Below are 233,380 nucleotides of genomic sequence, written 5' to 3'. Positions count from 1 at the left end.
TGTTACCGCACAAAATGGAGGCTTGGATTTTACTGCTGTTAAACGCAGTCCCCAGTAAGTCATTTAGTCAATACTGTCATGCTTTCGGCTTCCGAAGTAAGCTAGGCTAATCCATCAGGATGTGCATGGGTGGAAATCACTTCACACGACAAGGAATCTTCCATTTATGCACTTTACTTAACTTCGGCAGGTGAGCACTGAACATACAGCAATTTACATCAGTGAAGGCAACTCTGATGGGTTGCGGTCTCTAGCTCGGGTGCAGAACAGCAAGCTAGTGCTGTCCATGCAATGAGCTGCATGCACCGTTCAACCTTTACTTACTGACTCCTGCTAAAACTTGCTGTCTTCATATGTAATCTTGTCACATCAGCTAACCAATCAAAACGTTACATCTAGCAACCAGGAGATATTTGTAATGGAAGAGAGGGGGCACAAACTTAACTATTCTGAACGGCCCCACAATATGTTTGTCGTTTTCCGTGCTGGCATATGAGAAAAAGGTTTTCTTCACAGAATTCAAAGTAACACAGCATGACCAACTGATAGATATACAAATGGTCATTTTGTGGGTAAAGTGTTCCTTTAAGAGAGACTGAGGCAGTTGCTCAATAGCAAGTGATTTCTCCCTGACAGGTTGTTGCATCATCTCATTTGTATGGAAAACAAACATAAGTTCTACTGTCCTCCATCAGTCTTACAGCTACAAATGATTCGATTTATACATTAGTTGACCCTGATAATATTTATTTCCTCCAATGTTCGGTGTAGATCTACATAACCCTCATGGAGCGGTTTATTAACAACCATGTCAATGAAAATTAATTGACTTTTAAGTTGGTTTCTTTACTGTTACTTCCTTTCTGCCTCTAAACAATTTGTATGACACCATCAGACCAATGCATGTACAGTAAATGTTTCATTAGTAGTGTAAATGGATGTGGTAACTGGCTGCAGCCACAGGCAAAAGTTCTTGTATTTATGTGTCAGTGTTACAGATTATTAACTACTTTTCAGGACTTAAATGGTAAACCAAGGTGGTCACATGGTACGACATGAGACTAAATTTGAGGACAACATGCCACTTTAAATTCAACGCTCTGTCCTGATAAGCACACAATCACAAATAAAAACACCGGTAGCTGTGACGTTGTGAGGAGTGTACATTGCACAATTTGGGGTCAAATCTCATTGCACCAGAGTGACCTCCCTGGCACTGTTGTGTTTTTATCATTCTGAGCCTTGTTCAGATATTACGTAAGACCTTCTTCTGACTGACGGCAACAGGTGTACATTCAGCTTGTGTTATTGCAATTTAGACTGCTAACCAGTTTAAATCATAGAGATTAATAAAATATTTCAGAAGAGAGACATGCACTAAAGCCCACAGTACTGTCAGATGAAGCTCCACCTCAGGCTGAAATGACACCAGGCCCAGCGTTCACTTTATTTTTCATACTGCCTGTGATACTTCAGACGTGGATAAGCTTAAGTGATGAAAACACACCATGGGAGTCTGAAGTGCAAAAGGTCATCAGTCCTGAGTTGTGCGTGTACATGTCTGGATCAGGACAACAGGGGGCTCACACTGTGTCCCCTCAGTGTGTAAACACACACTTAAAGAGCAGACATTGCGCATCACACATACACACAATTACATACAAACACACGTCACTCATATTCACGGTGCCGCCACGCAACAAAGCATTCTTCCTGTGAGACTGGCACCGAGACATAAACTAAACACACATTATGCTGATTTCACCTCATCAGACATTCAGCATAAAGCAGGCCTTTTGTTCAAATTGATTGATCAGATACATAGTAGACTACCCAACATCTGAAAACAAAGTTAATACAAACCCCTGCTGATAGCCGGTGTCGCTGTGTCCATCACTCATAAGTCGGCCAGTCAAGACCAACAAAGCTGTGTAATATAAGCCGAGGCTGTGGGGGAATAGCTTTCACTAATGTGGCCTGCCTCGGGCTCTACATGTAAAACTGTTTTGGCAAATAAATACAAACTTACCAATGGGGTTGGGGAAGGCGTTACCAAAGCCAAAGCTAAATCAAATTATTTCTGCTGTATTATGTGGTGTGATCTTCTGGTAATTCTTGATTCAGAGGTTGTTTACGTCGGCTGTATGGTTTAAATGGTTTGGAACCATAACTCTGGCACATGCTCAAATGCACATACACACATACAGCAAAAATATCACTCACACCCACCCACACACAGAGACATCCACCCACTCGTACACACCCTTCACAGATTTGTAAGGCAGATTAAGATGACTGTGGAGTGAGCATGGATTGTGACCCACAAAAGAGCCTGTCATCGTCTGCAGGATTTACAACTCTTTGGCCAACGCAATGAAACTCACAATAACGCACTCTCTGACTTATTCCACTGGGAGAATTTGCTTCACTTTCACCCTGCACTGGTCAGTAAAATCCCTGGAAACCAGACCAATAAAGTGCAGCACTTTAGGTGTTATCTGGTCACACCTTTTCACCTGAGTGAAGAGATACTTAAAGTGTTTGTTATAATGAATGTGTACAGTTATGTCATTTCACTTTCTATCAGACCTTGCACACATGATGGCAAATGAGATCATTTAAAAGCAACGATTTTAACCAACACTTCTGACATCTGAGACTTCTCCACCAACATCTACACTGTTTATTTCCCTGTGATTTTGCAACTAATGTGGATATTTGCATCATTCACTTGATTCCGGGTGGAGGTGGAGGCGCACAATGACTAGTGTTTCAGGAATCAGGAATGCAGGTTAGCTTCAAGTTCTGTGAGAGTCATTTCGTGTGACCACAGTGATGAGTCAGGGTCATGAGCTACTGCCTGGAATAGTAGCTCATCTGTGGTGTGGCAAAAGAGAGACAGAGAGAGGTTACAATATATTTCATGAGGACAGCAGGATGACCACAGTGCTGGGAATGGCACAGAGTGATGCTTTCCAAAGCAAGGTTCATACTACCATCTGTCCAATCTAACTGCTACGTAAGAGGGGACAAAAAAAGGAAATTCTGATTATTAAACAGTGTTAAAACACAAGCAGCCAGTTGATTGCAAAATTATTTATTGAATCAAAAATTAGGGTAGACAAAAATAACTGTGCAACCTTTCCCCAAAAAAAAACAAACAAAAAAAAACAATGTGCACTTAAACCTTAAAAAGCAATAGCTTATAAAATGTTCACACTATCAGTGAAATAGCTCTCTTAAATCAAATCTTTCACGGCGATGATCTCTCTTTACTTTACAAAATATACAACTCTACAATGTGCTTTAGGCTACTGCGTGTAGATGAAGCCATCTAGCAGAAATGAAATAATCTCTTCTATTCAGAGAGAAAAAAACAAACGCTCTTAAGGTAAAACATACAACAGTAAAAACAGTTTTAACTGAGCATGAATTAAAATAAATCTATATAAAACTAGAACTCCCTTTACTCAGATTTATCTCACAATCCACAGCAGCAAGCATTTACACCTGATAGTATGCTCTAGGTTTTTCTTCATTCTACAGATTATTCAGCGTGGACACCCTCCTTTATCCATGATGATACCATTTAATGGTCCACTCTCCCTTTTAAACCACACTGTAAACTTCACCTACAGTGGAGCACAATGGAATGCAATGACACTTGCCTAAACTAAGACCATTGATAACCTAAATTGCTGCTTTCCCACTGCTTTCTTATGACTGCCATTACATACTGGTAGTGACTTGCTGATTAGTTAACTAATCTCTTTGCTCACAACATCCACTATTGATATACTTCAATAACAGTGCTTCAAAAATGTTGAAATGTCAAGGAAAAGTAAGGTTCAACTTAATTTCTCTATCGAACATCAAAGGCACAGTCCGTCATATTGCTACTGTACAAGTTTCTGCAGGGCACCGACCATGTGCGACAATGTCTTTAGATTTTAGCAGCACAAATAAAGGTTAGAAGCTAAAACAGGAGTATACTGAGCTGAAAGGCACGAGTCAGTCACTGACATCTTACTTCTCCTCAGACCCAAGAACTGTGGAAGTTGGCATTATGGACCAGCTCTGGATTAAAATACACTTTTACACACACACAAAAAAATCAAACAATCTATCTATTATTTTCTTATGCTTTTAGTTATCTTAATTTGTTAAGCAAATATTAAGTAGTAGTAAATCTGGAAACATTATCAGATCCAACTTATTGCACCCCGTATAGAATTTATACAACAAACATCATATACATAACACTGACTGAGCAACAGTATAAGGCATCCATAACTTAACTGTGGTAAAAAAAAAAATCTGATCAGAAAAGCATAAACCATTTAAATTTGCTTTCATTGGCACACTTTTTGTACAACGTTCCAGTTAAAACTACTGAATTCAAGTACAGATGGCAAGATATGTTTAGGAATGGAATATGTTATACAGATGCACATAAAGCTAGAGCTAGATCTGATATTATGAGTGGAGTTAACTGCAAACCTTTCACCTGTCACACCTATATGAGAAAGGTTTTTGGCTACTAAGAGAGCCACATTCCCCTTATTGTTTATCTAAATGGCATGTAGAAATCATTCTTTATACGCATTTTCTTCTTCCGAATTCGTGTCACACATCAGATTAAGTTCCCCAAAACTTCCAGATAGCATTCACTCAAAATGTGACTCAATCCAGTTCTCCAAATGTCTGCTGCAAAAGCAAAATGGCAAAAAAAAAAAGAAAAGAAAAAAAAGAAATTAATTAATGATAAAGATAATAAATGTATTCCTCGGTGCTGCCATGTAGGCTTCCCCTCCTACTGCTGAGGGAGTGTTGAGGAGGTTGCTTGGATTGTTCCCAGTCTGCCATTCACTTGGACTGTCTTTGTGGGCACAGCGACCTAGTTAAAAGAGACACAACATGTCATGTTTGTAATTCTCCCTTTTGGTAATGACAGGGGTAATAGTTCATGGCAAGCTGGAAAGAATATATCTGCGTCTGTGGTGTCTAACTGTTACTAGATACAGAAAAAATACCTAAACTACACTGATTTTATTAGTTAATTTTCTACCTCAAAACATAATTCATTCTTTGCTGGTCCTGTCTGACTAAAATGACAAATAATAATACAAAAATGTTTCTGACAACTCAAATTTTACACAGCTGCTGAACTGAAATTGAACTTTATCTTCATGAAAATATTCACACAGCAGTACAGTATGGCTGTCAGATGAATCCGTGAACGTGTTACAATCTGCAATTCATTTCCAGTTTCCCGGCTGCTGCACCACAGGAGAGCTTTGTTGTGCCAATGATTTCTTCCAACAATGCAAGATGTGAGAAACCAGACCAAAGATGTGAGAAGAAAGAGGACACTGGTTCAAATCTTGTGTTTTTTTCCCTGTTGCCGGCTATGGCTTTGTATACTCTTCTGTCTCTATGTATTTTCCTGTCTGTGACATTTTTTTTCTCCCTCCGTCTGTTCTTTGATAAGAGTCTCTCTGGGTGAAATTATGCCATCTTGTGTACCAAGACAAAAAATGAATAAATAAACAAAATCATTAAGATATGCATCACTTACTGTGCTAATGCTAAATTTTAAGTTGCATAGGCTGCCTTTGTTTCATTTTTTATTTCTTCATCAGTTATGTATTTTTCCCTTTTCTGCAGACAGAAAGATAAATATTTAAAAACCAGTAGCCTCTGATACAATTTCAGAACCCATCAGCTATCGTATGACAACAATAAAACATCTGGGGGCAGCAGTCAATATTTTGGAAAGCCCGGTGTAGCCAGCAAATATCCAAGCCTAGACTTCCTGTTCCTTGCGCTGTTTGTTTACAGTTTGAATAGCAGCTTAAAACAGGTCCAGACAACATTTTGGCTAATCTCTATAAAAAGATATCTACAAAGGATGTAGAATGTAGAGTTTGAAAAAAGCTAGTAAAAGCTAAATCGTTGTCAGATGATAGCCAATGAGTTGTGAGATTGCATTTCGGCCAACATGTTCCACCTCTTCTGCTCTCCACACAGACTATTTGCATGTAGGCAACATGTGACACGTGACATCAACACTACTCAGAATGTGGTAACCAGAATGTACTGTTGAGTACAGATTCTGCCTACTCTGATGTAATTTGATCCAACGGGATGTTTGTAATATTTAAGTGTAACTCTGTATCCTACAATGTTTTTTTATGAAGCAACTGTAGAACTGAAAATGCAAAGTAGATAAAGGATGTCGGAGAGTTCTTCAACAACTTTCACTCCGTGGTGTCAAGAGAAGCTGTGTTTTTCTGTGTTCGTACCTTTTTTAGCCTCTCAGCAGCAGATCCAGAGCGAATGGCCTCCAGCATAGCCTCCCTGGCCAAGGCAGGGTTCACAGGGGTGTTAGCACTTGGATATGCCACAGCGCTAGGCTTTCCCTGGGGCAAGGCAGGGAGAGGAGGTGGAGGTGCAATCGTGGGTGCTGGTGGCTGTGGTGGTGGTGGTGGTTGTTGGGTAAAGACAGGAGGTGAAGTGCAAGTCAAAGAGGGAGAGGGAGAGGAGGGAGGGCCTGCACCTTTCTCCTCCCCCAAAGACACCTTCCTGAACTTCTCAAGCTCATCAGCAGCCTCAGATTTGGTCTGTAGGACACAAAGAAGAGAAACAATAGTAACTCTAGACATATGAACACAGGCAGGAAATTAGCTGCTCTGACCAAATGTCAGCCTCTAACACATACAGATGTACTCTTGACTCTAAACAAATTACTTTCTGGTCTACTTTTTCTGCAGTTTATGTGCTTCACATTTGTCTGATTTTATCTTATGTATTTTTGTAACTCCATTGTGCAGAGTTATCTAGTTCTCTTTATTTATCCACTTTTTGAGAAGTTTTTTAGTCAGATTTAGTCATGCAGCATTCCAGAGATTCCACTTCTGGTAAGGAACCTCCAGAATAGAACCGCAGATGTTTCAGCTCCAGCAGCACGTTTTCTGCCCCTTTCATTCCACATGGGCTCTTACATGACAGCAAATCACAGCTCACAGTCCACACAGAGGGATGGAAAAAGACACCCATGATTGCATAACTTGGTTCATGCATTGCTCTGTGAGCTGCTAACTAAGAATGCTAACAGTTTAGATTTCACATATCCTATTAAACCTATTTCTTATGCCATACTTCTTATGCTAAGTGTAACTGCAGTAAGCACACGTGTTTCTTCTCTTTTATGTTCAACGAGAAAAAGAGTATACAGCCACACTAGCAGCTCTGTAAGGCTGTACTAAATGCATGACTACATGCTAACAATGACCAGGCTTACATGCTGATGTTGAGAAAGTATGTTAATGTCATGTCAGCATCTTGGTTTAGCATGTTAGCATGCTAACATTCAGTAATGAGAATGCCAATTGTCAAGGGGTTGCCAACAAGGATTCATCTTCTGGGGACTTTGCATATCTCAACCAAATTTTTATGGCAATCCATCCAATAGTTGTCAAGACAATTCTCATTAAACCAAAAATTTCAACCACATTATGGCACTATAAACTAGAATTACCACCTTGCGATTGTATGCCTCCATGAACCAGTTAAGTTGCACTTACAGTTTACACCCATGTCCATGAAAACATGGATGCTTCATAAACATCTTCCCCGGGCAGCACAAAAGATCTATACAATCATTTCAGTTTCAAGTGGGCACCTGAGATTAGTGTCACCAATTCTGACCAAATGTCTCGCCCTCTAAGTTATGTTGTTAAAAATGATGGCCAGAAAAGTGTTTTTGCAGAAAATTATGATGTCACAGTGAAGCTGACCTTTGACCTTTTGGATATAAGATGTCATCACTTTATTATTATTTCCTGTTGGACATTTGTTTGAAATTTTGTCACAATTGATGGAAGAATTGTTGAGTCATGGTCAAAAACATGTTTTGTGAGGTCACAGTGGCCTTGACCTTTAACCTTCGACCACCAAATCGGTACATTCTTGAGTCCAAGTGGACGTTTGTGCCAAAATTTGAGTGAACTCTCTCAAGGCCTTCTTGAGATATTAAGTTCACCAGAATAAGACAGACACAATGTCACAGTGACCTTGAACTTTGACCACAAAATTCGAATCAGTTCACCCTTGACTCAAAATAGACTTTTGTTCCAAGTTTAAAGAAATTCCCTCATGGCTTTCTTGAGATATTGCATTCATGAGAATGAGACAGATGCAAGGTCACAGTGACCTTGACCTTTGACCACCAGAATCTAATCAGTACATCACTGAGTCCAAGTGAAGTTTTCATGTCTGGGATTAGGATTCATTTTCTGGGGACCATGAATCTCTGTGTAAAATGAACTAGCTTTGCTAAGCATGTGTACTTGACTATTATTGTGGACACGTTCAAGAAGTCATTCTTGAATATGTCCATAATGACTGAATGAATCAGGGTCAAAGCAGATCGTATATTCTTTGTTCAAACAAAAATGAATCATCCTGTGATTTTTTTAGAGTTGTGTTAATCTTCCTTTATCTCCCACCCCCATCCCTTGACACTGACAGGCATGGGGTGATATTGCATGAGTACTGTAGTTCAAAGAGTATTTTACCTTCCTCAGCCTTCCACAGCTGCTCTGGGCTCTAATGGCAGCCAGAAGAGCAGATCTCTCATTCTCTTCCTCAACATAAGATGCTTTCTTCATGGTGCTGGGACCAGGAGTGGTTATCTAATAATGAAATAGAAAGGGGAATATCAATAAACCGTTCTCGCTGTCCAGCCAACGTCATTGACACTTAGCTGTAATTGCAGAATTAAGAATATAGTGTATTTCTGTTTCCTGTAGTGGGATAAATGCCAACCTACATATATATATATTTTTCCAGTTTTGCTGCTCTCCCTCTCATCTTTACATCAGTCCATCCATCCGTCCATGTACTGTATTATGTGTATCTCACCTTCTTGAGCCTGTCCCTGCCTCCACCTGTCTGGATTGCCTCCATCAGGTTGCTGTGCAGAGATGTGTCTTTCTCAACAGATCTAGAGATCACTGGTCTGAACTTTTTAACTGGCCCAAACAGTGTCACCGGCAGAGGCTCAGGGTTGACACCACTGTCTGACACTGTGACATAAGGTTGTGGTTTTGCATCAGGTGTTACATGGGTGGCTGCCTTGGTCACCTCCTTCGGGTTCTGAAGACAAGATGTAGAGTATTAAGTACACTGTAATTTACAGTAAAAACACTGCTGTAAAAATTCTGTTTTGAGAGACTTATAACACAAAACATTTGCAATACAGATTTTACTCACACTTGTCAGCCCTTGGGATACAGTCTTGGGGGTTGTGGGTGGTTTGGCAGATGAGTGTAGAGGATTGCTTTGTACAGGGCTGGGGCTTCTGAGCCGAATATGTTGGATATGATCGCTGTCATTATTGGCGATCACATTTTTTTGGGTGGGACCATTTGAGTGAATGTGCTTATTCTTGGCTGTCTCTGTTTCCAGTGTATTAGAGCTTCCTTTGGTGGATCCAGCACAACTTCCAAATCCTCCCCTGTCCGGTCTCGCTTCTCCAAAATTTCTCTGGATATCCGAGACATACTCTGGGAAGCTCATAGACCTCTTAGGACCAGGCGGGTTGGATTTAGAAGCAGAGTCATTCTCCTTATTATCTGACAAAGATGACAGGGAAGATTGGTGTGGATTCACTTTTATGGACCGACCTGATCTCTGGAAACCGAACGAAGCAGGGGAGTCATGCACATTAGGGATGGAGTTGGGTTTAGCTGAGGTCTTTGGGGCATATTTATTGATGGCAGACGCCACATATTGGCTTGAGGTTCGCCTGGATGGTTTGAGGAAGGACAAGTCTCTTTTCAGGTCTGGAAGAATAGGAGGAAGGGCAGGTTTATTACTTGGCTGTTGAATGTTTTTGGACACGGAAATTTTGCTCTCCACCTCCACCCGCTCTTCTTTTGCAACGTTGATGACTTTCACTGGTTCTTTAACTTCTTCTCTGACCATCTCTTTAGGCTGGGCTCTCTCTGCATGTTTATAAAAGGAAGGTTGTGTCGTTTTCAGGTCCTCAGTGTCACTGATCTTCAAAGCAGTTATTGAGATTGCAGTGTGAGTACTTTTCAGGCCATCTGTGCTCTCTTTAGCCTTATCAACGAGATCTTTGCTTTGGGGCACAGAACTTTCTTGTCTCTCATTTGAGCTCCAAAAAGCTTTGGCCTTTCCAAGAAGAGGAGACCCCTCACTGGATTTAACTCCAGGCTCTGATGAACCACCAATTTTGTTCTGGGAGATACCCCCTTTCACCATGTTTCCTTGATCATCAATCTTAATGGCACCAATAGTTAATTTGACAGCTGGTTCTTCCGTAGCATCATGAGCGACAGAGGGTTTGGGAGGGACCACAGTGAAAGTTTTCATACCGAAGCGTGATGTGACGTTACAAGTGATTTTACCATGTGAAGCATTCTGGCTGGAGTTATTCTGGTAAACTCTGTGCAACTCTTCATCTCTTTCTGAAGACACAGATCTTTGACTGGTTGGTGGAAGAACAGACTTCTTCTCTTGAAAAGACTGAGTGTTACTTTTTACAGGATCAGGTTTGATCTCAGTGCTCTTGCTGCGTTTCTGCATGTCAACATTAGATTTCACTGCTGATGTTGTTTTTTGTTTATCCTCTTTCACACTGTCGGTATCAGTGAGACTCTTTCCTTTGATTTTTGTCTCTAGCATCTTGTTATCCTTTTTATCACTTATTGACTTGTTTTCCTGTGACATCTTATGCTGCTCAGGCTGAGACTTATTCTTTGTACTGCTGCTTTTATTACTGTCAGCAGCTGTACAAGCATTGTTGTTTTTGTTCTGTGGCTCCAAACCGGACTGGCGACAAAAGCCTGGACCTGTGATAAGATGAGGTAGGAAAAAGTCAATTTAAAATATAACTAAAATACATAACTGTTTTTGTAAGTGTATTATATTGATACGACTGAGCCTGAACCAATAGACTGCAAAGGCACAAATGTCAACAACATCATCAAAAGTCTTAGCTTCTGTAAAATGGACTGGATGGAGGCATTTTATTGATCGTACCTTTGCTGCCAGCTGACTCAGTCCTGGTCACTGACTTTGTCTCATGTTCTACAGTGTGTCGCTCATATTCCTCTAGTACTTCATCTATGGCTGTGACTGGCACATCCATGTCCACTACAGACACCGGCACATCATTACTGTCTGTGGACATGGTATAGGTTGTCTCCTTCACTGAGACTATATCTATGTGATCTGGAAGTGGAACATATTAAGAGTTAATACACAATACTTTGAACACATCATAGTTTTAAGAAGGTTACTATGGCTATTACTTGTCAAAACTTACTGAGTTTGAAATAATCACTTGTGGACAGTGTGGTCAAGTTAAGTGTTTCAAACCTATTGAACATCAAACTGCCTATTTATAGGATTATTTCAGGTATCTGACAATTGACTGTGACCTATGCCACGGTCCCTCACCTGCAAGGTCGGCTTCAAAGTCTGCCAAAGTCTGATGGAGCTGGGCTGTGAGCTCTGGGTCATCTTCATAGCTGTCTTTTAACCTGCCTGACTTTGCCTGTAGGCTAATGTCATCATGCCTGAGGATGGTACATTAAAAACGTGTGTCAAAACATCATGTGCACACACACACACACACACACACACACACGCATTTAAAAACACACAAACACACACACACACACACACACACACACACACACACAGTCTCATGACATTTGTAATGCAAAAAATAGATTGGTGTGTAGGAACAGCCATAATACAGCACTCCCCATGACTCCATAATTCTTATAACAGTCATCCAGTCACCACCTAACAGCTGTTATGAACGGCTTATTTGATACTATTTGCTACATCCGGCACCCTTCCCGTTACTAATCTGCCCCAGAACCAGAAGGTTTAATTCAGTTCAGTAGTAGAAGAAAGAAAATAAATGTTAGTCTTTAAATATTTTGTGCTTGTTCAAAGTTGAATTTCATTTTTATTGGATCCAACTGGCTTCAATACACGTAGCTGTAAATATATTATTACCAAAATTTAAACTTCCTTCACTTTCTTCATTCTCATGACTTACTGGCATATTAGCCATAACAAATTACAACAAGAAGGCCAAACCAAATAGAATTTGTCTTCTTAGAAAGTTGGATTGGGCTTCTCCTCTACAATTCTGAGAAAACAGGGTTATACTGCTTTCCTGGAATACTGAGAAGCCAGCAGCAGGCTCTGGATTTATAAAGTTTCTTTGAGTAACAGCATCGATCTAGGATCCCTGGTCTGGGCACATTACCATACACATTTCACAACAACTTAAAAGGCGAAAAGTGATCTGGGGCAGCATTCATTTTCCACAAAAGTCTTTGAATAAGGGCCCAGAACTATAAACTATAACTATAAAATCCCGGCACTAAATATTGAGGGTGCCAGCTTGACTATTGCTCAGATATAACACATGGCGGGAACTGCTCTTGGTTATTATCGCTGGAACAGTTAAAAACTGCAGAAAGACTTCTATAGTCAGCTCAAACAGAGGTGGTTCACTATGCAGGTGAAAGAACAGGTGTGAAACTAAACTTGATAAGCAAATGCAAGAATCTAAGTAATATTTATCACGCAGGTGACAGCAAGGTAACTGACACACGTATTTTCTTGCCTGCCAGGAAACCATCATCTATTGAAATGGTTTCAAAAATAAAAGGTGACATCAATGGTAAAGCTTTGAGGCGGAAGATGAGTAGGAGCCTGCAGAAAACAAATACTGGGAAGCATGAAGACAAATATAGATGAATGAGTAAGGTAGACTCTGTGAGTCATTGGTATTCTCTTGAGGCCAATACAGATGTCAGAATGTGCCTCACCAGCTTTAATGAGACTTTCCATCATTTTAATGGCCAAATATCTCATATTAGGTAAATACAGATATACAGTGTATGCTTGTCACTTTTATTCTACTTTCCTCCTTTACTCTTGTTAACCCCTAATTCCATGCCTTGTCTTTCTATGACTTCCTCTCTACCTGTGTCTTGATCCCCAGGTGGCACATCCCTCATCGCTGTCACTGGAATTGTCCTGCCCTGGTCCCAGCGTTCTCTCTGCTCCGCCTCCATTACTTCCATCCAGAGATAAACTCCCATCTGGGGATGTGGGTTGGGTGTCAGATGGAGAGCTGACCATTCCTGAGTCCTCGCCCTCTGCCATGCCTTCAGAGGCAGCGTAGCCCTGGTCAGGCAGGCTGCTGCCACCACTGCTGCTGCCCAAGGACACAGTCTCCTCCTCGGGTGTTGCAGTTTCTGGTTTCTGGCAACTAGCTGTGGAGCTTTGCATAGAATGGAGCCAAGCTGGGAGAGGATTGAGATAAATCTTTACGTCAGTTTGAGTGTTCCTACTGTGCTTTAGTACAACTCCACATGCAAATCAAAGGCTTTCCAATGGCCTAAGGTTGTGTATGGTGAAACTAAGGGACTGAGAATGGGCTTGCATTGAAGTAGAAAATTACATTTGTGGAAATTTACATTCGTGCATTAACTTCAAAAAACTTTTAGGCCTAATTTCTTTTTCTCAAATCCACAAACCTTAAAAGACTCTTGATACCTGAGGAAAATACTGAGAAAAAAACAGCTTTAAAAATCATTAGGACACTTGTTTGAAAAGAAGCATGCAATCAAGCAAGAAGGGCAAGAGATGGAAGAAGAGGGGAGAAAAACAGAGGAAGTATTTATGTTAGTTTCAACATTCAATCTGACACCACACACACACACAAACCAGAAAACACAAGGCAAATATACAAACACAAGCCCAGAGCACAACCACTTGTGGCTTGATAAAACAGCTTAAATGATGTGTGGGTGGACTTACTGTAAACAAACCCTTTTAATTAGATTTTTACAGTACTGTTTTAGATTCCAGTGAAAGATAGTATTGCTTCATACCCTCTCATCTCTTTAGTACAGTCATGCTCTGGTCAGTCCTGTGGGTTTTGGAGAACTTATTTAGTCTGTTACTGATCCCATTGAACTCTAGGCCAAGAGAATTAAAATCAATGTACCATTTGTTTGGTTTTCAGCAGCTCAGCCAGCATGCACAGCACTGGGAACTCAACAGAGGATTCTTTAAAATGACTTTAACAGTGAGTGACCTTGTTTGTAATACCAGGTGTCTGAGTGTGTGCATAAATTTGGGCATGCATTGTGCTGCAATATTCCTTTCTATGTGTGTGTGCGTGTGTGCGTGTGTGTGTGTACTAGGCCTGTCAGTTTTGGGCCTGGTCCTAATGGTGTGGAGAGAACAGTCAGTTCCAGGAGATGTGGTGATGACTCACAGGGCTGTCCTCCCAGCTCCTTCCCAGCAACAGCTTAGTCATGCCAGCTCCAGCCACAATCAGCACACACACACACACATGCACAGACAAGTGCACGTATACACACACTGTATTGTACTCTCATATGTTTACACACGTATATGCTCGCATTACAAACACACCAGTAAACATCCTCACACATACTTCTAAAACTTCCGCCTCAGTATGACCACAGGCACATGCTTCAGTTAAAGCCAAACAAAAGGTGTCCCATGCAAATCAATACTGTGACGTGTTACTTGTCAAAGTCCAACCATGGCAAGCCATGCACAATCCCAAAACCGAAGTCCTTGACTGCCGATCTAGTCTTAAACTGTTTAATTGAAAAATGGCTTTCAAACATATATTCTGTTTTTCAATCACAACACAGATTGCCTTTACAGATAAGTGTGTGTTCATTATCACAGCTCTACAGGCCCAGTGAATACACATCTCCTTACTAGGCTACACATTTGTACCATAACTCAATGGCATAGCACAGAGGACAAATCATACTTCACATAAATAAATTGATTAGAATCTGTGACATTACAGTAGTTGTGTTCATATGGTAACAGAACATGTGACAAACACAAGGGCTCCACTCCCTTAACACAGTCGGCACACAAAAAGAGCATTATGAGCAATATGTATCTAATAATATGGTGCTCAAACAGTAAACAAGTTGTTTTGTGATATAGTCACATTTTCAGTCACAGATCTAAATTAAAAACTCTGAATGCAAACAACGAACCCATTTTTCACACAGGAAGTAACCAAAGAAGAGTAGGTTTGGATCCCTACCCATCATTTAAAAACAAACTGAAGCAGTCACGCAGCTATAAGCCTCCACAATACATCGTTCCTAAACATTTTCCCTTTCAAAATTCCATACTTTTCAAGACTCAAATGTCTTAGAAGATTTTTCAGACCATATTTGACATCTGATGACAGAATAACCCTTGGAAAACTTGCAATTACGTGCTGTGGCCATTCAGTCCACACTCCTATGGAGAAGACTGGATGACTTTCCTCTGTCAGACATGTCTGCTCAAAGAGGAAATGAATTAACCAGTGCTTCCTGTACTTGTAATATTTTCCCTGTTTAATAAATATTCTTATATTTTGATCCCCCATATTCTTTTTCAATTTTATAACTGAAAATAAGTTGAAAAAAGTTGAATAATTTAAGTTTCAAGGCATCTGTGCAGCCTGGTTTATTCATTACATCCATGGAAACGATGATGAACGCATAAATGTTCAGTCAAGCTCAATGTTTGCTTATTTGTGATGCTTTATATTAATGCAATTCAGAGATAGTGCCGCATTTTCCTTCAAACTAAGTTAGTCACAGCTCTCTGGATTTGGTAAGTTATAAAGCACTCTGAGTAGAGCTGGTTTATGGGTTGTGATGTACAGGCTTAGAGGCAGCTCTGCGTAGAAGTCTTCAGTCCATACTTCCAGCCTTGCTTTTGACAACATCAAACTTGCTCTGATCCGCAATCTTTCACAGAGTGGTCAACATTTTCACTGCGCTGGCTGCCTGCTCCAATCACCATGACAAACACTGCTTGTGTGACCAATTTAATTTTAGAACTCCTGAATTATATATTTTTGAAAACAATAATGGCAATAGTCTGGAAATACCAATATTTTTCCACACTCCCTATTCTTTTCTCCATACTTCTCCAGACCTGGAAACTACTAAAATCAAACTCCATACTTTTACAACAGTTCAGTTTGTAGTATCATGCTCTTTCCTAAGTAGACTGTTATGAGCTCTCCTCTCGAAGAGGTCTTTAATTTCATACACTTATCTTTAAAATACATGAGGCACCACTACCTAAAAGCAACATGTCATTGACAGATCACCCTTTCCACAATATTGCCAAAGGCAGCATGCATTCAGGTCTCAGATTTCCAAACCAAGCCACAACACCGAGCACAGAGAGAGAAACATACGCTGTCCAACTATTGATCTGCAGATATCGCATCACCAAAATATTGGCTGATAGATATCGCATGCCTTGCCTCATAGCCTCATTTGAGTGTGTCACTCATCAATCATGCTGTAACTGATACGTCGAGGGTTTAGCTCATCCGTCATTGTATAGTCTTCTGACCACATTCTGTGTCCACTTTTAACTCAGCTCTGAGCTCATGCATAATCGATAACAACCAGCGGATCACGTTGAAATACAAAACCACCAACAGTATATACATACATTTGTTTAAAAAAAAAAGAAGAAAAAAATCATTGCAAAGTTTTAAGGGTGAAACTGGAGAGCACTACTTGCTTTCACTTGCAGCATTTCGTGTCCTCACCAGAATCAAATCCAAACCATCAGACAGATGCAATTAGGGTGCTGTAAAGTGGCTTCTGTGAGGCTCTGTGACGCCAAGTGAAAGCAAGTAAGAGATATGAGACGATTAAATACATGACAGCAATGAGACCATGACAACATATACAAGAGTACAGAAGAAACAGTGGAAAATATCTTAAAAGAATAAGAGGAGGGTGGTGAACATCACAAGGAGGTCCAGCAGGAATAAGAAGGGCCGAGAAGAAGCAAAGGGAACTGATTGAATTGGATTGTCGGATGATGGGAGGGTCAAGCCAGAGAGAGACTTCAGGAGTGTTTCGAGCGCAGACGCACAGGCCCGCAGCAGTACACTATAAAGCAGGGTGCGGGGTGGGGGAGTAAAGAACAGAACAGATGAGATTTGAGATGGATAGATCATGAACATTGCACTTGGCTGGGAAGGCGATGAAAACAGCATCCAGGAGAAAAATCTAAAGTAACGACAGAAACCGAGGACAACAACCAGTGAAATGAAAAGGATGCAGAGAACATACAGAAACATGAGGTGGCTTAAATACGGTTCAGCATCACTTAACCATGCCATCCATTATCTAATATACTCCCATGTACTGTAGAAATGCAACAAAAAGCCACTCCAGCTGATTGGTCTTGACCCCAGCCCTGACCTTCTGGACCCAGAAGAAATAACAGGGCTTATGGGCTGACATTTATAGATATGAAGCACCTTGACCTCACATGGACCCAGTATCACTTAACAACTCAGCTGCCCGGGTTGCTGATGGAGTGATGGAAAGAACGTGAGGACAGAGTGCAGTATTCACATACACACACACAAGCAGCCAAAAAGATTAGGCAGGAAAGAGTTGTTGCAGATACAAAGTCTAAATTGGGACAAATGGAATAAAGGTTAGAAAATCAGGAGAGCAGCTTCCCTGAAAGAAAAGAAGTGAAAAGAGCCAAGGAAAAGGAGAGGCCATCCATCTGGAACCTACACTGGGGAGCTGCTTCCTCCACCTCTGTAGGACTCTGCGGGGAGATGCTTTCTGTGGGCTCAATGGGAGGGGAGGACAAGGTAGGGGGTGAGACATGCTGCGGAGGCTCCTGGGCAGGGGAGCGACGAGGTTTGGGTGGCACTGGTCGATCAGCAGTTCCTGAGGAAGAAACAGCATGCAGGCAGGGGAGGCACTGATTGTCATGTTTGTAATAAAAATGACAGAAACATCTTACATGCAAACTTCTTGTCAAATTGAAAGTAGCACAGAAAACATTATGTAATCACCAAGATCTTTATTTTTCACTTATTTTTGGTATCTGTATTTTTGAGCTACACTTCTTAGAAACTGCTTGTTATTCAAACAGTGGTTTCTTTATTCTCGGACTTTCTGGTGATGGAGTTTGAGTTTCTGTGAGCTGAACTCCTTCCTTGTCTGCTGAGCCATGGAGGTTATCACGCTTACAGTTCTGTGAGCTACTCTTGTGTTTACAGTACATTCATTTGGAAGTTTTTAGCATTGCTCCTGTGGAATTTCACAATTTACTTGGCTACTGTACGCTGTGGAGTGCCAAACCTTGGCAACAAAGGTCTGTAGAGTATCAGCTGAAGTTTTACTAATGAAGTGACAGCAACAACAGGTTCGTAGCTACATTTTGGTTTAGATAAAAAACTCCTGCAAAAACTTAATAATAAATGTGTGCCCAGAGAAGAATTGTTGTTTCACTTCTTAGCTGCATTCTCATGCCACTGTGGCTTTCAGTATGTCTACCTACACATTTTAAAATCTGTCTGATACAGGGTAACTTCAATATTTTTCAACCTGAACCCTGTTTACATGTTGTTGCGTCTAAGTGACTAATGTCAACAACAATCTTTTTAAAAACTATTCCAGTATAGTGACATAGTATAGTGGGTTAGTTTTGCCACTTACAGGCTCAGATTGATGTTCTAAATGTCTGACGACATATAGGATCACTACAGAGATGGACTCTTTTTGTTAAAGAGTAAGATCTTTTTTATTAGACCAGAAACAGCCCCCAAGTCAGTAGAGCCAAACACATACAACACATTTCATTCAAAGTCAACAGAAACAAAATAAAACTCACAAACAACTGTCTTGGTTTGTCGTTCTGCTGTTCCTACAATCACCAGCTCTGGTTTGGTTGAAACCCTTAATTCACCCCATTAAATGTAAATGTATGCTGGCTCTTAATACGCTAAAATTGCAGATTATTTAAAAGGAATCTGGTGGCTTTAGCGACAGCAATTTCAGGTCTATTTCTGGTTAAATAAACACAATCTTACTCTTTAACAAAAAGGTCTATCTCTGTAGGGATCTTTTCCATATTGTTGTCAGACACTTTTAATGACAATCTGAGTCTGTCAGTGGTAAAACAAGCACTTTTAGTGGGTATACAGTGTTTTCCACAGAATGAGTGTTTCAGGGGGAAGAGGCAACAGCAAACTTTCGTTTTTTCTTTAAATTCCTCTGTGTCCCTTTGTATCATTATGTGTCCTGTATCTAAGTCTAAGGTTTTTGTGGGTCTGTGAACGCAGCATAGGCAGAGCTCTCCATAAGTTCAGCTTGTGGCTCACAAGGTGGATCCACTGATCAGATCAGAATGATGGATGAGAGGAGCAACTGCTGCAGAGGCAGGCTTTTAGACCCAGCAGAATGTACGGTTAAGTCCAGCTCCAAAAATAGAAAATGTATTTGTGGCGGCAGATGTTTTAATCTTGGCGGGCTGCCACAAATAAATAAATGTTTAGAAAACCCTTATGTACATTGAGGGTGTATATTAAGTGGTTACATTGCAGCGTGTTTTGCGGCTGCCATGTGCAGCCCTCTCACTAAATTCTGGACCAATTAGAAAACTGTCATTCCCATTGGTCACTTAGACACAAAAATATGGGAAAACTGGGTTCAGAAGGAAAAATACTTAAGTTACACTTTAAGACTGAAGCTTCATCAGACATAACTGCCAGATTACTGCCTGGCTAGGTTTGCCCAGTTTTCAAAAACGCAAAATAAAAAAGCTTTCGTGAACTTGTGTTGTGAGGGACAGAAAACCTACAGGTGATGTTACATATGATTATTACTTAAAGGTTAAACCCAAAATGTGTTTAAGTGTTACAAAGCAGTCCCGCACCCTAACATTTCCTCCCTGTTTTCATACTAAAATTGGTACCAACTGACTAGATTAAAAAAAGCAACGTGGCTGCTAATGTAAGAAGGGGCAGTAAGACAGGAAGTGAAGAGATGTGCAATATATGCAGACTATGATACACAAAGCACCAGAGACGGGTGACGCTAACAGAAGTGTGGACTGATTAATGGGATAAAGTCAATCTGGATAACATATTGGATTATAGGGGCAAAACCACAATTACTGTAAAACAGCACTGTTGAAATATAGCTACCTAAACGTCCTTATAAGACCAGTGATGCATCAGCGCGCTGTGTCTTAGTCAGCAGGTGCTGTCAATGTGCTACTTTATGTGTTTACCCTGCTGTCGACAATAGGAGGGAAGTGAAACAGCATGGAGGGCTAAGATGATAAACAACACCATCATAACCTTGACAGCTTCTGGAGTACACACACACTTAAACGCACACACAGTTGATTCCTCCTCTCCTATCCATGAAACCCTAAAACTACCCTGATGCTAATCCTCCAACAATTTGATTGACAGTTTCTTTTTCTATCAGGCATTTCACATAAACAAAGACCAAAATGAGCACAAAGACACACATTGCACTAAATGCTTTCACTAAATAACAGTATGATGTATGTGTACACTGTCTCAAAAACACATGTACAATATGACTTTATCAATATTAACCAGTGGAGGTTGTTCTGACTACACTTAACCACTAATTCACATTTTCCCCTGACTTCTCTGCTTCAAGCTGAAGCTGTAGTACGAAGAATATTTATTCTACAGATGAGTCTTTTTAAGTGGCATGTTTAGCTTCTACAGTAATTCTATATTAGTTTCCCTTTTAGTGTATTGGTGTGAGCTCCACCTTTGTTTATTTAGAATTAGAGATCCTTATTATGACAAAGCCTCCCAATGCAAACGACTTACAGTTTACAGTTTGATACACACATTAATTTTGCTATAATGACCGGCTAAATGAAACCTATATATATATATGAAAGACTTAATCAAACCTTATACGTGTACTGTGTACATTTCTATCCATGCTTATACAAGTATAAGGGCACCACTCTATACTGTATGTGCAGGGTGTAGTCATCACATGTGCCCTCACATGTGTACCAGCTATTTACTCACTGCTACTCGCATGTACTGTTTATGTATAACAAAGTGCAGTTGTCAGGCTTAACCAAAGAACATCTAGTTTGTAGTTGCTGCATGTGAAAGTTGAAGATGACGTCCTGTGTAGGATAAAAAGGGGTCAGTTAGAGAGAAACTGGCTTTCGGAATAAAACCACTTTTTACCACAAACACACATTTAAACTCGGTGAATACTTTCGAACAAATTGTTAAGTCAAAGCAAAAGAGAAGAGAGAAGGTGTTGCACTGTCAGCAGTGTCAGCAGAAAGAAAAAAGAGAAGAAGCTAGGTCTATAAATTTATTAATGAACCTTGTGCTGTCTGTTCTATCCTGACTAATGCAATAACCTCCTCATACTTCAACCTTTCTCTTGCTTTCATCCGCCCGTCCATCATTCTCCTCTCCTTAAACCCCTCTAGTCCCCTTGTCTCTACCTTGCTACACTGTCATCCCGCTGCCAAAACCTTCCCATGCTCCTTTCTCTGAACTCCATTCTGGTACCCTCACCTCTCTCATCCCTATTTCAGAGGTCTGCGGCTCTCTCATCTCTGCCCCTGTCAGACACGACAGCCCTCCGCTGCAATCTCACTTTGCTACAGAAAAAGATCTAGGTTATATAAAGATCAATACAAGGCCAGCTAAAGTTCAAGTAGATCCGGTTTAAATCTATGATGGCTCTGTCTGTCTTTGTATCTGCCAGCTTTGAAGGTTTGTGTGAGTGGCTGCATGCGTATCAGGGTGAGAGAAATAAAGAGGGGGATTGAGAAAGAGAGAAAAAAGAGAGAAAGATAAGAAGAAAGTGAGGAATTGATAAGTGTAGGCAAGAGACAAGGACTGTATTGTCTCATAGGCTATGATGAAAACCAGCTCCACTAGTTCCTGTACTTCAGCCGTGACGCACACGCACACACGTACACACACACACACACACACACACACACACACACACACACACACACACACACAGTCTTTCACCAGGTTATGTACGTCATTCTTGACAGTTGAAGTTTCAGACGTGTGACAGTTCAGTTCTCCAGGGCAGAAACTGCTTTACTGCTTTTGAGGGAGAAAATGTCTACAGGCAATTTCAAACCGTCTCCCATCTTTGACATGCAGAGAGTGTTTACCATCACTGTGATCAGTCAAGTTAATTTATCTCTAAAAACTGTGTCACGTGCTAGTTTTTAAGTGTCTGTTATGTCATTGTATAGATATTTACCCATTGCGCTGTGTCTGTTGTTCTCAACTTCATCCAGTTTCAGATTTAGGGCCGACTCAGTCTCCGACCTGGAGCTGCCGGCCGAGGTCACCTCTTGATTTGATGTGGCAGCCGTGCTGCTAGCCTTTTCCGATTCCTCCACCCTGCTGCTTTTCGTAGCAGCCTGAACCTGCACAGACCCACTAGCTGTGCTGCTGGTGAGGGTGCTGCAGTAGGACACGGCCTGGTCTTGGTCAGCGTCTGAGTCGTCGAGGCCATGGCTCAGATCAGAGCTGGAATCCTGGACAGCCATGCTGTCGGTGGTGCTGCTGCTTGGGGTTGGGGAGCTGGGGGTTGGGGTGGCAGTGCTCACAGGTGCAGGTTGTACTGCTGTTTTTAACGGGACTGGTTTTACTGTTTCCATTACCACAATCGCAGCAGGGACGGTATTTGATGGTGCCACCTTGCTGCGGGAGGCTGGGGTAGGTATTTCAGTAGCGTGGATGTCAGGGGTGGGAGCGGCAGAGATTGACGTGTGGTCAGAGCCTGCAGTAATGGAATCTGGAGTAGGTGGAGGGGCTGGAGCCTTCCTTTTCCTCTGCTGGCTTTCTGAGCCAAGGCCCATCTGATAGAAAATAAGTAAAAGAAAATGAGAGAGACAGTAGAAAGTTAATTTATGTGAGCACCTTGTGCATATATGTGTGTGTGTGTGTGTGTGTGTGTGTGTGTGTGTGTGTGTGTGAGAGTGTGTGTGGTCTAACCATAAATCAGTCTGTCTACCAGAACTGAAGTAGAGTTTACCACTGAGTAATTAAATCAAGTGGAGTTCTGGCAGGCGTCTGAGTCTTCAAATCCATCAGAGTGCCAACATTCCTTTTAAATTATCCTACAAGATATATAAGGTCTGGCAGTGATGCAGCTGATTTGATGCAATAGATTGTGGCACTAAATATTGATACAGTATGTGTGTTTTACTGTGTTGTTTCTCATAACATTTCAAGGGGACATTCAACCATGATTCAAATGTAATGCTGTCTTGTTGAATTACTCTTAACACAAAACCGTTGATCACTTCAGGGGGTGAAGTGACAGCTCGGCTATTAGCAAAATGATGTAATTTCTTCTGTGTGTGTGCAAACACAAAACAAAACCATTTAGTAACTCTGTCTCATCATGTTGCTCCCAGATCTCCAACATTGTCAATTCAGTTCAGACACAAATATTGGTAAGGTACAACCTGAACCACTTAGCAAGAAGTCAGTGATAGGGGAAAAAGTGAAATGACATCAACTGACATTCAGCTCAGTGGGAACAACTGGCTCAACGGAAACCTGTTGACTGTTTTCTGTTTTTCATAATGACTGTGATGGAAAATGAAACATAAAATCAGACTGTTTGGGGAGATTTATTTGAGATAGAAGCTTGCCGGAGAGCAAGAAAGAGAAATTAAAAAAGGCAAAGATAGACTAAAACTATGAATCATCAAGAAACTAACAAGTGGGAAATAATCTGTCTTACTCCATAGGGAGATGAGACCATTCACACCCGCCTCTGCAAGTTGATCTCACTCACTGTGAAGTCAGTTTTCTAAGAATCAATTTATTAGTGCTATGGGCATGTTTCAACAGCATAGATGTCCTTATTTCTAAGAAATTGCAGTTACTGCTGCTGAGTTCAACTTTTCTTCACTCTGAAAGAACATGCCCCGAGCTGCATGTAGCGTTGCATCATGCAGCAGGACAAGAGAGAGATCAGGCCACCTTGCCTTTCTGCAGGCAAACTGGGTTCATGCATGTGAACTCAATGAACTCGCTGCATGGCATGCTATGGAAATCCAAATGGGCCCCCAACTGGTTGTCTTTCTCCTCCTTGGTCTCCCACTTGTCTCCCTCTCTGGCATTCATACATACATACAATACAGACATATCAGTGGATGTGGGCCAAAGTTGAAGCTGAAATGGATGACTGACTTGCCTATGAAGATGAATGTGTGTGTGTGTGTGTGTGCATGTGTGTGTGTATGTTTATGTGTGTGTTCCCTGCAGAGTGAAACATAAGACTGCAGCCAAGCCCTGCTAAGAAAGGAAGAGAGCTGTGGCTTCAACACACACATGCGCACACACTTTTCTATGTGACTGTAGGAGCACATACGCTCTCTGGCATATGCACACAAGTGCGCGCACACACGAGAAGGAACAGTATATCTCGTATCTCAGGCTGAGCCGGGGTGTATGGATTAGGGAGTTGTTAAGGGTTGCAGGGTTAAGTGTGTGCTGCTCTCATGGTCTTATTGGCGCCATGACTGGGAACGCAGCATGTACTTAAGATTGTTAGAAGCTGAAGCCAAGTCTCAAGACTGTATTATACCACATTCAAGGTCACACTATACATTAAGTTAAGCTGACTATGTAACATGATTATGCATACACTGTGTTTATGTGTGTTGTTTACAGATTTTACATTTACAGCTGTTTTCTTTTCCAAACTTATGTTACAGAAAGGAGAATAGCTGTAGGCTCTGTCATCGGGAAAGATGTTTGTTGTTTCTCAACAGCATGTACTGCTCCAAGCCAGAGGCAGGATCGAGCAACTGCTGCTCATGTCTCAAGTAAACCTTTTGTCATGACATCACAAGTCAAGTCACAACAAAGCAAAGGATAACCAAAGTGTCAAGTGGATTCTCAAGTCCTGACACCCAAAGTAGAGTCACGTCATGTTGCATCAGATCACAAGCAGAAACAATGTCAAATGAAATCAACGTATATCTACATTATACTGCGAAAGACACAGTATAATTATTTAAGATGGTGCAGTGATAAACTGGTAAATACACAGAGATGCCAAACAGTTCTTTCCATTCCAAGTTACTGGTTTTGCAATTTATTAATCATATGGTGGATTTGATTCGTCAGGCTATTGAGATATTATTGAGTTGCCAGATTCATGGGTCTTCTTCTGGTGTATTAAATATCTACAGGGCTCAAATGAGCTGAGACATTCCTCACTGTTTATCGTAATATGCTCTTACTACAAGAAAGACAGTCAACAAGTCACCAGAAGTCCATTTATTTCTGCTGGTAAACAAGGATGTAGGGACGTCATCAGCCACCATCTGATTATCTGACGTCTTTGTTTCCATGGCAGTGTGATTTTGTTTGTTCTGTATGAACTCCACTAACGAGAGCAAAATTAAGAACTTGATGACAGCGATTCAAAGCTTTCCTGTTGTTTTCAAATGTTTTTGTCTCATAAATGGTGTTTGGACTGAAGAATGCTTAGATCTATTATTGAGAGGGATAAGCTCTGCAGTAAAAATGCTGTAGTGTTGTTTATTTTTTCATTTTCAAAATGCAGTGGAGAGAATAAACCACATAAATTGCACACTCTCCCCGGTCAATTTAACATGGAGCCCAGAGTCTCTTCCACCAACCACAACTAGTCAGGACTTAGCATAACACCAATTAATGTGCATGTCCTGAACAAGCAGTTATCTATCATCATGCGTCTTTGCCTTAACACATTATCATTTTTCTCCTCTTATTCGGTTTTGTATAGGCTCGGATTAAGGAATGCCTGAGAAACAAACAACATATGCAGACATGGGTATGTTTTAAAGGGAATGCACCTTTACACAAAAGCACACAGAAGGCCATGCAAGGACAGTCTGGTGTGTCCATTAAATTTTCCACTCCATGGTTTGAGAGGCGAAGGGCCCCATGTTGGAGCATGTTGATCAGATAGGGCCACCCATGGAGGCTTCAACCTGGTGGCGTGACCATTCATCAGTTGTTTTGAAGGACTCTTGATGGGTGAGGGGCTTTGTTACAGGGCAACATTACAACGCTAATGTGGAATGTGACATAGAGTATGTGTGTGTCTGTGTGTGTGTTTGGGAGGGGGTTGCACTGTATATGTGTGTGCTTGTGCATGTCTTCATACATGCATGTGTATGTGTGCGGATGTATGTGTATGTATGCGTGTCAGGGATAATAATAGCGGCTGAACTGTCTCAGCACTGAGGGCACAGAGGTCAACATACTAACAGTCGGCTGGAAGACAGTTAGCGTGTTGTAGGGTTATTGTGTGTCTGTGTCTGTGTGTGTTATAATGAACATGTGTGGGCGTGTGGGTTGTCTGATGAAAAAAGTGTTATGCTAAAAGTCTTGTATGGAGGGGGTGTGTGGAAGAGGCTAGCTGAGGATAAGGAGACACATGGGTGACCCAGTTCTATTGTCGTCTACTTTGTCCTACTAACCCACTGAAATATAATGTTTTCTTTCCCTTTTCCCTCCATTTACAGTGATGTTCATATACATATTTAGTTTTAGGTAAGGTATTTTTTCTTGACAAATGACTTAAATGATTTATCAACCATCAAACCAAAGCAACATTTTTGTGCCGTGTAACAAAGGGTATTATGCAGATTGCTTTCTTATTATAATCCTCAACACATCAGTGATTACCTCTTTAAAACTGCAATACATCCTGATTATCAGTTTGCTGTAAAGCCCCACGTTTAGAGGAATCCCAACACACACACACACACACACACACACACACAAAGATACAGCCACAAACAGTTGACACACGCATACATTCACTACATTTGTTTGTCCCATCTGTCCTGGCTGGTTTCATACACAAGATGTTTTGACAGCTTCAAGTGCAAACAGATCCTGTCCTACATTGGCAGCATGGCAAGGTGACGTGTTCCTCTATTCCAGGCCTCTATCTCATGCTTTCACAATCCTCAAGGTCAGTGTGTAAGAATAGAAAGCTTGTCTTGTCTACCTAGAGTACACTTCAGTCAACACAACCACAAGATCAAGCAAACATACAGTACACAGGACATGTCCTGCATTAACAGTAACAGATTTTAAGTTGTTAGTAGGCATCTATAGGACAAAGGCAAAATGAATAGCAGTATCACAGTAAATTAGGTAAATAAAAAGATTATGCATTATGTTTAATTAATTACTGTGTGTCAAAAGCTACCTTTTCCATCGCATTAGAGAATACAACTTTACACCCATACTCTACCTGCCAACATTCAATATACAGGGAGACAACAAACAACCTGCAAAAGATCTAGGATTAAAGGAATGCTTCATCCCCCAATTGGCCAACTGTATGTCAATTATTCACACCATGTTATGCTGAATTTATAAAGAAAGCTTTGTTTTTCTCCATGCCTCCATGAGGAGCAAAGAATCCAAAGACAGAAAATTTTTAATGATGTAAAGTCATAGACGACCACTTTAAACAACAGCAAAACTATACCAAGACATTTGTTTTCAAACTCTCACACAACTCATAATCAAAGTCTGATTAATCAAGTCTATGCTCAGTACTTCCCAAACACATTACATTACCTTGCTGTCAGACAGCCATTGCCTCGATTGGTGGTTTGTATTAATATGTGACTTGGTGAATCTGAACTAATCCCTTAATACACCAAACTCACACAATAACACAAACTATCTATCAAGGCAGCGGCACACCAACAGCTCCCATGTTCAGAGGGGTAAAATTACTGTTTTTGTCAATGGAGTCTGGCTTTGAAGAGAGCAAAGACAAGTTTTGCCTTCTGTTCAGCTCCCTGTAGTAAAGGGCTGTTTATTTGGGAAGTACTGAACATACAACTGGATAAATGAGCCTTGATTTCTACTGCATGAGTTATGTGAGAGTTTGCAAATGGATCTTTGATATAGTTTTATTTTGTTTAAACATGGATGCCTGCGACTTCAAATCATCAAAAATTCCCTTTTTGTCACACTGTTACATCAGGCCTTTTTGAAGACGTATGTAAAATGTACATTGCCCTTCTACAGCCAGAGCACCTACTGTTTTCAGCTGTAGCAAACATTAATAAATACAGCAGCTCTACAGGAAGAGTGAAGGATAGAGAGGAGAGATGAACAGAGGAAGGGCTGCCTGTTTGCGTTGGCAGCAGTAGCCTCCATTTTATCTTTGCTCCCAACTGATAAAGAAAAAAAAGTTTTGTTCCTGCAGAATAAATGAAGAGATACAGCGGAGCAATGTGGCAAACGGGTAAACATCCCTTTCTACAACCTTCCAAACCTCTACTAATGTCTCACATCAGGAACACCCATGTTACCTTCCTTTTTCTGTCTATACACCGCTTTTCTAACTTTTACCATGTCTTATTTTGCTCTATTGTTCTCACAGTCTTATCTGAATGAGGCTAAGCCTATCTGACCACAAACACAACAGCGACTAACAGCAACGAAACCCAACAGCTGACCTTCTTAGTTGATGTTGTTAACAAGGGCGTGTATTCACTGGGTGAAGCTCTGACCAGTCCACAAGTGTTATAAAAGAGACGAAACAGAGGGTGTGCAGCAAAAGAGCAGCTCATGTCAAAAGGGAACAAAAATTGAAAAGGAAAAAAGAGAAAGATGGATAGCAAAACTAAGAAGAAAAACAGAGGCAAAGAAAGAAAAACACTTACAGGAACACTCGTTACTAAATACAGATCCAGTGGCAACTTGTGTTTTGTCTGGCTGATTGAACCAGAGCTGTGCATTAGAGCAGATTAAAGTTAGCTACTGTTGTAGACAATTACAGGACTGATGGATGGCTGTGAAAAACAAGCCTCCCTCAGCTGCCAACTCTCTACTTTCACATAGTGACAGATCATCAGGAAGAAAAACGTAGCCAGCTCGATCAATCAAGAAGCCACACAGACACAGGCAGGAATGCAGCACGTACAAAAACAGATTCATGCAACAGAACTGTGGGGACAGTATCAGACAGAAAGCTCTGACTGGCTTATTGTTTAGCACACACGCACAACTACACACATGCATGCAAATATGCACACACATCCAGAACAACAGCTGTCCCGCTACAAAAATATATAGTTTAGACCAAACAGAAAGTTTATAAAGGAAAATACAGAAATTATATTTCTGTCTTTCACAGTACTGCAAACTGCTATGATTAAGAGCTTATCGGCAATCAATCTCATACTGTGAGAGCTTTCTTGGGCAATCCTTTGTCAGATCTGACAGCTGGAATTTCCTTCAGACTGAGATTTCCCTTGTAATCTCATGCAGTTGCAACAGTGTTTCTGCTAACATGGTTCACTGATGTTCTTCCAACTGAGAGACAGTCATCAAATTTTAATTCCCACATCAGGGTTCACTTGTCTCAGCAAACAGATGTGAAGTAAATTATGACTTTCTCCAAATATATCTCCTCTCCTCTCTGGCTCGTATCACCCTTCCCTGGCTTTAGTTTTCACAAGAAACTTTTTGTATTGTATTGTATTGGAATTTGCTACAATTTAAAGTTCCCCTCTAGACATGTTTTAAGTATGCAATACTCTGCAATGTTTAATATTTTGTTTAGCATGGTTTTCCCACAAAAAACTCTGAGAAGAGGCTGAAAGCAAATCTACTCTTTTACCCAAATTGAGAATTTCTGGATCTGGCCTTCACCCCACCCACCAGTGCTGCTTGTGCTAGGTTTTTTGCTTTTGCTTTCCATTTTCCGTAGTACTGGCACAGTGCTAAACAAAGTGTGGAGATCTGGCTAAGCGAGACTAGCACTAGGTTGATCAGTGATATAGCAGTGTGCTGTGTGCATCAAGATGGCTAACGTTAGCACTAAAGCCAGGGTTTTCGACCACTTCTGATTGCAAAAAAATTTTTCAAGGATTACCTTCCCCAACAAATGAGAAAAAAATATCTATAACATAACATGACAAAAAAAGGGGAAAAATGAACTGAGCTGTAAATGCATGAAACTGTCAGCTGTAATGACCCAAATAAACATACTGCTTATACTCAACCATGGCTGCCTGCTATCATTAATCCAAATTTAATGTATTCATGGTCATATTTCTTCACCACATGGTTTGCAGCTTTCACTGGCCCAGGTTTGTCTCCTACATCACTTTTTCATTTAAACAACCCATTTAACAATAAACAACCCATTTTATTTAACCACATCTGACAGACTGCTAGCTCGCCAACCATGGCAAAACACGGTTGTCTCTATTTGATATGTTTGGGGTGGTGATATTCATATGTACCTGGTCATTTAAATTATGCATTTTAATTTGACATTTTTTATTTATATGAATCTTTGAGCACATTTAAATGTAAAAATAACTAGCTTTGTAAATTACCAAAAAACTTTTTTTACGTAGGCTAAATTAATCTAAGCATTTGGCAATACCTCGGCAGCCCACTAGATGGTGCTCTAAGGGCCACAAGAAAAGCTGTAGTATAGGACACCCAGACTCAGACTCAGATGAGGAGTCTGTTGTGCGCCAAAATCGGCGACTAGTAGACATTTCAGAACATTAGGTTTTGCTAGCGTCTTTTGTTTATGTTGTTTGTTAGCTTGTAACTAGCAGCAGCTGACACAGGGTTAGTATTTGTGAAACATACAATAATATCTGCTATGACATTACAGTGTGTTCACATTGTCACCTTGTTGCTATGTTATGAAATACCAGAGGTCTAATCCAAGATTCCATAAGTATCTTCCATTTGCTGAGATTTTTATACGAGATAAATCTGTTTTGCACTGGAGGTTTTGAGTTTCTTTGCTGGTCTTGTATCGAAGTCTGTTCCAACCGTTGAAAGTGTCGCATATTAGACAGGGATTGGTTTTTGAATTTGTGATGCACCTAATCTGGTTTGCCCAGGGTACATTTGAAACTGAGAATTCAGGGAAGTGCACAGACATCGCCCCTTTCAGTAGTGACATGTAAAAACGCCTCTCTAGTGACAAACTTTGCACAGATAGAAGTCAGTATAGTCAAGGTCAGACATTTTGGGAGACATAAACATAAGAAAACACACTTTTGAGTTGAGGCGATCTTAAGAGGTTTTTCCAGATCTACATATATCTAATGCTGCCAATCACTTAATTGCTATGGCGTCCAGGGAGATTAGGTGGTTATTAGTCCAGTGAACAACATAGAAAAGCAAATAAACTTGCTTTGCTTTGGTGACAGGAGTTTAAAAATATGAGTTAAAATGAAATATGGTCCCATAGAAGGTGCTGTAAAAACTGAAAGTCTATTTTTAGCTGCAGGTAATCCATTTTAGGACATTTGTAAACTTCTCATACAGACAGCCTGCTTACTGCCACTGATCTTATTACTCCTTCACCTTCTTCTACTTAATGCTGCCCGTCCTCTGATGAACTTTTCCCCTGTCAAGTCCTCGTACTGCATGGCAAGGGCTGGGCTAAGGGCATGGCAACCAGATTTTATGCTTTACTGCATTTTGGAAATATCCCAAAGCTTATACATTGTTAATGTTGCACAACCCAAATACACGCACCTTTCTAAGACCTGATGTTACCTCACTTTGACTTTCTGTCTCTCTGTGTGACCCTCTAAGTCACTCAGTTTCTCTCTTTTGCTCTTTATCCTCTGTCTCATTCTCTGGTTCAGTTGTTCTGTCTTTATCTCTCAGTCTGCCTGCTCACACAACACACATGGGCATAAATGCACTTACTCAAGAAGCACCTTCTGTTACTGAGCAGTGAAGCAGAAAGCTCAGAATTTCTCTGAACTCCTTTATCACAAGAGGCAATGTAGACATGGCTTGCCTTCCAAACCACAATAACAGATTGCCTATCACTGCTGGAAAAAACCCTCCAAAAAACAAGGCTGTGTTTCTCTGAACTCAGTGTTCCAAAACATAATTTAATTCAGCGCTGCTCTCATAAAGACAGTCACAGATTGTTGATTGTTAAGCTGTAGAAACAAAACTGCTAACTTCTCGGCCTCCATGACAACTCCCAGCATGTGAAAACATCTGATTCTCCTGCAGTCGAAGATGGCTTTACACCCTTCCTGGAATACTGCATAATCTGTTTTTAGTGCTGTAGCTATTTCCATTCCCACTCCTGTATTTAGCAACCTGTCCCTCAGACCTCAAAAAGGTCAAAGATCTACTTTCATCACTGTAAATGAAACAAGATCCTAAATAGAGATGTTAAAGTTTGTGTTTCAACACCCAGACATCAGCCCATATTCTGTATGAAAGATAAAAAACAACTTACAATGTTGTTTATTGTCACTCTGGTTAGTAAAAATCTACCTGAGAGGCAAAGTACTAGTGACTATCTGTACTTCATTACTTTTAAAGTAAACAAAATGTATCCTACAAACACCCACTATCTTTTAAAACAGTCGTTGCACTGGGTTTTGTCTCTTGACGGAGCTGTATGTGACATTCAGAGCAGAGCGTCTATGATTCAAAGTCTGAGCCAGGATTGTCTGCACATAGCTCTCAAAATGGAGGTAGCTGAGCGCAAATAGTGCTAACAACGGCAACAGTGCTGACAGAGCTGTGCTTTCATGACGACACCATTGCCTTTGTCATTGACAACCACCAGTAACTAACAAATCAGCACAACAAAGAGATGGATTAATTAGCCAGTGGGATACAATCAAAGGGACTCAAATGCTCTAACGTGCACACACGGCCTGACCTTCTACCACAACAACGAACAGAGAAGCTCGGATTGCAAAACACATGAAGATGGCGTGACGTCATTTTGTGCTAAGGAAGCCATTACTCCACTACAGGGATGGGAATCAACAGTTCCAGCTGGGAACTGTTTCCAAATTGTCCAAATCCTTCAGAATCGTATACATGCGAGCTTATGAATTCCTTACATTGACACAATAGCATGTTTTCCCAACAGCTGCACATGGCAAAACAATGATGACAAACTTATGCATCTATGCTACTTGAAACTTGCAACAAGGAGGAGTCATGGCAGAGAGGAAGATATGGTCCAAATGTGATCATTTCATGGGGAAAGATGACAACAGTGCTGCCTGTAATGTCTCTAAAATGATCATTTTAAGTCAGGGTGGAAACACCAACAATATGCTGAAACATCTTTCTACACAACATGGGCTTAAATTTCAGGATTGCCATGTGTTTGACACTCTACCTATGAATGCAACTGCTTCCCAACTGAGCACCTAAACCATTACCGAGGGTAAATATCTGATATTGTAGTAGCGTTAGCGCCATGCAGGCAGGATTAGCAGATTTTTTCTGACTAAGAAAATGGTGAAAAAGTAGCACTTTTGCACAGCTGGATCACATGAATGTATTTTCTATACTCTGTTTCAACACTGTGTTCAGACAATATAACAAATGTTTTGACACCTGGTGGGCCTCCTTTTTTGGATGCTAACATAAAAAGCGCTAAAATTCAAACAAGAACATCAGCAATTACACTGCAAGTGTTTACACAAGCTTCAATTTAAGTTATGTTTCAGGCATTTAGCTGATCCAAAATGACTTTGCTAGCCCACCAACATAGAACAATAAAAAGCAGAGTGCAAGGGATAAAACTACAGTGACGTGTTATATGTAGCAAAAAATCCACTTATCTAAATTGATCATTTGAGGTAAACAAAAGGTCGAAATGTTGCCCCAAAACATGGCCCTGAACATGACCAATGTTTCCACCGTTGACTATAAAGAGATCCAGGCCCACTTAATTTTGTCAATGATGTTAATCTAACTATGTTCCTACAATGATTTAAATGACCTCTCTTAGTGATCTCCGCCTCTCCAAAGTCCATTAGAAGCATTTAGCTTCGTTATAACAATGTCATCATCCTTATATCTTATATTATGATGTCAACGTCTATTACTGTGTCTTGTAAGTCACAATTAGTTGACCACCTAAGCTTGTTCTGCTCAGAGGGAGGTCTATAATGAGGACAGCAATCTTAGAGAGCTGTCCTCAAATGACCGGCTATCATGTGCTTAATAATCCTCCTCTATCTGAAACACGCACACACACATTCTCATACTGTGTACTGTACAGACAGTATCTCCATAAGGTGGGGAGTGTAACACAAACCTGCATGCACAGCAGAATTGAGAGTGTTTTTTTATTGCATGACAAATCTGAGTCAGCAAAATTCAACACATTAAAAAAAATACCACAAAAACACACTGCACCTTCGGTCATAAATTAGTTAGTTCTGCCAGGCGAGTTGTACTCCCAGCTCATGTCTTGCGGACAAACCTGTATCTCAACTATTGTTTTAAACTTATAGCGTGACATCTGTTCTTGTTGGAGCTTGAACTTTTTGAAGATGATACTTCCCTCTACTTACGAGCAAATTGTTTCCGAGTGTAGCTTAACATTGCCTCCAGCAGCTACAATGCCAAATTTCATGTAAATGCAAAAGTACAACTTCGGGTTCTGATTGTGATTTGATTTGATTTGATTTGACATGTACAATTGTTCCGCAGATCCAAGTCATGCAGATCTCTTTAATGCCAATGCCCCTGAGAAATTGTCCTGACAAGACCTGGCTGTGATGACTCCCTTCACTGTCATGAAACTAAATCCTTATTAATCACATTCAGACAACAAACACAGGCCAGGCATGCTGCTAATCTTTGAACACCTCACACCTCTGTGGTGTCCTCAGATAACACTGGCTACAATCACATAGACTCTCCTTAAAAAACAACATAAAACAATCGAACATTTAAACTTAACATCCTTTCATTCATCTGTTAATCAACAGGGCCATAGAAATGCACATGAAATCATGTTGCACTTTTTTACAGAATTGTTACTATCATGTTATTCCCATATAAGATACACACATGTCCTGAAAACTCTTTCACTTGTTGACCTAATGCTGAACTGTTGATAAGACCGGCAGAACACTCCGACAGCCCCAATCTCTCTGCTCAAAAAGCAACCCTAGAAAACAGAGTGGTGAAACATGAGAGGTGTCCTGCACCGCAGTATGACCTTGCAATGTGGGGACGACGTGCATGAATATACATGAGACTCTGTGTTCAGACAGGGTAACAGTTCAGAGAAGGCATACGAGCGAGATGGAGAAATCTATTATTAGACCAGTCATCAAGTCCTCAGATGACCTTCCCAACTCCTGTTCTGTGAAGCTGCCCTTGTGACTCCCATTGGTGTCTCAGTACTTCAGCCCTGGTGTCTGCCATAACTCTCAGTCTGACTGGTGGACAGATAAATGTACGTGTCCCTCTGCACAACAACAATTTGCACTGCTTAAACAATCCCAGCAGCTCCAAGGAGCTTCTTAACAGAGTCACAATGCAGTGCAAAAAGAACATCAAACATCTAGAATTAAGTTGAAATGAATACCATAAAGGAGGGGCACATTCAGAAAGATAATAGAATATTTTGGTTTAGCTGAAAGCTAATTAGGTTTACCCAAGTTTGTTTAAAGATAGCCTCTTTAGGGATACACTTGCACTGAAGTAAAATATGATCCTTGTGCTTTTTTTCATCATTTAATTACAGTTCATCTTTGTTGCCTTCAATGCTTAACTTATTGCTAACAAGAGACGTTGTGAATCAGATCATCCAGGCTTGTGTTTGTGCATTCATTGACTCACTATTCTCATCATACATTTCTCAGAAATGTTGTCTGCTCCTCCACTCCCTGTTCAGTTTCATTAATTAAGGTAAAGAGGGTAACACTACTCTCCATGCCATCCTGAGAACAAAATTTCCTCTCAATAACATCCTGCAAGAGCACTAGCTCCTTCATAAAAACAAAACGTATTATCAGAGGGAGGGAGGAAGGATGTTGGTTGCTAAACAACATTTCCCAGCATGCCGTCATAACACCATAATGAGACTGCAGGGAGCTGTTGCTCTAATGCAGACGATACAGGTCACTGTGACCTTGAGGCGCTGAATCTTAGGCCAAAACACTTTCTGAAGGAGAGGCTGCATCAACAGATGATTTGGATATTTTACCTTTAGGTGTCATCATTACAATCCCCATTAAACATTGATTTTTGGAATTTATGTTTGTACTCAGTATTATTAATAAATTCATTTCTGTATGCATTTCCATGTGTGTGAGATGGTGAGATTTTTGGTTTTGTCACTGGTGACCTCACTGGATGTGTCTGATGTTTTATAGTAATGCAAAAGTCACAATTTAGAACACATTTTTATGTTATTAAAAACTGAAATTATCCATATGTTTGCCAGTTATGTAGTACGCATCATTTCATCAGTGACACTAACATCCCCAAATTCAGCACAGCTCTTTTATTGCCTTACCTGATAGCCCTCAAAGCTAGTGTGTCCAATGGTGGGTGTTGGGGCCCCGGGTAGTGCTGGGGCCCTTCTCTTCTTGTGTTCAGCCTTGGGTGACATCCTGGTTATGTTCATGGCCGAGTGAGACTGGCCCAAGGTGCTGGGCCGATCCTCTACCCTGGGGACTCCTGACGCAGTGGACAGACCCTGTTGGAGATGTCAAAAATAAAAAGGGTGAGTTAAGACTGACAAATGTGACAGATGTATAGTATTCACATAAGCAGGGGGACATTTTACTGTCAATTTCAAGTGAGTCAGATGCATGACCACAAAGTAGGGCTGCAACTAATGATTACTTTTATTGTTGATTAATGTGTCAGTTATTTCATTGATTGATCAATTAGTTATCGGTCTATAAAATGTCAGGAAATAGTGAAAATTGCTTGAAAGTGTTTCACAAAGCCCAAGCTGATGTCCTCAAATCTATTGTTTTGTCCACAACCCAAATAAATTCAGTTTACTGTCACAAAGGAGCAAAGAAACCAGAAAATATTCACAATTAAGAAGCTGGAATCAAAGAATTATGACTTTTTTTGTTTAAAAATTAGTCGAACTGATTAATGGATAATCTAATTGGCTTAATCTAATGTAATAGTTGACAACCTATGGAATAAAGAATAATCTTGGTAGATCTACCACTAAGTTATAGGCGTATAAATTGATCACGGTGCTGTTGCACCACCAGTAACTGAAATGGCTTTAAATTTTGAAGGCTCGCCCTTCGTTATCTCGGCCTTTCCAAAGAGTATTAGAAGCATTTAGCTTAATTATAACAATGCCATCATCCTTATAGGTTATATTATGATGTCAATGTCTATTACTGTGTCTTGTAAGTTATAAGTATCCAAAAATATCCTGCTAACTAACACAAACAATGCCAGGAGTGACAGTGTTGTTTTTAAGGGTTGATTTTAGTGGTTAAACTGTATTATAAGCATTTATTCCATATCTGGATGGATTTTTAACAGATCTCAGAGGGAGATCCCTACTCACCTCATTTACAGTGTATTCAAGTTAAAAGCATGTACACATTCACATACATACTTCACATCTTCAGTCACAACAATTATTGCAACATTTATGCGACCAAGTTAAAAGTGCAACCCTATTTTCAAAGGGTGGCTGCTCCTGACTGAAGCATTGGGACAAAACTGGTTTTCAATAACTGATCAAAGAGAGGGCAAAGTGTTCCTGAAAATCTGAATCTCCCCGTGGCTCAGCTTGGTACAGAGCCTTAGCGCAACAGGGGTAACCAAACCACAACTCACGCCCCCATGATCTAAGAGAAAAAGAACTGTGTTTAAAAGCAGATTAATTGATGCGTTCAGACAATGTCTGGATACAGCATAAAAGCAGAGCAAAACGGAACATAAAGTTCAGGTCATTAGAATTAATTGGACCCAAGGTTAGAACATCTCACAGTGGGGAGGGATGGGAAAAGAACATGCTCTGAAAGAAAAAGCCTTTGGGGAAGCAGTCCAGTGAGCATGTCTGCCGCTTTTTTGTTACACTGGGGACATTTTACATATGGGAAATTAGATTTTGATTGATGATGATATTTTGATTGTTATAGCATGCAAAACAATGTTTTATTGAAGAACCAGTTGCCCTTACAGAGACAGTAAAGGAAAATACATTTACATACAATTTACTATTGAGGGAGAAGAAATCATTCAGCAGGATTATTATACATCTCACCTCTAAGCATGAGTGAAAGTGCAAAATAACAAAATATTTAAACACCACCTCCCTACTATCTGTGATATGTGCAAACATAAACATTACAAAAACAAATGGGTGAAAAACACATTCAGTACGAACATGAAAGACGCACATTAACAAAGTACAACCTAAGCCTGTGTCAGAAAAAAATGACGCTCAAAATATGAAATAAAAATATGTGCTGTCAGTTTTTCCCTCAGCCGTGTGACTGATGGGGGTAAGAGCAGGGCAAGGGGGAGGTGGGGTAGATGGCAGATGGGGGGCGACAGAACAAAAAAGAAATGTTAGAAGTGAGAGATTGATGTGATTTCTATTTGGGATCCTTAAAAAAAGGAGCTCGCTTTCACTTCACCAAAATATAATGTTCAAAGCAGACATTTCACATGAACTCTGTTTGACTTCTTCACCTGCTCTCTTCTACTCCTTCCCTCTGGTAAACAATCTGAAATCTATCAAAACAGTGAGAGAGGAGAGAAAAGTAGCTGTAACAAACGTACTGCAGCATTCGGGGGGGTGGGGGGGGGTGGGACCCAAACTCAGTGTGTCCTCATAATTACAAAGAGTGCAACTTAAAATGAACCTATTGAACTTCTGCTGAACTTCATCATAAAGAACATGACTTACATACTGTATCTCTGGGGAATGCCTTTTAGTGCTTAAAGGACTGATCCTACTACAAACCACATATGCGAAACTCTAGAGGCCTATCAAAGTGTCAGAATCACTCTCTACTAATCACACTGAAAGTTAGTCTTACTTCATCAAAGAGGAAACTCCTCCGACACTGACTTTGAACAAGAACTTATCATTTTATAATATAAAACACACATCACTGTTTGAATATTTGAAACTAATGACAACTTATTTGCATTACTTGCATGTAATGTACATTTAGCTAAAGGCTTAGCTAAAAAAAATGATCAAGGAAGACAAGATAAAATACAGGAAGGATCAAGCTGCTTCAAGAATTACTTAAAGCAATGTTTCACTGCCCTCTATGGTTAAAAGTAGTCAGAAGTGTGCACTTGTACCTGTAACCACACCCAACAGTGATGTCATAGTGGACTGATACAGCCTTGAGCACAACTCTAAATTACTGCAGCAAAGGTCAAAAGTACCATTGGAGATCGCTAGAAACAAGATTTTCAGGGAGTTTTGAGTTACTCTTTAAACACAAGCACATGAAAATATTTATTGTCATGAAAGCTTATAGGAGTACAACAATGACACATACACAGATGAGAGTTTACGTGCAGTTGAGAATGATTTATATTTTCTACAAAACATACTAAATATGAACGTGTGTTGGTCACAATACTAGAGAGAGCTTTTGGTTCATGAGTTGAGTGCATCTTTTTGTCATATTTCAATATGTATTTACTTTAAATGCATCTTAATCTGTGGGAAGAGTAAATGATTATATCAAAACTATTTTTGCTGCAGAGAAATCCTACAAAAACACCAATTTGTGTAAGATCCTTTAACATACAATCATGTTTATGGTGTGCAAATAACTGAACATGAGTGGTACTGGAAACTGCTGCTTCTGCATGTCATTGCTGTGATGAGGAGGTTGGGACAGATAGATATATTTAAGTATATCAAAGAAAATCTTACATAATCAATCCAAAAAAAAAAACACAAAAAAAAAAACAAACAAACAAAAAAAACATTTTCCCTTTTTCAAGTCAGTTTGCCCCAGAATCAGCACTGCCTTATAACATCATGCTCTCTGACCATGTAAGTGTTTTAAGACCACACACACCGACACACACACACACACACACACACACACAGTGCTAATGAACAATTAGAGATAAGAGGCTGGGCTTTTAGTGCTAATGTAGCCAAGGTAGGGTAATCTGATGCCTTTGAGCTGATAACACTGTGTGTCTATATGTGTGTGTGTGAGTGTTTGCTTGTGTGCACAGATGCATGTGTGTGGTCCGATAACAGTCCCTGGCTGAGAAACAATCATATCAGAGAGAAAGAGCCCAGCTGCATTAAAGGCCACTGGAAAGGACGATGCGGCTGAAAAACAGCAATATGGATAAATATAAATTAACTCTTTGATACACTTTGGTGTTTAAAATCTGTTTCACATCAAAGCAAAAGCCACATACTCTGTCTGTTAGTTTGGATGTTTAATTCATGCTCTGCTGCCATATTTTGGTTTACTTTTCATTTCCCTGTCATCCTTCACTGTTGTTATTTATTTCAAAAGGAAGATTTATAGTCAGAAGTATCTGATGCAGACATAAAAAGAGGACGAGGAAGACCAAAAAGAATGCTTTGTCCTTGAAGTAGAGCGTGATAATGGCAATGATGAAAATAATTCAACGTTGACGAGCCTGATGCTTGATGTCAAAGAAAACACTAAGAACAAAGAGGTAAAGGGTGGAGTAGTCCGTCCAGAAGCTTTGTGCTCTGCAGGACAGTGAAGTGAACCAGAGTGAGCCAGGCAGTGTTTTTCCAGCTAATACAATCAAACGCCATATTGATCTGAGGTGAGCCACAGATGGCTGCTGCTGAACTGAAGTTCATGTCTTCAAAATCAAATTAACGTGATTGAGTTATGGACATAACAGGTTGAGAGCTGCTTGATGGAGCATCTAAATGTACGTCTGGTTTAACATGGATGTACGCTCTAGACACATACAATGGACAGGTTTGTAGGGAGATAATATTGTGCCTCCAGTTTGTTGTGAATCTTCTCAGAGCTGGTCATTGCCATTGCTGTGTGTCTGGATCCTTCTGGGTCCTTGTTTGCCTGTGAGCACAGACTGTACACTCCCTCATTCATGGTGACTGTAGGACTAATGCTATACATATCACTATATAACACTATTCCTACAGCCATTTTAATAGTAGTAAAGAAAATAAAGGAGCAAGGGGAGCTGTTAATACTCTTCTTTGGACCTGAGAGTGCTAACAGACTGCTGACTAACCTTCTAGAGACACCTGCTGCCCTCTGGAGGACATCAGTGCACATGACCACAACTAAACAACCAGCTGCACAGGAGCAACAATTCTGTGGGCCATATTCTTTAAAGGATGCCCCGAACTTCCGAAGAAATATTTCACCTTGGCATTTTCAACATTAATGTGGCTGTTGTGACTCAATGGCTCATGCTAACTCTGCAGTTGCCACCTCCACTGTTGTTGCTTTTGCAACATATGTAGTAATTATTTGAACAGTTAATTCATTCATTATTTATTCTATTAAATGTCCAAAAATAATAACAAGATGATGTGTTAAAGTTACATAATGAAAAAAACAAATTTAATCTGCAGCAAAGATATCAGAGCCTCTAGAGCAGTGATACAGTGATAACAGGGCGTCGGGTGGCCTACTTTTAATGTAAATAAGGTACATAAAAAAATAAATAAATAAAAATTAAAAAAAAATAAAAATAGAACTTGTTAATAAAAGGAAAAAAAGGGTCTGGACTGAGCCCTGAATGTCCTCAAATCCTAGAAACACCCCTGTGTATACCTGGGGCTGCTGCGAATGGATTTGCCTATTGGCAAAGATGAGTGAGGACAGCAACATCAATTGGTTGAAAATAGGCAATTTATCTATTACATATACTTAGAAACATTATGACTGTTTGTTCATTAACTGACCCCTGGTCTGCTGCCATTTTCCAAAAGTGGCCCCTAAACAATGCAAGTTGAGTGTCCCTACTCTAGGGTAATGCTTGTGAAGCTGTTTCACTTTTTTGCTGTTGGTATGTTGTGAAAATTGACAGACCAGCCTTGAAACTTAAATTTGAATATATTTTTGACAAAAGTGATAGGTTTGATGACACTGACATGGTGAACCAGCACTGGTGCAATGTGACACACCCAATCAACATTTCTCAATACAGATCATATCTAGTGTGTCATTTTTAGTGTTTCATCACAATCTGCTAGGGCTGTAACAATTTGCGTATTTGTACCAAACCATCAACGTCCGCTGCATGCAGAGCACACGGGATGTTGATAGATGCATGTAATGTGGAACCACAAGTTCACAAATATGAGTTCAACCCAGAGACTTTTAACTATGCGCTGTTAGCAACATATGATGAGGTTAGCGCAACAAGCACATTGGTGGAGACATGTATAGCTGCAGCAACATGACACACCCCTACAAGCTGCACCCACCACCAGTACAAGACAAACCCATCAACGCAAAGGTATTTGAACCCTGCAATGACGCAACACTGTAGTGAATACAAGACATGATTCACCTTATAAGATGTAACACTTACCCTAACCCTACCCTTAACTGCCTCTCTTTTAAGCTTACACTTCATAACTAACTAAACGCTTACTTGGCATTTTCTCACTGTAACAAACTTGCAATAAACCATGAATCCTAAACCGTGACTTTTCTGTACCATTACACCCTTTTATTCCACCATGAGGATGAATATATAGGGATACATACATTAATTAAAAAACATTTTGTACCAGGCTGACACAGTGAAGGCTTTTATATTAATGTCGTATGAAAGTATCAGCAGCCATACAAGAAATGGACATGACCACAAGAACCCAAACAACCCAATACTACTGACAAGTACAACCTTTGTTTAACAAGTCAAATTCCTGTTGCGAGTGCAATGAAAGTGTCAAAGAAGTGTTGATTTGACCCTGTGGTAATGATAAAGGTTTGTCTGTTGTTTATGCTGATACTGGTTTTTATTATCTTGTACACACATTCCTGTTATTCCGTCCACCCATAGATATGATTGGAATGATTTAGAGATGTGTTAAGGTGAAATCACAATAAAATCAAATCCCAATTTGATTTCATTTATCACATCTGGACACTGTCAGATGTGTTAGTTATACTTACATCGGATTGTGTGTCTGTATTTTGGATTACTTTATCATCACAGTCATCCATGTCCATAGATGATGTTTCTGTCTGCAAACGGAAGGCACAGCTAACATGCAGCATTCAACTGTTCAGCCATGCATTTAGCCTCTCTTTGCTATCAGTCTGAATAAGCATGACTGGCATGCACCACTCAGTGTTAGTTTGTACAGTATTACACAGTCTTATATTGCTAATTGCACTTGTGCAAGTAAGTCACTGCTAAACATCTGTGAACAGTTACAGTGAATTTAAAGCTTCATTTTTAATTCCAGTGCAATATTGTGTATGTATGACCAGTTTTAACTTTAATAATAAAACACAACTACAATGCTAAAAGTGAAATTATTAAAGAGTGAGATGAATAAAAAAACATACACATATTGCCAAAAAACAGCAACAGAGATCAGTAGTCTTACTTTGGTTTTCCTCCTGCTGAACTGGAAGATACCAAGGAAGCCTTTCTTCTCCGGTCTGCCCAAACTATTAGTACTGGAGCGGATGGAGTCTATATGAAGAAGGATGAAGAGTTGGACATGATGGTGTCAGTGACTCATTAAAGCACAGCAATGAAGTCAGGATCATTCTTGAAAAAATTTCACGAGGAATTCATCAGAAGTGAGTGACAAATCATCTCGGCATGCACACGTCAATTAAGTTAAAAACAAAATTCAGGGTGGGATTGCTGTGACAGCAGAACACAGTGAATTTACAGTGCAATCTCACATGTAAGCCAACTTGGTTTGACTCCTATGATGTCCAACATATTTGCTTTACTTTATTTGTGTGCACATTTATTGGTCATTTTAATACATTTTGGACTAAATGCTCCACATGAACAGAATGATCTACTGGGTTTCCTCAGCAGAGGGCGCTATAGCTTCATTTTTTTCTCAAAGAACTCCTCCATCTAACCTTCACAGTCTACAAAGCAGTAAGTAAGATGTGTAATGATAACACTGTTGGCTTTGGGGCAGGGAGGGAAGGTAAACTAACCATTAAGAAAATCACACAGCTAAACTATTTGGTTATTTGGATTCAGAAAAATAAACAGACGTACACTAAGTTAACATGAAATAATTTCAAACATGGCCAGTACTGATTATTTTGACACAAGTATCAAAATTACAGTGACATTAAACCAACAAATAATTTCGTTGAAGCTGGGTGGCTGATAAGCAAACATGCATGTCTAACCGAGTAAAAAAGCAGGTTAATAAGCAAGCAGCAGGACGCTTGGTTAAACAGCTACATGTGGTTGGAACCAGCGACACTAAGACAGACAAGACTTGTCACGACTAATACCTGAGTAGTTAAGAGCAGGGGCAGAAGCCATTTTAGGCTGGAGAACTGAAAAAAATAAGGTTTAAAAACACATGATGTCATTTATGGATAAGTGACCTGCATCACAAAGAATTAATCAATCTTTTGTACTTGCACTTACGTAGCATCACAACACAGTTAGAGGAAGAAACACTGAATGCCTTTTAACCAATCATGACACAAACTAAATAAACTGTGGATTTGGCCTGATAAACCAGCTTACATGCCCTTCAATATAACAGTTCAAGGCTGAATACCAAAATATAACCATTATATAATATAGTATAGTATCCGACCATATAAATTGCATAATGTTCTAAATGTTCTTGCCTTAATCCTTCATGACCATAAACTACAAACTTCTCCTCTAAGATCACCCTCAGTGACAAGGACAGTATCTATAAATATCAGTGGGTGTGGACTGTTACCATGGTAATGAGCCATAATATCAGATCTTAGACCATAATTCAACTTCCTACTAGATAAAGGATGATGTATTACAATGATTGTATACCCAGGGACAAATTGTATTTGCCAAGGTTCACTTAGATGGACATATAACATGAAATATAACCCAAGCTTATATTTTTGTTCATGCTCTGTCATACCTGCTGCTGATAAAGAAAACATTAACTCTGACTGCACAGAACTATGTCAATAAATATTTACATGCCGGTCATGCTCTACAGCAGAATGCAAAGTAATCCTGGTTTTGTGGCTCACTGCACTGGAATTTAAAATACATGCTACTGACTGAGTTTGTATGAGATCCATACTTTGCTCAGTTTCCTGTTGATGCAAAATATGTCTTTTATTTATATCTTATTCACTTTACAGATTTTACGACATGCAATCTGTTCTACAGTGGTGAAGGTAAGCAAACAATATCAATGTTAAACTTTGTGTTCCTTCATGAGAAAATTCCTTCCTCCTGTAATTATCCATTTAAAGGTCACAGGGCAGCCACATGTCAGCATGCTTTGTACATGGGAGGGATTCAAGCTTAGTCTCAGTGCAGCCACCACACCCTTTTTCTATACAGCCCACTGCAGTTTGTAAATCTGTGTGGAGGCTTTGCCATATGAAGGGCTGCCCTATATCAGATGTTAGGGAGTGAAAGTAATATGAAAACCAGCATTTGTGCTCATTTGCTGTCCCTAAACAGAAGCTCACATGACAGAGAAGGATGATACAGTTGTCATCATTTTGGCTCTGTACACCACCACAATGGGTTTTAAATGAAACAATGAATACGTGCTTAAAGTGCAGACTCTCAGCTTTCATTCAAGGCTTTTTTCAAAAATGTAGTATGAACCGTGTAGGAATGACAACCATTTCTTCACACAGTCCCCTGACTTTAAGGGCTCATAAGTATTTGGACAAACTAACATAATCATCAATTAAACAGTCAGTTTTAATACTTGGTTGCAAATCCTTTACAGTCAATGACTGCCTGAAGTGTTGGACACATAGGCATCATCAGATGCTGGGTTTCTTCCCTGGTGATGCTCTGCCAGCCCTTTACTGCAGCCGTCTGCACTTCCTGCTTGTGTTTTGGGTGTTTTGCCCTCAGTTTTGGCTTCAGCAAGAGAAACGCATGCTCAGTTGGATTCAGGTCAGATGATATGACTTGGCCATTGCAGAACATTCCACTTCTTTGCCTTAAAAATGTCTTTGGTTGCTTTTGCAGTATGCTTCAGGTGAATGTCCATCTGCACTGTGAAGCATCGTCCAATGAGTTTTGAAGCATTTGGTTGAATCTGAGCAGATAATGGTGCCCCAAACACTTCAGCTTTCATCCTGCTGCTCTTGGACCTGACTGTAAGTTCTGTTGTGCAACTTTCTTATTCAGATCATGCATGTGAATAAGCCTTCACTTCAGTTTCCTAACGCTGCCTCTTTATGCTGCCTAAAGATAAAGCTGTCAGATTTGTAGCACAGTTCAAAACTAATGAGAATATTCTTTTCCGTAATTTGTTTGTATATGCATTCATACATTACAAAGGCATTGTGATTCACTAACAGTATATGCAACAGTAACTGCTTTGGGGATGATATTCATTCGCAGGCAAACATCAGATAATATGACACAACAGCTTGGCGAGCCAAGACACCTATCAGTATCCATGATGCATCTTTATCTGCTTTAATCGGCTTACAAGCATTAGCATAACCCAAGCCTGGGCTCTATTCAATTTTAATTCCTTGACTCAATCAAAACAGACTTCATTAAAATAGCTATTAAAATAATCATACTATACTATAGCTATTTCAAATTAAAGCATATTCTACAAATTCTGAAATTATCTTATTTTTAAAATGTTTGGCTCTGTTATGGGAACTTCAGTTTCAATACACATCAGACACTGAGTAACCTGACAGCGATTGAACCTCAAACAGAAAATAACAGACAGAATCAAGTGGTTATGATTTACCTAGACTCTGATCGTGTACGTAGAGCTCTTTGATCCCCAGATCTGTCAGAGATTTGTTCAGCGGCAACTCGTGGCGACTGATGCTGTCCTTTAGGAGCAGGACATGTGCTGGGTCAAACTCACACTTGTCACAGATGACCGGTATCAGAGCCTGGAGAGGTACCAACGGGTTGACCCGCACCACTGCCTTCTGGCTGCTGTGGTAGTTCACCATCAAACGCACTGTTTTCTGAGACAGAGACGAAAGAATGGTGGGGGAGAAAAACAAGACATTAATGTCAAACAACTAGATGAGATGAAGGCCTGATTAGAGCACACTGTTGTGGCCATTGGAGAAATGTTCCCATTCTGAGGTCACAGAGCTTGTAGTGATCTAGCAGGATAACAAAAGAGAGCAAGAACAAAAAGTGTGAAATGTAAAACATGCGGAAAGAAGAAAGGCAGAGGAAGATATCCGACATGCAAGACACTTCAATAATGAGTAACTTAAGGTTAGACTTTGGTTGCTGACAGAAAAAAAGAAACATTTAATAGACTAAAGATGATGATGTCTGTGTATATGCGCATACATGCATGTGATCCTGGTTGTGTGTGTGTGTGTGTGTTAAGGTAGTAAGCCAAGGTAGTAAGCCAACATTACATAGTGTTCTATTATGAAGAACAGTAAGCCACTCTGCAGCAGACGTTATCACCAAGTGGTTCACATCAGCCTCTATAAAAACCACACCGCAGTCAAGAGGCTAAAGAATTTATGAAATGCCTCTTCAGCTGGTGGCTCATCAGTGGCTTTTGTATTTCGAGTAAGAGGCATTCAATGTTATTTATCACCACAGGGAAAGGTGCTTCAGAAGTACTCAGAGCACAGATTTTTGACAAGCCGGTCTAAGAACTTCTCCAGCAAGCCATTTGTTTCACAGTCAAAACTTGTTGACCAATGATAGAATAGTTATACACAAGTCTAGAACATAAGGAGTCCTTTGTGTATTTAAAAGTTGGTTGAGGTGGTTGAAGTTGTTACACGAAGTCATGGGTTTTCCAAAATCAGTGCTTTGTTACTCTGGGAGTGTGTGCATGTGTGCCAAAATCTTCTGCTTATCTCACCAGTAGTTTTCCAGGCCTTGATCACATACACATAATCAGACAGATAAACTATGGACTGACAGATACAGACAATGCATGTTCCTCTGCTTCTCAGGTCAGGTGTTTACTCCAAAAGTGTTTTAGGGATCCAAAACACATTAGTGCTTGGCAATGCATCAGACTCAGGTTGTAAAGCAAATGGCATCAATTTAAACATTTTAAACTTATATAATTTTACAGTGATAACACATAAGGCAGTGTTTCTCAAATGGTGTGCCTTGATGCCATTCCAGGTGTACTGTGGGATTTTGTGATAACCACACATTACTATTGCAATATTCAACTGGGCCTATACATAAAATTATGAATTTATTTTGAATTGACTGTATCAGTATGCTGTGTGCACCCATTTCCTCATAAAGAGTTTGCACGATGGAGTTATACGTGTGTGACACATCAAAAGTCCTTATTGGCAGCCAATGTGAGGGACAATAACAATTAAAAGCAGAAAGTTGTGAGTGGGAAAACGGATTGCTTTATTGTACGGAGCAAATTACAATAAAGCACCAGTGAAGACGACCTACTACTGTCAGTAAAAAAACTGTCAGTAGATGGTATCATGAAAGCTACCTGTCTTATTTTCTGTTAGTTTTATTGTCTTATGTCCTGATAAGAGTGCTAACACATGTCACAGAAGCTACTGTGCACAAATATAAATACAGGCGTGCCCTTTGATGTGCCTTGGGCACAAAGAGTTTGAAAACCACCGCATTAAGGTGTTTATTTTCATGTAAATCCTAATACAGATTACTGTCCCCCTTTGTTTTTATTTCTGTTCGGCTCATGCACCAGTGGAAGGGTGACAAGCTGTTGATGCATGAATGCAAGGTTTACACAAGTTTGATTACTGTTGGCTCAATCAGTCTTGTTATTTTTGACTAGGGCTACAAAGATTATTTTCATTGTCAATTATTCTGTCAACTATTTCATCAATTAATGGATTAGGTTTGTGGTTTATAAAATGTCAGAAAATGGTGAAACATGTTGATCAGTGTTTCCCAGAGCCTAAGAGCCTCAAATGTCTTGTTTTGTCCACAACCCACAGATAATCAGTTTAGACCAGAAAATACTCACATTTAAGAAACTGGAAATGGAGAATTTTGACTTGAAATTACTCAAACTGTTAAATATCAGATTGGTTGGTGATTTATTTAATAGCTGACAATCAATCATTGCAGCTCTAACATTAGAAATATCTTAAATGTAATGCAGTTCAGCAGCACCATAAACTTACGTCTACAATATGATCATCGGGTTGAATCAACACCTTTCTCAAACATTTCCAACAAAAACTAAGTCTTAAAACATTTATGAAGGGAGGATATATTGCAGGACTGTCATATTAGACCGTGTTAACTTTTCCTGGGTGCATCTAAGAAACTGACAACTGAGTGTTTTGCATATCACACTTAAATCATTTCATCTTTTAGCTGAAGCTGGTGGTACAAAGACAGATAAAACAGGAAAGAGAAATAACTGACAGCAGTGTCTGAAACAGTGTCAGTCTCTGGCCTGAGGCCAGGCGGGGTCAAAGGGAGAGAGAGCAGCCAGTGAGCCCTGAGAAGAGCAGAGAAATAATGCATGGTAACTAAAGGTAAGGCACTCATCAAATATTCAAACTGTAGGAGGAGAGCAGAGGAGAGGCAGAGAAAAAGGAAGAGACAAAGAGTAATGCTCAGTAAAAATACGCTCAGGTAGACAGGTGAGTTGAAAAAATAGATAATAACAGGACAGGTGATAAAGACAAAAAAGGCACACTTAGACTGAAAAACTGTATCAAAGAATTGACTCCAATGTCATGCCAGGTCAGTCAATACCCTTGGCTTCCTACCTTAGCATGGGCCCTTACAGGTTTCACTGGCCTTGCTTTCTGCCAGCAGTCAGATGTAAGAGGTAGAGAGGGGAGGGACGGATATTACATAGGGCTGCAGGGTAAGGAGCTATGCATACAGTACATGCAGACTGCACAGTTATTATATTAAGGGCTTTTTTCCACTGGCATTCTGGACTACATTTCAAAACACATGGGTAGCTTTGGGTAATTTTCTTCAATTTCTTGTTATGTACTTATCATTCAACTCATTCATTTCTTAAAACAGTGATGCTTCTGTCTCAAAACACACAAGAATCCAAGCCAAGCATAACAAACCTAATTTCAGCAGGTTATAAATATGTAGTGACATGTATAAAATCCTAAATGCAAAGCACACGATTAAAAGAAGACCCACATGACAGTATCAGGCTCCACTGTAGCTCACCTCTGGCACTTTGGGTGCCGGTCTGCGCACCGCTTTCTCCTCCCAGACTTTCTCTTTGATGAGAACACAGGCCACGTTGAGGGAGCCCAACAGAGCATTGGGCTTGAACCCCAAAGTGTGGCCGTCGGGCGACTGCAGCTCCAGGGTGTGCAGTGCTGGATTCAGGTGGTAGCGGCTACAAAGCTCGACCAGCAGGTCCATCAGCGCCTTGCTGAGAGAGGGAGAAAGAGAGACAAGGGGGGGAGAGAGAGAAAGTGAAAGAGAAGGGGGAAGAGGGTGGGAGGAGGGTGGAAGGGAGAGGGAGGGGGTTTGGAAGAAAGAGAGGGAGAAAGAGAAAGAGAGGGAGGTAGAGGAGAAGATAAGGTTACAGAGCCTAACTAGCTTCAGCTCTGCTAAAGTGAATAGTAATTACTTCATACAACAAAACACAGACACACTCACACCTGATGCTCTAACAAAGGATGGGTAATTGATTGAAACAAGGGATATTATTTTAAACAATGAGCTGTTTTCACAGAGCAGGCAACAGTACTGATGATTTTGACATAAAGATTAAAAGGCTGTCTTTGTCTTCGTTTTTACTATCTGAAAATATCACTAACCAAACATCAGTGCATATGACAACAAAAGTAAGAGTTCACAACTACAGAACACTACACAACAACAGGTAGTACAGTAGCCAAAAGATTTCTGGACAGACGGAGTCTCACTTTTTTGAAACTGGTAACTCTGTCTACTCTTTTAACATTAAAAGATATTATTTATTACTATGTTAATCCAGGCGGCGACACTCTTGAATATTAAATTAATTTCAATATTCTTTATGGATTTTTTTGTTTATAAATTGTTATGATATTTATAATTTATTTATTTTCTTCACGTTTTCTCCAAGAACTGAATTCTCTACCATAACGATTTAGTTTATTAAACAGCAAAAATGGATTTATTTTTTTTTAAAAGATGTTTTTTCCTGAAACCTTTGACTGATTATGTTTATATTTAAGTATATATGTACTCCTAATTTTTATTTTCTTTTAATTTTCTTGTTTTATGTTCTGTTTGTGTTACATATTATCCTTACTCTTTACAATATTGATATTGATTAGAAATTACAGAACATGAGCATACAACCATATTTAGAAGAACTGCTCTTTGAAACTCTCTTTGGTCTTATTCTAACTTTTGCAAAGGCCTAAGCCACTTAGACAGGAACTCTAAAGAGCCTTGCACAATAAAAGGGCAGTGACAAAGCATAGAGAAATAATGACAGGCAAATTGCAGAGTACTTGTTGATAAGACTAACTACTTATGTCCACTAAGCCACAGGAGAAGCTCTGAAGTCTGCTGCGTCATTTTGTGTGTGTGTGTGTGTGTGTGTGGTGCAGCTGACGGAGGCCTGCAGTACTACCTGTCAATCCTCAGATAAAGAAACCAAGAGACAGTCTCCAATGTTTTCTGGGAACAGCCAGATCAGATGACAGAACTGAGAGAGACACCACTACAAAGGACGCCATTGACAATCACTAACACATGGACTCAGTCTACAACTAACGACAATCTGCAATCAGCAGAGCCAGTGTCCTGTGTTACTGTGACCTTCTCGAGCTGATTTTGCATGTATTTTCTTCACAAACAAGTCACCACAAATGGAATGATCTGATATAGTATGAAATATGAAGCCCTGATGAAGGCCAGTGAGCATGGCCGAAACATGTTGGTGATTTTAATGTTCATCATGAACTAGCCATTTAATAAAGGCCTTTTAACTTTTGCACCAGAGAAGAGTTGCCTTGGATTTTGTTTTTTTTCAAGATAGTATGAAATATATTTTAACCTCTAAACTCCCCGGTTCAGATGGCGTCATTTTTATAAAGGCATGCTACGTCGCCAAGCACTCATTCCCACTGAACTTTAGTTTAACTGTAGTCCATATAATAGAATTTTCCAATCATGTAATCATGTGATTTGTTATGTTTCTTTACAGGGACATCTGTTTGAGCTTATGTACAAGGCATATACATATAAATTTTAATTTTAACTGATTGGTCCAGTCATACAAATGTCATCTTGGGTTTGAATATCAATCTAAGTATAATAATGATAATAGTACAAACAATTAATGGAACAACCAGATAAAGAATACACAGAAGAGTGAAGGTAATGCATTATCTACCTTTACAGCTACTTAAGAAGTTGAGGTTGGGTGAGAGTACGCTGAAGGTTAAAAGGTTAAGAACATACATTGACCCTTGATTGAGATGCATTGTTAGAATGTGTATTCTCTGTGTGTTGAAGTTGTTATCGCACAATAAAGTCTGGAAAAGCAAACTGTATATTGTAAAGATATAATATTATTGTAATGCTATATTAATCAGATTTCTACTATTACAGTATTAGCCTAAAACACTACAATTATCCTACAACAGCGCCACAATTGTGAGAGCCAGATTACAGTCATGGTTGGGGGTTGTACAACTTATTATCAGCTACTAATGGCACATATGTGTGTTTATGACACCTTGGCCTTATCTTATCTATGACCACATTAACTATCACAGTATCAGGCCCTAATACTCTTACTGAGCAGTGTCAGAAGATGAATTGTAAACACAGCTGATTTCTATGCTGTCCTCTCACAAGTGAAGGCAAATATACTAAATAAATAAATAAATAAAAACATTCCACATTTAAAGGTATACCATGGAGTGTTGGTTACTGTTTATAAACCAGCTCGCCAATTAAAGCTAACTCCAGATTCATTCTTGTTTGGCGTTTTGCCTTGCTATATTTGCTTTATTTCTGTGCCATGTCTCTTAAATGTCTGCTGCTTACGGTCTGGCACCTGGTTGCTACCTTTTTAAAGAGCCCTAGCCTCACCTGAGCACTATGAGAGTACATGCACATGAACATCCTGAACACAAAAAATAAAAAGAAGATAATACAGGCAGAGGGCAGAGCCTCTGCAGGAAAATACACCACTACATACTTCTAGTGGGTCATAAGTGATAAGTGAGAGGGGTTACTTCTGTATGTGTCAATACATACAGTAAAATTTTTATTCAGTGTTTTAACCAGTTGAAATCACCTGGTCTGTTTGTTTCAGAGAGGAAAAGACAATTCAGCTCACAGTAAAAACCTCCTCAATGTTTGGATCAAAAATAAGGTGATCACACATTAAGGTATCAGAGAAAATAGATGAGCACATTTTCAGGTGCTGGGCAAGTGGGCTGTCTGCAATGTGCCAAACAGCAATGGAGGAACACTGATTTGTAACGTGAAACTGATTTATTCAATGTTTTTACTGGTTTAATCACTTGATTCATTTGTTTTGGAGAGGAAGAGACCTCTGCACATAATTCAGCTCCTGGTAAAAACCTCCTGAACAATCAATACTGAAGGAATTCTAACCAGGAGAAGTTTGAGGTAGTTGCAATCCTAAGTGCTAGCTGTCACTAAATTCCCTTAATTCTTACACACTAGCCATTTAAATGTAGAAAGCTCTCTTAAATAAATAAATCAAGATAGCAACTTACTTTTACTACTACTAAGAATTAGCAAAGAGACATCTACTGGTCTAAAGTTTTTCTATGGTTATTAAAAGAGCATCGTGTTGGTCTGTACAAAGGAGGCTTTCCTGATTTTATGCCCCAAAGGAGAAAACCTCATTAGGGTCAGAGAGCTTCAGCAGGACAGCCTTCATCTGGCAACTCTCTGGGACAAAGCTTATGCTGAGACTGGGCACTGGACCCCTTGACAAGGCCCCACTGGTGCAGCAACCACAACAGACCTAGAAGTGACAAATGGGTCTCGCACTGTTTGTCAGGTGACTGGCCGATGAAGGTCACAACATACAGTAAGATCATATTGTTCAGCTGAGCAACAGCTAAGATCCTCATACTTACAGATATAATGATTTCATGACGACATGGATGGATGGATTTTTGCATGACACAACGGTATTCATGAGCAAAAAAACGGTTATGACACATTCTACAGAAAAAATGCAAAAACCTCTGTCCTCTCACCTGCCATCCTCAGTTACACAAGTCTGGTATCCTTGTGGTAGGGTTAGCTGTAAATCCACAGTGGGCCGCAGCATGTTCTCCTTAGCATCGATCCCTGATGTCCCTCCCCCATCAGGTACAGTGTTTCTGAAGATGTGGCGTGGGGCGGGTAGAGGGGCCTGTGGCGGAGGTGGCGCACGTGCCTTCATTCTCCTCCTGTGAGATGACAATGGCAAAGACACATTTGTTGTAATTTCCTACATTGTGCTGGGTTTTCCAAGAAAGACTCAAATGTACAAATCACAAATCAATCTGTTATCTGATCCATCAAGGTTTTATGATGTTTGATTAAGTAAACAGTGAATCGCGTCTTCCGGTAAATACCTTTTTCTTATCTGATGCAATGTTTTCACATTCATACTCACATTTATTAAATCTTATCAAAACAAATTAAATTATGTAGATCATTTTGGTTCGTTTATGCCATCTTTGTTTGTCTCGAGTTAAATCTTAGTTACGCAGCATGACAGCCTAATGAACACAACCCACTGCCACCACCTCAGGAGCAGCCTGAATATCAATGACTTTGCTCTATTTTTCTGTTTTTGTTTTTGACACCTCCTTTTCTCTTCACTTAGATTACATAACAGTCTACAGATAAGCCAATTTGATCCTTTTGGCTGTCAAGATGATCCAACCCTGAACAGCTGTTTATTCCATCTGCTCCTAAAACTCCCCTGAATAATAATTTAATAATTCATAATAACAACCTCTGTAATATCATTCCCAAGCACTCACACTTTTAGGCAATACTGTCACATATTTAATGCCTGCTTTCAAGGAGTTTTCTAAAGGAATATGATCAACAGCTTTACTTAATAACATGCCTCATCAAATCATATTCCATACCTGGACTATCAGATAATGCACTCAATAAGTAATACTAAAATTTGAACATTAGGTTTGCTGAGTTGCAACAGTCAAGTGATTTTAGAAAACGACTGAAACATCTGATAAACCCGAATTTAATAATTTTTGTAGCACCAAAAGCTATTCAAAGCAGCAATATTTAGGATCAAATGGTATTTGGTTTGGCTCAGGTACATACCATACATAATTTACTGTGTTGACAATAGCTCTATGAAAACTATAAAAACAGATAAGAAAGCACAGCTCCCTCAAACCACAGCTCCTGGGTGGAGATGTGACAGACGTCAATGACATGCAGGCAGCTATCTGCACATTTGACCTCGGCTCTACATAAACTGTACTTAGCCTGACAGAGGCAGCTGATTAGACAGAAATCAAACACTTCATTCTGCGGAAAATGACAAACAGCCTTTCTATAGCACACATTTCAGCACGCACTCCCTCTCTGTCCTCACTGCACAAATATTAGCCCTGGATAACAAAAGAAAAACATCCCACTCACGTCAAAAAACAGTCCTTGTGTTGATTAAGTGTTCCGAAAGTGTTATATATCAGTCTGTTTATAAATCCAGCTCCAAGGATTAGGCACGCTCTCAGAGAGAATGTGTGTGTTAAATCCAGTGGTGTATAATCCAGTATCCTTCAAGGTACTCCTACCCAGTGTAAAGAGCAAAGAGAGCACGGCGTAAGAAGAATGCACGTGAACATAGCACAGTGAGCGGACTCTAACCTGGTGTGAGTTAACCATTAACAGCTGAGTCGGATATCAACTAACTCTCACCCACAAGACCCATAGTGTCATTGACTCATTATGCAATGTAGTGTTTTTCAAATGATGTAAATGATGGGACTGACAGACCGTACTTTAGAGTTTGACAGCTTGATTATAATCTAGTCAAGAGTCTAATCACAGTGCAGATCATTTATAATCACTAACAACAAGGTGCTGTGTCTAAAAGGGCATTTAAATAATTTTCATGGGCAGCTTAAAGGAAAACTTCACCCCTCAAGAGAATACATATATCAATTACTCACCCCATGTTATTTTTAAATCCACAAGACAATTTTTTCTAGCATCCCTGCAGTGATTGAAGAAGTCAAAAATAAAGAAAATTCTTGATGTATTGAAGTCATAGGGGTCCATGTTAAACAGCAAAACTATATCAAGACATCTATTTGCAAACTCTTAGACAATCTGTGCAGTACAACTTTAGTTTAGTTTTTTAGAATCCCCATTAGCTACTCTATTGCAGCAGCTATTCTTCCTGAGGTCCACAAAAACTTTACCTTTGTGACTGTGCACAAAACCAACTCACATATAACACTTAACAAAATAACAGGACTAGACTTAAACGTTGACACAGACACACAAGACAGCTCCTGGTAATACAATAATTACTTTTTCATTATTTTATTTGGTAAATAACTGCCGGTTTGGGGCTAAATTTTGCTCCGATTACCTGATGATGCTCCATTATTGTAACATTAGACCAAGTATTTACATAAAATTATACATTCACATTTGTATGTTTCCAAACACACACCACATGTGCATTAAAAGGAATAGTTCAATATATTGATATTTAATAGATATCACGATATGAGAGACTAGATATTGATTTTTATTTTGTACATCGTAATATTGTGTTTTCTTTAAAGGCTGCATCACAGTAAACTGATGCAGCTGTTCTATTGTCTACCTTTACCAACTTAGTCATCATATCTCATTTACTGATGATTATTTATCAAAAATCTCACTGTGTAAACATTTTGTCAACCCTAGCAATATCAATATCGAGGTACTTGGTCAAAAATATTGTGATATTTGATTTTCTCCATGTTGCCCAGCCCTAATAAAAACCCAGATTTTAAAAATAACCCTTTACAACACCATAGACACACAATTCAATTCAATAGCTTTGAAGAAAAGATAAATAAGTTTCACTTCAGTTCCCTATTGAGGAAGGCTGTCTGTTTGGGGAGGTACTGAGCGGAATAGTTGTCTTGACAGCGTGTAAACAGATGGTTTGATATAGTTTGCTGATGTCAGTTCTCCATTTTGGGATTTTGTGTTCACCAGAGGAGTCTTCACTAATTCAACATCACACTGGGTGAGTAACTGATACACAAATGGTCATTTGGGGGGTGAAGTATTCCTTTAAAGACTTGTAAATGTGTGAGATTTTTGTACTTTCCTGGTGAGTCTGTGTTTTCAAAGGTAAACAGAACTGGGCTCTGTGAAACTGTGAGACTGGGCCGCGGCCAGGCTTAACACAGTCAGCTAGTATCCTTCTCTCTCTCCTGCTTGCTGTTTGTCTCACCATAACATTTCACTCTCCCTCTCTCTCTCTCGCTTTCCCTCTCTCAAACACACACAAAGACTCCTTTCGGAAAAGCCTCGTCTCCCACAGAGTTAGAATGAGCAAGCGTAAACCGAGAGAGAAAGAGTGAGGGAGTGAAGGAGAAGCAGGGAACGAAAAGCAGGAAACCCTGGACTGAGTTACAAATGGGCTCGCTCACACACACACACACACACACACACACACACACACACACACACAGAAGGTTACTAATGGACCTTTCAGAACCACTCAGTTCTTTTCACTTGACTAAACAGTGTTAACAAGAATATACTATCATCTTTTAAATCTGTTTGTGCTTGAGGTGTTTATGGCACCAACATTAATGTAAAGTAAAAACCTAAAACAAAAAGATGCTGAATTCATTTTAAACTGCAAAAGGTGGTACAGACTCATGTGACCTAAAATCATCCAGGACAACATGTGAGCAGCCATGAAAGTGAACAGAGAACTCCATTAATAGGGTTTGGAGTCCACAGTTTAATATGAAATGTAATACAACCAAGAGAAGCCTTTCGGTTAACCTATTTGATGGGAACATACACTCAGTTATCCAAGTCTCCCCGGTAGGTAATTTACACAGCATTTCATTCTAATACTGACATACAATATATAGATAATACCACAGTGTTGTGAAAAGCAGCTTTAATATTATTACAGGTGAGCTGCACCACTGGTTGCACATATCTTTCAACAGTTGCTACACTTAATTTTAACAAAACATTTAGTCCCTGCAAGTTAGAAAACTTAAGTTTTATGTATGACATTGAATGCAATATTTATGCATAAAACTTATTCCATCAGGAGACATCACGGTAATGAAGACTGAACAAAGATAAATTGTCGTGAAAAGTAGCATAGCAGCAACTGTTTATTTAAAACTACAGATGCACGAAATGGATTTTTTCAACTAATACCGGTAACTGATAATTACCTGCATCTCATGGCCGATAACCAATATGATAACTGATAATTTCACATTTTTGTATTTTAAAAAGAAGTGTGTAACCTGTGGTTTATGCTCACCTGAGGATAAGAAAGCTGTTGGTTGGTAACTTTTAAGTTAGTAACTTTTATAAAAATAACTTTTTGTCATATTTGCTTAAACGGTCACTATATCCAGACAGTAACATATGACACAGATAATGTGTGAAAAAAAATATGTTCCTCTGCCTCCTCATACTGCTTCCCATGGCATCTGCTAGAATGAACAAAAACAACCAATCAGAGCTGAGGAGGCTCAAACACAGCTGTCAATTATATCAATTACTGCTCGTGAACTAAGGTCAAACTGTCACTCTGCAGCGCTGATCAAATATAAAACAAGATTTTCTTTCTGCATTGCCTATTTCCCACCTTAAAGTGATAGTTCAGGTTTTTGGACATGAAGTTGTGTGAAACGCTGACCATCTGTAGCTCTGATGTGACGGTGTCACTACTGTCAACGAGCCTCCTGCTCTGAGAAATCGCCCTGTAGCTTACCGGAGAAAAAGTAGTTCTGAAGATGTACGGGGGACACGTAACCAAAAGGTTTTAAGCTACAAAAAAAGTATGCATGTGTTTTCTTAGACTATTTCAATAATTTTAAAACATCCCCACATTACGTCAGACCTTGCTATCAATTGGGACTATTTTCTGGCCAGTATCACTCCGCCGTGCAGGCCCGCAGGACAGCACGCAAACAGAAATCAACTAGACAGTTCATCACCACGCCGTGCAGGTGCGCAGGATAGCAACGGCTAACGAAAACTTCATCGGCTGTTTCCAACAGAGAACCAGTAGGCTATTATTAATGAGGAAAAAGATGTACTAGCCCTATATATACCTACTACTACAGCGCGAACACCGGCTCAGGCTCACAACACACCCTCGTCAGCTGCTGTAGGTAAACAGAGGAATACCAAAATGGTGCGAACTTGTGATTTCCCCAGCCGTGGGAATAAAAACATAGCTGGCTCCCAATTCCATCGGTTTCCTGTTACAGATGTAACCCGTAGGCAACTTTGGCTTGTGTCAATTGGGATGAACCTCGCTACCAAGCCGGCGAGGGTGAAGCAACTGCGCGTATGTCAAGCTCACTTCAGCTGCCCACAGATCCCGACGGACAACGGAAAACGCAATTTCCGCACTGTTGTGCCCAAAGAGAGATATATCACCTAATACCAGTCTATATAACGATGTCTGTTACTGATTGGCTGTAAAACAAAATGTTTGATTGAACTAATAGCCTGTTGTGTTGTGAAGAGTAGCTACATTATACGCGGCCTCGTTTTACCGTAGGCATTTAGTTTATTATATTAGGCTAACTGCTAAATCCATGACATGAGTAATCAATCACATAGAAATGTGAATTCATATGTGATTACGACCAGTCTCTGCTTTGTTCTGGTGGTGGGTTAGCCAAAGTTGCCTACGGGTTACATCTGTAACAGGAAACAGGAGTGATACTGGCCAGAAAATAGTCCCAATTGATAGCAAGGTCTGACGTAATGCGGGGATGTTTTAAAATTATTGAAATAGTCTAAGAAAACACATGCATACTTTTTTGTAGCTTAAAACCTTTTGGTTACGTGTCCCCCGTACATCTTCAGAACTACTTTTTCTCCGGTAAGCTACGGGCGATTTCTCAGAGCAGGAGGCTCGTTGACAGTAGTGACACCGTCACATCAGAGCTACAGATGGTCAGCGTTTCACACAACTTCATGTCCAAAAACCTGAACTATCACTTTAAATGCTTACAGAAACATATTTTAGTGTACTGTTTAGCTGTAAAATCAGAAAGTTTGTGACCCTGCTGCCAGTCGAGCCAAATCCAAGCACCGCCCCCTGGCCAGAGCATATTTTCTCACTGGCTGTGTAAGAGACTCCTTGGCTCTATTGGTTTGTTTTCCTGGAGCCGTGGAAGATTCTAGCAATGCCATTAAAAGCATTAGGAGGAGGTGGAGGAACATGATTTACTGTCTCATTAACTTCTGCCAGGATATAGTGAGAGTTTCAGCAAATATGGTAAAAAGGAATTTTTATTGAAGTTGCCAACTCTGATTTTAAACTATAGCTGTAAAACTCAATAACCATTCCACAAAAGCAGGACGCTCTCAATTACATACAGTTACTTACTGGTAGTGAATGTGGCTGGAGTAAATTTTGCGATTTTTTTACACTGCATCATAAGATTAATTACAATTTACAAGATAATGCTGGTTGACAGCTATTACTGAACATAATATTATAGTGTTGATGGTAAAGTAATAAGACAGTGACTCATGCATGATTCAGGTGTCTATGATGTCATTCTACATGGTCTAAACTGCAGGTCAATCTTCCACACAACCCTGGTGTGTTTCTTAATGTCTGTGATACTGACAGTCTGGTTGGTAATTATAAGCAGAGTGACTTTGATGCTGTCTTAACCCAAACAGATATTCAAGGGTTTTGACAAAAAAAAACAAATACTCACAAGAACACAATTCTGACTAAGCACTTGGTTAACGTTTGGTTCTTGACAATATGGCCTTTAGTGCCAGTAAAAGAATAGAGTATCTGCCATAACGATACTGTAAGCAGACGCAGGCCTACACAGCCTGCCATGTCATCCTATTTTGCTGTCTGTGTGTTAGCCTCTTTAACAGATTAGTCTGAGTGTCTACATGTCTGCGTGTGTGTAAGTCCATTTGCAGTGAGTGTCTGTTCGTAAGGCTGCCTCCTCCCTGACCCAAATACAAGCATGCTCACTCCTGATCAAGTCACTTAGGATAAATCAAGCCTGGATGTGTGAGCAATACTGTGTTGGTGCATGTGTGTGGTTGTGTTTGTGATAGAGATCAGTGTAAACACATGACAAAATGAAAATTGCAAGCAGTTAAAGCTGTCCCACAGAAATGGAAAAGGTGTCATATGATTTCAGAATGGAAGCAAAAATTAAATGCTCTTTAAATTACAGGTTTGGCAACGTCACTACAAACACAGCGCCGCTCCGTGTACAATGCAAATCCATGAACGTCACGCACTCAGATTACTGTTGTTAGTGGACAAGTTAAATTACATAACAGTACTCAGACACTCTGGAGACTACCTTAAGGATTTTCCTGGGGAAAGAAGTAACTGTCAGTGACTGTATTTATCCCAGCTCTGGAAACATGGCCCAACAAGTTCCCACTCTGGAAGGTCTTATAAAAATAACGGAATATTTTCATTTATGCTGTGAGATGTGCTCTGTCAGCACAACCCCTCTAAAACTGATTCCATTTACAAGGGATCCTTTGTATTTAGATGAAAACTATTTGCTGCTTCCTTCTAATCTTCTCTTGAGCCTTAAAAGTAATCAGATGGAATGTAATTATTGTGCATTTATGATATTTTACTCACTTTCTTAAGAATCCAGTCACCTGTTCTCTATTGCTGACCAGTTCAGTGGTACAGAATGCTACCAATGGGACTGCATGAGAAAAACAGAGACAGGCAGACAGACTGGTCCACTCTAAACAACAAAGCCTGCTGTTGATGAGAGTAAACACAACTATGATTTAAGGCAGCAGACAGAGCCACACTGACTCATGAAGTCAGTAAGTCAGTCAGAGACACAGTAACTAAGATAGACAGCCAGCCGGTCTGAGAAGTGGACATCCCGTTAGATGAGAGTCTGTTCAGTGTCAGACAATAGGATCACTAAAACAATGAGCCACTATCCTGATGAAGACAACCCACTGGGAATGGAGCAGATTAATTGGCCATAAACACAGCGTCGACTGACCTACATTCACTGTGACATGCTGTGTGCATTCTGAGAATATAAACAATGGATGAAACCTAAATTCTATGACAATAATAAGGACTGATGTGAAAATTCACATCAGTAGTTACATTGTTTGAGTAACAAACACTGTATAAGATACTAACTGTACTCAGTGAAAAGACTCGACCAAAGCCCAGCTGTCTTCAACACAGGCCACATTATTGCTTAACCTTTTCTAAAAGCTAGGTGAAAGCTGGTGTTTCAAATTTATTCTGTCCTGTTAAACAGATGTTTTAAGTCTGTAAATTCCTAAGACTTTGAGGTTAGCCTTGTGGAACGTTTCTGAGCATCTACAATACCTGTACAAAGTGATTCTGATTAAAGAAAAACACAATGTTGTTAATGTAGCTTTACAAAGCAATTTCCTGTCAATAGATTTAAAGACGGCCCTACCCATCCTTAAGCAACACACTGAACCCAAACTTCCTGTATATATTTATTAGTAGAAAAAATGTAAAAGTATACTACTATGCAACTCAGAGAATGAAATGAATTCAAAGAAATACTGCAAAATGAATTTGATGTTAGAGGATTATAGCTCCATTCTCTCATACTGCTGAATGCTTACAAAAAAAAATCATACCTGTCATACCTTCAAAAGTTAGAATCTTATTGGTAAGACATCAATAGAAACAACAAACTAAGCATGTCTTTTCCCTGAGTGCTACTTCAAGACCCCACCCGTCCACTTAGGTGGATGCACACTCACTCACAGTTTTAACCTCCTGTTGTGCAATGGTCACAGCATGAATGACACACATCCTGGACCCTGAGCCACTCCCCTCACACTCACATACTCACTGTCCTGCTACCTAGCCAGCATACCCCTTGGGTGTCATGGTGTCCCCATGGCAACCTATATTTACACCACTTGACTGCACGGAGGAGTGCAGAGCTCAGTTTAGGAACAGCTGTCGATTTCGGGTGTATGCACACAGAGGGTGAGTGACCAAGAGACAGAGAAGCACAAGTGAGCAGGGACAGAAAGCAAAGGGAAGACAGAAAGACAGTGTGACAGACTTTCTGTTTTAGAAGTGTTTTGAGGACATGTGAGCTCGGTAAAGCATGTTTGCAGTTGCTAGGCACATAACTTCCTAATTCAGCATATGCCTTCGTGCTCATATTACCAGCCATGTGGTTAAAAGCCCCACCCTACTGCAATGCCAAGTAAACTGGTGTATAATAATGATAATGATAGTCTGACCCTCCACCACAACCTCACAGCTGACTCCACAGTTACAACCAGGTTAAAAAATGCAGACGATGTGAGCACATTGAGGTACAAACTTTAGACAAATTTGTTTAAATCTCTGCTTTTATGCACAGTTTACTTTAAAAAAATGACACCAGTTTTGATGCATTTCTTATGTGTTTAGTGTGGAGGTAATCAAACATCCAAATTACACATTAAACATTTCAAGGTTTCTTGTAAACGTACAACGATTATGTTAATATTCAGTGTTACTCACGGAAATATGTTGAGTGTATCCTTGAGGTCAAACAAACATGTCAAGTCCTCTTAAAACATTTGCCAAAGTATTTTAAATCCAGCATTATTTACATACAGCAATCTTTGCTGGCACATCTTGGTGTTTTACAGCCACCTGTTGACAAGTGGAATACTGGGCTGGGCGATATCAATCGAACTGGGATATGACAAAGTCCACAGTGAAGCATTGCAATGGCCAATAATGAGATCATTTTTTAGGAGTGGGAGGATGAGCGTAGGTGTGAATTTAAAAATACAGCAGTGAATCCAGCAGAGTAGATATTAATCAGTGACAGTGACAAATGTGCGAATAAAGGCTCCACTTTGCCCATCTGGCAGCCTGCATTTCATCTGGTAGATAAATCAAAATTGTTACTTTTTATTTACGCACTGATTGCTATTTGCACCCAAGCAAACCCGCACCACTTTGCTGGTGTGGAAGGATGAATGGATGGACCTGGCTTTTAAATCATGACAGTAGGCTCAGTGGTTAATGATTGACTGTCAGTGGTGATGGACAAGGGCATCGACCATTGGCCCAACCCTAACTGGTAGGACTATGGATCACATCACATCAATCAACATCAAAACATGCAGCGTAATGACAGGGATGGCATTTATATATATAGGTAACCACTTTAATAGCAGTAACATGAGGTAATACATGAGATAACCTGCTGGATCCTGTTTTGACAATCATACTTCCACAAGAGGCAGCACGGTGATGCAGTGGTTAGCACTGTCACCTCACACCAAGAGGGCTCCTAGTTCTAACCCATTGTGGGGGGTGTGAATGTGAGCGTGAATGTGAGCGTGAATGGTTGTCTCTCTGTGTTAGTCCTGTGATAGTCAGGTTGACCCCTAACAGGATGAGAGGTCACGGGAAATTAATGAATGATTGAACTTCCACAATAATAGTTAACATAACTAATCACATGATTCTCTAAAATAAACAAAGCTCCTAAAGATATTGAGGGTCAACAACCTAATGCCTTATTCAACACACTAGACCTAAAGACCTAAAATCAATAATTCACTCAGTGGTATATGGACAAATGCCACAAACCTAGGTTCAAACAAAGTATCTCATAGTTTGTGTCTGATTTTCAGTGTTAGTCTGCATGTGCAGTAACTGCCTTACTACCTACCTCATTCACAGGTGGAGGTCAGATAGTTCTCCCCTACTGTTGTAGCTCATGTAGCTTCAACCACTAATAACATGATATTAGTATAAGCATGACATTAGGGGCTACAAGGCTATAGTGGCATAACAACATTTGGCTTGACTCTTGGCTAAACAGCACTTAATCAAATGCTGTGCCATGGTAACAGCCTGTGGTTGCAGTTTGTTGCACTCATAAACCATTCTTTACATTTAAATAATTAAATAATACTGTACTTTAGAGCTGGACTGCCAATTTCACTACATTTGCATACAAACTGCAAATGCATTCAGCCATAATCACAAATTTTCTGAAGGCCCTGGTGGACTTGATATGTGAGGGAAAATCCCAGCTCTTTGTATCGGTGGAGGAACAGTTAGGCTGCAATAGAGAGGTTGCTGTGTTTATGTAAAGTCCCTGCATTTAAATAAGATGTTAAAATGATTTATCAGGTTGCATGTAACCTGGTTTGCCTAATTATCAAGAGACGGCTTCTCTACCACTAATAAAACAATCAGGTTAGAGCTCGCTCGGAACAATCTGTTCAACAGCAGTGCAGAAATAGTAACAGTAACATAACAACCCAAGGGAGATAAAAAAGACAACACCACACCTCAGGTGCTAAATGAATTGTTACTCATTGGGATCAATTAGGTTGCTTACACTCCTTGCCGTTATTTGAGGGGTTTACATTCAGAATGTATTTGAAATGATGACCTCAGGTTAAGTCAGCAAGTCAGACAGTGATCCGGGAGTATCTGTTTCACACCTACTTAAAGGAGAGAAATCCACTTACTGTAACCGCACTCCTGCCCCAACCTCTCCTCCTCTCCTCACTTGACACATTTAGTCATCTTGTCCACTTGTGACCAGTGACACAGAGGCACGCAGACAGATTAAAAATGAGACATGTCCCAAGACAACAATAATTCTCCAAAAATAGGAGCAAGACGTCAATATGTTTTTGCGTCTGAACAGCAGGGAAAAACCTGTTTAACTTCCCTTCAGAGACCTAACTTGACCAAACATGATTAACACTTCTGTAGACCTATGCCAAAAAGTATTACAATTATTAACCTTATATCTCAGCTGTTTCAAGCCATTTGGTTTATTTTACCTTAGTCATCTCCAGACATAATGATTAAGGTGGATTCACTGAGCAACATCAACAAAGGGCCATAGTTTTCACCTGTGTATTTCTGGACAGTCATGGAAAAAACAGGTTTCCTTAACATTCATTAGGATAAAAATCAGGTAATTCTGCACTTCAGTAACAAGCCAATTCCTTTTGCAGCCCATATTTATTAGCTGATCAACATAACTAAAGGTCTTGACCCTCTGACATTTCAAATTAAATCTAGGCCATCAATGTCAAAGCAAGATACCGGGTGTTTCCTATTTAATACACATCCTAATTACAGAATTAATCTCATTAGGGGAGATAAATAGTTGAGTCACATCAGCATTTACAATGTAATTATTGTTTTTATAGGTGCAACGTGAGGAGCTGTGCACCAGCTCAAGTAGACATAAAGCACGTGGGTGGCAAACAAGCCCACAGCAGAGAAAGAACAGAGTGGAAAAGGGATGGAGGGATAATGAAGGTTGGTAAAAGGGAGGGATGCGGGAATCTCAGGTGGCACAAAGCCCCATATGGCCTTAGAGCAACAAGAGTGGGAATAGAAAAGGGTAGACGGGTGGAGTCCAACATCAGAGAAGAAAGGAGGGAGAGATGGAATGTAGAAGCAGAACAGCAGGAAATAACAATTAGTCTGTTCTCTATTCCCTAAGCTGCTTGTTCAATTAGAGAGAGCTCCTGCTGGAGAAACAAGAAGAAAAACACTTATGTCACACATATTGTTGGGTTTTTTGAGAGGACAGGCGTAGCTTATAAGCACCACAGGAAAAATAAAAACATAAATCAGTGGAAAAACCACAATAAAATGGTGTCTAAAATATCTTTAATGAGTTTTTTTCCACCGAATTCATTTCATTTTGCAGAAAAAAGCTACAAATAAAGGATATATTTCGCTATTTGCCATGCACCATCAGATATAGGAAAATAAATATTTTTTTTCAGCATTCTTTGTTCCCGTTTTAGCCTAATGGAAAGACAACTCTTAAAAACAGTCATGCCACCATCATTCCTTGCAAAGGACTCCTGTTCCTGACATGGTGGCACAAAGTGACTATACTTTGTTTTCTCTATAATCAAGATAGCAGAGGTGTTAAAGGGTTTAACACCTGCAACACCATCTCGACTTGTGCAAGAGAAAGTGCACTCCACCACCTCTGCCTTATCAGGCGATACCACTGCTATGGCACATCAGTTGGTGTTGGAGGAGCCCGTCCAGTCTATGCAAACACACATGCAGTCCGTCTGTCTTCCCTCTCTGACAAACCCACATACCACAGTGACTAACATATGACTGCAGGCTTCCAGAAATAAATCAGAGCGGCCCATAACAGCTGCGTAATAAGAGTACAGACAGATACACTGTACTACAGATACTTGAGACTGATACGCAGGTCTACGTTGTTGATAAGGGTGTGTGCCAAAGCTTTCTTTCACCAAGGACAGAGGTTGGCAAATAGCAGCAACTAGGTTGGATAAAAGCGGGGCCTAAGGAGCACAACAGTCTATAAATACAGCCAGTCTGGATGTCTCAAATGTTTCTGATGGAGTAAATATATTCTGAGAGCCTGTACTACTTTGATTTTTGCACAGACCAAGGACTCGTTAATTAATCCTACTGTGCCAGGCCTTGTAATAAACTCCTAGTTGGAGCATTAACCACACTACACTACACTCAAGACCGTAAGTTCTCATAGAATGTGACTAAGGTAGCACTCTGCACTTAATTAAGAAGTTAACTACTTTACCTGATGTGTTCAGCATGTTCAGAGGACTAAATCATACATGGAACAAAGTTTAAAAAACACAATCTTTATCAGTCATTCTTGCTTTATTTCTACTACACACTGACTCCTTATTAACCCATAAATTGCGCAAAGGTTACACTCTATGCTTTTGATCTAATAGGTTCAACATCTACTTTGGTCAAGCTTCTAACCTTGCAGAACTTTGCTTGTGGAAGCATTGCATCCACACCCTAGCTATTTAAAACAGGGTGGCCTGTGGAGTGAATGCAGATATTACCAGATACTTACTGAACCGCTGCCAACAACGCATAGCCACGAATATTCTCTCTCATGTCTATCTCAGTTTTCACAGGAGTTAAATTTAACCTGTCATAAAAATAACCTTAAACATACAGATGTGACCGCATTCACTAAAACATTTTCCAAGTTACAAGTAAGTACAGTATAGCCCTCAAGTGGAAGAGAAAAAAACAGGGAGCTCCCTTAGTCAGCAGGACTGAGCTAGCGGTTGACCACATGAAGTTTAAACTTCTAAATAGGGAAGATTTTGTGAAGGATGGGGTGGGGAGCTTGTGTCTGCATCTGTCGCAGAATCTCCCATCATTCGAGACCCCAGCAGGAAAAGACACAGCATTAAGGGATAACATTATCTTGCAATACCTAGTGAATCTCTCTGACAGTATTTTAAGAAACTATACAGACTGACAGACACACATGGCATTCAAATACTATGCAAAGGGTGAGACTGACACTTAAGTCCAGTGGGCTCAGCTTCAAATTGATGCACATTGACATTGCAGCTAGCAACTGGTGTTGATATCCCTCCATACACAGTAGTCATGAGTGCCCACAGGCACACATGTACACACAAACAGGACAGTTGGTAGCCAGTAATTATCTCTGGGTGTGTGCTCAGGATAAACGGACAGTTACATGCAATCCCATACTGTATTTATCTGTAAAATCTGCCAGCCTGGTCTTTCCGTGGGTGAGTTTTAAAACTGAATAGACACAAAAATGAGGCTACCACAAACAGCAGATGCATCTAAAATAAAACGTGTGACCTACCAACAGTGAGGCAGATGGCAGCACCAATCAGGAAGTTGAGAGTGGAGAGGCTTTTTTAATTTTTCTATTCTTTGTACTTAATGAGGCACTTTGAGGCAAAATCTAGAAATAAGAAATGCAACAAGCCTGCGTGGCAATAAATGGCAACGTCAGAGTTTGGGTTGGTTGGTCATCACCTGGGACTGGACCATGTGACCAAAGTAAACTCACAAGGTTTTGACATCACACATGATCATGCCTCCGGAAAGACAGACAGAAAAAAAAACAAACATAAAAAGTCTATTAAGCTTAGTAAAACACTTTTATTAGATTAAAATAACACAAGTTGGGGATGTTGAGAGTTTAGAGTTTATTGGAGCAGTTTCCTCATAATTCTCCCTCCATTTATTTATATTTGTCCGTTGCTTTCTTACTGCCTTTGCATACTAAAATTAAAGGCATGCAACAAAGCCACATTAATCAGAGGCTTGTGGACTGAAGCTCACCCAACACACAAACAAGCATGTAGGCAGACACACATAAACTCCAGGTCCAGACATATAGAGGAAAACACCAGTGTGCTAATTAAGACTATTGTGTACGCTGGAGACTTAAAGAGAAAAGACTCTAACTGCTCTGGTCTTAATGCATTTACTATACAAGATGCTACAACTCACACAAAGTTCCAAAAATTATATTGGGAGCAGATTCAAGTTAGAGGTGGGGGTCGCTAATTTTCCATTTTTTTTTTTTTTTGTTTGTTTGTTTGCCTTGCCTGTGTGTCCTTGTGTATCAGTCTGTGTCCCCTCTCTTCATTCTGAGGTTTTTGCAGGTCCATGAATGCAGCACATGTGGAACTCTTCATGAGTTCATTTATTCCCTTAACAGCAGTTTGTGGAGTTTTGAGTCACAGGGTGGATAATTGATCAGTTGATCCAAACAGAGCTGATCAGATCAGATCAGAACAATGGATGAGAGGAGCAGCTGCTGCAGAGGCAAGCTTTTAAACACAGGGCAATGAAAAATTAAGTTTCACTTGCACCGCGCCTCATGTTCTGTTTCTCTGTCTGTGCCCAGAGAATTTTTATCTCAGTGCACTGAGAGAAATCAGTATTCATTAGAGTTGTTCTGATACCAATACCAGTATCGGAAATGCCTCCAATAATGATGGATCGAATATTGATGAGGATGCTAGTCTAAGCACCGATCAAATACCACTTAATTTATCAATTAATTCTAAGGTTTCACACCCTGATAAAACAGCAGGTTTCCAGGAAATCAAATTTTTTTCGCTGTTTTAAAACAGTAGCCTACACAGCAGGTTGTACTGTGCAGTCACCAGCAGCTACTGTATAAGAGCGGCAACAAGAATTAATTTCCAATAAATAGTTTTACGTTAGCCGTTAGCAAAATGTCAGCAATACTGGCAGTATTTTACACTGGAAAGTCCCCCTCAGCAAAAAGAGAATATGTACAGTATGCAAGGCTTTAGTTTCAGTTAGTAGTATAAAGTTTTTTTTGTTGTTTTTTTAATGCAATGGTATTGGATCGGTACTCGGTATCAGCCAATACGCTACTTCAGGTATCGGAATTGGTATTTGCAGGGCATAAATGGTATTGGAACATCTCTAGTACTCATTTAGTCCCTGGGAGGGGAGGAAGTTGCCTTTTGTTTTCTAAGCCTAATTACAGGCTTATAAAGCTCAGAACTAAGGCTTCATTCATGTTATCTCTCCACTACTCCTGAAATACATACTCGAAACACTGACACACATTCACATACACACACACACACTCACACACCTACTGCTCAGATTTCAATGGCCAGGTACAAACGAATTTCACCTCCCTCAAAAGAGCAGTCTCTTCCCTCCTCCTCTGTCTGCTAGTGACCGCTCTGTGTGTGTGTGTGTGTGTGTGTGTGTGTGTGTTAACTGCATGTGTGTGTGAGCGTGAGTGTGTGCGTGTAGTGTTTATGAGCTGTGTTCATTAGGAGTAGGCTATGTAGTAAAGTAGCTACTCCCTGTGTGATGACGGAAGACAGATCCCAACACAAAGGGAGTTGCCATGGTAATTTATAAGGAGAGAAATGTCACACACTGACCGGATGAAAAGGCATTTCAGGTCCACTGCCAGCTGATTCTGTGACCAGTCTACTTTGTAATTTGGCCAAAAAGCTCTTAAGTGTCTGAAATGACTGTATTTAAGAGTATCTGGTTAAAGGGACCTTTACTTGAAAGATCAGAGGAGAAATAGACCGAACCTTAATTCAAATCATCAACACTCTTTCTAGCAGTATCACACCCTACTCAGGTTGCCACTGAACAACACCTGTGTTTTACAGTTTATACACTGCTGCTGAGCCTTCACCACACACCTGTAGTATAGATGGAAGAGTTAATGCATGATAGATAAGGGTGTGAATCCTCTAAAATGACAGCAGGACACACATAAACCCCATCTTTAAACAATAATTACAAGGCTGACTTAAGAAATGATGAAGTCAGCAACATTTAGCTCTACAGTACACAGCTATTTTCTATAAGTAGCACTCAATAGCACATAATTATGCTAATGTGGGATCATACCTGGTCAGTGAGTTACTCACAAAGACTACTATTAAAAAATTCCAGATAACCCAGTCAAAACCAAAAGTAATAACAAATTGAGACTATAACTATAGTGACATATTTTATCTGATACCCTCCTATAAATGAGAAATTAGGTTTGGGTGGTATGAAAGCATTACAGCATATGGGCATTTAGAAAGCTTAAAGGTATGATTTGCAATACAGATGTTCCTCTTTCTATTAAACTGATACAGAGACGCTGTACTGAAACAATGTAGTTGACAGCATACTTATTCAGAGGTCAGTCTCTACTGGTGGAACAGGCAGCTGAGCTAAGAAAGATTGCGACTTTGAGTGGTAGGGATAATTTTACAGGACTATTAAAAAAGGATAAACGCCTCTGGCCCTGTTTGGGAATACCGCTACATACAACTTTATCTAGCAATTACGTCTTCCAACTACAGAAGTAGTTTACTTGCTATAAGATTTTATAAGGACAGATCATCAACAGATCATCCCCGTTTAGCCCACTGATGTGTAAACAAGTGGGTCATTCAACAGCAGGAAGGGCACTTATTTCCTATCTATTCATTTTTCTATTTAAACCAGCAAAACCTGTCTAAGTAGACTAATTGAAGGCTTGACAATGACATTTTAAAGTTGTTATTTTTTGTTTGTTTTGTTTTTTACAAAAACATACAATCATATACAAATTAACCCAGTGAAATGTCAAGAAGGTATGGAGATATATTAACACATACCTTACTCATAATTAACAAAAACCTCACATCTATTTGTCCTATCACAATGACATTTGAAAGGCCAAGAGCTTTTTACCTCCAACATACAACTGCAATGAATGAGTAGTACTTTATGGACAGTGATCTCAACAGTCGACAGCATGTAATAAAAAGTAGGATTGATGGGCAAAACATCACCACTGTACCATAAAGCCCCCACAGCTCATGTTGTGATTAAAGGAAAGAGATACAAGCTCCAGCCACGCCCCAAACAACACAATTAAAAGCACATTGTGGACTGCACCTACAGTTGTTGTTGCTGTTTTTGTTCCACCAGCTAGTTTCTCTCCACTAGCAACCAACCACACTGCTGCACTGTGCTTTTGCCCCAGAGCTGGTCATACTTATTGTCTGTGAGTGGCAGAGAGACAGTAAGCAAAAGGAGAGCAGGCTGGTCTGGCTGCTGGAACACTCTCTGTGTTGTCAGGACTCACTATAGGTTACAAATGCTTTTTAAGTGTTGGTCATGTGGCTGTAACTCCAGCTCTGATAAGTCAAATAAGTCCAAGTCAAATAAGAAAAACACATATTAATGGCAACTCTAACAATTAGGCTACACACAACCAAAAATATAAGCATATATGTGTCCTAGAAATATTACAGGCAACACACAACGCATTTTTGTAGCAAGCCCATTACGTTTTTTTCCAAGCTGAAATTGGATTAATTATCGACAAAGTTAGTGTGAAGATATGCAAACGGTCAAAAGAAGACTATAAATGTTCAATCATTTTTATTAGTTGGTATTTATTTTTGAAGACTTACCCTGAAGGCGGCTTTGAGGACTCAGTCATTGCAGTGATTCCGATATCCAACTTCAGATGATGATAGCGGCGCTCGAGCTGGGCTCCCAAAATCCGCTGTTGCTCTTAAACTCGGTTGTTATCCATTACACTATCACCTGCGAGTTAGCACACCAACATTAAATTAATTAATACTAATTATCGGGATTTCCAGCATATCTTAACCAACACAACCGCTTGTTTTTTGTGGTAAGACAGGAACAACTTTGTGTTTTCTGTTACAGGTCCAACAAGTGACAGTGCGCAGAGATGACAGTCCGGTGTGACCTGAAGTACAAAGACCGCAAAGTGTCCGTGAACGCAACCTACGACAAAAAGAAACCATAAATGTTCTGTATTTTTTTTAAGTCGAACTTACTTTAGTCAAAGCGGCCTCACTGCTCCATTATCATTGACTCAGTTACTTGTCAAATCCACTTGATATAATCTTCGTAGTCCCCCCGGCTGATTTTCCCTCGAGCACCGTCAAGGCAACTGAATTAATTTGAACTTCCGGTTTGACGTTTCAAAATAAGAGTTCATAAAGTTAATTGTCGCTACCTAAGGATTTTGTTTCCATTCCCGCCCCTTTTTATGTATTTGACAAGCCTTTATACCACATATGTATATGTTTATTCAATTTATTTTTACAACTGATTATACATAACGTGCAAAGAATGCAGTCAGGCTGTCTGACCGTATCTATAATGCCAGCTGAGAGGGTTAGCTCTTTTATTTGGAAGGCAGTGCTCCATGGTGTCCCGTCTATTGCCGCTGCGTCTGTCTAACTTGACGCAGCTCCCTCCAGCCCGCCTTCGTCAGCAGATCTAACGTCAATCATCCTCATTGGGAATTCACTGAGCGCCAGCTGGAGAGCGACGGCACCAATGTACAGAGATACATACAAATAAAAGTCAATAAAACTAGGCTTCAGTGCCGATCAGACAGTGATACACATCTATGTTGATATTGTTGTTGTTAATTATTAGGTGTAGTAGTAGACCTATCAGCCTAATGTTATTCTTATTTGAATAATAATTATTATCATTATTATTTCTATATTTCTTTTTCTTATTATTGTTTAATAATAGTACCGCTCTCATTATTAATAGTATCATGGCTGCTCTTGTTGTTGTACATTGAGTTTGAGTAGTAATTCGGAAAAGTGTCTGTGCATACTGTCTCACTGAAATTCAGTGATGAGAATTCAAATCTTTTCTCCCGGCATGTTTCCCGGCATGCTTTGTGGCATCTTGCCCCCCCATGCAACACCTCCTCTGTACAATTCTGTATAACTGTCTACCACAAGAGGGCACTCACAGACCACCCAACTTCACTTCAAACGCTGCAAACCCATTTGCTAGGGTGCTGTACATACGATTAGATATTTGAGTCCGGTGTGAAAAAGCATTACTAGAAAGATGACGTTATTAATAAGAGGAAGATAGGAGGAAGAGGATAAGAGGAAGAGGGAACTGAAAACAGTGCATGTAGCTGAACATAGGACACAGTCTCACAGCATCAGCATCAGATCTGAAACAACTTTTTGAGGCAGACACCAATTGCCTTTTGAAAAGAGTGTGTAATTGTAATATTGTTAATTTTTTGTTCTAATACTTTAAACTAACTTTAAAAAAGCAATCTCTAAGCAAACACATTACACTAATATTCCACTTAATTAAAGCAGCAATCTGTGATGCAAAGGTCGCACACAAAGAGTTGCCCTGTCACTAAATTTGACTGAAAAAATTGCCATCACCCCTTAACTGATGATCAGATGCTTTTATGATGGTACTGGATTATGACTACATTTATATTATCATTGCTTGTATTAAGATTTGTTTACATCACAAAGGAGTAAAAACATAGCTTTATATCTGCACACTTTCATGCTCACTTTTCATCGACTGCTCTGCTCAAACTCTTCACTTTATAGGCCCTATGTGAATCTATGTTGTAAAAAGATATTGTTGGAGCCCTTAAGATATAATCTGTATGTAGATGTGAAACTCTCACATACTTAAGGCCACAAGTTAGTGTTTTGTTTTGATGTGTTAACCTATGAAGTTATTTTGTCAACATTTCAGGCAAAGGTTGTGAAGTGTAGGCTGCTGATAAGGATCTCACAGTTACACTGAGGGACGTGCAGGAAGTGACAGCTGCACTTCTGTTTCTGTGGCACTCATTAATAGGGGACTAGTGACTTGAAGACAGTTTGTTCATCACTGCTCATCGTGTCCATCAAGATCTGGCCAGAGAAATAAGGAGTCCTGAAGTGCAGCCGCTGACTTTACCTGAAAGGAAGAGGCCTCACTGAGATATCACCATGTCAGGTGAATGCATTTTAACAGCTGTACATGTTTTGGAGAATCTATGTATAGATAAATGTGTTTTTGACTTGTTGAAGAAATATTTGTGCGATAATTTGTGATGGTTGCTCGATATGCTGCTGTCAGCTGTACGTCCATTTTAATTTAAATGCTGTAATGAGCAAATTTTATCATTTCTTTAGATTTATATTTGAATCTTTAGTAAACATAGTTCTGAAATTGTTTTATTTTATTATGTTAAAATTGTTTGCTAAGCATGAAATGTTATTGAAGGGTCTTTTAAAAACTGGTCTTTATAAGCTACCATTTGTGTTCATCAAACATATCGCCTGTTAACATGTAGCCTTCCAACTAAAATCAACAAAATAACAATGTACAAAAATATTAAATCCGAAGTTACCTAATTAGCATTTCAATACAATAAAATAAATATATATAATTATGTGGAACACAACTATTACGATGGACAGTACACAGCAAGTAATTTATGAGGCATGCAACCTCATATGAGCACTTTACATCAGTGTTTGCACTGGTGATATACATACAATTTTTCATACACTGTTGACATTTTGTCAAACCTTTGAAACATAGATGAATGTGCAGGTGTGACAAATATTTCCAACAGCGGAGTGAGTTACCTGTAAAGACCAGCAGGGGGCATACTAACCTCCATTATCAGTTTACTTTGAGGGTTTAATCACCCAAATTACAAATGATCATACTTTTTTCCTCAGTGGTGACAATCTGTGCAGATCTTTTAGGGTTTTGTTTGCAGATTGATTTAGTTACTTTGATTTTATTAATTTTTATTTTTTATTTATTCTTTTTTGTATTTATTGTGTTTTTAGATCTCCAACTCTAAGATTTTTGCCTTTTCACAATCACAGTGGAGTTCAGTGGGATTGCCTTTGTGGTGCTCACAGCTTTGAAAAATGACATTTATCTCTGATAAATGAATAATCATAAACCTCAGTGTGAACAGCCTTCATTGGAACTTGTGTCTGCCAAAGAAGTCCCTAAAACAGCTGAGATGATTTAGTAGCAGATTATTTTTTCTTCTCTTCACCTCCATTAATTGCATGTGTTTACATGCAACCTGGCCATGTACTTTTATATACTATATCCTAATGTACAGGAATTAAAAGTAAAATGAGGGGAAAATGTTGTAAATGTCGAAATTAAAATAATTTTTCTATTTGCAGATGATGGAGAAAATACCACCACCCAACAGTCCTATGATTATTCAGGCTATTATGACGGACTTCCTCCAGACTTCACTCCTTGCAACATTGCTGATTTGAAAAATTTTGGCAAAGTGTTTCTGCCCACTCTCTACAGCTTGGTTTTCATCACTGGCTTCTTAGGTATGTGTGTGTGCATGTGAGTGTGTGTGTGTGTTTGAGAGAGAGAGACAGAGACACAGTCAGTGAGACCATTTGGACTAGATTACTTCTGATGCACAGGATGAAGTCAGGTGAAATGGGACATGAGGTCAAACGGGACAAATAAGGGACAAATAAGGTTTAACACAGGGATACTCAAATCGTTTTGAATGCACAATGGCACCTTATTTACAAAGTACAAAAAGGAGTCCCAGTGTGAATTAATTTAAATTCAACACAGGCCACAAGTTGAGTATCACTGGTTTAACATATTGGGCTCTTCAGTTATTAGCAGCCAATCACCAAACATGTTATTGCATAGTTGCTGCGAATGCCCTTTACATGAAACAATCATTGTTATTGGTCTGAGATACTGAGCAGAGCAAGGATTTTTTTAAAAAGTGAGCCATGTGACATTGTTTCTCTTTCTGAGAGTGTTGCAGCTAAATGAAAAGGGTATAACAACAAAAATAGTTGTAGAAACTAGGAACTGTTTGAATTATAATCGAACACATAACACACTTTACTTTTTTAATGGGACAGGGTTTTGAGTGAGTACTTACTGCATTCAGGTAAAATGGGACTAAAAATGAAGCTAAAATGGGACACGTTTCTGAAGTGAGACCAGCATGTTTTTAGGCTACCAGGTGCCATAAAATCATGACTTATGCTACTGTGTGCCATTCTGTCATATTACAGACATTTTTTAGTATTTTGTCACTTAAAAATATTAAAGATGGTGAGTCAGTGTCGGCTACAACAAGCACACATGCATATGTGTGCTACAACAAGCACACATATGCATGTTCACTGTAGACAATTTGGCACCATGGAAACAAGCAACAAAAGAACAGGGAAGCATGGAATCTGATGGTCTTTTTTGATGAATATTTAGGCTATGTTAATGATTTAATGGATTAATGGCTGAGCTGATAAATGGAAGTAATCATTTAAAAAACAAAAACACGACTGTCCCATCTTACATTACCAGCTGTCAATGGAGTGAGGTACAGGTTCTTGATGTGTTTGAGGGTCCAGAGTTTCTAAAACATTTTACCTGGCAACATATTTTCTTTATAGCAATATAGCAGAGATGCAAAACAAGTTCTAAGACACAAAAGTGTCTCAACTTACCTGGTTTCACCCTAATAATCACACACATTTAACATTTGTCCCTTCTCCTCTTAAGGCAATGGCCTAGTGGTGTGCGTCCTGGTGTATTACCGCAACCAGACCAACCTGACAGACATCTGCCTCTTTAACCTGGCCATCTCCGACCTCCTCTTCGTCCTCACGCTGCCTTTCTACTCTCACTACTCTGTGGTAGGTCAGTGGACTTTCGGAGACTTCATGTGCCGTTTTGCCACCGGCTCCCACAAAACTGGCTTCTTCAGCAGCATCTTCTTCATGGTTGTCATGACGCTGGACCGTTACGTGGTCATCCTGCACGCTCGCTCAATGGCGCGTTATCGCACTCTGAGAGCAGGAGTTGCTGTGAGCTTGCTGGTCTGGATGCTGAGCTTGTGCGTCTCTTTGCCGGATATCATCTACACAAAGGTGACAAATGAGTCTCACAGGCTGGCTTGTAGCTACGTCCCTGAAAATGACTCCTGGAAGATCTATAACATCTTCTCAATAAATGTGTTGGGTCTCATGATCCCCTTGTTGGTGATGGTCGTCTGCTACGCCAGAATCATCCCCATACTGGTGAACATCAGGAGTGCAAAGAAGCACCGTATTGTCAAGCTGATCATCACCATAGTTGTCACCTTTTTCTTATTCTGGGCCCCATATAACATCATTCTTTTCTTGGGGTTCCTGAAATCTGAGGGTGTATTGCAGAGCAGCTGCAACATGGAAGGGCATTTAAGGCTGTCAGCCATAGTGACTGAGACGTTTGCTTATACCCACTGCTGCCTGAACCCCATCATATATGCCTTTGTGGGACAGAAGTTCATGAAACGAGCCCTTCAGCTGTTGAGGAAATGGGTGCCTGGGATTAACTTCACCTTCCCCAGAGATTTCTCAGACAGCTCATACAGGAAAAGCTCAGTTGTTTCCAGGTCCTCTGATGCCACCTCCACTTTCATCATGTAGGAGGTGGAGGGCAGATTATGTTGTATATGTTGTGCTTTATGGACATCACCTGCTGAGCTGACACGTTTTTATCCATGTGACCTTGTTATTAGGCTACTGCTGCTACTGCTAACGATATTATAATTGTTCATGCTGCGTGATTTCTTTTGTCAGCCTTATTCAACACATAATCTTAAAAAGCTGCCTGAAGGCTGCCTGTAGTTATATATTATTTACACCTTAGACTTGAGACTCTTTTAGTTTTATTTGCACTTTGAATTTGCACTAAAATATTTGTTTTGACAAGGGCTGCACAATATATTGTTTTCCTCTTTTGATATTGGATGATAAACACATTGCAAAATATTTGACTTTTAATAAAGTAATGTTTTAAATTACAGTCTGTCTGCAGTCCCAGTTTTGTCTAATATATGGCCATGCTGTTAACTCTCTGGCCAATCAGACAGAGCCCTCCCTGTTAGGCATCTTCTGATTAGTTATAATCCATGTGCATGCCAAAGTTGAGTGCGGACGCAAATGCAAATGCCAGAGATGAGCTGGTACCCACAAAACAGCACGTCCGGCAATATTTTAGATACAGGAGAGATGACGATACACAAGCACAGCTGCTGTCCAAGTCAAGAATTGAGCACACTTTAAAGGTCCAGTATGTCATCTGCAGCGAGGTTGAAGAACTGAAACTGTGTGTGCCAAGCATGCATGCCAAATTACAGTGGCGGATGTGAAAATGTGCAAACAAGAATGGCCCTAACTAGAGCCCGTGTTTGATTTGTCTGTTTTGGGCTACTGTAGAACATGGCAGACTCTGGCAGAGGAGCTGCTTCGTATGTAGATATAAACGGCTCATTCTAAGGTAACAAAAACACAACAATTCTTATTGTCAAGTGATTATCAACTAATGAAAACATAGTTAGGAATATTATATACCATTTCTGCCCATAGATGCCCCTAAATCCTACACACTGGTCCTTAATATCTGTGTATTTATCGCATATAATATTGTTACCAGGATATTCAACAATGCTATTACATATCACATATTTTTCCTGATATCATGCAGCCCTAGTTTTGACCATAAGATGTCAGATGTGTAATCCAGTCAAGTGTAAATGCAATGCAAATCAAGCAACACCATCTACTGTCTGATCTCAGATATTTGCTAAATGCTTTGCAAGGCTCCTCCTTTTCCTGCTGAACACTGACTGAAACGATGAGCCTCTTGTTTGTAACGGCCTGAAACCACAAAGTTTGTTTATGCGTGCTTGAGGTGTTTAAAACTTTCACACATGAGTTAATAAGCCTGCAAGTTAAAAAAACAACAACATTCACACTGTATGGAAAAGTTATCATTTATGATGAAACCAAATACTCTTACAACATGGAATTGTTTTTCTTAATTTCCTGTGGAAAAAGTGTTTCATTCAAATGTTGGATGATGAATGAAAGCCACAAAGCTGAAAACACGGGCTTATCTGTCACCTTTTGCACATTCAGACGTCATTATTAATCAAAGTTTGGCTCATCGTAAACATCTGTAATTTGTCATATATTTTCTTGATAGTGTTTTATGCCTCACATTTGTACTAATGTACAGTATATTGCAAATTTATTTCTTCTGTTTTCATACTGAATATATTCTTTTTTTGTCTTGTTTTTTTTACTGCCATTTCAGATGTTACTTGTACAAAATCCACATATTTTCATGCATTTATTCACATATGTCAGATTTATGCTCTTGTTTAAGCCTTTCTGTTTATAATCATGTTATGGATTGTTGTTGTAGTGGTTTAGTTTGATGATTATTAAAGTCTCTCTATAAGAGTACCAAACAATTATATGCTATATTGTGCTTTTCTATAAGAACTGAAATCCACACAACCTGTGCTCATTAAGATAAAAGTCATGTTATGCATCACACCTTGAGTTCTTCAAGTTGTCTGTGTTGACTGATCTTATGATGACATTTAAACTACCTGCACATTGCAGCTTTTGTGTTGAAGAGTACCTGCCCTACATTGTACATTGTTCATGCAGTAAACACTAGTAACTTTTTCTTACTGTAACTTTAAAGGGATTGTTCAGATTTCTTTTAAATGGAATTGTATGAGGTAACTCTACCAGCTGCCTCGATCGGTTGTGTTATTGTTTGACTTTGGTGACTTTGAACTTGCTCTTTAAAACACCAAAGTCACATAGAAACACAGACAGATTAACTGATCACAACAGCAACTCCTGTGTTCTGCAAGGTAAAATTGCTGGTTTTCTCAAAGGAGTTTGGTAGTTTGAAGACAGCATAAATAACGGCTTCAGTTCCATGGCCTGGGAAAGTACAATCAATATTCATTTGTGAACATGAACAAGAACATGAGTTACTGTCTCTCAAAGCCAGAAACGTTTTCTTACTATAACTTTAAAGGGGTAATGCAGATTTGATTTTTGACTTTGGTGAATCTGAACGAACTCTTTAAAACACCAAAGTCACAAAGAAACACAGACAAACTAACTGATCACAGCTGCAGTAGAACAGAAACTTCTGTGTTCTAAAAATGAAGCTAAAAAAATGTTGTTTTTCTCAAAGGAGTTTTGTGGCTTTGAAGACAGCATAAATAACGGCTTCAGTTCCATGGCCTGGGAAAGTTCAATCAAAATGTGTGTACATGAGCTACTGTCTCTCAAAGCCAGACACCAGAGACGGAAGTCTCAAACTTGTGATGTCATCAAGTATAAAGTGTGGAGCTGCTTCATAGACAATGAATGGGAGACTGATTTTGTGGGCCCTTTTATCTTCTGTTCATAGTCAAATGAGCTTTATTCTATTGTAGTGTTGTCAGTTGTGAACACTCATCAGTGTTCAAATATTCCCCTATTCTCAGAACATTCCCCTGGGTGCTCTCAGTGTCAGCTAGAACATCTTTAACAAATCACTGCCAATGGAGCAGCTTCAGACTTTATACCCTATGACATCACAAATTTGAGTTTTATCACTCTAGTTTTGGGATTTGAGAGAGACTTGTTCTTGTTCACTAATATTTTGGACTGTCTTAGACTATAGGAATACCATGAATGAATTAAGTGGATCTTTAAGTTGATTTAGATATACAATTCACTTGTTACATCATATTTAAAGATTTGGGTCTGGCCTATTCTGAAATAAAAGTCCACAAAAGTATTGAAAATTTAAATCAAAACTTAAGGAAACCTTCTGTGATTCCTGCTGAGCCGCATGCTTGTGTCAAAAGATTATATCACCCAAGAAATGTGTTTGAAAAAACAAAGGAACAGAGAAAAGCTCCTCATTAGAATACGTTTTTCCCCCTACTCGTTCCTTGCAGCATGTTAACACTTGAAGGGACATTTCTCAGAAAACCACACTGACACCTCTGTGTCGTGTTAACACGATGCGGAGGAAACAACAAAACCAAGAGTTCACCTTACCAGAAATGAGCTCTGCAGCAGGATTTGACACAAAAAGCGAGCAATGCAAGTTGACAGGATGACATGTAAGCTTGGTGCGCAGCACAAGAGCATACATATTCCAGAGCAGTGATTTTGGCAGACGACGCGGTAAGCACAATAACATTTTAATTTTTAAATGTTTACTAGACCTCCTTTACCTCTCTCACTTCCCACACATAAAAACACAGGGTGTAGTAGAGGATTATGGTTGCACACGTTTCTGTGTGTGTGTGTGTGTGTGTGTGTGAACGTCAGCCACAGGAAGTGAGGGTCGGCATGGGTGTCAAAGCCAGTGGTTCTGTGTATGTCGACAGTGAGGAAAATAGGTCTGCGATGTGGTTTAAAAGAGATGACATAAATTTGATTATGGTCAGAGTAGGAGGTAGTTTGTGATATTCATAGACAGATCAACCCCACATCCCGACTGGAGATGGTTTTTGATAACATTATGACCCTGACACACATTCAAAGGGAGAAAACCAATAGTGTGAAGTTATCATCACCTATAATGAACGCCAAAATTATTCTTATTTCTATAGCTTTCTTTCAGATTTAGAAAACGTATTTTAAGGTTTGATAGCAACAGTTGAATTTTGTTACAGACGCCTTTCAGACATGACTCACCAAGTGATGACTGCATTTGAAAAGTTTAACTTAAAGGGCAGGAAAGTCCAGCAACATCTCTGAATTCCCTCAAATTCACACATAGTGTTGTTTTTTCCTGATAATTTATTTTTTTTTTAAGCTTTTATCTGTACAAAATGTTCAGTGTGGAACAAATGGAGTTTAGTCATCATGATGGTGGAACACTGAATCTAGCTTAACAAAAAGGAAAAACTTATCTTTTAAGAGATTTTGGAGCAAATGAGGAAAACAGATCCAGGACTCAAAGGATCTCATTGTTAATGGTAAGTTGTGGTAAATTTAGCTTTTTTAATTGAATGATTCGTCCATTTTGACTTTACATGTGAGTGAGAAGACACAAATTTAATATTAAATGAGGAATTCAGTAAGATCGGAAACTGTCTCTAAGACAACAAGCAGCAGATTTTATTTGGATCAATACCTGCTAATGTCCAAGATGGTCACACTATCTACCTGAAAATCTTTTAGTTTTCTTTTTAGTCTATGATGTCTGGTAGACAGTAGTCTGAAGGCCCCAAGGAAGGTGAACGACGGGATTAGCAGATTGGGCGTTTCTTTTGACGGACAAAGTCGTCCAACCACAACTCAATGCCCAACATAGTTTATCTTTTTTTTTTTTTTTTTTAATGTGTGTCTCCAATACAAATTTTGTCACTTAAAGGGAACTCATGTCGACCAGACTGGAGCTAGTGTTGTGGACTTGTGGTTGCCTTGGTTTAACACCAATATTTGTACTTGTTCATATCGGTTAGAGGATGTCAGGGGGTTAGGAAAAATAAAAGTAGGCAATAAGGGTGCCTGGTGGCTTAGAGGGTGAAGGGGGTCCCCCATGAGCAAAGGCAATGTCCTCCCCACGGCGGCCACCAGTTCAATTCTGGCCTGTGGCTCTTTGCTGCATGTCATGTCCCTCTCTCTCTGTCCCCCCTTTCATGCTTAAACTGTCCTATCCGATAAAGGCAAAAAGCCAATAAATAAATAAATAAAGTAGGCAATAATACATTAGAAAAAAAAAGGTCAAGTTGTAGCATATGGGGAACTTTTAAGTGTAATATTCATTCTTAATTTGACTTGTGTCATATGATTTGTTTTCATTGTTTGACTCAGAGTGATTTCACTGATGTTTATTCTGATATTTACTGAATTGTTTGTTAATAGTATAATGCCACAGAGTCACAGCAACACCTGCACTTGTTCTCTCTTTGAATCAAGATCCACAGTGGTTTCATGCGTCATATGTACTTTGTGTGGTTTTGTACCAGGTGTGATTCAATACCTCCCATCTCATAATGTGTTTATCTAAAGATATCTGTTTGTGTTCCTTTTCTCCTCACACAGCAGTATGAACATATCAGAGAACGAGACATTCATGTACCTGGACTATGATTACAATGACACCTGCGATCAGGATCCCGGTCCAGAGCTGCCCGATGGGTCCTTGGTCTTGCCGGTTCTGTACTACGTGCTGTTTTGTCTCAGTCTGCTTGGTATGTTCAAACACCTACATCTTATAAAGCAAAGGAAACATGTATCACTGTCTTCACACATTTTAATACACATTTGCATTTTAGGCGTTTAGCTGAAACTGATGCATGCAACCAGTATCTTTTACAGTTTGTCACCAGAGACAATAAGAAACCTTCAGTAATGACTAATAACTTGAATGGATTTCGCAGGCAACAGCACAGTTCTCTGGATTCTGCTGCGACACATAAAGCTGAAGACGATGACGGATGTTTGCCTCCTTAACTTGGCCCTGTCAGACCTCATCCTGGCTGTGTCTCTGCCCCTCTGGGCCCACAATATCCAGAACCTTGCCTCGTGCAAACTGATGACAGGAGTCTATCAGGTGGGGTTTAATTTCCTAAATCTTTTTTTATTACTTAGAACCAGAGGTGTGGACATGAGTCACATGACTTGCGGGTTACATCTGTAACAGGAAACCAATGGAATTGGGAGCCAGCTATGTTTTTATTCCCACGGCTGGGGAAATCACAAGTTCGCACCATTTTGGTATTCCTCTGTTTACCTACAGCAGCTGACGAGGGTGTGTCGTGAGCCTGAGCCGGTGTTCGCGCTGTAGTAGTAGGTATATATAGGGCTAGTACATCTTTTTCCTCACTAATAATAGCCTACTGGTTCTCTGTTGGAAACAGCCGATGAAGTTTTCGTTAGCCGTTGCTATCCTGCGCACCTGCACGGCGTGGTGATGAACTGTCTAGTTGATTTCTGTTTGCGTGCTGTCCTGCAGGCCTGCACGGCGGAGTGATACTGGCCAGAAAATAGTCCCAATTGATAGCAAGGTCTGACGTAATGCGGGGATGTTTTAAAATTATTGAAATAGTCTAACAAAACACACGCATACTTTTTTGTAGCTAAAAACCTTTTGGTTACGTGTCCCCCGTACATCTTCAGAACTACTTTTCTCCGGTAAGCTACAGGGCGATTTCTCAGAGCAGGAGGCTCGTTGACAGTAGTGACACCGTCACATCAGAGCTACAGATGGTCAGCGTTTCACACAACTTCATGTCCAAAAACCTGAACTATCCCTTTAAGGGCTAGGGCTACAAGCCTATGTTGGTGGCTTATGTAGCCTATGTTTGAACCATTTAATTAAAATATGTCTGCATATCAAAAGCCAAAAACTTGAATATGTCGTTCATTCTTTGGAAGGGCTACAAGCATGATTTGTGACATCACAAATATTTTAGAAGCCAGTCATGGTCCAATGTTCAACTTACACAGGTGTGATGTGGAAACTTGAAGCCTCCAGTGCACATACACTGAGAATGGACTTAACAGTGAAACCTTTGGGATGAAGAATACAATTGGCATATTGATAGATTCTAGCATTTTTAAAGAGGGAGAAGGTGTAGATGTCATTTTAAGGATTTTAACAAGATAATCGAATTTTTTGTGGAAAAACTATAACATTATTATTCAAAGAGAAACATTTATATACGTCAGAACATGTCTTTAAGGAATCTTTAATGATTAAATTATCATTTATTTTCATCAAAAAAAAGATAACTTAATTGTGATGATAATCACAATTATTTTAATCAATATTATTATTTCTATTATTATTATTTTTCTTTTAATTTTTTCTTCCCCATATACACACATATACAAAATCACACATACAATAATATAACTCGAACACACATGTACGCCCACAAACAGAGCTGTCTTGGTCCATGTCACTATCAAAATGTACACGGACCAGTCTTAAATCTTGAAAAATGTTTTCATTACTTCAAAGAATGAATGACATATTCAAGTTTTTGGCTTTTGATATGCAGACATATTTTAATTAAATGGTTCAAACATAGGCTACATAAGCCACCAACATAGGCTCGTAGCCGTAGCCCTTAAAATCATATGAGCATTTTCATCAGATAAATGTGAAAACAGCCTTTGAGTGTCAAGCTCTGTACATACATCATTCTGCACAGTGAGGCTCAAACATTCATCTGTAGGAACGAGAAGAAAACACATTTTTGAGTGGAGGAGGATTAAGTTATTGTAAACCATGGTTTTTAAAACCTTACAACCTGCACCTGACCCCCTATGAGAGCCAACCCATCCCGCAGCGCTGCTGTCTGAGGTGCTGAACAGGTACTGTAGGCCAGATGCTGCAGAGAAATCAACAAGAGGCAGAATAAAATAAAATAAATCCAATTAAACAACATATTTGCTGCCACAGAGTAATTCTGTGAACTGACAAGGAATGACCAGTGTGTGTGTGTGTGTGTGTGTGTGTATGTGTGTGTTTCTGTAAGTTATTTCTAACTTACTCAGAACGCTGCTCTGTCACTTTCTGACCCGCCCCACCCGACCTGCGGGTTGCTTGTCAACACACGCATCACTATTGGCAGGTGTATAAGTAAACAAACAAACAACAACAACCACAAAGATCATTATTCAGTCTCATATTACATTTGTGGGAAGTTATTACAGTTTAGATTTTCACCTTCCCACATATGTAATAATTTCCTGCAAATGTAATAGTTATTACATTTGCGGAAAATTGTGTGTTACGTTTGTAGTAGGCAGCTGCTATTACGTTTGTGGGAAATTTATTACATTTGCGGGATTATTACATTCAAAGCTGCAGATTTGTATTACGTTTGTGGTTTATTACGTTTGTGGGCTGTTATTACGTTTGCGGGTGTAACAAGGCTTAACTTGACAAAATCAAAAAAGACTTGCAATTGATTTGCGCATAAAAACTAGGCAGTGGTCAAAAAACGATGAATTGCTGAAAGTAAAACATGCAGGACAAAAATTATAGACAGAGACACAACAACTTCCAACAAACTTGTTTTGTAAATAGATACAAATTTTAAGAAGAATTCAAGATTTTTGTAAATGTAATGTATAACTCTGTTACTAAAATGACATTACATTAAGTGAAGAGTGCATTATGACTTGTTTAGTACTCAAAGCTTAAAGGTTCGGACTTAGGGCTTGACTTGGGACTTGTCAGTCTTGACTTGGGACTTAGGATTTCAGTGCAAAGACTTGAGACTTAGGTGTGACTTGGTCCCACCTCTGCTTAAAACACAAAATGAAATGGAATAGACTTGTTACTGGTACTTATTATTTGGAAAGCAGATAACTAATTAGGTATTAAAACATGTCTTACTTCATTAACATTATGACTTTTTAGAAAAATTTGAATATAAGAGAGGCATTTTTTCTTTTTATTCTTTTTTTCTACAAGTTTATTTTACATGGACTGCATATAGTAAACCTAAATTTTATAAATCTGGTGCATTGTACATAAATATAGCTAAAACCCAATTTTATTCTCCACTCCCCGCAGTGGTGAAAAGGTGAGAAATTTATGATCAGGCTGAGCGCACTCACTTTTTAACACCAACACCGCATCTGAGGTATTAGTACGTTATGTAAAGGTGGAGTGTCTGAGTCATTCTCTCTTTTTTTACTCTGTGGGATATTATTGCCAATAATCTGTATTTCTTGCAAAGAGCAAAATTGAATAAATGTTACTGTAAACTCAGTGTAACTACGTCGTACAACAATCTTTGACAGTTTTAGTTTGGCAATAACCAAGGTGAGATCATTTTTTTCCCGCGTGGTAACGAAATCTGTACTCAGTTGACGCATCAAACAGCTGCTGTGAAATGTCGGCCAAACCTCAATGAGGCCAGTAAAACCTGATTCTGACTTTGTTTCCCTTTCTGCTCTTCTCAACAGTTGGGTTTCTACAGTGGCACTTTGTTTGTGACTCTCATGAGCGTGGACCGCTACCTGGCCATCGTCCACGCTGTCGCAGCCATGCGAGCCCGGACACTTCGATATGGAATCATAGCCAGCATCACTATCTGGGTTATATCTATCACCATGGCTCTGCCTGGGGTGACATTTGCATCCTTGGAGACAGATCCAGATGACAACAGCTCCCAGTGTCAGCCACTGTACCCAGAGGACAGGCAGCGCTTTTGGAAGATGCTGCGAAACTTCAGCGAGAACACAGTGGGCCTTTTCGTGTGCCTCCCCATCATGATTTTCTGCTATGTGAAAATACTTATCGTGCTGTCCAAGTCCAGGAACTCCAAAAAGGACAGAGCTGTAAAGCTGATATTCACCATAGTGTGTGTGTTTGTGGTGTGCTGGGTCCCCTACAATGTCACAGTTTTCCTTCAGACATTGCAGATGTTTCTGGACAAACTCAACGCCTGTGAGCCTTCAAAAGCCATTAACTCTGCCATGGGCTTTGCTGAGATCATTGCTCTCTCTCATTGCTGTTTAAATCCAATCATCTATGCATTTGTAGGGGAGAAGTTTAGGAAGTCACTGGGCAAAGTGCTTTGCTGGGGTCACCGGAGCAGAGGGTTTCTCAGCCACAGAGACACCACAGACAATACTTCCAACACTCCTGTAAAATCAGATTATTAAGAATGACACACCTTGCTACAAAGACGGCATATGTGAGATGTTGTGCTTCCAAGAACTGTAAAATCATACTCATATTGAAAGTGTATACAATTTTATGAACTATCTATTCAAACTGTGTAATTCAAAGTATTTCTGTATCTTGTAAAACGAATGAAGCTCAGCACAAGTTCAATTAGAAAGACTTTCTTTATGCCATATCCACTCACAATTATCTCTCTATCCCACTTACACCACTTACACCAATCAGCTGACTATGAGTGTTCCCTTTTCCAGTTAGCCAGTCAAACTTTGCCACCATCTCTGTCAGCCATTCATGTCTCTGCTGCCAAACTTTAAATCTGTTCTTTCCTCTGCTCCTGTCAGCTGCTATTTTAGGCAGACTCCTCACACCCACATCCACCCCTTTCACCTCCAGTCACCTTATCCAGAGCCCAGGACTAGCTCATCAAAAGGCCACTCCTCTTCACATCCAGATCCTCACTTCCCTCTTTATCTAATCTCATCACCACCACCAGCATCTAGACACCACAGGGGAAGATTTCTTATCTACTACGTCTTTACCACCCTCCTGGAACAGATGACATTCACTTTTCTCACACTTATGTGCTCATGTAAATAGATATTCTTTCCTCTCAGGACGACTCTCTCCTGATTGAATTGTTTTTGTAAAGGAAAATAAAGAACTTTAAACTAAATTGATTCCTTCTTTCTGTGAAAAATACTTTCAGTCCATTGATCTGAAAGTTTAAACTGCTGTTCTGGCATGTGTGTGAAATGTCACAAGCGTGGCATCTTGACACACCGTTGCATTCATTTCAGGATGTCATTCTTAGCAGCGTCACATTATTTGACGAGAAGTGTGACAGGGCAGAATCCCTGTGTCATATAACAAATAACAAGCCAGTCATACAGGCTTGCAATTTAGCTACTGACTGATTAAAAATGATGCATGAAAATTTTAATATCTGTAAAAATCACATCTCAATTTGAGCTTTAGATATTAGTCAGAACTTTTCCCTACACAGAGAAACTATTTGCTTCCTATACACCGTGCTGAAATAGCCGTCAGTCTAGACTGCAATGACAGTTCCGGCAGCAGTATCACTTCTGCCAAGCATAAAGGCCAAGGCATGCTCTGCACGTCTCCAGCTGTGTGTACTCACATTTAAAACTTGCATAAATGGACGTGTGGTGTGGTTCTGTGTTTCTGCAAAAAACTGCGGGTTCTTACATGAGCGTTTCGAAACTATTCGCAGGAAGCTACAAGCCATATATCTCTTACAAGAAAACCCGCAAGCCCCCTACACAGTGGGTAGGGGGATGGGAGTATTTTTAATAGGTGTGCACACCACGAAAGAAAAGGTGTGAGAAGTATTTTTTCATTTCTGGTGCACAGTACATAATGAGCTTGCATGCACAGCTGATAATAGCTTTGATCTGGCCGTCCGTCACAGCATCTTGTGATCCAGAATTCACACCACTATCAGCTATCTTGTTAACGTCACTGGCAGGTAAAGTTTTATTTATTTTTTTATTTATTTATTTATTCACACGCACATGCTTTATGTGACATATCTGTATAATTGTTACGGAATAATAAGCTCATAAGATGAATTGATTAACATTAACCCTAACTCCAGCTCTGAGTCATTTTAGACATGAGGTCATAAGCAGCCTAGTCCAGCTATTTTAAGAGGTTCAGTTGTGGTTATGAGTTTTTTAACACCTCAGAATTCACGTTTTGAATTCAGCTGATTTGGACGGAGTGCTATACGCTTGATCCTAACGGCTTTTAAAGACACAGTGATGACTATGCTGAAAGAACTCAATAAGAGAGAAGGAAGATGTGCTTTCAGTTGAGTGTTCAGTATTTGGATGGTTTTAAGACTTTAGATTCATATCACTTACAGTCTCAGCGCATTTTCCACTCTATGCTTGTCCAGATATGAGTCCACGTAAGAGGACATTTATGTTCAAAATTGCTCTGTAGAAAAGGTGCATTGATGGTATCCTGGTCATCAGCAGATTTTACAACCAACAGTACCGAGACAACCATCTATCGCAATTACACAAAGTAACTACTGTGGCCTGAAACTGTGCAGAAACTGCAGTGCTGTCATCAAGTTGCTAACTAAAGCTAAAAAAAATGTGCTGACAGCAGTGGGATTATCTTACTGTAGGCCTATATCTTATTCTTTCTCAGCCTATCAGAAAGACTTTTATCCAAGATGATCTTCTCTACTGAATCTCATTTAGCAGACAGTTCTTCAACATGTGTATGTGCTCAAAACCATCGTACACACAGGGGTTCTCAACCTTTTGTACTTAAGGCCCATTATTGATTGTTAAATCAACAAGTGAAATAATAATTAAAAAAAACAATTAATAATTAAAAGTGAATAAATATATTATATATAATAAATATAATTATATATAATCATAGTATAATAAACTGTGCTGTGTTATGCCACTATCAGCTGTAACGACAAAATTATCTCAAATGTTATGTTTTGTCTGGTTGTCTCCCACATCACTTTTTCGCTTCAAAAACTGATCCAGTGTGTGTCATTGACTGTATAAAAAAAAGGGGAACCCGTCTCTACTTCCAAAATACCTTGGATACAGCTGCCGCCACCTTGCACAGGGGGCATCATTTGGAGCCAGAGTCTGTGTAGAGGAGATCTCGGTGGTATAGGGGTTCCCTCCCAATTGCAGTACCATTGATTGTAAGCACATCAATTGGTCCACACATCTGTAAAACATGACGTTTTTATAGCATCAAATAAGTAATTAAAACAAAACTTATCAGAAAAATAAACAATTATACATAGGACGTGATAAGAAGTACGTCAGATGACAGAAACCACCTTTAAAAAAACTTACTTGATGTGAACTTTGATTTTTTAGTTTGGCCCATGTTGCATCTGCTGACATGAAGGGGGCAGGGTTTATAACCTATACTGCAGCCAACCACCAGGTGGCGATCAAGATGTCACTGCAGCTGGGGAAATTTTAGCTAGCTAACAGTGGCAAAACACAGTTGTCTGAAATTATGCGTTTTAATTTTGCATTTTAATTTATGTGAATTCTTGAGCAGATTTAGATTTAAAAAATTGCTGGCCCTGTAAATTCCATCACAGTCTCACTCTGACCTCGTCACATATTGATGTGCTTGGTCATGGACTTTCCACGTCCACATACAACATGCAAGGTACCCTAGGTGCGTTGGTTGTTGACGTTCTGGGTTATGCCTTTTACATGCTTTGTCTTCTTTCAAGATACACTTCTGTTTCCACAGGAAAGGGTTTACATACAGTCTCTCTCAAAATAAATGCACTATGTAGGTACAATCCTGTGAATTGACCTTTTTTTTCCTTCAACAACAAAAACATGTCGTTTGGCTTTAGAATCTTACGAGACGCGAACACCGTTTTCTCAGACTCTCTCCCGCCCACCCCATTTGGACATTTGCCACCTTAACTTTCGTCCTTGTCCCGCTGCGTTTCCCCCTGATGCTGCCTGGTGGCGTTAAACTATAACAGCAACCGGCCGCGTACAGTGCTGACATTAAAGAATGTCTTTTTGCGTTGGTTTCTAATGCCACAAGTCACTGCCCTATCACTGGATTTGATGACTTCGCAGTGAGACCGGGCTCTTAGTTACCCAAAAATGTAAGTTTAGATTTATTTAACCATTTGGCAGTACCGTCCTGTCCCATTAAATGGTGCTGTGAGGCCCACTGGTTGAGAATAAGTGTGATCTCAGCTCTGCGCATCATGTGATCACTTTTACACACACACACACACACACACACACACACACACACACACACACACACACTGAAACAAGTAAACCACCTACACCATTCACAGGTTGCCAAATCAATCTGAAGGTTTCTTCCACTGTGGCTACTGTGCACCGTGATCTGACTCTTCTGAGTCTTCACATGCAGAATCCAGTAATACACATAGCCATGTACTAGTAAAAGATATACGGCAATACCCTTCATGAGCTGCACTGCTATACGTGTATCTGTAATCTCTGTGCGGTGTCTTTTTTGTTGGCAATAAAAGAAAAAAACTTCAAAGATTTGTTAATCTGACCACAAAACTGTAATATGCCCACAAACTGTGGACTATTTTGTTACAGACTTGTTATGTGTGTTACATGTCACTCTGTGTTCTGTTATTGTTTTGCATGTGTGTGTGTGTGTGTGTGTGTGTCTGTTCTATGTCTCTGTGTTCTAGGTGCAGTTCACTAAGGAGTGATTGAGGGCACCTGCGCGAAGTTGTGGGCTGGGCCCATAGACATATAATCATAGATGACTCATTCCTGTGGCTACTATGCGTCAACGTCGCCGCCATCTTGGGGAGGTCACAGGCGGCTGGCTACTACTGTTGTGTCTGGTATATTTTGTGCTTCAAGATTTTCTATTATTCTATTTTTTTTTTATTATATTTAGACTATTCGATGTATCACCGAAGTTGCATTTATGAATGCTCCATATTTGTATTGTTTTTAATGTTAATCTGAACCAGCTGGTTTCTGTTAAAAGGGACACACGCCCACAAACCATTTAACGAGGAGCTATGAGCTGAAACGGTTTTTATGCTTTGCTGTAATTTTCTGAACCGGCACCCAATTACACTTTGAGACTTTTGAGTGAGCATGGCAAGATTGCTGAAGACTTGTCTCCATACACAACAGTACTAGCCAGCCGGCCGTGACCTCCCCAAGATGGCGACGATGTTGACGCATCGCTGAAACGGGCCTAAGCTGTCAACGAGTTATCTAGGCTACTGTATATGATATCTATGGCTGGGTGTAAGTGGCTCCTTTCTCCGCCCTCTCCCTCCCTCAACTCCCTGGCACAAGATTCCAGCATTTGTTTGTGTTTTTGCTTTGCCCTTTTTTTTGTCTTTTTGTAAATAAATGTTCTATCCTTTTTGCATTTAACCCGGTGTTGTGTCCCTCATTGTGTTGTGACTCTGAGCCGGTTGTAACAGACTATAATGTAGCCAACTGTACAGGCTAACCACCCTTCTACAGAGTCATTAAGTTGTGATAAAAAGAGGGAATAACATAATCAACTATGCAGAGAGGCATATGGATTTCATTTATTACCACACCACACCCTGTAGCAATTTGGAGTACAGGCAGCATGCCAGATGAAACATATGAGGAGGCAGCAGGGTGAATTCAGTGATTTACTATATATGACAACAGGCAGAGAATTTATATGGCAGGCAGATAACAGGTAAGTTACAGGCAACAACATAATATGATGATTAACCAACAAAGAAAGTGGGCCAGTAATATTGAGGGACTGACGGGAAGTGTGACCAGGTGAGCACATAAATGAGGAATTCCTGTGAAAAAGTCTTATTTCATCTTATGCACAGGTAGGGACAGGTAGGAAGTTAAAATCTCTGAGAACCTGGGGATGTGGTTAGATAGGGGGAACAAATTGCGACATGCCCCTGAATTTGATGAGGAACTGATACATTCTTGCGTCTTTCAAATCATAATGTAGCTGATTGCTGTGGAATTTGGACGCGTGTGTGGCACTTTACCTTCACCTCTGGTACTGTTTTTGGAGCCACTATTTCATGGACATACTCAAAAATCCATGCATAGAAACTGATTTAGCTGAATCATAGAAAGCAAGTGGACTGTTAGACATATATGTATTCTCTCCACCATGATTAAGAAACAAACCTGATAATTCAATGTGGATTCAACATCTTAACATTGCAAGAAACATTTAAGCTGTCTCTGTGTTGTGGGATAGAAAAGCAAAAGGGATGGTCCACGCCTGGGTTTCTGCATTTTTTCCTAAGGTAGGTCATGTTTTTGTCTTTTTTGTTTTTTTCAGTAAGATGACTATGGCTGCAACTACCACTGCTGTCGTTGCTTTCAGTGGAATGACTGGGAATTCATCCACAGTAAACTTCCTAAGGTAAGAAGAAACATACATATACCACCATATTTTGTTCTTGATGTTGCTCAGATCACTCTGTTTTAAAATCTGTGCCTTTGTCAGTCTGTGCCTTCCTGGCTTCCACTGTTTTACTTCACTCCTACTTCACGCTTAGTAGAGGGATTGTTTTCTCAGCTGTTAGCTGTTACAGTTTCAGTTCAGTGTATTTTGCCCTGACATCCATTCTGCTGACAACTGAGTTGGGCTGCAAGAACACAACTGCATGCTTTTTGGTGCTCTTGTTTGTTAGTGCAGCTTATCTGTGTGAAAATGTTTCATTTTTATGGTACCAGATGAGAATGGGTGAAATTGGGGGACAGGGCAATTGGGGGTGAGTGTGGTCACGTGGCCACAGTGGCTATGAACATCATTGTTGACATCAACAACAGTCAAACACTCACTCAGTACAGAAACAAAGGTTGTGTAGCATGTAACTGTGTGTAAATCATTAGTTGTTACATAAAATTCAGAATGGTATGAGCCACCGTGTCCTGGCTGTGTTCAAAAGACGCATTAAGCACAGGTGACAGAAAATGTGTTTTCAGCAGATAAGACAACACATTTTACCAATGCAGTTATCATAACTTTCTTCCCACAGTGATGGCTGCACTCTCCGTCATCCGGTTTAAAACAGGTCAAAGCAGAGTACAGATCTCAGCCATGTGACCACGTGGACACCCAGAGTGATTGTGGCCACGCTAGACAAATCTTGTCATTCCAGCAGACATGGCGCAACGTGTTTCAGAAGGCCCACAAATACATGCCTTATTCATTATTTCTATTGATCAAATTGATTTTCCAGAATCATTCAACTGTCATGTAGTACGATCATTGTCAGACGGAACAAAACATGTCCAAGGTCATGAAGCACATAGGGAAAAATCAGAAAAAGAAGAAGAAAATATATGTATATATATATATATATATATACCTGGCAGATATTTCAATAATATCCTCCAGGTTTAAAAAAAATATTATATGGGGAAGTAAAAATAGACAAGTAAAAACACATGTTTTACAAAAAGGAATGGGACATTTTTTTAATAATGAAAGGCAGGGATTATAAGAGATGTGATCAGAACATTTTCACAATTTAGAGTAAAAAAGAAAACTATTAATTTACTAATTCATGTAAACTAACTGATTATTTAATAAGAGTGTTCTCTCTTTTCCATTTCCAGTATTTGTGTCTTCATTATGTTATTGATTTATTTGTGACAATTTGGAAGCGCTCTAAAATACACAATATGTTCAGTGCAGCTTTTTTTCAATATTACTATGTCACTAAGTCACGTCTCAGTCCTCAATATTTTGCCTTCAAGTCTCAAGTCAAGTTGAGTCTCAAAGCTTGCTGGCAACTCATGTTTTAGTTTGTTGATTTTATCCATTAATGGTTAACAGATCCAATAAACTGACCTGAAATAAAGGGAACTTTCTAATCATGCATTGTTCCTTGTTTCCCTGTTCCTCACCAGCTCTACTACAGCACCCATCACCAATATCACCTCTGTGACCGGAATAGATTACTACTCTTACTCTGACTACCCTGAAGAAGGCTTCGGGTTGTGTACGTATGAGCGACATGCGGCCACTTTTCTGCCACCCCTCTATGCCATTTTCTTCATCCTGGGTCTTCTGGGTAATTCTCTGGTCATCTGGGTCATTACTTGTGGGGTGCGACTCCGCAGCATGACAGATGTGTGCCTCCTAAATTTGGCTGTTGCTGACCTCCTCTTGGTGTGTACCCTTCCCTTCCTAGCCCACCAAGCCCGGGACCAGTGGCGATTTGGGGATGGGATGTGCAAAGTAGTCCTGGGTATTTATTACATTGTGTTTTACTGTGGGATCTTTTTCATCAGTCTAATGAGCATCGACCGGTACCTTGCTATAGTCCAGGCTGTTTACGCCCTGAGGGTACGGACGAGGTCCTTTGGAATGATTGCAGCTGCTGTCACTTGGATTGTTGGATTCTTTGCTTCTTTCCCTGACATGATCTTTCTCAAACAGCAGTCTTTCAATAATTCTACGTTCTGCTCCCCTGAATATCACACAGTTAACGCCCCTGCATTCAACTCTCACTTCTGGAGGGTCTTCAGCCTTTTTAAAATGAACATTTTGGGTCTGTTTGTCCCGATTGTCATCATGATTGTCTGCTACTCACAGATTGTGTGGAGGCTGCTGTATAGCCAGTCATCCAAGAAACAGGCCATCCGTTTAGTTTTCATAGTAGTTGCTGTTTTCTTCTGCTGCTGGGTCCCCTACAATGTGGCATCGTTTTTTAAAGCGCTGGAGCTATTGGACATCTATACATCATGCGAAAGCAGCAAAGCCATCACATTGGCTTTACAAGTGACTGAGGCCATTGCCTACTCTCACTGCTGCCTCAACCCCATCCTGTACGTGTTTGTAGGGGAGAAGTTTAGGAAGCATCTGCTGCGGTTGATAAACAGAACTCCTTGCAGGCTGTGTCAGATGGTCAAGGTCTGCATACCTCAGGACAGAATCTCAACATCAGTCTACTCACAGACCTCCAGTCTGGACGAGAGGAGCACTGCTGTGTGATGCGTGTTTCGGTCTGTGTGGTTGTTTCCAAGATGAGGTCATTTTTCTTGTGAAGTCAGAAAGAGGTAATTCTGGCTAATGCTCACTTATAGACTATTTTAGGACGTCAGTTTACTTAAGATTACAGTTGGGTTGCGGGTAAACGCATGCTATGTAAAATTTATCGCTTACTGTTCCTAAACACAACATTCAGACTTGGCCTCTCTTTCTTTAGCTCAATCAGACTGATGCCCTTTTCCACCATGCACACAGCTCTGCAGCAGTATGCCTGTCTGTTTTTTTTTTCTGATGTGTTATGTTTGACGTCACAAACAGACCATAAAACAGGTTAGTAAACAATAGAAAGCAGGATGGAGGCCAGTGAAGATGTTAAAGGTGGTTACCTGTTCTTTATATGTCTTACTTACTCAGTCTCTTCAAACTCAGTGCAGACCAAGACCAGTGCAGACTAAAGTTTAAATGATGTTTGAGCGCTGCTTGGATGGAGATGGCCAGCCATTGCATCTTTCCCGCAAAGGGGCTAAAATTAGCATGCCAATCTGGGTGTCAGGTGTCTACTGCATCAGAGCTGGAGCTGATAAATACCTGTGACTACTTCAGAGTCATTTGTCCCCCATGAGTGAATGCCGATCGTAACCTTTCCAACACAAAAGCCACATGTTAGTGGGTGTTAGTGGATTTTTGTCCAGTGGGAAAGGGGCTTAATCAGAGAAATAAAAGATTATTTAGATTTATTTTTAAGTGTTCTAAAGCACAAATAAGCATGCCCACACCTCCACACAACCCTACCTAAGGTGCTGCATTGCTGGATTTTGTCTGAATTCAGCCTAAACGCATGTTTCATTGCATCCACTTCTATGTGTGTGTGTGTGTGTGTGTGTGTGTGTGTGTGTGCACGCGGTGTGTGTGTATCAAAAAGATGCACAAACCTGCCGTTCACATCCACAGAGCAGAGGAGAGAGACGGGGACAGTGATGTAACCTGGTCACTAAGCTTTTTCTTAAAAGTCCTGACCTTGCGTTGCTTTTAGCTGGGGGCTACGCACCACGTCCGAAAAGTTTACACCCACAAACATCCAAAACAAACCAAAGTACTAAAAAAATACAGGCAAAGGGCAGGTTCTCTGTAGATACAGACACCGCCCCACACTTCTAGTGGGTCATAGGTGATGACTGAGGGCAGTTCCTTTTGTATGAATCTATGCATTGCTTTTTTAGGAAGGTCATGTATAATATACTTCTAATGATAGGGTACATTTTAGGTCTTGGAAGGGGAACTAGGTTAGCTAGTGAGTGGTTATTAATAATATAGGGAAGTACATGTGACTGTGTGTTAGCTTGAGCGACATGAGGTTTATGGTCTCATGATGTTGTCATATTATACTTTTATAAGTTCCATAGACATACAAATGTATAATGGAATTGTACTGTAAATATGCTTTTAGATATATAGAGAGATATTGTTTATGAATTACATGTAGTTTTCCCTGATTAATAATGCTACTGGCAGAAACTGAATAAGAAACTGTGTCAACTACACCAGCTGTCAACGTCAGCATCAGAAGCCCCAGTAACCTCATTTCATATCAGCTGCCAAAAGAAACAACAGACGCACAGTGCTGCAACAATCCAGAGGCAGACTCGGTTACTCACCATTTCCTTGCATTCAATCAGAGCAAACACCATTAAGTAAGAGGGGGGAAACAAATATTAACTTTGATTGATGATGACCACTCTTACAAGTGCATCGGTTTTGTGTGTATCAGAGTGTTGCACAGCAAAAAGTCCCTGGTGCAGCTGGAAACACTTATTGCAAGTTTCATAGCATATGTACCGGTAGATTTGCACCTAACCTCAACCTAGAGAAAACCACAACCTGACAAAGAGAGGAAGTGTATAACCAAGCTGTCAGTTTAACCTTTGCAGTGTCTGTGCACAGCAGAGCATTTCCCTGTCAAATTTTGAAAATGTCTCTGCAAAATTTCTACTGATATTAATCAGCATTTCACAAAAGAAAACAGATTATTTTCAAATCATTACACTCTATACTCTGTCATGCAGACTGAATAGGCATCCCATCCAGTCAATTTACACTTAAAGTTTTTCATTAGACTTTTTTCCCAGTGGCTCCCTCCTTCTGAGCTTGTTCCTCCAATCACAAGGCTTCTTTATATACTGTACTGTTGTTGCTGGTTGAGCTGTTCAGCATTTTTTTAATAAAACAGATTTTATGTTAGTATTCAATATCTCCTACTTTTTTTCTGTCAGACACTCTTTTTGTTGTTTTGTTTCCCATAAAAAACAGCAAGATTTATTAATATTATTATTATTATTGTTATTATTATTATTATGCACTCTTAAATATGTGGGTATCTCAATATCGAATGTTAAAAATAATATAAGCAGCAGAGGCTGATATTGTCTGGGTAGTAAGGATTGGTAGGATGAACATAAAGTCATTTTGTTCTAAATAGTTGAAGTTATGAGTGACACTGGTTGGGTTGTAAATTTAAAAAGAATATATTGTTTATATATTGTTGTATGTTTGTTAAATATTGAGTAAATTGAGAGTTTGAGATATGGAGAAGGGGTAGGACAAATACATGTATACTTCCTGCTCCTTTTTGGACATGTAAATATTTAATATTGTCATTTATGAGAATTTGTATATTGAGAATTTCCAAAAAAATCCATAAAGACCAAATCCTACACTTCCCACGATGCAACTAGATAGTGTCTGTCCTTACACCCTCTCAGCCTAGTTAGTGCTCATGTCTGTCAGGCTTCTGTTATGAATGTGTAGTCTTGAGGCCCAAACTGAGATACTGCACTGACATCACCATGACATCATTGGGGGTGATATACGCAGACATTCAGCACCTTTAGAGGGGGAGTCATGTGGTTATGCAACATCCGGGGTTTGATTCAAGCTGGGGACATTTGTTGTATGTCATCTCTCCGTGCATTTCCTGCATTTCGGTACTGCAGCTCTACCATTGGTAAGCATAATAGCAAAATGTCTCCAAAATATAAAGGAGAACTAACTCTCACCAGTTAACTGACATCAGTGTCAGCTGAAAAGTACAGCTTCTCATAAATGACAGTAGCACTCAGGTTTTAAACCAAGTGGCCCCTGAATGCAACTGCAGACAGACCATATTTCAACATTTTCATTTGCTGTATTACATCATGTTATTTCCTGTACTGGTATTATCAGTGGTATCATTGTATCTTTACTGATGTATTTTTATAATGTCTTTGTTTCTATTATACTCCGTTTTATAAAGAGAAGCATTATACTGCGAGCATTTCCTCTTGTTGTTGATGTTTTTGTCACAGTGACCATGTTCATACATGCAGACTGAATGTGCCAACACAAGCAAATATTTTTGTAGTGCTGATTTTATGCTCAATATTTATGTATCATATTTTTGTATTCTATTTTCAATAAAATTATATTGTGAAAATACCACATATATCTGATACTGTTTTTTTTTCTGTACACTGATAAGTTGTTGTGGTTTTGCATGTCTCCCTTTAAGGATAATATTTTGGCCCCTATTTGAACTGTGTTATTCACATTCACATTTAATTTTTCTCAGGCTACTGCAGCCTGGTGAAACACACTCCTGTGCACTGTAGCCTTACTCATGAGGATGTTCTTGTCATGAATAGAAATAATAAACTGAACCAGATTCTGATTTGAAGTTTTTGGAACAGTGGGCTCCAGTTGGTGACATGGGATGCATTTGAACGTCTGCACCTCACAACACAGAACCCACACGTCCAAACCAACAACTGTTCTTGCCGCTTGCAGCCTGTGCATACAGCTGATGATCAGTTATTCACAGATGTCATCAGTGTAGCCAGAATCAACCAGAAAAGAGACAAAACTCAGCGAATTAAACAAAAACTAGTCCATACCCATTGGTAGCTTTGTCACCTTCTACCTATGCTAATCCTCAATGCCTATGTGCAGTTTCACATAGATTGACCAAGTCAGTGAGTAGAAAAACATGGTACAGACAGAATGACAGAATGACAGTTTCCGTGATCATGTACAGCATACCATACCATGACTTAGTCATACCAAAAATTAGAAAAAAAAAACCAAGAACATTCGGGGCGTCGGTGGTTTAGTGGTAGAGCAGGTGCCCCATATACAAGGCTGTTGCCGCAGCGGCCCGGGTTTCGAGTCCAGCCTGTGGCCCTTTGCTGCATGTTTTTCTGTTGTTATAGCACCACCCAGTTGCCAATTACAGTTAAATTTCTCCAGTCACCTTGAGGCGTCCTGTTCTACATATCTACCAAGTTTAGTAAAAATTGATATGGAGGTTAGGCCTAGATAGAAATTAGCTCTCTAGCGCCCCCATTCTGTTTGATGGGGTCAATAATGGAGGGGGCCCCTCAGATTATGTGTGGTCATATGCCTACAAAGTTGCGTGGTGATCAGTGAAACCCTTGAGATGTTATACACCTTTATGTGATGAGCCACACCCTCCGCAATATTCATTGCCTTATAGAAGCTCAGTTTTAGTAAGTTTTCCAACTTTTGTCAAGAGATCGATTTTAAGTGGGTTTTTTTAAAATTCAAAATGGCGGAAAATCTATATTTGTTCCTCATGAGGAGCGGCATCTCTGTGCAAAGTTTCATGTCTCTATGACATACGGGGCATGAGATATACCCATTCAAAGTTTGCAATTTCAGTCGGTTGCTATAGCGCACCCCTTTGGCCAACTGATGTAATATTGCTTCATTCGCATCCTCCCATGACCCTCTACCACTGTGCCAAATTTCACATGGATTGACCAAGTCAGTCAGGAGAAAAACGTGGAACAGACAGACACACCCACAGAGTTTTCGTCATTATATAGTAAGATGACCAAGTCTATGGACACCATGCTAGCTGCAAAAGCCACATGGTTGTTACAGATGCAAGGCATGCAACACAGAGAGGTATAAACAAGAAAAACTCTGCTGCTCACAGACACATGTATTAGAGTAAAGGTGACGGCACCAGTTTTACACGGCTTGTAGTGCAGATACATGCACGCACATAATGCTATGTTGTCAGACAAAGTTGACATCCTCCTCTAGAGAGTTATAGACAACCATAGGTTTCTATGCATACAACTATCGCAGTGACTTTGCTTTACTCACCTGTCTGATCGTCATTCTGTGAGACTTGTGCACCACAAAGTCCTCTAATCTGCTCCCCATTTAACTTTCCTACTTGCTGTGTCCAAAATATAATAGGTCCAGTCCGCTCAGCACCTCTGCCCCAGTATAACCAGTCCCAGTCTCTCTGAGTTTTTCAACATTTTGAGTTGAATGAGGCTCAGCAGAAAGTCCTCACACACCTCACTGAGGGTAAAAGTTCCTCAGTGGACTGCTGGAAAATCCAGCATGTGCATGACAGCACTGAGTATTTAGTCCCACCCAGTTGGGTGAGTTTGAATTGGGTCACTTGGCATGCTGGTGCTTGGTGTGCTGGGTGGTAGAAACTGGTGATTAAATAAAGTAGACAAAACCTTTTTTTTCAATCACCTAAGGCACAGTAATGTTAACCTTAACCAGTAATGATGTAATTATTTATTATATTGCAGTTTTAGCCCACTGTTCACAAACTGGCTGCCCCAGCCCAGGTGTTACTGCACCCCCAACACCCCATGACAGCCATGTAAGGTAGTAGTATCTTTTCCAGAGTGTTGCTGGAACTCAGCCCCCCCCCCCCCCCCCCCTTTTTTAGTCTGTTTATCTGTTCCATTTTTAATTTTTTTTTATGTGACTTGTTTTTACTTTGTAACAGATGCAACTTCAGATGTAGGTAAGTGCAATATTTAGGACAGAAAGCCCCTTAGTAAAAGCAAAATTTCTTATTTTTACACAAAAAACAGCTTTGTTACAGTTATGAGAGTAATTTTAATACGCTACTTCTAACCCTGGTGTTAATATACTTAAAATGGAGCAGTAAACAAATTGTAAAAGAATAGATACCACAACTTGCCTTAATACATGTTTTTCTTTTTTTGTTCTTGTTTTTGTATTTAGCAGTGACAATGCAAACCCTGCAGTTGCACAGTCCTGACATACAATCAAAATATACACAAAACCCAACAGATTATTCCTATGCTTCTCATTAGAGAGGAAAGGGGTAAGAGTACAGATCTTCAAGTTAAGCAAGATAGTTTAAAATCACACAAAATAAAATAACTATTGACTTTTGAGTTTGAATCTGAGAGATTCTAGATTTTGTTTTAGAGGATTGCAGTGTGTGTGTGTGTGTGTGTGTGTTTCTGATCATGATCTCTGAAGGGAATGGACATTAGCTGACCAACCTGTAGCTGCATGATAATGGAAATTTCTCAGGCCCAATGGCCTACAGGTTTTGTAGTCAGTGACACTCCGGAGCACCACAGGAGGATTAAACTCCTTACAGGCACCACAGACTGTTACAAATGTAAATGATAAACAAGTGGCTCCTATGTTGTTTTATCAATTCAGTCTTTCTAGAAGTGTTTTAGAAAGCCAGTGGCTTAAGGTTTTATGAGGGGCCCTCTTATGCCCTAGTTACTCAGATTCAGATTCAGAATACTTTATTAATCCCCGGGGGGAAATTGTTTTTGTTCCAATGCTCCGTGCAAAGTAGAAATAGAAATACAGCATGAATGGAAACAAGAGATAAAGATGAAGATATAAATAAGATACTAAAATAGACAATGAAATAAATAAAATAAAATATTAAAGTAGACATTAAAATAAAATAAAATAAAATCTGAAAGTAGACATTAAAATAAAATAAAATAAAATATTAAAGTAGACAATAAAATAAAATAAATAATAAAATAGTAAAGTAGACAATCTGAAATATATACAGTATACAATGAAATGGTTGTAGCGTTATAAATGAAATAAGAATGAGTAATTATATTGTGTGTTTTGTTTTATAAATAGCCAAATGAGTCCGATCATCAGAGGGAGGAGTTGTACAGTTTAATGGCCACAGGTAAGAATGACTTCCTGTGGCGCTCAGTGGTGCATTTAGGAGCAATCAGTCTCTGGCTGAAGGTGCTCCTCTGTTCGAGCAGAGCGTTGTGGAGAGGGTGAGAGCCATGCTGAAGTATCGCCTGCACCTTTGACAGCATCCTCCTGTCTGACACTGCTGTCAAAGGGTCCAGCTCCACCCCCACAACGTCACTGGCCTTTCTGATCAGCTTGTTGAGTCTGTTGGCATCGGCTACTCTCAGTCTGCTGCCCCAGCACACCACAGCAAACAGAACAGCACTGGCCACCACAGACTCATAAAACATCCTCAGCATAGTCCGGCAGATGTTAAAGGAGCGGAGCATCCTCAGAAAATAGAAGCGGCTCTGTTCCTTCTTGTAAAGATGCACAAGTTATGAAGCACACACACACACAGAAAATTAGTGGTTTAACCTGATAGTTTTTTATTGGTAAATTATAGTTTTTTCAATAGTTTATGTAGAATACGTTTATAATTTGTTATAGATTGACACTGTTTTACAAAACCTGAAAACCAAGATGGAGATGGGTTTGCCTTATTTAGGGCATGTAATGTGAGTTCTTCTTTGAACATGGGCATATTTCCAGGTGGCAGTCGGGCCCCTCCACCCCATGGGCCCCAGTGCAACCACACTGCCTGCACTGTCTATGTTTACGCCCCTGCAGTAAGCTTTTAAATAGACTTTTCTGTCTGTGTCGACTTGTTTTCTCTCATCTTCAAACATTCAGTACATTGTTTACCCACTTTTTTTTTTTGAAAAGCGCCTTGACAGAGACCTTAGGACAATGTGGAAAATATTTGTTTTCTGTGATATTGTTATTTACCTTGAATTTGGACTAGGTGAGGCTTCATGCTGTGGTCTCATTGTGTATTCCAGCTAAGAACTCCCAGTGCTAGTCATCTGCAGCATCTTTTTTTTTTCAAGAAAATATTCAGGTGAAGTTAAAAAAAGATATAATTTCAGCTTGAAACCTTAGAACTCAGTGACAGAAGCACTTTCAGTGATTACTCACACTTGCGGTGGGAAAAAACTTTAGTGTTACCTTTCAAATGATACCATGCATATATATATATATATATATGGATATAGATATATATATATATAGATATATAGATATAGATATATATATATATATGTACTAAAGATGGAACAAGAACACCTTTCAGTTTACTCCAGGTATTCCTTGGATAGGCGTTTTAGGTGAATTTAGTGAATTTTACAGGATAATTCAGAGGTTCTAAGTCACCAAAAACTGCATGCCTTGCAATTTTAGAACTGACAGTGGAAAGTAACTTCATTTGAATAACTCTCATTTCCATACCAAGAAAAGTATTGTCACTTGTGAAACACTCGTGACCTACCCTGAACTGTTTAGGGGTGAATATTTCAGTACTTTTTTAAACAGATGGGCTGAGAGATAGGGTGCAAGCTAAGGTGAGGTGCATACTTAAGTACTTCACTTATAACGGAGGATACTAGTGTATTTTTCCTCTGAACTCCATGTTAATGTAACAGTTGGTCTCTGTTGTTTTCCACAATGTGAGATATTCTATCCTCTCTACTACTGTGATATATGTACTGCTGACCTCACTAGTGCCACTTTATCTAAGCAAGTGACTTGATGGACCAGTTGTTTCATGTGTGTCTGCTCATTAGTATATACATTTGATAAGATAAGATACACCTTTATTTCTCAATTGTGGGATCAATAAAGGTGTATCTTATCTTATCAAATTCAGCTCTCTAGTGCCATCTAGTGGTCTGTCAGAGCCTGGTTTCATAGTGGGTGCAGTGTACCTTACATTTGACAATATTCTTACAGTCCCTGACTGTTTGTATCATCTGTGTGTAGGTGAAAATCACACAATTTCCCCTCTTTACTTTCTAAGAAATTTCTTTAGAGAATACTGAGAATACCCATTTTGCTAATAGGCTGAGATGACTTGGTATCTTGGTAATTCAAATTAACTCAGGGTTTCACTTGTTTAAGAAAAGAAGTGTCAGACAGGGATTTCGCTGTGTGAGTGATTGCTGAACTTAGTGGGTGATAGACACAGAAGGATGCCCAGAAGTTATAGCGGGTGAGCTGTCACCAAGTGAGGAAACACTGTCTGGCTGTTGGAAGAAACATTCAAAGAAGTCATATATAATCAGTAATGGAAATATGCAGCATTTGGTAGAAGGCCACATGATATTTGCAAATCATAATACAAGACACACTTTGCCAGGATGTGACACCTCTACACTTAACAGCTCATGTGTGAGATTTAGTGCCCAAGACTGTGACAAACATGTTCTCTGTGGTTTCATGTAAAGTATTTGCTGCTGCTGTTACAGAGAAAAACAACATAGATGTAACATCTGATAAGAAGGTGTCCTTTCATACTTCTGTGTACAGTGTGATCTGTATAAATGCTCTGCAGAGACACAGGTACTGCAGGTGAGCTAGAAAACTGGCAGATAAACTGTGTGAAAAGCTTCAGTTTAGTAAATAGCTGAATCTGTTGAATTCCCAAGACTACAATCGCACAATAAATGACTTTTCAGTGGTTTTGTCAAACTACACTCATTTGAAGATGAAGATAATTATATCAAAGCATATAAAAAGCTTTCTGGTAACTTTTGATTTATAAAAACATCAGTAGCTGGCATTTGAATAAAGTTAAGGAGGTGGGGGAATTGTGCGGTCTACTGATTCATGCACAGTAGCAGCATCTGCAGAGGACAGATAAGATCGGTGACAGCTCCTCTCTGATACCTTTTTGTGGGTTATCACAGACACAGATCTTCATCAGAGTAAATACAGTCGCTAAGTATTACTGTGCACATTTCCGTCTTGTCTTTATCAGATAATCTTGGTTTTGATCGTTGGAAGTAAAGGATTTCCCCTGATTGGTCTATTAGATTCATCACGTTTACCTGTATGAGAGACGAGCACACGTGAAGCTGATGTGTTGTTTTTCTCATGAATCCTACTTTGATATAATAAAAAATCAGTGTACAATAAGCTGTTATGTCCCAGTGTGGAAATTGTTTATTGTTGCTGTTTTCGTTCATTTTGATTTTTGACCTGCTCTGGGTTTTTCCCCTGCCTTCTACTAATGACGGTAATACAGCATCGCCTCACCTTCCAACCCTCAAAGCTTATGGGAAATAATGAATGAATATTACTAGTTTCAAGACAAACTACATTTTCATGTGTGGGTGTATGTGAGTATACTGTAGTTTCAGAGACACCGGTTGTTCCTTGTACGTTTAATGGCAAAATAACGGAGGACAAAATAAAATATTTACAACACTCAGTAACATGTAAACACAATCTTCTGTACAAAGAAATATACATGCAAAAGTAAAAATAAGTCATAATAAGACATTCAAAATGACATTGCTGCAGTCTTGTTTTATGTGTATTTAAAATAGGACATAGTTATGAGGTTTACATCCTGGGTGTGAGGGCAAACTGCCCGACCCTCTCTGTACATCTTTACATCATGTATAGGCTGGGTTTCCCAAAGGCATTTTTATTACTTAGATCATAATTCTTCCATGAATAGGCTTTAAGAGGATTTGATAAACTGATTAACAGCATGATTTTGGGAAACCTAGATCCACACCAATAAATTAAAATGACACAATATGAGAGACTTAGACTGTACAGACCAACAAGAGTCACTGAACTCAACATGTTAGTGACTTCTTTAACACTAAATCAGACAGTAACTCTTACAACCTTCAAATAAAATAAGAAATAATGCAAGTTTTTAGTTCCACCTTCCTCTCTAGGTTGACTCCCTCAACTGGCACTTAAAAAAAAAGAAGTTTTCAACAACTTCATAACCTAAAGACATCAACTCAACTGAAACTGGAAACTGGAAGAGACCTCTGTCACAGCAGACACCTGCTTATGCTTATACATGTGAACTATTGGTGGTACAAGATTTGAGTGTCTCCTCAAAGGTTTACTGCATTCTCCACTAATTTAATTCATTTGTGGTGAACGGGGCCACTATGAGACATTTTTTCCAGACTTATTGCTCAGTAAAAAATGTCAATCAAGTCTGTCTTATGACATCAAACTGAGATGCTAAAAAAATCTAGTGACATACACCAGTATCTACCTACAAAAGCCAAACAAAGTCACACAGCAAACCACTTTGTGCACAGCTTGAAAAAAGACAAGTGAAATATTAGTGTATTTTTTTTCAGCAATAAACCACCAAACAATTTCTTATTACAATAAGAATAAATAAAACCAGACTGAACCTAGGTAAACACTCACATGTCCCAGTTCAGTGTGGCCTGTTATAACTTAACATGAGAAATCATTAAAAAAAAAAACAAAAAAAACAAAAAGAAAAAACATTTTAGCAGGAAAAAAAGCATAATCAACTTTGGTATTGTTACAGAAAATTAAAACATAACAATGACAAAATGAAAGCATAAGTGCCTATATTTTATAGATACACATTTTTATACATCATTTCTGAAAACCCGCCTCTTGTCTGGGGGGTTTTGCAGATATTAATACTGAACTTAATACGTAAGAGTTAACACAATACAGACATCTATCGCAGTACCAGGTACGTACATGCCTTTTTAAGAATACGGCTACAACACAAAGTCTTCATAAATAGTTGCATAAATGTTAAAGCTGCAACATTGCACATGGGAATTGATGCAAAATACGAGTGCATTTCTAGTAGCAGTTTGCTCATAGTGAAGATCCAGCTGCAGGGAGTGTCTCACCTCACCAGCTGCATGGATTCACTGATACTCGACAAATTAAATACGTTTTGTTCATTTGAGACAAATTGTTCAAAATGAGAATGAAAGGCAGGATTACGTTATTTACAAATAAGGCGGATGCAGGTAAAAATCTGAGAAGCTTTGCCAAATAGCTTTAATGCTTGTTCAAGTGAATTTAGTTTCTCCTAGTGTCACAAACTGAAATGATTTCACCTTTCAAACTCAACGGGGGCATAAAGATAAGCAAACTATTGCACTGAATGTAACTATAATGTGTTTCTGGAAAACATGGTTTTGGTCTTCATCTTGTTCTAGAATAAGCGGACCCTGCTGACGGGCGCCACTTTGTTCACACGTCTCACTTCTTTTGTTTTTCTTTCTACTCGCTAACTCACCTTTGTTTTCCAAAAGGTATGAATAAAGACAGTTCTCTGTTTCCTCACTGTACATGGTTTCATTTACAAAAAGTAATCTCTCGTTACAAAAAAACATATTCTTGTGTTCAACCGAAAGCAGCCTGAATTATTCTTATTATACAGTATTCTATTTCCTCTGTTTTTTTTTAACACTGTCCGAAACGCAAGACTTGCTCAAGCTTGCTGAGGAAGCTTGGTTTTCTCTCCCTGCTAAGTCAAGGTTTGAAATCTCAAACAGATTCCAACAGTTCATATGTTGTGCAGGCATAATGACAATATGCCAAGGTTCGGGAGGGGATGTGGGGAGAGTCAAAGGGTTTATCAGCAGAGGTCGGTCAGTCAGCAGCAGCAGGACTTTTGTGGCTTAGTGAGGGAAAAGGTGATCATTGTGGAAATGTTGCTGGTGGTCCTCTCAGTCACGCAGCTCAACTGAACAAAGTTAACTTGTTACTCATCCTCCATAGTTTGCGTGACGAGCAGGAATTCCTTCTACACCACAACAATGCAGGAACCAGTGTCTACAGTACATCTACCATCTATGACCTGTTTGTTAGATGTGGTTGAGCAGGCGGCTGTGGAGGAAGGCCTTAATGGTGCCAATGGGCCGAACATCGTTCTGGTGTTTCCGTCTCTCGATGAAGGAAATGAGTCTGGAGGTGTCCAGGTGATGATTCTGAGATGGGGGCAGCGCTGGTGGCTGTGTGTGATTCAAGGTGGCATGGCCGACGTCCCTGTGTATCACACCTCGAGGCTGGAGCCAGGGCTCCTGCAGGCAGGACGCTGCAGAGGGACGTCGCTCTGGCTCGCCCTGGAGCAGCAGGCAGACAAAGTCCCTGGCAGCTGGGCTCACACCTTGGAAGTAGTCCTCTGGGAAGCTGAAGTCCAGGCGACAGATGTTGAGACACGTCTCCTCCAAACTCTCATCCAGGAAGGGGGAGGCACCACTTAGTATAACGTAGGTCACTACCCCTGTAAATAATCCAGTCATTACACCAGTAGATAAATCAATTAATATGTCTTATGTCTTATGATGTTATAAGCAAGTTAGAAACAACGTGTGCTGATTACAGACCTAAGCTCCAGAGGTCAGACATCAGTGAGGCAGGCTGACCCAGGACCAGCTCAGGAGCAGAGAACTCTGGGCTCCCCAGGAGAGAATGGATGTAGAAGGAAGGTGGGTTGAGCTGAACGGCATCACCGAAGTCTGTCAGCTTGATCACTGGCTGGGAAGACACATGTTCCACCACTATGTTCTCTGGCTGCAGAAGCAGAGGAAGTTAACTTTAGGACAACACACCCAGAGAAACATCCACCTTAACACTAGCACGCCCACTGGGCTGAGTGAGTAAGCTTATATAGTTTTAAAGGTCCAGTGTGTAGGATTCAGGGGATATATTGGCAGAAATGGAACATAATATCACAAGTATGTGATACTGCGATGAGCAGCGTTGGAAAAACACTGATTTGTAACGTGAAACTGCTTTATTCAGTGTTTTTACCAGTTTAAATCACCGGGTCTGTTAACTTAGGAGAGGAAGAGACCTCTGCGGGTAATTCAGTCCCTGCCAAAAGTCTCCTGAACGTCCCGGTCATAAGACATCAAACAAAAAAAGGTGAGCACACATTAGCACAGTGGTTCCCAACTGATTCAGCCACAGGGTCCAGATTTCTCCTTAGCCATTAGTTCAAGGTTCACATACTTTTACACATTCAGCGTCATACTTTGCTGTCTCTGTCAAGTAGCTGTCTCTTAGTCACTCACTCTACAGCAGGAAACATCACTTCAGAATAAAAACTCTGTGTTGGAAATCCACTTTACTTTAAAAGTAAGGGTCATTTTTTTTTTTACAAACATGACATGTTTGCAGGTCACTTGCGGTCCATTCAGAATATACCCGCGACCCATCAGTTGGGAACCACTGTATTAGCGTGTTGCAGATGAGCCACCCGTCAATAAAAACCTCCTGAACAATGAACACTGAAGGAATTCTAATTAGGAGAAACCCTAACTGCTATACGCCACCAAATCCTCCTAAATGTTACACACTGAACCTGGAAGTGGTTTGCTGACTCTTATCATACAATTCATGCATCAAAGAGGTTTCTTTACAATGACCTATTTCAAATTCTCAGAGCCAATTGGGATGTCTTCAAGTGTTTCTTGTTGAGTAACAGTCCCAAAAAAGCAATGATAGTCATTTTGCTTTCACATTAGATAAAGCAAATCAGAAAATAGATGGAAACAGAGATTTCTGGCTTCTTTGTAAAAAGAAAAAAAAAAGAGAGATCTACTTACATGAACTGATGAGATAAATGACTATCAAAATAGTTGCCAATTAATTTTCAGTTGAGTGATTAATCTATTAAGCAACTAATTATTTAGCTCTACACTCATGTATCTGTATTTCTTTACTTTGAGATCAAGGTGTGCTATCCTCCAGCTGTGCAGGTAGTGGAGAGCTTCAAGAATATCTCTGAGGTAGAGAGCCACCTTCTCCTCTGTCAGGTTGCCCCAGCTCACAATATAGTCCAGGAAACGTCCCTGGTCTGCCCTGAAAACACAAACACATAAACTTGAAACTTGCAACTTGAAATTCACAGGGATAAACAATTTATATTTTTCAAACAACGGGGAGCCAAAACAGCTCCATGGAAACACAACTGTACTTACATCTCTTGAACAAGTACATAGCTGTTGGCTGTCTCATACGTGTCCAGCAGCCTGACCAGGTTGGGATGATCCAGAGCCTGCAGGAGTCTGACCTCCTGCAGCACCTGCTCTCGACGCAGCAGCTTCTTGTTGACGTGTTTTGCCGCAATGGTCCGTTTGCTCCCTCTCTGGTCACACCGCTTAGTCACTGAGAACCGGCCCCTAGAGAGCAAACATGAGAGTTGGTAGAATGAATGCCTGCTGAGTATATGTTACTTTTGTTACTTCACTCTAGATTTCAAGTACACTTTCAAAGGCTCTACTTGTTTCAGATTGTGACAACCATCTTCCTGGCACTTACATTTGTTGGTTCAGTGTATGTTAGACTGTTTAGTAATACTGAGAATGTGTCAGTTTAAATGCGGTCAGCACTTGACAGTCACACATGAGGAGTTAACACAAAAGGTGGTTTTATTGGTGTATTACCTTCCTAGCTCAGTGATCTCTGTGTAGTGGGACTCAAAGCTGCTTTTCCAGAGGACTTCACTGCCATCATCAGGGGTACCTGAGAACACATATTGTATTCAGATTAGATAAAGAATATTAATGAGGAACACACCAAGCATGACTATTTAAATGGGACATTTACTTAAAGTTCAATTAATGTGTACAATTTAAATGGTTAACTATTAAGGTGGTGTTTGTACCACAGTGTGCCCAACAATTAAGCTTTTCAGAACAAACTTTACTGGCATATGAATAGTTTAAAGGGTTTCTAACATGAAAGGATTCTCACCTGAGACTCTGAGGCTGGCGGAGGAGGTGACAGAGCCTGCTACATTTGTGGCAACACAGGTGTACACACCACTGTCCTCTACAGACACTCCCAGGATACGAAGAGCTGCCTCTCCTGTCTCACTGTAGGGTGACAGATCAGCCATCAGACGAGATGCGCCATGCTAGCAAGAGATTTTCTCCATTTGATGATACTTTGCTTCATTTCACACGAACCTGATACTTGAATTGAATCAGTTCAAATCAAGTCATGATATATGCTGTCACCTGTAAGTGATGCTGTAGTGTCCGTTGTTGCTCAGAGTGTTGTTGTCAGGTCCCCGCCAAGTGACGGTGGCCCGGGGTCGACCACACACTTTACACCTCAGAGTGACGCTGTCGCCACCCTCACATGCTACATCGCTAACGGGGATGAGGAACTCTGGAGGAGCTGGAGAGAAAGAACAGAGGTCAGAGATGATAAGAGAAAGTGGTACTGCACATATTTCATATATAGACATATAGATTTGTACGGTTTATTGGTTCATTATTTCTTAAGGTTTCCTTTATCATTTTCACACACACTCATCCACTCCTTGGTCAGAAGCTACAATGTACATACCATCATGGATGAAGTTGGGATTTAGAAGCTGTAATGAAAAATGTGATGACAAAATTAGATTTCTTGCACAAACTAATACGTAAAGAATAGATTTATTGGGCTTGTAAAAATGATCTCTACCTTGACAGAGACTTTGTTGGCCAGGCCATCCTGAGACTTGCGGTAGCCGTTCTCCAGCTTCCTGCCCTCCTTGTCTCTTTTCTCAGACTTTCGGCGGATACGGAGCGCTGTGTGCCATGATAATGATTTTCTAAAGCAAACAAGACCAGAAGGAAGAAATCATGATGAATTCTTACATTTGCACTTGACTACTTTTGTCTCAAGAACGTGAGAAATGTCTTGTATCCTTACTTGATGGTTCCTTCTGGGAGTTCAGGTGTGATGGAGGTCGAGGTGTGTCCTAATACATAGCCAGGGATCCAGCCCTCAGCGGCAGGGCAGTGTTCATTGGACGCCCGGTACACCAGGAACATGTTCTGCTGGTTGCTGGCTAGCATTTGGACCACCTCGCCCTGCACCACACTGATCTCATCCTCCTTCACTGCCACATAGTCCTGGGTCACCAACATGGTGGACACACTGCTGCTGCTACTGCTTTCACTCTGTTGGAGAAAAAAATCAGAAAACTTTAGACTTTAAGAAAGCACAATGTAAGACTGCATATGCATGCAAATCAAACACCCACTCACACACCCACTCACTAAAATACACACATGCACACACATTCCTGAAAAAGGGGAGTACAGATGTGTATCAGTAGCTTCACACCAATCAAATACAGGATTTGATTGACAGTAACACACAAATGACATTGCTATTATATTTGACTGCTTGATGCATGCAGGAATCTTTGCAAAATGCCCTTTGTCTTGCCTAGATATGGTTAAAGCAACTGTTTACATCACCATGACTGAGAAGTTATTTCAAAAGACAGAAGTTATTGTTCTTAGAAGGTGTGAAACAGAAGCTATACAGAACTTTGTGGGTTCAAGGACAGAGCGAAGTTCCACGAAGAAATATGGAAGACATTCTGAAGCTTTAAGAAAGACAGAGCAGGTTGAAGTGAAGCACACAACAGCTTGTTTTGTCTCAAGGCAAACCATGACAGGAAGAAAGGAGGCAGGAGGTGATATGTAAAAGAGCTTCTCATCATGACAAAGCTTTGACCACAAATCATTGATTTTCACACGTGAATATTCCCCTGGGAGAATGAATGCAAAAGACCAAAGAGAAATGGTGATTTTTGATATCATTTGGTAACTGTTAGTGTGTATTAGCTGCAGTAGAGAAGCAAACACATACTGAAGCTCAGAGATTCTAAGAAAGCAAATACAACAGCTGCTCTATGAGTCAGATCCACACTGTTAGTACATTCTGGGAGAGTCAGAAAAGTCTCTCTCACACACACTGTCGGTGAAGTTAGTGCACTCAGATAGCCGTTAATCTCCAGTGTGGTAGTCGTTGCATATACAAGCCATTCTCAGAGCCAGCAGTAGGGTGACTGACAGACAGCCAGTCAGTGAAGGCTGGGTTAGTGACTGGTGAGTATCTCTAGGCCTCACTAAAGCCTGGGCCTCGACTTGGCATCTTACCCCGTTACTCTGGGTGGACTGTATGGACTGCTCGCTGGTGGAGGAGCAGGTGCTCATGCGGTCTATGTCCTTACTGTGGGTGGAGTGGCGGTGATGAGAGGGCGTCCCATGGCTTCCTCTGCCCAAAGTGTCCCCTCCACCACCACTGTCACTGGGGTAGGAGAAGGAACCAGGCCGGCTGGCGGGAGAGGGGGGCATAGCAGGGACCATTGCCCAGAAAGAGTTGCCTTTGTGGGCTGGGCTGGAGGGGACAAATGCTTCCTTTCCTCCACCTCCAGGGGACTGAGGTGAAATCAGAGGAGAAACTGTCCCGACTCGAGGGGTTTTTAGAGGCAAATTCAGAGGAGCCACAGCCATCTGTGGTATACCAGCTGTTTGATGTTTCTGTGTTTCTTCAATGCCCCCCATACCTGGTCTGACACTGGCCTCCATGCTGTCTGACGGCCTGTTACTGTTATTACTGTTACTGCCATGAGGACTATCCAGCATCCTCATCTTAGGGACCTCTGAGGCTAACACCTCTCCATTGGTGGTGGTGTCTGAGTAGGGGTTAGAGGGGAGGGACTGAGGGTGGCAGGGTGACCACATACCTGCTGATCTGTCGGGCCCCTCAGGACCCGGGGGATGGTGGTGGTGCACGGGCTGGGGGAGGCGTGAGGATGGCTGGGGGATGCGGGAGGGTCGGGAGCGAGGGCCGCACAGAGAAGAGGAGCTGCTCCCTGATCCTCCAGAGCCGCCGCCGCCACCTCCCCCTCCCATGTTGGAGGTACTGTTGGAGCTGCTGCCTCCTGGCAAGCCTCCAGTACTGCTGCTGCTACTGCTGGGTGGACCGCTCGGCCCGCCACCACCCACGTGGTTCCTCTGGTACTCTATGGGGGATGTCAGAGCTGTGGGAGAAGATGAGGGGCAAGATTTTCTTCATGTCACACAAGTACATTTGAGTAAAAACTCATAATGAAACATCAAACACCCTCGGAAAACACAAGAGATTAGTCAGTAATACGAGAGTGAGAAGTTCTAGTACAAACATCATTCTCTTACCATTGAGGAAATTTCGCTGGTTCTCTAGTATCTGGCTGACCTGGTGGATCCAGACTTGACTGACTCCAGGGCTCATTGAATGGAGGGTGTACCTCTCCAGGTTGCCACTAGATGATCTGGAGGTGAGCGTGAACTTGCAGGGGTCCTCTGCATTTTCTTCTAAACCCAACCAGCTCACCTGATGTGATGAAACAGGAAAGGAGGAGGAGGAGAGCAGAAGGAAGAGTTGAAAAAGTTAAAATGGCAAGGGGAGATGTTAGACCATGCAATTCTATTAATTGTTGAAGGCTTCTAATTTGCTCTAACAGTAAATTTAATTGATTTTATTGAGCTGCACTAACCTTGATGCTGTTCTTGAAGAGGTAGCCAGGAGTTGAAAAGCCCTTCTTTTTGTCGATGGGCTCGCTGAAGATGACAATCTGCTCAAACAGGAAGAGTCTCCTCTCTTTCATCCTGGACAGAAGTCCTCCATCCTGGTCTGACACCATGAAGGTATCTTGGAGGAGCAATCTGCCCTGTGCCACAATTTTACCCTGGAGAAAGAGGGAGAGCAGAGAAAGAAAATCAGGAGACTGGGAAAGTGGAGGATACCATGCTTTTCCCTTTTCTACCCATGTTTTGATCACTTAAATAGAGAACAGACAAGAGAGAGAAAGAGACAAAAGCAATGACTTATACCGCACATACCACCTACAGTACTTTTCACACATTTGCAAAATGAGACAACATTGACATCTAGTGGCAGTTCACTGAATTTAGAATTTGATATCTGCAGTGGATACGCTGTTTACACTGATAGCTTATTTAATTCAGTATAGTTGTCCAAGCACACACACAAACAGACATAAACTTAAGAATAAAGAGAAGTCTTACATCAAAGCCTTGAAGGCGCCCAACATTCATCATGTCATTGCAGCGCTTAGGCACCACACACATCACCTCGACAGCTTTCTAAAGTAGAACACGAGTAAATACAAACTTTAAGAAAATTGCATGAGAGTCAAGAAAAAAAGAATTGCAGATTTAAATCTGAGTCTTGTCACGTGTGGCTCTGGTAGCTGTGAATAAAGACATTATTGTATGCATATCATCATTTTAAGAAAGTTTGAGCTGCAACCCGGGCATCACATTACCTCCAGCTCTGTTGTATCTGCTCCAGCCTTCTTAGCAATTTTGTGAAGATCCTGTGAAAAAGTAGCGAGGAAAAGTGTGTTGACTAATTCTGTGTGTTCAATTTTTAGAGTACTTTTATTTTAACTGAATGCAGCCTGCAAAGTAAGAACAATGTGGTGGATTTACCTTCAGTAGTAACTGGTACTTCATTATACGCTGAACAGGTTTGATTAGCAGGTCAGTGATCTGCAATCTGTGGCCCAATCGCTGCTTGAGGTCCTGATGAAAGATACAAATATTAGTGTCTCTACACTGAAATACCAATCACCTGGACAATACAACATAAAGGACATTCTGTAGGTTTGCGTAGGTGTAGAAACAATCTTACCTCAAAGTAAGTGTCAATGTATTCTGACACAATGTGCTCAGATTTAGGTTTGTTCTGGCAGTACACAATGTACATGTGAAGCCTCCGCTCCTGCAATTGGAACAAAAAAAGAAAACAAAGCTTTTAAAACAAAAGCTTGGAAAATATTATTTATTCACTCTCATTTTTAAATTCAGTAAAATGTACTCAGTGATCTAATGCAAAACAAATGAGAATAGGTGTCTCACCTGTTTGACAAATAAAGGAGCCAGCCTGTCAGGATCCTCCAAACATTTCTCAAGCTCTCCCAGGAAAAAACTGCAGACAAATCAAAAGAGAAACACATTATTTAACCTGCCAGAAACACTGCACTGCATTAATTTTTATTTTATGCTTTCTTCAAGCTGGGGCAGGTATTACAACTTTAAAAACATTTGTAGTAGACTTTGTGGGGTTTGTTAACGGGAGAAGACTGCCAGCATTACTCTTTGTGCCAGTCATAGATCTGATGGATGTTTCCAAAGACGATCTTATCTTTTCCTCTCATGTCATCTGGAACACCTTCCTCTTTCATCCTGCTCATGTAGCCCTGAGGGGAGGAAAGTCAACTCATTTTTAAAACATACAGCAAACACCGACCAAAAAACAATCTTTGGAAGCTTAAGCTAAGATCCTTTGACATCTGTTTTTACCTCCACCACTGATCCCAGATCTCTGACATAGTCTCTCTCAGTCTCCACCAGCTCCAGAAGCACGTAACTGAGAGACACAAAACAGAAACTGTCAGCGTGTAATACAAACGTAATGCACTCAGCTGGGGATGAACATCAGAAATGTTCCATATAAGCACACAAATGAAGACGGACGTGATTAAGGGATTGAACTCAAGTAGCTTTTGTTTATCAAAACTCTAACACGGCACAGGCTCATAACTCACTGTCTCCTCTTGAGGAAGCCAGACTTGCGCTCATCCACCTCGTCGATGGGTGAAGAGGAGGAGAGGAGGGAGTTGTCGGAGGGGTTGAGGGAGGGAGAGCTGCTGTCGCCCTGCTCTACTGACAGAGAGCTGGGACGATCCTCAAGTGACTGGAAAAGAGAAGGACAGAGGAATGAAGAGAGAACTGTCACTGAGCTGAAAAACCAGAGGCTGACAGAGTACTTCCAGTTTGTGATCTTATCTTTTGGACAGCATGTTTCATTTAATGGTATTATCTTTACTTTGGTGTGTGTCCATACTGTATGGAAGCCAGTAGGCGTGTGTGTTGGGGATATTGGCCAGAGTGCAATGCCCATGTGTTGGAACAGTGGACAGCTGGCATAGTGAGTCACAGTCCTGACAGATGACTAGTAGGCCATGATGCCATTCTCTGTCAACAACACCAGAGAAAAAGTGTGTGTGTGTGTGTGTGTGTGTGTGTGTGTGTGTTTGTATATTAATTAATCAGAATTGTTCTGTGTACAAATGTGCCACATTTGCATGTACTTGCGAGCTTTGTTTATGATTTTTATCTCACCATCTTGCTCTTCACCAGCTCTTCGATGGCACTAACCAGTTCAGCAGCACTGGGTGTCTCTGAACTGTTGGGACGAGCGGACAGACGAGACGCAGACTGAAAAAGAGAGAGAAGATGGAAGACAAAAAGAAAGTTAGCGGTTACGGCGTAAAACATAACAAAATGTAAAACATGGCAGAGCTGCATGCGTACAGAAGTCATACATTCTCAATGGCTGCTACTGTGTATGTGATCAGGCTCACCATTGTTGAGTTTGGACCCCGATATTCCACATGTCCAAATAAGGACTTGGTGGGTGTGATCTCCCTAATAAAAGGGTTAATTGGGGGCCAAGTTGGAGCCCATCACAGGCTGGTCTCAGGGAGGCAAGGTTAACGGTTATGAGGGAGGTTTAGGTCAAGGGCAAGCTCTGGGGTTGGACTGCTCCTCAAGCACGAGCACCGTGATTGGTCAAACAACTTATATACAGCAAACTGTGTTGCTAAATACTCCATTGGAGAGAAAGTTTGCCTTTGCAACAGAGCCCAGTCTGAGGCATAGTGGCAGGCAAAGTTTTATAAGGATCCCCTGTTTAAAACCAGACTTAATGGGAATTCACCATTTAGTCCCACAAACACCTCACCACTGCAGCAACACGTGAATGGAGTATTCACTTCAGCAACAGTAAAACACTTACACTCCATGGGAATGACATTTAGTTGGCGGAATTAAAAAAAAAACAAAACAAAAAGGCGAGAAACAAAAGTTCAATAAAGAAGTGGAGATGATGACGTTTACATGGAGAGATAGGGAAACTGGGAAAGAAGAGAAGCAGAACAGAAATCAACGTAATGCTGAAGGAAGGAACATGCAACCATCAAAAAAAATAAGAGGAAAAAAAAAAAGAAAAGTTATTAGCGTCAAAGTAAAAGTTTAGCTGTGTTATTGTTGCTTTGTGTGGATGTAAAATGATATTTATGCACCTCTATATGGAACCAAATCAAAAATCTGGCTTCTTGAAGTAAGATGTGGATAAAATATACAAGAAATTAGCGATTTAAAAAGAGCTAAATAAAGAGTGAATGGCTTTTAGTGATCAAATCGATCAGTATAAGCATTTATTTATTTTATTTTCTCTTTTTCTTTATTTCTGTAAAGTAAAAAATAAGAATTACTGTAATTTTAAATTGTTGTTCCATATGTTGTCACGTATGAGAAGACTCACAATGAACACCGAAAGTAGACTTCTTCATTACTCTAAGCTAGTTATTTAGTGTCGTATTTTATTTTATTTTTTCATATGGTGTATGCTTTTCATTTCTTCTGGACTATTACTGTAAGGCAGCAATAATGCAGCTCCTGAGTCCAAGACAAATTTCCCACCATAAAGGCACCATAAAGTATATCATATTATGTCGTATCGTATCGCATCCAATTGTATCATATCGTATCGTATCGCATCACATCATAAGTGGTTTCCAGTGTATATTTCTTCTTAAGATCGAAGTGTAAAGGTTCCGTATGCTTAATGGACATATTTCTGTGATGAGTAATATATGTTGTGTGTGCCTGCACTTGTTTATGTTATCTTATAATTACATGTGCAACCCCCCCACTGTTAATTTACATAGAATCTGTATTTCAGTGCCATCACATTGTGGATGGAGCAAAAACATGTGTGGCCCATTTTAGATACAGTACAAAAACACATAAATCTATTTTGTGTGTCTGGTTACACTTAAATGCAAACCACAACCCTTATGAGTCTTAAGTGGTATTGTGCATTGTGTTTTACGCATACCACAGTCTGTGACCATGTACAGTTATATATACATACATGTATTTAGATCGCCCTGTGTGACCAACCTTGTCGTCTTGGGAGTCGGGCTGCAGCAGGCTGTGTTGCTGGATGGCCATAGGGGGAGGTAGAGGGACAGCGTCGGCCCCTTCCTCTCCTTCCTCCTCGCCACAGCTCTGCATGCCTGATGAGGAAGACTTGGACAGGGTACCACTGCTCAGACCCTCATTACGCATTCGCTAGACAGAGAGAAGGAGGACAATGATTGTAGGTCAGAATCAAAACTGTGTCTTTGACTACTATCCACTGCTTTATCTGTCCTTACTTCCTCCAGTGTCTCATCCTGTGGTGTTGCGGCGCTGTCGTCGGAGTCCTTCTGTGAGCCGGCCATTGCATCCATGTTCTTCCTTGTGCCGTCGCGGTTCTTCTTGTGCTTGTGGGCGAGCTTCTTCACGTGGCCATCAGCTTTGCCGGAGCTCAGCCGCCGTACGGGGCTGGTCAGCCACTTCCTTAAGGTGTTCCCAGGACGTTTGGGGCCTGGTGAGCTGTGAGGACCCAGGGTTTGGCTGGAGCCTGGCTGTAGGGCGTCGTTACTGGATACAGACAAAGTGTCTAAAGGGGGAAAGGGAGAAAGGAAAGGGAAGGTTGATCATGATATTATCACAATTATAGAGGCATAATCTGTTATGCAAAAAGGTTTTCTCACCAAAATAAGAAAACAACAAAAATCATGATTGGAATTTGCTATCAATTTTACATTGATTGACAGGTCTTTTAATTCAGGGACTAACACTAGAGTAACCCATTTGATTAATGTTGTCTGGTGCTGTAAAATTATGTTAACATCACAAATGCTTGTGAACACATTAGAAATAGTTCCATATTTTGAAGTCTGTGCATCTGAGAAGTGTGCAGTATGCCATATTTTCATCTATAACTTCTTCAATTATTCATATATACCTCAATATACAATTTGGGCATATTTATTTGTCAGCAACTGTCATATTCGAGTTGTCTTCCTTCTGCATCACAGCTCTGTTTCTATATTAAACTAGATACTCAATCTGTACTTAATTTATGCGACAAATTGTGTAACAAACCATAAACAACACTTTAGTCACCATATATGCATATGGGAGTTTGCATATGTGTGTGCTTTTGTTTGTTTGTGCAAGGTTTGTATGTGTTATGTGCAGTAGGCAGACTGGCCTCCTCCTCCTCACAGTTATGGCGGTGCCTTAGGGAATCTGTAGGAGGGAAGCTCTTCTTCGACTAGTGATGGAGCGATCAAAAAATAATACAGGATAAAGGGATGCTTGAGGCTTTGTCTGAATACCTCAAAGACACATCCACCTGTCTGTCTCACCTACCTCCTCATTCACGCTGGTTGTCCTTCCTAACTTGAGCCTAACGTCCTTCCTCCTCTATTACAATGACATTCCCTCATTAGTTTTTATGCTGCTGCAAACAGAACCTCTTGAATGGCTTGACAAGCTATGTGACCAAGGAGTCTTGGGGTGACTATGTTGAGGTTGGTTTTCTTTGTGTCACATTGTGCAACAGGACCCCAACTCTGACCCCACGCAGCACTCCTCCGACAAGACCTCCAGTAAGACGTCACAGATCAACAAAAGGGAACAGCATGATTTAAGAGTATCCCTTACTCTGTTGCCAATACAAGCGAGTCAAGTAAAGAAGACTAACCCCCTAGTTATCACAAAAAACTTCGGCAATCCCCCAAGGATGAGGAAAGTACCTCTTTGTATCTATCAACAACTAGGACTGGGACAAAGAGTTCTCATCAAAGCCTCTGAATACACTCCTAAACTGATGTGTTCTAACACTTTAAATGCAAAGCTGATCTGAACTGTAACTAAACCAAATCAGGAAATTCTTTTATTGGTGCACGAAATCTCAAATGATGATGTTCTCCATGTGCAGGTTAGCACATGACACCCAGTGAGGGCATGACTGCAAAACCAAGTGCATTTCTATGGGGGCTGAAGTTGACTCAAGGGTGATACTTTCTACCTATTACATCACATGCAATTGTGAGCTGTTGAGCTTCAAAGCTAAATGTAGAACATAATACAACGAGATTTTTTATGTTTCTGAGAATGTATTTATTTCAGTCTGAGTACAAGATTTAAGTATCTATATTTTAGAACACTGTGCAGCAGCTTGACTTAAGAGTAAAAGGTTCAAGAGACTCAGGCTTCAGCCTCTCCATTATTGAGCTATTTAAGTGGTTAAAAAGATGCAGCTGCTAAGAATTAAACCACGTGACCAAGCTGAATGGCTCTTATGAATGGCAGGTGTGGAAATTTTGCCTTCCCTCATTGGACACTTTAACACAGCCTGAATGAACGCATCTGCATGTGAGCGTGTGTGTCAATCATTCAGCCTCTGGGAGACTTATTTTTACTGCGCTGCGCTGATACGAAGCATGTGTTCTAACATCGCATGCAAGGGAAGAAGAAAGCACAGTTTCCAGAATAACAAGCATCTCCATCTTATCTGAGACTCCTCACCATCTCACTCTGACAATGTCCAGCTCACGTGCAGACGTCTTCAGTATAACCTGCGCAATAATAGTCCTGATCTTTCAGTGATTCTGCAACACTTAAGTCGCCTCGTGCTAGATTTTCTTGGCCATGAGTCAGGCGAACAATAACGTGAATGAGTCAAGGCAGAACAGGTGAGAACACATCTTTTCATCCTGTTTTCATCCTCCAATTTATTTCCCACCAGACAGAAAGTCAAATGGATCCTGTGCAATCTCCCAGGGGAGGGAAAGCTTTAACTGCTCTGTAGATCCATAAATTCGACCCAAAGGGCGTATTAAAAGACGACAGAAGGGGTGCAGGGGTTGTCCGTCTTGCTTGAGGGCAATCTGGTGAAAATCCCTTTTGTTGGCACAAATCTTTATATGCAACCTCACTGTTAAGTATAGAATTCATGGAAGCTGTGTGATTTGCCCACCTCCATCATCTCCTCTGCAGTACCAAATGAAAACCAGAGTCACAACTGTTTGTTACGTTACTGCTCTGGAATGTTTTAGTCATGGGTACAATCATGGAGACTATTTCAGGCTGTAACTCTGATGCTACAGAATACCTTAGCATTTACTATTGTTGCATTCCAAGGACTATTAAAACGTCTCTTCATGAGTTCTTTATATTGTTACTTCAGTAGATAACTGATCCATTATTCATACTAAAAGAAAGACGTACAGGTGCTGACAATAGACCATATAAAAGTAATGGATGTAGCCACCATGACATCACCCACTGGTTTGTTGACTCATGCTTTGAAGCCTCAAGTTTGGCATTGTGACTGCTGCATTCATCTTGAATTTTTGGAGCCAGAAGTCACCACTACTTTTAACAGGTAATTAAACATAGTGGTCTATGGGTAGTGATTCACTTTTGGAGCCAGCCTCAAGTTGCCATTTGAGGAAGTGCAGTTTCTGGCACTTGGCGTTGGCTTCTTTTTTCAGCCCCGGAGGTTGCTGCTTGGCGCTGTTAAGGCCTTTAAATAATTAGGGGCTATAAAGTCCTGAATACTTTGGGTAAATAACTGTGGGTGGACACTTGAGCATCACACAACTGTTAATTTCTAATGTCAACCAGGCTCCTTTCTGCTATTTTTATTATAACTGGCAGACAACACTGACGACCCACAGCACACACCTACTTGCAGACATAATTCATGATTTAACACCTTGGTGATGCGTGCTTTTAAAGGGAGTGAACCGGAGGGCCAGACACAGGAGTCAGGACTTCTCATATAGACCAAACAGACCATGCTTCCTGGAGAGACACTGGGGTCACAACCTAACATGTAACCATGCTGTTAGCAAGTACATCTTAGCTTCTACATCAAACACTGGGGGACAAGTTAAGCAGACAAATATGCCACACTGTCAATTTACACAAATTTGGTTTCTGGGGAGACACAATTACTTTTATCTCTTTGAATGCCACTGAAATACTCTCAAAATGTAAACCTGAGATCACCGCATTTGTGGTTTTAGTTGTAAGAGAACATCTTATGGTCAGGGATTTGATACTCACTATTCTTCACTCACTACTATTTATTTGGGAATGTGAATGAGTGGACATGAACATGAAATATAGCTTGAGTAAAAACTGAACCATGAATAATGTGTTGCTTCAGGCTTAAAAGCATGAAAAAGCAAAGTAGTCCACTTTCTGTCCTTTATGTGTCATGACTAAAATGTTCTCACTTTGACACTTAGATAAGCATCTGCTGCTATCTCTGTGCTCTGATTAGACTGGAGAGGTCATGTTAACAGGGGCGTGAATGGGTGAAACATCAGGTCAGTGGCCTTGACACATTCCTACTTAGTATAAAATAACCCTCGGGACACAAACACACACACACACACACAGAGGGAATGACCTTTGCTCTTTGACCTGCAGAGTGTCACCTCAGGAACAGCTGGTCAGGCTCGTACTCATGGGAAACAAAAATGGGGGACACATAGTTTGTCAACAGGGGTGACTTGAGCTTAGTTGGCTCATTACAGCATGATACTCCTGAGACGACTGTGAAGATCATTTGAGTCGTACACTTGAAGATATCATGTATCATTATGTACATGTGCACATACAGTAAATGCACATCCATGCAACATATACTGCAAATGCATGCATGCATTAGTATATCTACCAACTGCCTCCACCATCTGCTCAAACATACAGAAGTCAGCATTTGTACTGAACATGAAAAGGCAAATCAGATTTGTATTTGACCTCCTATTAATACCATCCTCCCAGTTTAACTCTGTGGGCTGATATTCCTGAGAAGAGACCCACCAAGAGTCCACCAGATGCTCTCCACTGCGTCAGATGTTAATTTCCCTGCAAGCTTCCGACACACTCTCATAATTCAGTCATGGCTCATTCACGCTACTGCAAAGAACATGCTAGATTTACAACTCGGTGTGTGTGCCTGTGTCTCAGAATAGGAGGGAGGGGAGGGGCCGCTCTACAACTGATCCCAAAAGTCTTTGCAGCTCCACAGAAGCATGCCTTGGATTCCAGAGGTGTCACCGGGGGAGCATCTTCCGTGGGGTCTTATCTTCCCCAGGAGAAGAGATACAAACACACAGACACACACACAAATATCAGTCGGTGTGGTTGGAGACAAGGTTTTAGGGGTGGAGGTGCAGCGTGTGGGAAAGCTCCAGGGGGTTTGGCGAACTGATCTGTAAAAATGTGGACAATGCTGCAGAGGGCTTGCCACCAACAGCCATAGTTAGAGAGGGCGTGGGGTGGGGATGGGAGATATGGGAGAGTTCAGAGACCACCTGCTACATATTCTAGCAAAACCGGTGTGATATTTTGTGCTTTCTAATGGCTTTATTATACTGTATAAACATTTACATCTATATTTTGTTGTTCTATTCTTTCTATTTGACCTCATTATTATCTTTTCTCCCTGGGTTCTACACTAACACCCTCTGCCCATCTGTGCAGCACCCACCTGACCTGCCATACACATAGGCACAGATATAATCTTGTAAATTTGATTTCAGTAGATTTAATATCTCATCATATAATAGTGCATTCACCAAATCACTTTCACTGCCATAATGCTGCAATATAATCCACACTTGATCAGTAAATGCCCTCTGCATTTAACCCATTTGATAATGCTGACACAGAATCTATGACAAACAAGGACAAACTGTTAAAAAACGTCTAAAAAATAGCACCACAAAAATTTCAGGGCTGGTAAACTTAACAACTTATCACTTATGTCATCTTTCTGTCATAACTTTCTTGCCTTTTCCACTGTTTAGTATTAAAAAAGCAGCATTTGCAATTTTATCTTCTCATACTGAACAAGCACATACAGCATTTTATAGACATGTTACGATCACCATATCAAACTCTGTGTTTCTGAAAAGTGTTTTGTTAGCAAAACCTTCGCTGACATAAGCAGAAAAGCAAGGAAATGACATGTGTTCTTCACATTATGCCGTTACTCATGTGCTACACATGACTGAGGCACCTACCCAGGTCCAGCAGCCAGAATTTGCAGTTGTCAGTCGGGTGTCCTCCCTGTGCTGAATCCATGGAGCAAAACGGGTTTAGAGACACTAAGGACTCAATTCCATGGGCCATGTCAGTCAAATATCAAGCCTCCAGAATCCTGACTTGAAATATTCCCTCACAGCATCCCCACAGACTCGACAACTGGCTTTCAGTTCCTATGCAAAACCTGGAGTTGTTCTTGAAATGACTTAGAGTTAAAGGCAAAACTAATGAAGTCACTGCGTCGCTGAAATTCCAGAGAGAGAGAAAGCGTGAAGTCCAGTGTGAGGAAAAGGAAAAAGTCAAATGCAGCATTAGAGTAGGATGTTTTCTCTCTGTCTCTCTTTGTATCTCCTTCCCTCCCTCTCTCGTGAGTGGGCTTATGTGAGGATATTGGGCAAGCCTCCACTGTGCCTCTCTGTTCCAAGGGGATGTCTGTAAACATGCAGCACATCTACCGTATTACCCTTTGTAGATGCGCCCACTCAGTTTGTGTGGGCGGGTGCAATTTTTTTTCTTCTTTTTTTACAGGCATTAGGATGCATACAAGTTGTGCAGTATGCTTGGAACAAATATAGACTTGGTTATGAAATCCAAGGGAAGTGAGCAGAAAAATGCTCAGAGGAAAAAAATCTGTTTCATTCTCAGAGGCTGGTTTCAAATTTTCCAATCGTTTTTCTGGAATCTAGAAACTCAACTGGGTATTTTTTTTTTCACTACTATATATGTTAAACACTTAACAGTGTTTTCCTGCATCTTCACTTCATCTGACACTCTGTGCAGTCCGGAGCAGCTATGCAGACTAGATGAACAAAGATCTCCCTGTTTGACTGTGTGTGTGTGTGTGTGTGTGTGTGTGTGTGTGTGTGTGTCTCTGGGCTCTAAACACACTATAGAACACGCACACACTTGTATATACACTGGCCTCCCCTTAATCTTTGCTCCTTACAGAGTCCTTTTTTCAATAACACTGTCATTAAGTGCATACCTTTGTATTTATTTCACTATGAGAGGCGCTGAAAGTCAATGCTTAGGTGTACTGGGGACTTCCAGTATATAAACTGAAAATGTCGTTAGTGTGCAAATAAAAGTGCTCTTAACTTGATTTAACAGGAATGTGTGGGTTTGCACAGGTTTCAGCAGCAAGCTGTACAGCAAAGGACACACACAAACTGAACACATGCTATGGATGTGAACTGCTGTTATTTCACACATCCTATAATCAGAGCAGACAACCAGCTGCCAGCTATACACTTTGCAAACTAATCTTACTGTATGTGAATTCGATTCAACTCTATTCTGTTATTCCAGACGCAGACGTCGGCCACCAGCAGTCAATTATTCCTGCTTGTGAGACACAGCGGGAAAAGGGGAGATTTCCCGTAGAACACTAATCCCACGAACCGTCACCCTTCTACAACTTGGGACAAAGTGGCCTTACATGGTTGGTCAGTACGCACAAAAGGCTGACAAAGTAGCAAAGACATTTTTTGTCATCCTTGTCTTCCTAGTCCTCAGCAACAGCCTTTTTTTAAACCACGGCAACCCCTGCAGTGAGAAGCTCCTTTTCATTACTCCTACTGGCCACACAAACACAAAGATACAAACAGAGAGGGCTGGTTAGGCACATCCAAAGGAGCGAGGAAAGCCAGATAAAAACAACAGCCTCAGTGAGCAAAACAGAGATGAGAAACAGTGAAGCTGCAGTTCAAAGTGTAAAATAAGTAGTTGGGAAATTCTACCTTCCTTTCCTGCACTTTACAAGTAAATCATTCAGCTAATTCCATAGGTGTGCATTCCTGTATGTACAATCCAAGCATCCTATAATTGTAATACAAACCTTCCTCATACTGACTACAAAGAAGCTGCCAGCAAAATATTTGTATGCTATATTACCATAGAAACAAGCAGTGCAGTTCGCACCCACTCTTCCAGATTAGAGGAAAGACACAAGCAGAAACGTCTGTCAAGACACGACAGCAGCTCGTAACTCCAACAAACCGAGTGTCAAATGAGGGTCGGATTTGAGTATCAGTCCTTTTCTCTCACTTCCTTCTGTTAGCTGTATTTATTCTTTGATTAGCGCTGATCAGATTATGATTTTCAAGTATTTTTGGATAAAAGAAAAACATAATATACAGTATGTATGTGTGGTATAGGCAAATATACAGTAATATGAACAGTATCTATTTATCCATCAAGAATTTGTGATGAGATCAACACCAATGCCTTACATGGCCCTTGCTGCAATCAACCCTGACGGTGCAGGCTCAGTGAGATGTCAAACAATAAGACAGCAGATGTCATTTTTTCATACCAGAGTGGAAAACAAACCAGTTCACCCAATGATAGAACAGTCACCATCACAGATGTAGATCCAACAACAATGTACAAGAGTATAGAACTGAATAGAGCCAGGGCTGGACATGATCCACACCATCCAAACCATCACCAGTACAACCATACCTGGCAGCCACCTGAGCCAGCTGCTGGGCCTTTGTCAGAGAATTTGAACCAAATCAACATTCAGAAAGTTTGCAATGATATTTGATTTTTGAAGGATGGGATTATAAAAGAAGGGATGGAGTTGACAAAACACAGACATCATGATCAAGTCTGAACAGTAAGACATTACTGTTATTAAAAATACAAATATCCCATATTGGATAATTAGAACTCACAGCCTATAACCCTTTATCAATACTTAAAATTGGGTAATACTGTAAAATTAATCTTACCCAATTTTGTTGTCATGTAATTCATGTTGTGCTCCAAGTTGTTTCCTTTATTGTTCACTAGTCTGACAACTTCAAATATGTGTCTATGTGTGCAGAAAAAGTCCCGCATTTCTAATGATCTGTCCTGTCAGAACATGATTCGACAATATTTCTGATGTTCTGACATCATGTCTTTCAGGGTTGAACCCTCACGAGGCTCTTTAGTATTTCATGTTTGTCACAATGGAGAGGCATGCCGCTGCGTGTTTAAGACAATATTCAGGTTTCTGACAGTAATAAGATGTGCGGATGTTAACAATGCTGGGAATTCAAAGGTTAAAATTATTTTAAGATAATTAAAAAAGAGCTGTGCTTCAAGTGGGCTTTCCACAGTTGCATAGCAACACCTAGAAATACATGTACGTGCTTCCCCAAGCAGCTGTTTGGTGAGAAGTGAAGGTTCTGCAGGTCAACAATGATGTGTTTGCAAACAAGGAAATGCATCTTATTAGCTTCCCTAATGTTTAAAGACTCCATATGTGCATGGATGTGACAAGCAGCTGTTGGGTGAGATAAGAAGATTTTGCATGCCACTTCTGCTGTTTCCAAATGTGAAATACATCCAATAAGCTTTTGCTAATGTTCTGATGTGTCCAGATATTCCTCAGTATTACAAAATCACTTCCACTCTACCTGCCAGTTTGGGTGTGAAAACATTCTCCTCCTACCTTTGTGGTTGAAGAGCCCCTCCATCTCCATGGAGGACCTGGAGTGAGCGATACAGAGCATGGAGCAGGGTACGATACCCTCCTGGGCTGGAGAGCGGTCTGTGGTCCGCACCAGGCACCAGTCTGGCTTATCATGGAGTCGCTCCAGAACCTCCACAGTCTGGCCTCGCCGCACCGTCAGCTCCCCACTGCTGCCGCCATTACTGGCCACGAAGTCATGGATCACCACTGTCAACTCACAGCCACCGGACAGCTGAAACAGAAGGGAAAAACTATTAATGACGACAAATGTTGATATTTGTTCATTTCAGTTTTACTGCTCACATGTTTACACAAAGCATGGATACAGTTTCCACATGACTATCTGTGAGGATAAATTATATCCAACAAGTTGCATCACAAAACAGTGTGAAACTGTGTAGTAGGTGTGTAACAGTACATCAGTCTGGATTGATGTTGATTCAGTGATCAATGATAATGATATTATCAATGCAAATTCTCATGGCACGTTTGTGTCACCATTTCTGTCCAAGTGCACCTCCTTCCTAAAGATTCAAACAGTGCTACCAGCCTAAAGCCAGGCAGATCACATGAAGCAGGCAAGGAAAAGACAATGAGGATATTCACTGATATCGTCTCATATATATTAAATATCTATTAATATATATCTATTGAACTGAATTAAAAAACTGTATCCTGGAACGGTGGTTCCCAAATAGTGGGTTGCAGTCCAAAAGTGGATTGTGGGACCATTCTGAATGGACCACAAGTGACACACATGTTAAGTTTGTTAAAAACAAACTTTATCTTTAAGTACAGTAAATTTCCAGCACAGAGCTTTTATTCCTAAGTGCTGTTTTCTGCTGTAGAAAGAGTGACTAACCAACAGCTACTTTACAGAGACAGCAAACTAGCCCAACAGCATGGCCAAACACCAGTATGACACCGAATATATTAAACTGTGTGGACCTTGAACTAATGACTAAGGAGAAATCTGGCCCCGTGGCTGGACCAGTTGGGAACCACTGTCCTAGTAGTGTTATGTGTAATGATAAACTGATTAGGTTGTTGTTAAAATGACCAAGGAGGAATTAAAGTTTTCTTGGTAACATTGATTTTTTCAAGCTTCTGTTAATATCTCATCCAGTCAGTGCTGATTACCCGCACACAGGACAATCAGTGTTGTATCTCTCTGAGCTCCACTCTAGATTGTAAATTTTAAAGATAGACATAAATTAAATTTGCCGTTATTTCTCCGCATCTTGCCCCAAATATTTTAAAACTGCAAGATCATATTGTATAAATACCTGGCACTGTTGAGCAGAAGTGGAATGCAACTAAGTACACTTACTCAAGTATTTGAGTAGAAATCTGAAGCATATATACTTTACATTTAGTATTTTCTTCTCACTCCACTTAATACTTCTTCTCTTAGTAGTTTTACTTCAGTGGAGGATCTGAATACTTTCTCCACCATTTATCCAGTAAAATGACTTCTAACATCACTAAATGGGATGAATGGCTCTCAGAACAAAGCGCAAATATTCCCACACAACATCCTTTGATAACAGCACAGGTACTCAAGCGGCACTGTAAAGTGAAAATATACATGCACCGATGACTGGTGACTCATTTCTGGCACAACTGAACAAAACGTCACTCTGACGATCTGACTCTGATCATCTAAGTGCCTATGAAAAGAAAGGCAACATTATAAAGAGGTGGAACAAGGTGGAATTAGTCACTGGTTGTTCTCAAAGGTATTTCAGACTGAAAATGCAGCCGCTTGTTGCTACTGAAGCTTCGATCTCTGTGCTCACAGCGAGCGCTTTGTGCTCACAGGTGGGAAATACACAAGAACAGAACACCAGAGGGTGAACGCATTTTGTTATTCTACAAATATGAAACACAAAAGCACATACAAATTCTGATTGTCTTGGACATAGTTCAAGTTCAATGGCTTTATTGAACACAAACAGATGTCCGATTATGTGTAGCTTGTCCTCTCTGCTGTACATAGCAGTAGACAGAATTCAATTTCATGCATTTTCCGTTCATGTATTCAACAAAGACAAAGTAACATGTATTTATATCAAGGAATTTTAAGCTATAAAACTTTCAAACAACAGTAATTGTCTTGTGGGCATTCATGACTTGATGGAAGATAAAAAAAGTCTTATACACAAGCTATACAATTTGTCAATGGCTTAATAATAGCTGCAAATCATCCACACATTTACGCTTTCAAAGGTTTACTGCAGCTTAAACTGAACATGTATGTATGTATGTATTTATGTATGAACATTCTTTATTTCTAGTGTTGAAAAGTACATACTGTCGCAGGTTTGTTGTGTCTTTTATAAACAAAATAGACTGATTTAATCGTTCCAAAGATTTACACTGTGTAAATGTAACAGTAGTGTTTCTTTTTTCAAATACTGCAAAGCACATTATTTGCAACATACCCTTTGGTAATGTGGTAAAGCCAGAGAGCTGAGGAGCTGAGAAACGGGATGTGAGATCCTGTCCTCCAGTCTCTCCATTGTTCTCCACTCCCTCATTGTAAAAGAAGTCGTAAAGAGCTAAAAAAAAAAAAAACTCTACAGGAGTCTGATTTCTACAGCAATTCACTGAAAATGTCCTAAATCACAATGAAAAGTTGTTCACTAGGTAAACACAAGCTGCCTGAAAAATAGTAAAATTGATTCAACTTTTTATAGAATATTTCCCCTGGGAAAACAGAGCCAGATAATTACAATCTTGATCCATTATAACATCCCAAGGCCAGAAGAAAAGTTGCTGCTGTCCACTATAAGGGTCAACAGCGCTCCTCTGTGGGTCCTTACAATCAGACTATTGAAGCTTAAATGATTCCCTGTTGTGCGTCTCCTCCCCGCAGCACAGCTTAATCCATCCTTGTCTTTAAACAGGTGTTGCCAGAGTTTAGCTCACTAATGTCCACTGATCAACAAAAAACACTCCAGAAAATAAGAGGAAAAAACACAGAATATACTTCTATGTTTTAAAGCAAAGTGTGAGATCGATAGCAGTGAGGACCTAAAACTCTGCTCTCCTGTCTGGCATACAGACGAGCATCCTCTGTGAAGAGAGCGTGGGAGGAAGGCTGAAGCTGCTGACACACAAGTCAGTCACTAAAGCAGAGACACACACAGGAACAAGGGGGCACACACGCACACACACACTAACACAAACACACCAGTGTCCCAGCCTCTTGAATGAGATGTCTCACAGAGAGTCGCCACAGAGAGGAGCATTCAAAGAGCGAGATTGAGACACGAAATTTAAATGTGCAGGTGTTATTGTGTGTTTTGAATGTTTAATGAATGCTAATTAATTACAGACACTAGTCTGTTGTTTAGACACAAGTGGAGAGACACATTCAAACACACACTGCGCACCTCCTCACCCTTTCAATTTGGTTTTATGCTGCATGAAGCAACCTTAGAGTTTAGCTTTGTGTTAACTTAACGGTGACAGTGAACACACTGAGCTGATTTTCTTATATTCCTGATTACAGCAGAGGCAGAGTTGGGGAATGTCCAATTCAAGTGTGAAAATAATGACCTCAGTAAGAGTCCACAGCTACAATTTATAATTGCTATGACATAAAAGTATGGAAATATTTTTCATCCATGTCTGCTGGTGTGTGTGTGCGAGTTAGCTTTACAGTTGCTCATACTGAGCGTAGGAGGACAAGCCTTCTGTGGTGCTATTACCAGATATAACCACGGCCGACTGTCCCTGTTCACAGCGAGTGAAGATTCTCCCTCTCTCTCCCTCTCTCTCTCTCTCTCTCTCTCACACACACACACACACACGCACACACACACACACGCACACACTGCTTTAAAGCTCTGTCAGATGGACTGTTTCTTCATCCTAACACAATCAAACAATTTCACAGGAAACAACTTGAGGAGAGTTGTCTGCATCGAACCAGGTTTCAGCTTCTGATTTGTGATGGCTCGATACGGACCAATGACAGATAAGCTAAACACGGACTGAATGAACTGAATAGTGCGGCATGTGAAAGGAAAAAAACAAAGAAATAAAAAAAGTAACTAAATAAAACAGAAAAATGTCTATTTGTTGTATCATCAAAATGATGCCTCGTACATTTTGGGGATAAATAATGCCTGGAAACAGCATCGTCACTGGGGGGGGGGAAGTGGGACTGATTACCCACGGTGCCAATGGGAGGATGGGGCCTTGAAAAGCATGGGATGTAAAGTGTGGTTGTGTTTGTAATTTTTCATTTTTGAGTAACCAGTGCCATAACTTAATTAAAATTGGCTGAATAAATCAGTTGACAGACTGAATTTTGTATTAGAAAAAATAAAGCCCCTCTCACCCCTTAAAGGTGCAAAATGGTTTAATCCATCCTCTACTTGGATTCATCTATAAGGAAGCGGACATTGTCATGTCTTTCCCCATGAAAGAAAAATTGAGGTTCCAAAAAAGTAAAGAAAGAAAGAAACACAAGAAAGGGAAAGTAAGCAAACTGACTTTGTAAAAATATAAAAAATAAAATAAAATAAATAAATTCGAAAGGTGCATGAGAGACATGTATCAAGAGAGGAAGGGTAGTAGATGTGTGTGTGTGTGTGTGTGTGTGTGTGTGTGTGTGTGTGTGTGTGTGGTCCTACCTTATCACTGTCCAGTGTGTTCTGAGATGTACGTGAGGCGATGGAGATGGTATCAGGTTGGCTGCTGGCGTCTCCCTGGCTGTCCAACTCCTCTCCGTCCCTGCAAGCAAACATTATCATTAATGTCATTCTATTATTACCATTACTAATAACCATTACACATTTTATAAGATCTATTACTGAAAATATTGATTACTGAGTTGATCATCTGCAACAGAGTGGATTCTGAGATGTTCATTGCTCTGTAGTCATGTCCAGCTGCAGGGTTTTAATTATCATTATTGGAAAACTGATTTTTTTTTTTTTTTTAAATTACTGCTGTATTTATTTTAGATATTTGTTGCATATACACAGTAAAATTACTGTTAATAATTGTATCACATACAATGACATAATTACTATTCAAGCTCATGAACAACATTCAAAAACTTAAAGGGACAGTTCACCCCAAAATCAAAAACACATTTTCCCCCTTACCTGTAGTGCTATTTATCTATTATTTATATTATTGTTTTGTTGTGAGTTGCTGAGTTTTAAAGATATCAGCCGAAGAGATGTCTGCCTTCTCTCCAATATAATGGAACTAGATGGCACTCGGCTTTTTGTGATCAAAGCACCAAAAAAATAAATTTGGAAAACTCATCAGCAGTGTGTCTTTCCAGAAAACATGACCTGGTTACTCAAGATAATCCACAGACCTTGTTGTGAGCAGTTTCATGTAGGAACTATTTTCTTTCTACCAAACTACACCTGCCAACCACATCACAGCACAGCACTCTTGGCACCACCAGCTGAGTGCCATCAAGTTCCATAAGACATCTCTATGGCTGATATCTCCAATACTCGGCAACTTACACTAGAAAAATCTCAATTGCTAAAATGCCCTACAGGTAAGAGGAAAAATGTGTATTTTTGATTTGAGGGTGAACGATCCCTTTAAGTTCACAGTAATACAATGTTAGCTTACCGTCTGCCTTTATGTTTAGCTGTGGTGGCTTTAGGGATGTGGATGGGCTCCTTCAGAGCTCCACGCAGGTGGACAGTTCGCTCCTGGATGACCTCCCGAATGTGTTTGATCCAGTCCTGCTTGTTCTCAATACTAGAAGCCTGGGACACAACATATTATTGAGTCAGACAAAAGGGTAAATTTTAAGGTTCTTGCACCCACAAGTGCTTTGTCAGCATTTTAACCAGGACTTTTTTCCACCTTTTCAAATACAGACACAGACAGAACATTAAATTAACAAGAGATATGAGGAGTGGAGAAAAATAAAAGCTGTTGCACTGTTCATTTGGCTTAAATGAATTAATGATGACCCTCAACACAGTATCAGGTTTAATTTAGCAATTATATAATTCTGTCTGATGCCACATGAGTGCTTTGATCCCTGCAATCTTGTACTTGATACACACCTTCATACTCAGACACAATGTGTAATGATGATGTGTCTCCTAAACTCCACTTATGGGTCCACAGATAGATGCTTATTGTCGGCCATGTGTTTATTTACGTCACAAAGCCAGTGCAGCACTGTATTTAGTATATGACTACACTCGTCAGTGTCTCCTCTTCTTCCTTCACTTAGCAACCAGCACCACCAAGGCTGCTGTGGCACCGTGTTACATAAGACACAGATTAGGATGGTCATCAGAAGTTATGTAATAAGACAGATAGCTGTACAACACATTCACACATTGCAACACAGAGATCCACAAGTTTTTGTCTTTCTCTCAAACACACATCTACACACAAATCCTGCATAAAACATTGCGTCCGACTCACTGCATGAGAAGTTACTTGCGAATTTGAATTATGATCCATCAACTGCTATGCTAATGTTTCCGTTTCTGATGAGTAGCAGAAAGTAACACTCCAGCCCCCTACAGGGAGTGAACTTTCTTGGCTGAACAGAGGGGACTATGTAGGATTTAGTGGGGGTGGACTGCAGACATTGAATGACTCTTCTTCTTTATGTGTGAACAACTTGACGGCTCCTGCAGAAGGGGAATCATATGGGGGGTCTATGTGACACACAGAGCTGGAAGTGAAAATGAAGCTCCTCATGGGGCAAAAATATTTTTGTTCATTTATATCAGACACTGTTGTAAAATATTTAAAAATTCAAATTTACATTTTTAGTGCAAACATGAATGCAGAGACCAAACGTCAACCCTTTATCTACACTATCAATAGCAGCATCTTGATACCTTGAGGACGATCTTGTTGTCTGAGGTCGGAGTTCTGCCCACCCACAGGGCAAACTTACAAGGATCTCCCTCCACGTGTTCTGTCACTCCAAGCTCTGACGTCTGAGGAGGTGAATGACATGTCAGCAAACTTACGATACATAAACACACAAAAAAAGATTTGATTGCAATTTGTAACCAAAATAAAAACAAAGTGTGTCATAGAGGTCTTTCAGCTAAAACCAAGGATCAATCCTGAACCAAACCAGGTCTTAAAGGGGAACACCATCTAATGAAGAATTCCAATCTGTCATTTCCACGGCCTAGGAACGTTCAATCAATATTTGTAAACTTGAGCTACTCTCTCTCAAAGCCAGAAACCAGAGTAGGAAGTGTCTAACTTGTGATGTCATAGTAGTATAGAGTCTGGAGCTGTGCCATAAACAATGAACAGGAGCCTGATTTTGTGGAGCCATAGAATGTTTGTTTTCTTTTTTATACCCAAATGAGCTTTATTCTATTGTCTCAATTTCTCAATTCATTTCTCAATTTATTGTCTATGGAGCAGCTCCAGACTTTATACCATATATGATATCACAAATTTGAGTTTTAGCATTCTAGCTTTTGGATTTAGGAAAGAAGTTGTGCATGTTTACTAATGTTTTTGTCCACCAAAGTGTTTTTTTTCTGAGGCCAGCCCATTTTTTTAATGCTTTGCAATGGGAGTGCTGCCTATTAAAACTGTGCTACAAACACTGGCAGCGTGACAAGGTGCTCTGCAAGAATTCTGCACTGAGCGCTGCACAGAAGCACTAATCATGGCAGCACAAGGACAGGCACTTACAAGATCAATAGAAGCAGGGGTCTACCACACCAGACAGGACCCCAGGTGCAGGCTGTGCAAAGATGCTCCTGAGACAGTTCAGCACATAACAGCAGGGTCTAAGATGCAGGCAGGAACAGCGTACATGGAATGCCATAACCAAGTGGCTGGCATAGTGTACAGGAACATCTGCACTGAGTAAGGGCAGGAAGTCCCAGTGTGCCAATTCTGGATTCAGACTGACAAACTGGTGATGGCTAACCAACTGGATATCGTGTTGATGGACAAACAACAGAAGAAGGCAGTGGTGAAAGATGTAGCAGTCCTGAGCAACAGCAACATCAGGAAGAACGAACACGAGAAGCTCGAAAAATACCAAGGGCTGAATGAGGAGCTAGAAAAGATGTGGAAAGTAAAAGCAACAGTAGTGCCAGTGGTTATTTGAGCACTTGGGGCTGTGACCCCCTGTGACCCCAAACTGGGCGAGTGGCTCCAGCAGATTCCAGGTACAACATCTAGAACAATGCAGTCCTAGGAACAGCTAAGATACTGCGCAGAACCCTCAAACTCCCAGGCCTCTGGTAGAGGACCCATATATATGCATATATGTTTCCTCAGTGGGTCCGTCCTCTCTCCCTATATACTTCAGCGTTCCCTCATCCAAAGCAAGCACTCTACCTTGTGCTGTGATGTTTACTTCCATGGATATTCTGTATCATAGCAACGAGACGCAACCAAAGCGATTAAGCTGAAAAAAAGCGACTCCCCCAAAGTGCTCTCAAATGCTCCCAACTTGACATTTCCTGAGGAGCACCTGGCATTTTTAGCTGGGAAAAACCACCTTGGTGGACATGGGGCCTTAGACCATAGGAATATTGTGTGAATTTTGAAGATGGGTGTAATACCCCGTTCACACTTTTGAGCCATACTTAGTCTAACCTTCAGTTTGATTTGTCACAACAAAAGTTGATATGACCCGAGGAAGAATATGACAACATGGGCAACACAAGCCGCAATCAATACACAGAAATTTACGACTATAATTACTGGTATATAATATCATCATGTGATAGTTTGTGGTTTTAACATTATGAACATCTAGGATGAACCACAGGGTGCCCCAATTTCAAAGTACAGCATTTCTCAGCTGTCATGATTGGAAGAAAAAAGGAAGAAACAATAAAGTCAGCTCAAACAGTACATTACTTACAAACAGCTTGCTCTTGTACAGGTACTTGCTGCGCCCGTTAGAGTCTTTGACTTCTTTGCTGAAGACCAGGGACATTTCAAAGAGGAAGAGGTGTCTGTCACGACCCTTCCGAATCAGAGTCTTCGGATCCCATACCTGGAAGGACTCCTGAAGTATCAACTCTCCCTGGGAGTCAATGTTCCCATCAAACCCTGAGAGTGAATGGATAGGAGGAAAAGACCAATTAAGGGCTGTCTGCATGTGCAAACAGTACAGTATGCACAAACATATTTGTGGGTTGCAAATGGACGGAAGTTGAATGAAGTTAGTGCTGACTCACAGCTGAGTAATTTGTGCTGAATGTGAGTGACGTGACTACACTCACAAAAGCGTAGTGAAAGTTCAATTAATAGGAAACATCAGACCCTCAGAATACATTCATGGGCAAATTCACCAAGAATGTATTGCAGCATGAAAGCATCATGAATTGGGCATTACTTACCCATCTCAAGGTCTGATTCACAAAAGATGTTGCCTTGATGACAATGCAGCGCAAACATGCCCATTAAGTTTTACAGCTGAGTGCAGTATGCCCTTTTTGTGTCAGACCATGTAGAAAAGTATAAATGTTGCCTTTGCACCAGGAACACAGGACGTAGAAGAATGGGGCAGAGAGAAAATGAAAACTGAAATTTTAGGACAATGTCCTACAGGTCCTGACTGACGAGGTGGAGAGGCATTCCTCAAAGCTTCAGGCAAGGTATATACCACCAACTGTCTGACGATGCTAGTATTTTCACTGTAAACTGTGTGGCTATTCGGGCTGAACCTTAAAAGTCAGTGATTTGAATCATAAGTCAGAGACCCCTCAGTTGACTGAGATTGCCTCAAATTGAGCAGTCGTGCTAGTCAGTGTGCTGTGTAGTGTACTTCCGGGATGTTTTGGATCCCCGATTTTGCTGCGGAGTGAGCGCTCTTGACTTTCGCGCTACTCTTTGGTAAAGAGAGCTGCAGACATGATGCAGCAGCACAGAGGAGGAGAAACTTTTCACTGTACGTCTCCAAAATAACACTGTCTTCGCTCTTCTGCTTGGAAGTGGTGAATTTACAGCTCACAGACACTTAATACAACACAGTCTCTGGCTTTTGTTTGATATCTAGTGTCGGCAAAAATATTGTTATACATTTCCAATCCATTGTTAGTGGCGTTAAGTTGTTTACTGTTACATGAATGCTGCTGTCACACTGATGGTCCCACTGAACCTGTTAACACATCAACGACTTGTTTAATATGGGTAAATCTGATTTGACTGACATAATTCTGAGTCAGGTACAGCCCTAGTGGCTTTTAAAGCTGATCTTTGTGAACTGGACTCTTTTTGAAATGAGGCTCCTTTGCAGACAGCAGCCAATTTTGTGTATGCATATTTCCTTATTTAAAAACATGCAAATAGCACAGGAGCAATTCTGCCTCCTTTGCGCAGAATTAGTGCCCACAAAAGCCACGCAATCCTTCTGTGAATTTGACCATTAGTGAGCAGTTGTACAGGTAACCATCAAAAAACTATGACAATCTCATGAATAGCAGAGATGTGTGTGTGAGGATGTGTGAGTCTGTGTGTGTGTCTACCTACCATCCAGCATAGAGAGGTGCATGGCATCATTAGCTCTCTTGGGGACACTGAGCATGACTTCAAGGCCATCCTTTATCTCACCTTTGCCTTCCTCACAGCATGTCAACAACTCCTACAACAGCAGAAGGCAGACAGAAGCATACACACAGTTAGATTTTACCAAGAAGAAGAGCACACGTTCATGATTTGGTTAAAGGATTAGGTTCCCATTGTTTAATTTTTATGTCTGCAAAAAGTAAGTAATGCCAGGCTAGATAACCTTAATTTAACATTTATTTGAAAGGAGGCTGTACCTTGAGAAGGAGCTGGTATTTAGTGATTCTCTGGACTGGTTTGATCAGGTAAGAGGAGATGGAGTTGGCGAGGCGATGTCTTTGCTGGATTTCCTGTAAGTCAATAAGGGGAAACAGACACATATTTTACAGAAGAACAATCTTCATTATTCTTACTCATGTACTGTACAGACAAACCTCAAGTGCTGTATAACAAAATGTAAATTTTTTTTTTTACTAATCCTTACTGTAATATCACAATTAATTATACAAAAAGCAGTATTGGCAGTTACTTACATCAAAGTAGGGTCCAGCATGTTCCAGGATGAGCTGAGTGGAGTCAGGCTTGTTCTTACAGTAGTTCACATACATCTGGAACTTATCAGCCTGAATAGGAGAAATAACAGCAGTCCTTTACTCACAAGTTACAAACACTTTTGGATGCACAACAACAACTTCAGAAAACATCTGTAATACTCTATAGGTCTAGTTTACTGTATATGTTGGTTAATGTTAGTAATGCTAGTTAAACTAGTCATATGGGGAAAAAATGCTGATGAAAACAGAACAAATCAAAACATATCGCTACAATATTGTAATTGTTGTGGGATATAATAACAGCTGAGGAACACATAGAAACTGATATATAAGTCACAACTTTCAGATCTCTTACCCAAGTCACAAAACAATGGCCGACATCCTCTGGAAGCTGCTCATACTTCTCCAACTCCTTCAGGAAGATACTGCAAAGAGACAGAAAGATTTAAAGGAGGAACAATCGGAAGCAAATTTTGTTTATTCGCTACTACTGAAAAAAAGATTTCCACCTGAAATGAATAATCTTTAGACTAAATCAGCAGACATTAATGGTAAAGAAAACAGAATGTCGCAGATCAGTGCTCCACTGACTTGTGGTGAAACTCGTAAAGGTCCTGCATGTTCCCAAAGATGATGTGTTCCTTGTTGACAATACCAGGAGGAATCTCTTCCACACCGCTGGTCATCTCCCATAAGTATGTCTGCACACACACCAGAGCAGAATAATTTAATACCTACAAATCTCTGCTCAAAGTCACCTAATGTAAGAGCATCCAATCAACACATTACATATTTATAACTAATTGGAAAAGTACAATTTAACCAATTCTTAAGGACAATGTTTATGCAATGAAAGGACAAAATAGAAAAACTGAGATTATGACGACATTTTAAAAATTGCAGGGAAGGCAATGAAGATGACTAAATTTGACAACAATTTACTGCAAGTCAGAAAACACCTAACTGTGTAAAAATACGAGACTTACATCCATACACTCCCGTAGATCTCTGACGTAGGCTTTCTCAGTTTGAATCAGCTCAGCCATTATAAATCTGAAAGCACATGAATGTTAGGAGAGAACACACTGATTAACATGGTCAGGTGCTGTCGCTGACAAAATATTAATAATTAAAAACCTGTGGTGAGGACTAGTATGTACAAAATAAAACAAAAGATTTCACTCTGCTTTACTGTTTCTGCACTCTGTGTAACTACTGTGGCAGCACTGTTGCTGCATGTATGAATAACTCCCTTATGGCTCACATATAGCTTGTGAACATGTGTACTATAATTTACAGGCTGTTACTGGGCTCCCTCCTGTATGAATTTAATTTAATTTAATTTTAATTTTATATACTTTATTAATCCCCGAGGGGAAATTCAATTTTTCACTCTGTTTGTCAATTACACACAGGTCCGAACACACACGCACAAACTGGACCTAAACATGCACTAAGTGGAGAGATGTCAGAGTGGGCTGCCCATGACAGGCGCTCCGAGCAGTTGAGGGGTTCGGTGCCTTGCTCAGGGGCACCTCAGCAGTGCCCAGGAGGTGAACTGGCACCTCTCCAGCTAACAGTCCACGCTCCATATTTTGGTCCAGACGGGGACTTGAACAGGCGACCCTCCGGTTCCCAACCCAAGTCCCTATGGACTGAGCTACTGCCGCCCACTAAATTAAACCACTTAAAACTAATAACCAAAGATATTCTATACAGCATCAGGAACACTGAAACATTTCGTGATAAAAGTTGATAAGGCACATTACTGCTCTGCCTGCTCTCACATGCACCATAAATTTCATCTCCATTTCTTAACACACTCAATTTGATTTGAAGATCTCAATGTTGACTATGATGTGCCCATGATCTCTGGGTAATCTGAAATTTAACTTCACGTCATTATTAACCCAAACAATTTGAAATGAAAGCCTAGTCGCAGCTATACAATCTTAATAGGACTGAAAATGTATGTTTTCATATGTTTGCAAAGCAGTTTTAAACATCAGGTGGTGATCAGGAGAGCGTGTGCCAGGGAAATGTCTGTTGCACTCACTCTTTCCTTCGCGCAGACTTCCTCTTCTCCTCGTTGAGTTCATGGGCAGCATCCCTCAACTTGACCTCTGACCCTGGGGCACTGGCTGGGATGATGTCCAGTTGCAGCTCTTTACTCTGAAAAGGAGACAGTGGCTATTATGTTGAGCAAAACAGGCATGGTGGTCATTCACTCGTCAACACACCACTGTGTGACATATTTGCTTTCTCTTAGCACCAGTTCATTAAAATGAACCGCTGGGAGATGGAGTTTAAATAGAGACAGGAGTATCTATCTACATCTCACCACTTGCTGCAAGCTCATACCCTTGAAAGTATGATAAAACCAAAGCCAGAGGTTGTTTGTATGATTAAATTCATCACATAAAACATGATTTAGTTTTAATCTCACACTAGAAAGGCTAGAGGCCAAGGTTGTATCCTTATTAAAATAACCTGGAGTGTGTCAACGGCTGTATCTCTCTATGGTCTTTCATTACTAAGCATCAACTCAAGGTTTTAGGATAAAACAAATAAATAGTTTGTCATAACGCATCGGGAAGAATATCTGTATTTTTCTGTGATTTTTGTTAATGGTGTGCACTCACAGCCTTGTTGGAGTCGGAAGAAATGCCGAGCGCTGTTTCCAGGCAGGTTCGATATTTGTCCATGCGGAGAGAGAAGTCCCTGTAGCGCTTGTCCACCGAGGACACCCATTTCTTTATCTCCAGGGCATGGGCGTGGCCCTTGTCACAAAACCCATCCGCCAGCTGGATCAACAGCTTTACCCGCTCTTTGGTTTGCTGTCAATAGAGAGACATTTAGGGAGGGGATAGAGAGAAAAGAGAGGTGGCCGCAGAGAGCCAGCGCCGGTGGAGGAAAGGTACATAAGAGAGAGAGACAGAGAGAGGCAGAGAGAGAGTTAGGAATCACTGTGTTGCTTGATGGACACAATAGCTTGTTCTCTAACACAATAACAGTGACACAGCAATGAGGAAACGGGACAATACGCTGCCCTGGGAATGGGCCTCACAGGAGAGTGCAAACACACACAACACAACACAATACAACGAGCGAAGCAACAGGCAGACAAACACACACATACAGTCTCTATCTTTTCCACCTTCTTTTGCACAGAAATAAGTCAACAGATGAACATAAATGCGCTCACACATACCTTTGCTGTGATCTGGAAGTCCTCATGCTCTTTTAGCAGCTCCTGTGTGTGGTGAATGCTGGAGCCGGTGGATGTGTGTGTGGACAGGTAAAACTCCCCAGTGTCATGGATCCACTCCAGGGCCTGAGGACACGACCAATCACAAGTGAGTTCATTTACACTGCAGGGATTTTAGTTACACAATATGACACAGTCTCTATTAACTATCCAAACCTGAAGACCTAGTACAGGCTGGTAAACTTGAGATTCTTATAACTACAATAAAATTATTGTCAATCAATAGTTTGTATGCTTACCACCATCACCCACTTTATGCTCTCCTATCTAGTGGGACATTTGTTTAAATATTAACTGATCAGGGTTTGATATGTAAGGAATTTTCCACTGTACAATTTACCTTTAAGAATCCCTTAACATCCCCTGATCACATTCATGGTATTTCAGGACTAGGAAAGGTGGCATCCATAATTTTGGAAACAATATGATAAAGGAGCGAGACCTTTAGCAATCTTTTACCACCGACTAAAAATAGAACTGATTCATACATTTCTAGCATTCAGTTTCCAAAGGTCCTACTTAGTTTCTATCCGTATTCATGTCTGTGTTCTTAATAACTGAGCCTGCGGACCCTGACCAGCAGTGGCAGAACTGGTCCAGTCAAACTGTGAGACCAGAAAGCATTTGTGCCCTGGGGATAAAACCTGGATCGCCCTGGAATAGCCATGTCCTAGAAACATCTATGATGTCATCTAATTTTATTGGCGAAACACATTGCTGTGTGCCTGTGCTGTGCTTTCCAAACACCACAAGAGGGAGCAAAGCGTCCGTATTTAAACAGCCCCGGTCCACAAGGACAGAGTTAAGAGCTCAAGTGGCGTAGATTTTAACTTGCTTCGACTTCTTGAGAATAAAGAGTTTCCAGCAGTCAAAGTCATGTTTAAATAAAACACTCCAGATGTCAGCTCAGTCGGTGTAGTGTGACAAGATGTTGGCTGCTACGGAAAACAGTGATATCCAAACTGTCCATCTCAGCAGTCCTTTTATCTCTAAACAATGTCTGATCGGAGACTTGTTTGACTGAGAGATATCGAGTGTTCCTGTGACTTGACCTATCATCCTACCTCAGATTTATTCTTCTTCTAAAACAAACAACAAACTTCACAATAAAAATGCCAAGGGTTGAAACGTTCAGTGCTGCCTGAAGGGTAAAAACGAGTGGTGGAGACTTATGTTTGGCAAAGCTCCGTAACAAACGTAGTGTTTAAAGTTACTGGGCCACATAATGATAGCCGTCTTTAAGACTGTCATTGTTGCAAATGTCTGCCAGCTTACATCATTTCCAGTAAATTTGAAATGTATCATTACTAAGAAAAACACAGACTGCTTGACTTAAAAAGAGAAAAGAATCAAGATGGAAGTTGCAGCTGTGTGCTAACTGAGACAAATCAACTTGCTGACTTAATTCCAGTTCAAACAGGAGTCAATCATCTAACTGGGGGGGATTATTTCTACTTACTTTGTCTGAATTGAATGACACAAATATACCAATCTGTTCAGCCTTATCTCCAAATTCTGCCTTTTGCGAATACACACATAAAAACACAGTACAGTAGATACACACAATCATGAGCACGCACCTGTTTGGCGCTGCGTTCGAACACAACATATTGCTGGCACTGGTCCAGCCTCCGCTTCCTCATGGTCCAGAAGTGGAGCACTCTGTTCTCCCTCTGCAGCAACTCATTCAAAATATCTGATGAAACAACACAAGCATAAAAGATACATTCATTCAAGATGTTTATTGCTGTGCGTCAGCATAATACAGGAACATTGTGAACACCTGTTTTGGAATTTAGTGAATAAATTAAGAAACTTTGGATAGAAAGAAGTTAAAAAAGCTAATAACAACTTGATAAGCATCTTTCTAATGAGAAGATGCAGAAAAGATAAAAGTGACTATTGACCCATACTTACTCTTAACCTGAGTCTCTGGAGCTTTGACGTGGGACAACATGCCGGGCATGTTGACGCTGTTCCTGTGCAGGTACTTCAAGAAGACATCAGCGTTACGTCTGGCTAATGTGCAGGCCTGTAAGTGTGCAGAATGGGAACAGGTGTCACGTACAGGGTCGATACCATCTTACTGATTTTGATAAGCTTCGACTCACACAAAAAAAGGGATTTGACGTGTCTTTTATCAAATATAAATAAAACAACTTCTCCTTTCTCACCTTGAGGAAGGCCTCTTTCTGCTCCAGATGTTTGCTGATCATCGGGGTGACGTGGTCCGACTCGCTGTTGGGGCCCAGTTTATCAGCACCGCCACACCAGTCTTCTTCTCTCTTATACTCCTGCTCCAGGCTTTCTAACACACTGCACACCTGATACATAGATGAACAGTACATAAATTTACTATACAATGTCACACTGACCTTCTCCTGCTCTAGACTTTCATGCGACCTGTGAAACTGCACATCCTTGAGGACACTGTTTTAATCATACTCTGGCTTTCCAGGTCTATTAATGTCCACAGAGGAGAGTGCAATTCACATTATCCCTGTCTTTCATTTTGGTTCACTCACTGCTGCTCAGGATTATCTAACACCTGTTTGTGCTGATGGCACCCACTCCCACACACAAACACACAAATACCTGTTCAGAGGTCTTGTAGAAGGCCACAGAAGCATTAACCAGCTTAAGTCGGTCCTCCATCTTCAGCATCAGCTGCTGCCAGTGGTCTGCCACCTTCAAGTCAAACAAAACAAATCAGTTTACCACCTGGAGCTTTAAAAAAGGCAACGACACTATCTACATTATTATTGATGTTTTCCCTCAGAGATGTATACGCTTGTAAGAAAGCAGTACCTTTTCTGCACAGTCTCTGATCATATCCATGTCATAGTGGTTTGCCTGGAGTAAGGCCTCTGCCTTCTGCTGTACCTGCAGCGCACTCTGATGGGTTTTCTGCATGGGGGATAAGAGCGAGATAAAGAGAGAAAAAACAATGAAATTCAAGAGTTACATGAATATCTGTAACACAATGACTGCTTTGAAAATACAGCCCCAGCTCCCTGTTGGACCCTGTGGGGCAGTTTGGTGGAGAGTGGAGAACTGGGGAGCAGCAGAAGAAAGGCTAAATAAATAAAAGTAGTGGCTGTGTCATAAAGATTGTCCTGGGGTGAGCATTCTGGAGAGGAAATGAGATAGGGAGGTGAAGAAGGACAGTATCTGGTGATTTTTCTGGCATAGCGGTTAGCCTGAGAATAAGGCTTTTTGCACCTTGCTGGACTCGGAGCAGTAGAGGGTAGGAAAACAGAAAGAGATAAAGGAAGGATGAAGGGCTTCCTGCTACCTTTGGTAATGTCTGCTGAACCTGCTGGGTACTATCAAGGAGGACATTCCCATATCACGTGCTCTTTTCTCACCACAGGGGACCCATTGCGGGTTGCAGGGACTAGTTATGGCATGCGTGTTAAAATTCAAGTCTCACATAAGCAATAATCATAAACATAGCTTTCTTCTGCGTGTGCATCTGTGTGTGTGTCTGTGTGTGCGAGCTTGGTAGAAGTAGGTCAGGTACAGGCCTGCATTAAAATGAGCCAGGCTCGATAGAGTTCAAAGGAAAGGCACCCTGCATAATCAGTAGTAAAAAGAAGAAAGGTAAGCAGAGACAGAAGAAAGACAGAGGTAGAGATATTAGTTATTGATAATTCTATTTCATGTGTGACTAGTTTTGAGTAGGGGAGGTGGCGCAGACACATATGAACCTGAGATGAGTTTTAGAAGGGCAAAATGTTGAAGGATGAAGGGCAGAGGAGCAGGGGAGATGCAGAAGTGGTAAAAGATGAGGGAAAATGGAGATGCAGAATCACGCATGCAGAGGTGAACCAAGACAAACAGGATGAAAAGGAATAAGAGGATATGAAGAAAGGTTGGAGGGCAAAGAAAGATGCAGTTAAAAGTACAAAGCACATGGACATCAACATGTTGCTTCTAGAGCAAGAAGAGGAATATTAAATACACATTTTATTTTACCTCGATTGCATGTTGGAATTGTTCATGCTCCTTCTGCAGCTGTTCGGCTTCTTGTAACGAACTGGCTGTGATCAGACCGGCGTTCAGCATGGACTCGCCATTACGGATCCAGCCCAGCACCTAAAATAACACACAGCACAGATACACAACGAGTTTGTTATTATTCACTCTTCATTTTTTAACATATTTGTGCTACCTACGCTGTGAAAAGATATTTAAAAAAAAAAAATCAAACTCACAAATAAACCAAGGTGTCAGCTGTTCTTCACATTTCTTAATTTTCTAGTCTTTGTTCATATTTTCTTTCTCATGTTTCCAGTGGCTCTACAGCATTTTCTCTCCATGTGTGTCAACTTTTCTCCTTTACGTTTCTTCTTAAATATATATTTTGCATTGCTTTCCTAACCCTGACACTTCCTCATTCCCCTGCATCCTAACCCTGTTGCTGTTTCAATCCTTTGACTCTCCCCAAATTTTATCTTGCACACATTTCCCCACCTACCAACTCCATCTTTTACTTAGTCCTTTCTCCCCTTTGTGCGTAATCTCTTTAACTGCCACACACCCTGCCTCGAACGCACGCTCCTGAATGCACACAAAATCCCATTTGCTCATATTTTTGTTGGCCTAGTTCTCGCCAAAGGGCATGTTAAATACAGTCTGTCACCTCTCTCTGTCTGACTCAGCATGCACACCTGCTGTGTGGGTGATGGGCAGAACTGCAACTGAAGCTTGGCTATAAAAGTGATGATGCAACACAGCTCTGACTCCTGTTTTTCAGCAACTTCAACGCAGCCTATGTTTCCATTGCATTTGCGATGTCCCGAGGCGGGACACGTATGGGTGTTGGCTGCCGAATATCAGAGGAGCTGTATGAACACATGATTTAATGCATGAACAAACAGCTGCAGTGTCAGACATAATGAGGACATGTATGATTCATTAGCATGGTATGGCATCCCCTTAGATTTACATAATATATTCCAGTATTTCATCATCACCTTACTGTACTTAAGAGTCCTTTTATCTTTGTTGCTCTAACCATAATCCCTATTCTTAAAGTGTGTCATTTCATAATGACATGCAGAAAGCAGTTATAACAAGTAACAACCTCTGAGTTTGGGGCATTTGAAGCCAAAAAAAAAAGGAAAACACACTAACTCAACTGGAGCACAGTAGTAGCCAGGACTGAAAGACTGCTATATAAATGAGCAGCAGAAATATACAGGCTACAATTACCAGATTATGGCTGTGTCTAATTTTAGTCCAACAGGGTTTCAGAAATTTTCCAGAATGCAGTGCAGGGGGCATTACAGCCAAGATTTTTAAGTGACCGTAAGACAGAGGCAGTCGTATTTTATTTTAAAATCGTGTTAATTAAAAAAAAAAAAAAAAAAAAAAAAAAAAAAAAAAAAATTAGTTTATGATATTTGCTTGAAGTGGTTTAAAAGTATCTTAAAAACCAGAAGCCACAGTTTAAGATTCTGATTTTCACATCCCTATTAGCTGCACACACATGCATATATTTCTGTAACAGTCCATAGCTACATATATAGCACTGCCTCTCTGTGGGTAGATGAGTAAAAATAACACCATCATCATACTGGCATCACACTATCATCATACTGTCAGATCTGTTTGTTCAATACAATGGCAGGGCATCTTCTGAAGTGTTTTGCTGCAGTTCTCTCTGGGTATCATTTTGGTTTATTTTAGTCTCAATTTCCTATCTGCCACCACTTTTGTTCCATTTTTCATTAATTCCAGCGCGAGTCGAAACATAAAGCCCGTTGTTATTCGGCTGCATCAGCATGATAACGGGCCTAATTATGAAAATTGGCTCTACGTTTGTTTTTGTTTTGCTTTCAAACATCACTAGGCTACATTGCAAACTCACAAATTTCTTGCTGTGATTTTATTCGGGTACTAAGTGAATATTTGGGAGAGAATTACTCATTGACATGCACTTCACTGACACAACAATAAACTAAGAAATTATCTTTCCCTCCCAACAAGTCTGATTCTCTCTGGCCCATTTATCCTCTTTCGCCCCAACATTTCCATTTATCTCTGTGTCTCTTAAAACTGCGGATGAACATCCAACCAAACTGTATCGCTCAGACTGCTCCCCAAAGTCACAAAGATACTCAGACGGATAGAAATGCAGTGAGCAAGAGAAAGAGAAAGAGGAGGGAAAGAGATTGTTGACACAGGATGAGTCATCTACCCATGGTCATGTACAGACAGGGCATAGTGTAGCCTTTTAGCACTTCAACACGCTCTGCTGAAACATCACGATATGCTATGGCAATAAATTGTCAGAATGAATTTTCACATGTCAGTTTGACCTCAGCATTACAGAATAGCCCTAGGTGTGCTTATTTCTGAAGTACAGCACATGTGAGCATTCATATATGAGAGCATGTATGAGCTCTACTTTCACACCAGTATCTTACACTACATACAACATGTTTATTGTAAATAAAATAAGCTATAAGAATATATGACGATTATCCTGTGTAAGTGAAAAGCCTTGCTCTTTCACAGCTTGTCTTTTACTTTCAAAGTTGCACCTACTGTGAACTTTAAAATCACTGCTTGAAACTGTGACACTGTCTATCCTTGTTATGCTCTTTTGTCCTTTTCTTCTTCAAGTACATACCTGTTTGACTTCAGCCTGCAGATGCCTTAATTGGACGCACTGCTCCAGGTGTCTCCTGTGCTGCTCTGCTGCCAGGTCCAACTCCTGCTGCTTTTCGTGGAGAAACTCCAGCAGGTCCTGGACCCGTGTGGCCATGTCCACATCTCTGTCGCATAACAGTTCCACACCTGGAAAAGGCATTTTATTATGTTACTATTTACTGGTGTAAATCACCAGCTTCATCACGATACGATATTATATCGATTTGTTTGGACGACGATACGATGTTTGCCGATATCACAAAGTCTGTCACGATACGATTTTGATTCGATTCGATTCAGGAGCCTGTGATCGATATGATGTGATATCATATGCCCATCTAACACAATCATTTACATCAACTCACAAAAACAACTACAATATGATTTGACCATTTTATTTCTGAGCTCTGTTTATTGTTTGAGTGGAGGCGCGCTTGCCCAGAAATGGTGACACAGACGTGCTATGTGAATTTCAAAATAAATGTGTATCTTTAAGATGACGATATGGATCGATGTTTTCATTTTGCATCGATATAATCAGATCGTTAATCAATGAATCGATGTATCAATGTGGATCGATGTATCGTTACACCCCTAGTTACTAATAACAATATATCTTTTTCATGTCTGTTTTTCTTCCTTGTTATTCACTCAATTTTCAGTTCCTGTTAGTCCATCCATCAATCAATCCATTTTCAAGCACTTATCCAAAGTTAGGTCGCAGGGGCAGCGGGCCGAGCAAAGCATCCCAGACGTCCCTCTCCCCAGCAATGCATTCCAGCTCCTCCTGTGGGACCCTGAGGTGTTCCCAGGCCAGAGGAGATATGTATCCCTCCAGCGTGTTCTGGGTCTGCCCTGGGGCCTCCTACCAGTGGGACATGCCCGGAACACCTCTAATGGTAGGCATCCTGATCAGATGCCAGTACCACCTCAACTGACCCCTTTTGATGTAAAGGTGCAGCGGCTCTACTGTGGGCTCCCTTTGGATGTCCAAGCTCCTTACCCTATCTTTAAGGCTGAGCCCAGCCACCCCACGGAGGAAACTCATTTTGCCGCTTGTATTCGCAACCTCATTCTTTCGGTCATGACCATAGGTGTGGGTTGGGACGTAGATGGATCAGTAAATCGAAAGCTTTGCCTTCCAGCTCGGCTCTCTCGAAAGCTTTGCCTAAATCGAAAGCTTTGCCTAATCGAAAGCTTTGCCTAGCTTCCTGTTAGTGACAAGTATAAATAGGTATTGAATAGAGAGGCGTTTAACAGTTCTGTACACAACACTACTAAATCAACGTACTCTGTGTGGAATTTAGAGCCGAAACAATTTGTCCATCAATAGATAAGTTGATCGACAGAAAAAATAATTGATAATTATTAAATAACCAACTACTTGTCAAAATAATTTTTCATGCAAATATGGCAGAAAATGCTGTTTTCACCCTCTCAAATATGGAGATTTTCTACTTGTCTCTGTTTTAGACCATATCAAAATGGATGTCTTTGGGTTTTGGACTGACAAAACAAGACATTTTAAGACATCACCTCAGACTCTGAGAAACTGGGATGGACACATTTCACAATTTTCTGACATTTTATAGATCAAACAATTCTTGTACATCATCTTTAATACAATCAACAGATTAATTGATAATGAAAACAATCAATAGTTGCAGCCCAAATGGAATTAGAGGGAAGGTGTAAAATATGTATTTCATGAACGTAGTCTGTTTTCCCTACATGTATAGATTAGCAACAACAGGATGGCTAGTAGTTCAAAAAACTATTCATAGACGGCATAGACAGTTTACATTTTTATTAATAGAACGCCATGCAGACTGTGAAATGCTGAATAGCTAAATAAAAAGCTAAATAAACAGTGTCTGAAAGTCATTTCAGCACAAATCTCTTATTACAAATTTAGCATTGTCACAATGTACTCAAATTTTAGGGCTGCAGTCTTCAGCAGCACTGTTTGTCAATTGTGATGCTAGCTGTAAGGCTAGCCTGGGTAAATAATTGTCAGCAAGCTTCAGAGGAGAGCTCTGCTACCATTAAAATAGTCATGCAGCGAGCAGTGGCGGTGTAGCTGGCAGACTATAGAATAAGATTTTGTAAAACCTCAACTAGAATTGTAGTCTCTTAAACTTTCTCACAATGGGCCGACAATCTTAAGCATGTGCACATCCCATTTTGGCTACACCTCTGTTCCTTTACCATCATTTATATTACCATATGTGAGTATTGTACCTACATACTGCATGTCAGTGGTGCATTTAATCTACACTTGAAAAAATACAATACTGTTGTTTACTGTTTTTATTTCCTCACTCACCAGATGCCTGGACCTCTGTGACATACTGCAGCAGCTCTTGTCCCTGGTGGATGACGTCAAAGGTGAGGTTGTTCATAGTAAGCGCTTTGTCTGCATGATGCTGTAGCCTCTGCTCTGCCAGCGTCAGGTCCTCTGTGTCAAAGTCACTCATCTGCTGGGACAGTTCCTCATTCCATGACTCCAGGTCTGAGATGATCTGGGGAGGGAGTGAGACAGGAAGAGAGGTAAACTCACTTGTGAAAAAAATAACTTCCACAAAAATGACAGAGAAACGATAAAAATAATAATAATAATAATAATAATAATAATAATAATAATAATAAAAAGCCTATTCTAGTTAAAAATGATTTTGCTTGCATTTTTGACTTCATTTGCAGTCAAGAGGAAAAATGGAGGGAGACAAAGACAGTATAAAATAATGTGTAACAAAGTCCCTGACCAAATTCAAACCCAGGAAAAGGTTTCATGGTGCAAATATTACAGTGCTGAGACATCAAGATGCGTAAAAAAATTATTAATCACCACAAACTTGGTTGTAAAGCCCAGTAAAAGCCATTTCATTATTTTCTACCATATCATTTTATGATTAAGAGAATTTTTAAACACCAAGTCAGACAGTTTAATCGCTGTAACCCAGCACACTAAGCTGACTGCCATAATAACGGATAACATATTACACTGGTGATGCATGGCTGGTAAAGCAGATGTACTGAGATGTCAGTGCTTGTCTCTGACTACCCACACAGACTGAATCATGATACCAGGGGCACCTTAATCCTGGCACCATCCAGCTCTGTCTGTCAATGTTTTTCTTCTGCATCTTTATGGAGTTACCACAAATTGTCATATAGTGGCTGATGCTTCATTTACTGTACCTAAAGAGAGAATCTTACTAGAAACAGGTTTTAATTACAGTCTCCCCCTTTTGTGTACGCGTATTTTATTCTAGTTTTCCCATGAATTTAATAACCCGTCTTTCCTGATTTGCTGTTTGACGTAATAAATGCTGTCGCTGCTGCACGTTGTTGAGGACTCCCTTACCTGCGAGGCATTTACTACGTAACAAATGCAGGAAATATGAAGTTTTATTGAAAGCAACACTGAGACTGAAGGACAAATTATATTAAGTAGATACAATCAGAGTACATTTGTGAGTGAGAACTGTATTTCTGGTAAAAATTGAAACAGTTAAAAGCAGCAAATTTTATGGCATATATTATACTCAAGGAAAAAATGGCAAGGAGAAGATGATTTTACTGAACCTATCATGCGAGCCTTTCCTGATGTTTTATTTAGGACTGGACTCTTATGTGTTGCCATAAACTGACCACTGGCTTTATATTTGGGGCCTGGAGCGGTGTGAGATTATATCTTGATTTCAGATTTCAAGATTGACATTTACCATTCTTTAGCGATGACATGAATCACAAAAGACAAAACTGATTAAATTTCAACATTCAAGCTCTCAGCTACTCTGGTGACATGTGCAAAAGCTTTAAACAGTTTGAACCTAGTATCTCTCCTACATTCAGCTGTTCTGTAACCTTATAAACTAATGTCAAAAATGTGTCAATCCGAAATGTGTGGAGTTACCATGCCCTGACAACTGGACGTCTGTGAGAGTTATTAAGTACAGTAATGGGAATATGTCATGCAGTAGCTCACAACAGCTCACAATTTGATCTGTGTGTATAAATGAAAATGAGATGCTTTGGCAGCTGTCCTCTTCAGTTCAGACACTGCTATCTTGTGTCTTAAAAGACCTCCAGCAATGGAGAAAATTAAGTGAATAGACTAAGAAAATTAAAGTCCAGTGAGTATGTGGGACAGAAAAGAAACAGTGATATGTTTGCATGTCTGTAAACTTGGCTACTATCAGATAGAAACACAGTTGTTGGGTAAGAAGATTCTTAACAGGAAACTGAATACCTTTATAAGAACATGATCCTCTCAGGCCATGCTATTTTTAATGTCCTCTATCTCTCAGGTTCTTCACCCAGCTAGAGAACTCATACAGTCCTGTTGATGTATGTTAGAACTTCAGAGGTGCAACAGACAGAAGTTTGATTCATTGCACCGTGACAGTATATAAAATGTAAAACTTGGCAAAGGACGGTGCTGCATCTCAGCAATAACAGTTTACTGCAGGCTGACTGCATGAGTATGCTATTTGTCATATGCAACATTTACAGAAAACCAGGGAGTAGCTGCCAACTGCTCCTAAAAGTCAGGACATATCAAATGCAAACAGAAAATTCTGTTTTAAGTGTACAATGAAAACTGTTCTCAGTAATAACACTTTAGCTATTAGAAACAATGAGTCCATTTGTACTGTTGCTAACAAAACAAAATCTCAGTAAGTCTTTGTTTGCTGTCTCTTATAATTTCTCTCTTCCACTTGGTTTCTTTGAGTAGGATAAACTGTGCTTCACTCTAATTCTCATGATACAGACAACGGAGTCTGAGTCACAGGGAACCAAATAGCTACCAGTGTTTACTCTCAAGTTTACCTCCAAACACCAGCTGTCACTAAGCTGCAGTTTTACCATGGACAATATTTCTTTTGGATCCTCTCGTTGGTACCAGCACAGAAAAAGTCCCAGTGTGTGCGACTACAGTGGATTTTCCTCACAGACAAAAGTAATAAGGAACAAGAGGCCATTTGGCTTTTAAGATTTTCTATAATTTAACATGTTTATATGAAAAGGAGGGTAAACCTCTTCTGCAGTAAAGATTCTCTGTTCATGTAGAAAAGCATGCTTAACTTATGACAGGGTACTCCAGGTATTTGGATACAAATTCCCCTTCTGTAAAACCTCCTCTGTATAGACACATGGCTTTCTTGGCTACCATACAGAGCAATCTTATCAAACAGTTTTATAACAGAATAATAAAATACCCCCTCTAACCACTCTTGCAAAAAAGTAGAAACTTACCAAGCACTCATTTGCACTCTGCTCTCCTCTCCTCTTACAGTTGAGTAAAATGCCCTCTGTGTGCAAAAAGACCATCTCCCTCAGCTACTAACACTGTGGAAACTAACTAACAGAGGAGATAATTCTCCTCTTTGACCACGTTTTTTTTCCCTTCTCTGTGGTGTGCACTGATACAGAGCTTATCGTCAGACAAGAAAGCACTGTGAGACAAGTGCATGTCTCACCTCAACCCATGCTCTCACCTCGAACTCACACACCCCCAATCAAGCCAGGAGGGAGTGTCACAGTGTGTGTGTGTGTGTGTGTGTGTGTGTGTGTGTGTGTGTGTGTGTTATGGGGTTGGGAGTGGAGGGAGACAATCTCTCCTCCACCCATCTTCATGCTCCAGCACTGTGTCATATTAATCCTTTGTCTATGTGTGTGTATGTGTGGGCGTGCTTCAGTGCTCAACATGAGAGATTAGCAGATTCACCACCATTCCCTGACTTGACATGCAGAGCTAATGTGAGACTTATCTGTTCTCTTGGACTTTACAATACAGACATAAAAGGCTCGAAACCAATCGCAGAACTTCTATCAGCACACAGTGGAGGAGAATTAACTCATGAGCAGACATGTAATAAAACACCACATACTTCCACATCGTGCACAGAGTGCAGATAATAGGTTTTTTTGTGTCAATGCTGCAGGTAAAAATAGAAACATAACAATTATTACATAATCATCTAATCATGAACACAAACAAAAGGAGCTTAGCCTAAAATTACTTCCGTACAATCAGATTTGACACGAATTACAACATTTAACTTAAAGTTCTGACTTTGATTTTGTGCATTTAAAAACACATCATTAAAAGAGACTAAAGCCATGCAAACAGCTCTGCAAGGCTATACTAAAGCAGTTAAACCAAATGTTGCTCCAAATGCTACATGTTAGCACATCTTGTTTAGTGAGTTAGCATGCTAACATTTGCTAATTGGAACTAAACAAAAACTACAGCTGAGCCTGAAGAGGATGTCATTTGTTTTGCAATTACTGTATAAAACAAAGTATTGGACAAAACTAATGTTAACAGTCAAGGGGTCGTCAAAGTGACAACAATTCATTCTGAGGGGGACATAAATGTCTAACAAATTTCATGGCAATCCAGCCTGTACTTGTTGAGACATTTCACTCAAAACCACAAATGTGAACATCACGGTGGTCTTAGCGGAAAAGTCAGGGGATCACTTAACTCATTAGAATTTGGGGCTGCCCCCTAACAGTCCACCAAATGTTAGTCAACCAGAAGGCCATTAGTCAGCAAGATTTCATTGGTCGCTTAGTCGAGGAAAAAACAAACAAACAAACAAAAAAAAAAAAACGGTGAAACAATATAAATCTTAACCTATGTGACCGGACCATGTGGGAATTTAATTTGAAAGGACAGACACAGGAAGAGGCCACGCTCAGCAGTCAAACAGGAGTGACATTACAAACCAATCACAGTTGGCAGATATCTTTCCCTTCTTCTGTAAATATTCAGTCTGATAAATATGGAAAAGTTGATCGCTTTAGTACAGGGCTACCCAGAGCTTTACATCTGTCCCAAGGACGATAGGCCTACACACTTATAAACAGCACCTGGAAGATGATCAGCTCTGCACTCAGGATTTCTAGGAAATAGGCTATACAACGCTTGTTAAGGTTGCTTAGGAACCTCAGACGCAACCTGTTGCCATGCTCTTGAAAGCTGGCACAAAAAAGGCACAAGAGTAGTGCCCAGTGCCCGACCTTACATTTTCCATGCGGTTAAAGGCACAGCATGTGTATGGCCTCAGATTTACAGGGCTGATACCTGCAGTTATTACACAGGCTAGTTAATAACATGTCAGGCAGGAAATCCAAAGTGTGGGATCATTTTGAGAAGTTGAAGGATGAACCCAAGGTGATATGTAAACGCTTCATTCGTCAACTAAAAACATGACGTATCATCTGAAACATGTAAGTAGCTACATGCCCATTAGCCACTTCACAATCATTACTGCTTTGCAGACAGCGTCACTAACAGGCGGCTCGCTCAGTGTGTGACGTGCACTCGTAGATAAAATATAGGCCTATATTAATGAAGGTTCATTAGTACGGTTTTGTATTTCTCTGTAATGTAGCACAGTGTTAACAGTGTTATTGATACTATTCTTTCTCACACCTGGAAGTCAAACCATTGTGTTGCCCTGCCCAAAATATATAACTTCATCATTGAATCTATATCATAAACATGCAGGTGATTATCCATTGACAAGATATGCTGACACACAGACACTGCTGTCCCTACAGCAATGCCCCTGGTGAGGCTTAATAAGCTGTACTTACATCACACTAGTAATGTGATTAAAACTATTTTATACACAGACACCTACTTTCCATTTTTTTTATTTACACTATCCTCATGAATAAAAACCTATATCTTTGCTGTAAGCCTTTTCTTCCAAAGTAACTGAGCATAATTCATCTGTCAACATAGAATGTTTTAACAAATCTGATTTGACAGCCATGATAAACATCACGAGTAACATAATAAAACATATTTTAAAAGAGCAGTTATCATTTTTGAGCACCAGCTGAGAAAAGCATTCGCTCTCACAGTGGGGCGTTAAGGAATTAGCGAATACAATGCCACCGATTGGCGGTTGGGGAAGGGGAAACCAAATTGGAATGAGTCAGTGGATGAGATGCGTCAAGTGGAACTAAATACTTTTTTAATGTAGCACATGTGAGAGTATCGCTGTGAATTCAACCAAGCTTTGAACCAGCAGGAATCCTCACTGCAGGACTGAACCTCGCTTTTACTGTGTAACAGTCCATCAGCTCAGAGTCACAGTCATTTTGGTTTTCCCGTGTGACCCTTGCCAAATGTAACTGATCCTTTTGCATTGAAGGGGAAAAAAGCCAGTAATTAAAAATAAAAGGTTTCATATTGAACATTTATATGTGCTGTTCCCTTTTAATCAACTTGTAAAATTTTTTGCACTTTTGATTTCACATCCCTTCTTCGTCTTGATGTCCATAAACACCTTTGCGCTCTGCTTTACACCTCCATTTCTGCCTTTCATCTACCACCTTCTTTCAATATGTAAGTTTATAAATTCTGGTCCACCTCTGATGTTTTTCAAGCTCATTAGTGAAGCTCTTTTGCAAACTCTATCCCCTCAGATATTGTACATGCAAGTCCATATGCTCCTTACACTATCACCCCCTTCTTGCTCTCTCGATCCTGTGCCGCCCTCAAACACCATCTCCTACTGCTCTACTTCATCTGCTCGCTCACACTTTTGCCTAAACATAGCAGGATAAAGCAAAAAATAAATATTCATCATGCACCAAGCCTCCATCTCCTGCCTACTCACATCAATGGCGTCCCTCTCAAAGATGCGGAGCTGGAGGAAGAGCTCCAGTTTGATCTTCCTTTCTTGGAACAGCTCCTCCATCTGGCCCTGGGCCTCATCCAGCTGCTGCAGCACGCTCTCGATGTGGGCCATGGAGCTGTTGTGGGGAGTCTTGTTGCTTGAGATGGCCGAGTCTCTGCGGAGAGAGGTCAAACGCAGGGGATTGAGAGGGTATTTATGGTCAGGGATGTGGCTCCAAGTTATTGTGGTAACATCCCTGAGAAAGTCAAAGAAAACTAAACGTTCTTTTGAATAATTTCATCTCTCCTTTGCTCAGTTTACTGAGTTTGTTGAGGAAAATCCCTTCTATCTTTCTCTTTAGCCTTAGTATTTCTGTTCCTTTCCCCCCACTACCACATGATTGTCTAATGATCACAGATAAAAATGTCAAATCGGGCCTTGGGCTTTGCATTCCTTAGTTTGGTATGTAGGAAGTTGTTATTGTGAGTTATACAGGAATGATGTTGTAATGTCGTCACTCTAAACTATTCTGGATAAAACTGTTTGTATGTGTTGATGTACTGCACGACTGCAAGAGTATATTATATATTAACATATGCTTACATTAGTGTAGCATGTATTATCAATAACTATCACCTGAGCTGTTGTATGAGGTCCTCTCCCTCCTTGATGACATTTACAGTCGCCTGCAGGGTGGTTTGCTGTTGCTGCCCAAAACGCTTGATCAGGTCCTGCACCGCTTCCACCGACTCTGCATACACATCATCCAGCAGCTCCTTCTGAAGCTCCTCCAACCACGTCCACAGCTAACAGTGATTGACAGGGAAGGCAAGCCAGTTAAAATGGACCAACCTCCAAGAGATGAAGTTTAAAAAAACAAACAAACAAAAAAAAAAAACAGGAAGCAAACTGAGCAGTCCTGTTGCGAACAGAAAACACATGCTGAAGGGGGTGGGGCAGATACACAGAGCACTGTGAGTTAAACACAGATGTAGGGAATCGATAGACAAGCTGCCAAATGGACGGACAGAAGATGGGAGACAGAAATTAAATCCAACCAGTTCTGCCCAAAGCTGGTGTTTTGTGAATGGTCATCTTTGTAACAGATTAGCCATCTGGGTGAATTGGCTCAGTGTACTAAAGCCCTGGCACAACATCCAGGCTGCAGGAGAGAGACCCTGGCACCCGCGGTTTGTCTAACACCCACACTGCCTACTCAAAAACACGTCTACTTTTGGTATTGTTACCATTGTCCACTTAGTACCATACAGTATCTTACATTATACCTGACATCTACATAGATACAGACAGTGTTGTTTGGCAACCATATATACAAATGCCAGTTAGCATCCAGTGGTCTGCCCCTTCCCTTTTTGATACTAACGTAAATTTAATAGCAATACTGAATCACTACAAGATAAAGCCTTTTGGAGTGGAGTGACTTCATCTGTGTGCTTCATGAATATCAGTGCAGATGAATCCCCTCTTTCTCAATGTAGTTCATGCTCTATCTCCACAGTGGACCATTTGTTGCCTTTCAACATGCTGGACTACATCCAAAGGCTTCTACAGAACTAGGAGAGGTGATGGGCAGGAAAGTTGGAAACATTCATGTGTGCACTCATGTACACACACAGGAGGACATGCACGTGCAGGCACACACATGAAGGCACACACACACACGAAGGCACACACACACACACACACACACACAGAGTGACCTGCACCAGTGTGAGCTGACAGATGGGATGAAGGAGATTAGTCCATATGGACATTAAAGACTAGCTTCATTAATAACACCGTGGCTCTGACTGTCTCTGTGAGTCTATGTAAACAGGATGTAGTGTTAACACATGCAGAGGACAGGTTAATTCTGACAGTCAAAGATGTGCAGTGTATGACTTTCACATTATCATACAACAGTGAGAGGAATTAAAGGAGTGGTGCCATGATACGCACCATAGCCACACAGCATATACAGATCCCTTCCCTGTCCTACATAGTTTGTGTTTTCTTTATTTATTTTCTAAGGAATGAGGTAAATAATAATAAGGAAAGATAGAGGGATAATTGTCATGATCACAGTGTAGAAGGCAATTTGAGGCAGATTGCCTTTAATTTTTGTAAACACAAGCGCACTACAGAAGGGAAAGCACAGATGTTTGGAGAGGAACACCGTAGTGACTTGCAGGAGCACATGCGCACACAAACACAAACACACAGATGAGTAAGGCACTTTAAATTTTGGTCATAACTCCTGAAGCATGCGGTATATAAAGCAAAATTATTTATATGCGTGTGGCCCATTTGACATAAAATGTGATAAACTTCATCACAGTTAGGCATTGTAGCCTAAATTATAATGTCAAATGTAAAAACAAATTATGATCAATCCTGCATAGTTGAAAGCATTTTAACTGCATGTTCTGCTACAGAAATATGATAAACCAATTCAGTCATGTGGACATGGAGAGGAGAGGAGAGGAGAGGAGAGGAGAGGACACACCTCTTTGACATGTGTGTGGAAGGCAACAGACATGTCTAGCAGGACTTTACGCTGCTCGACACGTCGCACAAAGTCCTGGATTCGATCTTCGAGCTGGTGGGCAGCCTGGTAAATTTCCTCTGGGTCACACTCTCCGGTCTGGGCCAGCTGCTCTGCTGCCTCTAGCAACTTGTCAGCATTGGTGTAGGTGTTCTGAAACGTTAACATAAAGCATATTTAAAATGAGAGTACAGTAGGCTTGACTGTTGTGGCCAACTGCTCTTTAGTTTGTAAGATTTGTATTGGTCTAGGACAATACAGCAATGTCAAATCTTGATCATTTTAGTAAGCATTTCTTTCCTCTGAAATAAAACCTTTTGCCTTAGACATGCATTTTTTTTTTAAATGCACATTTGAGGCCTAGAGGAAAGAGCATGTCACAAGATGACGATCTGATCTGCATGAACACTTATGACTTATAACTCACCTGAGCAACCTCTTCAAAGTCTTCATGTCTCTTCTGCAGAGCCCTGGCTCTGTGTAAAGACTTCCCAACTCCAGTGTGTTTACTGAGGAAGGCCTCGCCATGGTTTTCTATCCAGTCCAGCACCTTGAACACACAAACACAAATACAGTGCATGCACATAGTTTCATTACACGCAACTACAGTACATTGAGATTGCAGTGTACATTTCCAAACAGTAGGGGGTGCAATTGACTGGCATGACTGTGTTCAGATCACATTAGCAGTACAGTAGTCTACAGCTGTCATCTCTCTCGCCCTCGCCCCTCTGTCTTGCTCTCTGCTCCCACCCACCCCACCCACCCCCACCCTCCCTTCTTTACTCTTTTTCCCCATCTGCAGTCTGTCATGTTTAAATTACACAAGTGTGGACAATTAAGTTTTGCCTAATAGGAAATCCAGAGCAGTGCAAAGTGTCAACATTTCCACTGTGGACGAGATTAGCTGTAAATCTTTGCACATAATTACCTTATTATCTATTAAACAGATGGCCATACTTCATCTGTTTCTATGTGGGGTAATGAAAGGGATTTTCACAACGCTTTCAAGGTCTCTGAGAGAATATTTTGATGGGATAAACACATACGAACACATGCGCAATGCCCTTGACACTTTATGTGACAGTAAATTGCATCACCATGGAAACCACTACCAAGAGAAATGGGTGATGAAAGAGTGGATGGAAGAGGGGAAAGACAGAAGTGCAGAGATACAGCAAGTCAGAGAGGGAGGGAGGGAGAGAAAGGGGGAGGGGGCAGAGAGGCAGAGAAGAGTTCATGCCCAAAGGGTAGGAACACAGAGATGACACTATACACCAACTCAGTAATTTTGATCGAAGCGCTCTGCCATACAGACAGTCACATAGAGCGATAGAAACTCACTTAAAAACCCCAGGAGGAAGTGAGAAAATGCTTTAAGGAAGCTCAAGCTGATTATAGTACATCTTAAAATCACACCCTCTGCTATCCAGTGTTGAATGTTTGCAGAATATCCCTCTGCAAAACAACAAACATTTCTCAGATCTTTAAGAAAATCTTAAAATAATACGACAGCAACACCAAATGTATGTGTTGCTTTCATTTTTGCCTTATGTTTGAACATTTTCTATTCTTGATTATGTCTTATAAAAAGCTCAATAAGTTGATTAATTAAAGTAAAATGTTTGGGAGGATATGTGTGCACACTGGTACTGCTTTACATTACTTAATGGACAAGCTATAGTCTTCGATGTACACGTGTACGCGTGAGTGTGCACGTCGGCCCACGTGAGCATAACAAAACCTGCTGAAACCCACAAAGCTGCAGGTCTCGTTGTGGGGGGACTGTGCTCTGTTTATCTGTACGTGTCTCTTACTTGCTGTACGTCCTGCTGGAAGACACACAGCTGCAGCCGTTGGTGCAGGCGGACTTTGCGATGCTGCCAGATGTTTTCCAGCTGCCTCTGGTGATGCAGCACCTCATGGATGATATCTAGGACGTGGTGCACAGCTTTGGAGTAGTTGGCCGATGCCATCAATGAGTCAGCGCTTCCTGGGGTCAAAGGTCGCTGTAGTTTGTCCAAAAGAGATTTCCCATCCTGGCTTACCTGTAAAAGGCGATGATGTGTCATTTGACAATATGGCAAAAATTCTCAGGTATCTCATTTGGAAATAATGAAATGTTTCAAGTCTTTACGGCTATATTCCTCAATGAAAAGATGACAAGGGTACACATTAAGACAGCAAAAACAAAAAACTGGAAAACAGGTTCATTCAGACTGAACAGCACAGTCATCTCGTCTCTATTTTCAAAAACATTTCACTAACTGAGGTCAATTTTCAGTAAGATACAAGGATACTAACTACTGATTACTACTTTTCATATTTGGTTCAACTTGAAAAACATTTTTTAAAAGGACTGTAACCTCCATTTTGTGTACATTTTTTCATGTCATAGGTATATTGTTTTTATATTATTTACCAAAAAAACTGAAAAAACAAAAACAAAAAAGCAACAACAACAACAAAAAGAAACAAAAACAAAAAACGCTTTTTTTTTCCACCTCTCCATCCAATAACTTTTACTGTTGGTTTCATGTTATTTGTTAGATTTGAACTTATGTAAGTAAATAAAACTCAAACACAAATGGATGGATCATGAAAAGAATTGTTACTGTAGACTTTGAAGTGTATTGTAATAAAGATGCGTGTATATTCTGAGAAGCATGATTTGGATAATTGTCAGCTCTATTTTGTCCACTGTGGAAGTGAAATTAATATTTGCATGTTGTGTTTTGCATGCTCTTCTTTGTATACTTTTGTGAACGGACCTCAGAGTATGCGGTGGTGATGTGTTCATAGAGTCCCTGGTGATGGTGGATTGTGTCTTCCAGATCCTGAAGTTCAGAGGGCAGCTCTCCTTCACCACATGCCTTACACCATGGCTCTACTTTAGTCATGTACTGGGAAGAGAACACACAGGATAGTGATATAAAGACTTAAACATTATATCATACACATGTTATTAACATAGTGTTTGTCAAAATGTACAATGATATGAGATGTACATGGCCATCAAGTGTTTGATTTATCCGTTCTCAAACTTGAGCAGTCTCTGTTGGAACTGTTATTGTACAGTAAACTACAATACATACTACTGCATGCTATCTGGTGTGTAAAATACAGTATCCATTGTGTATGTATGATGGGGCTTTTATACCCAAGCAGTAGTGACCCTTGCTAAAAGCAGAGGAACTTTACTATTTAGTTGACATTTTAAAATTGTTACTATAATGACAAATGACAGTTTTCATTGTGTAGCGACAACTGACTGAATATTTAACATCTACATTTATGCAGTATGCGATCTTGTATTTTTCGGACACTAACACACGGCTACTCCTATGTATGCACAGTTCAGACTTTTCCCCTATTGAACACCACACATAAGCCAGTGGAAACAAAGAAAAACAATGACTCTGCATTAGGATGGCTCTTGATTGGCTGTCAGCTAAGCATAAAGGTTTGGCATCCACACTGTTATGGTTGGAAGCAGGAAGGCTGACAAGGATAGAGAACCAGAGAGACTGAAGCAAGAGAGGGGGAAAGTTCAACAAAGAAAAAAAAGCAACAGCAGAGCAGAGAGCTCTGTAGAAAGCTTTGATAAAATAGTGATTGAAAAGTTATTATTCTGTTTTATTAAGGAGTGAAAGGAAATGTGTGTCTCTGGAGCTTGACTCTAGGCTTCGGCTCTGGATGGAAAACATTCTTTTTATCAGAGCAACTAAACAAACCAAGAGCAGAGATTATTTTGCTACAAATATACAATGAAAACATGCAGCGTCATGTCTGTGATGCATCTCTGTCCACTGATATTGACAACAAAAGCATTTAAGACTGTGCAGAAAAGAGGCCGCTCAGCAAACAATAGGAATCAACAACTAACTAATATGTTGTTACTGCAACCGTAAGCAAAACAACAGAAAGCATTATTGATCATTTAAATGGTCTATTAGGGATAAGGCAACCCCAGTGCATGTAAATTGTAATGGAGCCAATTTTTTTCCTATTACCCTTCCTCTTTAAAAATATTTTTCTAACATATGAAACTATCATAAGGTTTGGCACAAATGACAGAAACTCTTGTCAGCCTCTAACAAACTGCAATAGATCGAATACACTCCATTCTACCTCTTATTTACACAGTATGTACTGTAGGTATGTACAAACTAAAATATGCAGTTAGGTGGATATGTAGATGTGCTTCTGTGCATATCATTAAACAAAAAATACACATTTATTATAACATGCATGTGTGTACAAGTCGACGTCTGTCATCATTTGAACTGTGCTTGATTTTCTGTGTGTCTGTCACTGTTATGTGTCTGTACCTGGTCTGCTTTCTGGTGGAAGCTGGCAGACATCTCCAGCAGGGTGCTGCGTTCGTCCAGTGCTGCAGCGAAGGCCTTCCACTCCTGCTCCAGCTGTCCTGAGATCTGCTGGATCTGCTGGGAGGCGTAGTGGCCCGACTCCAGGAGCCGGTTCCCAACCGACATGATCCGATTGATGTTCACATACACATTCTGTGTTTAAGGCAGAGGTAGAGAAGCAAGATGGCACGGATTAAAAAACATGTCGAAATTAATTAGTTTTAATTTAATTAAATACAGGATCAAATTTGTTTAATTATCCTTAACATAGAGAGACAGTCAGTGAATACTAATGTGTGCTAACCAAGGAAAACTGACTCATATAACCAATGCTGTTGTTTTTAATGTTAATATTTGGGTAAATTAGCAGGCTGCCAGTTTAAATATTGTTGTGCTTTAATTTTGGGTGCCATGATGCATGAAACTGACACCATGTCTTCAAACAACCAAGATTGCTTCTATTTCTATGAAGCAATCAAAATGTGGAAGTGAAATATAGTAGCCACAATTATAATTACATACACAGTGAGTAATATTAGAGAGAATAAAAGTCAATACATGATTCACCCTTGTCATAAGCTACCCCTTCCCACACACACACACACTCACATAGACACACACACACACCCTTGTGGACATTAAAAAGTCATTCACTTGGGAGGCATACCCCATGTGAATAATGAAAAGAAACCCATTTGCCTCCTATCTTCCCGTCTTTTTTAATATATGGGCTCCAAGCTGTTTTGTGTAGATAGACATGGATCAGCAAACGCTAATTAACAACTGTGTTAACAGCCTGTTATTATTCTATTCAATTACTGCTCCTGGAGCCTATTATGGCTCTTAGTTTGCTTGTTTCAATCACAACAGGGAGGAGAGATGAACCAAACACCAGCTACAGCCCTCAGACAGAGGTGGGGTGATTCAAGCAACAAAAATGATGAGTTTTCATCAAAGCTGCAGACACTGGGTTGGTGCTTTGTTTCGTATGAGGCTTTGAGATGATTTCTGAAGGTGTCTTTTTCTGACATAATCAGGGTTTGGAGATGGTTTGGAGTAGCTTCACTTTTACTTGTAGGAGTTTTTGCATGGAAACCAAGCAGAGACATTCTCCACTGTCCAAAATCCAGGAAAATCTTGGCACTGGGACATAAAAGCACTAGATTAAGTCTGATGTTGGCTCCAGGATAATAGAGAAAATGGCGTGCTTAAAAGTATGGCTCACATGAGAAATCAAGGGAATCCAACAGCCCTTGAATACAAAGCAGTAGGTGAGTTGTGATACACAAACGAAAAGTTCTGCACTACTGCAACTGGCTGCTACTATAGATCTTATGTGGTATTAGAGAAAACTATGGGGTATTTTGGAAAGGACACATGCACAAAAAGACTTGAAAGAGAAACACCCATCCATGCATGCACATACACATACACACATACAGGGGAGGAGGGGACTGGGGCAGAGAGGGAGAACAGAGTTCCAGAGTCACAACCAATAAGCCTGAAGGCCTTCGAGCCATCTGTAGGACATTATGAATTAGATTAAATAACAGTCCGGACAACTCGAACACACTGGGTGGTAAAGCTTTAATCCTAAACTGATGGACGGAAAGGGGGAAGGCAGAGATAGGAAGAAGGTATTCCTAACTCAAAACTGATGAGAGTATGAGGCAAGTGAGAGAGTGAGCAAGATAAGGGGGTGGGCCGACATGAATTCATCCATACAGAAAAGGGCAATGACGAGACCCAAACTGTATCTCTGTATTTGGTTCCTAGTCCACTGTATTTACTTTGAGCCCTGAGTGTCCAGATTCATACAGTCATTCACGTCTCCTAAATATGCACAATACCAAAAATCCCTCTATAAACTCCACCTTTGCTGGATATGTGAATTAATACTACACGACACGTCAGAAAAGGCACAACATGATGATGTTTTTGTCCTTGAGACCGTTGTTCAAATGTTCAAAATTCAGTCTTCAGGTTTTGAACTTAAGTTTGACACACTGCTTTGCCACATCAGTCCAATTCCCATGCTTAGCAATGACAAGCCATCCAAACAATGTAAACCACAGCTTTGAATAATTCCAACTGTTCACTGGTAGACTATTTATCTCACAGCACCTACTTCTGCTATTCTATTCCCACTCTACAAAATACCTTCTGTATACAAATTGAAGGCAAATCATCTCCATGCCCCCAGGGCTGTTCCAGTGTTTTCCCATATTTCAACTTCACATGTTGAGGTGCTAAAATGATCATCTGTATAGACTGTGTCACTTGTATTGTGCACAAATGTAGTGTATTTTGTTGTTTCTGTGATCTATTACTATTTGCTACTGAAATTAGCTCCAACACAACTAAGTTTGATGATGATTATATACCTATCAATGGCATCATTGCCAGGAGTTAAACCTGCATCTCTATTTTCAGATGATTCAGTCTTTTTAGAGTTCAGTTTATGGTTACATACGCAAGATGTAATTGTGTAAGCTGAGGTTGGCAAGAGGTGGAGCTAAAAAAGTTCATTAGCATTAACAGTTATGTGTAAGGTGTGGTGTTAAGGTGTGTTTGCGTATACATAACACAGTTGCAAAGATAGATGGATAGAGACGCAATTTAATGATGGAGGCGACTGCAGCAGCACATGATGAATACATGACAATGGATGCTGAACAATGGTCGGGACCTGACGACATTTATGAAAATGAGGGTACATTTGGTCATGAAGCAGGCCCTGATCCAAGAGGACAGAAGCTAAAACAGATGAAGAGAGAGACAGTTGCAACTAAAAGACAACTGCAAAACACCCCAAATCCGACCCCGGCACAACCTTCTATCCCTCTGACCGACAGATACATCACTATCAGACGCCCTCCAACGAATCAAAAAAGAGGACAAAGAACATCCGAATTAGGTAAGGTACAAACTCAAATTCAAATACTGTAAATACAGAAAATGCAAAGCAATGGCATATCATACTTGTAAATTACAATACTAATATCTTATCTTCTGAGTAGACTTCCTCAGGCTTACTACAGTGTGCTTGTTGTTGCTGTGTATTCTGTTACTCGGAGGGCTGCTTGGTCTAATCTTCCACTGTAAGTCTGAACTTTCTTTAATGAAATCACAACCTGAAAGATGCAGCTTATGCTTCCCCTGGAGTTAAAAAAGATGTGAAAAAAATCTAGAAAAAAGGTGTACTGCATAAATTTTACACTGTATTTATATATGGCACCAATTTAGCTTGCTTAGGGTGATCTTGTAATGTCTTGTATTGATGTGTAACCCTTTAACACCCATACGCCTTTTTGGGTAGATTCACCTGATTTATGACAAATGGACCATTTTTGATCATTAGAGCCTTTGAAATTTGGACATAAAGGGCTCTAGTTTCACAGACCAGGCAAGGCGGAGGCACAGCGCACCTGCGCTTCGCCAACTGGGTGTGGCCAGGCAGATTTTGCAAGTTTGGCACACCGTGCGCCTGGTGCAGCTACTCCTCTTTCCCACCTCGGTCCCTCCTACCTGCGCAAGTCGTAAAGAGGGAGGAGAGAAGGCGTGGAGTGGGTTTTACACACATCACACCAATCAAATGAGCCCCTCTCCTCGCCCTTAAATGCGCCGCACGAAGGCGTAATGAGAGTTTACTCAATTCGCCATGGCAGAAGAGAGCAGCAGCGTCAGACGGCCAAACTTCTCCCAGGAGGAAAGTGATGTTTTGGTCCGGGAGGTCCAAGCTCGCAGTGTCTGAATATATGGAACTGCGAGCAGACCTCCACGGGCTGATGATGCAACAGAAGCCTGGGAGGAGGTCACCACAATTGTAAATCAATGTTGCGTTTCTCTCGTGCATGTGCGCTCTCTTTCTCTCTCGCAGTCTCAATCTGTTTCTTTTCTTTTGACTTTTCTAAGATGACAGATGCTGAATATATACTTCCTATCTGATGCTGTGGCTGTTTGTGGTTGGCTGAGAAGGATGTGAACTTATTAGTTTGCAGCTGTGTTAATCAAATCAGGTTGGGTTTCCATTACGCGTGCCAAACGGTGCCAATCCCCTTTGATCTGACATCAGATGTGACGGGACAGTTGGTATAGAGATACATTTATGTGCTGATTGCAGATAGTTGCATTGATCAGTGGTTTTTGTGGTTATTTATGGCATTGTTAATGGCCTGATATTCTGGAAACCTGCCTGTGAGCTTTTGGTGACGTGTACGCACTGTCCGCCGGTCAGCCAAACTTCGGCTTACACTGGCTGTGCTCCGCCTGCACTGACAGTAGACCTGGTTTCAACTGGCGAGCTTTTAGCGCACCTTCGGCGAAGCCTTTTGGCACGAAACTGTCACTGCGCCAAGCTGGATCTGTCGACACCTCCCCCTGCTGCGCCGCCACACCCATCTCAGCGCACCTCGGTCTGCCAAACTACCAAACTGAGCGCGCCTCGGGTTGCGCTGCTCGAAACTCTCTCTGTGTGGGGTTCGCCATCCTGCGCCACCCTGCGCTACGCCGGGAAACTAGAGCCCAAAATGTTCAAGGTTTTATTACACTATAGGACTGCCAGACTGCTTTGCTGCAAATATTTGTTAAAAAGGGATTTCCTGTGTTTGTTTGTTTTTTTAATGACCATGGTTAGCAAAAGTTTGGCTATGAGTCTTGAAGTACACATATTAATAATTATTTACATTAATTTTCATTCTACTAGCTGTCTGTGAAAGCTCTGCTAAGTGTTGGTGTCTAGGGGGCTAAACAGTGGGTGATAAAAAGTTAAATAACGTATGTGCATACATGAAATACAAATGTGAATGTGTATTCTACTTGGCCTCCATGAGAAACTAAACTGACAACCATTTACATATCTTTTATAACAGATACCAAAACATGTAAGGACCTGAAAGTGGATATGGAAAATGTTACCCGGGAACTAGTTAGTGGGTTACTAGGTTAGTGTTCAATGAATATATTATTCATGTTGACAACTAGAAATTCAGAATGTTTACATTTTACCAAAGCGTGCAAAATAAATAAATAAAATAAGAAACACATCAAACATTTTATAAATGCCATCCCCATCAATGTCAACTGTTGTTTTGTCTTTGCAGACAATCTGAGAAACCTCTCTAGAACATTTCACCTCATTTCCAGCACAGACGACAGTGTTTGTTTCTCTGGGTCTAACCTGTTTGCACTGCATTGTGACGGGCTTGGGGTGAGGAATAGATTTGTCTGATTTGTGTGGCTGTTTGTGTGTGTCCACTTATGTACACTTATAAATACAGTATGAAAAATTTGACGGTATAAATTGAGAAAATTTTAACTAGCAACTTTTTTTTCACCTTTACAGGTGCAAATGAAAGAAAGGTTCCATCTGGGTAACATCACCCCATCATCCTTAAACTGCACTCTACTTCCCAATCTTCACAATCACAAACACACTGCAGGAAATGGCCTACGATAGGAGCAAACGGGATAACCATTTCTTCATATATCCATAACCTTTCTCTAATTTGTTTATTATTTCTTAGAGTATGTTTTAGGAATGTTTTGTGCTATTTACTGTACAGGTGAGAAATATTAAATTTCCTGTCTGCCATTTATTCCTGTTTTTTAACAATTCATCAATGTATACACATTTATCCAACTAAATACAGGACAGTTTAACGAAGACCACTAATATATGTTTGTCATTTGTGAAACTATGTTGCCAGTCTTTGCAAAGCCAAGAAAATCTGCTTTTATATTTTTTCTCAGTAATCTCTTCAACAAAAAATATGACCAATTCATTAGCACAAACATGACATGGGAGCAGTCCCTGAATATATCTCACTAAGTGTAAAATAATTGTGGTAAAAAACTTATAGCTCTTTATCTTTTAACCCAAACTGCCTTTGTTATGTGCTCCCCAAAGATGGCATAAAAGCAACAAAACTCCATCTATTGTATTGTGCATGACACATTTTCAAGTACATAATTGCAAACAGTCACAATTAGCATTTTGGCTTATATTGTCAATGTTAAGTTGATAATGCTCATATGAATTTCCATGGTGAAAGCAATGACCACTAATTCAATATTACAAAACAATGTTAGTGCAGCAACACACCTTTTAAAACCACTAATGCCAACGTTTAGGCATCAGTGGAAACTGGAACACATGTACAGTACAGTTAATTGTGTTGGTTCACCTCTCCCATACATTTTCACATACAGTTGTGCTCATAAGTTTACATACCCTGGCAGAATTTGTGATTTTTTGGCCATTTTTCAGAGAACATGAATGATAAGAGAAAAACATTTTTTTCACTCATGGTTAGTGGTTGGGTGAAGCCATTTATTTTCAAACAACTGTGTTTACTCTTTTTAAATCATAATGACAACAGAAACTACCCAAATGACCCTGATCAAAAGTTTACATACCCTGGAGATTTTGGCCTGATAACATGCACACAAGCTGACACAAATGGGTTTGAATGGCTACTAAAGGTAACGATCCTCACCTGTGATCTGTTTGCTTGTAATCAGTGTGTGTGTATAAAAGGTCAGTGAGTTTCTGGGCTCCTGACAGACCCTTGCATCTTTCATCCAGTGCTGCACTGATGTTTCTGGATTCTGAGTCATGGGGAAAGCAAAAGAATTGTCAAAGGATCTGCGGTAAAAGGTAATTGAACTGTATAAAACAGGAAAGGGATATAAAAAGATATCCAAGGAATTGAGAATGCCAATCAGCAGTGTTCAAACTCTAATTAAGAAGTGGAAAATGAGGGATTCTGTTGAAACCAAACCACGGTCAGGTAGACCAACAAAAATTTCAGCCACAACTGCCAGGAAAATTGTTCGGGATGCAAAGAAAAACCCACAAATAACTTCAGCTGAAATACAGGACTCTCTGGAAAAAAGAGGTGTAGCTGTTTCAAGATGCACAATAAGGAGGCACTTGAAGAAAAATGGGCTGCATGGTCGAGTCGCCAGAAGAAAGCCATTACTACGCAAATGCCACAAAGCATCCCGCTTACAATATGCCAAACAGCACAGAGACAAGCCTCAAAACTTCTGGAACAAAGTCATTTGGAGTGATGAGACCAAAATTGAACTTTTTGGCCACAACCATAAACGTTACATTTGGAGAGGAGTCAACAAGGCCTATGATGAAAGGTACACCATTCCTACTGTGAAACATGGAGGTGGATCGCTGATGTTTTGGGGATGTGTGAGCTACAAAGGCACAGGAAACTTGGTCAAAATTGATGGCAGGATGAATGCTGCATGTTATCAGAAAATACTGGAGGAAAATTTGCGCTCATCAGCCCGGAAGCTGCGCATGGGACGTACTTGGACGTTCCAACATGACAACGATCCAAAACACAAGGCCAAGTCGACTTGTCATTGGCTACAGCAGAATAAAGTGAAGGTTCTGGAGTGGCCATCTCAGTCTCCTGACCTCAATATCATTGAGCCACTCTGGGGAGATCTCAAACATGCAGTTCATGCAAGACAGCCCAAGAATTTACAGGAACTGGAGGCTTTTTGCCAAGAAGAATGGGCAGCTTTACCATCTGAGAAAATAAAGAGCCTCATCCACAACTACCACAAAAGACTTCAAGCTGTCATTGATGTTAAAGGGGGCAATACACGGTATTAAGAAGTGGGGTATGTAAACTTTTGATCAGGGTCATTTGGGTAGTTTCTGTTGTCATTATGATTTAAAAAGAGTAAACACAGTTGTTTGATAATAAATGGCTTCACCCAACCACTAACCATGAGTGAAAGAAAAGTTTTTTTGTTATCATTCATATTCTTTGAAAAATGGCCAAAAAATCATAAATTCTGCCAGGGTATGTAAACGTATGAGCACAACTGTATACTGGGAACATACACAGACACAAGAGGGCACAGACAGTATCTCCAAACAAACGCACAAAGACACACATGCGCCCTGACACTATGTATTTCCATTCAGCCATGCAGGCAACAGGAAAAGGAAACGCTGCTTCCTGTGGAAGAATGGGTGGAGGGGGCGGTGGTCACTCTGAGTGTACCCGACTGTGTGTATGTGTGGGTGTTTGTTTTCGGTGTGTTATGAATATATGTGTGAGTTTAAACTGCAGTTTCATCTGTCTTTTCTACTCTCAGGGGTTATTTGTTCGTCTCGACCCACTGTGTTGACACAATTGGCTTTGGGTGGTCACCAAAGCTGCCCCTGGGACCTGATGTTGACACAACTTGTTGAGCATGGTTCCTAACACCAGTGACACTATCAGTGGGAGGATTAAGGCCAGGGGCCCCTCTCCCCTTTGCTAAACTTTTGTCACACCAACAATAGTTTCTGTATGATGGTGAAAGTTAAATAACTGTGATTAAACACAGTTAATTTTATAAAGTTAGAGGTAATGGGTTGAACATGTTTGTGTTTTGTTTTTAGTTGTGATAGTTTTGAAGTCAATATCAGTCCACAACAAATTTGCTTTGCTGACACACTGATAGTTATCAAGTTGTTCAAACTTGGTTTAAGTGCTTGTGCTGATGAATTGTGATAATAAATCTGACAATATAAAGGAACTGGAGCATTTTTACTTTTGTGGTAGGCAGATGACCAACACAAACAGGAAGGGCCGGGTATTGATGATGTATATTTTTAAAGAGCAAGACCACTGTAAGACTGCGGAGTCCACACGGTACAATGTCCTCAGCTACATTTATTAGTCTGCAGCAGAGCTCAGCAGAGTACAGTAAGGTGCAGGAGGGCAGGGAGGGTTGTGCAGCAGAGCAGCAGAGGGCAGCACACTGCTATGGGAGGGGCAGGGAGGTAATATGGGTCAATTATGGGAACAGCACTGTGACAAGACATGACAGTGGGGGCAGAGTTGAGGCAGAGTGGAAAACAGCTGAATAATATGAGGGAGACAGAAAGTATCAGTCCACTGTGAGTGTTGGCCCCACGGGAGAGGATGGTTTGGGATAAAAGAAGAGGTGCTTGGTTGTAGAAGGGTGGGAGACCTCAGCTTATTACTGTGAATGACAGTAATGATGATAGTTTGTGACGGCATCGTCTGTGTCTGAGTGTGCACACGCTAGAGACAAAGCCAACGTCTTACCATGCAGTTCATGGCAAAGTGGTTGTGCTGGGTCTGCAGCTCTACAGCGTGCTGGTGGTTCCCTCCGATCTCCGTGTAACTGGTGAGAAAAAGCCCCTTGTTGTGCATTATCCAGTCGAACATCTACACACGGAGGAGGAGGAGAAAATGCAGTTAGTCTTACAGAATGCACGACAAATGAAAAGGGTCTTTCCAAGTTGTGTTCACTCACAGCAACAGCAGTGAGAAAAAGAGAGGGGTGTTATTTGGTGTTTGTAATTAACCAAACCTTTTATCACTGCACTGACTTCTACTGGGGAGTCATCTAAAGCTTCTCTGAAATAAGTACGAACAAAAGAACAAGCTCTGTGTGCATAGTGTGTGTCCTCTCTATGTCCCTCTCTCTTCATGTTTGGCTTATGGAAAAGGTGTGTTTAATTACAGCTCTGACACTTTCCATAGCAGGCCTCTGAATTTGCCCCCAGCTCTGTACAGTTTCATTTTGTTACATTTCCCAGCTCCAGACACGCAATATCACACTCTCTGAAACACTGACCACATACAGGCAGTCGAGCACACACTCACACACTTTCATTTCCTCTCTGTTTCCATGCATATAAACACACTGATCAGATAATATCTGACCAAGCTCTAAAATAGGGCTGGAGTAAACAAAAATAACCACACAGAGCTCAATCTTAAGGTACCAAAAAAAAAAAAAAAAAAAAGGCTATTGTTCATTAACCCTCTGTAAACACTGGGCAGTAGTTTTTGTAATACTATATACATACACAGCCTCACTAATCTGGGATACACTGGGATGAAAGTTGATCTGAGGACTTAAACGTCTGGATAAATGTAATGTTTTCAAATACCCGCCTAAGACTGCCATGCATGTATGCTCAGGCATCAGATTAGCTCCTGTGCAGCCTGAAATACTAGTATGTATCAAGAAATAAACTGAGCATTGGCATATATCAACACAGAAGAAGCCAGTTGTAGAAACACGAGGACAGTGAGCAAACAATTAAGGTCTACATTGATTTCAGTCATCATGTAAATAAGATGGAGATTAGAATGGAATAGCACTGACCTTCTCTGCGTCCTGTTCGAACAGACGCAACTGGAAACACTGGTCCAGCTTCAGTTTCCTCATGTGCCACAGCTGCTGCAGATTCTGGCGTGTCCCATGCAGCTTATCCAACAAACCCGTCACTTTAGGTACCAGGTTGTGTGCGTCAGCGTGCACATGTAAGCCGTGATGATGGTCATTGGAATCTCCACTAGCTCCACCACTGCGGTTACCGTAGCTGCTTTCACTGCTGCTTCCACCTCCACCAGTCTGTAACTGTAGCCTTTGTAGCAGCCTCCGTCCCTGCGTGTCCAGCTCCTCCACAGATGCCTTGGTGGCTCTTTTCTTCAGTGCTGCATGTTCTTCCATGAGCCGCCGAGCCCCCTCCAGGTCCCGCGGGAGATCGCGCTGGGACAAGGTTTCCTGGAGCTCCTCCAGGCGTGCCAGTGCTCGCGCTGCGTCGCTGGCAAAGGTCTCGAACGACAGCCGCACCTGGGATGAAAGTTAAAACACTACTGAACTCTTGAACCACTAAAGTATTAATAAAAGAAAGGCTTGCTGATGAAGTCCTGCTGAGAGGAACAGAGCTCTCAGTTAAGCACAAAAAGTCTCAAGTCAATTCTAAACAGCAAAAAAATAGGACAAAAAGAGAAAGTATCCAAACCTCAATCCAATCATCATGGTTGTACTCTAAGCTGCCCTCAAAGTCGGCTGTCAGCTGGGATGGGTCCACAATCTTAGATAAACCCTCTAAGGATACCATCACCGTCTGGTGTGGGTGGGTGTATGTAGGACAAATGAAATGGATGAAAGAGGGGTGAATGCAGGCAAAGAAAAGCAGTGAACAAGATTGGGAAAGGAGGATAAGGAGAAGACAGAGAATGAAAAATCACCACAATTTCATCACCATCATCATCATCAGAGTTAACATCATCTCAATATTCCAAACTAATCACATGTTAACTTGTCAACATATTTCCCACTCCTAATATGAAAAGAATGTGCAGCCAGTGGCTCCACGTCTACTGTTTAGATAGGTGGGGTGTCTAAAAAAAACATTCCACACATTTTAAGTAGCTCTTATGTTATCGTTAATAAGGTGGAAATACAAAGACATAAACTCTTAGGAAGTAAAAACAGACACTGCTGAGGTTCACTGGAGCAAGGGAAACATAATGTAGACGCAAAATATACAGTCAGATTTGAGGATGGAGTTTGCCTGAGTGCTCTCCTGTATAGATGCTATAATAACTGGAGTTTTTTTTTTAAACAGCCAGCAAACTAAGACACACAAACAAACAGGAGTAGCTGTATTTGGAGGTGTGAACCTACACATGTCATCTTGCACTGCTGGATAATGAGCAGTAATTTTAAAAGCTCAACAGTGCTGGATGACAAAGAGGAGTACACATCTTGATCACTTCCTGGATTCAGAACTTTGCAGCCAGACACCCAAAACAATGGCCTGCTTATCATTGTGCATACTCACATGCAGTACATGTTTGACATCATTAAAAAAATGCAAAAATAAAAATAAGTGGCTTGTCCAAACCCAACTCACTACTGTTGGGATAAAATGCTTCGGCCTGTCCTATATATCATGTTTCCATAGTAACTGGGTCAGGACTAAATATACCACCACCACATGCCCACACGGGATAGAACAGTGCCACTGTCACTGAGCAGCAGTCCAATTAGAGCTGATAAATTAAGACCGATGGGTATACTAAAATATCTGGAACTCTAATATTTTACAACAAATTGTTAACTGTAAGAATATAAAGCAATATGTTGATGTAATAGGCACAACCAATATCTCCATCTCTCCAAGAAAACAATAAAATAAATCACAGACCTGTGCTGTTAAAAGAGGCTATAATACTAATGGTTCATGCACAAAATCCACAACAACAAAACCAGGCTAGAAATGTTTAAGTATTAATTTTGTGTATCAGAAATATGTTAAGTGTCACTGACCTCAAATTCAAACTTGGAGCTCCCGAAGTTGGTCCTCTGCTTCTGCCAGAAGTTGTCTGGCTTGATGATGAGAGCAACGTGGATACAAGATGGGAAAGACTCCTGGAGGATCTTCAGCAGAGGCTTGATGCTGTCCCACTTAGAACCACGCATGTCCACAATGACTGTGAAGCCATGTCGGGCCACCTCCTCACTGCAAAAAAGGTAAATAAAGAGGTCAGACCCTGGGATGAAGAGCAAATTAACACATGAGAGTATGTATTACTTTTAAGTTATTTTTTTGAGCAAACATGAAACCATTAGGGCAGCTTAGAAGAGAGTGTAAACACACAACAAAAAGACAAAAGCAGTTAGATGTGATTGATTGGAGGCTAAACAAACCTGAATGAGCTGCGAGAAACAATATCAAACTACTGAGTCACATCATTGTCACTGCCAGTGTAACAGAAATAGAGACACTACAAAGCCATAGAAAAAAAAGATTCATTGTAAAAAGTCAAACTGCAAAGATGCCAAACATTTTTCAAGTGAAAAGATCCCATGCAAATCTCCAGAGCATCTGGGGAGGGGAAAAAATAGTTAAAACATTCAAGCGTTGAAATTTCCACTGCTGCTTACCAGGAGTCCTGTTGCTGTATAAGTCCATAAAAGGTTGTTTCTCAGTGTTAAAGGCTTTAATCTGAATGTGTCTAGCTAGGAGACAGAAACAGACGCAGGCCCTCCTGCTCTAACTCACTCTGACCTCACTCTCTGAAAACAGATCGGCGGCCAAATGGGTAGAGAAAAACAGAATGTAGAGGAGAGAGAGAGAGAGAGAGAGAGAGAGAGAGAGAGAGAGAGAGGAAGATGTAACAGTAAAAGGGGAACGACAGGAGAAATATTTAGACAGGCGAAAAGGAAATCAAGCTGACCTCCTTCTGAGTTAATGGCACTTTGTTCTTTCTCAGCGTCAAACTGGATTGCTGGCCACATCTAACAGATCTTTTCTGCTCTCTTGTAACTCTCTTTTAACACATTTCTTAAAGGGTGCTTTTGTTGGCCAACTGAAACAGTATGTCCTAATTCAGAACAAGCTTCTTGTCTATGCCACATAATATTTAAAGGTCCAATGTGTAGGATTTAGGGGGATATATTGGCACTGGAAATGAAGTGTAATATAATAAGTATGTTTTCTTTGGTGTATAATCGTCTGAAAATAAGAATCACTTTGTTGTCGTTTCCTCATAATGAGCTGTTTATATCTAAATAGGGTGCAGGTCCTCATTCACAGGGGTAGGGTCCGTGACGAACAGCATTGGAGAAACAATTACTTGTCATATAAACTGCTTCATTCAGTGTTTTTAGCAGTCTAAATCACCAAGTCTGTTTGTTTTGGAGAGGATGAAACCTCTGCAGTTAATTCGGCTCCAGCAAAAAACCTCTTGAGTGTCTGGATCAGAAAAAAGGTGGGCATACATTTGCAGGTACTAAGCTAGCGGCCCATCTGTGACAAGTCGTACAGCGGTGTAGAAACTAGGGGTGTAATGATCCATCAATCTGAATCGATATATCGATTCAATTATCAATGATCCAGTGTCATTAATGCAAAGTGAAAACATCGATCCATACTGTCGTCTTTAGGATATGCTTTATTTTGATAGTCTGTGTCACTGTCAAACAGTGGCCGGCAGATAATGGCGAGCAGTTAAGAGAAAGACGATGAGGATAGCGTTATTAACTCAGGAATAAATCAGCAGCATGGGATGTTTTTGATTTTAGAGTAAATACAGGTCAACAGACAGAGCACATGGCAGATATAAATAATGACTTTAACAGATAAAGCATAATGTACCAGCCTAGACGGCCATCTCATTCTGCTAGCTGCTCATAACAGCAACATTAGTTGCTCTGTTTCAACAATGTTAGGCGGAAAAGTGCATGCAAGCTGAAATTCAACCGTGCTGTTCTGTCGCAGTGACTTAAACTACCAGTGAGTAAGAACAATGATAACGTTACATGTAATTTATTAAGCTATGAGTAAATGAAAAAAAGGCCGCTAGCCACTAGGCTAATGCAACTTAACCATGCTTGAGCTAATAATCTGTGACTAGCCAGCAACAATTGGTTTGTCTCTGAAACTTGACAGTAATTACTGAGCTGAATTTGATATTTTTATTAAAGGGTGTTATTGTTAGTCCATGTTTTATGGCTGTTGGGAGAAGTTTGCCTTCAGGGCTTTAAGCCAGATAGACCTGAAGTTTTAGGAAAAAGATGATGGTTTGGGTTAAAATGAAAACATTTCTGTCAGAAAGCACTGAATATTAACTTATTCCGTGTGCTGTTTTATGTGTTAGAGTCAGTTTAAAGGAAAATTTAATGCACGAAAGTGGTTCCACTTAAAATAATATACATTATTTATTTGCTCTTTTTATCTTTTATGCCCAAAAGCAAAAGGAAAGAGGTGGCAGCTTCTCCTGTAAGCGACTGTGTTAAGTGGGAACACGATATCGTCTCATATCAATCGCAGGCCCCTAAATCACATTGAATCAAAATCATATCATGGTATAATTGTTATATTGGAAAAAACTGTATTGTTGTCCAAAGAATCAATTGTGATGAAACTGGTGATTTACACCCCTAGTAGAAACACTGATTTTTAAGATGAAACTGCTTTACTGAGGGTTTTAACCAGTTTAAATAACCTGGTCCGTTTGTTTGAGAGAGGAAGGAACCTCTGTAGATAATTTAGCTCCCAGTAACAACAACACAGAACAAAGAAAAAGAGGAACAAAGAATTCTAACCAGGAGAAGTTTTAGCTGGCTGCAATCTGCAAAACTAATCTCCCCCCTAAATCTTACACACTGCTCCTTTAAGAGAAAATGTAATGTAACATAAAAGTTGAAGACAGAAAAACAATAATAAAGAGATTTGTCGGTGAAGATTCTCAGTCATCCAGGTCATGGTAATCTTAGGTGCTATATTGTAGGCAACTGGACTAGTTGCCTACGATATAGCACTTTCAAATAAAGAGATTTGTTACAGAGGTCACATCTGATTAAAAGTTTGCTCTTGAACTTTGATACAGAATTGCAAACTATCTATGCTACACAAATATCCGCATCATAGTGACTACTGATGACTGAAATATACGCAGATTTTAACTATTTATTATTTTGCCTCACACATTCCAGAACGCCCTGAAGGACCCCTGAAAAAGCCTGGACCCATTTTTTTGCAGTAACTGATCGGGACCACCTCTCGCCTCAAGACAAATCTCCAAACTCAACTGTGAAAAAGACTTAAAGCACTCAACCTGTAAAGCACTAGAAAGCGCAGCGCAGGGGGGATCAGAAGTAGCAGAACAGAGGAGTACAAGCTTCCCTCCAAGCTAATCACAACTGACTCCAAACAGAACAGCCTGGAGCTAAGTGTTAAATGTGAAGGAAAGGTGCTTCTAGACTTGAACATCAGTATGCACACAACTACAAGGCGCAACGGGGTACAACCCTGCAAGAACATCCTGTGGCTATATGCTTCCTACAAACAGGGAGACAGGGAAAAAAGGCAACATATTTTTAAAGAGAAAAAAGCAGCTGCAATATACATGACATTTTGTGTAATTAGACCTGACCCGCTCTAACGAGACATAATCAATAGCAGAGTGAGAGAAAGCAGAGTTACTAAAAGGGAATGAGTGGTAACCTACATAAAGGAGCTTTTAAAGCTTTTTTCGAGAGTTAGGAGGAAATGAGAGGGGTAACAGAGGAGAGGGAGTTGAATCTTCACAGAGAATCCAAAATAAAACCATCCCAGTTCTTTGTAGCCTCAGGTTATGCTTCAGCATTTTAAATCAAAGCAAGGTGGGAAAGTCTGACACAAAGAAAGCGATGAGATGTGTGTGTGAGTGTGACTGCATACAGTGAGAGGCCAAGAGGAGGAGTCTGTTTCAAATTAGCCCAAGATCAAGAATACGGTCTTTAAGTCAGTGCATATGCATATGTGTGTGTGTGTGTGTGTGTGTGTGTGTGTGCATACATGAAAAAGTATGAATAATGAGCTGAAACCCTGTGAATGTGTGAGCTAGGGCTGCCCCCAAATAGTCGACCAAACTTTAGTCGACCAGACAGGTCCTTAGTTGGCAAGATTTCGTTGGTCGCAGAAAAGCAACAAAAAGAAAAACATGAAACTCTATTAGGAGCTGCACCTTGTCAAAATAAATCAAAACCTTAATTTGAAAGGACAAACACAGGAAGAGGCCACGCTCAGCAGTCAGAAAGGAGTCAAGTTACACACCAATCACAGTTGGCAGATATCTTTCCCTTCTTCTGTAAATATTCAGTCTGATAAATATGGAAAAGTTGATCATGTTAGTGCAGGGCTACCAAGAGTGTTACATCTGTCCCAAGGACGGTAGGCCTACACACTTATAAACAGCGCTTGGAAGAAGATCAGCTCTGCACTCAGGATTTCAGGTAAATAGGCTTTACTATGCTAAGGTTGTTTGGCAACCTCAGATGCAACTTGCCGCCATGCTCTTGAAAGCTGACACAAAAAGTAGCACCCTGCGTCCCAGGTGGTTAAAGACGCGGCATGTGTACGGTCCCTAATAAACTGGGCTGGTACCTGTGGTTATTCCACCGGCTAGTTAATAACATGTCGGGCAGGAAATCCAAAGTGTGGGATCATTTTGAGAAGGTGAAGGACGAACCCAAGGTGATATGTAAACTCGTCAACTACAAACATGACCTATCACCTGGAACATGGAAGTAGCAACATGCCCATTAGCCACTTAGCACAATCATTACTGCTTTGCCGACAGCGTCATTAACAGGCAGCTCACTCAGTGTGTGACATGCACTTGTATAGGCCTATATTATTGAAGGTTCATTAGTACAGTTTTGTATTTCTCTGTAATGTAGCACAGTGTTAACAATGTTACTGATACTATTCTTTCTCACACCTTGAACTCAAACCATTGTGTTGCCCTGCCCAAAATATATAATCTAACAATCAAATTAATATCGTAAACATGCAGGTGACTAGTCGACCAATGGTCCTAAATGACGACTACTCATTGACTAGGAAAATTCGTAGTCAGGGGCAGACCTATGTAAGTGCATTTCCTACCTGGGAATAGTAGCCAGGTAAGCTATGAGCCTGCGCAGGTCTTCGGGTCGTATTCTGTCATGGTTACTCCGTGCTGGAAATGTGAGAACAGGACCTCCGCGTCTGTCTCTGCCACCTATGGGTACAAATCAAACACCAAAAAGTCATTATATAACAGCTACTAAATACTGTGGCATGGCTGTAGCAAAGCTAACTCAAGCAAAGGCTGAGAGAAAAGTAGTGTCAATAAAAAACATTCTCCATATCTTATGTTAAATTCTTTTTTACTGTATCACCAATGTGACTGACTTGCAACTTGGCTAGGGTTTTCCTTGCTTTTCACACATTAGTCACGTCATAGGCTTGAGCATCAGGAATCCCATAAACTCAGGAATTATGTGAACTCCACACATAGCTTCAATCATATTGGGCAGAATAAATGAACAGACTAAAATTTTACAATACATTTATTTTACCTTCAACTAATTAGTCTGATGCTGCCGACTTCACATAGGACTACATAACCTATAGGGTACCACCCCAAACAGAGGCAAAGTGAATGCAGCAGTTCTCTAAGATGGCAGCAGCTTATTTGTATAGGTACCATCTGTGAATAAGTCATGATTTGAACTGAGTCAAACTCAAAAGTCAGGGGTCAAGTTAGTCTCATGATAACAAGGCCAGTAATGGCCCTTCAGTCAGTCTGCAATAACAAACAACACTGACAAATGAAGAAAGTGAAAATGAAAAGTGAACAGAAAAAACACTCTCTCAAACTCGCTAAAAATTATGGCAATGCCTTTGCAGTTAACACCAATCGGGTAAAGGTCAACACCATGATGAGTCAGAGGCAATTCAGAGAAATAAGTAGGTGTACTTAATTAACCTAACAAGTAGAAATTGCAGAAAATGAAGCTAGAATTTTCATACCTAAGCTACTGTGTTGTGACATTCAAGACACATACAGTTCATATCTCCACACGAAACCATTCTGTCCTTAAAGCATAAGAGCCACAATATCTTGTAACTGTGATGATCTTGTTATTATTCTAAACAACAGAGCTTTCTGAAGTACTTAGACTGGCAACTAAAGATGTTATTTATGCAGAAACAAAAGGTGTCATTCTGATTGGCTGACACTTAATTGAGCATATTGACTGAATTCTCTGCTTTTACCTAACTGATCTCAATGACTTCAGCTCACTTCACACAATTGTCTCTTCTGATAAATTTGTCTTGCATCCGCTTGCAAACACAAAAAACATGTATTTTCCTAATAAAAAAACAAAACAAAAACAAAAACACTTGACTTATATAAAAGTAATCACTCTAAATCATCACTTATAACCTGCTAGCAGTGTGTGGCAGTGTATTTATCAGCTAAGACCCTGCCCTCTGCCTGTATTTTTACCAGTAGCAACAGCTGGTATTGTTTTCACCTTGTGAGTTTGTGTGGTGTGTGTCATCACTGACCTGACTACAGTATTGGTGGCTGGGCCCCCTTTGAAAGTTGCTCAGTGGTGCATGAAGCCAAAAAAGCTCTTTTCGTGGCATGACATTACCTGGGTGATCGGCCCTGCTTCTGCATTATTGGGCCCATAGAGCAGGCACACTAGAGACTTTTGGCTATCGGGCATGGCCGAGCGCGGCCAAGTGCCTGCACAGCAGCTGACTTCCTGTTTTGTCCTCTGCTAAATTGAATGGAGATAAAGTAATTTAATCTTGCAGCTCTTTTAGACTTTCAAATGTTATCGGATTGAATGGATTAATTCTTGATAGCAGAATAAATCATTTTGCAGGGGATGTGAAGCTACAAAAAATGTATCCACTGATTTATAGACTTGGATCACAAGAATTCACAGATCTTTAGTTGAGATCAAAATAAAGGCCGACTTCAAAGATGGGCATAGTCTGAGGAAGGGGGGCAGGAAGTAGGGGAAATGGAAGTACAGAAGACACAATGATGGAGTTCAAAAATTGGTGTCGTCTAAGCAAGTGCGCCAGAAGTAGTGAAGGGGCCATTATCCCCTCCACTTTATGCCTCTGTCCGACATTTGCTTTAAATTGTGGAATGCTGCATCGCTGGAATGATCCCATTGCAAGATGGTCTCTAGTCTTAATTTCTTCTTGTTTTGCTCTGCTCAGGATGTTCCTGGGCACAGCACGCAGATAAGGTTGGAGTTATAAAAAAGGTAGTGACCACCAGGTAGTAGCAGCATGGATCCAAGAGGAAGCTATGAAAATATGGGAGCCAGCACCAAAAAAGCACACACTAAAAGCTAAACAGAAAGCCCATTTGCCCTGTTTCTGGTGATAGTGTTGACAAACAGTAGCCAACACATCTTGCATACCTTTAACTTGGATCAAGGCCAATATCAGCTTGTTAAAAAAACAACCTAATTCTTATTGCTCTTTATAAACACCATTTCTGAAAAAGATTTCTACACTTGGAAAATGAAAAATGTAATTTAAAAATACTGAAGTCTCTACCTAAGTGGCAACCAGCCAAACTCTAGTTTGATTATGACTTCTCTTCATTGAAAAAGTCTAAATGGCAGTTTCTATGAATATTATATATTTCTAACCTGAGAGAAAGGCGACCTTCTCCTTGAGGATGGGAAGCACGTCAATGGCTTTCATATCCTCATTGCGATGAAACCCTGAAACACAGAGAAAAACAGAGAGATTAGCAAAGCAGGAGACTCGCAGCCAAAGTCCAGTCACAAAGACAAACAGCCAGTTCGTCAGAAGAGTGACAACTGTTACACCAATCTTTATCTTTGTTTTTATTTTCACACTAATGTGGTGGCACGTGGTATATCTAGCAGGAGTTGGCCAGTGTTTGCTGACAATGCTTGAGGTTTAACAGGATAGGAACACTGCTTGTTTTAATTCAGATTACCTTAATCAAGCCTCTCAAACAAATCATTGTCTATGACCAGTGAGGAAAAACTTTGACCCTTGTTGTACAGTAAGCGTAGACATACACCTTGGGCAACATCATTCTTTTCAGCTGCATTTCATAAAAATGCCACTTAAATTATGTAGTGCATTCAATTAGTGTGTTGACACCAATGGACCAAAATGAGGAACAAATATGAGTGACTTTATGGGTCTGGTTACTACTTAAAAGTTATAGCAATAGTCTAGCAATAGTATTGTTAAGTAATCACTTAAAAACAAAAGTTCTCTTTTAGTGATCTTTTAGTGAAAACTGCATTATTTTTGTAGACTTATGCTAGGTTCACACTACACGACATATATGCCCATTCCGACAGTCACTATGTCAGATTAGGTGATTGTGGGGTCATAAAATCATGCTGTGACTTGGCTGACAGACATGACAGACTACATGTTGATCCACGACCAATCATCACTAGTCGTTGTGAGGTGTCCCAGACATTGCGTCGGTTGTCATCTACTATGGCACACTATACCAGATAAAATGCTGGATTACTGCGTATGACACTAATTGTCGTTCACAATCCGAGCCGACGCTGTACGATACTGCATCAGGCTATAAACAGGCTGATATTGTGGCATTACTTATCCATTTTGATCATGAATATTAGTTTTTGTTGCAGCTCTAAATCTAGCCTAGCCTGGTATACTTTGGGTTTCCCACTATGGTTTTACCCGGCCTGCTATTGTATGTTTGCTCTTTTCATCTAAACAGATGCCACACTAGTTGATACCAAGAAGAAGGATGGAGCAATTCAACCTAGACAAACTTACAAATATACAGAAAAGGAAACATATAAACATACACATAAAAACAGACTTTTATCTCTTTGCTGTGTCGTAGCAGTCAATCATGGAGATTGATTTAAATGGGTCGCTGACCAGAAAAATTTAGGGATGTGCAATATAGTAAAATAAATATTTTTTACAATTAAATTCTCTAAATTCATCTAATGATAACTTTTAAAGGGTTTTTATCTTAATGAATATAGTGTTTTCTCATTAATTAGCATTACAAATTCCCTATTACTGCAACAACTTTATGATTGTCAAAAAAAACCCACACAAAACAAAAATAGTATTCAAGAGATTTTATTATAACAATGCAGCAAATGGAAATGCAGAAACCAAAGCACTGGAGGGCACAATAATCTATAGCCAAAAGCTATACTGCTGCAGTTTGTGAAAACATGCACACCAGCCATGATATTGACAGCTTTGACCGCTGAATACATGAGTGCATGCGAGTGAGGAGGTGTGTGTGGGGGCAGTGCCTCCCTGCAGATGTAGTTAGCTAGTGATGTCATCAGATATCTCTCATTCTAGCAGTGAGTCATCTCTCTCACATATATACACACACACACACACACACACACACAAAATATAAGCTACTCCTTCACATAAGCAGCACACAAGCAACATAAATTAGTGTATTTGAAGTTGCGTGCAAACAGCAAATCATAATTATAAAGAATGCCATCCGGGAAGGAAAAAAGCATTAAAACATGAGAAATGTTTTCAAGCTCTGTTTTGGTAAACAGAGCTTAGAGGTCAAAAAGGAAAACAAATACTGTAGAGGAAGGAGCTAACAACTTTAGATAAACACTGTGCTGGTTTGACAGTTATAATATAAACATTTAATCACACTGACTACGAATGGAAATGAGCTAATTAGATATTGGCTAGACCGAGTGCTTAATCATGCACTTACACACACACACACACACACACACACGCACACACGTACACGTACACAAACCGAATGCCTTCAAATAAAAGTCAGTCATGATTCTAAATTCGTTTTAAACTACAGCCATAATCTCAAGCAGGAGCCAGTGATTACTCAAAGTTGGGTATTTGCTCTCAAAATTGGAATATTTTTCAGCCCACAGCCTGATACAAGCAGAGAGCAAAACTGTAAAATGAAGACATTTTTCAACACGAGTATCATTAAACCTATGGCTGCCTCCTCCAGGTTGCAAATGAGTTACAACCTGAGGATATGAAGGAGAAAAAAAAGAGAGGTGACAAGATGCAGAGTAAAGACAAGGAGGGGAGCCAGAAAGCTACGTAAATAGTTGGATGGATAGATACAAAGATTAATGGATCAGAGGCTGGAGGCTGAAATGGAGAGGGGTGAGGAGAAAGTGTGTGGTATGAAATGACAGGAACAGAGGAGCACAGGCTGATAATGATTCAAGCGAGAAGAATAAGGGGACAGACAAAACTGCAGCGTACAGCGAGATGGATAATGATACAGACAGAGGAGGCTGCAGAAAGACAGAGGGACAGCTAAATAACTCCTACAGGTTTTAATGGCTCCTGTAATATCGATTTCATCCACGGTCTAAGGGAGTTAGGAGGAGCGGTCAGGCCTGGATGACAGCACATTAGCTCACTGTGGGAAGTGGCCGGACTGGACACAACCTGACTCACGGATAATGTCACAACCAGCTGAGACAAGATGGGACTGAGGTAGCAATAATGGTTTCATTTTCGTTCCACGGCTGGTGAGAGGAGAGAGGAGAAAGAGAGCGGCTAAACAGCTGAGTGAGTCCCTTGCAGTCCACACTCATAGTTTTTATGACCTCCCTCTCTGTAGCTGACTGTCTCTTTACAACCTGCTGCACCTGTTTCTCATCCAGCCCCCCTCAATCTGTCTCTCACACGCAGAGAACAAGGTAAGAAGATTGAGCACGGCAATAGCTGGAGAGATGGTGAAAACAGAGACGTAGACTTCAAAGATTGTTTCAGTGTGTGTGCACTGAACTTCAGCATGACAGGACCCAAGCAGAAAGAAACAATACTCTTCTTGCACTTTGTGTGTTAGCACATGTGTGTGTGTTTCCTGTGAAGTGTGCCCAGACACATTCCTCACTGTGGTGGTTTATGTAAGATACTGGTGCTGGCACACAGCCAATGCTGACCTCTGGTATAATGCTGCAGCCCTGCTTAAGCTGCAGTTTGTACCACGTTAGACCAAGTCTGGCAGAAAGCTGGACATACGTTAGCTTTGGGTTTTATGGAGAAGGTGGCAGAAAGCTAGAAACATATGTGGCTGTCACACAATTTGCACATCTTAATGCTGGATTTAGAAGATCAGGGTGGAGAATCCCACATAAAGTGCTGTACTGTACGGCCATTAAAAACATGGAGAGCAGCAAAACATAAACAGTTGCTGGTGAAGAGTAAGTTGCTTCCACGGTATGATGGCCCATTACTCGTGATGTCAACACAGCGCAAAAGGCGCAATGCCGCAAGTACACATACAACCACAGAGCCTCTCCTAATTTTGTCATGTTTATATGCAGCAATAAAGCACAGAATATCCCACTGAAATAAAGTATTACCCTACACACTGTGATTCATGAAATCCCATCAACACCTCTCGCTATACACACTCACACACCAGAACACACAGGCACACACGACAATCTCCTTTCTTCACTACACACAACCCCTCATTTACAAGTCTGCCGAGCATGAAATAAAGCTTTTCAATCACAGACTGCTTGTTCATAACACACTCATAATGAGAGCAATCCATTTTTCTGGCAGCCTGCACTCAGTGCCCTGTAAAATGAGGCAAAATGCATAGCCTTCACACAAGAGAGAAGTTTTTTACAGTGAGCTTTTTTTGTAATGATGATTTCGTTAATCTAGAATTCAAAGCAGAAGAATGAAGAGGAAAGGTAGAAAGGCATTTCTTTTTCAGAGCTCACTGAGACACATCTGTCCTTGCATATCTACATAGCACTGGGAAATACAAGGTGATGAGTGCGAGATGAGGAGATCAACGGCACACAAGACAGGTAGTGGATCATTCAGACAGCAATGCAGGAGTGGCGGATGACAGTCTGTCATTCATGACACACACACAGAAGCAGGAACACATGCACAAACATGGGCATCCACATATGCTCTCCTTCTCTCTGCAGATTAAGTTAATGTTAAATGGACTGCACTTGTATAGCACCTTTCTAGTCTTCTGACCACTTTAAGCACTTTTACACCTAGTCACATTCATACATTCACACACACATTCACACACTGGTGGCTGCGGCTACCATATGGTGCCACCTGCTACTCAGTAACCATTCACATGCACTCACACACTGATGGAACAGCCATCGGGAGCAATTTGGGGTTCAGTGTCTTGCCCAAAGGTACTTCGACATGTGGACTGGAGGAGCCAGGGATCGGCTCTCTGATTAGTGGATGACCCGCTCTACCTCTGAGCCACAGCCGCCCCTAGTAATGGAGGTAACTTCTGTATCAATCAAGGGGACAGCAGGTCATATGTTGGGCTGGGCTGGCTTGACAACAAATAATGCATGAAAGACAATAATGCTTGTGAAATTTGGTGTATTGCTTCTATATATTTAGACAGTTGGTGAAAGACTTGTCCCTCTTATTGAACTCTATTTTCATTTAATAAATATGCAGTAACAGTCCAGTGTCCAAGACAAAGGAATGCTGCAGGAAAAGACCATTAAGTAAGTGCACTGTCTTGCCAAGGATAACAGCCAAAACAAAACAGCTTGGATAACTTTTTTCCACAACTATGCAAAACTGTCACCATTAGCTGTCATTCATAATTTGCTCATGAACATTAGATATACAGTCATGGTTTGATCAATCACATGCTTGCACGGAAATTACAGTTATAGTTTGCCCAGTGTTGCACTAATATAAATTTTGTCTGCTCAGTGATGGCAGCAACATGGCTAATTGCGTGTTTTTATGCCACTTGAGTGTCAGCCAACCATTTTGGTTTAGCAGTGATATTCTCGTCAAACACACGACCACAGAATACAGAGGTGAAGACACAAAATTGTAGCCTTCATTTAATTCGAAGACCCAGAATGACTGAGCCTACACATGGGACTGAACAGTTTCGTGCTCTGTTTTAAGATAATTTCTCCATGTATGTTTTTACAAAGCTTGATTCCAAAGTCACACTGTGAAAATATTTCACATGCAGCTCGTGCAGTGAGTACATTTTCATTCCTGTTGCTCTGCATATATTTTGACAGCAAACAGACAGAGAGCAATAGGCAGCAACGCACATTCACTCAGCCCTTCTTCTTGTCTCTCCTCCAGGATTGTGCCCTAAATCCTTAAATTCACATTGCTGTGTAGCAGAGGCAGTACAACAGGACAACACACAGAAAGTGTGCCAATCCATTTCCTTTTGCCCTCCCAACTCCGGGATGAAAACACTTACATGCCGATCTGAATACACTACTACAGAACAGATTGTGTTCGTGCTTTGTACCAATTCCTCACACCACAGACTGAAAACATCCTGCACCCTTTAGGATCCAAACCAGTTTACAGACTTGTTTCTGGAGGGTTTTAATGAGATGTAATGCACTAAGTTTAGATCAAAATGGAAAAAAGTTTATAATACCCCTGACCACAATTGTAACATGTGCAGGGATAAACACAACCAATTTATTCACCTACAAGCACCATAACCTTAGCTCATAACCCAAAAATGAACACAACTGCATATTCGTGTCGTGCCTCCACAGCACGTCTGAACAGACGGCTTCAGTGCATTGTGCCAATCCCTTTGCTTCCAATCCTTTAGACCACAGGCTAGACTGTACATGGTGCATCTGCGCAGCCTGGCATGCTGCATGATGCCAATCCTCTGGCTCATAACCTCGTAACCTCAAACTCAGAGCAATTACAAGCTAGGCTGTATGTGTAGTACAGCAGAACAGACCGGGACTGCTACATAATACTGCAAAAATACTACAGTACAATTCCCCTGGCTGTTGGGCTGACCGCCTCAGCACGAACTTGATAACACACATTCCAGCTGCCTGTGGAGATAACTGCGGTAAGATCCAAAGATTCAGAGCAGCAGTCACTATGAAATGCATTTTAAACCAAGATGGGCCCTGCACTTAACCATTCAGCAAACTTTCATCGTAGAGATGCAACACATAGATGCTCATTATTTATTTGTAATTACAGCTGTATAAATATATAAACCATTTCTAGAGTTTAGTGCCTGATATATGAAGATTTACAGTGCATGTGTCTGTGATGGATTTCAGATGGCTCTTTCATACTTCAGTTCTGGGTCAGAGCCCAGTATGTGAACCTCACTATGAGTTTGAGTGAAAAGAGAGAACTGGGAGGCATTTGTCACACTGCTCAGTCTGGTTTGGCTTAGTTCGGCCACGACTTGGACTGGCTCAGAATGTGGGGAGCTTTTGGGAACCATGCAGAAACAGAGTGTGTGTGAAAGTGAATTGGTTTAGTCATTACTGTGCTAGACTGCGTGCATTAGACTAGCATGCTTTATGAAGCTGTTTGTATATGTCTATCCCTGTATGAGTCTATGCAGACATACATTTCTATCTTGTGTAATAAATGTTTGGGTATGTGTCCCCATGTTCTGACCTGTGTTTTTACTGTATTGCAGTATGACTGACACCCTTTGCAGGGCTCTAAGAATAGTGTTCCCTCAGAGAGAGTGATGTGCCACTTTATCAGCTTTTTGGTGAAACTTAACAGAACTCAGGCAGAAAGCAGGGCACAGGCCACTGTAGATCCTCAAGGGAATTCACTTCAGCACAACACAAAATCGATTTCTCGCTCCGAGAAAAGTAACATCAGTGTCTTCCAGGAAACTTCTCGCCCTGAATGTCTACCAACAGTGGCTCTGGGTCTACAGACAGTGTTTGCTCTAATACTACTGAGCTCTTCTGTTTTGTAGTGCTGTTTACGTTTGTGTTTTGATCATTTAAGAACAAACTTTGTGAGCCAGAAGTAGCGTTTTTTGTGCCCTAAAATCCATCATTTTCAATCTAGACACGTGGAAGGCGTGCTAAAAAGTGGGAGTGAAGCTGTTGCCACACGCAAGCATTTCCAAACGCCTGTTTTTCAGGGCAAGACAGCTTCGTCCTGACATAAACATTTGTAAACATCAATCTATGATAAAAATGGAGGAGGAGAAGTTGCTCATTTTGGTGCAAGGCCAGCCAGGGCATTTCGTCTGTCCCATGCACAACATTTTAATAACAACGCCTGGAGGAAGATCAGGTCCGAACTCAAGATTTCTTGTAAGTAGGCTATAATACGCTGCTAGTTTAGTCACTTAGCAACTTCAAATGCAACCTGCCTCCACGCCCTTAAAGTTGGCACAGAGTAGGCACAAGAGTAGCACCCAGTGTCCGACCTTACATTTTCCAGGCAGCTAAAGATGTGGTACGTGTCCCGGCCCTAAAACACAACGTCAGCTTTTTGGGGTTTGAAAAAAGTCGCTTTTTTTTTTTTTGCAAATACGCAAATCCCCTGAAAGTTTGAGACAAGCTAATAGCGGCTCTTTGAGCAGCACTTAAAGGTCAAACATGTGGTCTAGAACACTCAATCTAAACTTACTAAACTGCTGTCCTTCACTGTTGATCTAAAATTGGGATTATCTGGCTATTTCAGCCATGAGACTCAAATGAAAAATTCAGCTTTTAGCTATGTAACCATAGCTCGTTTTAATCCGCTTACATTATCCTCTCTCATCGTGTGTCTGCCATATGAGGATGCCATGTTGTGTACTATTTCTGCTTAACCCCCTAGTGTGAAGGTATATTAGGCTGCTATTGCCTGAGCCCTCTGGGTTGTTGTGGGGAATATGAGTGTTTAGCCTAGTCTATATGATGGGCTGTTACAAGCAGGTTGTTTGTCAAGTCCCCTGTGTAAGAACCCGGCTAGAATAACAGCAGGCGTACGTTGCCCCGGTGCAACAGGGTGATAAGATAAACAACTTAGAGCTCTATCTCCCTCTTGTTCTGGCTCTTGCTCCATTTCTCCATCTTTCTTTCTCTTCAACTGCATATCCTTTTCGTTTATTTATTTTCCTATCTTTTACACGCACGCACGCACGCACTGCATGCACGCACTCACACACACACACACACACACACACAGCCTTTCAATCACCCCTCAGATACAAAGCCACTTCTACCAGCCTTTACTCTAGTTCTGTGACCTTCAGCCGGAGCTGGCAGGGGGCCTGGGGACTGTGGTGAGCTCAACTTTCATCGGGTTTCTCATATTGTTGTTACAGTGTGGCTTACAGTAAAAATAACACTTTGCTCCTACCGCAACCCCTCGACCTGGATATAACCCCTAAGCACAGCAAAAAAGGGTATGAATAAGTCATAACAAATGGGAAGGGGAGGGGAAAAAGTGAATCTCATGGTACAGCTCTGGCACTGTGTTTAAATGGTCAATCTGCGACTGCTGTGTGGCGCCTTCAGATAAAACAATGCTATCCAGCCACTGAAGAACTGTTATTTTAATTTTCTTCCTGCAGTTTGTTTACCTAGGCAGCAGTATATGGAGTCACAACACCAGCTTCAAATACTTTACATAGGTTAAGGCTGTGATAAGGGCTGCCACTAATAATTACTTTCATAATTTCATTACTTGGCTTGGGGCTTTTTATTAGTCATTTAGTTTATTAGTTCAGTTAATAAAATTAAAACTGTTCACAAGGCACCAGTGGATGTCTTCAAATAGTTTGATTTGTCTGACAAACACACCCACAGCCCAAAACATACTTTTTACAAAGATATAAAACAGAGAAAAGCAGCAAACCTTTTGATTAGAGGAACCAACTTTTGCTTGACTTCAATAATTACTTGACAATCAAAGTGGTTGATTCATTTTCTGTTTATCGACTTATCTGTTAATCACCTGATCATTTCAGTACCAGTAGGGTTGGACCAGTGTAAATGGACTGCACTTGTATAGCGCCTTTCTAGACTTCCGACACTTCAAAGCGCCTTTACACTACGTCATGTTCACCCATTCACACACACATTCACACACTGGTGGCCAAGGCTACCATACATGGTGCCACCTGCTACACAGTGAGCATTCACAAGCTCTCACGCACCGATGGAACAGCCCCCTGGAGCAATGTGGGGTTCAGTATCATGCCCAAGGATACTTCAACATGCGGACTGGAGGAGTCAGGGATCAAACCGCCGATCTTCCAATTATTGGATGACCTGCTCTACCTCTGAGCCACAGCTGCCCAAAGCCGTAAAAATGGTAAGACAGGTTTGATATTAAGCCATGCACCAGATCGGACTGGTATACCAAATTTTACCAGGTGCGCTTGACTCAGCAGCTGCTCCAGAGTGGAACATATAGACACCGTGTCCTAAAAGCAAAAGAGCACCAGACTACCGTGTTGGATCATGTAACATCAGAGCTCTCTGTCCACACTGAATCTGTGAAACATGCACTTCTGTTACATCATGAAAACAAACCACGTAAATATCAGCTGTGCACTTGAGATCAGAGTGGAGACATAACTACTTATAAGATGAGTGTGAAGCGTACTTGCTATCTTCCCACCTTTGTAATGTTGCATTTTAAACATCAAACACATGTTTTATATTGTGATATTTACTAGAAATGACATATATAGCCAACAGCAAGTACCATAGCTTGGTTGAAGTGATGGTTATTTATTTTCCCAGAAACTTTTTAGCTCCCTGATGATCTCCTTTCCACCACCTGCCACCTCATTTTGATTTCCGAAGTAAAATTAGGAGGTTTCATATTAACACTTTTTCATATCAACTCTATGAATCATCCATTCTGCATTCATTGAAGAGCTTTCAAAGTGAGCAACAGTAATAAATAGAAACAAGGCAGCCGACAAAAGTTCAGCTCAAAACAGTGCACTGCATCTCTCAAGGCCATTTAGGACACCACTTTTGTCAATTTCAAATTCAAAATGTTGCCATATTGGTGCAGTTTCAGTTTCTTGAGGGACTAATTCTGTCATGACTCATCTTTGCACTCAAAAACACATTAACTGTCTAGTAAACAAAACACAACGTGCACCACTCTGCCCTACTCCCACCTCTCAATTCGATCTCCTTCATGTTGCTGGTGCTCAGCGCATAGCCTGTCAGACACTAGTGGCTCTGTTAGTCCGTTTATAAACCTAATATCATGTTAATCACATTATCATATTGCTTCTTACTAATGCAAGTTGGATTCAGTGTTGTGATGCTGCCAGCACAGGCTGCGGATGTAAGCTACCATTTCATTTGCCAGAATGTGTCATAATCACAAATGCTGGTTCAGCCACTTTGCATAAAATCAAACTGGTTTAAGCTGGCAAAACCAGAAAGTGACCCAACTCTAAATGCTAGCCATGATCACCTCTTCAAACACAAATGTGAGCACTGGAGACAGGTCAACAAGGACTTAGTCACTACAATGTAACTGTGAAGTTAGCTATGCAGTACTTAAGCACAAAACAAATCACCTAAATGAAACTCTTGACCACAATGTGATGTGTATAAATAACACAACAACACCTTAGGGATGACAGATCAGAACAAAACTTCACCTAAATATATCTTATAGATTAAGAGCTCTGTGAGTGAACAACTCATCATGCGGAGCAGAGAGAATACAGAGCTCTGTGATTCATGTCCACACCATTCAAATCTAATCTACCCTAAATATAACTCTTATTTAGTACAGTGTGTGAGCAGCAAAGGCGCAATGCTAAGATAAACAATGGTCAGCAGTATTATGCATGCCAGTGAGTGTGTATGTCACAGCTATTTCACTGAGCTGTTTGTGAGACCAGTAAAGACCACAATCAAAGCACTTTAAATGCTGTATAATGAACTACTGTCCTTCGCTTACATCTGCACTGCTACACACATTACACCACACACACTTCTGAAATTACACTTTTAGTGCTGCAACATGTGTGCACAGTGAAAGCAGTAACAATAATATCCTTTAGCAGATGAAATGCACACATGGGAGACAGCCCAGGGATGAGTGCATGCTTCACAAACAAGAAAATGTGTGAATGTCTGTTTGTGTGTGTAGTTGTTTCATTTGTAATCTGGTTTAGGTTGTAATACACCTTGACAGAATATAAGTATTGTATGTGTTCTTATTATGGTGCTACAGCTGTTTCTCTATTCCTTTCACACCTCAGTGAGCCTGAATAACAACCTCACCTCCGTGTATAATTTACAAATCTCCTTGTTTCTCTTTTTTTTCCCTCTTTGTTTCTCATCTCATGTGATGTCCTACCACCGTATCTGTCTCTCTCTGTGTTCTCCCCTCCCTCTGCTGACTCTATTGACTTCTGACATACTTAGTGTCCCTCTAGGCCTCACTATTGGCAACCCTCTGTGTCACTTGCCAGTACTTAATGCTGTCTTTTTTTATAGAGTTCTGTGTGCACGCATTGCAACATGGCTACATTTGAAAGGATGAGTAAATGTGAGTCAGCGCTGGACTAACCCTTCAGCACTTTTGACAGGCACAAGCCCCTTTGATTTGAAGCACTTGTCATTATCAACTTGCTGCAACTTCATTCTGCATCTGTCCAGCATTTTAACAGGAGGACTGTCGGAGCAGTTCCTCCTGGGGTGCATAAAAAATCTGCAACAAAGTTTGATGGTCATTTACTGGAGGATAAGTTTCCATTTCCCTTAACAGTGACTAATGGAAAACTAAGAATCTATATTTTAGCTTTTACCTGGTCTGACAAAGAACTTCTCTATTGATCTTACTATAAAAGTGAAAAGGTCATGTATATGGACAAAATGTGTCCCAAGTGAAATGATTAATCAACTGCTTGCACAGTCATCATACAAAATAAAAACTTCGACCCATGACTTCATGTTTAGTCCCAGGTCTTGGGATGCGTCTTTGAAATTAAACTATGCCAGAAGCTTTATACATCCTCCCTCTGCTTGTCTTCGTGTGATCTCATTCTGCGGTGCTGTCCTTATGATAAATAGCACTATTTCTCGTAATCGCCTCAGAGCAGTCATCTCCTCAGACATCTGCATACATTACCCCTGCAGGCACCAAGTCGTGGTGACAGAGCAAGAGAGGATGAAAAAGAACACTTTCATTTTTATTAAGAGCGATGGCTGGAGTATCTTCTAGCTACCTGAACAGAGTATTTCAGGTGGTAAAAGCCAGGTCGGATGTTACGGACTGTACTTGTCCAGTACAGGGACAGAGCTTACCTTCTGTCCTGTGTTTAAGGCGTAGGCCAGCTGTCCTGATTGACCTGTTTCAACACCTGGCACAGATCAACTGTAGCTAACTGGCTGTAGCTGTACAGACTTATAGACTGTTTAAGCAGGGTGTTGTTTTTAGCCATAGTATAGGCCCAACATTCAGTAAACATAAGCTGTACAGTGTGCCTCGCAAGTAACTAAATTAGTTTTGTGTCTATGTAGCACAGCACAAGCTGAGCACAATGACCCATATACTATACAGAAAACAGGACACCTTAAGCAGGAGGGGTGGCATTAAGGTGTATGAAAAGAAAATAATGTGCATACATGTGACCTTTTGTGTTCCTTTCAGTTCCTAGAAACATCACCTGAATTCTCATAAACAAAAAACAAATATACACAGGCATAAATAAGCAGTACGAGACAGCTTTTAGAGATTTGGACTCAACAGTACCTTTTTAGCTCAACATGGTAAGCCCAACAGGCTAACATACTCATGGCCTGAGTCAAACACTGCAAACACCAAAATTATGTGTCAAAATTATTCAGGCAACTTCACTATGACAGAAGAACAGAAGTAACAGCTCAGCCTCGGCAATGTTGACTGAAAGCGACTTCATAGGATTTTGGGTAACTCCACAAAAAAAAAAAAAGTTAAATCAAAACTTCAGTATCACTTACACAGTCTCAAGAAAGAATAAACATTGTATGCTCCACAACAGTTTCATTTACTGCATTCTTTTGCATCGGTTTGCAGTACTGTGAGGTGTTCCTGTTTTTCTTTCCTCTTGGGACTTGCTAGAATGCAGCTGCACCAGGCATTTTAAAAGTAGGGCTTTTGTAACAGTATGCATGTTTTTAGCATACTACTTTGTGTTGAGGAAACAAAACACCCATTTGCAGAGGGTTAGATGCAGTCTATTATACCGTTGTCCAATCATTCTCTCCCCTATCTCTTCTCAGACTATAGATGTAATATTGTTATTAACTGCAGTGCCAAGTTTGTTGGCCCATGAATTACTGATAAATTGCAAGAAAGGATCCATCACTGAGAGTTGTGGTTTCTACACACACATAATAAATGTTCAAATGCTAAAGACATCACAGTCATAACTTACCAAATGCTTTACTGGGGCAACAGAATGCAGAATCTTTATCTTTTGTCTAGCGCACGCATGATAGAGACAGTATTTAAATACAAAGAAAACATGTAAAATAAATTCTAGAAAATACAGTGTACACAAGCTGCTCTACAATACTATCGTTCAGCAACATTCAACCAGACTTTAATCGACTTCAACAGCATCAACATTGCGACCACAATCATTTATTAAAACAAATTATATAAGAACCAGGAGGTCTTACTTTGGTGAGTTTATAAAGCTGCAGACTGTGATTTGGTCAGTTTTATTAGGAAGGTGGTTTCTTTTTCTCTTTCTAAATTCTACAATTAATAAAGCGGAGATTTTTCTACTCTGCATTATAGTGTTTTAATCGCTTCCACGTGTCTCTTATAAACAAAAAAAAGGTGAAGCTACCACCATATTTTCATGTATGGAACTGGGATATGTATTTATTACTTAAGGTCCTATTTGCCGAGAATGCTGCGGTCACGTTGATTAAAATAAAACTAAAAAAATATCAGCACAAACAAAATATGGAGTGGAAATGCGCTCTTGAGCATTAAAATTAAGTTTACAGTAAAAAAAAAAGAAAAACTAATAACGAGGAGTTTTCTTAATTATACTTCTACCAAAGTTGTAAATATTAAATAATATATAATATAATCATGTTTTTTGACATTTAAGTTGTACACATGACGTCACCCTGTCTTAGTATTTGTACTGTTAGGAATCAAAATAAACAGGATTCTGGGTAAAAGAGAGAATACCCTACCTGATAGTCTGATCAGGGTTTTTCCAGCCTGGGCGTACTGCCAGCTGTGATTATCCAGCACCGCCATTGTAAACCAAAACCAGCACCAAACCGTCTCTATCAGTCTAGGCCTCCACAACACCTTACACCCCACACGGGTCTAAAGCGGGTCTATCTTTCTGCCCGTCCCATTGTTGTATGGCGAAGAAGCAACTGAACAGCAGCCGTGCCATACACTGGCCAACGCCCTGCCACCCACGGAGCAACAGAAAGCCACAGGCGCTGCCAGCTCCTTTTTGCCCTCACCAACCGGCTTTTCTTTGCTGTGTCCCCCCATGTCACTAACCCCTCCCCAAAACAAGATTTAGTAAGGAGTGCTGCTTTGCATTAAACAGTTTCTCCTCTTGTGTTCATGGCTATCTACTCGCAGGGGAGAAAAAGTTAAACCAGCCAAAGAGTTGTCACTGGTGGATTTGCGGGTGAAATAGGCTTTAATAATGATTGGTTGTAATCTCTCTGACTACTACTTAGACTCTGTTGGTCACTGTGAGCTGGGGCACCGAAGGATCCTTAATTTGACTGATGTCCTGCTTATCATCTTTTTATGTGATATCAAGAGTGCAGTGAGTATTTAGCAACCTTATGAGACATGCCCTGAAAAAACGTCAACTCTAAAGTCATCTTGTTTTCTTCAAATGCATAACACAAGTTTGTTCCATGGATTGCAGCAAGTCCTGAAATATCGGTCTTTGGATAAAGTATTTTTAGGTTTGTTAAAAAAATTTAAAAAAAAAGGTCTAAATGCAAAACTAATATCAAAGAATACATTTACTTAAGTAGGCACACATCAATAATCAGTTTATTCATGTCTAATCATGTATGAAGCTTTTATACTTGAACTCTTACGTCATCTTGACGTCAATAAACTTCAAAAACACTCAAACAACATCTTCATCTGGGCATGAATTCATTGAGACCAAATTATCTTGGTGCTTCCCCCTTCTATGAGCGTGGCTAAATTTGATTCAAATACTCATGACTGGGAGCCAACATCTTTTGAACTGAGGAAACAAAACAAAGAGCTCATTCACTGTTTACTCCGAGAGAGAAATTAAGCTTCTTTGTTGTCTCTCAAAGGAAAAGTCAAGGAGGATTACCATTATTTTTCCAAATAGTGAGGAAAGCTCCGATAAGCTCTAAAAATGGGTTTACGAGACATGGAGCTGGAAAACAAGGCCCAAAAAGTCATGATTTAATTCCTCTGATTTACATGCATGAGTGCTTAAGCCATAGCACACAAATTATCTTGATAGAAATGTGTTGACTTAATGAGAATGCTGCAATAAGTTATGCTCAGGCATTTTTATAAACACTTAGGGCTGGGCGATGAGGAGAAAATCAAATATCACAATATCAATCTGTGACAATATTGCAGTGATATTGTAGGGTTGACTTTTAGTGCCTTTACACAATGAGGTTTTTGATAAATACTCATCAGTAATTTGGGCATAAGTTCAGAATATTACATCACTTTACTGTAATGTGGCCTGCCAAACCAGGAACGGGCAACATTACAACATCCAAGATCTAAGACAATATCTAGTCTCATATCACAATGTTGACATAGCATCAAGATATTGCCCAGCCCTACAAACTTTCAATCAAAAAACGACTAAGGGTGCTTTCACACCTGCCCTGTTTGGTTCGGTTCAATCGAACTCTCGTTAGTTTGCCCCAAGTACCGACAACCAGACTGAGACCTTCTTGAAGAGGTGGTATCGGTGTGGTTAAAAACAAACTCTGTGGCAGTTCATTTGTGTTGAGAACATGTTCCGACCTTGATCCGGACCAATTGCAGTTGCGTTACGCATTGTTTGGGTTAAACAAGCATAAGCATGTTACAGTCCCTGTGGATTATTCATGTGTGCCTCCTCCTGTACTGCCTTAATATGCGCATTCGGCGCATCCAATGCATCAAAACATTGTTTTGTAGTTGGAGCCGCGCCTCCTTTTCAAACTGTATGGTTTGACTAAAATGAACAATGCAAGCACTATAATACATGATGACAAGCGCTAAAATCAACCTGCGTAGTTGTCCCTTCATTGTGACATTAGAAAGTGTCGCATTTATCTTGTGTGTACTCTTCTTAAACGTTTTGTTTACTTCCTGGATTGTTCCCGCATGGAAATTCTGACCAATCAAGAGCAGCTTTTTCACGCAAGGCGTTTGATCTGGTCTACTTGTAAATTCTGCCGTAAGAACAAGAACCAACTCTAGGCAATTATGCAACTTTTTAACAAAATGAGTCCCTGATTCAGACCAACTCCAGGTCTAAAAGCACCCTTAACAAATTAACAAACATATGTCTATTCAAATTTACATAGTATTCCCTCTACAGCACTTTTTTGGGACCACCTACCCATTTTGTTGGCTATCTGACATGGCTCCATAGTGAGTCGACCCTTCCTGTCCCTGAGAAAGCCCATGTGGTGGAGACGGAACAACATGGTCAGACTGGCCATGCTTCCAAAGCTTCCAAAAGCTGTGATCCTGTTGGTTATACACTGCAACTCCTGAAGAATTTGGATCCCCAAGACGGAGGTGCTAAAGATTTTCTTTAGTTTTGGTAAATTGTTATTAATCAAACACGAGGCTGAAAGCTAACTGTGTTACGTTGATGGCTGTCATGTGTTGTCTCAGTGTGTGAGAGCTGACAGCCTCCTCTTGTCTCTGTAAGATGAAAGTCACATCGTCTGTCCTAGTGTATGGGTATATAAGCGGGCCAGGTCACATATCTGAATGATCCTGTTGGAATAAATAACTCAAAGGGATTGACACCTTGGAGACAGAGGCATGGGGTTGGGGTTGTCTGTGATAGAGATACACAGACAGATGAGTGAGTGTGTAATAGGTCAGGTCTTAGCAGCTGTAGATGACTTGTTAGTTTATTTTGCAATGGCATGACATGTAACATCAGTGTTATAATAGCTTCTATACATAGCCTCATCATCACCATATCACCAATGGAACGTAACTTTAAAAGTACTTTTGTTGCATCACAGTGACTGTCTGTATTTCGACTGCAATCCTCCACGCATCTCACTACCCCTTTACCCCTTTGTTACCCAAGCATGTTGACCTTAACTATGAATCCATCCAGAGGACTGTAATCTTCTTTCCACTGAAACACTGTGGCCTTCAGAGAAGCCTGTCTCTGTGGCCTCCTTACTTTGTCTAACTGTTGCATGTTGCACTGTTACTGTAGCAGAGAGAAAGAGGGTAGAAAGACCATGAGAAAAGTAGTGAGTGTAAGAGGGATCGACACTATAAAAAAGCATAAAAGCCCTTTTCAGTGCTGAGCGTCCATGTGCATCTGTCTGCTTGTAAGCCCACAACAGTATACAGCACAAACTCGCTGGGCAGCCAGCTGAGTCGCAGCAACACATCAATGAACTAGAGAGGAGGACGCTTTGTACGGCTCAGGGAACACCATTCATCAGCTTCCTCCATCCAAACCATGCTCCGATTGTCCTGCCGCACAACAAAACCAAGCCAATAAACCACAGTGCACCAAATAACACTTGACAGGCAGGGTGCAGAAGGGAGAGGGAGTAAGGAGAGTGTGTGCGTCTGTGGTCCACTGTGTTACTAACTGCCTCGGAAGAAAGGAGGATGGAGAAGGGAAGAGGAAGGAGAGAAAGTGCTTGAGACAACACCATGTCAGCTGCCCTTCATTCATTTCAGACAGTAATGGGCGAAGAGCAGATGGGACTTGAACTGGTGATGTCAGGCAGTGGGAGAGAGATGACGAGAGAAATAGAGAGGGAGGAGGAAGATGTGTCTCTATCCTCCTGTTTTATGAGCACTTTCAATTTTATAAAGAATGAAAAAATGGGGATATCATAAAAGAGAGGGCAAAATACAGGTTGAGAGAAACAGATTTTTCAAATATGGTATCTGATTACAAGGTAGACAAAGCATTCATGTCACACTGCTCCTCCAGCCCCTTTTCACTCCCAACTTGTGAAATATCGACACTTGGTTAGTGGCCCTAACATCAAACTATGATGTACTAGTTATCCCTCCAGCATCAGTTTTGGATGCTCAGGGATGGCGTGTCAATTTACACTCGTTACATGTATCATGTCTTTTCGGAGCGTACTATGCTACACATACCAAAATAACTCAATCGACTCTTCGTTTCACACGTGACATGAACAAAGGCCTCCTGGGTGAAAGTCCAGAGTTTGTTTGACCCATCCACCCCACCCAGTCACCCTGTGCAGACCTTGTTGCTTTTTATACTATGGCAGTTGCTCGGCACATCAAAAAATGCCGCTGCCTGGTGCCACCATATCTGACACCAAGGGCCACTGGACCAAGTGTCAGTATTTGGTGAGTTAAGAGTGAGACCAGGTTGGGCTCTCACCATCATGTGTTTCTGTGCCACCAGAAAAAAAAAAAGAACAAAAAGAGCATGGGTGTCAAGGGCCGAGGCAAGGGGCTTGTCACGCATTTCACCCCCCTCTCCATCAACACAGTGGCTGTTTAAAACAGCACAGGATGCACGTGACAGAAGCAACCATTCGTTAAAACAAGCACATGCAAGCCTCTGTGAAAAGCAGCAACAAAACACCATGATGTTTTCAAGTGTTACTGGTCTTGTCACACCAGCTGCTTGTATTCACATAAAGGTAGTTGGTGGGAACATGAACTGATTCACACTTTATTTTTGCCTTTATTTCCCAAATTAATTTAAAACTTGTGCAACATTTAGAAGTGTTAGAGAAAAAACACTGTCACAACTGAAAAAAAACAAAAAACAAAAAAACACTGCAGACCCACAGTATCCAGTAAGTGTATTCGTGCGCAGGACAAAACATTTAAAAGGACCATCACCCCATTCCACAGCAGAACTGTCAGGTCAGCCAAACCATGACCTCAGCTGACAGCGGCACTAACAGAGCAACAGCTGAGCTCTGATAATAGGATTATTTACTCCTCAACCACAGGGACAATACTTAGAATGAACACATGATTAACTTTAAAAGCAGTCATTAACACAAGTGTGTTGATGACGCTGGAATCTGCACGTTAGAAAGGTTTGACTTCATGGAGATAAAGTAGTAAACAGCAGGCTCTGTAAAACATATCTACGAAAAATATTAGGGATGCTTAAAATAATCCAGCAGTGACTTAGTGTCTGTTCTGTCCTATGACAGTTGCTGCTGGAATAAAAAGGAAAAATAAACAAAAAATAAAGCGCATGATGATAAACAGGGAATCAAACCGTGCTTTCCCAGCAAACAGGCCAAAACCATAATGGCTGGAACCAATTGTCTTTAGTGTGAAAGTGTGTGCGTGTTTGTGTGCACCTGCGGGGCTTCCAGCTTGCTAAAAGCAGGATAGTTCCTGTTTACAAGCTCAGCGGTCAGAGCGAGTTCCCAAAGGGACACACAGACACACAGACACACAGACACACACACACACACACACAGACACAGACACACACACACACACACAAAGACAAACACATGCACAGACCTTTGGTAGTTCTGTACATTATTGTTTTATTACATATGTCTGTGTGTGTGGGTGTGTATGTGTCCAGAGAGTTTTTGTGGACTGTTGCTGCTAGTGTACATATGCATCACTTTCTCCTCTCCTGTCACCTTTTGCTCCTCTCTGGTCCTCTTCCTAACTCCATCTAGTCTCTGTTATCCTCCTCATTCCCACAATCTCATCCATCTCATCTCATTCTTCTGCTCTCTCCCTTTGTTTCTTACCCATCCTTACCCTCTCTGACAGTCTTCTCCAGTCATTTCCAATCCTACCCTCCCTCTCATTTCTCCCCTCTGCCTGTCCGGCTGTCACTCCATTCCTCTGTGAATAGATTTTCACTAGACTTGACCTCGACAAAGAGGACAATGTCCTGTTGAGTACACACACAGCAGACGGGGAACTACAGGCCATGGCTCCACAGCCTGTTTCCAAGCCAGGAGGCGGCTAGTGGATCCCATGGCTATCCACTGTTATTACGGCCCTGAAAACAACTGGCTTATGCAAACAGGGAGCCACAGGACTCTCGGTCGGAATATCTGACTTACAGGCATGGATACACACATGCATGCGTGCACAAACACCTCGATATAGTGGCCAGTGGTCACTAAAGGGAGCAAAAAGGTTACATGTTTGCTCTCTGCTCTCATGATAACGCCACTGAAACCTTACTTGCTCTGGAGAAGTGCCTAATGTAAAACACTCAGTTTCATGTGCACAAAATTATGCTCTGCAGTGCCAAAATAACAACATAAAGAAGTAAATAAGCCGTGCTCGCTCGTGGGAGTATGTTTGCAACTTGCCAGTTGATTTACAACAGTCTTTCTACAGAGGGAAATATTTCACACCAATTTAGACTGCTGAGCTGTTCCAAATCTAATCTCATCTAGTTATTTTCATATTTTGTTGAGGCTCCCAAGTGTCTCAGTTTCTAACCATCCTCCAAAAGGAAAGGGGGGGCGAAGGACTGAGAGAGACAGGGAAACAGATAGAGGTGAGAAAAAAGTAGAGACAGGAATAGAGAAAAAGAAAGAAACAAGCAGACTGGTTTGTGTCTGCTCCAAATTTAGGATGCTCTCTTCAGGCCATTTAATTGTAGGTCTTTTTTATGACTTTGGGGCCTAAACTCCAAGCAAACAACACAGAACCACATCCAAATTCATGCTCCACCCCGACTACATATAGATTGGATACCATACATTACTGTGTCCCTGTCCGTTGTTATCTGCTTGATTTTTCTATGGGAATTACAAAGAACCTATGTACTTTTTTTATATTTTTTTTTAATATATTTCTGCATCAATGTCTTGTCATCCTTTATTGTTGAAATCTGACAGTCGCATGTGTATAAATTCTGTATTTGTATTTTTCATTACTCTGACGACTGCTGTGATTCACACATAGTCATGCAATTGTTGTCATTTATACGTTTATGTACTTATTTTCTTTCTGTTTTCAGCATAGGCTGTTTGATCTGTCACATGATCCAGTCACGTGATCTTTCACACATTCCTAAAGTGATTTAAACACCTGTTTGTAATTTGACTGGCTCATATCCTGATGAAGACTCATTGAGTCGAAACGAGTTGATATCCCTGTGCTTATTAAAGGATTTTTAATATTACCCCGGAGTGCCTCAGACTTTTCAGTTTGGACTGCATTTCTGAACATCTTTTGAAACTTTCAGTTTACAATCAGGACAGTCCTACTGTTTTTATTACTGAACCTATGTACTGTTAATAAATTGAACATAAACAGCACAGAGAGCAAGAGAGAGGGACCTACATACTAACTCCCTGCACTCTTTGTCTCACACAGTAGGGGTCACTACATACTCTCATCAGTAAAAACAGTTTCATGGACAGATAGAAGCATACATATCAACATCAATATCGACACCATCAGTGGATTTCTGAGGACCATTTAGCACTGTGATAGACTGATAATCCATTCAGTTAACAAAAAAAGCTCCCAAATGTACTTCTGTTTAAGCCCATATAGATTTTCAAAGTTTTCAACATCATACCATTACACAAGACATAAAAATAACAATTGAGAACATAACGTCTTTTAGGGAAACCTGTGAAGAGCTGCACTTTCTGACATTTCCTTGTCTGCTTTAGCATTTAGCTGCAGTGCTTGATTTCTGGACATTTCTCAAAAAAACACATCCACTATTTTCATTTTATAACTTAAGTATTTTTCATTCATAAATTAAATCCTGTCAGCACTTCCTATCTGGTTGAACACACCCACGACTGCCACATTTGATTTGCGTCAACAGCCTTGTCAAACACCTGAGAGGAAAAATTAAGGGGGAAAAAATATCTAATGTTGTGCATCTGCTTTGAGAATCAGTGCAGTTGCACCATCATTATCCTAAACCTCTCCATCCCAAAAAGCAGAATAAGAAACAAGCAACAGAAATCCAAACGAAGCCTTCCCAACATTCCTGACCTTCATATTCCCATCATCCAGCTGCAGATGAATCCATATTGACGGGCTACTTAAATATTAAATACTTATGGGTCACTACACATTTTTTTCACGGCCATGGAGCTCATCTCTCACTGTCCGCACAGGGGAAGGGTTCAGGGTGTCAATAGGAAGGAGAGAGAAAGCTGGATTATTTTCTCATTTAATCACCCCCAGGACCGAGGATGCAGTTCTTGTGTTTGAGGGCCAGAATAATAAACAGTTTGTACAAAGTATAGTTAAAAACCACGTTGGCACTTTGTCATTTGCAAGGACGTGGGATATTCTTATTAACTTTATCTTGAAAACAACTTATTTAGGGATCAGGGAAACAGGGCATCACAGAGAGCGTCTGCTGTTAATCTTATAAAGTATGAACTGCTTACCCTGACGGATAAAGCTACTCATGCCTGAGAGAATAACAAGTGAATTCAATGGTTTCTGCTACAAGGTGACACAGGGCTGGCCAGATATAACAGTCCAGAGTATTTTCTTCTTGTTTTCTTTATATCTTTCTCTCTATAAAATTATAATATATATATATATATATATATATATATATATATATATATGTATAAATAAATGTATTAAAAAAAGATAACTAGGGTTTCAAATACACAGTATGAACAGACTTTCTCTGCTACATATTTTGCTATTGTCCTTATAGGCCCAATTTTACCACAACCCACAAGCCACACACCTGGAGAGTGTGCCAAAGTGAAGGTTATCCACTGAGCATGCCTATGTCAGCTCCAACACTTGAATTAACATCTAATTGACCAACAGAGGACAGAATGAACAATACAACTTCTTGTTCAATCTCAGGGTGATGTAAAGGTTATGAAGTGCTTGAGAAAGAGGCTTTGGAACAAGTGGTGATTCTTTACAGAGAAAGCTCCACTTCAGACTTCTTAAGTGAATGATTTTCATTAATTCTTTCCAGTCCCCCAACGCACACATTTTGTCTAGTCGGGGAAACAAAAAATAAAACACAAGTAGTGAAGAAACCAAATTCTCCCAATTCCTATTTTTGAATCCTTTAATTATAAACAAGATACATAAAATTACTTTAACCAATTAAATGGCCAATAACGGCCACAAGATTACATCAAGTCTGATTAGAAAACTCACTAAATTTACTCATTGTTCACGTCATATGAGATAATCAGGGATAAGGGGAGAGAATGGGTGAAATTTTAGACTCAATTCAATCTTCAGTCTCTGTGTGATCAGATTAAATGTGCCTTGGAATTGTATTACATGAAGAACAATAAAACTGGATTTTGAAAGTTATTTTTGATTATATAGTCTCAAACATGTCCATCATGATTTGTAAAAATGAACTACCATCTCCAAGATGCAGAACCAGAGAAATAAAGACATAAAATGGCGGTGTCAGGTAGAAACTATGGAGCTATTTCAAAAATAGAGAAAAGGAAAACCGTGTGGCTGTGCGTTCTACACTGAATGTACATAATATTAGATGTGTTTATTTGTTTGTTAATCAGGTACCAGCTGTTATATCTTAATCATTTAACCTTCTTAAATGCATAACAGTGCAGAAAGATGGGCAAAAAAAACTGTAACGGAAGTCGAGTTTATGGCACAAAGTGCATCTAGTATTGCTCAGGATTAGGATTCTGCATTGAATTGACGCTGTACCCTACACGGTAGCCTGATGTGCACCTCCCCAGTGTTGTGGCGATGCAGACCTCCTGTCTATTTTTGTAAGCTGAAACCATTTCCCTCAGTGGAAACAAAGCTTTTATTTACTTTAAGTTCACAGATAAGAAACAATAAATTGTGAAGACAATAAAGCCTCCACAAAATAGCATATTAAGTCTGGTGTGTGATTTATCCTGGCCTCATATGAGTTGAGGTAATCTCTGCTGGTCGCCAGGCTAATTTATATAATGTAAAATGCCACAGGCTTGTGCTAATACTGTAGCATGTTATATTTGTTTGGAAAACATGTTTAGTAAAATACAGTTGTTTTGTCAGTGAACCGAACTTTGTAATGTTACCTTTGTTAAATCATGCTGTTGTCCCTGTCTTCATATGAGTAGAGGAAAAGTCTGCTAGCTGCTAGGCTAATTTATACAATGTAAAATGCCATAGGCTTGTGCTAAAAACATTAGCATGTAGTGTTTGTGGGGAAAATGTGTCCAGCAAAAGACGAGTGTTTTGTCTTTTAGGTGTGTTTGGAATTAACTAAACTTTTTGGTACTCCACAGAAACCCTGCCGCCCACTAATGTTTTGGAGGTGTAACTGCAGAGTGACACAGACACACCACCGCACAAGTATAAATGCTCACAATGGCGTAGGCCACATGCGTAGGCTACAGTGAAGGCTCTGCACAGAGCTGATGCATAAGAATAAATCCAGCTTAATTCTTAAAAGTATATGGAGATTTTCTGAAAACAAGCTATGCATAGACTCATGCAAATGTAATCCCTTTCAATCATCACTTATGACCCAATAGAGGTGTGTGGCAGTGTATTTATATGTAGACACACGGCCCTTTGCCTGTATTTTAGTCCTATTTTGCTATGTTCTGGACGATCCCTGGTACAGCACACAGGTGAGATTAGACTTTATAAAAACGTAGTGACCAGGTGCCGGACGCAGCACACACACACAAGAGGAAACTACGAAAATCATGACACAGCATCAAAAAACACAAACTTAGTAAGGCAAAACAGTTAGAAGACAAAGCTCTCTTTAAAACATGAGTGAGTTGTTTACAAAGAATAACTGACAATTTCTGCATGGTTTACCTTTAAGAATTAAAATGCACCCTTGCTCAGTTCAATGCATTCAGGGGTTTTGCTGCTACAGCCCAACTCCCTCTGTTATGACTAGTATCTTATGGTGGCTGTGACTGACATTACTGAGTCATTTGAGACATCATGACTCTTCTCTACTTGTGCTTCTATGTTTAAGCATTTAACACCATCAACATCTTCCTGTGACTGTCGCTTATGGCTACAGTAGACGCTAAGCAGCAAAAGTTACACAGTCTTGCTTTAGCACAATGTTGTCACTTTCTAACAGTGCTATCCAGTTAATACGCTGTAGCTCCAGATTCCAGCTGGATCATCAAAAGTTCACATCTTCACTCCATGATCAATGAATCTAGGAAGGCTTCTAGCTCAAGAATACAGCAACATACGTCAGTTATTAAATTGAGTATTTGTCCTCTATGTTGAGAACTGCTGGCAGTGTGATGCTACTGAAGCCAATGATAGGTCTTCTGCTCAGCTCCTGTGGCAGTTACACCCCCCTCAGTGTAAACACAAACCTTTGCAGGAGGAGAAGTGAGACCACATGACTCGCATGCATTCATTAGTGAGCTTACAGACCAAAAATAGAGAGTTGTGATGCTGTCGAGAAGTAGCTCTAAGTATAGAGCGGAGTTTAGGGGGGAGCCAAATGCTGTCATCGAACCGTACAAGTTTCACCACTATGATGAATGCATTATCATGTTGCGGGCGATGAAACACAAGACACATTGATGCATGATGAAATACACATTAAGCATGTGGTTGTGAATAAATACACACACACACACATACACATAAACACAGGAACATACATAACATTAAGTGTGTGGCCTTGCACTGCTGCTTAGTGAGTTTGCCCTCCGACTGTCTAACATTAAATAATTGAGTCTTGCCTTGTAAAACATATAATACTTACAAGGTCTAGCAGACAAGATCTGGATGGACATGTCTTCAGCTTGTTCCTCCTCACTCTGCACTCAACCCAGTCAAATGACTAATAAAGCAAGCAGCATGGCAGCACAGGAGGGTTTCCATCCATTTAAGAGCTTCCAAAGGATGAGAGATGGTGAAAAGAAAAATGCTTGCGGCTTTTAAGAATCACAGCCTTTACCTCCTGCTTTCTTATCCATCATCAACACTGCAGGTAAACACCGTCATTAGGTGTCACCTATTGTCAATGGCACAATCTCCACTGCTACATAAAACCACAGGGTATGAAACAATCTAATTCTTAACAAAAGAAAAGGAAGAGATCAGTATTAGTTCCACTTCATGTGCATAAATATCTAATGCCTAAACATGGTGTCACTACAACAGTCAACGTGCCACACTGCAGCTATCGATCAAATATTTATCGATAGCATTTAGCACGAAAATGATCTAAATCATTACTGTATTTGCAAAGATAGGACAATACTACCACACGATCCATACCCTATGTCATCTTTTGAATGAATGAAAATCATTCTAGTTTAATCTCTCCAGTATAAATGAGCATCTCTCCTGCAGCACCACAACCATCCAAAACAGCGAATACATCCATCAGAGAGGATGCAGAGAGCATTATGATGATATTCCCCTGTCCCTGGAGCAGCCAAGCATCCTTTATATCCCCCCGTGTCAAGGAGCGACCAGCACGCACACACCGCGTCCCCCTCCCGGACCCACCCTTCACGCATAGCCCCTCCCCCGTTGGCAGTCTCTAGCGAGTGATTGGATGGTGTACGGGGGAGAGTTTGATGGCGATTGGATGGGTGATGGAGCGGAACCTTGCTTTCCTATGCATCAGTGCTCTCCAGGAAAAGACCGGGGTCGGGGAGAGAGAGGACAAAGATGATGATGTGGGAAATAGGAATGATATGAGGGTTGGAGGGGGAGGGAGGTCGATGAAGAGGAGAGGAGGCAGAGAGAGAGAGAGAGAGGTAATGAGGAGAGGAAAAAGACAGAAAGAGGCAGGTTGAAAATGAGCCGCATTACGCTGCTCACCTATATTTTTTCCTAATGCTGTCCATGTATAAGATATCATCACTTTTATTACTACTATTAACATCAAGTCTTGGAGAGAGAGAAGACTGTGATGAAGACTACAGTGAATCTGATGTCGACAGCACTGAGAACACGCTGTCTTGACTTCAGGGAAAATGCAGTTTACAGCAGATGGAGCCCATTAGCACAGAGCATGGTAGTGTATTTATGTATTTAATATGTGTGTTTGTATATGGAGGGCAGGTTTCAGCTATGCATGGTGATAAGGAGAATCATTATTGGTGAACGTAACGAGTGGTGACGGTGCTTGGCTGGTGCTGATATATCACTGAGGGTGTTTGACTGTGCAAGTGTGTATAATGTGTGTATTACTCTGTCTGCCTAAAACCTTACTGTGTAGTTATTTGATGCCTTTAAAAACAATTATAATATTTCCTTTATTCTTTTACATTTTGGCGTTGTATCATAAGCTATTAAAGACACTGGAGAGATAAGTCATACGTTCGTTATGGAATTTTGGGCTTTAATTCAAAGCTTATTAAAACTGACAGGAAACCCATTTCACATATTTTTTAAATCAGCATAATTTTAATCGGAAAATTCTGATTACATGACACAGTTTTTGATTCAGTAATTAATAAGTCCAATAAAATATGTATTCCAAATCTTTTTTATGCAGTCATAGAAATTTAAAGCTGTGTCCAAAGATCTGTATTCAGTGACATAAAAACATCTACAGTGTGCATGGTTTTAATAAGTAAATTGGTGAATGTGATTAAATAGCTCCAGTTAAACGAAGTGACGTGTTGTTTGGAGGAAGAAAGTTTTTCAGATTTCTTTCCACCAACCCTTTTTTGGATTCGATTGTCCTGTTATTTGCGGCTACAGGAAATATTACTTGGCTAAACAGATATCATTATGTTGATATCCTGTGACAGGAGGATGCAAGCTGTGCTCTTTCTAAAACCAACACAGCCAGTGTTCCACAGCATGATCCAATTAAGGACGTCTGCACGAACGCACACAAACATACATATACACCGAGTTGGCAATAGGCACACGGAGAGGTCAGGATGCGCACACACAAACATGATACAAACACACTCGGTGCAGAGTCCAGCTGTCTCCGTGTAAGACACCACAGGATGTCTAACTGGCTTTCCTCTCTTTCATCCTATCTCCTTTGTGTATATGTGTGTGAGTGAGTAAGAGATTTCCAAAGTTGCAGCTGTCATAAAGAATTTTGTCTTTTAAACACACAAGTGACTTTCCAGACTGATCTGAAATGTTGCAATCCAATTGTAAAGGAAAGAAAAATCACACCAAACAAGACAACATTGAGAGGCAGTCATGTAATCATCCCTTTCCATAGTAGTAAACACAAAATAAAGTTTTAAGGTTTACCTGCCATGCGAAATCTCGACCATGCCGAACTCAGACTAGTATGCAAACACTCCTTTTTCCCACAGTGCCATAGTACAAGCTTCACTGAGAGCTATCAGTTGTTAACTGTGATCACACACTTTTCTGTAGACACAAGGTGGACGGTCAGACCTTGTACATAATACATGCCCCCATGCAAATTATGGTCGGTGCTTCACGTGCAATGCAAGCAAATTAGGTGACAGCACCTTGTCAGACTGTGTGCCTTTGTGCAAGCCAAGTTCAAATGAAGTTCAGCCAACTACTTGGTTAAGCTGTGATATTGAACACACGTCATGAGCTGTGGAGAAAAGTATATGGAACTGCAGCCCATATTATAGCCTCATAGTGTATATGGTTCAAGTTACTTCTTTTTTTTCCATATTTTGCCTGTTTCTGCTATTGTTGCACCCATTTGGCTCCTTTTCTATTTCTGTGCATACTTTTGTGCATATGGGTTAATCTCAAATGATCAATAGTAAAAAAAAAAAAGTATAATTGTACACGATCCTTTGAAAGATATGACAAGAAAAAGAAAGAGAGGAAACAAATGAGGGAGAAAAAAAGTTATGGAACACGAGAGAAACGAGGGGAAGAGAGAGAGTGAGTAAACAAAATTCACTCAAACACACACACATGACCACATCCACAAACACACCATATAGAGTTTAGTCTTCCCCACCCTGGCCTCTGCAGGGGAGAATTAAAAAACAAAACAAAACCACTTCCTGCACTGCTTAGAAGTGTGTGTGCGTGTGTGTGTATGTGTGTGAGTATGACTGAGTGAGCATGCCTGCCTGCTTGTCTACCCGCAGTGCACATGGTTAGCATTCAAAGCCCAATTCAATAGGAACCACACAGTGAGCTCAGTATGGGGAGAGATGAGAGATTGAGTTCACAGCTGAATTAAGCTGAACAGAAACATATGGTGGAGAGCAGAGCAGAGGAAAGGAGAGGAGACGAGAGGAGAGGAGAGGAGAGCTCCCCATCTCTGTATCTCTGTCCATGTTCAAATATTCATCTATTTTCGGGACTTCCAAGGACTGCAAATCAGTCTCATCTAATTCACCATACTATGCATGATAAACATTATCAGTGCAGCAAGAGATCACAATCATCCTGACTTGAGCAGGCAGTTGGCTACTGTCGCAGATTATCTTGGACTGAGAGCTATGAGAGCATATCTGGGGAACAGTCCAACTATTTACTCTAAGCACGCTTAGTCTGTAAATCCATATGCAGGCCAACACTGTTTTTGGGACACTTGTGATTTTGGTGGATAAGTGTCTTCTACAAAAACCCATCCAGATTATAGGCTTTTTTTCTGTTTCCCCCTCTATCAAACATGTGCTCCCATAAAGTGTGTGTGAGCTCGTCTGATTGCATGCCCATAGCTAATCTAGTTTTAGTTATGGCTTCTGTGGAGTGTGTATGTATGTAAAATGAAAGCGCCTGTGTATAGATGCGGGGTCTGTCTAGGCCCCTGTGTGGCACTATGCGACATGAGCAGAAAAGATGAGCGCTGACAGTAAGAGAGGCAGGTTGATGTTGGTAGCAAAGTTGAAGAGGGGTTGAGTCTGGAGATGCAGAGACATCACTCAGCACTACAGTAAGGCCTACATGCTACCAGTTCTGTGCATGAATTCTTTTCGAACATCACAAGCCTACATCATTAATTTTGGACCACTGATTGTAATAATGATTCCAGTGAATGAAAAAAGGCTGCACATCAAGATTTGCTGCTGTTATATCAGAAATGACTATGTATTGTCTTAATTCTGGGCAAGTTAACCAGTACTGCCTACTGTAGCTCTGATTTGGCCAAAGATTTGATTTCAACAGTGTAATCGCTGGTCTACATCATTGGTCAGCCTATATTAGGCAACAAGTAACCATAGAAACAATAGTGAGGATTTATGCTATGTTAATGGTGAAACCAACAGCTCTGAGGTGTCGACTTGGTTAGGTAATGCCACTCTGCCAACTCTCTGGTGTTCTTCAGGCATTATTTTCTATATTGGGATACCTTGCTTGTCATAGATTATTGCCAACTCATCAACCCACATAGACAAGGCGGTTTTTCTCTATATATAGCTTTGAGTTCCCACCAGTGCACAGAGTTATGAACAAAACAAGTCTAAGCCCTGGAAAGACCGATGTTTCTCAAAACACGTTGGCCAAACAAACCAAGTTTAGAATAAAAAAACAGGAAATACCCAGTTGAGGTTATGTCAAATCCTTTGAAAGGAAGCAACAGCGAATCTAAAACCAGCACATCTCACGGAGGCAGAACCAGAATTCACAACAATATGGATGAGCACATGTAGCTACTGCACAAAAAGGCAGAGAAAACTCCGAAAAGGCACACAGTACATGATGGTTGGGAGGAGGCGAACAAACATAATAAATACTTTCCCACTTAGGGATTGAAACAGCCAGAAAATCTGTGTGTGTATTTGAATGTTTAGTCAGCCTTGCTGAAAGGGTACACTCATCCACTAACACAGATACACACACTCAGACAAACCACACATGTCCACACACACCATGACATATTATAAATGTTCTGTTGTGGCCTACAGCACACTTCATGTTCCCAATGTGCCAGATCAGCTAATAAGTAAGTGAAAGATGTATTAGTCGTCAGTTTTTCAGAGAGGACTTTGCACACCTGCAATTTCACGTTACAGTGCAACAGAACGCTTCAGGCAATTTGCTAAATCGACACTTAATTCAACAGCAAGTTAATTTTGTAGAGTAATTGAAAATGAACAGGAAAAGAGTGGGTCGGAAATCAGCCATAAATAGCCAGTACAACCTGATTACTCTGATTCACTGTGAGCAGCTCATGAATTTCTGCCCAATTCCAACCAAAATGTACAAAGACACCACACTGCAGCTTTAATTTTCGTGAGTCAGCCTCAGGGATGAACTTCAAGGGTTTTTGGGCAAAAGGCCTGTGCGCAGGATTCGGCTGGCATGTCCCAATCATTTCCCATTAACACCCATTCAAATTCTGGTGAGTTGGAATAATAGGTCAAGCTGTCAATTGAAAACTTGTAAAATATTCATCCCGGAGCGACCCAATTGGAAAATGTCAGGTCAAAACTGTGTCAAACACCAAGGCTCACAGAGCTAAAGAGAACACAATCAGAATCAGAACAATTGATGTATATGACCCATCCTTTACTGACTCTCTCCTCTTGCCTCAGTCTAACTCAAAAATACTTTCTGCTAGTGTATGCCGGCTTTCCTGCCACAGATTACACCAAGCTTTTCAATTTAAATTAGACTTTCTATGGAAAAGGTCCAAGACTTACAATGCATTTCAGTCCAAGAGAGATTAAACTGAATAATCTATGGCCAGGGAATCAGGCCCACATTTATTTGGAATAATCCATGTGCATACCCTAATAAGGGCCATTTAACTGCGCTGTTTATGCCCAAAAACACCTCACCCTGGAGAGAGTGACTTGGTATATTTTTAGTATGTAGGTCCTGGGGGTATTAGGGATATGAACCAACAAGGTCATGGTTGCTAGCTGATGCCACAGAGGAGCTTGAGTCTAATGGGATTCGACGCAGTGGAGCTTTGATGGAGCACACCACATCACTTTAAGTGGGCATGGTACATGGTGTTCTTGACGTTTCAGCTCTGTCTCACTCTTAGTCACATAAATACACAGAATGTATAAGCGACACTGTCTCATCCATTGTGAACTGGAAAGCATTTTGAACATCAGCCTTGCTGCTTTTTCTGCCACAGCGGTTCTTCTCTTGCGAAACATAGAAACACAGTTCACGGAGCTCTGAAGCTTACCTAAACATGAAATTCCTCAGTTTGCACTTCCAACTGGGATTCTGTCTTTCTATTGGACAAATAAGATTAAATAAAACCCTTTTCCTAATCACTGACTGGCAAGACACATAGATAGGGAAGTTTAGCATGGGCAATAAACAGATCATTTGCATATGTAATGCTCTTGAAAGAGAGACCTGATTGGTCCCAGTGGCTGTGTGACAATCAGACCTACCTGAGGTTTGACCTGGGCCATCCAGTTTGGATTCACATTTTGGGAGAGAGCCATCTAAAAAGAGACAGAAAGATGAAAACATTAGAAATTTAATAAAGGAAATAAAGAGTGAAAGCACTGCCCTGTGATCCCCTGGAGCAATACCACAACCTTTACCATGTTTCAGTGTCAGAACTTAGAGCTTTGTGATTACGGAGTACAAATGAGAGAGTGAGCAATTGTGGAGCAGCTCTTTGATCTGAGAATCTGGATAGTCCCTCACTGAGATAAAAAGCCATTAGAAATGCTGCACACAGATGCATGTGCACACACATGTACTGCAAAAGTGCATGAACTGGTGACCATCTAGATTGAGAATACAGATCCTTGTGCTCTTTATCTTTTTTCTTTACCTTATGCTCTCATACTGTCACAAACACACACCATCAGACACACACACATTCAGTCTTATGCGTGACTCTCAGCACATCAGCTGATCAGTAAATTAATCATTTAAAGATACAAAGTACAGTAGATATCTGTATCTCTAATGCCTGCAGAAAAAATCTTAAGGGAGATGAAATGTTAAAAGTATATGATGCAGGAACTATCTGCTTCTGTTAGTAAACGATATCGCCAGCAAAAGTGAAAGCCTATATTTGCGTTTTTTCTGTGCTGTGCCCACCATTTTCGTAGCTTTCTCTTGGATGCGTGCTGCTTACAGTCTGGCACCTAGTCGGTACATTTTAGTAAAGTCTGGACCTCACCTGCACGCTGTGCCCTGAACGTCTCGAACAATACAAAAGAAAGAGAATAAGAAAAGAGGGCAGAGTCAAAGAATATTCAACCAGCACTACGAAAGAAGAGCAGGGTGTCTGAGGCTTGGTGTTTTAATGGAATCAGTGACAGTAACCAGTTTCAGCAGCACCTTCAATTCAGCCTATTGTTGATATTCTGCTAAACCGCACACCTAAATCTTTTTTTTTTTAAATCTTTTTTATTTTGAAACAGAGAACTGATATGAGAAGTAATTCATGCCGATGACATCCACCCTGAAAATAAATAGTAATTCTATCCCCACTCAAAGGACGCACTGATTTCCAAATTTAAAGTGACATGCATCTTGTTTCTGGCGGCAGACTGACAAACTTTCTTTCTGGGTCATTCATCAGTGGGACACTATAGTGGCACGAGATAACAGAGAGGAGAGGCGGGGAATGAGGAGCAGGGGCAGCTAAGCTCTTCTTCGCGCTGACTTCTCCTGGCTGCCTTTCTGAAAAGGACAGCCTGGCATATGCTGCTGCCTAACAAGGATTACAGTAAGCACCTGTTCACACACGGTATGTTTCATTTTACACAGTGTGGTATGAATAAAGTGTTGGGTCCGGTGAGGCTTTACATGTGTTTGGCTTCTGTTTCTTGTTTTCAAGGTGTGTTTAAATCTTTAAAAAAAAAAGTGTATGAAAGAAATTAAAAATTTTATTATAGTGAATGTTCAGATACTCAGAACATTTCAGGGTTAAACCATTTTTACAAAGTGCTGGGTGTTAGATACTGTCTGGAGAAATCATGGTCAGCATATGCTGCCAGGCAGGATTAGGTGGCAAAATGCTCATACCGACAGGTCATCTTCTACTAAACAGAGCGACCAAAAGAAACCACCGGGTCAAAGACAAGTGACTCAGCTTTCACCTGTAGCTGTGATCTAAGTCAAGCTGTGACAATAACTACCAAGCATTCTCCAAAAATCTCCTCAGCTGAACTCCATCTATCTCGGGAGTGTAACAAACTCACATTTCTATTTTATATTAGCTGCTGATTAAAACACAACACTTGTTCCTACAGTTTCATCACAAGGTCACCATGACCAATCTAATGTTGATAGGTGGAAAACAGTGGAATGCCCCTTTAGGGAGGATGATTTAAAAGGATGTTAAAACCTGAGGTAGGTTTTTATTAGGAGAAAAAAAAGAGGTCTGTTTCTTCAAAGCAAAGTGAAATTGTGCACTTTGTTTCACAGGTTCATTTTACAGTAGTCAAGTGTGAAATATCAAATCCATTTTATTTTCTTTGATGTGCAAACATTCAGTGTTTTATTGGCAACAAGTTTTCGCCAGAGCTCTACGTGTGAATGCTACATCAACAAAATAAACAACATCTAGCTACAACAACCTTGGCTGTATTTCTCTAAAACAGTACCGATGTAACAGTAGGTACTTCTGCAAGCCAATACAGTAGGATTGGATGTTAAGTTTGATCCTCAACCTATTTTATCCCGAGCCAGAGAGGCCAAGCGGCAGTTTAGCCTTCCTAAGCCAGAAGAGCACTGGGCTGGCACTGTTCACGCGACAGGGATCAGAGCTTGCTGCTGTCTTCAAAGCAAGAGGGAATGTTACAGTGTGTGTGTGTGTGTGTTTGTGAGAGAAAGCGACTACACAGTTCCTGTTGGACAGACTGAGCACAGCTGTTGACAGAAGACAAGCAGTCTAAGGCATCACACAAGCTCACACATGTATACAAACACACACTGCAGGCTGTGCTTTGATTTTACCAAAGCTGCGTCCATGTTGTGCTTAATTCGGTTTAGTTTTTTGTTTTTCTTTTCCCCGCTGACTGAGGTAGGACCTTGGCTTGTCTGATAAAAAAGCAAAGCACGTGGAAAAGTGCAGTGAAGCGCATGGATCTGGTATCTGAGGTTGCAAGGATGCAGGCGGACATGTGCAAGTGTGCAAGGGTGATTTAAAGTCAGTGCTATACCATTAACCTCATACAACATCTATAGCAAAATACCTTAAACCTAAAGAAAAACTGAGTATTAATCTAACGCACAACTGAGAATGAAGTCCAGAGACCCATTAATTTTTTCACTCTACACGGAGAGGGAAACTGGCTCACTCACCATCTGACTTTATGAATGAAAAAATGACACACATCCTGACACTTGACTTACTGACACTGCACCGCTCTCTTAAGAGGAAGTTCTTAAAAAACTGTGTGTCTCAGAACTCAAGGGGGGCATGGCCTCGTGAACTGTGGCTGCTTTTTCAAAGTGCTTTTTTCAAAGGAGGCACAAAGCATTGTGGGAGGCTTGTGACTTCAGATACTAGATCCAGATGCTTCCTTGGTTTAAGCTGTAGGGAAGAGGAGAGGAGATAGGGGAGGAACTGTGAAAGATGGGGAGGCTTGTAACATCTGCTGAGAGGGCATACTGAGAGAAGAGGAATGAAGAATTAGGAATGTGGATGAATCCCAGCAAACATTTTGTGACTTAATACATGTTTATACAATGGTCTCCAGCAATGCTGAAACTCTTCTGGTTCCAAAAGCTGACATAATACTGTGAAAATGCTTTTGCTTTTTCTGGGATAATGGTGGCACTCTCCTTTAAAGATCTGTGCCAAAGTGTTGTAGCCAAACAGCCAAGACACTTATGCTGTTTTTTATTTCTTAAATGTGACACACAGCTCTTAAGTAGTTAAAAAAATGTGATAACCTTTGTTTGGATATCTCATTTACTAAATCTTCAAGAAAAGAAAGGCATGCTCTGTGGTGAGAATCACAAATAGAAGACCAGATATTACAAAACAAGATCATGATTTGAATATATGACAACCCTGAGAGGCAAGGTATGAGGTAATGATGGAAGGCTGTGTGGGAGAGGAGTGGAGGTGGCGATGAAAAAAGGATAGAATGAGAGAGAGTCTGCAGCTGACTGACAAGAGGTTTCTCTCTTATCAGATGGGGGATTTGCAGGAGACACACAGACCAGCCCACAGCCTATTTTTATGACCCGCAATCCTCCTATGCCTCCATCCCTTGTTCATTCACTCTATTCCTCCATCCCCCTCTTCCTTGCTTCCAGAGCCCCGGGCGACATGGGTGGGATGTAGTGATTTATACCTCTGTGCATGTGTGTGTGTGTGTCATGTGTGTGTGTGAGAGGTAATGAGGCTGTCCCACAGGCTACAATTCCCATCCTACAAACACATTACACACCTATTGGAAGGCCTGATTATCGACATAAGGCTACCAGCCATCTTTCAGGTATATCATGTGTTATCAACTGAACCCAACCATGATGGCTGGAACAAAAATATCTTCATCAGTAGTGACCATTTAACTGCTTTGGTTAGTTTTATCGATAAAGTTAATGGGCCTGCCAAATTTTATGTTTATCACTTTACAAAACGGAAATTTCACTCTCGCTCCTGATTTGCTTGATTTTGAGATTTAGTTCAAACTGTCCCGATTCATTAGGGTTCAAACTAACTGGAAGAGATCTGCACATTTCCCTTGTGTAGAAGAAAAGAAAACTCCGGTCCTCGTCCATGTGTCTTCAAAGTGACCCCTGGTATGGATGTACATGACATTTAACAACAATCAATAATCTGGTGAGATGGAGGGGTGCTACATGTCCATAAAATGTATTACAACTCTCTCGAAAAGGTCGACAGTCTCTGATGAGATCGATCAGCACAGCCTAGCTGTAAAATAGGTAATTGCCTCGCTGTGTTACCTTCTTGATTTTCTTCTCCATAAAACTCCTTGATAAACACAAAGAAAGGAACGGACAAGAACAAGCATCCCAACATCTGGCCCTTATTGGGAAAATACAGTAGGGTTTTATGAACTCAGGAGAGGAGGAGAAAACTGTCTCTTTTAACTCACATACAGTACACACGCCTGGAATCACTAATTTCTGGTATGCTGCTACATGCTTGTTAGCCATATGACTATTTGTACTGAAATGATTTAATAATAACATAGGTTTCTTTTGTGAGAGAACTTCAAGCATGTTTGCTTTAGCATCAGGATTTTTTTTTTTTTTTCAAATTTGCACATTTAACTAATTTTAATGTAGATATTGAATATTTTATTGCTTACTGGTTTATGTGTATTTGACATGAGATTGAATTTAGCCATTTTATATTATTTAAAAAAGGAAAATGATTGTACAATGTGGTGCCATAGGTCAGGTTGATCATTTTTGTGTTCCTGTATTTTTAGGGCTGGGCAATATGTTATTATGTCATTATGGAGATATAAGACTATATGTTGTCTCAGATTTTGGATATCGTTGTTGTAATATGGCAAAAATTGTGTTTTTTCCCTCTTTTTAAAGGCTGCATTACAGTATAATAATGCTAATTTATCGACTTATCAGACTTTTCAATTGTTTTAATGCTTGCCTTAACCCACTGTCGTTATATCCACATTATTGATGATTATTGATCAAAAATCTCATTGTGTTAACATTTTCTGAAAAACAAAAAAACAAACAAAAGCAAAACAAAAAAACCCCAATAGTCATCCCTACAACTTTTTTTTTTGCATCAGAGAAGGTTTTGTTATGTTGGATTTTGTCTCCCAGACCAAGCATTAATAAAGTGCTTTTGAGAAGATTTAAATATATCGAGATATACTGTGTATCGAAATATAACTAAAAAAACTATTGTGATTTAATTTTCAGGACATATTGCCCAGCCTTGTGTATTTTGCAGCAGCAACTCTTACATTGAAGACATAGCGGTTGTGGTCAATGAGTATCATGATGACATGACATTATCATGATGATGACTTTTGATGATGATGATGATGATGATGCTTTGCAGAATCTGGAAACCATCCAATTCAGAGTAATTTTTCACACAAACAGATTATGCAACTGTTTTGTTTGGTACTGTGTGTCACATTGAGACATACTGATGTATTAGATTGAAGAAGAACTGGACTATTACCATGCTATCAGAACAGAATGTGCTTACAGTCCTGCTGGTGAAATAAAATACTGACCAACAGAATCCAAAGGTTCTTGCCAAGAAGCCAAAACATCTTACCAGCCTGAATATAATGGCACTTTCAGTTTAACTGGGTTTCCATGCAAAAAAATGCAAAGCTATTTTGTACTGTATCTGTCACATCATGAACATAAAAGCTGCGATCATTTATTCTTAAATGACTATATATATATTTTTCCACATCTTTAAAGCTAGTTCTCTGATTCTCCTTCAGTTGAATATGCAAGATAGCCGACTGTGCATGCAGGCCCAGGCGATTTAGCAGCACAGGCACTGCCAATCTAAGCTTATAGTCTTTAACTCTGACCAACTGCCAATTAGGCTGCCCCTGGATGCAACCGAAAGGTTTCAGCCTCATGGAGAGCAGAGTAGCCTACATTTTGTAGGGTGTGCTCCACCCAAGCTTCAGCTCTATAATTTGATGAGTGAAGGCTTGTTTGTCCCTCTAAGTATGTCATGTCCTCTCTCTCTCTGAATCTCACTTTCCTTTCCCGCTATTCTAAATTTTCATTTACTGTCTTGACTTTACTTCTCTGGCTTTACTCTGCCTGTGTCCTCTCTTAATACACACTTGTCTTTGCCTTCCTATTTGCCCCTCTCACTCTCTCAGTACGGTTTACCGTGAATTATACGCTCCAAGATGCATACTGCATGGCCCACTGAAGGCCTTTTCCTCATCTACATGATTATATAAGATTTCTGCTTGAGTATGCAAGATAACATTAGGTCATTATGCTTTCATCGACTATGACTGTGCTAAAAGAAAATGAAGAATCACTGCTCAGTGATTTGGCTCTCATTACAGACTGCGCTGGCACGGGTCAGTGGGTTCACTTTGGGCACAGAAAAATGCCTCACTGCATTGTCAATACTGACACTGCCATTGTTGATGCTGCCTATTTTCTATCCTCAATGCAAGATGCACTGAACGACAAGCTCTTAACTAAAACCTGCATAAAGAAGTGCAACAAATATTACTTATGTTTATTTAGTTGTTTGTTTAGCATCAGTTTGGTATCACAGTTGTTTTACAACCTGTCTGTGCGATACAAGTCTTTCATAATTGTTCTCAACAGAACAACAAATGACGACGCAGAGATAATCACTTATGCTCCTGCTTATCAATTATTCTCCTGGTATAAAAAATCTATTATTTAACACTGCAGACTGCAAAGATACTCATACATGTATAGTTGAAAGCCTGTCTGCATTAGTAATGAGCAGGCTGGAAGCCATTTTCACACAGTAAACAGTAGATCTTTGCAACAACTCTAAGCTTCTGTGAGTGATGACCACTGTCTTACGACCAGTGTAGTTATGACTGGGGATACAGCTCTTATGCAAGTTGTTTAGACAGTTATTTAATCTTATTCCAGCATACAGTACATCTGGCTGCAGCTTTTATGTCAATTGAGTTTCACAGTGCAGTGCTGTGCAATAATGCTATTGCACAAGTCCAGTAACTTCATTACAAATCACTCAAGAGACTATATATGAATTAATACCTTGTAAAAGTATACTATCGTGCAAATGTTATTTTTGGTTTTGCCGAGATGGCTCTGTTCATAGTCGTCCAATATAAGTGACAGTGGTTCATTTTAAGATGCAGCAATGTAGTTATTAATGTGGATCTAATGGCTCTGGCATGAAGATATGACAAGAAAGGGACAGAAGCTCTGCACTGCAAAAGTTTACAGCACATAAACATATGCTGAACCATCAAATACTGAATAGTAGCACAGCATTTGTAAAACATGCCTTTCAATCTATAGACAAAGGCTACACTAGAGGCCTTGGGAAAGTTAAAGGAGTGCTAGTTTGGTTTTGGTTGCCCTGCCAATTTAATCCAGGTTTAGACCATAGTCAGGTTTTGCTCTGTTTGATGTACTGAGAAATTTATACTGCCAGTGATGTAAGTCTTTTGCCATGGGCCATTTTAAACAGACAACACCAAATTTAAGCTTTTAGTGACAGCCTACAGGGGACAGACACAGATCAGCATACCATACTATTTCTTGGTTCTTCATGCATGCATACTCTAAAAAAAAAAAAATAACAAAAAAATCAACGGCCTATATTACGGACAGGCGTCTATATGGGACAGGCCTTTAGTTCCTTTCACACAAATCTGTTGCTCATTGGGAAATACACACAAATTGTTTATTTAAACCAATATGAATATGCATTCATTCATTTTCCATAACCGCTTATCCTGTTAGGGGTCGCAGGAGTGCTGGAGCCTATCCCTATACAGCCTATACAGGTCGCTAGTCTATCGCAGGGCTAACACATAGAGACAGACAACCATTCACACTCACATTCACACCTATGACCAATTTAGAGTCACAAATGAACCTAACATGCACATCTTTGGATTGTGGGAATAGGCCAGAGTACCTGGAGAAAGACCCAAACTGGCACAGGAAGAACATGCAAACTCCGCCCAGAAGAGCTCCCCCACCCTGGGTTCCAACCAGGAACTCTCTTGCTGTGAGGCGAAAGTGCTAACCACTGCATCACCGTGCTACTCAGTACAAATATTACTTGTATAAAAACAAGGCTTCAGATATATCAGTCATGACCTAAGGACCCTTGTGGACTAAAGGAATATGAATAACTTACAGGGTAAGCGAGGACTTGACACATAATTTGAGGTAGCCAGCAACCTGCTTTTATACATCCAAACAACTTCAATAAAAAAAATGAACTGCTTGGCAACCAGACCAGGCCTCTAATTGAGAGAGGCCTTTAGTTGTCAAAATATGTAGCCACACCAGGCCAGCAAAAAGGACTGCGCATTTGATTGGGACTTTAATTGAGGTTTTACGGTATATTTTCTATTTTAAATGCCGATGTTTACAATGACAAGGAGAGTGCTATCATCACTCATCTACTCTCAAACAAAATGAATTAGGCTACATTTCATTTTTGAGAAGACAGGAATAAAGATATTGAGAGATAGTGAATCATACTCAGACATAAAACACCAACCCATCATCCAAGTATTCTGGAAAGCTCTTTTAATTTACTCAGATCATGGTCATAGCCTGTGCTGCTGGATGAGATCTGACAACAAAACACTTCCAGACTCACCCTACAATTCTTGACTGCTCCACAGCTAGGCAAACCTCCAGTTACAAGCAACTTGCCTTGGTAACAAATTACACATTGTTTCAAGTTGGGGACATGCTGCTAACTTGTGTAGGCTCAGAGCAATCATCAGCATTATGTTATTGGGCTATGATGCCTCACTGTGGGGAATGTTTGATTAAATTCCAAATCCGCAACCCAAACAGGAAACAAAGGGGTACTATCATCAACCATACTCAAAGCACATTGGATATCATTGTCTAACAGTCAACTGATTATGTTATTTATAAAGAACTAAATACAGTTACAAGAGTATTATTGTATTTCCATGCTTTAAAAAGGGTTTTTTGCAAACACTTATAAGCTGTAGTGATATATGCCTTGATAGATGAGCATGATGGGATGATAAGGTTAAAAAAAATGCCTGGTTTCTATCTTCACAATGTTCAAGGAACCAGTTGAATACTTCTCATCTTTGACCAGTGGCAATAATTTTGGAATTGGACTTTAAGTAACGGCATGAGCAACCTGGGAAGAGTGACTCAGCAGCTGAGCTGTGATCCACAGCATCAGTGTGGGACTCAGAGATGGAGCTCCATCTGCTCACTGAAAATAATCAAGCAAAGAGGAACATCAAGTATTTTCAAAGGCCGATGTGAATATCATTGATTCAGGTGAAGAAACTGAAAAAAAAAACTAGTGCAGGATCAAATACTAGGACTTTAAAACACTTGGTGCTTTGATGGAAATCTCAGTTTAATCATCCATACAGGCCAACAGCTTTGTAGCTACAACCTCACATTCGGTTATCCAGCCAGTCAGTAAGTAAGTTAGTAAGTCCCTCACTAGCCTCTTAGCCAGTGATCAAAGCAGCTCAGACAGCCAGTCAGTCACTTTAGGTCTTGTTCAGTAGAAGAATCTGACATATTCTTTCGCTGACTAACTAGGGCACCAAAGTGCATCCAGAGCCCCAGCAAAACAAAGCACACTCACACATACACAGAGCCCCAGAAATAAAGTGCTTGGGATCAACTAGGATGAGCAGCTGTGTGCCAAGATTTCAACATGCAACAAGCTGGCAGCAATTAGGGAGCCTGCTGGAGAGGCTTCAGGGAGCAAGATGGCCATTACTACTAGTCCTCCTTCACAGTGAATCTATACAAAAGATTGGGATAAAGAGTATGCATGTATGAACAAATGAATGACTGACTGACATGTCATACAATATTTGGACCAATTGCAGGTGTGGATATTAGATTGACATGTTCAACAAAGTAAAGGTAAAGGTAAACAAAAATGATGGATAATATGTTTTCAATGTTAGATAGACTGAATGAGCATATCTGTGATTTAGAGTCTGAGGCAGGATTGCCTGCACATGGTTCTTAACATGGAGGTGGCTGAGCTGACAGCTACTGGCTAAGGGGCAGCTAATGGTCAGCTAACAAGTGACAATGACAGGGGCGGAAATATAGACAGTGCAGGCAGAGTAGTTGCACTAGGGCCCATGGTGTGGAAGGGCCCATAGAGAGAGTGGGCCTTTGCAAGTGATTCAGATTGCCAACTCGAATATATTCCTGTGTTCAAAGAGGAATGCTAAAAAAAGAATATTTCTTAAAAATGGTGTTGTTTGGTATATATGTCCTCAAAAAGATGAACCCATATATGTCATGGTTTACTTTTTAATTTTTTTTTTAAATAGTCAGTGGCTATCTAAAACATGAAATCATATGCTTTTTCTACATAAGCTATAAAATCTATAAATAAACTATTAAAAAAATATTCAATTCAATGATTAATTTTCTTAATTGTATTTTGTCAGATATGCAATGATTGCTGGGTAATACGTATGTTGATGTTGTCCAATGTCAAGTCTCTATATGTGTCAAGACAATACATGCACAATAGCGTGCACTGGGACCCATCATAACAGTGTGCACTGTGGCCCATTGTTACTTCCTTATGCCACTGGATGACAATGCTGTTCCACCACCGTGGGTCAGGTTGGCATTATCAGCGGTAACCGCCATATAAGCACAACGCTGAGTGGCAGTGATAAACTAGCCAGCGACACACACACACACACACACACACACACGCACACGCACACAGGGACTCACGTGCACCAGTGAACAGCCGGACCAGCTACCACAACAAACAACAGAGAAGCTCGGATTATAACACACAAAGAGGGAGTGTGGCTTCATTTTCTGCTCGGGACACCATTACTCCCCTATATCTTCACATATCAATCAATCAATCAATCAATTTTATTTATAAAGCCCAATATCACAAATCACAATTTGCCTCACAGGGCTTTACAGCATACAACATCCCTCTGTCCTTTGGACTCTCACAGCGGATAAGGAAAAACTCCCCCCAAAAAAACCCTTTAGCGTATAGTTGTTTGCTGCTATAGTATTGCTCTGAATGTTGCATACAGCTCATTTAAAACTGGTGAAAGCACATGACGTGTGGTGAATTAATGGATTCTCTGACATGTATTGACTTGTAATTTCCTCATCTTTCCAATATGTCCATCTTTGTGTGCCACGAGAGTGACATGAAATATTACACATTAATCAAACAAGGTAACTAGCAACTTCTGAGACAATCAGCTGTAACCTGAGCTGGAGACATGCAGTTATTTGTTATTATTCCCTCAGCATTTAGTCCTGTTCTCCATTTTAACAGCCCAGAAACAGTTTTCCATGCTTTCTCTTCATAATAGTATCTTATAAAAGTTTCCTGAGGCCATAACCTATTTCTGTCTCCATCATGAATACTGTATGAACTGCGTTTGCCGCTATATAAACATCTATGCAGTCCAACTTCACTGTGAGCCAACTTTCCAGCCTGATACAACACAGCTATAGGAAAATACATTGGCAGGCATCCAACCAACCGTAAGAAAGACTGCAGCATTTGAATACAATCCACTTTGACAACATTCCTAACAGTCTAACTGGCAGAGCCAATTTCTAGCAGAAAGTATGTTACTTAAAGACTGTTAAAAAAGTCTATATGTATATATGTGTGTATGCATACGCAAGCATGCCAACTACATTTATTGATTCATATGCACTTTGGTTGACATGTGCAAATGCTGTCTGTGTGTGTGTTCCTGCATGTGTGCAATCTGTAGAGATGGTGAACAGCAGACCCCCAGGCACCAGGTGTCACAGAGAGAAACAGCTGAGAGACAGAGAGACAGCTGCTTCTCCTGGTGTGTATCAGAGGTGGTCCCCCTTTAATGGTGGCGACATATACCCAAACACTTGACTTTTACTTTAAGGTGTACCTTCCAGAGGCTGAGATTGCACTCCCTGCCCTCCTAATGCCTGTGTCAGATTGGATTAAAGAGGTATTTTATAGGGATAGAACAAGTGGCGGCTTGAGGGTGAGTTAATATCCAGGATGGCGTTGGCTAGAATACGAGGACAATATTTAATCTAATCACATAATGTTGAAAAACCTCAGCTCTAAAACTTGCCACACCATGTTTATACTCTACACTCTCTCTCTACACTTGTTATTAAGGTCTGACAAGGCCTATATAAGCCACAAGATGATGCAGGAACATCTTATGATAACACACATTTCTACATGAATGGGATATACACCATAATATAACAAGTTACTTTGCAACTCTACCCAGTAACAGATTATCATTACAATAAGAATGCTCACCTTGCACCTACAACTCAGACATTGTTTCTCACAAGCACTATCACAACAAAGTGCATGACAATAGTCCCCCCTGTATTAAGCTGATATCTGGTCCCAGTGCAGCCCCCCTCAATAAGATGTTTCTGTCTTGGATGCAGAGTGATAAGGTAGGTAGGCCTATCCTTATTTGTTAGCATGATGCCATCATATCAGACGGGCCCAGTGCGTTGAATGCAACCTATTGCCCATACGTGCGTCCATGGCCTAGCCTCTATCCGTGCATCAGATGTGAGAGATCTGGTTTCAGACTGGAGTGATGCATGGCCCCACAAGCCTGTTCAATCTACACGCCTCTGAAGATAAAAATGAAATCACAAAATGTTCGACCCACATCCAAGGGGTTCGTGATAGATACAGCCTGTAACGCCGAGATACTCGTAAAGCCCGAAGAGACTGTGGTCGAGCTGTAACCATCCACACCTTCTAGCCTACTTGGTCCAACCCAAAATGGGGTCACTGCCTAATGATCAAACGCACATATTTCAGGAGGTGTTATTCACGCTGCTGTCATCAAAGGCTGCGGGATGACAAGTCAGTGGACTTAAATGTGGTAAATAACTACAAGCTGTGCGCATCTCTCCAGCACATCCGACACGCAGTAAGCCTCTGCATCTCGCCCATGAAATCCATGAGTGCTTTTTGTCATTTTGGCAACAATGTGGCAGACCGCCAGTGATCACACCGACAGCTCTACTGTAGCTCACCCAGAGCCAGACTCGCCCCTTCCCGACTTACCGGATTTGAAAAACGCCGCTATGTCTGCCGCGTCCTTCGCAGCCTCATCTAGTCCCTCTCCTGCGCTCATGGCTGTGGTCGCTTGTGCGGAAATAGCGATAGCTATCCTCAAACGGGTTTTATGGTTGCAATAATTATTTATCAGCAAAAGCGGACGCCTTTCATTGAAGCGGATCCGGTCATACAATCTGTGCTGCCTTCATTAAGCGAGAGACCTCCTCCTCCATTTTGGCCGAGAAGGGAAAATCCTGGCAACCGATCGGCGGCGCTCCCGAGTTGGGACTTGAGGGAGGGGAGGCGGAGGAATGGGGGTGATAGTGAGAGAAGGCGGAGGTAAAAAAGAGGAGGGGAGGAGGACTGAGGGAGGAGGGCTATTCCGTTTCGAGTGGTGGGTGGGGGTGGGATATCCTGGGATTCCGTTTCGGGGGGTTTTGGTGCATTGTGCGCCACCCAAATTTAGTGTGTGCGCCACAGCACATCAGCAGCCCCAAGCGTCACTCACTGCGGTGCTGATGCGGTTTGCGTGGGAGTCATTCTTCAGGATTTTATTCCGTTATAGCTTAAGCCCAGATGTTATGACGGGATGTCACATCGACAAACATCATGCTTATTTAGTAAACGTGCAGTAGTTGTAGAGTAGTAGTTCTCACATTGAGCCTCATTATACAGGCCCTTATGGCTGAATTCTTGCAGAAACATGAGTTTAATATTCCCA

The 233,380-nt window shown here is 40.5% G+C and overlaps 5 protein-coding genes across 15 annotated transcripts; 3 read left to right on the top strand and 2 right to left on the bottom strand.

Annotated features, from left to right (window-relative positions):
* Positions 1-3,081: 3,081 nt before the first annotated feature.
* On the bottom strand, positions 3,082-73,374 carry cobl (cordon-bleu WH2 repeat protein). 8 transcript variants are annotated; one of them, XM_078171912.1, is made up of 20 exons: positions 73,262-73,374; positions 72,866-73,001; positions 54,088-54,282; positions 50,063-50,273; positions 46,665-46,893; positions 44,212-44,256; positions 43,326-43,414; positions 42,886-42,957; positions 36,279-36,461; positions 22,203-22,806; positions 17,679-17,837; positions 13,043-13,364; positions 11,491-11,609; positions 11,071-11,262; positions 9,277-10,880; positions 8,926-9,159; positions 8,580-8,696; positions 6,306-6,623; positions 5,579-5,661; positions 3,082-4,897 (listed from the first exon to the last, which is right to left on the bottom strand). In XM_078171912.1, the coding sequence occupies exons 2-19, from the start codon at positions 72,892-72,894 to the stop codon at positions 5,596-5,598; spliced, it is 4,788 nt and encodes a 1,595-aa protein (XP_078028038.1). In that variant the 5' UTR covers positions 72,895-73,001; positions 73,262-73,374; the 3' UTR covers positions 3,082-4,897; positions 5,579-5,595. The 8 variants fall into 8 exon arrangements, with proteins under 8 accessions (XP_078028038.1, XP_033495755.1, XP_033495758.1 ...); XM_033639864.2 differs by lacking the exon at positions 5,579-5,661; XM_033639867.2 differs by lacking the exons at positions 5,579-5,661; positions 17,679-17,837.
* On the top strand, positions 57,002-79,073 carry LOC117265398 (C-C chemokine receptor type 1-like). Of its 2 annotated transcripts, none has more exons than XM_078171916.1 (4): positions 57,002-57,107; positions 74,970-75,215; positions 76,418-76,579; positions 77,787-79,073. In XM_078171916.1, the coding sequence occupies exons 2-4, from the start codon at positions 75,209-75,211 to the stop codon at positions 78,692-78,694; spliced, it is 1,077 nt and encodes a 358-aa protein (XP_078028042.1). In that variant the 5' UTR covers positions 57,002-57,107; positions 74,970-75,208; the 3' UTR covers positions 78,695-79,073. The 2 variants fall into 2 exon arrangements, with proteins under 2 accessions (XP_078028042.1, XP_033495759.1); XM_033639868.2 differs by having other exon boundaries at positions 57,016-57,107; positions 75,075-75,215.
* Positions 79,074-82,118: 3,045 nt separating this feature from the next.
* Positions 82,119-89,412, top strand: LOC117266342 (C-C chemokine receptor type 2). Of its 2 annotated transcripts, none has more exons than XM_033641485.2 (4): positions 82,119-82,258; positions 84,131-84,279; positions 84,469-84,641; positions 88,016-89,412. In XM_033641485.2, exons 2-4 carry the CDS (start codon positions 84,135-84,137, stop codon positions 88,715-88,717), a joined length of 1,020 nt encoding a protein of 339 aa, XP_033497376.2. In that variant the 5' UTR covers positions 82,119-82,258; positions 84,131-84,134; the 3' UTR covers positions 88,718-89,412. The 2 variants fall into 2 exon arrangements, with proteins under 2 accessions (XP_033497376.2, XP_078028037.1); XM_078171911.1 differs by having other exon boundaries at positions 82,130-82,258; positions 84,134-84,279.
* Positions 89,413-90,089: 677 nt separating this feature from the next.
* Positions 90,090-100,726, top strand: ccr8.2 (chemokine (C-C motif) receptor 8.2). The gene is made up of 3 exons (XM_033640066.2): positions 90,090-90,228; positions 94,593-94,676; positions 96,173-100,726. The coding sequence occupies exons 2-3, from the start codon at positions 94,597-94,599 to the stop codon at positions 97,257-97,259; spliced, it is 1,167 nt and encodes a 388-aa protein (XP_033495957.1). The 5' UTR covers positions 90,090-90,228; positions 94,593-94,596; the 3' UTR covers positions 97,260-100,726.
* An 8,350-nt stretch (positions 100,727-109,076) lies between these two features.
* Positions 109,077-232,866, bottom strand: triob (trio Rho guanine nucleotide exchange factor b). 2 transcript variants are annotated; one of them, XM_033641515.2, is made up of 61 exons: positions 232,666-232,865; positions 219,335-219,388; positions 186,779-186,853; positions 184,215-184,329; positions 179,108-179,300; positions 177,795-177,899; positions 177,152-177,622; positions 176,080-176,202; positions 166,949-167,140; positions 165,389-165,520; positions 164,435-164,665; positions 163,045-163,167; positions 162,579-162,770; positions 160,709-160,878; positions 160,073-160,247; positions 153,751-153,946; positions 151,405-151,571; positions 148,743-148,862; positions 147,573-147,671; positions 147,360-147,452; positions 146,939-147,088; positions 146,682-146,796; positions 146,345-146,460; positions 144,708-144,830; positions 144,139-144,333; positions 143,553-143,668; positions 142,483-142,549; positions 142,088-142,197; positions 141,852-141,921; positions 141,476-141,565; positions 141,200-141,292; positions 140,907-141,018; positions 139,294-139,484; positions 137,282-137,383; positions 136,041-136,180; positions 135,074-135,173; positions 130,407-130,659; positions 121,222-121,508; positions 120,965-121,135; positions 119,120-119,215; positions 118,543-118,691; positions 118,298-118,364; positions 118,091-118,194; positions 117,854-117,923; positions 117,627-117,716; positions 117,425-117,517; positions 117,259-117,309; positions 116,999-117,076; positions 116,467-116,658; positions 116,126-116,303; positions 115,085-115,971; positions 113,844-114,094; positions 113,613-113,742; positions 113,493-113,520; positions 113,159-113,321; positions 112,893-113,014; positions 112,583-112,661; positions 112,118-112,318; positions 111,860-111,998; positions 110,519-110,705; positions 109,077-110,415 (listed from the first exon to the last, which is right to left on the bottom strand). In XM_033641515.2, the coding sequence occupies exons 1-61, from the start codon at positions 232,733-232,735 to the stop codon at positions 109,997-109,999; spliced, it is 9,471 nt and encodes a 3,156-aa protein (XP_033497406.2). In that variant the 5' UTR covers positions 232,736-232,865; the 3' UTR covers positions 109,077-109,996. The 2 variants fall into 2 exon arrangements, 1 of the variants encoding a protein (XP_033497406.2); XR_013492222.1 differs by having other exon boundaries at positions 109,731-110,415; positions 115,675-115,971; positions 232,666-232,866.
* Between the last annotated feature and the right edge of the window lie 514 nt (positions 232,867-233,380).

The sequence above is a fragment of the Epinephelus lanceolatus genome, chromosome 10 (genome assembly GCF_041903045.1).
Source record: "Epinephelus lanceolatus isolate andai-2023 chromosome 10, ASM4190304v1, whole genome shotgun sequence".
In the NCBI taxonomy this organism is placed as follows: Eukaryota; Metazoa; Chordata; class Actinopteri; order Perciformes; family Serranidae; genus Epinephelus; species Epinephelus lanceolatus.
Note: the sequence above shows the minus strand (reverse complement) of the source record. Positions and strands in the feature narration are given on the sequence as shown.

Bases quoted from the DNA above. Each gene is read 5' to 3' on its own strand.
- LOC117265398 (XM_078171916.1), top strand. The intron at 76,580-77,786 runs GTATGTGTGTGT...TCTCCTCTTAAG, and splicing joins TTTCATCACTGGCTTCTTAG to GCAATGGCCTAGTGGTGTGC.
- triob (XM_033641515.2), bottom strand. From the start codon at position 232,735: ATGAGCGCAGGAGAGGGACTAGATGAGGCTGCGAAGGACGCGGCAGAC. The intron at 130,660-135,073 runs GTAGGACCACAC...CTTCTGTTTCAG, and splicing joins ACACACTGGACAGTGATAAG to CTGTCCGGTGGCTGTGAGTT. The intron at 112,662-112,892 runs GTGAGAATCCTT...ATGTGTTCTCAG, and splicing joins CGCCAGCCTCAGAGTCTCAG to GTACCCCTGATGATGGCAGT.
- cobl (XM_033639864.2), bottom strand. From the start codon at position 72,894: ATGACTGAGTCCTCAAAGCCGCCTTCAGG. The intron at 22,807-36,278 runs GTAAGGCAATAA...ATTTTCTATCAG, and splicing joins CTAGCTTTGAGGGCTATCAG to ATGGGCCTTGGCTCAGAAAG. The intron at 6,624-8,579 runs GTAAAATACTCT...TGTGTCCTACAG, and splicing joins GCTGTGGAAGGCTGAGGAAG to ACCAAATCTGAGGCTGCTGA.
- LOC117266342 (XM_033641485.2), top strand. From the start codon at position 84,135: ATGAACATATCAGAGAACGAGACATTCATGTACCTGGACTATGATTAC. The intron at 84,280-84,468 runs GTATGTTCAAAC...TGGATTTCGCAG, and splicing joins GTTTTGTCTCAGTCTGCTTG to GCAACAGCACAGTTCTCTGG. The intron at 84,642-88,015 runs GTGGGGTTTAAT...TCTTCTCAACAG, and splicing joins TGATGACAGGAGTCTATCAG to TTGGGTTTCTACAGTGGCAC.
- ccr8.2 (XM_033640066.2), top strand. From the start codon at position 94,597: ATGACTATGGCTGCAACTACCACTGCTGTCGTTGCTTTCAGTGGAATG. The intron at 94,677-96,172 runs GTAAGAAGAAAC...GTTCCTCACCAG, and splicing joins TCCACAGTAAACTTCCTAAG to CTCTACTACAGCACCCATCA.